This window comes from Zalophus californianus, chromosome 11 (genome assembly GCF_009762305.2).
Source record: "Zalophus californianus isolate mZalCal1 chromosome 11, mZalCal1.pri.v2, whole genome shotgun sequence".
NCBI classification, from domain to species: domain Eukaryota; kingdom Metazoa; phylum Chordata; class Mammalia; order Carnivora; family Otariidae; genus Zalophus; species Zalophus californianus.
The window spans coordinates 56,591,940-56,873,442 of record NC_045605.1 but is presented as its reverse complement, the minus strand read 5'-3'; the positions used below and the strand labels follow the sequence as shown (position 1 = coordinate 56,873,442).

Sequence of the window (281,503 nt, the reverse complement as noted above, 5' to 3'; positions counted from 1 at the left end):
CCAGTTCGAAGACTGTTATTTACCATGCTCTTTGAAGCTAGTTAGATGTGGCCATATATAAGTGAAATAAAATTATGAGAAGTGCCACCCTTACTTATCTTTTGTCTCCATCTGATATCTGATGTGATGGCTGGTGCTCTAGCAGCTATTTTGTACCAAAGAATGAGGACTACACTCTAGGGAAGGCAGAATGGGAAGCGGGAAGGAGTATTTGTTTCTCATGACTGTGGAGAAACCATTCAGATTCTAAACTGCTACATCTGGATTTTTGTTATGAAAAAATGAACTTTTATTTTTTATCATTTAAGAGACTGTTGTTTGGGGCATTCTGATGGATTCTGAACCTAATCCCAATTAGTATATAACACTACATATTAGTTTTCATGAAATACTCCGGGCTAATGATCTCTATGAGTGATGGGGGTGTTGGGGAGGGAGAAATGGGAGATGGGGAAGACAAAGAAGGAAGGAGAGGGAGGGAAGGAGAGGGGGGCATTGATAGAGAGATTTAATTCCAGGACATAGAAGTGATTCCTACCTTTTGGAAGTAGCCATTCTGAGGCAGACAGTGGCAAGAAGGAAAAAGGCATTCAGCACCACGGACAGATCCAGGAACTCTGTAGTAAGGGGACAGCAGGAAAAAGTGAGTTGTTTGGAGGGGGGCGGGTAGTGGTAGTCTTCTTCAGGATATGTCCATGAACCCACACTCTGTGCCAGGCACTGTGCCAGGAACTGGGATAAATACCAAGACAAGTTATCACCACATCAACATTTAGCTCCCAAGACAAGCAGATCAACATGGGGAGGCTTCCTAAAGTGGAAGGAAGGGATTGAGAAGCCAGCTGAGGAGTGGGGCAAGAAGACCTTATGACAGAATGGACAAAATGCCAAAGAATAAAGGACGCTGTGGGTGGGGGGAGGGCTCAGGTTGGAAGAGGGTGGGTGGATCAGTTGTTCTATCAATCGGTCTGTAAAAGAGCGTGTAGCACTGGGTGGGCGTTAAAGAAATGAGTTCTCAGGGCACTTCTATTCCTCAGATACTACATCAAAGAGTCCAGTCCCTGGTCCCAAGCACCAAGATTCATGTTCATAGGGGTATACGGAAACTATGACTAAGATTCTACAATTCTAATTCTAAGCCTCTGAGTCAGTTATCTACTGCTGTGTAACAAATCACCTCCCCCCAAATTTAATGACAAAACAGCAACCATTTTATTTGTTCACATTTCTGTGAGTCAGCAATTTTGGGCTTGGGTCAGCTAGATAGTTCTCCTGGTCTTTTCTAGGGCCACTCAGGCAGCTGACATCAGCTAGAAGATCACCTGGGAGTTTCAGCTGGGATGGCTCATTTCTGGTTTCTTCCTCTAAGAAGTTTGCCTAGGTTTCTACACATGGAGATCTCAGGGGAACAGAAAAGAGGGAAGCCCCAATGCACAAGCACTTTTAAATCCTCTGCTTGCATCACATTTGCCGATGTCTCAATAGCCAAAGGAATTCATTTGGCCAAACCAGTCAGTATGGGAAGGGACAGCCTAAAAGTATAGATACAAATAGGCAGCATTAATTGGGGGAACGCTAATATAACAACCTTCCACAAGTTCTAAGTGTTTCATTTACCACCATAAGAGTCTTATGTTCTGATTCAAACAGACCATGGTCCTATGGCCTTCCAACTCTGCGGTTCTTATAATTCAATGTTTTGATTCCAAGATTCTGTAATTCTAGAAGTAGAAGGCTTGGTACAGCTGAGGAGGATCATGAGGACCCAAAAAGAGTATACTAAGGAAGTCAAGTAAACTAAGGTTACTCCCAGATCTAAGCAAGAACCCACCTGCCTCTCCCATTCCCATCCCTCAGCCCCCAACTTCCTGCATGCAGCAGGACAGTGGCATGAGCACCAAACTGGGAATCAGAAAACCTATAATGTAGGCTCTGTTCCATCATGAATTTGGGGTGGCCCCAAGCACCACTCTTACTCTCCCAGTGTTCTCCTACAACCAACAGAGATATCAATTCCTATCTTCTGAATGACAAGGGAGAGTGGTGAAGCCAGGAGAATGGGGCCCACTAACTTCCATTACCAGGAGCCTGAACCTGGTACAGCTTAGAGTTTTGCTCCCACCTTCCTCAAACTGCATCTACAGCTGCAGAGACTCTGAGTCTTAAGGAAACCGAGATTTAAATAGGTTACTACTCTTGACCTGTCCTGACCTCGACTTGCAGAAGAAAGGAGAAAGAGGGAAGGGAAGGACATGGGAAGCGAGGGGAGGGGCAGAGAGGAAAATCCTCCAACGCAGCTCCTTCCTCTTTCACCCACCAACTCCTGCCCCAGACTCAACTGAGTTTACACTGGAACCCTGGGGCCAAACCCTGCCTGGCCTTGAGCCTCAGTCTGCTCTGCCTTTAGCTTCCCCAAGAAGAGGAGTGTGGAGGCGAAAAGCAGCTCCCCAAGAGGAGACCTCGATCAGGGCAGCAACTCATGAAAACTTTACAATTAGAGGGGCCAGCCACAACCCACCAGCAGAACCACCTCGTAGCACAGATAAGGAGTTAGAAGCCCAGACTGGGATATGAACCTGCTCACAGCCACAAAGCCAGCCACTAGTAGACCAAGACCCAAAACAAGATGGGGTCACTCCCCTTTTCTAAACTTTAGCTTCCAATTCTAACCTGGGGATAACAGACCCACCCTGGGACACCACTTAGAAACTGTGAGGCACAGTGCAAAGGTAATAAGGAATCAGGTTTTTCCCAATGGCCTGGGAGTCTGGGTGGAGGAGGGTGGGTTGAGGTGGAGGCAGGAGCACTTAGGACTTTCAGAGGACTCATCCAGCTCATTTATTCTAGCTTTTCCCCAGAGGCCCAGGCTGCAGAGTGGAGGGGGAGGGTATTAAATATCAGAGAGTTATTTAAAAGCCAGTTGCTGGCCCCTCAGAAGCAGAGTGTGGCCTCTGCTGACTCAATGGAGAAAATGAATCTTGGGTCTATGGATTTTCCTGTGTCTCATGGTCGGTGCAGCCGGGGGGAGGGGGAAGTAAGAAATGGGAACAGCAAAGCCTGAGGTGGAGTTTTCCCCTCCCTGCCAGTGCAGAAGTTACACTAGAGAAGAGAACCTGGGGCTCCCCCACTACCTAATGACTGAGCTTCATCATGTCAGCCCTGTCCAGCTGCTCCTCCACTTGCCTCAGAGGAAGGGGGGCAGAGGGAAAGGGAGTCTGCCAAGATACAGGGACCCTGGATATCATAGGCTGCTACAGACTTAAGAGGACCCTCCTCCCCCACCAGACTATGCTACCACCACTTTATAGTCAGGATGGGGCCAAGTTCAAGGTCATACATTGAGGTGGGGGCACCAATTTGGGCAAATCACAGTATTACCTTCCCCTCCCTGATCCCTTAAAAGGCCAAGGGGCACAAGACTAAAAGCCCTCCAAGATCATTCTGTCTACACACACACGTTCTTTGCAAACAGGAAACAGATCTGGAAAAGCAGGCTTGCCTAAGGACTTTAGGAACACTGAGGCACCTCTGATGAACAAGATGGAGCTGGAGACAGATAGGGAAAGGGCTCTCTGGTGGATGACCTCAGGGAAGTTGCCAAACCTCTGCAGGCTCCCTACCAAGGCTCAGTGGACCTTACAGAGAGCAGGGCCTTTGTGGAGAGAAAAGGAGCCCAGTGAAGGAGCTGGAGTTAGTGGAGGGACAGTACTTTGGAAGGCTCAGAGAGGGGCTCTGGAACCTAGGGGGAGTAATAAATTCAAGAATTGGGGTTCAGGGGCGCTTGGGTGGTTCAGTCAGTTAAGTGAGATAGAGCCCTGCATCCACACTGAGCATGGAGCCTGCTTAGGATTCTCTCTCCCTCTCTCTCTCTGCACCCCCACCACTTGTAAGTGTGTGCTCTCTAAAAAAAAAAAAAATGGGGTCTAGTGTAATTGACATAAGGGGGATTCTCAACCCAGCAAAGGACAATCACTCTGCTTCAGTGGGCTGGGGTGACTTGCTTGCTGAGTCCTAAGGCAACCCTGAGGGCCTGAGCTCTTTGCCCACAGGGTCCCCTGGGACCTGACCCAGTCACACTCTCCAGAGAGCTAGAATGGGGAGGGCTGCAGCATAAAAGATGAGCAGGAAACCTGAGCTACTGTCAGGACTGGGTCTCAGTCAGCTGTGCAACCTTGAGGAAAGCACTTCACCTTTCTGGGAGGCTGTCTCCTGGCATAAAGTACAGATGTGGGGGCTCCTCACCTAGCCTGCCTCAGAGAGATGAGAGGAGCAAGCCAGAGACTTTTAAATCATTATTTCATCCAATAAATGTTCCCTGGTGCCTTCTCCACACTGAGCTCTGAGCTGACAACACAGGAGACCAGACCAGTCCTGAGCCCCAGGTGCTGACAGTTAGGGGGCTCAGAGGAGCTCTAGCCCTCTGGTTGCTAAGTGAAATTCAAAGGAGAGAGAAGGAGCCATGAAGGCTTCCTGGAAGGGACAGAACTCAAGCTGAGCCCTGAGGATCAGTGGGCTGGGCCGAAGAAACAGTCAAGGGGAGAGAGCACCCCAAGTGAGGCAAACAATCTGAGCAAAGACACTTCCACTGGATGCATCAGAGAATGAACACAGCCCCAGACACAACTGGACATACATTTATTGAACACCTACTGCATACGGAATACTGACAAGATGGAGAGGGAAGTTCCTCCAGAGAACAGAGACCCCTAAATGGCTGACAGACTTTGTTCCAGGGGAACCTGAACAGAGAAGGGGAACAGGGGCACAAAGAGGGGAGGGGAGGGAGGAGGCTGGGTGGAGGCATTCACAGGGACAGCAAGTAGACTCATTCCTCGTACCACCTACCATGAACTTGCTATGCTGGGGGAGGGAGGAAGATGGAACAGGGCAAAATGACATGGGAGCTAATTAGTCCCAGAAAAGGGCAATGCCTCATCCAGTCACATGGTGAAGGTCCCCAGACCCTAGGTGATATGGCTTTTCTTGTTTCAAAGCACTTTCCATTCACTTTGTCACAACAGCCCTGAGAAGCCTAGGAAGGATAGGACTTCAGGAGCCCATCTACTTTCCAGAAGTAGAAGTTGACAGACAGCCCAGAGGTGGAGAGTGGTTCAAGGTCACACCACATCCACCCTGGCATCTGTTGCTGGCTTCAGCTTCCTCGGGTCAGGATGAGATTCCCTGCGGCACTGGCCCTTCTCAGATGCGGCCACTACCATGGACAACGCCTTGGGCAAGGAGCCTGGGGCTACACTAAGCCCTGACAGTCACTGGCTTTGAGGCAAGTCCCTGGCCCTCTGGCCTCAGACTCCCCACTTAGAAAACATAGTCACTGCCTTATTCTCTGGTACCTGATGGTTCTAGGTTCTCTCTCGGCCTCCTTTCTCCGAGATGTCTGGTACCCCCCAGTCAGTGTATGGCCATACCAGCCTGAATGCGCCCGATCCCATCTAGTATCCCCCAGTCGAGGCTGCCTGCTGCCCTGCAGCCCTTTCCCAAGGAGGCCATCAGCCCACGAGGAACCAGCCACCAAGGGGCCCTGGAAATGGGGCTCTGGCCTTGGCAGCTGGTCTGTGATTCCCCAGTGGCTGGAGGCAGAAGGGGCTCTATGCAGTGGGACAGGAAAGCAGAAACCTTTCCATTCATTCATTCATCCATCCATCCACCCACCCATCTACACTTACCGCACACTCTCTCGTGCTAGTCCCTATACCGGAAACACAATAGGAAGAAGAGGCAGCACCTCTCACCAGGGAGATGTCAGAGCTGGGGCTTGGAGCTGCTGTAGGCCAGGGCTCAGGGAAGCACAACAGCTGAGGCACAGCCCCAGTGGCTGTCTGAGCACCTGTGCCCATATGAGAAACGGTATCTCAGCCTGTTACTTGTACAGACCAAGGCATGGTGGAGGTCAGGAATGGGCTCAGAGTATGTTGTCCAATCCCTGGATGCACGTGCTTGCATGCATGCGTCTGTAAGCTTGCCCCTCTGAGAATGTACCCAGGGACATACATGGTCCCAGAAATATGAATGTTCAAGTATTTATGTGCTTATGAATGTATGGACACACACCAGATGGACTCGAATCTGTGTTAACATGTGCACATATATGAATGGCCTGCAGGTACTTGTGTGAGGCATATCTGAGCCTGCCCACAAACCTGTGCAGACCTGTACACACCATCCTATGCACGTGGATGCACATCCAAGGAAGAATGAGTCTGTGTTTCCTCACATGTGGATGCACCTTGAACTGTTCATGTGTCACACGTGCCTCTACATGTACATGCACATATGCATGTATAACCTACATGTACACCTGTGTAGATACGTCCAATCCTGCAGGTGCAAGTTATAGTTCTCATCTGCCAATACCCGGGAGTGATGATGGGGATGGGGAGAGAGAAGGAAGGGGAGAGGGAGGAAGGGGGAGAGGAGCCCCGGCCCTCCCACCCCAGCACCAACAGATCTGGCCTGCGAGGTTGTTGGTCTTTGCCTGGGACCCAGGCCACCGCAGGGTCTACCTCTTCTCCTTAAGTGGTATTGATCTGTTGGTCAATCTGTTAAATATAACCTCAGGGAAGAAGTCAACCCAACAACTGTCCCTAATTCAGGAGAAAGACTGACTGATTCTTATGGGGGGGGGGGGGGAGGGTGGAGCCTCTATCCCAACCAACTCTGCTGAGACCAGAATGGCCTGTGGATCAAGTGTCAGCCTCTCCAGCCTGAATAATTCATGCCAAGGCCAGGAGTGCTCCCTTCTCAGGAGCGTATCTCTTTAAATCAGGTCTGGAGCTTCCCAGTTCTGGGGAAAAAAAAAAAAAAAATCCAGAGCAAAACAAACCTATAAACAGCTCAGGCCCTGGCCCCCTCTGAGACCACCCCCCCACTACCACTCAATGCTGCAAAATCTGCTCCCCTTCTCCAAATCTCTAGAGCTCCAAACCCTCCCACCCTTTCAACATTTACAGGTGGGATACCCTGGAGGGGAGGAGGGGCAGTCGATGGTGTCCAACAACGCCAGGGGCCTGACACCCAGCAGAACAATCTAACGGGGTGCCCAGGTGCTGGAGCAGGGAGGGGACAGCAAAGAGCTGAATCACCACACCCACCAGGTCCTAGGGCCTAGGAGAGTGCTTAGGGGAGGAGTCCAGCCTGGTGGAGGAAATCAGACGGAACTCCCAGCAGAGCAGCCAGTGAGTTGGAGGGGAGAAGGGGGGAGGAAAGGAGGAGGGGGTTGGTGCTGCCTTCCCTGGGTGGGGGTAGGATGGGGTGGAGAAAACGCTGGTCCCACAGGACCTGGCCAGGCCTAATGTAACTGGGGTTGCTGAGGGGGGAACCAGGGCTGGGGATTTTCCAGTCTCTAAGCACAGCCCTCTCCTTGGTCACACGGATCAGGAAGAGGCTGAAAGCTGAATAACTTTCTCAGCCCACCCCTCATCCTTGCCTGTACTCGCAGGGGGAACCCTAAGGTCCTCCCCTCCCAATTCTTGCTCTGTGGTGCTGACCCACCTGCCCGCTCTCCTCCTCCCGGCCCCGCCCCACATGTGCCATAGAGGGAGGAGGAAGGAACCAGCTGAAACGGGGGTGGGGGGAAATGGGGGGGAGATGAGGGGGAAGCAAGTCAGAGCCTGAGAGAGCCAAACTTCTCAGCAGCCCCGGAGCCGGAGAGGGGGGAAGAGAAAGCGCAGCGGCCGAAAGCCCTGATTCTCGGAAGCCTCCCACCCCGCCTCTCAGCGAGGAGGGCGCGGAGACTCCGTTGGGGGAGGAGGAGGAGGCCGGGAGGCTGGGGGGTGGGGGGGGGGAACAAACCCTGCCCACTCGGCTCCGAGCCCGGAACGGCCGCGGAAGTCGGAGGCCGGCGCGCAGGGCGAGGAGGGCACCGGGGGCGGGGGGCTCTGCTCCCCGCCTGACCCCTCTCGCCCCAGCCAGGAAATTGAAGGCTCCTCGGACTTTAGAGCGGACGGACCGCCAGCGACCGCCAGCCGCTCCGGGTCAAGGACTTGCCCCACCCGCCCCCCTCCCCGCCCCCGAGGCGCTCCGAACTCACTGGTGAGCGCGGCGGCCCGGGCGCTGGATGCGGGGGCAGCTGCAATGGCCCCGCGCGCGGGACAGCCGGAGCAAAGGGGGCCGCTCCTGCCGGGGCTGCTGCTGGTGGCGGCGGCGCTGAGCCGGCCCGCCGCACCCTGTCCCTTCCAGTGCTACTGCTTCGGCGGCCCCAAGCTGCTGTTGCGCTGCGCGTCGGGCGCGGAGCTCCGGCAGCCGCCGCGGGACGTGCCGCCAGATGCGCGCAACCTCACCATCGTGGGCGCCAACCTGACGGTGCTGCGCGCCGCCGCCTTCGCCGGCGGGGACGCTGACGGGGAGGAGGCGGCGGCGGCGGCAGGCGCCGTGCGCCTGCCGCTCCTGAGCGCGCTGCGCCTCACGCACAACAACATCGAGGTGGTGGAGGACGGCGCCTTCGACGGGCTGCCCAGCCTGACGGCGCTCGACCTGAGCCACAACCCGCTGCGCGCCCTGGGCGGCGGCGCCTTCCGCGGGCTGCCCGCGCTGCACTCGCTGCAGCTCAACCACGCGCTGGCGCGAGGCGGCCCCACGCTACTGGCCGCGCTGGACGCCGCGCTCGCCCAGCTGGACGAGCTGCGCCTCCTGGGCCTGGCGGGCAACGCGCTGAGCCGCCTGCCGCCCGCCGCGCTGCGCCTGCCGCGCCTGGAGCAGCTGGACGCGCGCCTCAACGCGCTATGGGGCCTGGGTCCCGAGGAGCTGCGCGCGCTGGAGCGCGATGGCGGCCTCCCAGCGCCGCGCTTGCTGCTCGCAGACAACCCCCTGCGCTGCGGCTGTGCCGCGCGCCCCCTGCTGGCCTGGCTGCGCAACGCCACGGAGCGCGTACCTGACGCGCGGCGCCTGCGCTGCGCCGCCCCGCGGGCGCTGCGTGACCGGCCTTTCCTGGACCTGGACAAGGCGCGGCTGGGCTGCGCCGACGGCGACGCCGACGGTCGCGGGGAAGAAGTGGAACTCGCCGGCCCGGAGCTGGAAGCCTCCTACGTCTTCTTCGGGCTGGTGCTGGCGCTCATCGGGCTCATCTTCCTCATGGTGCTCTACCTAAACCGCCGCGGCATCCAGCGCTGGATGCGCAACTTGCGCGAGGCCTGCCGGGACCAGATGGAGGGCTACCACTACCGTTATGAGCAGGACGCCGACCCGCGCCGCGCGCCCGCCCCGGCCGCCCCCGCCGGCTCCCGCGCTACTTCTCCGGGCTTGGGCTTCTGAGTGTTGCCCCCTGGGGGTTGACGGCTGTCCCTGCCAGCTGATGACTTTACTGGGATTGCCTGGCCCGAAGCCATGGGTATGAGACACCCGTGAGTTGGGGGCTTCGAGTCTTGCCCCTGACCGGCCTGAGACCTTTGGATTATGGCATTCCCCCCCCTCACCCGGAGGCCCCAAGCTGTACCCCCTCTCCCCAACCTCTGAGAGCTCTCACCATCAAAGATCAAGAGACACCCTCTTCTGATTCCAGAAACCCTACCTGCCCATCTAAGGCTCTGACACATTCCTCCTGAACCCTCAAAAGCACCCTCCCCCTTTCAATACTTGGCCAGGAAACTTTGTCCTTCAATCCGAGAGCCCTAAGACTGCCTCCACCACCCTATGCTTTGAGGCCTGACCTCTCAGTGGGAAACGTCACGCTAGACATCACTGACTCCCATCTCCAGCTTGGAGACCTCAACTCCCTTCCCAGGGCTCAGGGACCCTCTCGTCCCGTTCCGGTCTCAGAAGCAGAGCACTGCTCTGAAGGCTTTTGTGGACTTTGAGCCTTTTTCTCACCCCGGAGCCCTCCCATCCTGCGGACACCCACATCCCAGGGCTCTGAGGGTCGGGCACCCTCCTCCAGTCTGGGGATGTATTTCATACTGCCCCCCACAGCTCTGGCTCAGGCTCTTCCCTTCCTTGGCCCAGGCTTGGGGCTCAGCTCCATCTGTCTCCCATCCCAGGGACAGTCACACCCTGTTATAGCCTTAGTACGGAACCGATCCTCAGCCTTTCTCACTGGGGCTCTGATGCCGCAATACTCAGTGCTTGTCCCTAATCTCAAGATGCTCAGCTCTTCACCCTGATCAGAATTTAATCCTCCTGCCCAAGTCTTAGGCTCTCTATCCCCCCTACACCCATCGCTTGCACTCACTCTGTCAAGGTCCAGTGAGGAATCCATTCTTGGGGTGTGCCCACCCCCCCTTTCCTCCTAGGATGAGCTCTCCAGGCCTGCGAGATGGGTGCAGGTGCCAGCATACCCCAACCATACTGGCAGATCCCCATGGAGAAGGAGAGAATCCTAGGGGTTCAAAGTGGTTGGGCCTCAGAACCGGGGTCACCCATACATCGTGGCCTCAGAGAGGGGTAGGGGAGGAGGCTCTGAAGGGCTGGGAGCTGCTGCCCACAAGCTCTTTCCTACCCATGTGACTCGTCTCCCTTGGGGATCCCTTGCTGCCATGCCTCCCTCCCCCATGCCTTCTAGAAGAGGTGAGGGGCCTCATCTCTTGTCTCAGGCACAAGTTATCCTGTTTAAGGTCAGAGTGTCAGTGCCCTGCCTTCTGCATGATCCCAAAGCACAATTGGTGAGTGGGGAGGGGGCTTCCTCTCCCTGACTCCCATCCCCTAGGTCAGGCAGAATGGCTGGCCTGTGTGGCCTCTGCACACAGGAAGTCCCCCCCCCCAAACATATTGGCTTGAGGCCTGCCTTCCCACCCCCACCCAAGACATCTGGATCTCCCTTGGGCAGTTTTCTATAAAGTCTGCAATAATCTCGATACTCTATTCTTGGAAGTGGTGCCATGTCATTCCTGCTGACCTGGGACATTGAAGGAGGTGGGAGGGAACACTTGGGAGGGTATTTTTCGACCTCCCTGAGGTGAGGCAGTGAGCTTTGGTGTCTTCTAACGTTTGGGAGAAGAAATAGGCTCTGACTGCGTGTAGCAGGATTGAGGTGAGACACATGGAGGGACTTCCCACTGGGTTTGCATCGCTCTCCAACCTAGCCTGCCTTTTATCCTCTGAGAGGAGGCTATGCATAGCCAGGGTGGAATCCTACACTTCTCTACATCCTTTTACCCTGTCATTCCTCATCACTGGGTTGGGGGGTGGGGGCTGTGGGGGAGGTGCCGTTGGACTGGAAACATTAGCATCAGATGAGGCCATCAGGGAGGAAATCCAGCTACAGAGAATCAGAGGCAGTTAATTCAGGCAGGAAAGGAAGGATCGTTATTTGCTGATTTGGTATCATTCCCCCTGATGAATTACCTGACACTCCCTTAATAACCTGTGTCATGCTCTGCTGTCCTGGGGAGAGGACTACGAACTGCACCTTGGGTACGTGAGAGGCTGAGAGAAGCAGCAGCCTAGAAGTGGAGGGAGGTGGGTATGGATAAAATGACCCTTTGAGATATGTGGATTGAGGAGACAGGGGTTCTGGGACAGCAGGGCCATGGTAAGAGGCTTATCTCCTGCCTCAAGGTCCCCAGACTGGATTATTTCACATTCAGGTTCGCAGAGCCCTCGAACCACACGTGGAAGGCTAGGCTTCTGGCATTTGGGAATCTTAGGGCCACATAATGCTAGAATTTGGGCCATTTAGACACTGAAAAGGACCTCGGAGATAAGGTGGGAAGCCTCCTAGGCCCTCTCAACAAGGGGCACCCTCTCTCTCGATGAGGGGCTCACTCCCTCCCCTCCTGGAAGCATCCCTTTCATTGCCAGAGGAGTCGGCCTGGAACTCCCTGACAGCCTCAGCTATGCCTTGGGGCCACGAGTGCACCTCACCCGGCACAGCTCCTCCCAGAGTTGGAGGTGGTGCAGGAGTATCTATCTGTTCTCAGCAAATTCCCAGTCATTCCCTGTGGGAAGGGGTCAAATTCCCCTGAAGTGTTCCCATCTGTGGATGACCTTCAGAGGGCGCTCTCCCGGTTCTCCGGGACAAAATCGTAACGGTATCTCTAACACGGGTTAGAGACCTGTGTCTCTGACAGGTCACCTCCCCAGTTCCAAGGACATGCCCTCGTAATGTAGCCTAAGACTGCAGTAGGTCCTGGCAAATAAAATATGCTGTTAGCTGTGGGTCCGTTGTCAGCAAAAACCTTTGAGGGTTTTATATGAGGGCTGCTGCTAAGCTAAGTACCAGATCAGTAGTTGTCAAAAATCAACTAATTGAGTGCCTAGTGTATGCCAGTTGATATTTAACCTTAGTGCCATTCACCAATTCCCATTAAACGTCACTTCTGGACTGCCACCCTTCTTGCAGCCCATCAGTGGCCTTTGGCCTGATGGGACTATCAACAGGTCCCTCGGACCCCCAGCCTTGCCTCCTCTGCAAATCCAGCCAGCCATTCAGCCTCTACTGAATACAACTTTGCCAGTTCTAGAGAAGCTAATGACCCAGGGAGAATCATATTTAATCATGATCTAGAGAAAAGAAGTCCCGGGAAACAGAGGTTAGAGTAAAGGCCCCTGACCCAGCCTAGAGAGACTTCTACGTAGAGGAGGTCCCATGTGAGTGGAGTTTTGAAAGATGAGTAGGATTTTGAAGAACAGAAGGATCAGCAGTATCCGCTCTATGCAAAGCACTGGTGGCAGGAAGATCTTGATAGGCTGAGAATGGGAGAAGCCCACCAATGGCTGGGATTAGGTAGGTGGATGTGTGTGAGATGGATCTGTTGCTCCCCACGTCCTTCACTGGGAGGCTCTAGAGGGACCTCTGCCCTTAGAGGAGAACTCAGGGAAGTGGAGAGGTGGGATGTGGGAAGCAGGAGAGCTGCCCAGTGCCTCTTACTCGTTGCTTCCTTCTGTCCATCCTTTTTGTGCCAGATCTCATGCTGGGCACTGAAGACAGAGAGGAAGCAGACAAAGCCATGTCCGTGGGAGCCCAGATGGGAGGGGGACAAGGGCGGTGGCCACTATAGGAGCCCAGAAGACAAAGGAAGGGGTGACATGGAGGGGTCTGGCTGGCCCTGCCCTGATACCCTGATACCCTGATACCTCCAGCCACTCCAGATGCTCTTAGCAGCACCCAAGCCTCACTGAATGACCAGCCTCCCCTCTACTCCTAATGCTGCTGAAGTCTGAGGTGGGCAGGGGGGGCAAGGGCCAAGTGCCAGGGGGGAAGAACTCCATCTGGGATGTCCCCTTAAAGAGCAGCAGAGGGAGAGAAAAGGTGTGTGACTGTCGGAAATGTGACAGACACAAAACTGCACACTTTGAGAAACATGTCAGACTTCGCCGAGTTTGTGGCCGTGTAAAAGCTGAGCTTCCCTCTCTCCTTGAGAAGCCTTTTTCTGCAGCCCCTTTCCTCCCCACGCTGCTCAGGTCCGGTGTGGGAACTGGTAAGGGCCCAGCTGGAGTCCAGAGGACCTGGTTTCAGTCTGAGCTTCCCATGACTTGCCACAGCATTTGGTCCTCAGTCAGAATATGGCTGAGCCCCTACTGTGTGCTGGGTGCTGGGGATTCAGCAAGCGAACATGGCAGGGCCGGCTCCTAACTTCCTGGCCCAGGCCAGGGTATCCATGCACACCCCAGACCCCCCTCTGATTCCAGGCTCCTTCTGTCCAGGCTGGGGCTGGACTTGTGACCTCCAGAGGGACTGCCTGCTCTCGCTGAAGTCCATCTCCTTCTTCATTAAGTCTCTGTCTGGCAGACTCACGGCCCTAATTTATGGACCTGGCCTTTGCCAGACTGGGAGAAGTGACGGGGCAGCTAATATTTCTGTGGTAATCTGCCTGGCAGCCTTTGGAGTCCCCTCCTCCTCCCCTCCCACCCCTCCCTCACCACCCCCCTCCTCCCTCAGTGCTGCCTCAAGCCAATTCACCTGGGGCTGGCTAGTCCCTTGCAGACCACCCCAACTAACCCTTCATAGTACAGATATTTAACTTAGTACAGATGGGGAAATTGAGGCCCAGGGAATGCAGGAGCCCATCCAGAATCAGAGCAGATCCAGAACCAGGATGTCCTCGGGGCCATCCCTGTCCTGCTCTGGGTCTGAGTAGGTGGCAGGGCTGTCCTATCTCCTCACCCTGTATCTCCACCCCTCTGGTCATTGCCTCCTGCAGCCAGACCCACACCTGTGATGGCCTAGAGATGGGGGGCAGTGGGAGGGGGAAGCCAACAACCAAGGGGTGTGGAGGACTTTTCCGCCTCCATCAGCAGCTTCCAGCAGGCCTTGGAAACCTGCCTGAACCTCTTGCAGGCAGAGGCCCTGCTGGGCATCCTTCCCCGGGGAAGGGGCATCTCTATCCCTCCCTGAGAGGGGAGAGTGGTTTGCTCTGGAACCCCAAGCTCTGTGGTCCCCGGATATAAAACTCCTCCTTCCTGAGCCTCTACTTTCTGCTGAGCACCTGATGAGATGGACCAGATCCTGGAGCTGTCCTCAGTAAAGATGAGGTCACCGTAATAATGGAAGCACATGGGGCTCCTAAATAAGGGGACCAACCAAACCAGGAAACTTTGGGGAGTGAAAGAGACCACTATTAAGAATTAAATCGGGACAAGAATAATTTAGGACTGTACCAGGCTGGTGGGCCTTGGACTCCAGTGACTTTTGACAAGACTGGAGGGGAAGAGAGAAAGTGCTAGACTGCTAGACTAACTAGTCTACCAACACTAATAATAATACACTCCCAATCCTTGACCTTATCTTTGAGCCATGCTAAACACCTACTTGAACACCATTCTCCAGCTACACTGAACCACTTCGATTTTAGTAACTGAGCCCAGTGATTCCAGGCCCTGTATTTTGCTCACGTAGCGCTCTCTGCCTGAGATGCCTTCCCCATGCAGAGAGCATCAGGACAGCTTGAGTCCCCTCTGCTGTCCTAACCTCCCCTCTCCTTCCCATCACTGTACCCCCCAGACCTTTATTTGTATAGATTGGTTTTCTGGCCCCCGTTATCCACATCAGCTCAGAAGTTCCCTTCAGAGGCTGGGTCCAGTGTCCTTTTGGGTGATCCCCAGTCCTGGGGCACAGAAGGTTTATGAGCACTGTCCCTGCCCCGCAGAGATCCACAGCACCAGGGAAGAAACATCACACAGGGCTCATGGGCTCCTTCTGCTGCACTCCGATGCCCCCTCCCTTTGATTCCCATAACCTCCCACCTCACTGAACTGAGGTTGTGGTTATATAAGATGCCTGCATGGCCAGCACCTTGTTACTATTTGATAAAAGTGAGAAAACAGAAAGAAAAGGCAGCTATAGAATATGTTTTCGTGTACAACATAATTTAGCCTTAGCTTCTCAGCTTTGGCTTTTTAGTACAGTTATGACTTTCTGGCCCTCCATTTGCAATGCTTGTCCAGGGTCCTATCTGGATAACGGGGGACCCTGGCTCGTCCTGTCACAGGCCTTGGTTCCTTTACCCAGAGAGCTGCAGCGACATCTGTTGGCCAATTTGTAGCGGAGCGGAACCAGTTTTAATTTCTCTTGCATACATGCGCCATCTGCTGGTGAGCATGGGAAAGTTCCTTCTTTCATTTAGTCAACAATCTGTTCAACAAGTATTTTATAAAGTGCCTACCATGTGCTAAGCACTGTGCCAGGAAGAACCTGGGGGTTGTTCTAGGCACTTTATATATATATTAACCCATTTTAGGCTGATGACAATTCTACAAGGTAGTTATTATTCCTACTTAGAAATGAAGAAGTCAAGGCACATAAATGTGAATGATTTGCTCAAGGTCACACTAAGAGGCCAAACTGGGTGTAGAACCCAGAGCCCACGTGCTTATACCATAAATAAGCAAGACGCTTCTTATGAGGGAAATAAACAGAGATGGGGGGCAATGGGAGGGGGAAGCCAACAACCAAGGGGTATGGAGGACTTTTCCGCCTCCATCAGCAGCTTCCAGCAGGCCTCGGAAACCTGCCTGAACCTCTTGCAGGCAGAGGCCCTGCTGGGCATCCTTCCCCGGGGAAGGGGCATCTCTATCCCTCCCTGAGAGGAGAGAGTGGTTTGCTCTGGAACCCCAAGCTCTGTGGTCCCCGGATATAAAACTCCTCCTTCCTGAGCCTCTACTTTCTGCTGAGCACCTGATGAGATGGACCAGATCCTGGAGCTGTCCTCAGTAAAGATGAGGTCACTGTAATAATGGAAGCACATGGGGCCCCTAAATAAGGGGCCCCTAAATAAAGAGACCTCTGTTTATTTCCCTCATGAGAAGAGATGGGGAAGGATGTCTTTGACCAGGGAAGTCAGGCAGACCCATCTGAGAAAGTGGCTTATCCTGAAGGATGGGAAGCTCTGTAGGATCTATCAGTCCAAGCAGAAGAAACAGCGGTTGCAAAGGTATTGAGACTGAATATTCAAATGTCAGATGGGAGGTCAGTTCTGGCCAATGTCCATAGCCTCCCCTCGCCTGCCTAACTCCTTCTCAGCCTTCAAAACTCAGTTGAAGAAATTCCTCCTCTAAGAAGCCTGCCTTATTCCCCATCTCACTCACCCCAGTTTAACATGATGACTCCTCCTTAGTGCTCTCATGCCATGCCATGAGGACATGTCAACCCCATCTCCAGTATCCCTCAACAGCAATTCCAAACCTTTGTTGTCATGCCTTATCCTCCTGTGAATCTGTGAGCTCCTTAAAGGGATTATTTTATTTATCTTTGTGTCTTCAGGTCCAGCATAAACTCCAGCAAAGGGCACGTGCCCAGTAAATATTGTTTGTAGTCTGTGATATAAATTGTTTACTTTCTTTTTTGCCTTTTTATTGAGATACATATTTGCATAAAGTAAAATCCACTCTTTTGGGCTTACAGTTGATTTTGACAATCAAGATATGGAACAGTTCCATCACCCCCCAAAATCCCTCCTGTAGTCCCTTTTAGCCAACCCTCCCTCAACCCCAGCCACTGGCAACGAGTGGTCTCTTTTCGATCCTCATGGTTTTGCCTTTTCCAGATGTCATATAAATACAATCATACATATTTGTCCTTTTAAGTCTGTTTTCCTTCACTTAGCGTAACGTATTTAGGATTCATGTTTTTGTAGATATCGCTAGTTTTTCATTTTTATTGCAGAGTAGGATTCCGTGGTATCGCTGTACAATAGTTAGTCCATTCACTCTAGTTGAAGAACATTTGGGTTGTTTCCAGTTTTTTACAATAAATTTTTTTTTACAAATAAATTTTATAATAAATTAATGTTCACATACAGGTTTTTGTGAGAACATAACTTTTCATTTCTTTGGGGAATAGAACTGCTAAGTCTTATGTAAGTATGTTTAAATCTATAGGAAACTGCCAGACTGTTCTCCAAAGTGTCCATACACTTCGCATTCCCACCAGTAGTGTTGAGTGTTCCAGTCTCCACATCCTCACCAGCGCTATTTATTGAAAAGACAATTGGATTGCCTTTGCACCTTTTTGGAAAATCAATTGGCAGTATATATGCAGGTCTATTTCTTGATTCTGGATTCTGTCCCATCTAAGGTAGATGTCTACTCTTTCACCCCTACCACCTTGTCTTGATTACTGTAGCTTCATGATAATTCCTGAGATTAGGTAGTAGAGAATTCCAACTTTGTTTTTCATTTTAAAAATTGCTTGGCTCTTCTAGTTCCTTTAACTCCTCGTATACATTTTAGAATCAGCTTGTCTATATCTGCAAAAAAACAATCCTGAAGGGCTCTTGATTCAGACTGCATTGAATAAAGTCAGTTTGGAGAGAACTGATATCTTAACAGTATCGAATCTTCCAATCCATGAACATGGTAAATGTCTCAATTTGTTTAGGTCTTCTTTGATTTCTTTCACCAGTATTTTGTGCTTTAGAGATGTGCATAGAGATTAGGCACATATTTTGTTATATTTATACCTAAGTATTTCCATTTCAGTGCTGTTGTAAATGGTGCTATCTTTTTATTTGGCATTGTCTTTTTAATTTCAATTTCCAATTGTGTGATGTTATTATCCAGAAGTACAGTTGATTTTTGTGTATTGATCATGTATCCTGCAACCTATGTAGACACACTCATTAGTTCTAGTACCTTTTTGGGGTAGATTTCTTGGGATTTTCTACGTAATTATGTTTTCTGTGAATAGAGATCATTTTATTTCTTTCTTTACAATCAGTAGGCCTTTTATATCTTTCTCTTGCCTCTTTGTATCGGCAAGGATCTTTAGTAGGATGTTAAATAGGAGTGGTGGGAGCAATCATCCTTACCTTGTTCCCAATCTAAAAGAAAATCACTCACCACTACCACACCATTTCACCATTAAGTACTGTGTTAGTTAGAGGTTTTTTGTAGAGGCCCTTTATTAGATTAAGGAAGTTCACTAAGGCTTTGGGTTTTTTTTTTTAATCAAGAATGGATATTGAATTTTATCAAATGCCACTTCTGCATCTATCGAAATAATTTAGCAGCATCCCATAAATTTACTTATTTTTGTTTTCATTTTTATTTAATTCAGAATATTTTCTAATTTTCCACGTGGTTTTCTCTTTAATGAGGTTGCTTAATTTCCAAGTATTTGTAAATTTTCCAGATACTTTTCTATTATTAATGTCTAGTTATAGTTCTGTTATGGTCTGAAAATATTTTTTTTATTATTTAAATTCTTTTAAATTTGTTAAGGTATTTTTCAGGCCCAGAAAATGGTCTTTCTTGGTGAATGTTCCATGTGCACTCGAAAATGATGCACATTTTATTATTTTGAGGTGAAATATTTTATTAATATCAATTAAGTCAAGTTAATTGATAATGTTGTTCAGGTCTCCTCTACCCTTACTAATTTTCTGTCTTCTTGCTCTACTGATCACTGAGAGAGGAGTGTTGTGGATCTGTATATTTCTCCATTCAGTTCTATCGGGTTTGGATTCAAAAACAAATACTTCTCCCACATTTACGTGGGAGTGCCCTGTTTAGATGTCAGGGCACTCCTTCTCAATTGTGGTATCCAGGCCAATACGATTATTTTTATTTTTTGGATGAGAAGATTGAGGAAGAGCTGGTGATTTGCCTATTTGGCCTCAGATCTAATCCCCTGACCTTCTGCTCTGTATTGCAGGGCACCGACCATGGCAAAGCACCCTTCCCAGGATTCCTTGAAAATCTGCTTTTAATTAGATTGTTCCAAGAGTAGGCATGGGCATGAAGTTAGGGGGCAGGAAGAGAGGCGTTTTCCTCACGCTCTGCTTTGGGGAGCATCCCCAGCAACAGACGCGTTTCTCCTGTGGTCTGAATTGCTCAGATACCTTCCTCCATGTCCCTAGTTCCTCGGGGCTGTCACCCCTTATCCTGTCCTTCCACCTTACAGGTGGTAGCGGTTTCCAGTTACACCTAATCTCTGGGTTGCCTCACATCCTTCGCCGCACTTGACCTTTTAACTCTCGCAACATTATAACCAGTTTCATCAATAAAATCCCTGCTACTGAAATATGGGAAGAGGCTATTTCCCTGGACTCAGACTGATACAGACCACATGGGAAGGCAGAATGAGAGCCCTTAGCTGAAGCCTCCTGATTCAAATGTGTCTTCCCACTACCCTTCTCTGGCCTAAAGGGAGCATCAGAGGAAAGAGACCACCTTCTGGCCCACCAGGAGGGCAATGCTTTGATCTTAAAGTTACACATTATTTTAGAGGAATGTAAAAACAAGTTCTTTTTCCTGCATAATCAATTTTTTGAGAAAGCCACCTCACATTCATTGGCATCCCCCTTTTGTGTTAAGGCAGCACATTATCATTTAGAACTTTGAATCTGCCTCACATATATCCCCACTCTTCCCATGTGTTCTTCTGGAACAGGCATTGGGTAAGTCGTGGCAAAGTGAAGTGACTTCGGGGAGACCCAGCAGAACAGGAGATAAGAACTGAGCAAGACCCAGGGCTGAGACTGGGGCAGGATTCCAGCTGGAGTGGTTGGTGGTGCCAAAGGGAAGATGGGATGGCTTTAACCTGAGAAGCAAACCGGGGGTCCTCGGATCCAGTGACGTCTGTGAGGTTTGGCAACCTCCCCAAGGCCAGAAGACTGGTACATGGGGAGGGGGGGCTCTTTGACAGTTTCCAGAAGGAGGTGCAGAAACCAGGTTGGAGGTGGGGCCACAGAGAAGGGAAGACAACACCTGACCCAGCCCCAGGTCCTGTCCAATATTCTGAGGCAGTAGGGCAGGGTTTGCTGATCTAGGTCTTGCCATGAGCTAATGAGTCAGAAATGAATGCACATCCAGCATCTGTCACAAAAGACCTTTAATGGCCTCCTGTTTATGGTTCTCTTGTTCATTTGTCCTGTTAGAGTTGAATAAACTGTAATAACTTATCTGACATAATAAGGAATGCCACAGTACAACAGATAAACCTGGCAGGTGGCCCAGGAATGAGGGTGTCACAAAATAATCACTTAACAGAAGGGCTACAGACCTGGAGACCTGTCCCAGCCACCTGTCACTCCCTGCGTCCAGGATCCACAGTCACTGTGCCAGGCTGAATGCTGGCTCCCATTGGGTAGGAAGAGGCAGGTCTCCCCTAGCGTCTGTGGCTAGACCTTAACACTGAGCAGAGATGCCCCGGAAAGATAGCACATCCCATACTCATTCCCCCAAGTGCTCTGCTGATCTGCAGTGCAGGCCATGACCACACCCCAAGTTTGTGCAGCTCCCACCTCTCATAGGACACTACCTATCATACTCCCCCCCGTGACCTCTCCTTGCAGTAAGCTGTGAGGTGGGCAGAGCCTGGCACAAGCCCCATCTTACACATGGGGAAACTGAGGTCAGTGGGCTTCCCAAAGGCATAGCCGGACTGAACACAGAACACTTTCTCCCATGCCACATGGTCTGTTGTTCCCTGAGCCTCACATTTTCAGCTAGAATGCCCTCAGTGGGGGGCCCAGGCAGGATTCTGTGTCAAGGGCTGGTCCAGGTCTCACCAATGTGCCACCCCTCAGTCAGCCTGGTGGGGGACCCGGCCAGAGGGGCAGGTTGGCAGAGACTGTGGGAGACTGTGGGTGGAGGACCAGCATCTCTTCAGGGATCTTTGTGTTGCCCGCACACTTGCTTGGCACACATGTGGGAGTGGAAGCCTATTAGAATTGCTCAAGGGAAACCAGCTGCTTTAAAGGTCTCTGGAGGGGCCGTGTCCTCACGGAGGGACTTCTGTCATAACATCCTCCCTCAACATTTCTTTTGTAAGAACCTGGATGTCCATCCATCTGGCTGTATGTAAAGAGGAAGCTAAGTCTAGTTCCTCCTTCTCCCATCACGTGTCCCATAGGCCTGGATCAGGGAAGTGGGGTGCAGACACCAGTCCTGGGGTGGGGGCTGGGCCTATTTCCTTGCTCCACCATCCCCCACCCTGCATGGGCTGATATCAAGGTAAGACCCCTCCTCACTGAGCACCAGGCCCCTGCCCAAATCAAACCCAGGCCAGAGCTTCAGGGTGGGTGAGCTACAAAACCATCAAATGTGTACATGTGTGTGTGTGTGCACGTGTGTGTAAGCAAATGCTTGGGCCTGGGTCTGCAGCCCAAGGTCCAATACAAAGCCACTTTGTATTGGAATGCTAAAGCCATTCCAACATGAAAAGCAAGAAGAGAACCTGTGCTTGCTGGTTGAAGATCAAACCTCAGAACGGTGGTTTGAAGAAGCTTTTCTTCAAAAGTTTGAAGGTGGAACCTCAAGAGGCAAGACAGATAAAAGCAGAGTTGTCCTGGTGGAAGTGGGGATGGGGGAGAGCTGGAGACCTAGCCTTTGCCTCCACCCCCATCGTCCCACCTTAGCAGCCCCTGGTGAAGCTCTGTGAAACCCAGGGTTTCCACAGCACCTGGTTTGAAAACCACTGCTTCAGAGTGTCTATGGGTCATGGGTCCTGGGGACCTGTGCTTTGATTTCCCTTTCAGAGTGAAGAGTTGGGAGAGAGCGCTACGGGGGTGCTCCCCCTTCGATGGGCCTCTCATTAAAGCCACTGTGCAGGGACTCTGCAGGGGAGTGGACGAGGTGGGGACCCTGCCCCACAGGTAGGCCATTTCAGTCCTGGAGGGAGGACAGAAGCGATGGACCTGCATGGATGGGGGTGGCAAAATGCCATCAGACTGCTCAATGCAGGCTTGTGCGTGAGGGTTAGGAGAGTCTGTTTTGGTCCTTGTTGACTTTAAAAAGAGAAAAACATCAGAACAGACATAGGCCTGTGCCTGCGAGACCAAGACTGGGGCCAATGCCTTCCTCTGGGATTGCTGGAGGACGTCCAGTCCCCAGTCACTGGTAGGAGAGGCTGCCTTTGTGGGGCGCTGGAACCATGGGGAACGAACGGGTCAGCTCTCAGGGGAACGGGCCTGGGTTGCCCCTGGGCCCAAATCCCTTCCAGGTATCACCAAGGAGCATTGGCGGCTGTGCCAATCCTGGAGGGGGCCTTCTACTTAGAAGGACAATTCCTAGTCTAACTCACCCATGGGGTTCTTTGATGGAATAGTGGCTCAGCCCTCCCTGGGCCTGGAGGTGAGTGGCTCTCCGTAATCTGGGATCAGAGCCACTGGTGGGGGGGGGGGGCTAGCAGCAGCCAAGGAGCCCTGAATGCAATGGCCCCCATTCCTACCCCTTAGAACTTTCACCTGACCAGGAGCTTCCTGGCCTCTGTGGGATCTGAAAGACAGGAGATGGGGGTGGCACCAGGCCTGGGAGGGCCCAGGATGCCCCCCGCCCCCCAGCCCCATCACTGGCAATATCCATGGTATGTCTCTCTGTCATGATCACTGGGACCACTCACTATCTGTGGGCAAGGCATTCCTAAGCAATGTCCACATTTTCAAAGCCAAACGGACTGCATCTCCTCCTGGCTGACGTCTGCCTAAGTGAGAAGGGGGCAAGAGGTGACTGGCGGGAGGACGCAGCCTGCGGTGACCTTCCTGTGTGACCCTGGGCTACTGCCTGTGCAGCCATCTGCAACCTACAGAGCTGACTTTCATCTCATCTGGGCTTCAGAGTCCTTGAGTCAGGTGGGGAAGAGATTACAGTCTCGTTTTCTAGTTAGGGAAACTGAGCCCAAGAGGTTGAGTGACTTGCTCACTTACAGCTACTCAGCTGGTTGGTGACAACCGGGCTAGAGACACTATGCTTCCAGGCCAGCATGCTTTCCATGGCACCATGTGGGAACCAGCTTGTCAGCAACAAGCCGAGCAGCTGAAGCAACAGCCCCCCAACCCGGTGTGCCCACCCTCGCCGTCTGTGCTTTGAGGCTGAGGCAGCCCATGGAGTCCGACCGAATAATTCAACCCTTCTCTTCATGGGACTTCACCCTTCTTCTCATGGTTGGAAAGCTGAGGAAGCCCAGCTGGCCTCTGCCTGTAAGGTTTTCACCCAGCGCTATGCTTCTCCCACCTGCCCCGGCCGATCTCTCTAGGCCACCCACATGGGCCACTGGAAGGTACCAGTGCGGAGCTGTGGGGTCAGCACAGAGCCAATACTGTGGACTGGTGGCTGGGGCCCGGTGGGGCTCCTTCATCCCCAATTTCACTCCAAGGTCTCACCTGGCCCCGGGCAGGCTGACTCCAGATGGAGAGGGGCCCTGCACAGGAGAACTGCGTCATGGCTGGGGGACTGCCGGTGGAGTGGGGTCTGGAGCCAACCGGAAGCTTTGAAAGAAGATCTGGGTCTTTCCCTCAGGAAGAGGCCCAAGGAAAACACTGGCCTGTGCTGCACCTGGCTGGGGCAAGTGGGGCTGAACTCCAGCCTGTGCGCCATTCTCAAAGCAGTGCCTTCTAACATGGACTGAACCCACCTGGAAGGGGCACTGTTTCTACTTCACATCAAGGCACTATATGGACTAGCAGGAGCCGAGGAGCCCTGAATGCAATGGTCCCCATTCCTTCCCCCTAGAACTTTCACCTGACCAGGAGCTTCCTGGGGACAGGGGCTGCCCTTCTGCAGCCCTGGGCCCAAAGAGCAAAAGTCTAGATGGGGCTATGATGCTTCCTGCAGCTGGAGAAATTTCAGTCAAACACTGGGATAAACCCAAAAGGGTGAGTGTGGTGTTGAGGTGAAGAAGCCAGAAACCAGGCTGACAAATCTTTCGTGTGCACAGGTGAGGGATGGAGGAAGAAGCTGGTCTGTTAGGGTAGTGATCCCCCCAAATCCTAAAGGGTCTCATACCAGCCTTAAATGTTCCAGAGGAAGACACTGGAGGGCATATGCTTGGCATGTGTTCCAGCCCTTCGTCAACTCTTCAGCTGTCCAATGAGGTGTGAACTGCCAGCAAGCCCTGGTAGGGGCTGGATGCCCAGGGCACCCACAGCTAGGACCCCAGAGCTGGCCAGGAGAGCATGGCTGCCACAAGCTGACTTGAGCCTGACACGGGGTAGGGCTCCCTAGAATCGCAGCTTCATGAGATCTCAGAAGGGGAAGGGCTGGGGTGCAGTGCCAGGCTTGTGAACTAGGTACTCTCGCCATGGATAATGGTTACCCAGCCCACCCCAGGAGGGGCTGGACTGAAAAGGGTGAAGACCCCATAATATTTTGTCATCTCCTTTTTCAGGCAAGTATGAGACAGAGATAAAAGGAAGCAGGGATGGAGGAGAGATCCCCTTGCCCTGCTAAGCAATATATTTGCTTGGGTATAAGGTGAATCTTAGGGGGTCTGCCTCCACAGGGAGCTGTGAGGTACCCAAAGCCCTGTTGTAAGCAAATTCAAACTTGGTCTTCTAGAATACTCGAGCCCCATGGTCCAGCAGCATATGCTAGCTACGGCCGCAGCTTGACATCAGATGACCCTCCAGCGGCCCAAGAAGGTCCTGGGAAGGGGTGGGTTAGGAGCTCTCCATGGCCCTGCTACCTCTGGGGCTCAGTGAATCACCTCTGGAGGCAGACAGACCAGAGTCAATGGTCTGGATCTGGCTCCACCCGTCATACCAGCAGCTCTAAGGCTTACAAGTTCTTGGAGGCCAGAGCTGGGAGGTCCCTTTGTGATCATCTGGTCAAACCCTTTGGTCTTCTAGGTGAAGAACTGAGGCCGAGAGAGAGAAAGGAACTTGCCTAAGGTCACAGAGTAATTGGGCAGACAAGAACAAATACCTTTTATCACTTTCTACCTCATCATCTGCCTGCCCCGTTGCCTAAAAATGCCCCAGGTCCCAATCACACCAACACCAGCCAATGGGTACTGGGTATCCATGACACTGGGAGCTACTAGGGGGTCATTAACTCCCCAAGGAGATGAAGAGTTCCCTGCTACCCAGCAGCCCCCTTCCTTTTAGGGGAGGGCATCTTGATAGGCCATGCCACCTCCTGGGGCAGGAGGTCCTTTGACTGTGGGCATGCTGGCCTCGAGCATGCTCTCCCAGCCTGCAGGGCCAGCCCAGCTCAGCCCTGGAGAACTGTGAGGGGAGGTAGTAGGGTAGCGTTGTCCCCAGCCCCATCTGGACCTCCAGCCTGACTTCTCGGGGGACCACTGATTGCTGTTAACTCTGCAGAGGAGGGAACAGAGCAGACGCTCATCTTCTTGCTCCCAACCCCCATCTCTCAGAGCCACCCTTCAGGAACCCTCCCCCGCTCCCAGGAGCTCAGGCTCACTGTGCAGCCAGTTGGCGCTTTGTGAAGACCCCTCCCTTCTCTCTCTCTGCGTGTGTATAGATAGGACACACACATTAGATACAAGGTAGCTAGGATGTTACATCCTGATAGGACTGAATTAGACTTGGGCTTGTTCGTACAGCTTGCCTCAGACTCGGTAACTGCTGGTAAGAATGTCAGTGCAGTGGCTTTTCTCTACTCCTGGGGTCTGTGAGCCTTCACTAATGTCACTGCCAGACACAGAGGGACGCAGGATGGTGACGGAGGGGTGGAAGGGGACAGGCGTTTGGTGGGTCCAGACTGCAAAAAGGTATTGAGAATCTATCCACAGGTGTGCCCCTCCCGGCCAGAAGAGGGCGGCCCTCAGCGCAATGATCTTTCAGCTGCCAGAGCTTGCCAGCCACCTGGGGCCGCGGGCACCCTCTCATGCGTCTTGAGCCCTCTGCCCCACCCTCCCCGTTCTGCTCCCCATCCCAAGCCAAATCCCAAGGCCAGAGCCCAGATGGCCTTTCTGGGGGTCAGCAGGGAAAGGGAAGGGGCTGGAGGAGTGACCCGTGAAAGGGGTAAGGGGGGAAGGTGATCCCTGGGGCCCTGCGGGCATGGCGATGTGGGGCCAGCCCCGAGGCCAGAGGTTCACCACCGTGACCTGGAAGACTGCTGGGTGCCCCCTGGTAGGAACTAGAAGGATAAGGGGGAGGGGGAATGAGGGCAGGAAGAAGACAAATAAGCATCCTAGTGCACGAGCGCGGCTCTGGAGCTGCCCGGAGGGAGGGCCGGCCCCAGTCTATCTGTCGTGGAGCTGTGGCGAGCCAGTACCATTCTCCTCCTCCTCCTTGTCATCCTTCATGCCTTGCAGTCTCTGGCGGGCAAAGTCCTCAAACACGATGTCGTCATCGCTGGTGGGAAAGACAAGGAAAACGGGGTGTGTTTGCCAGGCAGGGAGCGCAGGCCGATCCAGAGGGTGTCAGATGGGACTCGGACTCGGAGGCCGGCCCCCGGGGTTGACCGTGGACAGAAAGGCCTGCCAGGCCGGCACATCTAGATGCCCTTCGGTGACAGTGGGACTGGTCGCATCCGGACTCCAGCTAGTTGTGGAAATACCCAGAGGGATGCACGAGTTTGACGCTCATGCCTAAGGGCTGGAAAGTGACCCAGTTCTTGAGGATTTGGGGGTGGGGGAGATATCAAACAGGGATGGAGGTGCAGTGGAGCTGGGCTGGGGCCAGAGGAAGAACTCAGTCCTACTACTGGAGACCAGCCCACCAGGAGTTTCACAGCATATTCTGAATCCCCCAGAACTGGGCCAAGAAACCCTAAGCACCCAACCAAAGAACCGCCCTCAGGAAGCATTCCTGTTTCTGCACAGGACGGTGTGGGCTTGGCTTAGCGGAAGAGAAAACCATGAATGCCCTTTCTCCAGGGAGCTGTCAGCTCACTCCACCCTGAGGGATCTTGGATAGGAGGGGGTCTGGGGGCAGCAAACCTGAATAGTGGGGCAGAGGAAGGGTAGGTGGGGAGAGGGGGTGCCTGAGTGGGGTTTCAGGATGAAGGACTTCTTCTAAGAACAGTGAGTTCTGTTCTATCATATAACATGTACACTTAGGTCCACCCAAGTCCCCCGCCCCACAGAATTCAGCCAGCCCCATGAGGTATCCTCATGGGATGACTTGCGACTCCACATCCCACATATCTCCTGGGGGACAAGGAAAGGGTGCATTTGGAGCTGGAGAGAGAAAGCTGCTTGGCTCTGGAGGTGGTTCATGAAGTCAGCCTAGGTCCTCCCCCTCTGGCCACTGTCCGGTGAGGTGATGGGGGCCTGACCTCAGGGAAATCCGCATCAGTCCTCAGGAGTCAGAAGCAACAACCCCAGAACCTTTCCCACCCCAAAGCCTGATTCCACTGGCTGGGCGCAGGCAGGGCAGGAGAGCCCAGCCCAGGGCCCCGAACCGAACCAGCCCTGTGAGAGCTGAGCAGGCACTGTGGATGGACGAACGGACTGACGGACGGACGTGCAAGGACGAGGGAGGAAGACAGACCCCACCAAGGCAGGAGGAAGAGGAACGGGCACGGAGGGTCCTTCAAGTCACATGCAGGCAAGCGGGTTGCTGAAGAGGTGAGCAGAGGCAGCTCTCAGCAACGGGTTAGACCAGCTGCTCCTCAGGGGTTAATAAGCATATATGCAAATGATCCCATCACCCCGCCCTGCCCTGCCCCAGCCCCCCGCCCCCCAAACGTCTGCAGGCAGGGTTTGGCTTACTTTGTGTCAAGTTCTATGAGATTGGTATCTACTGGCGCCTCGTTCTCTGGAACTAAACACAGGGTGGGCGGACGCCCGTGGGTTAGTGGGGAGTGGGCATGGGGGCAGGTGGGCACAGGTCCCTACCCTAGGGCAACCAAACTAAGATGGGGAGGGCTAAGGAAGAAGGGCAGTGGGGAAGAAGGGTTGGTCCCTGATCTTGAAAACACCCCCAAAGCATCCTAAAGGCAGGAAGGAGAGTCCAGGGAGGGTCCAAGGAGGCCCCAGAGGCCCGTAACAGTTCCAGAAGAACAGAAAAAACTCTGGACCCTGCTCCTTTGGCATGTTTCCTGCATGACTCAGATTTTTTCCTTAAATACATGACTTTCATTTAGTGTTAAGACAACCATTATTTTTTTTTTCACTTGCACATCTCTGAACTTGGGTATGTTTTATAATCAATGGGATTTCGTAGTTTAATTGTGGGAACATTTTTCTTTCTTTGTGGTACAGACTATAGTGTTGTCTCTTTCAACTCAAACAGTCTTAGACTTATGGAAATATGACCAATCTGGTATCACTTAATGAAAAATCATTAAGACGTGTCCAGGGGCCATCTGATCTGTGCAGCCCCTTCCCCTATGCCTGGATGCAAGACAACAGCTCCAAGCATGGCCCGTGGGTTCCCTCCACTCCCAGCCTCCCTCCCCACGGAGAAAGGAGTCAGACCTCTCCGTCTCTTGGGGGAGTCAGATGCAAATAGAGGAGTTGGGCCTCACAAAAGACCCTGGAGTGCTGAGGAAAAAGAGTGACCCTGGGCTGAAGGCTCACCCAGAGTGAGATGGGGTGATGGGGAGAGACAGCAGCTGGTGGAGAATGGGGTCAGCAACCTGGAAACTCCCACTCCAGTGACCCGCAGATCCTGCTTACCTTCACGATGTGGGGGTTCCTCTTTGGGCTTGGGGTGCATTAGGGTGAAGGGCAGTTCCACGGCCACGTCACTGAAACAAGACCCAGACCCAGTGAGCCTCAAGCTCAGTCTCAGGCTAGAAGACTCAATGCCCTATCAGTTTGAGGATTGGGGAGGGTCAGAGGAGGTAGCTCTCAGTTGAGGCAGGGAATCTGGACTCAGGCCCCAGTTCTGCCACTCCCTGAACCTTACTTCCTCTAGGAGTTGAATTAGAAGACTTTTCTGCTGCCTCCCAAAAGAAATGGAAACCTCCCTTTTCCTGATAAGGATCCCTGGATTCTCATGAGCTGAGAGGAAGCATGGGGTGGGAAAAGAATTGCCCAGGGCAGTCTGCACATTGGTGGTTCCAGAGGTGCCCTCTGCCCTCGCAGGCCTCAAACCACCACAGCCAGCCCAGCCTTCCCTAACACTGGCCTTCCAGGCTTCCTTCCTGCCCTTTCCCCCTCCCCCTACTCAGTCCCACCTCCCAACATCCCCATGAGCCTCTTGTAAAAGTGCTCCAAGGGGCCCTAGCCCCCTGCCATCTGGATGATGAACTGCCAAGGTCATTTTAATCAAATTCAAGTTGTATGGGGCAGGCCCCAGGGCTATCAACATTGTGCTTAGAGCCTTCCTTGAAGCCCTGTAGGGATGGAGGGTCTGGGTGGTGGGGAAGAACAGGGGAGGTACTGACACAGGCCAGTGCTCTGACCAGGACTTCCTTCCCCCTGGCCCTGACGAGCAAAATAATAACAAGAGCAGACACGTGGTGCTGACTCCGTGCTAAGGACTATTCTAGAGTAGCTTGTTTAATCTCCACAACAATCCCATTATTATACCATATGTACAGACTAGGAAACTGAGGCACAAGGAGGAAAAATATATTACACAAGGCCACACAACTATTAATGGGAAGTGAGAGATAGGATTCTGACTCCATAATTCACATCCTCAACCACTGAGTGACAACAGCTCTGAATTGAGGAGGTGATTCCTACCCATCGTCTGCTCTCCACTCCTAGAGAAGCAGCCACGAAAGCTCCTCCTCTCAGCTCGGGGTGAAGCCCTGCCAACTGTGAGCACCTTCAGACACAACCTCATCTTACGGACTTGCTGCCCGGGGCCCAGGTGGCAGGGACGAAGGGAGAGGAGAAAAGAGCAGGCAGGGACAGAGGCTGTGCAACCAGAAAGGTCTGTTGCCAGGCCCAGCACTGTCTGGGGGGACACTTTTACATCCTCAGGTCTCACTGAGCTCATCTGCAAAATGGGGATAACAGTACTTAACTTCTAGGAGATGATGTAGGTAAAAGGTTTGATTGAACTGTGAAACTTGTACCTGCAAGAATCAATCTTTACTTCCCCTCAATGGGGACATAGGGGGATTATTCGTAGGTTATTGAAACAATTTGGCCCCCCCTTTTTTTTTTTTTGCTTTTTGCTTTTTGCCTGCAAAGGGGATTGCTTTTCCAGGTTCACTTGGAAGAGTAAGCTAACAGAAGGGAAGAATGAGTTTGCCAACCTTTGTGAAAACCATACAGCATATGGATGGAAGAATCGGGACATTAACCTTCCAGCAGGCCATGAGTGATCAAGGGCAGGGGTAGGTCTGATTCTTCCCTGGGACCTCAGCATTGCAGCACAAGGCTGGGCACAAATCTGGATTCCGGAAATCTTTACTGAATTATATTGAACTGATGAACTCAATTGAATTAATTTCACCTCTCCAAATAGCCCGATTTCTCGGGATGAACACTACTGCCACCTTGTGACAGGAGGAGGCAAAACCACTGCACGGGGTTGCCGAGCCTGTTTTGGAAGGTGCATCGATCCAGCTGGCTACAAAGTACCTTGAGTACAAGAGCAGATCTCCGCAGGACCTCTCCCTAGCAACACATGGCCAGCAGTTAATTCTCATTAGTGTACAAGTCTGGAAGCCACGAAGCCTGCATTTCTCCAAAACAGCAGACTTGGGGGGGGGCTATTCCCCCAGATCTAGGAAGCTAACTTTGTTGTCTGCAAAGGTTCCTGTCACTTGGGTGGGACGGAAGAACGGGGCAAGGTTTATTTAAAGGAGCAACTGCATCTCCCTAGTCCCTCTGGAGAGGATTCTAGTCCCAGCACATATATGCCTGAGCCTGGCCATCGAAAGTGACTGCTAAGACTTCCAACCCAGTGCCCTACAATTCTGGACGGTAAGCCCAGTGGTCTCTGGACCTTTCGGGAAGGTGGGTGGATCAGGTTGAAGGGAGGGGCTTTACCTGGATGCAAGGTCTCCCAACAGGCTGGGTGGGTCAGAGGAGGCGGGAGAGGTGGTCAGGAGAGAGTTCAGAGAGGAAGAAAACAGAAATCATGTTCATTTACCGCCTCCCTGCCCACAGGGGTAGGACAGACCCTGAGATGAGCTCCCACCCACCTCTGTGTGGCTGTGACCTCTCATTCAGAGATACAGAAAAATGGCATTAGCCTTGCCTGGGGGACTGAAATCCAGACCCAGTTCAGCCAAACCCCCTCACAGGACACCTCGCTGAGCCCCCGGGATCCTCCTCTGCAAAGGAGACAGGACAGTTGAGCCCTGTGCGGCCTGCACTGGGGAGGCCTCTCTGATGGCAAGAGAAATCAATTTGGGATTCACCAAGGATTCCTCAAGGAAGAGCTCGAGGCAGACTGTGGGTCCTGCAGAGTCACAGGACACGGGATTTGGGATTTGTAATTCTGAGATGTGCTATAATATGCAGTCAGTCTAATGCTATTAGCTTGCAAATCTTTTCATAGACATTTATGAGTCAGACAAAAAGCCCTGTGACAAATTAGAAATCCGAATTCTAGGTTTATGACAACATGCAGGCCCCATCTGTGGGGAAAAGCTGTTCTGAGCCCCCTCCCAGACTATGCTCCGAGGAGGGAGTATGTCTGGTCCACTGCAGTGACCCTAGCACCCAGCCGATGACCTGAGGTTAGGGGAGGAGATTTCAGGAAATGTTTGGAGAACGGTTTGGGCCTCTGCTTCCCCATCTGTAAAGTGGGAAAATTCAGAACACCCCTAATCCAGCTCTGAGATTCTGAGCCCCTTTTAGCCATTTCCTCAGCAGATCAGCATGGGCATGATGAGGGGACAGAACCCTCTGGAGACCCCACAGCATAGATTCTGAGGAAGCTTGCCCCCTGCAACAACCCCATGTGCCCAGACAGGGACAGGGAAAACGAGGAGGGGTGGAGAGAGAGAGAGAGACATGGAAAGGGCAGAGGAGGGATCAAGAGCCTCTGAAGTGGGCGAGGGACAGAGGGTGGAGGAGGAGGAAAAGGAACATGAAGGAGGAAGAGAAGGAACGGGAAGTCCTCAAGCTTGGTTTACCCTCTTGGTGGATGCAGCTAAAAAGGCCCAGCAAACAGGCAGAATGGGGCAGTGGGCTGCGGGTGTTCTGGGACACCCCTTCTGCACTTAGGAGTCTTGGGCTGGGCTAGAACACTCACCCGCCCCGAGATACCACCAGCTTCACTTTCACTTTGTAGGAAACAATGATGCCCAGGATCTCCCGGTTGGCTCCTTCCCTCAACCTGCAACGTGACATAGGGAAACCGGTTCACGGATGATCGCTGGGTGGAAGAGACACGGCAGGGGTGGGGTGCAGTGGGGGCAGTGGCCATCCGTCCCTCTCCTAGGCCACTCAGCCACCAGGTGCAAACGGAGCCCAGAATATGAGAATGGGAAGCTTTGCCCTGAGTGGGTGGGAACCTGGAGCCCTGGGTCCCCTATCTGGCCATGAAATTCACTTGCCGGGCACACCTGATAAGCCCCTTTCTTCCCTGGGCCTGAGTCCCAGCAGCTTGGGGAGGGGTGCACTCTTTCTACCCTTGGACGGATGGATGGATGCTGCCTCTCCCACTACTCAGCAACCCGTGGGGCACAAAGGGCTAGACAGGGAGACCAGAGAGGGAGAGGACGGTTGGCAAGGCAGGGGAGGAGGTACTGGGGAAGACCCTGCAGGAGGTGGCCCCTCAACCAAGTCTTGAAGACAGGTAGGATTTGAGCCAGGGTGGAAGAAGAGGGCAAAGGCTTGGAGGCAAGTGGCTAGCGCGCCTGTGAACAACCGTGTGGCTGGAGACAGGGTCCACGTGGGGAGTCAGGGGCAGGGGTGCTGCAGAGGCAGGCCAAAGCCCCACCGAAGGGTCAGACCTCAGCAGGTAGGGTGAGACCAGTTCCCCACACCCCAGGTCTCCAAGAGGGCAGGGTAGCCTCCGAGTCAGTGATGACATGAGGCAGGAGTGATCATATGGCCCAGGGATCCCTTTAAGGGGCACACCAACACCTGGCTTAGCCCAGCTCACTGTCCACATCTGCCCAGACTCCCCATCCACCTCCTGATTCACCCTTTCCCGCCGAAGCCACTCCTTTCCTTCCAGCCTTGCTCTGCCTCAGGGACATACCCCATCTGACTCAAGACACTAGGTCAGGAGCTGCTGCCTCCCGCAGGAAGCCCCTCCGGGTTGCCCTCCCCTGGGCAAGCCAGCAGAGCCCAGCACTGACAGAGGAAGCTGGGTCTAGGCACCCATCTGGCTCTCTGGGTCAGCCCTCGATAGCGGTGAGAGTAAGGGGACAGTTCCCCTATAGTTTAAGCTCCTGAGGATGGGCCAGGGACCATGCTTGCGGAGACGGTGACCACCACATGGACTGGCACTGGTGGGAAAGGTGGGTGTGGACCCCCTGGGGGGCAGGGAGGAGGGCGGGTGGGTCCTCACAGGGTGCTGGAGGCCAGGTTCGTGTCTTCATGCTTGAGCTTTCCATCCAGGGCAAGGCCCCGCTTCTCTCGGTTGTTGGCCAGGAAGGGGGTGAGTGTGTAGACCTTGCAGAAGGTTGAACTGGGAGCCACGGTGTCACTGGGAAGAAGGGAGGCGGGTGTGGAAACATGCCCCAGAGCCAACCCCCCAGCCGTCACCCCCAGCCCAGCCAGAACAGCTCAGAGACCACAGAGTAACACCAAAAACACATTTGTAACTTTCCAAAATACCGAGTGCTATTAGATGTCCATAAACATGTACACATGAAAGATTACACCAAATGCACTTGCCTCCCAAAAGGAGGCAGGGCCAGGAAAAAAAAAAAACAACAACAACAACAGATATGTCTTCTAACGGGAGCATCTACTTCCTTTAGGCGAGAATCTCTTCTCTCACCTTAGCTGCTAACAAACTCGAGACAAAAATTCCATGCTCAACCACAGTAGCTACCCTCAAACCTAGATTTTATAAATATAATTACTCTCTACCTTTGCACATACAACCCTTTTTACCCAATGAGCTGAATTATTTTTTATCAGGCAAGAAAAGCTATGTACCTAGCGCCTTACCCTCTTTGCCTAGGCTGCCAGGAAGCTTAGAGCAAAGTCTGCTCTTTAATCTAGGTTTCCAGCACAGTGTAATTATGACCCTGGTCCCCTTCGATTCATTAGCTCTCATTCTGTCATTCTAGTTTGAGCGGGTCTTTCCCTTGACTGTAGTGTGCATTTTCTTGTATCTAAAGCAAGCGGATGTTTTCTAAAAGGCTGTTTGGGATCATCTACCGTGAGTGGCCAGGAAGTCTGAGGCCCAGCCCTCCGCCAGGAGGAAAAGAACCATGTGCATCTCTAACTGCAACCAGGGCTTCTCTTTTCCCCACCCAGTCCCACACATCCACGGCTGGGCTTGTGCTCACTTACTCGGCCTCTTCCATGGCCACAGGGCACTTGTACTGGGCTGTGTTAAAAAGGCAGATGTCCGCATACTGGCGCACTGGGAAGAAGAGGGAGACAAGGTGGTGTGAGCCTTCGGCCTCCACTCCCACGCATCCCAGGCTCCCTCGAGTTGGGGATGTTCAGCCCCGGGAATGGCCAGAGTGCACTGGGGGATTCTTCAAGAGACCACCCCCATCTGCCACTCAAAGGGTAGCCCAAACACACCCATTCTCTTCCATTACCAAAACTCTCCCTTAGGGACAGCTTTGCCCAGAACCCAAGGAACCTAAGAGTAGACGGCTTGCACAGTAAACTCATTACCTGACCAATGAGCAGCCTGTGTTACTAGCCTCAAAAGACTTCCCTTTTGGCTTAGAGGAGGCCCCGGGGCTTCCCTGCAGGCCAGTAGTTATCCACAAGGCTGTTAACAAGGGGAGAGCCTTCAGCTACCCCCAACCCTTGGCAGAACTCCTTCTTGCCCGTCCCCTGGGTTGGCCCTCTGCCCAGGGTACCCGAGATCTTGATTTTCTTCACTGTCTTGTTGGTGTTGTTGGTGACATGGACATTAACGCTGATGGGTTCTCCGTGGTAATAGATCTGGGAGGCAGAAGAAGGGAGAAGGGTTGGACCAGAGGGTACTAAGGCTCTAGATGGAGGGAGAAGAGGCCCCACACCCTATCTCTTGGGGTTCCCCAGACTTTGGCCACTCTGACATTGGCCTCAAGTTCCTCAGCCACTTCCCACTGATGCTAAGGCACTGGGCACGTTAGACCAGTGCCTTGGTGGGATTTTGAAAGATAACTGAATTAGAAGGTGATATTCCTGGGCTCTAGTCCTGACCTGGTCACCAGAAATAATGACAACAATAGTAATAACAAACATGAAAAGAATGAGAGCAGCAGGACCTAAGGACCTAACCTTAGGACAGGTTACCTAAGCCTCGGTCTCCCCCCTTGTTCAATGAAGGACTTGGACTAGGTGGCGTGCCGAGTCCCTATAGGCTCTGGATGCCAGGAATTCTAGACTCAAGAGGGTCTGGAAGAAGCAGGAGAAAGGTGGGGAAGGGCTGGCCGGCTCACTGAGGGAACAGGCTCTGAATCCTCTTGCCGCTGGCACTTACCCTCAGCTGTCCCCAGAGACAGAGGCATGCCCACACTTCAAAGGGGGCCAGGGGTGCAGGAAGATGGCCAGGACCCACGTCCCTTCAGGAGGTACACTGACTCCTAAGTCGATCGCATCCTTCAGGCTCATGCCCCACTTTGCCACTCCTTTTGGCCCCCAAGGCTTCCCAGATCCCTCAAGGGAGGTCTCAGATTCCCTGAACCCTATGGTCTTAGGACTGGGGGCAGAAGCTCCTACCCCAGGAGCCCTAGCGACCATAAGAGAGCTGGCAGGGAGGTCCTAGCCCCCAGAGAGCAGCCCCCACCCCCCTGCCAAGTCCAAGCCTCCTACCTCCTTATCCAGGGAAGCCTCTAGGTGCAAGGGCTTGTCCGACATGAGGAACTGCCTGGTGGTCTCAGCTGTGGGCTGGGGGCCAGGCCTCTCCGGGGCATACTGAACCTTCCTGATAACCAGGCGCACGGAATTCCTAATAGAGATGGGCAGAGCAAAAGATAGCCAGAGTCACCTGCCTCCATGCCCTTCCCTTGTAATCCTCCCTTTCCTGCTGAGGAGACAGCCATGGCTCTCCATGGCCTTCAAATCCAGTCTAAACTGTAGAGGTGGACACAGGGGCCTTGTCACCACCTGGCCCCACCCCATCCTCCCCCACTGTGTCTGCAGCCACCCCCATGTCCTCACTGTCACCTTGATGGTCTATCTAGTCCTGTCTCTGCAGCTTCGCTTGCACCGGGCCCTCGCCTGCCAATATCCTCTTCCCACTTTGACCCTCACTCGCTTCCTTCTTCAGGGCCCAGCTAAATACCTCCTCTTCCAGGAAACCTTCCTGGATCAGCTCACTTGATCTTCTCCTGGCCTGAACTCCCACCCCATCAGAGCCAAACTCCCCCGTGGCGGTTCTTCACTGGGTCTGTGTCTTGGCAGCCAGCAGGATAGCAAGAAAGAGACTATGTTTCACTGCCTGCATCCCTGAGGTTACTCAATAGTGGTAAGCTCCTTAAGGAGAGAAAACTTTATCTCCATTGTTCACTGCTGTGTTCTCACCACCTCTGACAGTGCCTGCCACATAACAAATGCCTTCCAAATACCTCTTCGATCAAAATATGCGGAGGGGCCCTGTGAAGAAGTGGGGGCTCAGAGAGGTGACGGGGTTCAGTGAGGGGGTTCATTCAGAGGGATGCAGGTCAGGGAAGAGGACAGAGACCCAGTGCACAGATGGAGGCCAAGAGATGAGACGGGGCCCAATGAAGGTGACAGGGGCTCAGGGAGGAAACGAGGACACAAGATTGGGAGGCGTGGGACCCGGCAAGGCAGTGTCTGTGGCGTGCTGGGTGTCCCGGCAGCCCCGTTCCACTCCCTGGAACCCGGCAGCCCCGTTCCACTCCCTGGAACCCGGCAGCCCCGTTCCACTCCCTGGAACCCGGCAGCCCCGCTTAAGGCCTTAGCTCTCCCCTTACTAACTACACGCCCTTGAGTAAATTCCCCTCTGGGTCTCAGTTTCCTCATCTGTAAAACGGTTAACAATACTAACACCTCCCTCCCAGGGTTGCTGAGAGGATTAAATTAGCTCCTACATGTTCATCACTCTGAATAGTGTCTGCTCCTTAATAGGCCCTTGATAAATGATAGTTGCTATATCATTATTAGTAGTAATTTGGTGTAGACTTAAAATGTTCCACTGGGGTGGGGCGAAGGCAGTGGCCCTCAGTGTTGTTTCTCTTCCTTGCTTTGGTCAGGCCTCCTTCAAAAGCTCCCCCCCCCCCACTTCTTCCCCCTGGTCTCAGGTCTTAAGAAGAAAAGGAAGACAGAAAAGCAAGGGAGGGTCCTATCTCCCCACACCCTAGAGTTGGCCCTGCTGGAGATGGAGATGCCTGCAATACACTCGTCAGCCACCAGGTGGCAAACTCAGCTCACTCCCTAAGAAATTGCAGCACCCTCCCTCAGCCAGCCTCCGGGAGGATTTCGGCCTGGGGGTGCAGCGAGCGTCAGAGCTGGGAGGCTGAGGCCAGCCTCGCCAGGAGGAAGGGCAGGGCCTGCCTTGAGGAGGAGCAGGCATGAGAGCAGAGCTGGGCAGTCCATCTCAGAAGTCAGGGCCAGCTGTTTCTGGCTGCTAACCTGGCCTGTCTGCCCAGGGCTCTGCCTCTCCAGGAGAATGTGACCTTCTCAGACATGTAGGCTGACCCTCCCCCTAACTCTCCCCAGGAACTCCACTTCCCTCCCTTGCTTAGAAGCTTCCACTGATCCCATCACCACCCCTGCCTCCAGCCAGCCCCAACCACCGGCTGCTAATGGCCTCCCAGGAGGAGAAATGGGAAGTGGGGGTATCCAGGATGGCTGGGAAAAATCTTGCTCACTGTTAAAAACCACCTGAATTTTGTTTCTTCCCAAAATAAAACGACATGCAGTCTGGCGGGGCAAGCCTAGAGGCAGGGAGATGGAGGGGGCAGGTACGGCCGTGTAAAAGGAGAAACGCTGAGGCCTGAGCCAGGGCCATTGAGCCACCTGCCCCAAGAAACCTTCCATGACTGGCCAGCCTTCCAGAGTGCCCTTCTCAGAGTTCCTGAGGCTGGAATGTGCGGCCCCTCCTTGCACACTTCCAGGTATTGTTACTTATCTCTTCTTCAGACTTTGCTGGCCCAGTCTCCCTCCCCAGCTGGCAGGCAGCCCACACACCCAGCAGAAGCTGCGCCCTCCTCACCGCTTGTGGATCTTCTCCTCCAGGTTCTCGGCACAGAAGGCTTTGACTTCATAGTCCACACCACAGGCCTGAGGGGAAGGGGCTACTGACCACAGGGTCCTGGAGAGGGCAGGGTCCCCACAGCACAGCCATCCCACCCTCTCATTTTACAAACGAGGACGCTGGATAGGAACACCAAACTCCCAAACCTGCCCCCACCCACCCCCCGCCCGACTCAGGACCTGGTGCTCAGCCCCAGTGCTGTGCTGCCTCTGGGGGTGGCTGCCTCCCCAACCTGACCTTCCCACAGAGCTCTCCCAGCTCCCCCAACACTGGACAGCCCGAACCTCTGCACATGTGCCTGGTCTGGGCGGCTGTCCTCATCAAGGCAGCCACACGGAAATAACAACGGGTGCCTCCGCAACCCTGTGGCGGGGGGCGGGCACGTACGGTGTGCAGACCCTACAGTGCTTCAGTGTCTCAGTCCACACTCTCAACCACACAAGGCGGCGCATCCTATCGTCCCCATTTTGCAGATGAGGAAACGGGGGGCTCAGATCTGGGGGCTGTGACACTAGGGGTGTCACTTTTCTCAGAACCTCAGTTTCCCCACTTGTGAAACCACAATGAATGCACCCCCATGCAAGGCTGTGAGGCCAGGTGGTAGTCCAGAGAACATTTTGGTTTCGCTGCAGCCAACAAGCAGCCCAGGAGAGACTGCGCATAACTGAATGCTGGGGCGGGGGGGGGGGGGGGGGGGGGGGGGGTCGGTGAGGATGACACTCTCTCTGCTGCCCTGTATGAAGAGAGACTGCTTGGGGGCGCCTGGGTGGCTCAGTCGGTTGAGCGTCTGCCTTTGGCTCAGGTCATGATCCCAGGGTCCTGGGATCGAGCTCCGTGTGTCAGGCTCCTTGCTCAGCAGGGAGTCTGCTTCTCCCTCTCCCTCTGCCTCTCTTTCACACTCTCTCGCGCGCGCATGCGCTAATAAATAAAATCTTTAAAAAAAAAAAAGAAGAAGAAAGAAAGAAAAGAGACTGCTTATCTGGGGCGGTATTGAAGTGGCCTAGACACAAGGAGGCTTCCACATGGCGCCTCTGAGAGAGAAAGCCAGGGCCCTGGGGATACCAATGTCCTATACCCAGAGAGATGCTCCCAGAGAGGTAACCCACCTTCCCTGTGTCTTCAGGACCCGGCTGCAATGTCACAGAGCACGGGAGGTTCGGAGGGATCTGTTAAGAGGACAGACAGAATAGGTCTCCTGTCACATTGACCCCTGACCTCCCCGTGTTGCCCACCCACCCACCCCCACACACGTTCTTCAGACCAGGGGCCCTTTAGCAACAGGCCATGTCTCTTCTATCAGACCGGGGGTCCAGAGGACAAACCATGCCAAGGATGCCCCACATTGGGCCAGAAGCCCCTCCAGCAAAGCCAAGAATGTCGGCGTTTTTCTTTGTCTAAAGGGTCGTGCCTAGCTTGTGGTAGACAGAACAAGAGCTCCCCCCATCCAAAAACATGCCCACGTCCTAATTCCCAGAACCTGTGCCTGTTAGCTTACATGGCAAAGGGGACTTTACAGGTGTGATTAAGTTAAGGATCTTGAGATGGGGAGAGTATCTAGGATTATCTAGGTGTGCCCGATGGAACCACAAGGGACCTTAGCAGGGAAAGCAGGAAGCAGAAGAGTCCGCGTCAGAGTGGTGGGCTGGGAGAGAGACTGGCTGGCTGCTGCAGGCGTAGAAGACAGAGGGGTAGGCGACCAGCCAAGGAACACGAGTGGTCTCTAGAAGCTGGAAAGGGCAGGGCCTAGAGCCTCCAGAACGAATACAGCCCTGCGGACACCTTGATTTTAGCCCAGTGCGACCTGTGTTTGACTTCTAACCTCTGAAACTGTAAGATCATCCATGTGTGTTTTCATGCTCCTGTTTCATTCCCACCAGGTTGGCGGTGGCTTGTTAGAGCAGTCACAGGAAAGCAATACATCTACTCTGGACAGGATGACTGTATCCTCTCTCCTTCTCTAGCTTCCCAGAAAGCCAGCGGATTTCACTGAATCACAGAATCAGAGTCTGAGAAACAGGAAATTTTAAAATCCAGAATCTGGGAGCCTTTCCATTTGGGAAAGTGGCAGAGCAGGGAAATCACTACGTGCCACCCCTCGTTTATGAGCCAGGCTGGAGCCGGGCTGGAGAAGCCAGGCATGTGGGCAGCTGGTCTGAGGGAGGAGACAGTCCCGTAATGACTCGGGGGCGAGACAGGGCTCCTCCTTTCTCTGCAGCCTCCCCCCAGCCTGCTCTCTCCCACCGATGAGCTGGACTCCGGAGGGTCCAAGGAGGAGCTCAGAGGTGAGGTGCAACCCTGGCAGTGGCCAGAGAAGAGACACTGACCAAGCAGGATCAGTGACCGTGCCCCAGGTCCCAGTGTACACTGAGAAACTGAGTGCTGCCCCCATGTGCCTGCCCACAGGGCTTCCCACGGGGGGGTGGGGGTGGGGGGGGGGCGCGGCCGGCCGGCCCTAACCTCAAAGGTGAAAGGATAGGCGTGCTCGCCCAGCTTCTTGATGAGGCGCTCCTGCAGCCGCGTTAGGGCCTTCTTGTCCTCAGGCGCCGGCGGGAAGGACTGCACGTTGGCCACAAACAGGTCCTTGCGAAAGGTCAGGCCCAGGACATCCAGGTCCTCCCGGCCATAGCGGAAGGCGCAGGTCAGTGTCACATAGACTGTGGGAGCAGGGGGCACTGAGGATGGGCCCGGGAGGGCAGCAAACAAGCCCCCCCAGAGCACAGCGGAGCCCTGGGATTAGCCCAACTGCAGCTCCCAGGTCTGTCCCAAAGCTGCTGCGGGGAGGGCTGTGCTGCCCTAGGGATGGGGGGACTGGGTCCCCAGGAGAGCCACTCAGGCCTGGCCCCTGGGTAGGGGAGATGGGGGCTGACTGCTGGGTGAGTTCTGTCCTTCCCCACCCCGACCCCCCCACTCTAGCCAGTGGAGTGTGCAGGAGCACAGGAGATGTCTGACAGGGTTGGTGAGGGCTGGGGTAGGCTTGCAGGATTGGAGGGGAAGGGGGGTGGGGCTGGGAAAGGGATGTGGCTGGAGAGAGCAGAGGGAGGGGGACATAAGTGCTGAGTGGGGTCTGGAAGGCATGCGGTCTTGTCCTAGCCCAACCCCCACCCCATGTCTCCCTGCGGACCCTGGACCATCCCTTCACCTCCCTGGGATTCAGTTTTCTCTTCTGTAATGAGACCCTAATCCCTGCCCTAATGGGCATCCCCAGCCTTGCAAAAGTCATTTATATTGATGTGAGAGTGCTGGGGGCAGTGACAAGGTTCCCCTAAAATGGGCATGGGTGGGCTACCCAGGCCGGAAGAGGCCAGGGCACCTGCTCTGATGTTCATTGGGGCTGCAAAGGGAAGACCCAGTGCGGCCGGGCAGAGAAAAGACGTAGAATTAGTTGATGTTCTGCTTGGGCTAGAGGGTGGTGGGGAACAGGAGGCCCAGGCCCCTTCATAGGCTGGAGGTGGGGACCAACACCTCACCTCTCCTCTCCTTGAGATACTCAGGATCCACCAGGACCACGCCATCTGGAAGAAGGACAGAGAGTAAGCAGACCCTCCCAGCTTGACCTCTCAAATTCCTGAGCCCCAAACACTAAGCCAAATCCAAACCTAACCATCCAGCTGTCGAAAAGCCTCATGAGAGAAATAGGGGGGCCAGCACCCAGGGGAGGGCACTGCCGTACCCCACCCTCTACCCGCAGGCTGGCTTTACAGGCCCAGCGGGTGACTGGGGACACATTACTTCTCTGTTTCTTCCCTGTTCATAAGAACAACAATATGGGTCCAAAACCCCTACGATCAGGTGTACTTTAGAATTTAGAGGTTCTGAATGGTGGAAAGGCCACGTGGTACATCCTCCATATATTCCGTCACACCCTCTGCAGGATCTGGGGTCAAACCCATTAACACCGCTGCAGGGAAACATGAATATTTTCACCAAGAGGCTAAATATACAGAGCTTCCTATCAGTTGAGGTCAGGTTTTGCCACTGGATGAACCCCACATCAAACTTAGGAGCAAGTTTAGACTTCTAGAGGTTCTTGGATTTGGAATTTGCCATCAGGAGTTGCGATCCTGTAGAACCGACCTCCCAGGGCTCCTGTGAAGACTGAGTTAATATGTTTAAAGCTGAGACGATGCCCGGTTCCTGTGATTCCACGGAGAATGTCCCCAGGCCTGGCCACGGCAGTGCAGAGACCAGCTGGACACAAAGGACATTTTTCTCCCCGCAGGACCTCAGAAGGCCAGAAACACAGGCTCAGGGGTCACCTCTTTGCCTGACATCCCCAGTCACCTGTGGCCAAACTTCACCCAGCCACACCCAAGGAACAAGCAAAATTTTCTCTCCCCAACTCTCACCCACTGCCCCCCTCCCTCCATGCTGCCTGCACAGCAAGCTCTCAGGGAATCTCAGGGGCCACATCTGGAAGGGAGTGCCGGAGGGCTCCTGGTCCTATCCAGTCCCAGGCAGGCCCAAGGGATACCTGCTCAGGGGAGTATCCACCCCATCCCAAACCTGCCCATCTTCCCTCCTTCTGCTGTGGGTGTTTCCTCTTTGCCTGAGCACCAGGGGCTCTATACAAAATCCGGGGAGAGGGCACCCCCTCCCACTAGGGGTGTCAGGAAAGGCTTCCTAGGGGATGGAAGCAGGAGTCAGGTCTTAAAGGGCACGTAAGGGTCACCAGTTGGATGACCACGGGGCAGCACAAAGTGGACAGGGGGAAGGGTGTGGCTCTGAGGCTCGGGAGAGCAGATGCTGGGGGTGGTGGAGGAAGCAGGGCCAGGCCTGACCTGCAGTGTCCTGTCTGCAAGGCTGGGGGCTCGGACTTGCCCTGGAGCCTAACAGGGAACCATGGGGGATAGTATGCATTGGGAATTCATAATCAGCTCAGTGTCGCGATGGGCAAGGTATTTCTCTCTGTGGGTCATTTGATCAACTCTGGACAGTGCCCCAGAGCTCTCTGAGATCCCCAGGGCCCCCAGCACAGGGCCTAGCTCAAAGTAGGTGCTCTGTGAACACTGACTGAACAGTCTCAGGGTGTGTGCCCTGGGGGAGCCGGTCCCCTCCTGCTCCTGCCCTGCACCCAGCCTCCGTGCCACCCCCACTGCAGTCCTTAAGAGGTCAATGGGTAGGGCCAGCCCTGGCCCCAGATAGTCTGCTGGAAACTGTGCCTTGTAGCAGGCCAGGCAAACACTGGGATGCTTGCTCACTGTCTCCAAGAGGCCAGCTCAGTGAAGAGATGCAGATGGCAGAGGGGACACTGAGCCAGTGTTCCCAGACAGCACAGGGGAGGAAAGGCGGGGTCGTCCTATTCCAGGCCAGGAAGGGAGGGCCTAATGGGGAGCTGACCTCTCTGCAGGCCACAGCCCTGCGCACACCCCCTCAGCAGAGGGACCCCAGGGACTTCCCAGTTCTCCTGCCCCCACTGTCATAAAGGTCTTCCTCCCAGTGAACCAAAACCTGCCGGCTATGCTCTCTCCTCCTTCCACCTCGGCTCTGGAGCCACATGCTCCCTTCTGCCCTCTGGCCCCATGACAACTCCCAGGGATACGTTAACAGAGGCCACATTCTCCGTGAACGTCGCCCATGCAACACATCTAGTTTCTTCACCTGGACTTGGCCTCAGGCAGTTTCCAGTGTCCATCCTCCCAACCGGTCACCTCCTTTGGCCTCACTTTGGTTTGTTCTTGTCCCTCTGAAATCATTTAGCCTCTCTGGGCCTCACTGTCCCCATATGTGAAACAGGGATAATTCTGGGCCTCCCTCCCTCCAACAGCTGTGGGAAGAGGCAGTGAGGTCAGGCTCTTCTAACGAGAGCTATGGTTCTTAGAATCCTAACCAGGGGTGACTATGCCTTCCAGGGGAAATCTGGCAATGTCCAAAAACATTGCTGATTGTCCTGCTGGGATGGGGGGTAGTCCTAAGGTCTAACGGATAGAGGCCAGGGATACTGCTACCCAACGTACAATACACAGGACAGCCCTACCAACAAAGAATTATCCAACCCAAAATGTCAAGAGTGCCGAGGCTGAGAAACCTTCAGCTAGAGTAAGACTTTGAAAGATGACTTTAGCCGCAATCCTGCCTCTGCTGAGACCCCCATGTGGGTGAGAACAGACCCCATTTCATAAGCCCCAAGGTTTTCTTCCCACCTCCCACCTTTGCCATCAGGATGCAGCAGAACAAAGGTTCTGTGGAGCCAGGCTGCCCGGGTTTGAATCCAGGCTCCTCAACCCACTGGCTCTGTGACCTGGAGCAAGTCACTTAACCTCTCTGCACCTCATTCTCTTCAGCGGCAAAGCAGGGATCATAATGGAGCTACCCCAGTGTCTGGTATGCAATAAGCCTCATGCTGGTGGCTGCTCGCCCTCCTCCCTCCTGGCTTCTCCCCTCAATCCGCCCCCACTTTCCCCTCACGTGGTCCTCACTGAGGACCGAGGAGCTGCTCAGTAACCGTGATGGATGTCTGCTGACTGGCACAGAAAGCCACTCACACCCTGTTCTTGGCACCAGGCCCCTCTGGAGACCTGGGGGCTATTCCCAAGTGGCTTTAACATTCCCTTCTCTAGGAGGGGCCAGGTCAGCCCCACCTCTCCCCACCTTCCTCCGCGGCCTAGAGGGACTCACCCACAGGGTCCACGAGGTCGATGTGGTCCACAAAGTCCCGCTTTCCCAGATAGACCGTGAGCTGGGGAGGAGAGGCACAGGGGGTGTTAGCAGCTGTGGGCCTGGAGGACACATCCCTGAAAAGCCACGGGCCCTTGCTCTGGAGGAAACCCTGGGAACTGCCTCTGCAACTGCTAAACCCCAAACCGGACCCACATCAAAGTCCTAACTGGACTTGGACCTGAGCTCCAGCCCTGATACGAACAAACCCTTGTACAATTCTGAAAGCACCTATTTAGCCTAAACCCCTCTGAAGCACTTGTTACTGTTCCCATTTTACAGATGAGGACACTGAGGCCTGAGATCTTCACAGCAAGCGCCGCTGAGAGTAGACCGGCAGCAGCAAAGAAGTCGGCTGCCTGGAGCGTTGGGCGCATCTCTTGAGACAGCAAGGGCAACCTGGGGCGGGGCCGAAGGCACCCCAGCCTGAGCTCTGTGCTCCTCACTGCCCCTCGCCTCCGTGCAGTCTGGCCGGGGTCCACTCATACTAGGACTGGTTTTCCGAGGCAAAGGAGGAATGGGGAGCCAGTGTCCTGCTGGGTAGCCAGCCTGTAGGGAAGAACCTCCCGAGTGGGAGATTCTAGAATCCACAGTGTCATCCAAGACACTTCCTGTTCCTGCACAGTCCCTGCGTCCCGCTGAGCCCCCTCCCTCCATTATCTCTGTCAGTCCAGCCCTCCTCCTCCCCACAGCCTCGGTTGCCTGGACGACGCACCAGACACACCAGCCCCCTCTGTGGCCTGCTGCCAGCAGCCTCACATGCTCTGGACTGGAGGCCTTTCTCCCCTCCTTGGCCAGACTGGTTATCCTAAAATGCAAATCTAACGCTGTTACTCCCATCTGAAAACCCTCTAATGGTTCCTGAGCCCAGAGGTATGATGACAAATGGGTTTCATTCCAAATGCCAACTCTGATAGATCGGGGGCTGCCTGGGGCTCTGGGTGGAGAAGGCATCTAAGATGGAATCCTGGCTCAGCAGGAAAGGGTGAACAGTGATTCGCGAGGTCTGCTGCAGGCACAGAAGCAAGACGTGGGAGCAACGTGGTGCTATTTGCCCGCCCAGGCCTCGAGTCCAAGCTCCTACACCCTGCAACCTGCCTCACCTCAGCTCCCGCTCCCCCTGCCCCCCTCTTGGCATTCTGGTTCAACTGCTGTGGATGCTCCCGCACTCCCTGTGAGTTGTGTTCATGCCTAGAATGCCCTTCTCCACCCTGCCTTGCCTGGATACTCATCCCTTTTAGAGAGAAGCCGTTCCCGACTGCCCAGGCTGGGTCCTGCAGCCCCTGGGCATCCCTTGATTTCACCCCTGCCGCTTCACGTTGAAGTGATGGATTTCTGTGTCTGCCTCCCCCATCTGGCTGTGAGTGGCATGCGCTGTGCCTCATTTGTCTTGGTATGCCCTGTCTTGGCCTGGACCCGAGGAGGAATGATGTCAGTAATATGTATTTGCTGAACTGAAAGGAAAGCAGGATGGAGCCTGGGGCCTGTGGAAAGAAAGAAAGCAGGACAGGCCCTGGGAGCTGCTCCAGATAACTAGGTGATGCCAGGGTTCAGCACAGAGGCTCTAGGGGCCTCTCACGCCAGGGGACTCAGTGCCCCCGAGGCCCTTGGCACTTAGTCTAATTATCACACTCACACTGAAGTCTCTCTAAGAAAGGCTGGGTCTCAACCTGGAGCGGTGGCTCCCTAAAGTCCCGGGGAGTTGTACCGCCCCCCCTCAGACAGAAAGTTTCCTGAGCGGTCCCTCCCCCTGTGGTGGACAGCTCCTAAGGACAGATGAGGGTGTGCGGGGGGTGCTGCACGGGCAACAGAAATGCCCAAGAGAGGACAAGAGTTTGGGGCCAGGGACGAGCTGGGGTGTGGTTGTTACAGACTCACCTTTCCATTCGGGCTTGCCTTCTTGAACACCCTATGGACAGAAAGAGGAAGCCAGGGTTAGCGCATCCCGCCAGGGGCAAGACCCCCCAGGCCATCCCTCGGCAGGACAGAGGAGAAGCGCCTGGAGTGATTTTCAGGCACCGCCCAAGCCTTGACAGCCAGAACAGCGTCTGGCATCATCAGATCTTACCCTCTCCGGCACTACCCCACCCAAGCCTCCATTCTTGCCATTATAGCTCTTGTGGGATCCGCCATGGCCCCCTCAGCCTCCCCTTCCCACAGCAGGCTGAGAGAGTCTCTAAAGAAATGTCAGGCCCTGACGCTCATTTGCTCCAAGTCCTCGCAGCTCACGCAGAAGGAAAGCCCTGTGTGTGGGGTCGGCTCTGCCTCCCCTTCACCCCTGGGCATCACCTCCGGCTCTCCCTCACCCCTCCAGTCACAGCTGTTCTTCCAACACACCAGGGTGGGTCCTGCCTCAGGGCCTTCGATGGAGCAGTACCTGCCCCCAGATGCTCCCCACCACAGATGTGCTGGCCCAGCCCCATGCCTTCTGTGATGGGGCTTCACTGTGGCCTCACCCCACACTCCCTCTCCTCCTCCGGCTCTATTTACTTTCCCACAGCACTAACCACTTGCTAACCTACTACACAAGCCACTTGCTAATTTATGCCTGTCTGCTCTGCTAACATGGCAGCTCCACAAGCAAGAGAGCCTGGTCTTTCTTCTCCACTGATGTGTCCTGAGTCCCTAGAATGGCGTCCCTAGTAGGCGTTTAATAAATCTGTGTTAATGGGTTTCATTCCAAATGCCAACTCTGATAGATCGGGGGCTGCCTGGGGCTCTGGGTGGAGAAGGCATCTAAGATGGAATCCTGGCTCAGCAGGAAAGGGTGAACAGTGATTGGCGAGGTCTGCTGCGGGCACAGAAGCAAGACGTGGGAGCAACGTGGTGCTATTTGCCCGCCCAGGCCTCGAGTCCAAGCTCCTACACCCTGCAACCTGCCTCACCTCAGCTCCCGCTCCCCCTGCAGGTAGCGAGCACTCAACAAATATTAGTTGAGTGGGTGCATGAATGAATTAGTGAAGGAATCAACTGAGAGACTGAGGCCCAAGAAAGACAGGGGACGTGCCCATGGCCACACAGCAGAGCACTGAATGCCGAGTCAGGCAGACACGCAGCCCCCAACTCCTGCCAAGTGCTCGCTGGGCCTTTTAGAGCATACTGCGGTCTCCACCAGCCCCCGGCCTCTCCCCCAGCTGGGTCTGGGAGCCTGAGACCCCCTCACCTAGCCCCATCATCTAGCCCCAGAATTGCTCAGAGTAATGTTAGGAGGAGGGAAGAAAAAGGAAAGAGGCAGAGACTAGAGAAGGTACTGGAGGAAGGAGGGAAGGAGGGAGGGAGGGAGGGAGGGAGAGGAGGGGAGAGGGACGCTGCCCTGCAGGTGTGAGCATAACAGATGGAATGAGAGATGAAACAAACAAACAAACCAAAAACCCAGAGCATCGAGCAGGCCCCCAGGAGCAGGAGGTGCAGCAGGCCACCAGGGCAAGTGGGGTGAGGCCCACAGTGCCACAGGGACAGTCACTCCTCCCAGAAGGGGCAGGGGGTGGCTCTGTACTGCCTCCTCAGCCCCCACCCCACCCCCACCCTAACTTCTGGGGCCCAAGGGACCACTGAGAGGGCTGAGCTTGGCTTGCAAAGAAGGCCCTGGCACTTCTCTCCCCCACCTCCCCTAGTTCTGGGCTTTTCTCCTCCTCATAAATATTTATCAGTATTTGGAGTGTGAAAATGCCATAGTCAGCTGGGGTGTAATAATCACTAAAGTGAGAAAAAATACAGATCACACAGTTTGAACCAGGAGCTCCCAAGCTAGGGCTGGACCTGTGCAGGAGACCAGGAGACCAGAGAAGTCACAGGGACCCCCAACTGCTTCCAGAAACCTCAGTCCAGCCCCGGGGCCTGAGAAAGAGGAGAGACCACAAACGCCTGAGGTATAAGTGAGTCAGGGAAAGCCACTTGGGTGATCCTGGAGAGGAGGGAGGGGCATCCTCACCACAGGAGGGGGCTGGGGGCCAGGCTGGGGGGAGTGACAGTCAAGAAGGGAGGGAGGGAAGGAGGAAGGGCAGTAAGACAGAACTAGCGTTTGTTCAGTGCCTAATTAGTTCTTTCTCATAACACACTGTGAAATGGGCATTATAACTCCCATTTTACACATAGTGAACTTGAGGTTCAGAGAGATGTCGCAATTTGTCCAGGAACACAGAGCAAGCCAAGAGGCTAAGCCACGATTCAGACCCAATTCGTCTGCCTCCAGAGGCTGGGCACTTTATATCCAACCCTGCTGCTTTCCCAAAGCAAGTGTGGGGTGTTTTTGTGTTTGTTTGTTTGTTTTGTTTTTGTTATCAGCTTCAGGGGAGAAGCAGAAAAAAGGGGAAATGAGTCTGGAGAGGGGAGGGGAGGGCGAAGGGATGAAAAGGCGAGTAAGGGGCGAGAAGGAGAGTGAGGGCAACAAGCGCAGGAAACATGGCCAGTGGTGGGGAATGTCCTGTGCTAACTCAATCAGCCCCCGGGGCCACCTCCTCAGGAAGCCGGGACTCTGATGGCTTCCTCAAACAACAGCGGCTTCCCATGCCCCGAGCACATGTTCTGCCCTAGTCCTGCCTCTCAGTATTTTTCCCAGAACACTGATGATCGTTCAACAATCCCATCTCAGAGATGAGGAAACTGAGGCTCTGGGAGGTGAACTCTGGCTGTGTGTCTCCAGAGCCCAGGTCCTATCCGCTCTGTTGCACAGCCAAGCCCTCCCTGAAACAACCCCACTGGCTTCCTGACCCCATCACTGTCAGGAAAAAGCCCCCCCCAACCACGACCCATCTGTGCCCCACCAGCCTGATTCTCAGAGTCAAAGCTGAGCCCGGTAAGAGAAACACTGGGGGTGTTCAAGCCGACTAAAAGCTCACTGGAGACAAGGAACAGAAACCCAGCGAGGGTGGCCCAAGAAAAGGAGGAGGGAAGACAATAAGGAGACCAAACTCTCACGGGAACGACGTGCAGGCAGGACGCAGGAGTGCTGGAGCCAGGACAGGGGAAGCCATCAGCCTCTCAGGCGGTTGCTCTCTCTCCACCTCTCCCCCTGGGGCTGCATGTTCTCGGGGCTGTGCTGCTCTCCGTGCGGCTGCTCCATCGTCTCTGGGGACCGACTCTCTCTGCTTACTCAGGGCTTTTCTGCCCCTCCGTCATTTTGGCTTGCATGTGGCTCTCACTCCGACCCTGCTTCTACTCTGCCTCTCACTCAGCTTCGCACTGTTAAGGGGCTGAATGGCCCCATTCCAAATTCCCAGGAGAGGAAATTGATTGATCAGCTTTGGTCAGGTGCCCCCGGCCTGGACCAGTCAGCTAAGTCGAGGGTGTGTCATGTGTTCCACGAGGCTTGGGTGGAGGAGGGTCTACAGAGCAGTGTTTTACTAATCGGGGGTCGCAGCCCATTAGTGGATCATGAAATCGACTTAAAAGAGGGTTGCCACCGTGGGCACTTCCTTGTTTTGTTTTGTTTTAACAGACTAGAATAGAAGACATCAGCATGACCTACAGATAGCAAGGGTATAGCAGATATTACTATATTCACTAATATTCCATTTCCCTCTAAGGCTGAGCTAATTTCTCCGGTCCTATGAAGTTAGGCACGCCCATGTGGCTTGCTCTGGCCAATGAGATATAAGTAGAAGTGTCACGTCACTTCCGGGCAGAAGCATATAAGGGCTAGTGCACGTTTTAGCGTCCTACAGAGCCCGTAACAAATGACCACAAACTAAATGGCTTAAAACAACAGAAACTTATCTTATGGTTTTGTAGTTCAGAAGTTCGAAATGTACCCCCACTGGGTCAAAATCAAGATGTCAGCTGGGCTCCATTCTTTTCCGGAGGCTCCAGGGTGAATCTGTTTCCTCACCCTTCCCAGCTTCTTGAGGCCACCCACATTTGTCTCATGGCCTCCTCCTCCATCTTCAAGGCCAACCACAGCAGGCTGAGTTATTACACTGCATCATTCTGACCTCTTCTGCCCCCCTCTTCTATTTTTATAGATCTTTACGAATACATTCGCCCCCCTAATTTAAGGTCAGCTGATTAGCAACCTTAATTCCATCCGCAACTGTAATTCTTTGCCATGTAATATAACATGCTCAAAGGTTCCAAGCATTAGTATGTACACAACTTCGGGGTGCCATTCTTCTATCTACCCCACCCTCCTTCCTCTGCCACTGAAACCAGCAACCATCTGGAGGGAGAAGACTTCCGTAAACTGAGTGCCAGGGCTCTCCTATTACATGATAGATGTGTAGCATGACAGAAAAACAAAGCTCTTACACCACAAAGATTTGGGGGTTGCTTGTTACTGCAGCAAACCAGCTTCTCCTGGCTGATACAAAAAGTATTATTTAGTGAAACCTTCATTTTAGGATAACTGAGTTACAAGGTTAAGTGAATTTCATGTTGCAAATTTTTAAATTTTTTTAATCCACTGTTCTAGAGAAACATGCCTAAAATGAACATGTTCTATCAATGTCTGTGCAGTCAACTGAATCGTGTTTCCTGATTTGATTCCATCAGGGTGGTGCTCCCAGGTGGGCAGGCAGGTCAGCTCTCCAGTAACCAGAACATTGTCTTTTCCAGTGAGTCCCATTCCCCACCTGCAGCAGGGGATACCTTTAATATTCTGCTGCCCTTCTGTGAGCCACCTAGACTCCCAGTGTCCATTTGTGCCTGCACCATGAGGGACCCATGACAGATTAGCCAAAAACCAAAAGTTTATGATTTGGTGTGGTATAGCCAAACAATGGAATATTACATAGCACTGAAGTTACTCTTGCATTTTTATAACACAAGGAAATGCCTATGATAGAATATTGAGCAGAAGTCAGGATTCAAAACACAATATATTTGGCATGAGCTCAACTTTATACTCAGTAAATACCAAAAGAAAGAATGAGAAGACTTAATGTTAACATGGCAATACTTCCCAAATTGATCTATAGATTTAGTGCAATCCCTACCAAAATCCTAGCTGGCTTTTTTTTTTTTTTTAGAAATGAACAGGCTGGGGGCACCTGGGTGGTTCAATCAGTCAAGCATCCACCTTGGGCTCGGGTCATGGTCTTGGGATCCTGGGATCAAGCCCCACGTGGGCAGGTGGGCTCCCTGCTGAGTGGGGAGTCTGCTTTTCCCTCTCTCTCTCTCTCTGCCCCTCCCCCTGCTTGTGCTCTCTCTCTCTCTCTCTCAAATAAATAAAATCTTGAAAAAAAGTGAATAGGCTGGCCCTAAAATTCATATGGAAATGCAAAGGCCCAGAAGAGCCAAAACAACCTTGAAAAAATATAAAGTTGGAGGATTTATACCCCCAAATTCAAAACTTACTACAAAGCTACAGTAATTAAGACTGTGTGATCCTGGCATAAAGATAGACACATAGATCAGTGGAACAGAATTGAAAGTCCAGAAATAAACCCATATATTTATGGTCAATTGATTTTTTACAGAGGAACCAAGAAAAGTCATTGAGGGGGCAAAAAAACAACAACACAAAACAGTCTTCTCAACAAATGATGCTGAGACAACCGGATATTCACATGCAAAAAAATAAAGTTAGACTCCCTACCTCACACCATATACAAAGATTAACTCAAAATGGATCAAGGATGTAAGAGTTATAACTATATGTAAGAGTTATAACTATACAACTCTTAGAAGAAAACCTATGTGTAAATCAACATGGCCTTGGATCAGGCAATGGTAACCTTAGATATGACACCAAAAGCATGGGCAACTTTAAAAAAGAGATAAATTTGCTTTTTATCAAAATTAAAACTTTTGGCTTCAAAGGTCACTATCAAGAAAGTGGAAAGACAACCCACAGAATAGAGAAAATATTCTCAAATCACTTATCTGATAAGGGTTTAGTATCCAAGATATATAAAAACCTTATTACAATTCAACAATAAACAGGCAAATAACCCAATTAAAAATGGGCAATGGATTCGCATAGACATTTCTCCAAGAAGACATACAAGCGGCCAAAAAGCACATGAGAAGATGTTCAACGTCATTAGTCACTGGAGAAATGCAAATCAAAGCCACAATGAGATACTTGACACCCACTAGGATACCCTACAATCAAAAAAAGATAATAACAAGTGTTGTCAAGGATGTGTAGATATTGGAACCCTCCTCCTTCATTGTTGGTGGGAATGTTAACAAGGTGGGATCACTTTGAAAAATAGTTTGGCAGTTCCTCTGAAAGTGAAACATAGGGTTACCATATGACCCAGCAATTCTACCCTTAGGTATATACCGGAAAGAATTGAAAACAGATGCTCACACAAAAACGTGTACATAAATGTCCATAGCACACATTATTCATAATAGTCATAAAGGGTGAAAAAGAAAACCAAATGTCCATCAGCTGACAAATGTATTGTTTAAATGTGGTATCTACATACAAGAAATATTATTTAGCTATAAAAAAGAGATGGCATACTGATTCAGGCTACCACATGGATGACCCCTGAAAACACGTTATATGGAAGAAGCCAGACACAAAAGACCACCTACCGTTTGATCCCACTTACATGAAATGTCCAGAATAGGCAAGCACATAGAGACAGCGCACAGGTTAGTGGCTGCCAGGGGCTGGGGTGAGGGGGAAATGAAGAGTGACTGCTAACGGGTATGGGGTTTCTCTTTGGGGAGATGAAAATGTCTTGGAATTAGACAGTGGTGATGGTTATATATTAAATATATATGTATATTAAATATATATATATGTGAATATATTAAAAACCACTATATTTTATATTAAAATTCTATTATGGTATATAAATTATGTCAATTAAAAAAATAATACTAAAAACAAACCCCCCAAAAATAAATGAAAGGAAAAGAAACATGGCTGAAATATTAACCGGGGTTGAAGGAGACTCCCTCCACCCAACAACCCACTTCTTTCTAGATCTTATTTTTCTATGTTGTACAATAGGCATAAATTACTTTATAAAGATGGGCTTTAGGGCTTCCCTGATAAGGTATGTCTCGGGTGAAAGAAGAGTCTGGAAAAAAAATATTATTAGTAGAGAAATATGGATCCTATTACTCTGAATCCTTTGATGTTAGTCTCTGATTCTGTGATTTTACAATGCAGAGTCTATATCTCTGTGATTGCTCAGATCCCTCCTGGGCCTGCTGTGCCAGCTATAAGAACTGCTGTGCTGTCTTCTGCTCAGCTATTTCTTTCTCCAGGAAGCCCTCCCTGACTCCTCCAAGTCCCACACCCAGTGGGGAGTCACAGCATTTCCCACACTTTGCAGTAGTTTGTTTACTTACTTTCTGCTTCACTTACATAAGTGAGAGCACAGATCTTATTTGTGTTTAGATCCCTGGGGCATAGCATGGTTCCTGGGGCACAGTAGGGGCTCAGTAAATAACTACAGGGTGAATGTTGTTGAATGAATGAATACTCTAAGAGAGAATTGTTAAGAGTGAGGATGGATGAAGTTTAAAAAGATGGTGGGTTGGCGATGATTCTTTTCTCTGGGTTAGCAGACTCCAGACATTTCTTCTATCTATCTTTCTCTTTGGCTGTCAGGATCAATGAAAATCAAGCCTCGAAAATGCTTCATAGGGGCAGGGTCCCAGCCACCATCAGGCTAAGTCAGGAGTACAACTGATGTATCCCAAATAGGCCTCTCCTCAGCTTTGATAAAGCTCTCTCACTTATCACTCACCTACCCACCTTCACACAGGCCCTGCCACTGCCAGGCTCTGGGGGCACTAAGGCGAGCAATTCATGGTCCCTGCTGACAAACGACCATGGTACAGCCAAGTTAGAGGAACCCACCACGTACAATGGCCACCGTGCATTAAGCGCTCCCTAGGAGTCAGGTGCTGTGCTAAGCACTTCACACACATTAAGATATTGTGTTATTCTGGGGCGCCTGGGTGGCTCAGTCAGTTAAGCGTCTGCCTTCGGCTCAGGTCATGATCGCAGGGTCCTGGGATCGAGCCCTACATCGGGCTCCTTGTGCTCAGCAGGGAAGCTGCTTCTCCCTCTCTCTCTCTGCCTGCCGCTCCCCCTGCTTGTGCTCTCTCTCTCTCTCTCTCTCTCTCTCTCTCTCTGTGTCAAATAAATAAAATCTTTTAAAAAAAGATATTGTTATTCCATCTAACATTCCTTTTTTTTTCCCGAGGAGAAACCTAAGACTCCAATAAATAACTTATCCAAAGTCATGAAGTCAGTATCAGAAAATTTATACAGGAGAGAAACCCCATGAATGGGCCACTTATGGGGAATCATTTAGACAAAACATGTCTTACTCAATATCAGGCACCTCATCCTGGACTATCCATGAATGTGGATTGACTAGCAGTGAATTGGGAGAGTGCTGGTTACAATTCATTCCTCTAGGAGCATCAGAAAATTCATGGTGGAGAAAAATGCTATGAATACAGTGAATGTGGGAACACCTTCAAATATTACTCAATCTTCAGTCAACATCAGAAAACTCACCTGGGAGAGAAACCAGGTACCAGTTTACTGCTCTAAGTGCATCATAAATATTAATTCATGTGTTCCTCCAATGACCTTATTAGGAGGTACTACTCCATCCCTGTTTCAGAGATGAGGAAACTGAGGCACAGACAGAGAGTCTCATTTTCCCAAGGTCAACAGCTAGTAAGGGGCATAGCTAGATGCTGGAACCCAGGCAGTCTGGCTCCAGAGATCACACACTTTTAACCATTCGCAACAACACCTTCTAAGTGAGATTGTGTGGTTCCGTCTGGCGAGTCAGGATAGGCTTCAAGGGAGGAGGGAGCAGTGAGGAAGGCCTTGCGGAGCAGTCAGAGATGAAGGGGTGGCAGCTCTGCAGGCCAAGGTCTGGAGAGAGCGATTGGGTCCACGGGGTGGCAGGCAGCCTGTTGTGCTGAAGTGTGTCCTGCGTGCCTGGGAGGAGTACCAGGGAGGAGCACAGGCCAGAGAAGGGTCCACTCACTGCCCAGAGAGTCATGGAGCACGTCCATGTGCACGCCCTGGACTAGAAGTGAAGGGCCTTGAATGCCCAGCTAAGGAACTTGGACCATAACCAGAAGGCAATAGGGAGCTATGGGCATTTGGGGGAGGGAGAATGACTGGCCAGGACCATATTTTGGACACAGAGGTGCCCCTAACCCCATAAATTTCCTCTATCTCTGCCCTGCTGGCAATCATGACTCAGTTGGGTAGGGTGGGGACCACGCAAGGGGGCATTCCTTCTGCCCTACATTCTGACCCACTTTCTGGGTGTGAGAGCAGCCGTCAGGGAGCAGGGAGGCATGAAGAGCAGGTGGCTATGGCAGCAAAGAGGTGTTTAGGGCCCTTACCACATGCTCCCTGGTAGCAGAGTTATTTGTGTACAAGCTCGTCTGCTCTGGCAAAATTGAACAGCCCACCCTGTGTCAGAACATTGCCTACCTGTTTACCCACCATTAGTGCACCTGTTGCCCAGGACAGCCCAGGAGGGGGAAGGGGGCAGGAAGACAGGAAATGTCACCCTCATTTCACAGATTTGGGGAGCCTGAGGGAGCACACTGCAGCCTGCTTCATTCCCCAGATGGAGAAATCACAACCCAAGGGAGGGAAGAGTCTCGTGCGGGGGCCAGGAAATAGGCTCAGAGAGACTCGCGGGTGTGCACAGAGTCCCAGACAGGGAGGAGGGCATCCTGGTGCTCTTGTCATATCGCAGCTCGAAACCTGGCAAGGCTCCTGTGCCCAGAGGGTGGCGTGTCTGGCAGGGTGGCGGGACGAGAGGTGGTGGATGGGGGCTCTGACCAAGTCAAGTTCCCAGCCTCTGGACTTCCATCGGCTTCTGGGCAGACAGCAATTCCTTCCCCTCTTGGCTGCATTCCCATGTTCACTTTTCTGGTCATGATCCATACTTGGGGAGATTTCTATAGGGTGCAGAGCCAGGAAGGAGGGGAGCCACCAGGTGGTCCTGAAGAGAGGGGAGAGTTTCTTAAAGAAGCACAGCCCATTTGCTGATAACCTAAGAAACTGGAGATCCGAAAGTCAAAGGCTAATAAAAATTTCAACAAGCGGGCTGGCAGCTGGATCCCAAAGAGCCCACAGACCGCACCTGAATACTCTCCAGGCTTCTCTCGGGGTGAGAGGCAGGAAAGGAAGGCTGCTAGTGGTGGAAACAGTGCGGACCCTACAAGCAAGCAGACCCTGCCTGAATCCTGTGTGTCCTGGGGTGAGTTTAGCACCTCTCTGTGGCATACTTTCCCTCATCTGGAATACGGGGGTGGTATCTACCCCACAGGTTGAAGGCACATGTAAAGACGTGGTCCACAGTAGGGAACTGATGAGAGGAAGCCAGCATCATTGGTAATATGATGATTATGTTATCATCATTCCCCTCCTCTCTGGTGCCCAGGGGAGAGCTCTTGCCTAAATGTCCCTCAAGTGAGAAGGCCTTGGGGTGGGAAGAGATAGTTACGTTACCCTCGCTGGAGACAGGGTTTCTTTAGTTGTCTGTCTTCCTCTCAGTCTCTGATGGAAAACAATAGTTTATAATGTTCTCTTCCCACTTTAGACCCTCACATTGCAGAAATCTCTGGGGACACGCCCTATTTCTTCCTTCTGCACTAGCCTTTCCATCAGTTCTCCCGACTGCAATCCTTTCTTCCCAACGTCACCTCATCCGAGAAGCCTTCCCTGACTGCTCTCATCTCCAGAGGGACTGTGCTTGCTCCTCTCCCCTCTTTCCATCCGTCCATCTTCCTTCCTTCCTTCCTTCCTTTTATTTTCCAATCTCTGGGCCTGGAACAGTTCTTACCTCCAGGAGATACAGGCCCCTGCGCCCTGTCCTCAGGGCACCTACACTCTGGAGCAGGGAGACAGATGCTCCACAAATAAAGAAACCCTCCCTCAAAAGCACAGTGGGAGGGTGGAATGAGAGGATGTATAACGTCCAGCTCAGTTCCAGGCACAAAACAGCCACCCACCCACATTAGCGCCTGTCCCTCCCCCTCCCCCATCCAGCACCCGTGTCCCCTTGGCATCCACACAAGCCCGCACCTCTCCTCTCCTTGGGGACAGCCACGGAACGCTGAAAACTGCAGAGAGCAGGAGCCTCTTCCTTCAGTCATTCACTTTCCTCGGTCCCTGGTTGGTGCTAAATAAGTATTTTGTATGAATGAATAAATGAATCAAGGAGAGCCAGACCCTGAGCATGAAGCTGGGGAAAAACAGGACCTGGGCCAAGTGGCAAATCAGAGGTGAGCAGCCCGGCCAGCAGGATGAGACGCGGCGCGTGGGCCCCAGCGGGAGCCCGGGACACACAGGGCAGCCCCAGACACCAGGCACGCGGATTTTCCCAGAGGAAGACTTTATTTAAAGTTTCATTTGTTTGGGTTTGGTTGTTTTGTTTTGTTTTGCCGATTCGCACATACAGACTTTTAGGATTATAGGCTGCCATATTAAAATGAGATATGAATTCAGAAGCTGTACTTTTTCCCTCTCTCACAGGTCATAAAGCAGTAGGGCAGAGGCCTATGGCAGCGCATCTCCCACTCTGTGTCAACCACTGCACGGGCGGCTCAGAGGCTGAGAGCCCTCTGTGGTCAGGGGCTCTGTCCAGACTGAAAGCTATGGCCTCAGGTGGCAGCTCTTCTCTAAGAACGAATTCTAGGGGGAAAAAAACCCACGTCTCAGATTTAGCCAGACGCGGTGGCCGTGACCTGCGGGAGGAGGGTCGTATAGGCTCCTAAGAGCCTACTGCCTACTGTACAAATTCTGTGAGCTAGAGGTTAATTAAACATGGCCATCGCCAGGGCTCGCCACTGTGGGGTGAATGCGCCCCTCCCCCCCGCAGGGGACATTTGGCAATGTCTGGAGACATTTTGGAGGAGGGGTGCTAGTGGCATCCAGTGGGTGGAGGTCAGGGATGTCGTGGGCACAAGGCACAGGTCAGCCCCCTTCCCACCACCAACCAAGACTCTGCAGCCCGAATGTTAATAGTACTGATGGTGAGAAATCCTGTTCTAAACTTACAGTTAAATAAATTACATTAAAAACAAAGGGAATACATACTCCAAACTTATCATTACTATTGTTTCACTAAACTTCCCTGTGATGCTCTTGAGGCTCTTTATGTCCCCTAGATCTGGATGGTTGGAATGTTGTCGGGTGGTGTCCTACTGTGCATCTCTCCCCAACCCGACATTCAATGACATCACTTTAGTAGTGTGAGCTCCTTGGTGGGAGAACTTACACCACAGAGACTGACACCCCCTCCGTTGTTTTCTGGACAGCCAGTTGTCCCCAGTACATCACTGGCTGTCACCCTAAGTAAAGAAGGGAATTCATAAGCCTGGTAGATGCCTGTAAGTTTCCAGCCTAGGCAGACGGCTCAGCACCAGCCTGCTACCTGCAGTGTGGAACAAGAATCCAAACGTGCACAAAGTCTACACGCCTCATACACACACATACCATGCACACCATACACACATGCACAGACACATACGGCCCGTACATACCCACAGAGACCCCGCAAACACCGCACACCCTCCATGCACACCTGCAGACACCACGCACATCACACAGACAGAAAAACACGCACATCGTGCACACTTGCCACCCACACCCACACCCACATCATACACATATAATGTATATGCTTCACACCTCGGACACACGTGTACCCCACAGACACTTAAACGTACCACACACACACACACACACACCTCTCACACAAATGTAAGCACATACACACCTGCAACGCACATCTCACTACAACAGCCCCACACAGAGGCCATACCCACACCATACAAATACACATGTAAGTAGCCTTCTGGCCGGCAGAGACTAACTGAAATCAAGAGAACAGTGGAAGAAAGCCTTCTCCAATGTTTCCGTACCTTCACCTTTACTCTGTCTTCATCCTCTGTGGCCCATCCTTCCCCACACACCACCTCCCCGCCAGCCCCTCGGTCGCTGGAGCCCTGGCTGCATGGTTCCCATCCCTGCTCTGTGTCCAGCTCTCTGTACGTTGAGCCCAGCAGGCTGTGGCCTCCAGGGTCTGGCCCTCCACCCCTCCCCACAGCGCATGACAGGCTGCTCCCCGGGTGACTCCACCCACCCAGCCACTTGGCTGCCACTAGGGGCTGGTAAGTCCATGCTCTATCTCCAGCTAGATCCTCTCTGACCCCACACCCACCAGCTTTGTGACATCTCCACTCAGATGTGCCCCGACTCCCCAGACAAGCCGCACACGGACTTCCTATCTGTCCACACCTGTTCCTTGCCTACGTTCTCTGCCCCTGCCCACCCCAAAGGTCCCGAGGTGCTCAATGTCCATCTCACAAATAAAGGAATTACGTAAATCCTACAGAGGGAGGGAAAAAAACACAAACTTCCATGTGAAGCAGAGAGGAAGTCTTACCCCATTTTACAGATGAGAGTCCTGAGTTTTGGTGAAGTGAAGGGACCGGCCCAGGAGCAGCAGCTAAGGGGGCGGGTAAGGCTGTGTAGGACCCAGAGCTGGGGGCTGGAGGCAGCAGAAGCCAGGCCAGAGCAGGCCTTCAGGATCAGCTCTCCCCAGCCCCGAGTGAGGGGGTTAGTTACAAAGAAAAGGAAAAGGCGTTCCTGATACGCGTCCTGTTTCCTCTCCTCCTCTGGGCTTCCCAGGCCTTGGAGGGCGGATGTCTCTGGGCTGGCAGCACTCAGCCTGTGCACGGACAGAAGATGAGGGTCTCCCCGGGGCCCTTACCACCCCAACAGTCAGGCCTGCATGAACAGGGGCTCCCTGGAGTGACCTCTCGAGTGTTCCTGCCCAGCCTGGGGGAGCCTCCACCCATTATCCCCAGGGGAGACTCATCACAGCCAGGTACCTCTTGCCCATCAGACTGTCCCATAAAGGCACCTCTACTGGGAAGCCTTCCATGTCACCCTCACTTGCTACGGAGTCCCTCTGTAGTCCCTCTTCCCTTCCTCCCTGCCCCAGAGCAGCCACCCCCCCTCCCCTCTGCCCAGCCTTCTATGGCTACTTCCTGTAGATCTATGCTCCCCATAAATCAGGCTGGGCGGGGGGGGGGCGGGCGGGCGGTGGAAAGCAGGGAGGAGGGAGACAAGGGCAGAGGCCATCAAATGGGCCTTGCTGAGTGACAAGATGAGCCTCCCCCATCAGACAGGGGACCTTCCTGAGGGCAGAGGTCAGATCTCCTCTGATTTCCCTGAGGGAAGTGGCTAGGACTTTCGATCATAGGAGGTTCCTGCAGGACAAAAATCATGCCTCCTTCCTTAAACAAGGAGCTGCCAGCGGACAAGAGAGCTATATCCCGACTCCAGTGAATAGGGAGCCCTAGGAAATAGGAGCCACATTCCCTGCCCCCATCAGACAAGAATCTCTCTCCTGGAAGATGGGGCCATGCCTCCTCCATTAGACTAGGAGCTCCCAGAGGGCACACCCCCCACCTGCTTGCCCCCACAACAGACTTCAGCTCAGTCTAAGACACAGAGAAGGGCCTCCCTCTGGGGCAGAACCAGGGGGGAGTTTTGCCCAATTGTCCCTCGCACAGGGTCCCACGCCAACCTCGCATTCGTGCCCTCAACTGACCCCAAAGCTGCCTTGCCGTACTGAAGATAGCCACGTGTCTGGACAGAGGCCAGCGGCCGTCTGTCCCCGCCCAGGAAATGTTGACTTCTCGAGACAGTTTGAAAGGGACGACTGGGAGACCCCTGACAGGAGGATGCCCAGGACAGGCTGTGCACCCAGTTCTGCTCTGGATGCGACCAGATGCATGTGCTCGATGGGTCTCTGCTGGTGGCCCTGCTACCAGCCGGGTGATCCTCTTCCCCCTGTGGCCACTAACACCCGTCCCACTACCCAAATCAGCACCCACTGCTGGCTAAAGTGGCAGGAGGCACAGGAGGAGGAGGACAGGTCCTGCCATGAGGACATCACTGGCCTCCCCGCGGGCCACGTGCCGTCCCTGAGCCCGGTCCAAGCCGCCTTCATGATTCTCTTCCCTACGTGCACCAGCTCCAGGGAGCTGCTATTAGTTAGCATCGATCCACAAAGTGCTTTGCCGACACTTTTTATGAGCTTAGCCTCACCCAGGGCCCTGGGGGCTAGGAGCAAGACGTGGAAATGGAGCTGGGGGCCCAGGCCACCAGGCAGAGGGAGGGAACAGTGGAGACCCGAGACCAAGGTCCAAACAAGCCCAGGGCCAGCACCCAGTAAATGTCAGCTGAATACACGTTTGCTGAAAAGCCACCTTAATCTGGTAACTTATATTTGCATATATTTTCTTATTAAGAATTATTATTTTATTATTATTATTATAAATTATATTTATCACATTTAATACAAGCCCGGCACTATTCTAAACACCATATTAACTTATTTAATCCTCACAAGAACCCTGTAAGGTAGATATTCTCATTATTCCCACTCTACACAGGATGAAACTTAGACACAGATAGGTTAGGTAACTTGCCCAAAGTCACAGAGCAGAAAAGAAGAAACGGAAGCAGCTCAAACCATCTGCTTCATAAATTTAAGAAGTAAAAATATAATTACAATGCTTCTGAATTTTAAAAGACTTATATACTTTCAAAAGATACAATTTATCCTGTGTTCCAAACCAAATACATCCATTATTGGGCATACTGTGGTATTGTCAGGATGTAAGAGGTTCTCTCAAAGAATAATACTACAAATGCAAAACACAAGCTTCTCAGTCACCTCAAAATACCGTTATTTTTTTTAAGATTTTATTTATTTATTTTGAGAGAGAGAGAGAGCGAGCCCATGCGCCGGGGGAGGGTCAGGAGAGGGAGAGAGATAATTTCAAGCTGACTCTGCACTGAGTGCAGAGCACAACACCGGGATTGGTCTCACGATCAAGAGATCGTGATCTGAACTGAAATCAAGAGTCTGATGCTTAATGGACTGAGCCGCCCAGGCACGCCTACAGTTCTCCTTCTTTTGAAACTTTTAACCGAGCAGTTTTATTAAAATTTAGAAAACAAGAAAAACCCACAATAGGAATCATTTTAAGATTTATCATTTATTTGCTATGTGCTAGGTACTTTGCATATTTATCACGTTTAATTTTGAGGCCAACTTAAGGAAGAAAAGGCATTATTCCCTTATTCCCTCGAGGGCCCCTGTCTCATACACCTTGGTGGGCATGGTGGTGGGCATGACCCATGGATGTCTGCCCCGCCCAGGGTGGGAGATGCTCCGGGGTGGGGGCCGTGCTTGGCACAGAGAAGGTGCATCACAACGGAGTTAAGGGCTTGGAGTGAGGCAGACCCGTGGCTTCATCAGCCTGTACTTCAGCTGTCTGCAGTGTTAAATGAGGCCCTGGCACCCAGTTAGACCTCCGTAAGTGGTGAGAATACTAACCACCACCACCACCACCACCACCACCACGATAAACAAACTTGCTGGGTGGACTTGAGTAGGTTCCTGCCCATCTTGGCCTCAAATGGCTCACCAGCTCTCAATGGGGGTCACGTTATCTTGATGGGCCTAGGCAGCTGAGAGGAGATAATGAGTATGAGGAGTTCCTAGGAGGCCAGAGACAAAGGCCTGTTACAAGAACAAGGCTGAACTATCAAGCATTTTTAAGAAATGCATTTCCATTACTTCCAAGAACACAGAGGCCCAAGGATGAGGTGGGCACGGCAAGGCCAGTCAACAGCAGCCATCCTTGGTGAGGCAGCAAGCAGGAAGGAGCCCTCGGGGCATCTCCAAACCTCTCCCTGAACCACACCCTGGGGCTTGGTAATCAACACCTCCATGCCAACCCCAAACCCTCCACCTGCTCCCTAGCCCATTCCCTTCCTTTGTCCAGGGAAGTGTGAGAAGCCTGCCGCGAGGGACAGTGTGGGCCCCTTCGTTAGCCGCCAATCTGTCTGGAGTGACAACCTCAGAACCAGCTCCAGCTGTGCAACTAGATGCTTGTAAATCTGATGGAGCTGGTCGTGGGGACCTGCTCCATTCTGAGGACTGGACTGCCTCGTGGAGACCTTGCCCCAGTCAGACCCCAGGAGGCCAGCTTCCCCAGTCTTCGCCATCCCGCCTCTATTCTACCACAACTACAGGGACCCTGAGAAGCAGAGGGGTCTGGGGTGAATGCATTGCCCACATGTGGCAGGGGAGAGAGATGCACAAACCAAAAACTATCCTGCAAAAGGCACTGTGAGAGAGAGTTATTAAGAAGGTGACAGTAACCCCAGGGAGGGAGTGGCTTGGAAGTTAGAGAACAGGTGATATGTGAGATGGGACTCCGAGAATGATGAAGAGTTTGCCAGGTCATCAAGGTGAAGAGAGAACGTCAAAGCGATGTGCGTATGCATGGAATTACGCATCCTTCTAGAGCAGAGTGTACATTTCAAAATCATTTCAAAATCACGATCTCATTTAATTCTCTCAAATCCCATAATGGTGCTATTACCTGCCCTCCCACCGCCCCTCCCACACATGCAAATAAGAAAAGTAAGGTCCGGTGAAGACAGATGGTGAGCCCAAGGGCAAATGGGGACCAATTTCTGGGGAGAGGGTAGGAGTGAAGGATGGGCACTGGCCGAGATGGCCCCTCTCCTCATGAAGGGGGTGGTATTCGTACTCCTGTCGGGCAATGGCTCCTCATTCCTGGCCCCTGCTAGTCTGTGATGCCCTCCTCCCAGCCCCAACATACGTGCATCCTCCTCCGGAGAGCCTGGGGCCCCTCGGCAGGGCGGCCAGCAGAGGGACAGAGCAGCCTTCCAAGGAAGCCAAGGAAGAGCTGAGCTTCTGTGAGGCCCGGCTTGGAGGCTGTGCCCCACCCTCTCCCACTCCCCCTGAGCACTGATAACCTCGACCTCTCCCACTGCAAATCTCCTCTCCTCTCCCCAGCTCCCACAGCTGCCACCAGCCTCTCCCTCTCCTGCCTCCCCCCCTCGCCCTCCCCGGGGAGCAGTGAGCTCAGCCTTTCCCATCAGCCATCCCTGGGAATGCTGGGAAATGCACAGCAGGCCAGGAACCGGCAGAGGCCTGTCCCAGAGAGGGAGGAGGAGGAGAAGATGGTGCTTTGGGCTTTTCTGAGGGCCACTGGGGGCACCCTGGGGGCAGGGCTCCATTCTGCTGCTTCCGATGAAGCCCAGACTGGGCTAAGGGCACGGTCTGCCTGTCCTTACCACTCGCTCTAGATGAAGGTGGGATCCAACTGCTGGAGCTGGAATGGGCCTCTTTTTATGGCCGGGGAGACAGAGGCCCAGAGAGAGGAGGTCAAAGAAGTATGTCTGGGGACTCCAGGCACTGTTGGAGCCTTTCACATTTCTTGTCTCCTTAATCCTCACAACGACCCTGCAAGAAATGTGTGGCAGGCTGAAGAATGGCCCCCTAAGATGCCCACATCCGAATCCCTGGAACTGTGAATAGGGTACCTTACATGGTAAAAGGGACTGGCAGATGTGATTTAGTTAAGGATCTCGAGATGGGGAGATTCCCCTGCATTATCCGGGCGGACCCAGTGTCATCACAGAGGTCCTTATAAGAGGGAGCCAGGAGGGTCAGAGAGAGAACAGGCAACATCGTGCTGAGGGAAGCATCAGGAGAGAAACCGGAAGATGCTATGCTGCTGGCTTTACGATGGAGGATGGAACCAGGAGCCAAAGCATGCAGGCTGCTTCTAGAAGCTAGATAAGGCAAAGGAATGGATTCTTCCCTCGAGCCTCCAGAAGGATTGTAGCCCTACCAACCTATTTCGGAACTTCTGACCTCCAGAACTGTTAGCAGAATAAATATGTGCTGCTTTAGGCCACTAAATTTGTGGTAATTTGTTACAGAATAAATAGGAGACTAATCATCCCATTCCCGTTTTGCAGATGAGGACACAGCCTCAGGGAAGGCACACGACTTCCTCGGGTCCTGCATGCTCCCCTCCACACCACACTGGGCTTACTGGGAATCTCCATAGACTCTTAAGGCTGGGAGCCCCTTGGCCAGGGCTTCAAGGCTGGGGGAAAGTCTGAGGGGGGAGGCAGGGGTCTGCCACTGCAGGGCCAAGGTTGAGGACAGAGCGGGGATCGGATCTGGGGAGGGGAAAGTTCTGCCTGCAAGGAACTGTATTATGGCTGGGGCCTCCTGGAGCCAGTGACCGAGTCCTACCCTGCCCCAAACTGTGAAGCAGGGAGGCGTGTTGACAGGGAGGAAGGGCCCTGGCTAAGCAGCTGGGCTGAGTGGGCCAAGAATTTGCACGATTAACCAAGATTAGATGAAATCTCCCCATTCTCTCTCTTTGCTCCTGATAAAACCCCTGAGAGGAAGACCCCTTATCCTTCTTCCCACAGGACTGGTGGGGAGAATGAGGCCCTGGGGGTTAGTGACGGGCTCAAGTTCTCACAGCTGGTAATAAGAGGGATCGGCATGTTCATGACGATCAACGTAAGGAAACCACGACAAACAGCTATTGAATTCTGTAGGCCTGACACTGTGTCTCCTGTAGCTGGCATTTTCTGTCATGCTCGATGCAGACCCAGCAGGTCACTCCTTCGCCTCTAACCCCTTCACTGCTCCCCGCAAGCCTTTCACCATCTGGGCCCACCCACTCCTCCGATCTCCCCCCTCCCACCCCATTCCCCGTCCCGCCCCTCAACACACACACACACACCCTCCAGCCACACTGACCTTGGTCGTTTCCCTGGAGACACCAAACTCTTTACAACTCTGGACTCTCCCACAGGAGAGAGGCTCCCGCCGCACCAGCCCCAGGCCACACGCACTCATGGTGGAAAAAAACCACAGGTCCTGGCCACACCTGTTCCTCCTTGTGGGTAAGGGCCCGGGAGCAGGGCCAGAGGTCAGTCCTCGTTGGCAGGAGGCCTGGAGCTGAGAGGGCCTGAGCGAGGGGGTCGTTTCGTACATAGTAAAGGAAAGGCAGCCTGGATGCGGGACAGAGTGTGGTGGGGTAACTTCTCCGGGGAGCGGGCCCTCCCAGAAATGCAGACCCCAGGGCAGTGGGGCTGATGGGGCCTCCAAGAATGTTAGGTCCTACCCCTCAGGGCAGACGTAGCGGCACTGAGGTCCAGAAAAGGACAAGACTCGCCCTTGGCCCCACACTGTGTCACTATGGGAGTCTGGGGTACTGGTTTGGGGTCTGCCACCCACGAGCTGGGTGACTTTGAGCAAGGAAGGAGTCATTCTGATCCTCATCGATAAAATGGAAATAAGAGTGCCTTTCCTGATGAATGCATGGACAGGACGTGGTGCCGTGAAGCCCGTGCTAAGTGAAAGCCACTCTCACCCTTGAGAGAGCGGGGCCTGGACTCAGGGTGCTGGCCAGGGGAGCTCATCCCTCTCTGTGATATAGCTGGTGGGTTTAATTTAACCCCCAGGCTGGACCCCAAGGTGGGGGACACCCAGACAGAAGGACAGCTGTCTGCAAAGCCATGGCTTCTGGGCCCCCAAAGCTGGTTAGTCCTTAATCTCAGAGGATCGTCTCTAGGAAAGGGATTATCAGCCTTATTTTCCTTCCGGTTAAAGAAGGGACTCCCCCAAGGGAGTCAGCCTGGGCTAGAGGGGCTCCTAATCCAAACCAGGGCTCCCCACTTCCCCCCTGGAGTGGGGATGAATCCACCTCCCGCAGGTGGCACTGTGCGGGGCTTCTGGGCCATCACCTCACTTACACCTCACCACAGCCAACTGAGGGGCCTAGGAGGCCCATTCTGCTGAAGAGTAAGCTGAGGTTTGCGGAGGGTCAATAACCTGCCTGCCCCGAGAGCTGGCAAGGCCACATTCCCACTGTTCCAGGAGGCCTCTGGGCAAGGACTGTTCCTATTCTCAAGCCTTGGGTCTAGGGGAGGAAACCAGAGCTGTGATGTGGCCCCAAGGCAGCCTCCTGCCCGCCTGCAGCCCCTGTGGCCCATCTCCTCCCTCTAAGCCCTCTCCCCTCACCTCAGCCTCCCCAGAGATCCGCTATTAGTAACTATGAACACAATACATGGTCATGCTGATGCCTCTGGCCGGACAAGGCTGTCTATCCCCACACCAAGTTCACATCCACTTCATCTCGGATATTTGCTCATTGGGTACTCCCTCAGAAAGCCTTTGGGGATGCCCACCAACTAGGTCAGGCCCCCCCCCGACACCTTATGCATTCTCAGGGTACCCCTCACAGTGGGAACTCTCGTTGTCTCCATGCTCCAGATTGAAAGGCCCATGAAGCCAAGGACAGGGTCTGTTTGCTGCCCTGGTTTCCCCAGGGGTACGCCTAGAACTGACACGCGGCCTCAGGAGGCCACCCTGCACTCGCCTGGGCCAGGCACCGTGCCGATTGCTGAGCCCAAGCTTCACACCGAATCCTCACGATTACTCTAGGTGGGAGTTCTCATCCTCCTGTACAGATGAGCACGTGAGACCAAGAGAGACAGTGACTTCCCTGAGGATACCCAGTTAACCTGGCACATGGCTGGGGCCAGCACCTAGCACCAGATGTCACCTGTGCACCCAGTGCAAAATGAAAATGCAGGGCCCCTCGTTCAGATGTCAAGACAGTGACAGAAGAGCATCCAACCAATCCAGAGGTCCTCCTGAGCTTGGGGCCCTAGGTGACTGCACAAGTCGCCTGCCCCGGAAGCCAGACCCCGGGGCACCCCTGTTTTCTGACTCCTGACCCAAACCCAGGCTCCTCTAGCTGAGAGGCCTGTGGGCATCGGTCTCCTAGGGCAGCCGTTCTCACATTCGAGCATGAGTCAGAATCACGTGGGAGGCTCGTTAAAACCCAGCTCGCTGGGCCCTACCTTCAGAGTTCCCATTCGGTAAGTGAGAGGTGGGCCTGGGGATGTGCATTTCCAACCGCTGCATTTCTAAAGGTGCTGCAATTGCAGTGGCCCCAAGACGCTGAGAACCACTGCCCAGAGGAATGCGTATTTAGCAGGCGCATTCGGAATCCAAGGTCCTGTGGAAGGAGAGATGGAGGGCTGGGCTAACAGCGCTGAGGATGCCCCACGTCCTTGCCACCGGACCCAGGCCCCCAGTGGAAAGGGCCAGCCCTGCTAAGAAGGAGTGTGGGGGAGGAAGGGGAAAAGCTGAGAGGAAAAGGGAAAACTTTACACAAGTTACCTTAATTTTTGTAACAATCTTGAGAGGCAGCTTGTGTTATCTACCGTAGAGGAAACCTCTCGTACAGAAGTTAAGTGATTTGCCCAGGGTCACAGCCAAGAAATTACAGAGACCACAGCTGAACCTGTTTCTAACTTACTTGTTGTCACAAGCCTGCTTCGCCCAGCTGGCCCTGACAGGTTCTAATCCCAAGACCTGCTTGGCCCAGGGGAGCAGAGCTAGTGGCCTTGGGTTCACGCAGTCCCAAGCCCTGGCAAGGCCTGGCAAGCCCCGAGGGCCCTCCCCCTCCATCACCAGCCTGCCCCCCCAAACCCAGGCCTGCAGCACAGAGCCCTGGGACCCAGCCAAGGGGGCGAAGTGCTGGCACCATTCCAGCAGGCCAGGGCGCCCATCCTCAGAACAGAGGTTCCTCCCACAGCCAGGGCCTTCTTTCCAGCCTCCCTTCTTTCTACTTACTCGCATATACCCTAAGCCCAAGATCACACACCATCTGTTCCTTCTGCCTGGAATGCCCTGCCTACCCTGCTATTTGTCCAGTTCTGACCCATTCTTAAACACCATACGTCCCCTCCACTAGGAAGTACCCCCTCAGCACCTTATCCATCCTCACCCCTCCATCGTGCCACTCTCTGCTTCACTGGCTACTCCTCCAAAGATCATTCTACAAATATTTGTTATCTGCCCTGTTCGAGACACAGTGCAAGGTACTGAGGATACAAAGCTCAGGCTGAGCTCCATCAGGCCAGGGTATGGGTCTGCTTCACCTTGTGAACCTCCAGCGGGAGGTGCAGACAGAGAAGGGGTCCCTGAGGGTCCTCAGGGAATACCCCCCCTCAGCTGGGGATATACAAAGGTGGTTGGGGCTGGGGGGGGGGGGTGGGGGCGCAGGTAATGCAAATTCTGTACTCCAGGCCGCTGCCAAGCTGGAGGGAGAGCTCCCCAGTGTCCCTAACCTGGAGTACAGATCCTTGGCAAAGCAGAACAAAACTACCATGAAATGAACGCAAGGCATGTTAGGTGCCCCCATGCCAAGGGGCTGCCTAGGCCATGGGCTCTGCAGGAAACCGAGGCCCGGGGGTGGGGGGGGAAGGGGGCGGGGAAGGGATACTTGCAGCAGGAAGCCGAGCTAGAATGGGCCTCCTCTCCCAGGAGATGTGGGTTTTAAACAGTAGGGGAAGGAGGAGGCAATGTGCCCCCACCCTGAAGGATGTGCCCCATGGACCCCACGTCTGCAGACAGAAGGCCTTAAGGGAAAGCCACAGCCCACAGAAGCCCCAGGCAGGAGAGGACAGCTACTGAGGAGCAGGGAGGCTGGAGTGCGGCCAGGCTGGCAGAGGAAACATCTTGAGAGGCAAGAGGGAGGAAGGGAGGAGGAATGAGAAAGGAGGGAAGAGCCAGACACGCAAACACCTCCGCCGCCTCTTTCCAACCAAAACAGAATCCCCAGAAGACAGACCTGTGAGGAAGGAGACAGGGAAAGAAGCTGGGGCCTCAGAGGGGCGGTGGCTGGGCAGGCGCCCAGGGCTGGAGTCTCTGGAAGCTTCAGGGGCTGGGTAGCCCTGCTGGGGCCTGGAGCTGGTAGGGGGTGGGGGGTGGAGATCATTCACCAGTGCCTGCCCAGCTCTGTACCCACAGGGGCCGGGGCTCAGGGAGGAAGGTGATACGGACTCTACCTGGTCACTCCTACTCCTTCAAGACCCACTTAGGTACCAACTTTTCCCAAAGCCCCTGAACCAACCTCTGCGCTGGGCTTGGCTCCACACAGGATTTAGCACAAACTCAGAAAATACTGTGCAGCAAAACTGACCTGACGGTAGAGTCAAGGCTTCGCCCTTAGAAAGCCCACAGTCCGGTGGGAAAGCCAAAGAATCCAACGGATGGAGCGTGGGCACCGAGGTGACTCTGGACTCCCAGACAACCAGGACTGGCAGGCACTGCGGAACAGTCCACAGAGCCTTGATGAGGGCCTTTTCCTCTGGGAGGACACACTGCTGGGATAAGGGGTCAGAAGGAGCCAGGGGACCGAGGAAGGGGGAGACATCATCTTTGTCCCCTCCCCCCCACTCCACACTCATACTCTCACACACCCATACACTCGCACACTCGCTCTTTCTCTCTCTCTCTCTCTCTCTTTCTCTCTCTCTCACACACACACACACACACACACACACACACACACAAACACACAGAGTCAAGAGTCCTGGGGGCTGAGGGGCTTCCAGGGATCTGGGTTCTGGTCCTGGCTCTGGGACCTAGACCATTCCCTTGACTTTTCTGGGTCATTCCATTCCCTCACCAGTATAATGGAAACTCTCATATCCCCTTTCCTCTGAGAGACACCAGGTTAAGGACAGGCCTCCAAGTAACTAAGAACTGAGGCCTCTGGTATGACTTCGGCACATGGGAGAGTCCTACCCCATCCATGTCCTGGCTGGTACCTTCTTCCCTCAGGCCTTCATTTCGGAACAGCGAGCCAGGCAGACAGAGCCTGTGGTCAGCAGGGTGTGGCCAGGCCTGGCGTCCAAGTGGGAGAGTGGCCCCAAAGCAAATCCACTTCCTGTCCAGGGGCCCTTTCTCTCCTTCCTCTCTTCCTACTGGAGGAAAACAACCCTCCCCGCCCATATGTCCTCACCACTGTGTGAGAAGCTTTACTGCAATGACATGAGTCTGGGCCTTCCCTCATCTGACCAGCTCTAAGCTGCTAGACTTGAGGGATCCTTCTCTCATTCGCTTTTTTATCATAGTGAACCAGTCTGCCCCGGGTGAACCTTCCACTCACTAGAGGACATCAGTCAAGTGACTCCCCCTTCCTCAGCCTGTTTCCTCATCTAAAACGAGGGGATGACAAGGGGGCCTACCCCGTAAGGTTGTTCTGAGGATTGCCTAAATGTAATGCCTAACACTTGGTAATACATATTAGCTCTTATTATTATTAATAATATTCCACAAATATTTACTGAGTGCCTTTTCCATGTCAGATACTGTTGACCACCGGGGACGAATGGCAACCAGGGCAGATTTGTGCAACCGAACCTGTCTACACAAAGCTTCCCTTCTAGCAGGAAGATAGCAGGGCTCCACACTGCCCAATACCCGGAGGTTGCATGATGCGGACCACAATGCCAACAGCATCCCCCACAAGCGTGCAACACCACAGTCCTGCAAGACAGACGTCACACAAATAGTACACGGTGACTCTTACAATAAGTGCCGCCAAATACAGTGCTCCAAGAGCACAGGAGAGGAGAAGTTGAGAAGGCTGCTGCAGGAAGGGAGATCCAAGCTAGGAGCTGAAGAAGCAGCAGTAATAACTCTGACAGGGGCAAGGGGTGGGCATGCTACACAGAAGCTCAGAGGCTGGGGCAAGCCTCCCTGAAGGTACTGAGGGAGACGGGTGGGCGAGGCCAGCAGGGGCAAGGTGGCAACAGAGCCCGGTCACCAGGTGGCCTCGGTCAGCAGTCAGGATTCTATCATCACCATGATAAGACATTGGCAGGGTTTCAGCAGGGAATGGATGCAAACAATGTAATGACCCTTTAATATGCTCACTTTGGCCACTGGGTGGAGAATGGAAGGGCAGAGGCTGGAGTAGACACAGGGAGACCAGTCAGGGGGCAGAATCAGTAACAAGGCTGCTCTGGGTTCAAATCCCACATGTGCACTTTCTGAGCTGGAAGCGAGATCACACCAGCACCTGCCTCCTTGGGTGGCCGTGAGGATTCAATGAGCAACTTCACGTATGTCAAGAACTGGCAAGAATCCCAGGCCCGCAGAGAGTGCTGTGTGTTCAGCTGGTATCATTCGTCCGGGGGAGACATGGAGGTGGCCCGCACGAGAGAGGCAGCCACGAGACAGAGTGAGACAGGGCCAGACTCCAGGGGTAGTATCAACAAGGTCCCGCTGTAAGCACCCAGCTGCTCCAGCCCCTGGGCCAGCTGTGACCGCCTAAGACCCTGAGCCAGACATGCCCAGCTGAGCCTTTCCCACATCCTGACCCACAGAGACCGGGAGAGAGAAAAAATGAATCTTGTCGTTTCCCGCTACTAAGTCATCGGCCGATTGTTTATGCAGCAAAGGAGAAATGCAACAACTCGTATTGAGATTGACCTGGCGGGAATCTTCCTTCCCCCGCAAGCAAGAGGCTGCACCTTCGCAATAAGAAAGGTATACAGGGAAGAGGGAGGATGGGCCCCTGCAGAGACTGGGACCTTTGCAACTTCAGGGATCCTGCCTTCAGAGAGTCATCGGATAGTTCGGAAGCTAATCGTTTCAGCATTATTTGTAATAGCAAAAACTAGAAATAATGTCCATGCCAAATAAGGGGAGGGCTCAATAAACTGCGGAGCATTTGCATGAGGAACTCTATGTGTCATTAATAAATATCGATTTATTAATGCTGGGTTAATGACAGGGGAAATGCTGGAGGAAAAAAAGCATTAGTCCAGATGTCACACACAGTTTAAGCACAATTGCGTCTGAATACACAGACACCTGCACACATACACGTACGCACACACGCATAGCAAAGACACACAAAAAATCTTTTTAATGTTCTTCCAAAGTGATGAAATTATGGATGATTGCTATCTTCCCCTTGTCCAAATGTGAAGGTTTTGTGTTTTTAAAAATAGTTATTGAGGGATGCCTGGGTGGCTCAGTCGGTTGAGCATCTCCCTTTGGCTCAGGTCATGATCCCAGGGTCCTGGGACCGAGCCCTGCATCAGGCTCCTTGCTCAGCGGGAAGCCTGCTTCTCCCTCTGCCTGCCACTCCCCCTGCTTGTGCTCATGCTCTCTCTCTCTCTCTGACAAATAAATAAAATTTAAAAAAATATATTTTTAGGGGCGCCTGGGTGGCTCAGTCATTAAGCGTCTGCCTTCGGCTCAGGTCATGATCCCAGGGTCCTGGGATCGAGCCCCGCATCGGGCTCCCTGCTCGGCGGGAAGCCTGCTTCTCCCTCTGCCACTCCCCCTGCTTGTGTTCCCTCTCTCGCTGTCTCTCTATCTGTCAGATAAATAAATAAACTCTTAAAATATATATATATATATTTTTAAATAGTTATTGAAAGATAAATATTAGTTCTTTCTAAATGTGCCCTCAGAACTCTGGTCACTCTGTCTCTAGGATGACACAGCACCAGAAGGCTAGCCTGGGGAAGGTAAGAGTTCTTGCCTACTTTGTTCTGGGCTAGTGCCCCAGTGCTAGACTGGTGCCTGGTACGTAGCACGTGTTTAGCAAGCCTTTGTTGAACGAGCAAACGAATGCATGGCACTTATCAGACTGCACTGTATCCTTCTGAGTGCCCAGCAGCCTCCCTCACCAGCCCTCAGGCAGGGACCTGGTCTGGCCCCACTCTACGTCCCCAGGGTTCAGCACAGGGCCTGGGACTGAGCAAAGGCCCATGGATGAATGAAAGGCTGAATAAATGAGTATTCTACCCAAGAAATCTTCCCTGATGACAATGTGCCAAATCCTTGAGGGCCAGGGTGCATGTGTGTAGGAGTGTGCTGCCTGTGTCTGAGAGGGGATATGAATATGTTAGGGCTTTCTGAGAACCCAGAGAACTCTGCCTGGCCTGACTCTGGCTCTACCTTCTTCCGGAGGCCCTCCGGACTGCCTGTTTTATCCATCCTCCCACCACCAGGGAGGAGTTCTGGAAGCCTGACTCAATCTACTTAAGATGTAGCTTTGCTTTTACAAGAAGAGAGAAAGCAAGCTCCTTCCTGGAATGACTTTTCTGCCCCTTTACCCTGGGACAACTTCTGTGACAAGCATCTGGCAGGGAAGCCAGCAGGTGGAGACAGAGCTCTGGGTGGAAGGAGGGCAGGTGGATGGAGGTGAGCTGAGGGATGCAGGTGGTAGAAAGTGGCTGCAGGAGCTGAGCAAGACTTTGCTGGGGGTGTACGGGAGTGACCATGACCTGGTGATTGTGTGTGTACTGAATGTCACAGTGCGGGGAAAGGGCATGTGACTGCGCTAGAGTGAGGGGCTGAGGATGGCAGTGGACGGGGTGCCGACATAGAGGGCCCGACAGAGCAGGGATGGGCAGCAGCCCACGAGACTCTGAGCCTGAATGACCGCTGGTAGGGTCGGGGAGCCTGGCAAGGGCTGGCCAGGCCCAAAAGGAGGCAGAAGCTTGAAGGCCGGAGCTCCGAAGGGACCCCTGACTCCCACTCCGACCCCCTACCTTGGTTGTCCAGAATGCCAGCCCCAAAAAGACTGTACACTTTTTATAAATTACATCTCAACACATGTGACACCTCAGGCCCATCCCAAACTTGGGCTCAGAGGTCTGGAGGTTAAAAAACACTGAGAACCCCAGAGCACAGCCAGCCTGATGTCTCCCATGACAAGCAGGGAGACCAAGGCTCAGGGACTTACTAACATTCCCAAAAGCCCAAGGCGTCAGCCCCCCAATACCTGGGTGTTTTCAAAAGCCATGAAAGAGGCCTTCCGGGTCCTAGCTGCTCAGATGGCTCCAAAAAGCAGGAGGTGATGCACGATTTTCATTAACAGCTGGAGCTACAGGTGCAGTGCCGGGGCGGGGCGGGGGGGGTACTGCGGGGCCTGACTCCTGCACCAAGATGTGAGGGCACCCCTGAGAATAGGCCCCAGGGCCGCTCACAGCCCAGCCCTCAGGGCACAGCCTGGGCCTGGTGCTCAGTAAGTGAGCAAAAAAATAAAAATGTGAATGAGCAATAATAACAGCAGCTAACAGTTACTCAGTACTTACTTTGTGCCAAGAGCCATTCTCAGCGCTTTGCAAATATTAACTCATTTAATCCTCAGGAAAATTTTATAATTTCCATAATAAAAGATTATGAGCCCCATAATAAAAACATTATTCCCACTGCACAGATGAGAAAACCGAAACAGAAGGGTTAAATAACCTGCCCAAGGTCACATAGCTTTGAATCCTATCAGTCTTGTTCTAGAACCCTTGGTTCTACCAGTCTGCCAAACTGCCTCCCGCTCGACACCTGCACCTTTCACAGCTGTTCGTTCATTCCCACACCATCTTCCTCCAGGAGCCTCACCCCAACACCCATGTCTCACCTCCAGTATCCTAACAGATATTTTTTAAGCCATTAAAAAAAAAAATAATGTATTGAGGTGAAATTCACATAACGTAAAACTTACCATTTCAAAGTGAACAATTAGTGGCATTTAGTAAATTCATGATGTGCAAAAAAAAAAAAAAACCAAAAAACCTACCTCCTCCATTTCCAAAACATTTCCATGGCTCCACAGTAAAATGCCTCACCCATAGGTAGTCTCTCCTCCCCATCCCCTGGCAGCTACGGATGGATCTATTCTGCACATTTCATATAAATGGAATCCTACGACGTGTGACCTGGGCAACTGGCTTCCTTCACTTAGAGGACTGTTTTCAAGGCTCGTCCCTGTCAGAGCAGGCACCGAGTATTTCATTCCTTGTTATGACTCAATACTCCTCCATGGTTTGGACTGACCACAGTCGGTTTAGACATCCATCCACTGATGCACATTTAGACCATCTGTTTCCACTTTTGGCTGCCTTTTGAGCCTCACCATGACCCTGCAAGTGAGGACTATTGTCCTTGTCTCCTTTCTGGAAGCAACACTGACGTCCAGACGTGGTCGAGTGCTGACTTGGAGTGGAACCCCCTGGCTGCCAAACTAGAGTGTCCTTCCCTAGAGTATCCTGTCTCCCAGCCGTTCACTCACCCTGCAAGGCACCCCATTCCTGGACATCAGTTACCACATGCCAGGCTCTGGGCCAGGAGCTGACAACAGAGTGGAGGGCTCAGGCGAGGCCCCAGGGTCCCCCAGGGCCTGAAGCTGCAGAGATGCGCTCCTGCCCGCCCCCAGAGGGTCCAGAATCCAGGCACACCACGTCCAAAACGAGTACAGGGGCAGGAGGACCCTGCTCCTTCTCCTCCCTAAGTCTTAGCTCTCCTTCCAGCATAGAGGGAAGATGGCCCCCAGCAGGAGGCTCTAGAGAGTTACACAGCAAGACTGCCAAGCAGAGCAGGAACTGCTGAGCTGGAAGGGCCTCCAGAAAACACAGGACTCACAGCCACGGAGTGGGGAGAGGGCATGGGATCAAGACAGCCATGAGCGTTTCCCCTACCGATCAGCTATTTCACCCCTAAGACAGAAATGCACGCGAAAAAGCCCTTTGCGAGGAATTCCCGCTACACCTTCCTGCTGTGTAACTTTGACCCAAACCTTCTCTGAACCTTCTCTGCCCAAAAGTAGGGGCTCGGATTCTAGATTCTAGGTTGGGAGGAGTGAGCTGACTTCAGAGGGCCCTTCCTTTTGGTTTTTTGGGGTTTGGGGTTTTTGAGACAGAGGGGGTGGGGGGAGGGGCAGAGGGAGAGAGAGAGAGAATCTTAAGCAGGCTCCATGGGCTCCAGGGCCACTGCAGAGCCTGACGTGGGGCTCAATTTCATGACCCGGAGATCATGACCTGAGCCAAAATCAAGAGTGAGATGCCTAGCCCACTGAGCCACCCAGGACCCTTCCTTTTTTTATTTTTATTTTTTGAAGACTACTCGCCTTCAGGCCACCTTTCTGCGTAAGACAGCGTGGCTCTGAGCACAAGAGACCCATAGAGGCCACCTCCTTCCCGCACTCCAAGAAACGGCCTCTGCCACACATTTGACTGTTAACGGGACCATCCTGAGGGAGTTTCTGGCATTCAGTGTGGAGGCAGCCGGTCCCAGTTATCACTAATAGTCAGCACTGCCTCCTCAGGCTCCCCTCACACAGGACAGGGGCCCGACAAATATGTGGTGAAGGAGCAAGTGAAAGAACAAACAATCCCTCGGTGATTTCCCAGCTTCTAGCCTCTCTTTTCTAGTCTATTTTTTCACACAGCTACCACTTGAACCCTCGGCTTCTGCCTCCCCTGCATGCCGTGTGGCTTTAAGCAGGCTGCTTAATTTAGCTAAGCCTCAATTTCCCCATCTGCATACAGGGACTCTCTTTGTGGGGCAATGTGGGAGACGAAAAGAGAAAGCAGAGGCCCAGCACCTCAAGGGCTAAGGAATCCTCCAGGAAAAGCAATTGAAGGAAAACTGTTTCTCTTTGGCACCCCACCCCACCCCACGCCCCTCGGCCCTGATCCTCTGGTCTCCCTCTGTTCCAGAGGCTGGAGGAAAGAGCCTAGCCTCTGGGCTGGCCCCTGGCTGGATGTAAATGTTTACGCCAAGCCCAGCCTCCCAGGGACAAGTTATTTGCTCTGCTTGTAATTAATTGCAGGAGGCCCGTCTGGGGTAATAAACTCTGCCGGGGAAACATAAACAGTTTGCACAGAGCTCCAAATCCATTGTGAGGCCGGCAGAGAGGGTCTGCAGGAATGGAATGCTCCCCCTGCCACACGACGAAGACCTTTGGAGAGCATGTGAAAAATAGCAGCTGACATTAGGGGTTGCTTACCTTGTTTTAGGCACGGTTGAGCCCCTGGATATCTGGTATCCCTATTTTCCCCGTGTTAAAGAGGAGGAAGCTGAAGCTGAAGCTGATCAAGGCAGGGCGACTTGCCGCAGCTGGAAAGTGGGTGGGCTGGGAGGGACACCAAGCCTGACTTTAGAAAAGGGGGGTGTGGGGGAGGAGGAAGACAGCCATTCACTCAACAAAAATGTATGATAGGTACCCCCCGTGCCGGGTACTGGGACCAGAAGAAAAGAAAAGAAAGTCACGGGTACAGAGGGTGACAGGAAGTTACAAGCGGCCATTCAAGCTCTGCAGGGCACAGACCACCCAGTAGGCCTCTGGTAGGAGCGCACAGTAGGTGTGTAGTAAGTGAATTTCTGGCTAAAACTTACTGCTCTTTTCTTTGAGCCAGTGCAGCTTCTCGCCTACCAGTTCAAGGTGTCTCGAGGGTACTGTGCCAGGGCTGGGGGTGTAATGATGGATGAATAAAATATATAACCTTTGCCCCCTGGGAGCCCAGTCTAACCAAGGGTATGCGCAAATGGATAAAGGAGTAGAACGCAAGACAGCTTGATGAGGGTCATGGGGGAGAAGGGAGGGATGATCGGTATTTATTGAGCACCCACTGTGTGCCAGGTACGGTGCTAAGGCCTACATTATCTCATTTAGGCCTTACTATAACCCAGGCAGTGGGGAGAGAATACTATCACCCCCATTTTAAAGATAAGAAGGGCGCCTGGGTGGCTCAGGTCATGATCCCGGAGTCCCGGGATCGAGTCCCACATCAGGCTCCCGGCTCAGCGGGAGGCCTGGAGGCCCTTTCCTTCTCCCTCTGACCTTCTCCCCTCTCATGCTGTTTCTCTCTCTCTCTCAAATAAATAAATAAAATCTTTAAAAAAAAGTGAAAAAAAAATAAAGATAGGAAGACAGAGGTTCATAAAGATTACATAACTGTCTCAAGGTCACAGACATAAGCACTAGTGGTGGGATGTGAAACGTGTAGCCTTACACCAAAGCTTCTATTCTTTCCCGCTAGGCCCCACCCACTGCCCTTCCCTCCACTCCCTGAAGGGGGCGCTGAAGTTGGGAGGGACAGGACCACCACCATTAACCTAGCTTCCCCTTTCCCCAACTCTGCTTGAGGGTGCAGGATGTGGGAAGCCACGCACCTTGCTGGCCTGGTTTCCCTTCTAAGCAGGAAAGGTCAGGCTTGCCTGCCTGGGCTGCTTCTCTCAAACAAAACCGGTCAGGCTGGTGACCTCTCACCCCGCAGGAGCAAGAAAGGTCGGTCCAGATTTCCACTCTGCCCTCCCCCACCAAAGGGCCACTCAGTTTACAATAGCCCTTTCCCAGAAAACTGCACTTCACAGCTTATAAACCCTTTTCACCCTCTTAGCTCATCTGACTACCAGCACCCCACCCCAGCTGTCCGTATCTGCGCACGCAGCACCTAGCACCAGGCACAGTGCAGTGCAGGTGAATCAGACAGCAGGCTGCTTCCATCCCAACAGAAGGGGTGCCCCCCACCCCCTTCCCCCAACCCTCCCCACCCCACCCCCTGCCCATCTCTATCCAGGTTACACCAACATTTACTGAGCTCCCGCGACAAGCCTGGGGCTGTCCTAGGCAGTTTCACCTGAGGTACATTATTTAAACCTTTCCACAGCCTTTTCAGGTAGGGATGATGTCCATGTTACAGACGAGTAAGACTGAGGGCAGAAGGACTTTTCCAGTCTCTTCTTTACACAGCCAGGGAGATCTGCAGCTGGGTCTGGCCTGGAACTGGCTCCCCCAGATGACGTTCAGGTCCTGCCTCAGCAGGGAGGGCTGTAACTGATGACCAGGTCCGCATGTGTGGGATGAGACCTCCCCAAGCACACGCAGGGACATGGCACCAACATCCCGGCACAAAGGACCACCCGGCCTGAGCAGGGGCAGATCCAGGCTTGAATGAGATCATAGAGTTTGGAAGCCCTCTTTAAAAAAAAAAAGAAGAAGAAGAAGAAGAAGAAGAAGAAGAAGAAGAAGAAGAAGAAGAAGAAGGAGAGTACACAAATACCTTCCTTTTGCACCTTTCACAAAACGTCTGAGCACGTGGACACAGCGCTAGGTCTCGGAAGGGGCCCTGGAGCACAAAGGGCCTGAAGCTGAAGCCGCACCAGCCTCATGGTGAGTCCGCCCCTGGGCTGGAGGAAGGGCCCAGAGGCGATCCGAACACCACCCGCCTTCACAAAGGCCCTGCCTCCAGCCCAACAGACAGAGGAGGCTCCGGAGGACATTCCTTCTTCTTGTCACGCGTTCTGCTGCGACGGAACCCTCCCTGAGACTGGACCAAGTCTGTCTGTCTGTCTCCCTGTTGCCATGGTTTCAGAAGAAGCAGAGCTCATCTGAGCACAGGACCGCCCCGCAGAGTGCGCATGCTCACATGGACAGCACCGCTGGGTTTCTCTGTGATCCTGGGGCACATCCCCAGGAGGACCTTCATGCCTGGGAGGGCAGGGTCATCCCCACCTGTGCCTGGAACCCAGAAACAGCCCTACCAAGAACCCCAGCCCCAAGTATTTGAAGGCTATGACACTGTTTACCACGTGTTCCCACATCCCGCTTCTCATTTGGCCCACACATCCGCACTGGAAGGTATGCAGAGCCAGGTGTATTGTCCCCATTTACAGAAAGGGACAACAGAGGACACGCACCATATGCCTACTCTGGGCTCGACATGCCAAGGGACCTTCACAAGTGGTATCTCACAGACACCCTGCAAGGAAGGGTTGGATCCTCAGGGGACAGGTGGGGAACTGAGGCCTCGCTCAGTCTCTGGGCCAGGACTGGGGAACAGGACTATGGCCCTGCTCTCCCGTCTCCCAGCGCAGTCCTCTGCCCAGGCTCTTTCACGGTCTGGAGTGCGCAGCTCAGGAGGCACACATGCCAGAACACAGTGTGTCATGTGAAGAACACGAGGTCTCCAGCTTCTGCGGCAAATGAACAGCTAGTGGCTTATGACAGGCCTTCCTAGAAACAGGGGATCAGCAATTGCCTTTTCCTCTCTGGATGTGTCAGAGAAAGAGTGCCCAGGCCTTGGAAGCCTGAAACCTGCTTGAAAGCAACAGCCTCGCAGACTCGGGGCCTGGACCTTCCCCCACATGCTGCCAAGCAGCAGAAGGCCTCGTGCCTACATCCCACCTCCCACCTTCCTGGCCATCCAGACCCTGCACAGAGCCCACCTCTCACCCAACAAGCCAACTGCCCAGGGCTTGCTCTTGCTTGCCCAAGTCCCAGCTCTGTCCTTCCCTCATGATCCATTCACTCACATATATGTGTATCCACTCTACAAACCTTATGGAGAATGTAGTGTAGGGTGACCAGCTGTCCACATTCACCCAGGACAAAGGAGTTTCCCAAGATGGACTGAGGCAGTCCCAGGAAAACTGGGATCATAGATCAGGCTGCTATAGTGTCTGCCTGGCCCTGGGCTGGCCACTGAGGACACACTGGAAGGAAGGGCTTCCTTCTTCCAGCTGGAGAGTGGCTCTCACTCAATGAGGAACTACAATCCAAGGCACCGGCCCCGCACCCCCTCAGCGCCTCACACACATTATCCACTGCAATCTTAGGAGGAGGGTATTATTGTCGCAATCGTATACGTAAGAAAACTAGAGCTCAGGGGCGCCTGGGTGGCTCGGTTGTTAAGTGTCTGCCTTCAGCTGGGGTCATGATCCCAGGGTCCTGGGATCGAGCCCCACGTCGGGCTCCCTGCTCGGGGGGAAGCCTGCTTCTCCCTCTTCTACTCTCCCTGCTTGTGTTCCCTCTCTCACTGTCTCTCTCTCTGTCAAATAAATAAAATAAAATCTTTAAAAAAAAGAAAGAAAGAAAGAAAGAAAGAAAACTAGAGCTCAGAGAAGTGCCTTGGCCTGCCCAGACTCACAGAGCTATCAGTGACATGCCAACACTTGAACTCAGATCCACTGAGGCAGACAAAGGAAAGGGCAGGTTCCAACATGAACATCAAGAAGACAGAAAAATATAAAGATATGTTTTATTTAATCAGTTTTGTAGCCGCCAGTATTTGGCATGTGCTAGAGGTTCAGAAAATATATGTGGAAGGGAGGAAGGGAGGGGAGGGTGAAGGGAGGGAGGTGGGGCAGGAGGGAGGGAGGGGAGGGAGGAGGGAGGGAGGAGGAGAGGAGGAGAAGGAAGGGAGGGGATAAAGGAGCCTGGGAATGGGGGGAGGGACTACCTACCCGAGGGAGGGAGGGAAAGAGGGAGGCACGTGCCTGATTTAATCACCTCCAACCTAGGAGATCCCAACCCCCAAATTCACAATACTAACATTTCCCTTTCCACAGCCGGTGTCAGCTGTTTTGTCTCAGCACCAGGGCCAGGAAGGAAGTGAGAAGAGGGAAAGAGTGCTTCTCCTTTGGGTCAGCAGCTCTGGGCTCACTTCCTCCAGGGAATCTTCCCTGACTCACACCCCCACCCAATTCTGGCCCCTACTTATATGAGTACAACAGCCATGTGTGTCAGAAGTGTGTGTCTCTGTGTGTTTGCACACACGCCCATCTGCATGGGCGTGTGGGGCTTGTACTCTTGTTTCAGTTCACTTCTGCAAACCTAGACCTCATGTGGCTAGGCCAGCCCTATCAGAAGCTGGGGGGCCAAGAGGTACCAGACACAGGTCTGCCCGCTAGCACAGGAAACTGACATGTCAGCAGCCAACTGTGATGGACCGTGCCATCCCGCAAGCCTGCAGGGGCAAAGGAACATGCAGGAGGACACCGACGGCCCGGGCGGGGGGCACCCGGTCAAGGGAAGGTGTCATGCCTAAGCATGCAGCAAGGTGCTCAGTACAACACATCAACTGAACCACACTGAGGTGAGGTTCAACCTTAAAATATAAGGGAGATGTCACCAGTCAAAGGAAGAAGGCATTCCAGACAGAGAGGCTGGCTCGAACAAAGGCACAGTGCGGAGAAAGTATGAAGACTGTGGAGGAATGTCAAAAAAAAGTGAGAGCAGCCAGGGTGGTGGGGAGAGCTGGGGAAGGAGCACAGGAAGGAAGTTTGGCATAGACCGTGGAGGGCCTCCAATGCCCCTGGAGAATGTGGACAGTCCTATGGGAAATGGGGACCGACCAGCCAGTTTTTAAGCCAGAGGAGAAAAACGGAGTCAGATGTGAATTTCAGAATAAGAGGAGGACGGTTTGGGGGTTGTCTCGACTGAGCAAAGGGACCAGGACTGAGCCCAAAGATTACTGAAGCAGGCCAGACCAGAAGCAGGGCTTGGCCTGAGCCAGTGGCAGTGGAATGGGGAGAAGAAAATAACTTTGGTGAGAGGGACCTGTATCCATCACCATCAGGTTGGGTGTTCTGAAGGTTAAGATTAGGAGCTTGGCACACCTCTGCCCCCAAACCAAACACTCCAACAGAAGCCGAGCCAGGTTGCTGTGTGGCCTGGGACAGGACTCGATCTGGGACTGGGTCATGGTTCTTTGGCTGAAAGTTCTTCTTACCAAAAACGTTTACCATATTTTTTTTTTTTTTGGCAAAATTGACTGCAAAAGAGTGAATAAAAGAGTGAAAACATCAGAGCTGACCAGATTGTCTCAAGTATGCATACTGAGTCCTTGCTGCTGAAGTCAGCCCTCTAAATGAGAAATGAATATGTGCATATTAACCACTCTATTATGCCATGTGATCATCTTTGTCATTTTTAGGATATTAAAAAAAATCCGTTGCAAAGAAAAAGTTCTCCTTACTGAGTTTAAAAATGCTTCCAGGTTTCTTCCACTGCCCTGGGGCTATAAAGCCCCATAATAAAATCATCCTGCTAATGTGCTGGGTGCTTTCATTAGCACAGATAAAACAGAGAAAGAACAGAAACTTTATGCCCAGAGGCTGAAAAACCCCACAGACAGGGAGCTAGCGGAGATAATAGAGCCACCAGTACAGGGAAGGTGAGAACCCCAGTCCACTGCTTCTCTCCACCACGCAGCCCCTGGCCTCCAGAGTCGGCCCTCAGAGCTACAGTGTCCCCCGCTCCATGGCCACCTCACAGCCCCAAAGCTTAAAGCTGTTTCTCGTAAGACGTGGTTTCCTATTTCATGTCCACCGCTCATCTAGGAAGTCATCAGACCCTCTGCAGGGTCTCCTCCACTGGAAGAAAGCCTTTGCTCTGGTGGCCCTCCCCCAGAAGAGACCGGGGAAGACCCCCAAACCGCCTCATTTCTGATAGTGGGTTTGCTTGACCTGGTGTCTCCTCCTGTATCTGTCCCATTTCTTCTGTCCAGGCCCAAACACTCACTGTGATGCCATGGGGCTGAACTTTGACCTTTCACCCTAGATTTTGTGCCCTCAAACAGTCTGCAGCCCCACCTGGGTGGCTCAGTTGGTTAAGCATCTGCCTTCAGCTCAGGTCATGATCTCAGGGTTCTGGGATCGGGCTCCCTGCTCAACGAGGAGTCTGCTTCTCCCTCTCCCTCTGCCCCCCACCCTTGCGCCCTCTGTCTCTCTCTCTCTCAAATGAATAAAATCTTTAAAATTTTTTTTTGTTTTGTTTTGTTTAAAAACAATCTGTAGCCCCAGCGTACCCTTAACTGACAGCAGCTGAGGTGTCTGACCCTGGTACATAGTGGGTTCTCGAGTATCTGATGAAGGAAGTCAGTCCCGGCTGAAAACCTCTGTCACAGATGCCACCCAGACAAGCTTCACCTGTGGCTCATTTCAGACTCACCACCCAAAGGGTGCTCCAGCGTCCCCCACATCTAAGGGGCTGCCTCTGACCCTCAGCCACTCAGCAGGCTCTGCCTCCAGTATAAACTAATCCACGTTACCCCCTCCTTCTAGTGTATTGTGATGATGTATTTCCTCTCCCCCAAAAGACAGGAGCAGCAGGAGGGCTGAGACCTGCGTGTTTCCTCCTCTTAGTGGGTCAGATGCTCAGCCCAGGACCTGCCGTGTGGCAGGTCCACAGAAGTGTTCCTTCACTGGTCCCTTCTTGGGAGGACCGGGTTGGCAGAACAGAAAGGGTAGAGGCCAACCCTGTAAACACCCAGCCGGGAGGAACCCCCATGGTTCCCCGCCACCCCAGCCCCCGAGGGCAGGGCCTCTGAGGAAGGTCTCAGGTGGGAGACAGGAGCAGAGCTGCTCCCCAAGTCAGCTTCCCCCTAGGAGAGACAGGCCACGGGCGGCGGGGGGGGGGGGGGGGGGGGGTGAGGCAGGACGTGTTGAGTAGAGGTCTGGGCCTGGCACCCAGCGAGCGCTTGAGAAATGTTTGTGGAACTGAGTAGAACACACTGAAAAATGCTGGCTATTTGTTCGTCTGGCTGCAAAGAGGCCAGGTCCCTTCTGGGGGTACTTCACAGGCAAATTATCTCAGGGCACAGCCTGTTTCCTCTAATGAGGGCTTCTCCCCTTCGCAGCTGCTCACAGGAGCGTGGGAAGGTGGGCCGTGCGTGCGGGCCCCAGGCTAAGGCAGCACGTACAGCTCTGCTTCCGAAATGGTGTGGGCGACGCGTACCACCAGCCCAGGCAGGGGGCGTCTCACATTGACCTCTCAGGCCCAGGAATCCTGAGCCACGCACTCCAGCCTCCTCCTGGGCCCCTCTGGAGGGGAAGAAAAGAAGGAAGCAGGGAGTTGGGCCGACTTATGTAACCAGCTTCCTTGGAGTCAGAGGCCCTGGCATGTCACAGCCCAGCACCGCAGGGAGAGGCTTGGGGAGGGGGAGGCGACTTGCTTCCCTCCTTTGCTGCCTCTCCTCCAGTCCTCAGCAGACCTCGGAGGCAGGCGCTGCTTTCCAAGCGTCTCAGCTCCAAGCAGGCACACGCACCCCCCCCCCCCCCCCCCCCCCGCCGCCCCGCGCCCCTGCCCACCCCGCTAGGGGTTGGAAACCAGGAAGGGCTGTTGTCAGTGGCCTACTGGCTTCCCGGGCAGAAAACCTGGCTCCAGACACCATCACAGTGCCTGGGGGTGTGGGCTACGGGAGAGAGGCCTGGGGCCCTTCACAAGGCCCACCCCTGCCCCTGGCTTCTTGTCCCCCAGATTCTCCCCACTTCCTCCTAGACAGTCTGCCATGGTGAGGGGCCAAAAGGCTGACTCAGGCTGCCCAGCAGACCCTGCTCTGCCCCTTCCAGCCCTGGGCAATCTCACTTCCCTTTCCTGCCATCATCTGAACTTCTCTAGGCCGGTGCAACCCCCCAGCCCTGCATACTCAGCTGTGTGCACAGCACCGAACAGGACAGGAAGGTGGGGATGCGGGAGACAGGGGAGCAGAGAGAAGAGCTGAGATCCACTCCTGGGCTGGAATGACAGTGAGGGCTTCATCACATCCCTACCTTCTGGGCCACAGCAACCATATGCAGTAGGTGATATTATTACACCTACCGCACAAACGAGAAAACTGACGTCCAGAGAGCCTAAGACCCTTCCCCACAGTCATGAAGCTGGTGTGCAATATTGCTGGACAGCAAAGCCGCCCGACTCTGTGTGACTCTAAAATCCACACTCCAGACCACCACCTTTGGGGAGCTCCATACACCTGGGGGTGCTACTATTGGGAGACACTGCACAGCCCTCACTGGTCACCACTGAGGACGCTAGTTTGGGAGCCACTGGATGGCCATGAGGACAGGGACAGGGCATGACAGAGGCCAAGGGCTTGCCTGCTGCCACGCACAGTCTTTCCTTCCAACTAAACTACGGGCATTCAATCTCAGGCCTGGATCACACCCACCCACTGCCTGCCCCTTCCAGAAGACAGGGCTGCTAGCAGCCAAGCTATCCAGCACAGAACACAGGTTGCTGTCTATGCCCTCTCCCCTCCTAGCCGTAGAACTGAGAAGAAAAGCGTCGTAAGGCCTCCTAGGCCAAAGCCCTTTCTCCTTCCTTCTTGACACGTGGAGAAACTGAGGTCCAAAGAGGAAAAGCAGCTCGTTAATGGTATCAGAGGGATAGTGAAGAAGTGGAGTCCCTCTTTCCCAAGTCAGAGCCCCTGCCCTTGATTTATCTCACTTGGGTGCTGTCCCCAGATAGCACTCTCTCTCAACCGTCTGTCTGTCTGCCTCTCTCCCTGCTCCCCGATCCTCCCTCCCCACCTCCTGCTTTCTTTTCCCAGCTCTGCCTGCAGGCCCCGTGTCTGAAGCCTCCTTCACAGCATCACTTGCCTTCTCACACTCTTCTGAGCCCCACTACCCCCACCTTCTTCCTTCCACTCCTCAGGGCCAACGAGCCGTTCTTGGGTGGTTTAATTAGCTGATCATGACCACAGCCTGCTGGATCCAGTGCCCAGAACCCTGTCCCCAGTAATTAGGTGGGTTCTGAGTACTTGCCCAGTGGGAAGCCAATGGGGAGATCTCTCCAGCTGCATAAAGAGCTCTTTGATCACCGGCAGGTCATCGGAAGCCATGGTCCCCTCCTCAGGCCAGGTCAAACCACACTGGATATACCGTAGCCAGATCCAGATGTCCATTCTAAAGAGAGACTCCATACTCGCCCATGCCACAGTCCAGACCCAGAAAGGCTCAGGAAATGTCTGAGGATGGGGGGGATGATGAATGGAACCCACACTCTGGGGGCCAGCAAGGGATGGCTCCACGGCTGGGGCACTTACTGAGGAAGTAGGATTTGGGCAAGCGGCTCAAAGTGAGGACGGCATTCTAAATGGGGGGAGCAGCAGAAGCGAAAGCAAGAAGGCTGGAATGAGCAACCAATCCCCGTGCTGGGTAGCTCTGGTTATCAGAAAACACATTCTCCTAGCAAGGTGAAGCTGCTCATCCAATGACCCCTGCCCTTTGGGTCACGCACACACACAAAGTCACTTGTAGATATTTCAAAGTCGGCAAAGATGTGCCATTGTCCTCACCAACCTCAAGTGTATCTCTTCCCAGTGAAACACCTACATTCAGCCTCCTTCACTGAACAAATATTTATGGAGTTCAGTGCGCCCTGCCAGGTCTACACAGGTACGGAGACAAAAGACTCAGGACAGGTGTCCTTGGTCTCACACAGGGGACATCGCAAGTATGTAAATAACCAGGACACGTAGGGGATGTGGGGGAGTGGATCCGTGCCAAGAATGAGAGAGAGAGAGAGAGAGAGAGAGAATGGCAAAAAAAAAAAAAGAAAGAAAAAGAAAAAGTCACAAGGCCCTTGGTGATCAGTGAGGACTTCCCGAAGGAGGAGGCCACATATGATCCAGGCCTTGAAGGACAGACAGGAAGGGCACTGAGGTCACCGCCTGTGTACTAAGGGCCAATGATGAAACAGGCTTGTGCTGAAACCTTTGAGGCCTCAAGAGTGAATCAAACAGGGTCCCTCTGTGGGGGAGCTCGCAGCCCAGTGAGGGAGCTAACCTCAAATAACACTGCCCTTTGGCCAGGGACTTATCCCTGAGCTTTACCTCTTTCAACTCAGTTACTCCTTGAGGCAACCTCCTCTGCAGGCGCTATTACTACCCCATTCTGTGAATGAGGGTGCCATGGCAGAGAAAGGGTTAAATAGTAGGTGGAGCTGACATCTGCAACCAGGAAACCTGGTTCTTCCTAAAGCCTACCCGCTATACTAATCAGTCTACGCTAACCAGATCACACAGTGGGCTGAGCGCACAATCCACAGTCACCCCCAGGCCCCCACCCCCACCCCCCTGCAGTCTCTGTCCCACTGGCCTGTGACAGAGGCCTGAACTTTGCCCTCTCCCCAACTTCTGGCACCCCCTGGAAGAAAGGTCACCCCCAAACCCACTAGCAGAACACCGAAAGGGGTAACTCAAGGAGAGTTACCTCCTTGCACATGATGGCTCATTTGATTTCTCCAGGGACACCAAGACCCAGAGAGGGTGAATGTGGTGCCCAAGGTCACACAGCAATGATTAAGCATTAGAGCATACCTCTGGGACTCTCCTGAGATGGCACATCGCAGCTGTCCACTCCCCACCCCTGCCCCTGCCCCTTTGTCAAAACACATCTGTGCCTGTTAATGGCACAGGAGAAGGAGGAAGAAGCTGCAAAAAAACCCAGGAGGACCAGCAGTGGGGCCGGAGGCCCACAACCGCTATGGGAGGGCCCTTTGGCCTCACCCAGGCCCGTACCCATTCCATTTCCAGACCTGTGCGTGCGGGCCGTGCCGCCACTGAACGCTCAGACCTTGAGTGAAGAGTATGTCTCCTGGGGACCTGACATCAGCCAGAGCGCCCCCCCCCCACCTTGTTCCAGGCTCTTCGGACCAACAGACGGATCCCTCTCCAAGTACAAGGGGCCCCCATGGAATCAGCTGTGGTCCCAAGCCCGTCCTGAGCAGAGGGAAAACCACTGAGTCGCTGCCGTGACTTCAGCCATACAGAACAGAACTCCAGGACCTGTCTGGTCCAGTCCCTGGAGCCCGGCCTCATCTGGCACCAGGTCTTCTTGGGAAGGAACAAGCAGTTCCTCTAAAGAGGACTAAAGATGGGGCCCGTCCCAGGAAGGAGGAGGCGTCTCCAGAGAGATGACCCTGCCAGGGCCCCTTGGGGAGGGAGGGAGGGAGGGGGCTGGGACAACAGACTCCTTTGTTCCCCTCTCAAAAGCAGCCACCCTGTCCTGCTCCACCCCCTCCGTTGGTTGGACACCCCCCTACTAGGGCTCCAGCCACTCCTGGGGCAGGACCCATCCTGCACATAGGAAACAGAGAGGGTTCCTGAAATGATCAGAGATAATACCTATTCATACTGAGACATGCCCCACCCTCAGAAGCCTTCAGTCTGATGTGAGAGACAGGCCTTCCTCTTGCAGAAGCCTGTCTGATGGGGGAGAAACCGGCTCCACTCCCAGAAACCCATTCTGATAAGGATGGTACCCCCCGCTTCCGCAGGACCTGGAGGAAACCGGCTCTCTGCTCTCCCCCCACCAAACCTAGCCTAATGTGGGAAACATGGCTTTCATCCTTAAATTCCCTAATGGGAAGGACCTAATATTAGCCCTTTGGATGCCCCTGGGCTGATAGGAGAGGCAAGGGGTGGAAGGATTCAGTCCAGTCAACAAATCCTTACCATGCATCTCCAGTGAATCAGACCCAGAGGTGGATAATGGGCCAGCAAACAGAAAACAGAAATAGCCCCCACACCACAAGGAGCTCACCAAGTGGGGAATAAAAACACCTGGGGTATGAATAAGTGTGTGAGAAACTGCCATGAGATTCACCCACCCAGCACCCATAGGCCTACTTACCAGGGCTGCCTCGTCCCTCAGCAGCCACATGGCACACGCTCCTGCGCCTGCACCTGCACCTGCTGTCTGCACTTTCCGTCTAGATGCCTTGGCCTTCACCATGTCCCAGGACCCAGCTCAGAAGGCACGTCCTCATGAAAGGCATCCCCAAGAACCCCAGCCTGAGTCAGATGCCCCTCTTTCAGGAGCCAGCACAGACAGCCTCGCCTGTGACCAGCTCACATTTCTGCAGCGTCCCTCCCACCACCCTCAGCTGAGCTGGACGCCCCCAGGTTCCCACACCCCCGGTCTCCACCACCCTGAGCCCAGGGCCTCACACCCTTCCTCCATGAGACCCACCTCAGCTCCAAGCCCGGGGAAAAGCAGAGTCCTCTCCTCTCCCCTGTGCCCCTGTGGCCCGGCTTTGCCCTTACCACCCCGTCAAAAGCCCCCCCCACCGCCAAGTCACCAGCCACTGCCTTCTGGCTAACTCCCAGGAGTCTCGCCCAAGCTGGTTTCCTCTTCCCCCTCAGGCATGGGTGCTCTCCAAGGCCCCAGCTGTCCCTAACTCTCCTCTCTGCCCATGCCATACCTCTGCCCTGCACCACAGCACCCACGCTGTGGACAAGTCTGAAGCCCAGAAGCCAGCCTCGACTGGGGACCAGAGATGGTAAGTCAGGTTCAACACTGCCACTCCCAGCAAGCCCAGAAGCATCCCTGGACAAAGCCACAAAACTTCCCCATGTTCCAGCCAAGATAGGTCACACAGGGCTTAACCGCCAAGAGATATGACAGCCAAGGTTCAGAGAGCTGGGGATGACATGTCCCCATCACACCCGCCCTCCCCCCCTTCCAACAAAGAAAACTTCACAAACATCTGCAGGAATGAGAATTCCATCCCATCCCATTGCCTCTCAGGATGTCCCTCCTGTTACCTAACTCTGATCGTTCGTGTTGGCCGCTGCGGTAGGAAGAACAGCAAGAACCAGAAGGGATGCACAGCTAGAGAGTGGAGCTGCCAGGGAGGTGGGGGAGGCCAGCTGTGTGGGCCATTCAGCCCTCTCCCTCTGGGTGAAAGCACGGTGCAGCAGAGGGCTTTGTGAACACACAGGCTGGCTTCTCGGCTGAATGGCAGCGGATACATTAATCTCTCCTAGTCTGTTTCCTCAGCTGCAAAAGGCAATCACAATCCCTCCATCAACAGGATCACTGGGAGAACCAAATGAGATCATGCATGTAAGTCTCCTGACACATACCAGACACCCGAATGGACACCACCTCCTCATTCATATTTCTCAGCTGCGTCCCCTCCCCAACCTTAGCTCAGATCCTGCCTTCTCCCAGGCTCCTCCTTGGCCTCCTCACCCGGTCTCCCTGCTTCTGCCCTCCACCCCCTGCCACTGCCAAAGGCGTCCCTCTGCAAGGGAACTCTGCCCCCATCCCTCGTCTCACACTCCCCCCATGAACCACCACGCCCTCTCTCCTTAGCCTGACATTCCAGGTGGTTGCCAATGAGCCTGTATTTCTCTCTTGAGGCTCACCCATCATCAGCAGCCTAACCCACAGGCTACATAGGGTGCTTCACGCCTCCCAGCCTTTGCACGTTCTGTGCCCTCAGCCATGAATGACATCCCCAGGGCCACCGCCTTGGCCTCCTCATCCTTCCAGATGAAGCTCAGTAGCTCCAAAGCCATCTCCTTCCCAGGAAAGCTTCCCTCACCATGCCCCCTGCTGGGACTGGGGCAGGGGCTCCCCCTTAGGTCTTCTACAGCACCTGTCACAAGTAACCACTTGCTCTGCTCTAAATCCTTCGGGGACAGAATGGGGCCCTTCCTCTGAAGCCCCAGCCCCGGACCCTCAGTCAACTTTTGTTGAATGGAGGTGCTCCCAGAGCACCATGGTACAGCAATCATCATACCACCTGCCCTGTAATTAATCCCATCCAGGCATTTGCCTCACCCCTCCTTCCCCCCGGACCCCTAGACTTCCTAGAGGACAGTGACAGTTTCTGACTAATTCTGTCATTTTCATATGGGGGGGGTGAGTCCAAGTGCAGGAATGGATGCCATGACTCCTGATCCTTAGAGTATGGGATATTTGCAGTTTCCTCTTCTAGGTCAGAGAAAGAAACCCATGGCCTATGGAGTGAGGTACAGTACAGCCCATTATTGATTTTGCCCTTCTGTTCCAAATTACTCAGGAAACCTGTCTGGAAGGGGGAAGGAGGCCTCCTGGGGCTACAGGGGAGAGAGAGGGAAAGAGCAGGGCCACCATTCATTGAATGGACTTTAGCCAAGCCTGGACTCCAGGCTTCGGGCAGCACCTCTTCCCCTGCCCAGCAAATTCAATAAACACAAGAGAGGCTTGAAATGTTTAAGCATTGACAGCTCCAATTTGCGGACAGGAAAACTAAGGTCCAGAAGGGTAAAGACAAATGTCCAAGGTCTCCCAGTGAGTTAGAGGCAAGCAGGGGAGTCGTGGAAAAGATCCTGACTCCAAAGATAGGGTCTCCAACAGGTACCTGGATGCTCACAGGATCCCCATCCTGCTGACACTCTAGGCCGGCATGGGGAGCAATGACACTCCTCTTCAAGTCACAGAGAGGCAAACCAAGGCCCAAGAGGGGCTGAGTCACCCTGATGGCGAAGCAGCGCAGGAGGAATAAACGAGAAGAGCAAAGGCTCCTAACTCTCACGGGGAGAAAAGTCTCATCTCAATGGTCAGGAGGATCTCGGCTTTGGGGGACGTGCACATAGCAGAAGAGAGAGTCACACATCCTCCTACTGAGGACAAAGACCTGGTCACAGTACCGGCCAGCTGCAATGAGAACTAGTCATCAAGGTGAACGCAGAAGCCTCACGATCTTCTGCAGTCTTCCCTCCCAGCCGGGCCTCCACACACAGAGCAGGGCACCCCACCATGGCCTTCAACCCAGGGCCCATGAAGGGCCTGGCAGTGCCCAAGGGCAAGCCACAGAGAAATGGACCAAGTGGGCTCCAGCCTCTGCCCTGCTTCTCACGCCCCCTGACCTTAAGCAAGTCAGGTAACCTCTAACACTCTGGTTCCTCTTCTGGAAAACAGGAAGAGGAAAATTAACCTCCTTGAAGAGCTGTCAGGAGGATGACTGGGAAGCAGTTTCTAAATTATCTCCAAGCCTCAGTTTCTTCTGAAAAATGAAAATAATCTCTGGAGGATCTTTCTAATGCTGTTGAGAAAGAGTGTCAGATGGCAGTCAGTGTGAAATTACTTTCTCGTGGTCACAAAACATGATGACCACTGGGGTCACTTCTCCCTAGTCTATCTGCTCCTTTGGGGAAGAAATAGGTCTTGCACATCTTTGATCCCCATACTATGCCTAGTATACAGCAGGCACTCAATACATAATTACTGGAAGCAAGAAGAGAGACAGGGAGGGTGGAGAGAGGGACGAGAGGAGGGAGAAGAGGGGCACAAGGATAGAAGATGGAAAAGAAAGAAAAAAATGAAAAAGAGGGGCTTGTAGAAGGGGGAGGGGGAGGAGAGAGGGAGAAGCTTCTACTGGCCCTTAGAGGAGTAGGCGGAGTGAAGAGGTACAAGCCGGGTAACAAACCAGAGTGCCTGATCTGGGCTTGTCACGGTCTAGAGGGGCTGTCCCCAGGGGCTGCCCTGCCCCAGCTTCCTCCCCTATTTTGACCTAGTTTTCCATCTCAGAGGCAAAGCCTCTCCCTTTCTGAGCCAGGGCAAGCTCCTAAGGAGACAGGAAACCCCCTGCTTCAAACAGACTGTAGCCAGCCACCCCAGGCCTCTGGAGGTCAGAGGGAGGGGAAACAGCGGAGGGGATGCATGTTTCCCAGGCTCTGGGGGGCCTGCCACCCTGTGTGATGTGTGTGTTTCCACTTCTTGCCATGTGGGGACCGGAGTGAGTGTGTCAGCAGCCCCAGGGTCAGCTGACTTGTTACCACAGGGCGCCAGTGTGTGGGGGCATTTGTCTGAGGCGTCTGTGGGGGTCCGTGCTGGTGGGGTCTGGCAAACACGGGGCTGGGGAGATATGTGCCAGCATGAGTGTGTGAGGGTATGTCTCAGAGTGTTTGTTACAGCGAGTGCCAAGTGGCAGGGTATGTGTGTATCAGTGTAGGCCAACATGTGTGCGCCAACATGAAGGTGTGGTAGAACTGACGTGTGCTGGAGTGTGACCCGTGAGTGACAACACGACTGTCCCCAAGAATGTGTTCACGAGTGTGTACCAGTGAGTGTGTGACGGTGTGTCACTGTACACGATGAGCATGTGGCAGTGAATGTCTGTGTGCGTGCCAGCATGAGTGTGCCCATGGATGAGTGTGCCCGTGTGTCTCCAGGAGCGTGTGTGCCATTGTGTGTTAACCTGCCCCCTTGCGTCTCTGAGTCTGCTGCCCAGTGCGGGGTGTCGGCAGCGAGTGAGTGTGTGTGAGTGTGTGTGGCGGCGGCGGCGACGGGCTGCGAGCCGGATGGGGCGTCCGGGTCCTCGCTCCCGGTACCCCCACCCACGGCCCCACGGCCCCCACGGCCCCGCCAGCGACCACACACACACAGGAGACCTCCGGCACAGGAGAGCTGAGTGCCGCGGAGCCAGGCGTCGGCGCTCCCGGGGTGACCGACTGGAACCCCCGCCCGCGCCCGCGCCCTCGCCCAGGTCGCCCCCACGGGCACCCGGCCGGGCCGCCGCCGGCACTCACCGCGTCCCTTTGTCGCCCATGGTCCGCCGCGGCCGCAGGAGGTCCGAGGCGACAGCGCCCAGGCTGGAAAATCCCCGGCCGGCAGGAGGAGCGCGGGCCAGCCGGCTCCCGGCTCCCTGCTCCGCCTCCTCCGCTCTCCCGGCCGCCGCCGCCGCCGCCGCCGCCGCCCCCGCCCCCGCCCCCGCCCCGGGCCCGCCCGCCGCGCCGCACAGCGCCCGGGCCGCGGCCAGGGGCGTGGAGCAGTGCGGGAGGGTGCGTGTGCCTGCGTGTGCGCGCCAGGGCAGGGCGGCGGGCGCGTCAGGGCCCCGAAGTCGGCATTTGGGGGTCCACACGGCCGCGCACCCCGCTGTGTGTCTGGTGTACGTGAGGGCGCACGCTGGGGTGTCTATACGTGCGCGTGTGTGCACGCGAGTGTGCGATGCGTGTGCACGGCCGTGTGCTCCGGCTGACTCGGGAGTGTGTTCGTGTGATGGAACGGTGTGTGCACGTCTTTGTGCAGCCGTGCGTGTGTCCTGGGGCGCTCCCCCGCGCTAGCCGGGGGCAACCTTTTGTGTGTCCGGAAGGCTGGAAGCCCAAGGTTGGCCCACCCCAAGGCCGAGCTCCCTCCCAGAGGCGCCCCTGGTAGGGTGGGGGTGGGGGCCTGTAGGAGACCCCGGGTGCCTGGCACGGCCTTAGCCCTATGCCCCACCCTCCCCCACCCCAAATCCCCGCCCTTCTGGAGCAATAACACCCAACAACCCTACAGGGACAGGAAGAAGGGGTCAAGGCGGGGAGGAGAAGGCAGCCATCAACGCTGGGGAACTGATTAGGGTGGGAAGGGAGCCGGAGACCCGCAAGGGGGATTGGCAGTGGCTGCCCAGGAAGAGGAAGCAGTGAGCACAGGAGATAAGGAAGAAGCTTAGAGCTGGCCTGCTGTGGCCTGGGAGTCTGACCTGGCGGGGTAGCACCATGGAAAGGCCCCTAGTAAGCTTCATGGCTTTTTATGGGTGACACTGGACACCAGCCCTCTCAAAAGGGCTCCAAACACATAAAGTGAGATACTTAATACAGCTTGCAGAATTGTTCACAGGTGTTTGCTGGCCTCCCCTAGTGCCGGACACACACACTGTAGGAGCCCAGTAGATGTTAGCCCATCCCTCTGCAGACTTCTTGGTGTCCTGTAATACCCTGGCTGGGATCCTGCTTTGTCGGAGTCCCCTTCCTGCTGTCCATGTAGTGGGAGAGTATGAGGTCTTTCCCATCCCCTCACTGCTGGGATTTGGCTAATTGGCCCAGACAGATCCCTAATACTGGCATATTAATGGGAGGAAAGGAAGCTATCATTTATGTGATTGTGGGTCTGTAAACATCTCCTGTAATTATGCTCAGAAGCAGTTACCTATGCTGATTATGTATAGTTGGGTAAGGCTATCCCAATAAAATTACTGTAATTATATCCAGATAGGCAGGTGGTTGAGGAGGAGGTGTGCTCATAGGCAGACAGGGTGGTCTAGGGTCTGGGCAATGTTGGGAATAAAGAGAGTATGGATTAGGGCCTGGGACCTTCCTCTTGGCCTTGGCCTCTGGGCTTCACCCTTACTCCCGCAGGGAAAGGAGAGAAGCCACCTGCTGTTTCTGCTGAGCCCAGGGATTTGAGAGGAGCACACCAGAGTCCTGTGTGATGACAGGAGGCTCATTGTGTGAGCTGGAGAGGACCCTAACTGGGATGGAGAGACCAGGTTCTGCCACTCTCTGCATCAGTTTCCCCACCTAGAAAACGGGGGGGGGGGGGGCGGTCAACCCAACCATGTGATCTACAATGGCTCTCCTCATGGTGATGCCCAAAGCACCTGGATTTTAAATTTCAGACAAATTCTTCATTTGACTCAATAAGTACTTGTGTTTAGTTTACTACAAGACATAATGTTGTGCATTACTTCCAAGTAAAACAAATGGTCCAGGAAGATGCATCAGATGGTTTCAGGTAACCCTTGCCCCGACACAGCTCTTCCCAGCCCATTTTGGGAAGCATGGCTCTAGTGTTCTGGAGACAGTGAACAGATTGGCAGGCTATGCAGTCAATATGCACGATTTCAAGTACATCCCCCTTAGCCCATAAACTTCAGGAGGGAGTTAACGGTGTGACTGGCACTACTTGATGTTCACAATTCTATGAGATAAATTCTCTTTTCCCTGGTTTATAAATAAGCAAGCTGATGCTTGGAGAAGCTAAGTAGTTTGCCCCAATCCATAGCCTCTCGTGGACCTTGGCCAATGACCTCCCCTTCTCCAGCTCCCCACCACCACCACCAAGGGAAGCTAGTGTATAGAAGAGCCAGAAGTTGGCCTTTGATTCACTCTTCATTCAATAACTGTCAAATATGCCACGCGTGGTTCTGGGAAGTTACAAATCAGTGACCGGTAGGACAAACAGAGCTGTCATTCCAGTGAGGGATCTAGGATGGAGGAAGAGGAGTTAAGGGGTATTTTTGCTTTACCTGTCAGGTCCTTCAGATAGTATAAAGTATTCTTAGTATAATTAAAATTAACAAAGATGTAAAAGTGGTATGTTGAGGAGACCTCTATAAATATAAATGATCTAATTTCAAGCAGTACTAAGTATCAGGAAGGAAATAAAACAGTAAAGAAACAAAGAGTGATGGGGACAAGTGTACTCAGAAATGCGCTCTTGACCTCTGGGTAAAACCTGCAGGTAAGGACTCAGTGATGGGCAGTGTGCGGGGAGAGCCAGGGGGGAGAGCCGCCCAGGCAGAGGGAGCAGCAAATACAGAAGCTGGGTCCTTCTGAAGCCCAGGAACAAGGTCAGGATGCCTGGGTTTTAGTGAACAGGGAAGCCGTGGTGCAGATCATACAGTGCTTGTGGTTGGGCCGAGGAGTTTGGAGAGCTGGTGGAGGACGCCGGAGATGAGAAAGAGTACCCACTTATATTTTTAAAGGTCACTCTGGCTGTTGGCTGGAGATGTCTTGATCCAGACAAGCGGAGGCAGGGCATCCCATTACCGCAGTAGGCAAGAGAGAGTGGATGGTGGTTTGGACTACGGTGGTGGTAGCAGAAATGAGAAGTAAAGGGGTTCATGTATATTTGGAGGTAGAGCACCTGCTGGGGGACCAACTGTGGACAGTGGAAGATCCAAGGTTACTCTGAGGTTTGGGGCAGGTCTGTTTGTTCCACCCTTCATGCAGGCCACCTCCCCACACATTTCTTCAAGGACACTGAGGGTTGAGAGTACTAGAGGCTCCCTCCTTCTGCTCTCGACCCATTTGTTATACATCCTCCATCTGCAAACCAGATTGGTCTTTTTAAAAAGGCAAATAGATTCTACTACTGGGCGCCTGGGGGCTCAGTCGGTTAAGTGGCTGCCTTCGGCTCAGGTCATGATCCCAGGGTCCTGGGATTGAGTCTCACATCGGGCTCCCTGCTCTGAGGGGAGCCTGCTTCTTCCTCCTCTGCCTGCCACTCCCCCTGCTTGTGCTCTCTCTCTCTGTCAAATAAATAAATAAAATCTCAGAAAAAAAAAAAAAGATCCTACTACTGAGGTTTGTAGGAGATGGTCATGTCCAACTATGACCCAGCTTGGGCCAGTCACAGGCCTGAAGTTTACCACTCACAATAATCCTCACCAAAAGAGAAAGAGAGAAATGAAGTATTATTCCTGTTTTATAGATGAGAAAACAAGACCTCTGAGAGGGAAAGTGCCTAAGCCAAGGACATAGAAAATAAAAGGTAGAGCTGTAGCTCAAACCTAAAGCCTCTGCTTAGCTGGTCAGGTAGTTGAATGTCAGATTGAAGAAGGAGTGAGGGGGGGACGTTTAGCTCCCTGTTCAACACAGGATGTGAGGTTGACTGATGCATCCCTTTGAGATGTTAAAGATTAATAAACTAGGGAGCTTCCCTACTTCTGCCCCAACCAGAAATCTAGGTGTCATCTTTGACTTCTCCTTTGCATCCCTTGACCCCTATCAAGCCTGTCCTGGACATCTACCTCCTAAGTGTCTCCCAACAGAGCTGAAGGGGTAGGCAGGAGCCAGACCATGCTGGGCCTGGAGGGTCATGTTAAGGAATTTGGTCTTTATCCAAAGATCAATGAAGATTTTGAGCTTTGAAAGATTCTAAGCAGAGTGGTGACGTCCTCAGACATGCATTTTGAGAAGCTGGCTCTGGCTGTTGTGTAAAGGGTGGATTGGATGTGAGCCAGAGGGGATGCAGAGGGGATGCAGAGGGGAGGGACTCTGTCGGCAGGTTAGGGGAAGGATGATAACCGCATTCCAGGGAGAGGACATCCAACAGCCGCAAAAGCCAGGCAGGAAGGAAAGGGTACAGTGCTTTGAAAGAATTCAGGTGGATCTGTGGCCAAAGCACAGAGAGGGGAGGAGTGGTACTGGAAAGGAGGAGTGGGCCATATCCTGAGGAAACTGGCTCATAGCTGGGTCATCTCCCCAGTGTGGCAGGGTCTAACAAGACCTCCAGTTTGTTTAACAAGATTTCTTTATGGTGGGATTGTTGGTATCTAACCATCACTAAGTGGACAATTCAAGGTTCTCATTTGTAATGGACAAAACCAATTCTGGCTGACTTAAACATACCAAGAACTTATTGGCAGGATATTCAGACAGCTGCTACTGCTGAGGAAGGAATACCACAACTCATACCCCCAACTATTGCCAGCATCGAGCCTAGCCCCAGAAAGTAAGTATGGCCATGGCCATGTCCGTCACCAGAAAGGATTCTTCACTGGCTCTGATTCTCTGAGTCAAAGTCCGCCGCTCTTCAAAATCCCCCATGATTGGCTGTGCCTGGTCATGCGATCCTGCCTTTGCTGCAAGGACACTGAGAAACTGTGTTGTTGGCCTTTGTGATTTCCCTACTGGGAGGCAGCCTTTAACTTACTCCAAGACTTGTAGGGCAAAGGATTCCCCAAACATAAGAAGGGAATTTAAAGGCTGAGTAGCCAAAAAATACAAATACCCAGTCTAGTATGAAATGCAGCTGAGTGAGTTACGGTAACAAGAAGATGACAGGAAGGGACAGATACCCTTGCTAACAGAGAGGCCTTTGCTAGGCTGTCATAGTATTGTTAGCTTTCTAAAGAAGAGAGACAGCAGATAGGATTCTAGTAATGGTGAAGTATCATCCAGCAGACTAACCCCTGTAGATAGCAAAATAAACTTTGAACAAAATATAAAAACAAGAGGGCGCCTGGGTGGCTCAGTTGGTTAAGCGACTGCCTTCGGCTCAGGTCATGATCCTGGAGTCCCGGGATCGAGTCCCACATCGGGCTCCCTGCTCAGCGGGGAGTCTGCTTCTCCCTCCGACCCTCTTCCCTCTCGTGCTGTCTATCTCTCATTCTCTCTCTCACAAATAAATAAATAAATAAAATCTTTAAAAATATATATATATATATATAAAAACAAGAATTTGAAGGCACTGGAGAGCAAACAAAAACAGTCCAAAACTGGAGGGGATTTTACCCTTGAAAGATGGGAACCACACTGGGGGAAATCTGCTTTTATATGCTCTTCCCCTGAGGGCACTTCCCTCTAGGGAAACTAGAACTCAAGCAGAAACCTTGGAGCTGAAAGCTGTTTGAGGTATTAGAAGAAGGAATTTGGGCCTCCTAGAATGGCTAGAATTCAAAAGGGGACGTCCTGGGAAGGAGGGAGCTACAGAGGGGCTAAGGCTCCAAATCTTCGTATAGACTGTCCTCAAGTCCTCTCTGAGGCATGGACAAAATCATGTAGTTTCAGCCCCAGAAAAAGAAGTAACATGTCATTAAAGCAAATATACAGATGACAAATAAGCAAATGAAAAGACAATCCAAGGCTTCTGTCATTAGGGAAATGTAAACTAAAACAGCAATGAGATACTACTATGCACCCCTTAGGATGGACAAAATTTGAAATACAGACATCAAATGCGGGCAAGGATATGGAGAAACAGGAACTCTCATCCATTGCTGGTAGGAATGCAACTTTAGAAGGCAAGTTTGATGGTTTCTTACAAAACTAAACATACCCTTACCATAGGATCCAGCAATCAGGCTTCTTGGGGTTTACCCAAATAAGTTGAAAACTTATGTCCACACGAGAACCTGAATAGGTGTTTACAGCAGCTTTATTCATAACTGCCAAAATGTGGAAACAACCAAAATGTCTTTTGGTAGATGGATGGTTAAATAAACTGGGGTACAATGAAATATTATTCAGTGCTAAAGACAAATGAGCTACCAAGCCATGAAAAGGCCTGGAGAAAACTTAAATGCATATTACTAAGTGAAAGAAGCCAATCTGAAAAAGCTACACACTATATGATTCCAACTATATGACCTTCTGAAAAAGGCAAAACTATGGAGACAGTAAAAAGATCAGTGGTTGTCAGGCATTGAAGGGGAAGGGAAGAATGAATAGGTGAGCACAGATGATTTTTTAGGGCAGTGAAAATACTCTGGGGGCGCCTGGGTGGCTCAGTCGGTTAAGCCTCTGCCTTCGGCTCGGGTCATGATCCCAGGGTCCTGGGATCTAGCCCCATGTGCGGCTCCCTGCTCAGTAGGGAGTCACTTCTCCCTCTCCCTCTGCCCCTCCCCCTGCTGGTGCGCGCGCTCTCTCTCTCTCTCTCTCTCTCTCTCTCTCTCTCTCAAATAAATAAATAAAATCTTAAAAAAAGAAAATACTCTGTATGATACTATAATAGTGGATACATGTTATTACTTATTTGCCCAGACTCTTAGAATATAAGACACTCAGAGTGAACCCTAATGTAAACTGTGGACTTGTGATTATAATGTGTCAATGTATGTTCATCAGTTGTAACCAATGTACCACTCTGGTGGGGGATGTTGATAGTGGGGGAGGATATGCATGTGTGGGGGTGGGAGGTATGTGGAAAGCCTCCGCCTCCGTACCTTCTCAGCTTTGCTGTGAACCTAAAATCGTTCTAGAAAAACTTAAAGAATGATAATTTTTTAGAGGAAGTGAGACTGGGACAGAAAAACCATCTGAATAAATAATAAACTGGGAATCTCACAAATTTGATGAAAAAAATCAGCTTATAGATCCAAGGAGCTCAGCAAAACCCAAGTAAGATCAATACAAAGGACTAACATCTAAGTACATCATAATCAAACTGCAGAAAACCAAAGATAAAGAGAAAATCTTGAAAGTGGCCAGAGGAGAAAAGACACATTACAAACGCAATTATATACAGTGAAGCAAATACAAATGAGGGTTGACTTCTCATCAGAAACAACAGAGGCCAGGAGACAATGGAGTAACATCTTTAAAGTGCTAGAGGAGGGGAAAAACTGTCAACCCAAAATTCTGTATCTGGCAACCATATCCTTCAAGAAATGAAAGTGAAATAAAGACATTTTCAGATAAATAATGGCAGACAACCTTCATCGCCAGCAGCTCTGCAGTATAAGAAATGCTAAAGAGAGTTCTTCAGGCTGGAGAAAAATGACACCACATGGAAAGGTAGATCTTTTGAAAGGAATGAAGAGCACCAGAAATGGGACTAATATTGTTGCAAGGTTCATATATTTTATTCTAAGTAGACAGTAATAAGTTAAGGATGCCTATTTATAATCCCTAGAGCAACCACTTAAAACTTAAAAAGTAAATAAATTAAGATGAAGTATTAAAAGTATTTGACTAACCCAAAAAAAGACAGGAAAGGAGAAATAGAGGACCAAAAAAGAGATGAAACAAAAGAAGAAAACAAATAGCAAAATGGTAAACCTAATCCTACCATATAAAAAATTACATTAGATAAAAATGGAATCAACATTTCAATGAAAAGAATAAAAAGGTAAGCTCTAACTATACGCTGCCTTCAAGAGCTACACTCTAAATACAAAGATACAGATGGATAGAAGATAAAGGGGTGGGGACAAATATACTGTGAAAGCATAAGAAAGCTGTGAACAGGGGCGCCTGGGTGGCTCAGATGTTAGGCATCTGCCTTCGGCTCAGGTCATGATCCCAGGGTCCTGGGATCGAGCCCTGCATCGGGGTCCCTGCTTGGTGGGAGCCTTCTTCTCCCTCTGCTTCTCTCTCTCTCTGTCTCTCTCTGTCTCTCATGAATAAATAAATAAAATCTTAAAAAAAAAAAAAAGAAAGCTGTGAACATAAGAAAGCTAATTTAGCTATATCCAAGCCAGAGAAAAGAGACTTCAAGATAAGATTATTATCTGAGGTTAAAGAGGGATAGTTCATAACAATAAAGGCTCAACTGATCAAGAAGACATAATCATAAATGGGTATGCACTTGATAAAAGAACTTCGAGATACACAAAATAAAAATTCACAGAACTAAAAAGAAAAATAGATAAACCTACAATTGTGTTGGTGGTTCTTTTTTTTTACAATTTTATTTATTTATTTGAGGAGAGAGCAAGAGCAGGGGGAGGGGGAAAGGCAGTGGGTGAGGGAGAAGCGGACTGAGCAGGGAGCCTGATGGGGGGGGGCTTTATCCCAGGACCTGGGGATCATGACCTGAGCCAAAGGCAGATGCTTAACCGACTGAGCCACCCAGGCATTTCTGTGTTGGTGATTCTTAACATTCCTCTCCCAATAAGTAAGAACATCTAGAGCAGCATAAATAAAAATTGAAAAGATTTGAACAGTACTGTCAACTACCTTCGCCTAATTGACATTTGTGGAAGTATACAGCCAACAATTGCAGAATACACATTTTTTTTTCCAAATATACATAGAATATTCACCAAGGTAAACTTTATGCTGGGCCACGAAAAGACCCCCCAAAACAAAACAAAACAAAACTCAATAAATTTCAAATTGATATCTTACAGACTACATTCTCCGAACATAACAGAATTAAATTAGAAATTAATAAAATTAAGATATCTAGGGCTTTACACATTTAAAAATTAAATAACAGACTTCTAAATAGCACATGGTCAAAGAAGAAATCACCAGGAAACTTAGAATTATTTTGAGCTGAATGGAAAAGAAAATGCAACATAGAAACGCTCATGGGATGCAGTTAAAGCAGTGCTTTGTGGGGAATGTATATTTTATATGCTTACAGTATAAAGGAAGACAGGATTAGAATCAATCACCTAAATTTCTACTTTAGGAATCAAGAAAGCAAAGAACAGATTAAACCCAAAGCAAGTGGAAGAAAGGAAATAATATAAGAATATAAATCAATGAGATTAGGGGCACCTGGGTGGCTCAGTTGGTTAAGTGTCCAGCTCTTGGTTTTGGCTCAGGTCATGATCTCAGAGTTGCAGGATTGAGCCCCAGGTTGGGCCCTCTGGGCATGGAGCCTGCTTAAGATTCTCTCCCTCTCCATCGGCCCCCACCACCCCTCCTACCGCCGTGTGCTTGTGCTCTCTCTCTCTCAAAAAAATTTTTTTAAATAAATAAAAAAAGAAAATATGAATTCTAATCAAATCTGGTTTTAATATCAAAAACCTTATCACAAAACAACTCTGGGGCTAAAGGATTTCAGTGGTGAATTATAAAAAATATTTAAAGAAGGGGCGCCTGGGTGGCTCAGTCATTAAGCGTCTGCCTTCAGCTCAGGTCATGATCCTGGAGTCCTGGGATCGAGCCCCGCATCCGGCTCCCTGCTCCCCGGGGAAGCCTGTATCTCCCTCTCCCACTCCCCCTGCTTGTGTTCCCTCTCTCGCTGTGTCTCTCTCTGTCAAATAAATAAATAAAATCTTTAAAAAAAAATTTAAGGAAGAAGTAATACTAATCTTAAAGGAAGGAATACTTCCCAACTTGTTTTAACCACCTGAATAATCCTGATACCAAAACCTGAATGACATTACAAGAAAAAGAAAAAGAAAACCTGTAAGTAAATATTCCACATGAACCTCACTATACATGAGTACAATGTAGCTTAATTATCAGAGCATAGTGCATAGTAGGTCCTCAAAAAAAAAAATCCTAAAGTATTAGCAAATTGAATCCTGCTGCAGATGAAAGACAACATATCACACCAAGTGGGATTTATCTCAGGACATAAGGTTGGCTTAACATTTTAAAATCAATGTAATTTACTGCATTAATAGATTAAGGGAGAAAAGCCATAGGAACATCTCAATAGATGCAGAAAAAAGCATTTGGCAAAGTTCAACAACCATTCATGATAAAAACCCTCACCCAGTAAATTAGCTACAGAAGGGAACTTCCTCAGCTTAATAAAGAGATACTGTGAAAGGCCTACAGCTAACATGATACTTACCCTTGAAACACTAAATACTTGCCCCTTAAGATCGGGAATAAGGCAAAGAAAGCTCTTGCCACTTCCATTGAATGTAATAGCAGGGATCCTAGCCATTGCAATAAGGAATACAAAGAAATAAAAGGGACAAAGATTGGGAAGAAAGTTCGGCTGTCTATATTTACAAATGACATGATGATTGTTAATACAGAAAATGCTAAGAAATGTACAACCACTAGAATTAATACATGAAGTCAATATATAAAATCAATTGTGTTTCTGTATACTAGCAGGAAAGAACTGAAAATGAGATTAAAATCTATTACTAGAGCATCAAAAAACATAAAATACTTAGGGATAAATTTAACAAAAGACATGCCAGAGCTTATCCCTTACACTAAAAATTATAAAACATTGCTGAGAGAAATCAAAGGAGATCTAAACAAATGAGCAATATACCAAGTTCGTAGTTTTGGAAGACTCAATATTAGTCTCTCTCCCAAAATCAGTCAGTGCAACCCCAATAAGCTTTTTAATTTTTTTTAGTAGATATTTATATGGAAATAGTGAAATCAATCTGGGGGGAGGAGGAGAAAAAGACAAAGTTGGAGGACACATACTACATGATTTCAAAACTTAATATCAAGCTGCAATCATGAATCCAGAGTGGTACTGGTATAAAGATAGATTAACGGGAGGGAAATAAGCTCACAGGTCAATTGTCAACATTGCCTTCTGGATTGTGAACTCTATACCTGTATCTGCATCTGGTTCCTGGCTGCAACCCTGGAATCTAAAACAGGCCTGAATTAATGAATGAGTATAATGTAACTTAATTATCAGAGCATGGTACAGAGTAGGTGTTCGATAAATATTGATTAAATAAGTGCATCTTAAGGAATGCAGTGGGCATAACAATCCAGTCTTCTCCTAAGGTCAGACTACATGTCCCCACCAGATGTAATCTCTGATGGTGGAGCAACCACCCTACTTTAACCTCCCTCACCCCACATCTCCTAGTTCCCTTCTTCAGAGTCCTCTCTTCCCTTCACCTTCACCATCCAGAAATCAGCATCACTGGCTTTCTGATCCACGTTCCACCCTCCACCACTGCAGACCCTCAAAAATTCGGAAAGCAGGTCATGTTAGGGCTCTAGTGGTGACACACAGGAGCCCACAAGCCATGGGGTTCCCTGGTCTCCCACAGAACAAAGACAGAGGAGGAGTGAGAGTCGGGGCTAGAACTGTCCCCTCGGAAAGGGTGACCCAGTGCCCAGGTTTGCCCAAGACAGAGGAGTCTCCTGAGACAGCACTTCCCGTTTGAAAACTGGGAGGGTGGTAGGCAAGCCTGGATGTTTGGTCACCACACCTCCTGGGAATTCTCTCCTCACAACTACCTTCACCCTGGAAAGGAAAGTGCAAATGGACTATATCCTGGCCATGGTGGGGGGCCCCAGCTCCAGGGTGAGGAGCTTTGTCAAGTTTGGTTAAATGTCAAGAGCCAAGATGCCTCCTATCCTCAGCCCCAGAACAGGGCCCGGAGCTCAGCGAGTACCAGGTAAGTTGTTGATTGAAGGAACACGCTGAAGGAGCAAAGGGGTCCTGCTTTGGGGAATACCCCTACCCCCAGTGGGCTGTTTCCTGCAGCCACAACCCCGCACACCCTGCCCTTCATCCAACCCCGTCATATCCCGGCCCACCCCACATGGGCCAACAAGCACCAGCCTGTTTCTGCACTACCATGTACATACGTTTAAATTATTTTAGTAAAAGTAATACACTTTTTTGAAAGAATTTATTTATTTATTTGAGAGAGAGACAGATAGCCAAAGAGATGTGGGAGAGAGCATGAGCGGGGAGGAAAGGGAGACTCGGGCTCCCTGCGGAGCAAGGAGCCCGACCTGGGACTCAATCCCAGGACGCAGGACTCGATTCCAGGACCCCAGGATCATGACCAGAGCAAATGGCAGATGCTTAACTGACTGACCCACCCCAGTACCCAAAAGTACTACACTTTTTTTTTTTTAAGATTTTATTTATTTATTTGACAGAGAGAGAAAAACAGTGAGAGCAGGAACACAAGCAGGGGGAGCGGGAGAGGGAGTAGCAGGCTTCCCGCGGAGCAGGGAGCCCGATGCGGGGCTCGATCCCAGGACCCTGGGATCATGACCTGAGCTGAAGGCAGACGCCCAACGACTGAGCCACCCAGGCGCCCCAGTACTACACTTTTTAAGTGCTACTTAGGAAAAACTCAGTTTTGCTCCACCCTACCTCACCCTGCCCTATGTCCCTTCTCTAAGGAAACCAGCAACCTTTTCTGCCTTTATATGTGCTGACTTTCACCACAAATCTGATTCGTATGCAGATGCCTTCATGTCTTGATTTATCAACTGAATTAATAACTAGTGACTCCCTTCAGGAAAAAAAAATGAAGAAATTTGCCCCCTTACACCCCTGCTCATCTTCTAATCCCTTCTACGTTGTATTGGTAAGAGTGTTAGTTGATCCTGCTACTGATCATTTCCCCAAGCTCAATGATCATTTACAATCTTTATTTCTGGTTAGCTATCTCTCGTACTTTGTACTATGTAAAATGAAGACATTAGCATCCCTACACCGTTTTGCCTCTCCTCCACCCCATTCTGACTCTGACAGTTAGACCATTACTTTTATATTGCCAAGAGTTATAGTTACATATGTCCTGTAACCATAATTAAGTCTTTCATGCTTTATCTAGAGAGTAAGTCTGATCATTTAAACCCAATAAACAGCATCTACAACATTACGATTAGAAATAAATTCTAACGAAAGATTATTGTGGATTCTTAAAAAAAACTAAGGAGGAGTTCTGGGAAATGAAAAATATGATTGCCAAAGTAAAAAATGTAATTTAAAAGTCTAGAAGCTAGTGCCAGAAAGTAAGAAAGTGCTTAAATAAATCAGGATGGGGCAGGTCAGCAGGACACAGGAGCTAACCTGAAAGAGCTTTCAATGGCCAAAGCTGGAAAAATCTGAGCAACAAAATAAATAGTGTAGTATTAAAGGATAACCCAAAGTATAAAACATATATACAGGAGTCCAGGCTGACCTACATGATTGAATAAATAAATAGTTGTGGGGAAAGGATAATTCTTTCTTACAGAATTATTCCAAGTAACATATGTAGCTACTCTCCTCTCCAGATGGAGCTTAATTGTCTCTTCTCCCTTGAAAGTGGCTGTACAGAGTGACTCACTTCCAAAGAATAGAGTTTGCAAAGGGGAAAAATAGTAACTTTACAGCAGACCAATCTGACACACAAACACTGCTTTAATCAAGTGATCAAGGGAACTGTCACCAGCTGATATCACGTGATGGAGGAGGCACTTCACCTTTGCGTTATTCTCCCCCAAGGCAACCCACCCCGGTCTAGTCATGGGAAAAAGTCCAAAGTGAGGGATGTTCTACAAAATACCTAATACTCTTCAAAACTGTCAAAGTGATTTTAAAAAAGAAAAAAGACAAAAAAAAAAACATGGAAAGACTGAGAAACTGTCACAGGGGAGACTCAGGAGACATGACTAAACACAAAGCGCTATCCTGGATTGGGTCCTGAAAGAGAAAAAAAGATACTAGTGGAAAAACTGTTGAAATCTGAATTAAAAGGCTGGACTTTCAGTAATAGTAATGTATGAATGTTCATTTCTTAGTTTTGATGTACCATGGGAATGGAAGATGCTAACATTAGAGGAAATTGGGTGAAGGGTGTATGGAAACTCCCTGTGTTATCCTGGTGACGTCTCTATAAATCTAAAATTATTCCAAAATAAAAGATTTACTTAAAAAACATCTAGAAGCAGGGGCGCTTGGGTGGCTCAGTCAGATGGCTTTTTTTTTTTTTTAAGATTTTATTTAATTATTTTACAGGGAGAGACACAGCGAGAGAGGGAACACAAGCAGGGGAGTGGGAGAGGGAGAAGCAGGCTCCCCACTAAGCAGGGAGCCTGATGTGGGGCTCGATCCCAGGACCCTGGGATCATGACCTGAGCCGAAGGCAGACGCTTAACAACTGAGCCACTGACTCTTGATCTCAGCTCAGGCCTTGATCTCAGGGTTGTATTTATTTAAAAAATAAGTAAATAAAATAAATTTAGAATCAAAAGTCATGGAATTCTCCAGTATTATAGAGAAAAAAAAATTTTTTTTCAGAGGGGGTGGAAATCAAATCACAAAGGATCAATCTAAGAGGCCTAATATTTGTGTAATGAAATTTCCAGCGAGAAAAGGAAAAATAGAGGCAAGAAAATAGTTAGAAATAATAGAAGAAAATTTCCCCAGAGAAAGAACAAGTCTTTAGATTAAAAGTTCACACTGAATGCAGAGCAGAATAAAAAAACAAACAAAAAACATGCATGCCTGGGGTCTCCTGAGGTCTCAGAAAGCCTAATGGTTCCTGGAAAATGGAAACAAATAAACAGATGATCTATAAAGGTATAAAGATCAAACTAGCATCAGGCTTCTTTGGATCTAGAAGCTAGGAAACAATGGCCTGCAAAATCAGGGCAAATGTTTTTGAACCAGCCAAACTAAAAAAACAAGGGTAGGGTGCAAATAGACTTGTGAGAATGAAGAAGGCTTACCTCCCATGCAATCTTGCTGAAAAAAGTTACTTGAGCTTGTGCTCCAGGAAAACAAAAAAAGGAAGACATAATGTAGTGCTTTCATTCTTGAAGTATAGTTCCAGGAGCAGCATCTGGTACGGTGTTAGAAATGCAAATTCTCAGGCCCCACCCCCTGACCTACTGAATCAGAAACTCTGGACGTGGGCTCAGGGATCTGTGTTTTAACAAGTTTGAGAACCCCTGGAATTGTGGATGGTGCTCTCGAATCTTCCTCAACTGTCTGATGCACCCACTGCCTGGCTGCTGTGAGTTGCTGCATAAAATGCAGCTGCCCTCTCCCCCCTCCCCCTCCCCCACCCCACCCCACCCCACCCCAGTCTCAGGGGGAGACAGTCTCCAGAGTCTTCATGGAAACCCACTGAAGCTAGCTACCAGCCAAGAGTACTTCCTTGCTTAGCTTTCTTCCCCTACTTTATTCTGGTGGTGGTGATCCACTGGGGGAGTAGTCTTACACCAGAATCCTTGCCTCGGGCTCTGCTTTTGGCTAGCCTGGCCTAATAGTCAAGAAACAATAGAACTAACCCCAACGCACGTTGAAAAGAACCTCCAGCGTAATAACTGTTTGCCTAGAAGTATTTCATTTAAATTAGAACAGGAAAACATAGGCTCTGATAACCGTGTCTTAAAAATGTCTTCAAGAATAAATTGAATTCCAGTTAATAGATTGTACAATTAAGAAGTTAGAGGCTCTTAGTCATACGATAAAGAAGGAGCATGTTTCTTCTCTCAGAAAGGAATAGGAGAGATGCCAAGAAACTCCAGGAAAAACACAAAACTGTACCAGAAAATTGGGATCCAAATATGATGTAAACAAAAATGTGGCATGATTTTAATGATTAAGTCAAGAGAAGTATTTGGTCTTAACATTTGAAATACTCTTTTTTTTTTTTTGGCCTTATTTTCTTTCACTTTTATTATGAAAAAATTCAAACATATGCAGAGGTAGAAAGAACAGCAAATTCAGCTGCATGTACCCATCACTCACTTTCAGTGGTTATCAAGATCTGCTCAATCTCAAATACCTAGTCAGTTTTCTCTTTTATAGTTGATTTGTCTGAATGAGGATCCAAACAAGTCTGGGTATTACATTTAGTTGCTATGCCTTCTGTACCTCCCCTGGGCTACTCCACTTTGGACAGCACCAGTTTGGGGACTGACATTTCCTTCTCTACTGATCCAGTCACCATCTAAGATCTGAAGGGGTTGTTTTGTTCTTGCTTCAAGGCCAAATCGTTTGTCTTCACATCATCTCCTGAGATAACCATTGGGTCATCTTCAAGTCCAGACTGCTTCAAGCTCTCTCAAATCTTCAGTTTCTTTAGAATCAAAAGAATTTCCAGGTGCTTTATCTTTAGGTTTTAGAGGACCTTATCTTAGTGGCCCAGTCCATATAGAAATTTGGGATTCCTCATTCCAGCATAAACACTGAGGCAGGTGTCTAATGTCTAGAAAACTTCTTGAGTGCCAGATGAAATTAAAGAGATCCAAACAATGCTCTAGTTTATATCTGGACTTCTCAGAAAATCTAAACAGTCTAGGTTAGGAGCCAAAAGGTGTTTGGAGCTGTAACCACAAAAGACCCCCCCGGAATGGTCCTGTGGGTCCCAGTTTTCGTCATAAATTGCTCACTTGACCAGGAGGACGGCCATCCTGAAACCTTCTGCCTCCAGCCCAACCCTGCCTGGGTCATCGGTGCCGGACTTTGCCCCTCCCCTCCCCTTTATCAGTTGCCTGATTCTGGGAAAGGCCGGAGGGATAGGTGGGGCTGGGACACAAGATGAAGGGAGCTTGGATCTCAGTTGCCCAAGACCTCACAGCTACCAGTGGGTTGGGCCAGGCTTTGGACCCAGGTCAGTCTGACTCCATGTCTTACCCACTTCTTCTCCTTTCCCAATCCTAGAACACCTGGGAGCCAAAGGGAAAAGTCCTAATGGGACCGGGGTGCTCCCTGAGGGGTCCAAAGGGGATCGCCCAGAGTCAGAATGGCCAAGTTTCCTGAAGTTAAACAGGTGACACAGACAAATATCAACTGACGCTCCTGGAAACATGAAACCGACGGTCAACCAACTGACCAACAGCAACGACAACAAAGAAGAAAAAAAACGGTCTTTTCAACAGGTGAGGAAAAATTGGAGAATTATTGAAGTCAATTTCTTCACTCTTGTGCCAGAGGCCCAGGGGACTTAAACATTAACCAGCTTATCTGTGTGTGTGTGTGTGTGGAGGGGGCTGTCTATCTTGAATACGCCAGACTGAGTCCCTGCCCTCAAGGAAACTTCCTGAATGTTCTCGGCCTGTGAATGATGAACCCCTGCTGGCAGGCATGATTTTCATCATGTTCTCCTTGTCCGTTCTCATTGCCAGTACAAGGTCAGGCACAACATAAACACTCTATGGGTGAATTCCATTTCTGAAAATGAGCCCACTTTCTCTGCCACCTGATAATTCTTCCAGTATTCAGTGATTCTGTAAATTCTTAGAAAAGAAAAAACTGTAGTCAGGGAAGGGAATTTACAGGTGAAATTATGCATGCTGCTTTGTAGATGTATTTTTTAAACGCCTTCCTGGATAAAGTAGGGGAAACAGAGCGAGAGAACAAGCAGCCTTAGAAATATGCTGAGGAAAAGGCTTTTGATTTCTGAAGGGTGTGTGGGACCCGTGCAGACTATGTACCATATTCCAAGGATCTCTAAGGATCCATAGCCCAGAGGCTGGGAAGGGGGCAGACGTTGGGATGGTCATCAGGACCATTATCTTCAGGCTTCTAGGAATGGGTTCCGCATTCATCCAGTATGTACTAATTGAGGGCCTACTAGGCATCAGACCTTGTTTAAAGCACTGGGGATACTGGAGTTTACATTCTAGTTGGGAAAGCAGGAAAAAAAATTAATAAGTAAGATAAAATTAGAAATGCATTTACCCCTTGACCCAGCAACCCCCCGTTCTGGGACTAGCCTAGAGCTTCGCCCACACGGTAAAATGATGTAGGCATGAGGTTATCCATTGCAGTGCTAGTTGTGCTAGTAAAAGACTAGACACAACTTTGAATCTTGAACTGTGGGAACATATTATCCATTCAAACCAAAACAAACTAACTTTTAAAATTTAATGTAGGTTTTATTAGATGGTGATAAATGTGTTATGGGGAAAAATAAAGTGGGGAAGGGGATTAGGTAAAACAGGGAGGGATGTTACTATTTTAAATTGATTGTCAGGGAAGGTCAACATTTGGATAAAAACCTGAAGGAGATGAGGATGTATTGGGGAAGTGTTCCAGGCAGCAGGACGAGCAGGTGCAAAGGCCCTGGGGTGAGAGCCTGTCTGGCATATCTGAGGAGCAGTGAGGAGGCCGGAGCAGGATGAGCCAGGGGCAGAGGGGGTACCAGTGTTGCCACCCCAGGCACTCTGAGTCTGAGGGGCTGCAACTATGGGGCACTCATGACCCTGGGAGGCTCCTTTGTCATGCTGGCCTCCCCAGTTCATGCAAACATTTCCCCAAATGACACCTGGTCCTTCCCCGAATCTTCTCTTCCCAGGAATATTTGTCCTGAAGTGGGATGCCCAGAACTGTGCTGGCTTATGTCATCAGTGCCCCCCACCTCCACCTTCAGCCCACCTGCCCTCTCCGCAGTGCTGCTGGCTGCCCACCGCTCCCTCCAGGGACCTCTCTTCTCTGCTGGCCCTCCGGACTCAAGCCCTACATAGCCCTCTGACTGTTTCTTCTAAGTCCCCCTCCCTGCCCCTGCATACCGAGGCTCCCAGGCTCTGTCCCCACCCTCTTCTCTCTTTCCTACCAACTCTTGCCATCTTCCCCCAGGGCTTCTGAACACATTTCTCTCTGGAGCCCAGATCCACAGTTCTCTCACTCCCTGGACCCCAGATGTCTCAGGCTGCTTGGACTCCACATACGTCCAGAGACGGACTCACCACCCACTGATCACCCCTCTGCCCCCCAGACCAGTTCTAGCTGGAAGCAGAAACAGGAGTTGAAGGACCCAGTCCAGTCAGGCCCCTGAGGAACCTTAGTGGCCCTCTCAAGACAGCAACCTGAATGAGATCGTAAGCCCCACGAAGCAAGGATCTCCTCTGTCCACTCCCTTATGTCTGGCACCCTATGGCAAGGGCTCTCAGCAGAGGGTGAGCCCTCCATCCCCACCCCCAGGTTGCCAGATAAAATATATGCCACCAGTTAAATGTGAGTTTCAGATAAACAGGTAGTTTTTCAGTGTAAGTATGTCCCCTACCCAGTGTGTCTTTGGGATAGACTTATAGTAGAAAATTATTTCTCGTTTATCTGAAATCCAAATTTCACAGGACATTCTTTATTTCTGTTAACCAAATTTGGGAACCCTATCCCCAGGTGACATTTGGCACTGTCAGAAGACATTTTCAGTTGTCACAATGGAAGGGGAGGTACTACAGGTCTTTAGTGGGCAGGGGCCAGGGAGGCTGCCAAACATCCTACAGTGCGTAGGAGAGTTCCACAACCAAGAATTATCCAGAACAAAATGAACCTCTCCCTAGGGATACCCAGGGCACACAGAACCCCCACCCCACCTCTCCCTCTTACTCCTAACCACCTGCCTTCCTCCCCTCAGGCCATTAAGAGATGTGGAGAGAGACTCATGGGCCTGTCACATGACCAATGCCAAGTTATAAAGTTAATGAGAAAAACAGGATACGAAATTGTGTTCCCTCTCAGCACTGCACAGGGGGAAACTATGCACCAAAAAATCCAATGAAGGGAAAATGTGAAATGTCAAGGTCGTTACCTTAGAGCACAGAAATATTCTTTCCTCTCTCCTTTTCCCTTTTTCTCTTCCCACACTTCTCTTGAGAACCGTGTTCGTAAAATACTTAACATTTTTAAAACTTTTCATTACGTAAGTTAATGTATGACTTCTCCTTGTGTTAGAAAACACTGGGAAGAATACAGAAAGGCCAGTGTCCTCTGATCAGCATCTCCAGTCTGGGCCCAGTGCCCACAGGGATAACCGCTCCTGCAGGGCTAACAGGGAGCCTTAGGAGGGACCTGGCTCTGACTTTGGCTTTGAACCGACACTGGAGAATGCGATTACATACTCACAGGGCAGATACATCCTACTAGGTACGGCCAGGTTGTTTTAGAGGTAGCTGTATCATTTTACTCTGCCACCAACAAGGTCTGACAGAGCCAGTGTGAGCCAGCACTTGACACCAGACTTGAAAATGCTGGCCAGGGGCGCCTGGGTGGCTCAGTCAGGGAAGCGTCTGCCTTTGGCTCAGGTCAGCATCCGGGGGTCCTGGGATTGAGTCCCAAGTCGGGCTCCTTGTTGAGCGGGGAGCCTGCTTCTCCCTCTGCCTGCCGCTTCCCCTGCTTGTGCTCTCTCCCTCTCTCTCTGACAAATAAATAAATAAAATATTAAAAAAAAAAAGGAAATGCTAGCCAATCGGATGGGTGAAACATGTAATCTCATTGTTTTACTTTGCACTGCGCTTACTACGACTATTTTTTTTCAGCTTTATCGAGATAAAATCAATATATAACATTGTGTAAGTTTATGGTGTACAGTGTAATGGTTTGATACACATATATGTTGTGAAATGATCACCACTATAAGGTTAGTTAACACATCCATCCCCTCATACAGTTACCCTGTGAGTGTGTGGTGAGAACTTCTAAGATCTGCGCTTAGCAGTTTGCAAGTGTACAATTACAGTGTCATTAACTACAGTCACCGCGCTGAACTTGCTTGTCTTAGAACTGAGTGTTTGGCCACCTTCACCCATTTCCTCCACCCCTGAGCTTCTGACAACCACCAATCTACTCTCCACTTCTACGAGTTTGGAGTGCTTTCTTTTTCCTTTTTTTTAAAGATTCTACATATAAGATTACACATTAGGGGCACCTGGCTGGCTCAGTTGGTAGAACATGTGACTCTTGGTCTTGGGGTTATGAGTTCGAGCCCCACGTTGGGTGTAGAGATTGTTTATTTATTATTATTTTTAAAGATTTTATTTATTTATTTGACAGGGAGAGACACAGCAAGAGAGGGAACACAAGCAGGGGGAGTGGGAGAGGGAGAAGCAGGCTTCCCGTGGAGCAGGGAGCCCAATGTGGGGGCTCGATCCTGGAACCCTAGGATCATGACCTGAGCCGAAGGCAAATGCTTAACCACTGAGCCACCCAGGCATCCCGATCTTATTATTTTTTATTTAAATAATGTCTGCGGGGCCCCTGGGTGGCTCAGTCCTTAAGCGTCTGCCTTCGGCTCAGGTCATGATCCCAGAGTCCTGGGATCAAGCCCCACATCGGGCTCCCTACTCCGTGGGAAGCCTGCTTCTCCCTCTCCCACTCCCCCTGCTTGTGTTCCTGCTCTCGCTGTGTCTCTCTCTGTCAAACAAATAAATAAAATCTTTAAAAAATTTAAAAGAAAATCACACAGTATTTTTTTCCCTCTGACCTCCTTTACTTAGCATGATGCCTGCGAGGTCCATCCATGTTGCAAATGGCAGCATTTCCTTCCTTCTGTTGAAATATACATATTATATAAATATATATTTCATATATATTTTAATATTTCATATGTATTTTCATATTTTAATTTTTATATTTCAATTTCATATTTCATATATATTTTATAACTCTCTCTATATATAGAGAGAGATATACACAGATATCACATTTCCTTATCCATTCATTCATCAGCTGCCACTTGGGTTGCTTCCATGGCCTGGCTATTGTAAATAATGTTGCAATAAATATGGGGCTAAGGATCTCTCTTTGAGACAGTGATTTCACTTCCTTTGGATCCATTTCCAGAAGAGGTTCCCTTTTCTCCACATCCTCGCCAGCACATATTTCTTGTCTTTTTGATAATAGCCATTCCAACAGGTGTGAGGTGCTGCTTTTATCTCATTGTGGTTTTGATTTGCATTTCTCTGATGATGCATGATGCTGAGCATCTTTTCATGTATCTGTTGGCCATTTCTTTATCATCTTTGAAAAAATGTTACAACTGAGATCAAATATCTTCAGGTGTTCATCTTTATTTTTAAATTAATGAAAAATTTAATCAATACTCATGCACATCTTACAGCATTCAAAAAGGGTGGTCAGTGAAAAGCCAGCCTCCTTTCTTTGTCTGAAGCCCTGCTTTGCAGTCTTCCATCCGGAGACCAAATCCAGAAGCAGTGTCTGGGATTTCCTTCCAGAGATAGTTAATGCCTGTGTAAGTGCTCACATATATAACCTTCTTCTTTAGTTTCTACACAAAACATAACATTTTCCATACTGTTCTCCACTTGGCTCTTTTCGTTTTTATCTTGGAAGTGATTCATTCCCCTATACATAGAGCCATTTTATTCTTGTTCATTATTTCAGTAGCCCATCTGATGGATATATTACAATTCATTTAAACAATTCCCTAGTGTTGGGGCACCTGGGTGGCTCAGTTGGTTAAGCATCTGCTTTCAGCTCAAGTCATGATCCTGGAGTCCCGGGATCCAGTCCGGTGTGGGGTTCCCTGCTCAGCGGGGAGTCTGCTTCTCCTTCTCCCTCTGCCCCTCGCCACTCATGCATGATCTCTCTTTCTCTCTCACATAAATAAATAAAATCTTTAAACAGTTCCCTGGTGTTGGACACTTTGGTAGTGTCCAGTCTTTTGCTACAAATGCATGTTCTTGTGCATATGCAGTTTCGCACTTAGAGGAATATATTTGTAGGTAAATTGCCAGAAGTGGAATAGCTAGGCCAAAGGGCAGGTGTATTTATTTATTTTTTTAAAGATTTTATTTATTTATTTGAGAGAGAGAGAATGAGAGATAGAGAGCATGAGAGGGAAGAGGGTCAGAGGGAGAAGCAGACTCCCTGCTGAGCAGGGAGCCCGATGCGGGACTCGATCCCGGGACTCCAGGATCATGACCTGAGCCCAAGGCAGTCGCCCAACCGACTGAGCCACCCAGGCGCCCAGGCAAGTGTATTTAAGGCGTTTAAGTTTGTGACCAAATTGCATGCCGTATCAATTTGCTGATTATGTCATTTCCTGATTGTAAAGAAACTAACTTATTTTTTAATTCACAGAAAATAATGTAGCATAATCATTCTCTCCGATGATAAGAAACCATGATTTAGAAAACATCTACTACATGTCAGAAACTTCACACATATCGCCAAAAGCATTCATGACACCTATGGGGAATACTGAAGTAAGCCTTTTGTTTAAAGCTCCCATGACATAGGTGGTGGAGCCAGAAATCAAACTTTGGCTTGTCCGGGTCCCTCCCCTCGGCCTGGGTCTTGTCACCAGGCAGGAGGCTGACATCCTGGAATGAGGAACTACATTCTCGCATGGCCCACAGTGATGTCACATGAGAGGTGCCCAGCTGGAGGCCTGAACCCCGCGCCTGGGAACATAGGCCCGGGAGCATAGGACAAGTCAGGGGGGCAGGGAGGGGGGGACGGTGCAGAAGGAATAAATGTTACTGGTGAAAAGTAGAAAGGATGGCCTACACTCAGACTCTGGAGCCAGACCGTCTGGATTTGAATCTTACTTTTTTGCCACTTCCTAGCTGTGTGACCTGTCTTTTCATATGCAAAATACAGACTCTGGTCATAAAGTCGTTGTGAAAATTAAATGCCTTAAAGTGTGTTAAAAAAAAAAACAAAAAACCAAGGGCGCCTGGGTGGCTCAGTTGGTTAAGTGACTGCCTTGGGCTCAGGTCATGATCCTGGAGTCCCGGGATCGAGTCCCACATCGGGCTCCCTGCTCAGCAGGGAGTCTGCTTCTCCCTCTGACCCTCTTCCCTCTCATGCTCTCTGTCTTTCATTCTCTCTCTCTCAAATAAATAAATAAAATCTTTTAAAAAAACAAACAAACAAACAAAAACAAAACAGGCGCACCTGGGTGGCTCAGATGGTTAAGCATCTGCCTTCGGCTCGGGTCATGATTCTGGGGTCCTGGAATCGAGCCCCATATCGGGCTCCTGGCTCGGTGGGGAGCCTGCTTCTCCCTCTGCCTCTGCCCCTGCTCATGCTCTCTCTCTCTCTGTATCTCTGTGTCTCAAATGAATAAATAAAATCTTAAAAAAAAAAAAAACCCAGAAACTTTGCAAAGCATTCAAAAGCATTAGCCATGTATTAGGAAATAACTAAATTGTGTTTAAAGGTATTTTAGGGGCGCCTGGGTGGCTCAGTTGGTTGGGTGACTGCCTTCAGCTCAGGTCATGATCCTGGAGTCAAGGGATTGCGTCCCTTAGCTGAAGGGGACAGGAGGTAACATCCTAACAGCCTGATTCACAGAGACCACATGCAAGGGTTTGATCAGAACAATGCCAGGCCCATCTGGCGGGACAGCAGCCAAGAGAGTTCCCAGAAGTTTACATATTTTGCCAAAAAATAATTGTTTAAAAGTGTTGAAATGCTGTCATGCAAACGGAGGTTTTTCATAGTTAACATTGATTTAGCTCATGGGGAACCATGGAGGGTTCCTAACCTGGGGCATGACACATTGACTTACATTTTAGGAAGTAGCAAGAATGCCCCAGGCAGGTTAGGCGAGAGACCACAATGCCTTGGGGGAAATATCTGCGGCAGGTGTGGTGGGGGAAGGGGTGGGGTGAGGGAGGGGCTGTAGGTCAAGGCTATAGGCAGAGCCAGAAAAGGTCCTTGGACTGGCCTCTCCAGGACTACTGGAATCCCCATAGGGCCCTTACCCTGCAAGAGGTACTTACATGATAGAAATTAAATGTCTGTAGTCGCAAGCAGCTATTGAACCCTTGAAATGCGGCTCATCGAAATTGAGAAGTGCTGTAAATAGTAAATACGTGTTGGATTTCAAATGCTTAATTAGAAAAGTAAAACATCTCAATAATTTTCATATGAATTACATGTTGAAATTATAACATTTTGGATATGTGGGGTAAATTTAAAAATATTAAAATTAACATCACCGGTTCCTTTCCCCCCTTCTTTTTTTTTTTTTAAGATTTTATTTATTTATTTGAGAGAGAGAATGAGATAGAGAGAGAGAGCATGAGAGGGGGGAGGGTCCGAGGGAGAAGCAGACTCCCCGCCAAGCAGGGAGCCCGATGCGGGACTCGATCCCGGGACTCCAGGATCATGACCTGAGCCGAAGGCAGTCGCTTAACCAACTGAGCCACCCAGGCGCCCTCCCCCCCTTCTTTTAAGGGCTACTGGCAAACTTGAAATTGTGTATGCGCTCACATTACATTTCTGCTGGACAGGGCTGGTCCATAGCCTTCCTCCAGGCACCTGCCTCTCTTCCCCTTCATGAGAAGCTGTGGAGGTGTCTGGTGAGGACTGGGCAGCAGAGGTGCACACCGCCAGGCTCTTTAATCTTAAGACAACAGGACAGAGGCTGAGGCTCCCCTTGACCTGTCTGGGTCCGCTGTGCTCTGCCGCCCTCTACAGGCTCCTCTCCCAAACTGTCCTGCTCCTCAGTGGCCTTTCATCGTTGCAGGTGGGATTGGACTGGGCTTGGTATCCTGAAACAAACACTTTGTGGTCCCAAACCATTTATTCCATTCATGTACTATCCTGTTTTGATTTTAATTCAAAGTCGCTTTACAGAAAGAACTTAAGAAATGTCCTGGTCCCCAGTTATTATCTTCTCAACAGGTCTCAATACAATTAAGATGTCTCAGGTAAGCTCTTCTCCAACTGTGGCTTCTGGTTGGGGGAAAATTATCGATATCGTGTAACCCTTTAAATTCCTGGATGCTACTAAGCAATTTTCTTTAGGGGGCCAGATTTTTGGTCAGGTCTTAGAAGGCAGTTTCCTTTGGTTGGTAAAATGGGTTGATAGCATGGTAAACAGGTTAAACATGAGGATTATGGGGCAAAAATGTATATGAAGTACTCAGCATAGTGCCTGGTACATTATAAGCTCTCAATATGTGCAGCTTTTAATATATAAAATTACTTGCTGTTTATGTAAGCAGAAATCTTTTACAAGTGTCTAGAAGCTTGTGCCCCTGCATGCTAGGACTTTGGTTCAGACCCTTCTTTTTTTTTTTTGCAGGCCCTTTTTGATGAGTAAACAAGGGGTAATGGGAAGGAAGGATTTCAGCAGGTCACTGAGCTAGGAAAACACCCAGCTGGTATGGGGTCTTCCTGGAAAACCACCGAACTAAATCAAACCTGAGTCAGCTTGGCCAACTAGGGCGAGGAGAGTTAACGGGAAGGGGTCATGGATCCACACCAAGGGCACTCTGGATTTGCCAGTGCGCATGAAGGCATTCCCAGGGTTGTGCACAATAAAAATATAAGTTCAAGGAGAGATTTAAACAATATAAAATGTGCAGCTGTTTGAGAAAAACTTATTTGTGTATTTTTAAAGTGGATAATTGTGGGTATCAAATCACTGTGGCATTTATATTCCTATGGATACATTTAACAGAGTGACTAACTGCTATATTTTAAGGTGTTGACATTATGAGAGTGCTGGAAATTATAGTCTCTGCAAGTTATTTAAACTCATGTGAAAAGTTCTACCTCTGTTAAAGTTCTACATGACTTGGATTGTACAAAGGAAAACTGCATCCTTCAAATTCTTGTAGGGAGTATGTGAGCACAAAATTTTGAAGACCAGGGTCTAGGCTGCACACTCAGGAGGGGGATGGCTGAGGTTTGGGGATGCTCAATAGACATTCTTCAAGGATACTGAACTTTCCAAAGCAGCTGTGCTAAATGACATTCCCCATCACCCCCTCCCCAGCCCCCAGCAGTGGAGGTCAACTCCATTGCTGCGAATCCTCTCCAGTGCTCCATGACTGTGTGGAGGTCTGCAACATTCAGGAAGCAGATATGTCCATGTCTCTCTGGGAAAGTGCAAGGCTAAGCAGAGGTGACTTGCAGCCAGAACTCCAGGCCTGCCGAGCCTGTAGGATCAGGATCTGGAGAACTAGATCAAATGGTTCTTTTTTTTTTTTTTTAAAGATTTTATTTATTTATTTGAGAGAAAGAATGAGAGAGAGAGAGCACATGAGAGGGGAGAGGGTCAGAGGGAGAAGCAGACTCCCTGCCGAGCAGGGAGCCCGATGCGGGACTCGATCCCGGGACTCGATCCCGGGACTCCAGGATCATGACCTGAGCCGAAGGCAGTCGCTTAACCAACTGAGCCACCCAGGCGCCCTAGATCAAATGGTTCTAATGGCTTCTCTCTACAAAACCCTAAAGCACCCACCTCTGAGAAGGAGCCCTCTCTGCTTACAGCCAGCCCTGTCATACCCTAGGCCTGGCTCCGGCCCCTGAGCAGGGATGGCTACATGCCAGATCTTGGCTCTTGCCTTCCTCCTTTGTCTCCAAGCTAACCAGCCGCCTGTTCACACAGCCTTGCTGTGGGCAGGAAACTGGGTGGTTGGTAGCACTGGCTTGTTACCATCTCATTCCTGTCCTCCAGTCACCCCAGTGGAGTCAGAGTAAATTCAGTCCCTGATGTGTGCGTTTCACTAGTCAAATCTGGGGGAGCCAGCCTCCTGCCTCTTGTTTGTGGAGCATGCCCACCTAAAGCTGGGTGCTTTCCCACATTCTCAGCCCCCGGCATTTGACTACTAGAGATGCCCAGTTGCTTAGCGTACCAGTTGAAGGGTGAGCAGTACCCGCTGGGAAGAGCAACCGGCCCCACTCATTTCTGGGAAAGAGGTTGACCAAAGTGCTGTAGTTGCAGACTGTGGCCACCAGAGGGCAAAGTAAGCAAAGCTTTGGGAGAGCCAGTTTCCAAAAGGTGGAATTTCCACTTTCTAAAGTCAAACTAGACAGTGTCTCTGGTTACTTCACTTGTGTTTCCCCTCCTTCAGCTGGGTTTGGTAACACCGTCTCAGGAAGGGTCTAGCTGGCCTTCCTTACCTGCCTGCCCCACCCTTACTGGTCCTTGTTACAGCCGTCCTTGGACCTCACCTCTCCAGACCAGACGCTGATCCCATGCCCTTGGAGGAGCTTGATGGATTGAGGCTTCCTTGGCCTTTTTCTGTCGCATGGCCACATCTTTCTGCTTCAGCAGTCTTATCTTTGGCCCAATTATTTCCACATCTTCCCTTTAAGGGAGTTTTCTCTGCCCTATACATTATAGTAGTATGGTCCTTTTACCAGTAGTCACATTGTGCCTGACGTGTGAGAAAGAAAAGTACCAGTGGGGGGTTGCCTGGGTGGCACGGTCGGTTGAGCACCCGACTCTTGGTTTCAGCTCAGGTCATGATCTCAGGGTCCTGGGATCGAGCCCCGCATGGCTCGGTCCTCAGCGCAGAGTCTACTTGAGATTCTTTCCCTCTGCCCCCTGCCCCCAACCCCCGAACTTGTGTGAGCGAGCTCTCTCTCTCTCTTTCTCTCTCAAATAAGTAGTCTTTTAAAAAAGAAAAGAAAGGTGCTAGTGTATTCTGGTCTTCTGCAAAGAACAGCAGTGTGCGCCCACCTGTTAGTGTTGAGAAGTATTTGGCGAGATAAATCCCCTTAACCAAAAGCACTGAAGATTAAGGCAAACCTAAATGCCAAGTTATCTGCACTAAAAGCAATGATACTCCGCCCCCCTTAACAAACACTTTCCACGTGCTAGGAACTATATTGAGTGCTTTAAAGCTACCATTTAACTGGATCACAGAAATCCTATGAGGGTAATGATCATTTCTCCTCTTTCCAGATGAAGAATCTGAGCTTCAGGAAGGTTAAGTAGGCTTGCCTGAGATCACAAAGCTAGTAAGTGGCAGAGCTGGGATACGAAGCAGATGGAGCCGGCTTCATTATTTCCCCAGTGCCCCCTCTGATCCAGCTTCCATTCCCTGGGCACCCTCCTGGCGCAGCCCAAGTATCCTTCTTGGCACCCATGCATCATGGTGACACCATTTGTGTGATGTTGCAGATGCACATCTATCCATCACAATATATCCCACTACCTCAGGAGAGATCTGAGGAAACATGCCCCCAATACGTTTACACTGCTTAACCAGAACAGTGTCGTTTTTATTTTCTTTTTTCTTTTCAAAGTTTTTTATTAATGTATTTTATTTTTTGAATCAGAAAACTAATTTCATAATGGGGAAGGTCCTTCTTTTGCTCCCAAAGGGTTCAGCCCGTTCATTCTGCCTGAGGTGTCCACTGGTCTAGCAAACACCTGAGTGTCTTGTGAGCCTTAGTTCAAGGATTGGGTCGCTGTGATGTCCTTTCAAACACTCTGCCCCCTCAGTACTCTTTTGTCCCTATTATGCCACTTATGATTCTTATTATACTTTTTTATCTCTATCCCCCACCTCACCCACAGATCTGAGCAGGGGCTCAGTCAGATTCATCGGTTTCCCCAGGAGCTGGCATAAGCTGCGGATCCATGTGATAGCTAATGCTAATTGAGCACTTACTATGTTCTAAGGTGCTTTACTATGTGCTAAGCATTTTGCCTCTATTAATTCATTTAATCTCACTATTGTCCCATGAGGTGGGTTTACTATTATTTTCATTCATTTTACAGATGAGGAAATTTATGCAGAGATAACTTGCTTGAGATCACGGAGCTAGTGAACAACCAGACCAGAGGTGTGTACCCAGGCTGTCCAGCTCAAATCTGTGACCTTAAACCATATACCACACTGAAAAGACACTTGGGAAAGTTTTGCTGCACCAGGAAATCTGGAGTTTCTCCAAAGTGTCATTCCATGTGAAAAGTGTCTTAGCTGACCCCAAAGGCAGGGATTTAATTGATACCCCAGCCTACCGGGTGGATCTAGTGACCACACAGGCAGTTTGCTCAGAAAAACATGAACGAGGTTAAATGGCTGCTCTCACTGAGCTCACTGAGTTCACCTCCACTCATTCCCTGGACCCCATGGGCCACAGTTTATAGAAGACAAAGGGTGTGTGAATGTGAAAAAGGGGTTGTGATGGTCTGACTTTCCCGGCTTGAGGACAGCAGGAACAATCCTGAATTCCCCCTGATGGGTCTCTCCCACTTGTCTAGAGTGGATCTGGGACAGAATGGCGTCCTAGGATCTCAACCGAGCATGAAATTTAGCTCTGAGTTTCCCAAGGCCCCAGGCAAACAGAGAAACAAGACTGGCATGTAACACTCCACGTGAGCTATCTTCTGTTCATTAAGTCCATGAGCAGTTACTGATCGCCATGCTCTGCCAATCACTGTGTCCAATCCCAAGAAAACAAAAAGAGGTCAGACACCATTGATCTCTGCAGTCAAAAGGACTCCAGCAGTACTGTCCAATGGAAATGTAAGAGCCACAGATGGGAGCCAAATATGTAATTCTAGTTTTTCTAATAGCCACATGTAAAAAAATAGCAAAAGAAACAGGTGAACCTAATTTTAATAGCCTATTTTAACTCATATCTAAAATGTTGTTGTCTCAACATGTAATCAATATAAAAATGGCTAATGAGATGTTCTTTTTTTTTTAAATACTTTGAAATCTGGTGTGTATTGCACACTTCCAGCACTTTCCACTCTGACCAGCCACATCTCAAGTGCTCAGCAGCCCCATGAGGCCAGAGGCTACTGTTTATAATCTAAGAAAATAAACTTTTCTTTGCCTTAAGCTTTCAGAAGAAAGGATTATGGCATTTGGTGCTGGAGGCTGGGACATTTGCATTGTTTCATAAGTGATCAGAAATCTAAAACATTTATGGCCCTTGCATTTTTTCTTTTTTATTTGTTTTTAAGTTCACAAGTAATGAATGAATTTTTAGTATAAGGGAAGCAAGAAAGTAAATTACCCTTAAACTCCCTCGATACTGTTCCATCCCCAGAAGTAGGCCCAACCAGCTATCACTTGGCTATAGATCCTTCTATGTATTTACATGTGTATATGTTTTATTTTATTGTACAAAGATATTACACAGTCCATGTTGTTCTGAAACTTGGTTTTCTGATGCAGCAGTATTTCTTGGTGCTCTTTTCATGTCCACATGTTGAATCACCTCATTCTCTTTAAGGACTTCATGATATGCCATAGCCATTTCCCCACTGAAGGGTTTTTGGCTGTTTTAATGTATTTTTTCACTACCAGCAATACAGCTATCACGAGAATTCTTGCCCTTATGTCCATGTACATTTATGGAGGTGTTTTTCTGGAGTAGCTAAAAAGGAGTGTATTTGCTGGGAAATCCACATCTTAAGTGACAGCAGGTACCATCAAGCTGGCCTCCACAAAGAAGCTCAATTCATACCCCCTCTTCCCCTCAGTGTGAGGATTTCTCACACCCTTCCATCATACACTGGATCTGATCTTTATTGTAAGGAGGGGTATCAGATTTTAGTAATGATACAAAAGCAGTAAAAAAAAATAATAATTTTGAGATTTATTCTACAGTATTCTTCTATTCATATCCAGAGACTCAATTTCAGGCCCAGAGTGAGTCACTGAAGAATTTTAATGAAATCAATGAGAATGTAACAGCATCATCATGTCCCATTGTGGGGCGTTAGAATCTAAAGCGAGTGATAACTAAATATGGTCAATGCTACCCCCACACAACAATCCCTCAAGAAGGGCCCTAGTGGAGACCGATGTACCTCCTCTCTGTGAATCCTGTTTTTCCTCCAGGCCTGGCATGGATCTCTAGTTCTTTGGTCAAACACTAGATGAAGTTGTAAGCTTATTCAGGGTTCTTGTAGAAAAAAAACATAAATCTTTGAATAATCAGCCCACCTAAGCTGTTCACCCCCCAAGAGGCCCTCAGGGAAGTGAGACCTCGACCACCTGCTAGAGTGGAGTTGCCCTCAGTCCACCTCATTCGGAGCCATGAGCTCATGGAGCGGGGAAGCAGGCACTCCTCCCTCACTTGCACTATTCATTTGTTTTTTTAAACGATTTTATTCATTCATTGAGAGAGAGGGTGCACGCATGTGAGCGTGGAGGGGAGGGGCAGAGAGAGAATCTCAAGCAGACTCTATCTGAGCTTGGAACTGAGCCTGAGGTGGGGTTCAATCCCACAACCAGAGCCAAAACCAAGAGTTGGCCACCCAACCAACTGAGCCACACAGGTACCCCCACTTGCACTTTTTTCTTGCCAAACTCCTCTAGTGGGAGCCAGGTTAGGTTCAAAGCTTTCTATGAGATTCTGCTGTTCGGGTCTTCAAGTGACTAAACTGTCTTCCAAAACCGTGCAGTGTATTTGTTCAACCAGGGCAAATCTCACCTTCAGTTTTCAGGAATTTCAGGATGGTACCCGTGTGGTGCTCACAGAGCCCAGGCATGGCCTGCATGGGGCCATGAGGCCATATGTGTTCTCACACACATGGCTCCCTCTTACCAGTTCTGTGGACACTTCTGTGGCACCCTGGGCTCAACACAGTGAGCCTTGTCTACACTTCAAATACCCAGAGGGAGATTAAGTCACTCTCACAGTCCCTGCTTGGATTAGAGTTCAGTGTATTGTGACCACTATTATTTTTACGGTGTTATTTTGAGTAATACAATATCTTCTTCTAATGGTCTTAGATGAAATGTAAGGCATCATGGTAAAGACAAAGCCTTCCCTTGTGGGCTTCCTTCTGGAACCAGAAGGCAATACCCAGGCAGGCAGCTTCCTAGTGTCATTGGGGAAGGGCGCAGATGAGCGACCATGAAGACTCCAGCAGCATTTACCTGCAATGGTCTAGTGCTCAGCTTTGAGTCTCCAGAGCTTGGTCCAGAAATGGCACTTGCAAGCAAATTCATATAAACCATGCTACTAGGAAATGATCTAAAACCAGAATTCTGTGCATTGATTTGTTTGCTCATCAAACTTTTACTGACACTGAGCTTGAGCCAGGCCATATCCTAGGCTCTGGATATAATGAGCAAAACAGGCTTGGTCTTGGTGGTCTAGGAGGACATAAGCAGGCCATTCCAACCCAGTGAGATGAGGTGTTATGGTTATGGGAGCAACTAAGAGGAAGTGGATCTAACACGGGGAAGAAAAGAGCCAATAAAAGAACAGTATCACAGGAAAGAGAAGGCATGACCGTTAGAGAAAGATCTCAAAAGAAGAGAACTAAACTTGAACCAAAACACACAGGGGAGGTTGACCTTGCGCAAGAAGAGAGTCTCTTTCCTGAGCAGGGAGGGTTGGCCAAGGACACACACAATTATAGGATAGGTGAGCAGCAGTTTTTGCCTGTATAATTTACCCAGGGGCAAAGGGTTGGGAGGCAAGTTGACTGCTGAGAGTGAGGAAGAGGTTCTGATTTGGCAAGATTAGAGCAGGCAGTATGGGAGAATGAGGGGCATACCTGAATGAGGAAATGTGCTGACCCCAGCATGCAAGGCTGCTGCTGTCCCATAGCGCCCACATGCCAAGTGAGGGTGCAGAGAAGTCAGATTCTCCAGGCTGGAGACTTTATCAGCCTGGCGCCACTGAATTAACAGACCGTGGAGCTGGATGAAGAAGGGAGTGAAGAGCATAGGGAGACAACACATGGAGAAGAAAGCCTGATCCTGGGTTCCTCATCTCAGTGAGGGTTGTCACCAAGCACCCACTGCTAGAGTCAGAGCCTGGGGTATCCTTCTCAATTCCCCCTCAACCTCAATGCATCACCAGGATATATAGGTCCATAGCCTACCTCTCTTTTTGGTTTATCCACTTCTTTTCATCTTCGCTGGTCCCTCTGCTCTGCTCCCCCCAGAACTCTGGTAATTCCATGATTATAGGACAGATCTTTGCATCAGAGTCCTTTTACTGCTGGGGAAAAGCTCAAATGGCTTCTAGGGCCAGACAATAAATGAGTGAAGCTGTCAGGGACTGTGGCACATTGGAAAGCCCTTCGCCATCTAACAGGGAAGGAGAGTGCTGCCATGAGGAAATGGGGGCCCAGTATTTTGCTAGATCTTTCTATATTTTTAAGAGAAGCTTAAAATAGTTTTATAGCAAAATTTCCTGATTTTTAAATGTAGGCAAACTATTCAAATTTAAAATAAAACTGTTCATCACAGAAAAAGTTTTTCATTTCTTCTTTCTTTTATTCTTATTGTATCCATATGACATGATGGGTGTTAGCGGAAACTATCGTGGGCATCATTTCACAATATTTGTAAATCAAACCATCATGCTGTGTGCCTTAAACTTATACAGTGATGTATGGCAATTCTTTCTCAATAAAACTGTTGTTGAGGTGTTTCAGAGTGAAGTGTGCTGATGTCTGCAACTTACTTTGAAATGCATCAAAAGATGCAGCCTTGGGTGTATAGAGGGATGGATAGATACGCGATAAGACAGCTATGGCGAAAATGTTAATTGGAGCACCTTGGTGATGCATATATACATAATTCTTTCAACTTTTCTGTATGCTTAAAATTTTCAAAATGTAAGGGGAACATTTTTTTAATGGAAAAATAATTGTGAGCCCATGAACCACTACTCTGTGACTTCTGCTACAAGTTTTAACAGACTTTATGAAAGTGAGGTAGAGGTAAATGAGTTCATAATATAGAGGGCATAGAACAATCCCTAGAATATTTAATAAATATTAGATATTAATATTGTCATCATTTGGGATGGAAGAAATGGACACAGATTAGAAGAGCTGGACCTAAATTAATTTCTTTGAGTGTAGAGTGTATGGACCAGGATTCCATGCTCTTGCTGTGTGAGCTTATACCTGTAATTTCCATCTCTGTGCCTCATGTTGCTCACCTTTAAGCTAACAAGAATTGGACTCTAGACTCTGCAGTTCTGAAGTTCTGATTGATCTGCTCCCTTTCCCGTTTCTGCCTATAGGTGTCTCCATTACCCTTCTTTTTCGCTTTAATGCCTTTCTAAAAACTACAATTCCCAGGAGCGCCTACAGGCGTCGACGTCGCGCAGTTCTTTGTCGTCGCTCGCGCCCTTTATACCTACTTCCGTCCGAGAGCAACTTCCTTTTCTTTCCGGGGCGCGCGGCGGCAAAATGGCGGTGCAAATTTCCAAGAAGAGGAAGGTGAGACACTGGGGCTCAGGTCCGGGGAACTGTGGCGGCGGGCGGGTTGGGGCTTGTGGAGAAGCCGTCGCGAGACCCACAGCTCCATGGCCTGCCTCGGGAAGCGGCTTGGGCCGCGTGGCATTCCCGCAGGCGGCGGATGGCGGTGGATTGAACGCGGGGCCCGAGCCGGGCGAGCGCAGTTCGGCGGCGGAAAGGGGCGAGAGTTTTCTGCTGCTTCTGGGCGAAGAGCAGAGATGAACACCGGGCGCCCCTCTTGCCCAAAACAAAGCGCTTGTGATCATTTCTTGGCCAACAAATAGCATTAGTAAACGTGATATTTTGAGGGGTTGAGCCATTTCCCCTCACGTCTCACTGTGACTTTGGGAGCGGGAGGTAGCAGCGTATTCGTGTCTTCTTCGTGTCAGGGTGCGGCCTTCTGACCCCACAGAGCTCAGTTGGGAAGGCTGCTGACGGTTTCTTACTCCGTCTGCACCCCAGGGAAACTCATGGGCTAATGGAGGGAGATCTGGAAAGAGCGCTTCATCAAGTTTTAACTTTTCGCTTTTCCGTGGGCAAGAACTGTGTAAAGTCCATTTGCGTTAGAAATAGGGAACTAACTTGTCATTTTGTGTGTGCGTGATATCGTGTTAATCCACATCCTTTCTCGAGTTAGGATTTACCAGCTTTTAAGACAGGAGTACTTTAAGGCAAGATAACATGGCTGGGAGTCCTCAGATGGTCAAAGTTGTGTCTGCAAGTGAAAGTACTTAAGTCAGTATATTCTCGTTAGTTACAAGGGTAGCATCTTGCTGTACTGAATGAATGAGTTGTGAATGTGCCATTTTAGGGCACCTTTTTGTTTAGCACGTGTAGGTACACATAACAAATCTTAAAAACCCTTCAATGAAGAGAAGATGACGAGTCTGACTGGAGGTATTATCTTTGCCAGGTGGCCTCTACTCCTTGCTGCGTTCTGTGGCGGTTTTAAGGGCCCTTGGGTTAAAGTGACTTCCAAAGGACGACCTAGAGGCATTTGTCTGAGAAGGGTTGCTAGATGAGTGTTGGAACAAGGGTAATAGAGTGATGATGGGTTATTTGTTCCAGGTGTTGAATTTTGATGAGCGTTGCATTGGCAGAAGGACTAGGCAGGAAAATGACCCTGCAGCAGGTTCTAATGGTGAATTTTCCCTTTTGGTTAGTTTGTCGCTGATGGCATCTTCAAAGCTGAACTGAATGAGTTTCTCACTCGGGAGCTGGCTGAAGATGGCTACTCCGGGGTTGAGGTCCGAGTTACACCAACCAGGACAGAAATCATTATCTTGGCCACCAGGTGAAAACTCATTTTTTTGGCTATCACCTGTAATTGTTGTATATGCTAGGATGGTGTATTCTGTAAACTTAACGGGGACAACCAGTGTATTGGCCTTAGCAAACGTAAATTTTCTTTTTTCTTTTTTTAAGATTTTTTTTTTATTATTATTCATTTGAGAGCACAAGCGGGGGGTGGGGGTGGAGGGACTGGGGGAGAAGCGGACTCCCCATGAAGCAGGGAGCCCGATGCTGGGCTCTATCCCAGAGCTCTGGGATCATGACCTGAGCCAAAGACAGACACTTAACCAACTGATCCACCCAGGTGCCCTGCAAATGTAAATTTTCTTAACTGTGTTTTAAATCTGACTCTAGTTCTTGTCATCCAAAATTTGTATTTTCTGTGAGATGAATGAGACTTTACTATCACATATATGTAAAACGTAAAGTCATGTTTGGAATTTTGTGAGAGCTATATTGTCCGTTTTTGTTTTCTCAGGACGCAGAATGTTCTTGGTGAGAAGGGCCGGCGGATCCGGGAATTGACTGCTGTGGTTCAGAAGAGGTTTGGTTTCCCTGAGGGCAGTGTAGAGGTGAGTGAGTGTGGCTTATGCCAGAGATTACTGTGGACCTGGAAATGGTTATTTAGGATGGTACTTCCATAAACTGTTATTGTCATGAAGACCTTAGTTATGATCACAGAGTATTACAAATGGATTGGTATTTTGTTGAAGTTACCTTAATAAGGAGTTGGCTTCCTTTTATAGTCCTTTTCTGCTCATTTCTGGTGGTTAAGGGATTTTTTGTTTTCAACTTGGGAATAGTAATGGTATGGATTGGCTACCCCATCAGTTGGTACAGCTGTAGGAGCTAGGGATGGGAGGGCAATAAGAAATTGAGATTATGTCGCAAAGTGTAGGCTATACATGGGTAATAGAAGTGTTTTAGTACTTGAGGGATGCCGTAGTGATACGTGCTTGTATGACGAGTGAAGTGATTTTTTTACTGAAAACACTGGGGAAAGGTAACAGGTTTAAGGGTGTGCCCTGTTTCCTTCTTAAAGCTTTATGCCGAAAAGGTGGCCACAAGAGGTCTGTGTGCCATTGCCCAGGCAGAATCTCTGCGTTACAAACTCCTAGGAGGCCTTGCTGTGCGGAGGTAAGTGTCCTGAGACTTAATAATTATGTTTTGAAGAGTGGTCAGCGCCATAAGGGGAGTACTCTTCTTGGTGCTTTGGGAATAGAACAACTCCAGGGAGGGGAGATTAGGATTCCTGTTGAAGTTACTCGGCTCCATTAAGTGTGGGGATTGTAAAGAGATAAGACATAGTCCTGATGGGAAGAGCTTATCTGTGAGCAGTATGTAGGTGATGTGAGCAGGGGTGGACTATAAAGGGCATGAGGTAGCTAGATTGGCTCTGGAGCTGGGCCTACTGATGAGAGTTCAGTAGGAGTTCTTTGTGCAATTTCATTATTGTGAAGTAATTGGAATGCTTTGCCTGGGTGTGTGAAATTTAGTTGGTACTTCCTGCAGAGCCCTGGGAGGTTTTTCAGCAGGGGAAGGACATGAGAGCTGTGCTTTAGGAAGGTTGACCTGGTGGGGAGATGGGTGGTAGGAAAGGCTGTAGGTAGGGACAAATAAGAAAGATTGTCTCCTTTGAATGTCAGCTACCCCGCTTAGAACCATGGTCCTCAAAAGCTTGGCCAGCATCACTGCCAGCATCAGAGGACTTACTAAAAATAAAAATTCTCAGTCTCCACCCACTGAAATGGAAAGCGCGGGTGTGGCCCAGCAACCCGGTCCAGGTGGTTTTTGAACACACTGAAGTTTGACTTGGAAGTTCTGAGACCTAAACCACTTGCTAAACTTCTGGACCTTGGATCTCCTATTTGTAAATGGGGGTCATTATATCCACCTCTCCTTTTTGTGGTGATTAAATGAGATGATGCGAGGGAGCTGGAGCGTAGAGTGGTGGGTCCTCCTGTACTTTCCCTGTTGAAGGTGGCAGCTAGCTGTTAGTATGTCCTAGGGTATACAGTAATAAATGAGTTGGAGGACATGATATTTTAAGGCTTAATGTCTGTTTTATAGGCCTAGAAATCCTTTTCTAGCACTTTAGTCAAGAGAGCTAGTAGCCTGCATTTAGTACAGTTCCTAATAAATGTGAATTCTGGAGGTTGAGGAGTATTTAGTAAACTATAAAGGGGCCACTCAGTGACTGAGCTACTTCTGGGTTCTTACTGATTGCTTACCTGATTGTGAAATGCTGCATTTGCAGAGATGGACTGGACAACCTATGCCTGAGTTGTACCACCCCCACCATTTAATTGCCAGTTTAGGGGCACCTGGGTGGCTCAGTCAGTTAAGCATCCGACTCTTGGTTTTGGTTCAGGTTATGATCTAAGGGTCATTAGGTTGAGACCCACGTCCAGTTCTGTGCTGTGTATGGAGCCTGTTTAAGATCCCCCCCCCCCCATTTGTGAGTGCCTTCTCCTAAATTAATAAAATAAAAATAAGAGTAAATCTTGAGTCTATAATTGCTTGCTTAATTGGCCTGGTGTGAGGCCTCAACTTCACAGGTGTTTTTGTTGTATTTTAATCTTGAGGTGATTCTAATGTGCAACCAAGGTTGGGAAGCACTTAGAAGGAATTGGCATATTTCCTGAGGAGTCAGCTTGAGATGAGGTGTGATGGGGCTGAAGGAGAATTGCCAGGCTCTGGTCATATTTATTCTCCATTAAGGGAACACTGAAGATAGTGCAGACTAGTGAGTCTTGTGTTTTTGTTCTTTTTAACGTGATGGTGTGGGGTAGGCTCGAACAGTCTTGTCTTTGGTGATAACAGGTGGATATCTGTCTCTTGTTCTCCCAAAGGGCCTGCTATGGTGTGCTGCGGTTCATCATGGAGAGTGGGGCCAAAGGCTGTGAGGTTGTGGTGTCTGGGAAACTCCGAGGACAGAGGGCTAAATCCATGAAGTTTGTGGATGGCCTGATGATTCACAGTGGGGACCCTGTTAACTACTACGTTGACACTGCCGTGCGCCATGTTCTGCTCAGACAGGGTGAGCAGCTGGGAGTGCTGGGGGCAAAGGGCCTTTAGATAGATGTGGTTTTTCATGCACACCTCAGTGTTGGGCAATTCATTTTGGGAGTAGCAGAGCATGTTTATTATACTCCACTTGGGTTTATTGATGAGCTGTACTGAATTACAAGAATTGCTGAGATCAGTCAGCTCTTTGCTCGTCTCAGCCACCTGTGTACCCTTCAGTGATGACACGATGACGAGTCAGAAAGGTCACATCCTGCTCTTGGTCCTTGTCAGTGCCACGTTTTGTGGTGCTGTGCATGGGTTCCTTTTGCAAAAGTGTCCTGTTCATTGATTGATTAGAGGCATTTGTCTGAGAAGGGACCAGACCCAAGGGTGCTTGAGTAACCTGTTGTCTTCCTTCTGCTGTATCCTATTGTGGGACCGGGGCAACCACAGCTAGATTCTGATTACAGCATCTTCTAGGTGTGCTGGGCATCAAAGTGAAGATCATGCTTCCCTGGGACCCAAGTGGTAAGATTGGCCCTAAGAAGCCTCTGCCGGATCATGTGAGCATCGTGGAACCCAAAGATGAGATACTGCCCACCACCCCCATCTCGGAACAGAAGGGTGGGAAGCCAGAGCCGCCTGCTATGCCGCAGCCAGTACCCACAGCATAACAGGTGAGTCTCTAGGGGCCTCTTGGGGTGAAATAGGACCCCTTTCCCTTGTCTTCTACAAGTAGTATATCCCATACTGTGGTAAGCACTTAATACATAAACGTTGGACTATACTTGCTTTACAACACAGGTTGGAGCCAGGGGCCCATTTAACCAGGGATTCTGTAGGGACGGGTATTGGCCTTGGTCTCCTGAGAAGTTCCTATGTTTACCACTGTGTTTGAAACAAGATTTTTCCTTTTATTTGCTTAAAATCAGGGCACTCTGTTAGTAATTAATTACCTGTTCTTCAGCAGCCCCTTAAGCAGTTAAAACAGTAACACCAAGGCTTTTCTATGCCCAGTACTTTTTGTTTGTTTCTAGGTGTTCTGTGTGTATATATTTTTCATGCAAATTCTAAATGGGAAATGAAAGAACCCAATATTCAGGTGAAGATTCTCTTCTTACTGTTGTGCTTTATTTGGTTTCAGGGTCTCTTTGGCAGCTGGATCTGGAGACTGGATTTTAATCTGTAAAGACCTTTAATAAAATCTTTGAGAAAAACACATGGCGTGAATAGACTATGTCCACATTTGGTCTGAGAATTCTCTTTCCCCCAAGGGAACATTTCTTGATTTTTTTTCAGGGCTGCCTGGCTCACTTTCCCTGCCTGCTTTCCCTGAAATCCTTGGTTTCAGCTGTGTTTGTGAGGCAAGAGCAAGAATAGGAGGAACAGAGCTAACCAGAGTAATATCCTGTAAATCTGGTGAAAGCAAAGGCTGATGGCTAACGACAGCACCTTGAGAAGGGCTGAGGGTGAGGTGGTTTTGAGTAGACAAGCTGGTGTTGGGAGGCCTCAGTACTGCACCCTGAGATCTGCACACAAAGTGAGATTTGAGTGCCTTGAATAAATGATTTCTGTGCCCACCCCCAAATCTAATGCAATACAGGCAACTATCATAAAGTTTTATTTATCCCTTCTGGATAAAACGAATGGCATTTTGCAATTTTACTGAAAAGTGCTTGAGCTAGACTGCTTAATTCTTGTATTTCTGGACTTCTGTAGTTCAGTTGTGAGGGGATTTTCTGTTGTGAAAGTAGTTCAGCTAGTATGAGCATCCAGAATACTGGGTGCTGGAAACCGGTTAAGGCAGTCCTGGTCATGTGAGACCTCAGTGTCTGGTACTAGTACAGCCAGTCAGGTCTTTGTGCATCAGATTATGTGATTGTTTAAATTCCTTCCTTTCAGTCTACTTAAAACTGGAAGTTGGTGTGTTGGATTCAGAAGTGCTGTTAATGTCCCACCAGGGGGTGCTATAGCAGGAACTAGGCACCAAAAGTAATAGCTTGGGGAAGGAAAGTAAAACTCACTGAATTAGCATGCACCTGTGGAAAACTATGCAAATTAGTGTGCACGTGTAAAGTTTGTTACCAAACATGAGCACCCCTGGATAGCCATTACTCAGGTAAAGAAAAGGAGAGGCTTTGGGGTATTTTTTTAGCCATTTCAAAAAACCACATGAAATAAATGCAGAGCTTAGGTAAGCACTAACGACAGCCCCATGAAGAAATGCAGGTTACCCTAAACGATGTTACCACCACCCCTGGACTTCAGTGAGTTTTTCTACTGCCTCCTTTCCTTTGTGTCAGTCCCTTTGAAGTTCAAAGTTTCAGGTATGAATATTTGGCTAGTCCTGTGTCCAGTCCAGCTGCCGGAAGTGGGGAGAAAGATAGCTAGCCCCTTTGATTTCCATAGTAGAGGTGGGGCCCAGACTTGCACAGTGCTCTCCCTCCCCCCAGTAGGCAAGGTTTTGATCCTGGGCAGCCAAAACTTGTGGAATGGCCCTTGGAACCCACTGGTGGAAATCTGGCTCATGGCAACATGGAAGCAAATGCTATCCCTTCGTGGACTTCACCAAAAGGTAACTGTCAAGCTCTAAAGAGTTAAGTTCTAGTCATTAGGATTCCAGGCACCGGGACAGGGGCTTCAAGCAGGAGCTGGTAGACTAGCTTGCCCAGGCAAGGAAAGAATAGCTGCTGGGATGTGAGAACTTGGAAATAGGCCCAGGGGCCTAGCAAGGGCCCAGGACCAATGGATAGCACTGTTAATGGAGAAGCAGGAGAAGTACAGAAACGGGTGGCATCAGAGGGCAATGGGTAGAAGGTGTCTTGGGGCGTGGGTATCTGCTTTCAGACAGAATCTTCCCTCTGGAGCCCACAGCAGGGTGATAATGGGGTCAGCCAACCCTCTAACTGGGAGATTAGGCAAAAGCTATGGGAATGTTCAAGCCTGGTGGGGTAGAGGATACCTTTCTCTGCAGAGTGCTTTAAAAAGGAGCCTTGAGAGGTGGTGGGGAGAAGCTAGGCTTTGCAATCAGACCTGGGTTCAAACGTGACAGCAGCACTGATCTACCGAGATTGAATCTTTCCGATCCTCAGTATCTCAAGGGGCTGTTGGGAGTTAAGGAAGACCTATTAATTCATGTCTGTAGTGTTTATCATCGAGTATATTATCTCTCAGGACAAAGGCTAAGAGCCCAGGCCTTCCAGCCAGACTCTGGATTCAAAACCGGGTTCACAACTCAGCAGTATGAGCATGGGGGCATCAAACATCTCTGAGCCTCTGCTCATCTGCCTGTGATTTCATAGCACAGTGCCTGACCCATAGAAGTCCTCAGTAAATGTTAGATGTTACTGTTGAGTACTTCAGCATATCTTCTTGGGAATCAATAGCTTAACTTCATGGTATTGGATTCTCCCCAACCTAACCATAAGGGCTCTGACCATAGAAACCGTGCTTTCTGCTTCTGTTGTGAAGTGGGCATTGCTGGTCAGGTGTCACTACCCCATTTTTACAGGTGGTGAATTTGGCCTCTTAACCATGCCATGTTCCACCTAGTGAATGTTTCTGAGCTCCAGTGCTGCTGTTTCTAAGTGTAGCTGCTTCATGTTCACCATGGGCAGGAAAGCAAGTATCTTGAGGGTCAACATTTTCAGCATCAAAAGATAGTTTTTCTTACTACTATTTTTTCCTCAGGAACATGAGACTTTGATGTTACTTTATCTATGAAACAAACCACTTCCCTATTTGTTATTGGTTGAAACTACATGTGTAACTTGATAAGCAACATGACCTTGGTGAGAAGATAATTGTTACATGCCCCGACCTTACTGTAAACACTTCATTAATTTTCTCAACATCCCTGTAATGGACTAGTTCCATTACTAGCTTCATTTTATAGCAACTTTAACCCACATCATACATCTTAGCAGAATGTGTGATTTCTCTTAGGCGTTGGAAAATATTTAGGATATCTCACAGTCCCTACTTCTGGTTTGAGAACAAATATGGAGCCCTAGGTTGGGAACAACTTACCTGGTTCTAAACCCTCATTTTTACAAATAAGAGTCCCAGTGGCTCTGAAATTCAAATGAGACCACGCCTCTGCTGCCCAGTCCTGCGTTGTACTAGTAGCTCAGCCAGCCAGGTGCAGCTGGGCCTTTGTCCACTGATGGGAGTGCTGCTGCGATGGGTTCACACCCCGCCTTCACCTTCACTGGCTGGCCAGGGACTGCCCCCATGATCAGCCTGCTCCCACCAGTCTTTCGTGTGGTGAGCCAGAGGAGCTGGACCCTTTGAATCCCAAATTGCTGAGAGAGGATAGGGCTCCCCTGGCCTTTAATTAAGAATAGTTTTGCTTTTTGGAGGAGAGGGAGGGCACAGACCCAGCAATAGGGCAGCTTCCCCTTCAGGGTTGGGAGGGCAGAGGTGATGGATCTTTACTCAACTGGTTTTCCCCCAATACAACAGGAAAAGTAGCCATCGCTATTTACCATCTGGGTCCAATAGACACCCTACGTTTAAATTTTGTCACTTTAATTTACAGAAGTAAAAGGGAAAGTGGAAAACCATTTTATAAATTTTACAAGTATTCAAACAAGTATTTAAAAATACTAAAATTTGGGGGCACCTGGGTGGCTCAGTCAGTTAAGCTACTGCCTTTGGCTCATGTCATGATCCTGGGGTCCTGGGATGGAGTCCCGCATGGGGCTCCCTGCTCAGCGGGGAGCCTGCTTCTCCCTCTCCTGCTCCCCCAGCTTTTGTGCTCACTCGCTTGCTGTGTCAAATAAATAAAATCTTAAAAAAAAAAATACTAAAATTTTAGCAAGCAGTAACAGCACCATTCTGAATATACTAAAAAACACTGAATTCATACCCTTCAAATGGGTGGGTTTTATGGGTTGTGAATTACAGTTTTATTAACTGTCATTCATATATTCATGAAAATAGGTACTTGTATACATGTCTGTGTGTGTGTATATATATGAATTAAAACAGCAATTTCATATTTTCCTTGCCTGGAAATACCCAAAAAGAGCACCATCCCTTGAATGCAGTTAAATGCTCATCCATGTGTGCAGCTGGAACGTATTCATCTTACAACTACTGATCCCAGATCTCAAATATATCTCTAGTAGGCTCAAGCTTACTGCTTCTGGGGTCTTGGTTTTGGTTTTGTTTAGTTTTGCACTTGCATTGTCAACATGGACTACTTGAAAAATTTTTGATGGCTCATGATGTTGAAGAGAGGACATTTTCTTTTTTCTTTTTTCTTTTTTTAAAATTTTTTATTGTTACGTTATCACCATACATTACATCGTTTTTGATGTAGTGTTCCATGATTCATTGTGCATAACACCCAGTGCTCCACGCAGAATGTGCCCTCCTTAATATCCATCACCAGGCTAACCCATCCCCCCACCCCCCTCCCATCCAGAACCCTCAGTTTGTTTTTCAGAGTCCATGGTCTCTCATGGTTCATCTCCGCCTCTGACTTACTCCCCTTCATTCTTCCCCTCCTATCTGATTTTTTTTTTCTTAACATATATTGCATTTGTTTCAGAAGTACAGATCTGTGATTCAACAGTCTTGCACAGTTCACAGCGCTCACCATAGCACATACCCTCCCCAATGTCTATCACCCAGCCACCCCATCCCTCCCACCCCCCACCACTCCAGCAACCCTCAGTTTGTTTCCTGAGATTAAGAATTCCTCATATCAGTGAGGTCATATGATACATGTCTTTCTCTGATTGAGGACAGTCATTTTCTTTGCTCCGTAATTTTAAAACATTTTTGATTTTGGATTTATAAAGATCAATTTGAAAGACCAATCTAATGAATTTAAAAAATATCTACAGTGTCTGTTTCCCTATAGTCAGTCACCTGAGTACACAACTGCCTCAGCATGTCTCCACTTACAAACTATAACATATCAAGTAAATTTTGGGGCATAGGCATCATAAAAGATGAATACTGTACAAAATAGGATGGTACAGGTCTTTGTTAAAAAATATTGTGTGATGAAATCCTCCCTGTTGAATGATTTAAAATGCCATATTTCCTTTGTTTTTAGAAATACGTTGTTTACTCACCAATTCTTGAGTTTAAGAAAATTCATGTAGGAAAGATTTTGTTTATATGACCAATTTCCCCATCCTCAGACTGGAGTGCTACCGTGTGTCTCTGCGTTCATTTTCTGATTTGTCTGTATTAAGTGAAAGATCCTTTGTCCACTCTCTTCTGTCATTTTGGGTGGAAAATGAAAAATCCTGAATTCTCAGCCGTCTCTGGACTTCTTATACCTTCTTGAAAGATGATCTGTAGTACTTTAGGGAATACAGTATGGAAACGGAAGGATGATGTGATAGTGATGGTGTATTCACTATTTCATCTTCTGGGAAATACCATCCTTCTATTTTATCATCATAATCTTGTTTGGGAATAACTGTTGAGTAACATGAAATAATTTTTAGGATGATGAAATAGCAAAGTTTTTCAAGATAGAGGAAAATAAATTCATCATGATCTCATAATGTATTTTAGATTTATACAAGAATCTAATGAATCCATATGGTGATTGTAAGATAGAATGAGTATTATGTCTTTTTTGAAAGGTAAGTAAATTTCTCATTGTTTTTGTTTTGTTTAGAAGCCCACTAAGCATAACAGTCCTAAAACATCAATCTTAGAAATAGTTAGAACTTCTCAAAAACGAAACTCAGAAACTAAATTTGGGTTCAGTGGCTTCTGATGGCATATGAAGAGTTAAGTGTGTTCTCAGCTGGGGAGAGTATGGCAAACCCATGTGACTAAGGAGTCATATACTCAGAACTTGTGGTCTGGTTTCCTGTTGGAAAGCAACAGTCCCTCTCATTCAGCAGGCAGCCCAGGTGGGGCAAAGAGCAGTGGGCTAGGAGCCAGGGAAGCCCTCCATATATGGTCTTGGTCAAACCCACAGTCCTAGGAAATTAGGACACATGGGTGTGTAACTTTTGCTTTGTATCATGTTCTGTGAGCCTCACCAGGGAGATGAACCATGTCTCCCCCTCATCCACCTGGAAGCCCCTAAAGGCAGGGACCAAATCCTATGAGGCTGGGATTTCCCAGGGTGGAAATGATGTACAGTAGCGCCCCCCTCCCCTCCAATTCCGTGGTTTCATTTTCTGCAATTTCAGTTACCTGAGATCAGCCGCGTTCTGGAAGCGGATGATCCTCCTTCTGACTTAGGTCAGTAGTAGCCTAATGCTGCATCATGATGTCTGTGTCATTCACCTGATTTTATCTCATCCTGTAGGCATTTTACCATCTCACATCATCACAAGAAGGAGGTAAGTATAGTTCAAAAAGGTATTTTGAGGGAGCCCACATTCATATAACTTTTATTATAGTGTATTTTGTTAATTATTTTTAATCTATTATTACTGTGCCTAATTTATAAATTAAACTTTATCCTAGTTAACGTATGTATGTATAAGAAACAGTGTGTGCAGGGTTTGCTACCATCTATGGTTTCAGGCATCTGCTGGGGGTCTTGGGATGTATCCCCCACAGAGAAGAGAGGACTACTGTATTTTCTACTTCTGAATAACTCATGTGCTACCCTCAACACTGTTTTCTCAGATTAACTTTCTCAGATTAGCAGAGCCTGGGTGAGGCTGCATGGAGAGAGCAGGCTTTGGAGATAGCTGGACCCAGGATGGAATCCTGGCTCTGCCACCACTCACTAGACCAGTGACATTAGTAGACAAATCACTTCACAACTCTTGAGTCTCTATTTCCTCACTGGTTAAGTGGGGCGGTAGTACTTACCTCACAGGTATTATAAAATAGAAATCCAGGAAACTTTGATATAGCATACAGAGGTGGGGGCAGGGTGGGCTTTTGTTCCAGGCACTGGGGGATAGAGAAATAAAGCTGACATCTTTTCTGCCTCAAGAAGCATCCTATGGGTATGTCAGGGAAGACTAGAGATGTCATACATAAAGGCCTGGCCATATGCCTGGTGGTAAAAGGGGGGCAGATAAGGAAGGGCATAAGGAGAGAGTAGTCAGCCCTGGAGTAGAGGGTGTCAGATCTGTCCGGGCAGAGGGAGCAGTAAAGGCCATGGGCACTTGGACAGGAGAGCATGAATGGTCATTGTTGGGGAAATGGGGTGGTCTACTTGGCACACAGGAAGTGCCCAGCCCAGGTGAGGTGCCCATGTTGTCAGGATCTTACCCTGAATCTGCCCCTACCTTCTCCACTCAGGCTTTTGCTTGGGTGGTCAAACAATGCAGCACCTTTTTTGCTTTGTCCTGGGTGTTATCCACGGGGTGGGGACAGGCAGGCTCTGAGGGGCTGGGCCTCCCACTACTCCCCTCCCCTCCCCTCCGCCATGATCAGCTGTGTCCAGATGGTCACAGGCTTCCTAATCTGAGATAATCAGAGGGTAGCAGCTCAGCTGGACCCAGGCCTTTGTGCTAGGCTGTGATGGGCCAGCCCCAGCTGGAGAGACCCCACAGATAGGGCCCTGGGGCTTTGGAAGACAGGGAGGGGCATGGGGCTGTGCCGGAGGGGATGCAAGGAGCAGATGATAGCTCTTCAAAAGGCAATCTGAGTGCACATGATGGGGAGCCCCAGATGGGACCTGGCCAGCTCCTCTGGGCCTCAGAAACACAAGCATAGGATCTGAACCCTCTGGGTCTCTGACAGAATATGTCACATCTTTTGTCCCCCCCTCTCCCCTGAGCTCATCCCTCCCCCTCTGTTTTATGTTGCTGCCTATAGAGCCTCAGGCCACCCGGGTGCTTATGATGGCTCGTGCCCCCTGGTGATGTTGGGGAGCTCACAGGTCCAGGTGCAGAGCTGGGCTGTCTGGGTTCTCCGGCCAGGGGCTCTCTGGTGCCTACCGCCCTGGGCCTGCAGCTTGCTGCGAGCCTTGGCCTCAGGGCTGCTCGGTGTCCCACAACTGTTTTCTGTTTCGTTTCTGCTTCTCTGATGAGGCAGGGAGGCCTACCTTGGCCCTGGCTTCTAGCAGTGAGACTGGTTTGTAATCCCTTTTTTTTTTATTAAAGCTTTATCCTAGAGTCTGAACCCCAGAGCTGGAGCTTCTCCCTTTCTCATGGCTTTATAATTCCACTGTTGCTGGTCTTTGGACATGTTTGCTTACTTATAAGCCTAAGCCTCTATCTTTTTAGTAGTTTGGCTTTTAATTTTATCTGTTATTGCTAAGTGTTTGGAGAGGGTGGTTTAGAAAGAGAAACATCCTGACCAGAAGTGCTTCATAGATTCTGAAGTTTCATGAAGTCTTATGAGTCATGGACTCTGCCAATTACTAAGTATGTGATCTTGGGCAAGTCTCCTCATCTTTTAAGGCAGTTCCTTTTCTGTAAAATACAAATCTTAATAACTAGCTCATTAGAAGTTAAAAAAATGCCAGTAACCTCAAATTTAAGGACAGTGATTACCTCTGAGAGGAATGTGGGAAGGAATGGGTTTGGAAATGGGAGGTGCCTACAAAGGCATTTGTAACAATCTATTTCTTAAGCTAGATGGTGGAAACACAGATATTTATTGTAATTCTTAAACTGTACAAAAATATATATATGCTTTTTATGCATGAAATATTTCATAATTTTTAAAACATGTCCACACTGCCATTTTGAAGGTAAACAAGGTAACATATGAAGATGCTTTGTAAAGAGTCAAAGCAGGGAGCAGATACTGGGCATTACTTCTCCAGACAAAGCAGGCTTGAGCTGGAACACAGACCCAACCTTTGAACGAGGTTTTATTTCTATAAGAAAGGGGGGCAATAAGTTAAGGGGCTATTTACATGGAGGTACCATGAGGGGAGTAATGGTGAGCCTGAGTTCTCCCTCCTTTCTCTGCTTCCTGGCTCAGGCTGTTCAAGTTTGAGTCACCTGCCCAGGCTCTGAATGATGGTGATGCAGCCATGGGAGCTGGTGCAGCGCTGCAGGGATGGCTGGGCCTCCACCTGCCCATTGCTGGGGTCAAAGGTGAAGACCCTGTCGGTGCTCTCCCCAAGATCATCCCGCCCACCAAGGATGTGGACCTTCCCGTCACACACAGTCACGCCACAGCTCTCCTGGGTAGACAAACAGAAAGATAGTCAGCTATGGGGTCCATTGTGGGGCTCCCTCTGTCCCTAGCTGGCCAGTCCAGACAATAAAACCTTCACCCACAGAATATGAGCAGGCAGTCTGGATGGCAGAAAGGCAGGAACTGGGTGGGTTTGAGTTCAAGCTCTGGCTTGACCCTTACTACATAGCCTTAGACAAGTCACTTAAGTTCCCTGGGCCTCAGTTTCCTCCCCTGCAAAGTAAGAATAATAATAGTACCTTCTTCATAAGGTTGCCTTAACAGTTAATGGGGTTAAGTACGTAAAGCATTTTACATAGTGCCAGGAAGACAGCACTCCAGGAACAGTGACAACAATCATCCCCACCACCACCGCCGCCCTAAGATCGCAGACTCAGAGAAGCCAGAAATATCTCAAGCTCTTAGAATCACTGAAGGTCAGAACTGGCAGGGACCACCAATCTAACCACACCCCTATGTAGTCTCTCTGGAGTTTCGGGAAAGGGAACAAGAGGTGGGGGAGGCCAGGAATGCAGGGAACAGAGAGCCTCCAGGGCCTGGACCTCCCTGCTCTGATATTACTAGGGCAGGGGAACTTATCAAGTCCCTTCTCTACCCTGACCTCCCCGCAACAGGCAACCAGCTGGTGGCCTTCAGGACAAGAGACTTCAGGGTCATTTAGACCAAGACCCTCATCCAAGGCTAAAGCACTTGGAACTGGGGTTCCATGCTCTGCCTTAACATGGCTTAACTGGAGGCCTTGGGCGAGGCCTCAGTCTTTCTAAGGCTGGTCTCTTCATCTGTAGAACACAAGGCTGATTATCCTAATGAGGACAAAACTAAGGAACTAGGTACAACTGCCTAGCATGGAGTCAGAGATAGACTCAACAGCCTCTGAGTTCCACATCCTTAGACATGGAACTTTGCTCTCCCGAATGGAACCAGTACCAAGGCTGTGCCCGGGAGCCTCTACTTACCACGGGGCTGGGGAGGACAGCTGCCTCCCCCCAAACATCTGTGCCAGGGTCATAGGTGAAGATTTTGCTCATGAGGCCCCCCACCACATAGATGGTGCCCTCAAGGGAGACAGCCTCGAGGCACCGCTGTGAGAAAGGTGCTGGGGATCGCAGGCTCCACCGGTCCTCCTTGGGGTCAAAGCACTGCACCTGAGGGGCAGGAGGAGGGGCTGTGGTGAAGCCTCACCCCACCCCCCAATTGCCCTGCTGCCCACATCCTCCTACCTCCCCAGTAGGGGGACTAATTCAACACATTGGCCTGTGTCTTCCAGACCTGAGCTAGCATGGGGCCGGGGAGGGGGGGGTGGGTGGGCAGAGGAGACCCACCACCCTTGCCCTCAGGTGTGCTCAGTCTGGTTCCACATCCTGGCCCCAGCCCTGGACTCCCTTTGTCCAAAGCCGCCTCATCTTTCAAGGTCCAGGAAAGGTCTGCATCCCAAGAGATGGAAGTACCATCTGCACTAGTACTATAGAAGGTCCCCAGAGAGCAGGCCTTCCATAGAAATGCATTTCTTATTGCATACATTGTCAACCCTCTTCCCTCCCCCTGGTGCTCTGAGCTCATGACGAGATCCCAGCTAGGGTGTCTTGCAGCCCCCATCCTTACAGCTGTCCACAGGCTTCTCAGGCCCACCTGTGTTCACACCTTCCAGAGTTTCTGAGGGCTTATACTACCTGCCTGTTCACCTGTATTCCGTTTCTTCAGTTGTTCCCTTGGAGACTCCTGGAATGGCCTATATTGAATCAGTGCTGCACCAGAGGGCAGTTCCCCTAGCCAGCCCCAGGAAGAGGTGTGTGGGGGGGTATGGAATTAAGAGGGGTGAGGTATCCTAATTTGGGAAAGATTAAGATCTCAGGACTGCAGACTTGTGAGGCCATCGGGAGGAAAGAAGCTGCTATGAAGACTAATTTTTATTCACAGCCTAAATGTCTAGCAACAGAAAATTTGGTTGACAGACTATGGTTCATCCACCCCGTAGACTATTACACATTGAAGTGATGGCTGTGAAGAGTTTCTAAGCGTGTGGAAAATGCTTACATTTAAATGAGAATAAAAAGCAGAATGCAAAATTTTACTACCAGTAAGAACACAAAACTAAAACACAAAAGTAGATTCAGAGGAAGCCTGCAAGGCAATGCACCAAAATATTAATAGTAGTTATCCTTTAGTGGTGGGATCATGGGTGATTTTTTTCCCTATTTCTCTGTGTTTTCTAAATTTTCAAGTGTGTGGGTTTGTTTTGTTTTGAAAGATTTTATTTATTTATTTGAGAGAATGAGATAGATCATGAGACGGGGGAGGGTCAGAGGGAGAAGCAGACTCCCCGCTGAGCAGGGAGCCCGATGCGGGACTCGATCCTGGGACTCCAGGATCATGACCTGAGCCGAAGGCAGTCGCTTAACCAACTGAGTCACTCAGGCGCCCCTGGGTTTGTTTTGTTTTGAATGAAGGAAAAATGTTTTAATTGATCCCACCCTTGCCCTAACTTAATTTTTTAAAATCTATGAAACCCATATGGCACCAACTCAAATACTCAGGTCCGGACCCGCCGTATGACCTTGGGGTCATCTCTCTGAACTCACTTCCTTGCTGAAACAAGGGGGGGGTCACTCCTCAGGACTGCTGAGAGTGAGAAAACGGATGAGGACGTGGAAGTGCCAACTCCGTGCCTGGCACACGGCCCCGTGACCCCCTTGTTTCAGCAGGGAAGTATCATACACAGCAGACCTCCAACACCCTGCCCGCACCCACCTTGTTGGTGCTGAGGCCGTCCTGCCCAGCGCCCCCGACCACGTAGATCCTGCCTGCGCAGGACACCACTGCCGCTGAGCTCACAGCCTCCGGGAGGGGCGCCGCCGCCGCCCAGGTGTTGGAGAAGGGGTCATAGCGTTCTACACTGCGCAGGCGCCGAAGACCGTCGAAGCCACCCACCGCGAACAGCTGCGGATGAGGACAAGCAAGGGTGGGAGGCTGAAGCAGCCTCCGTGGGGAGTCAAGGCCCTCTCTAGAGGTGTCTCAGCCCACCGCCTCCGCTATGTGCGGGGAGAAACTGTCCCCAGACTCATAGGAGGTACATCCCAGCACTGCCAGCACCTGGGCAGCCTCCCTTGGCGGGTGTCTTCTATTACCTGGGGATAAACATACCCATCTCTGGGATGGCTATTAGACCTGTCAAATACCTGGCACCAAGCTGATGCTTAGTAATAGGTAGTAATTTACTGAGGGTTTATCACCTTAAGTGATCCTAAGAAGCACTTTTATTTTCTTTTCTGAATTTGAGATGTAGCTTACAAAGATAATTGGATTTTTTTTTTTTTCCCAAAGTGGCAGGGTCAAAATTCACACCTAGTCTGGCCCCAGAGCCCACACTTTTGACCCCTGACCACTAGGTATTATCAGCATTATCATGTAACTTTGGGCAAGTATCTTTCCTTTCTGGTGCTTAAGATCCCATCTTTCAGACAGACTGTCTTATAGGACCTTCCCCCAGGAAGTCCACTGATCTGTACCTTGAGCCACAGGGCAGCAGCTGCTGTGTGTCCCTACCTGCCCCTGCACGACTGCCATCTTGTGCCTCCACCTGCCCTTGAGCAGCGAGGCCACCTTGATCCAGGTGTGCCAAGGGGTATTAAACATCCACACATCACGGCTGTTGATGTGGCCTCCTAGGGAAAGAGAAGCCGCTGTTGACTCCAGGCCCTCTTGGGGTCAACAGCACCCCTAAAGACCTAGAAACAAGGGCCCCCAGATCCAAAGGAAGAGTTAAGGGTAGACTGTGTTTTGAACGAATGGTGGGAAGGTGTGAAGACAAGGGGCAGGGAGTTTTGTGGGGAGAGGCCTGAGAGATTTAGGGAGAAGGAGCTGATCTTCACTGGGTGCCTTATGGTGGTATGCCAGGCTCTGTACTCCGGGAAGCAAAAAGGGGGCCACTTAGAATTCAACTGGAGATAAGAATGCAAGTGTGCCCAAATAAGCATCAGGAATGTGCTGGGGGCAAAGGGAGAGCAGAGCCACCTACACTGGGATGGGAAAAGGTAGAGAGTGACTCAGTAACCCTGCCTCATTTCTGCACTTACCTTCATGATTTCATGTCTATTCTCATTCCTCCAAGAGGTGTTAGGATTATTATACCCAGTTTACAGATAGGAAACTCAGATGTGGCTTAGAGACCAGGAAGGCCCTGCTGAAGGCCCATGGCCTTTCACTCTAGATCAATGACCAGAACCAGAACTTCTAGTCTCCCAAGCTGAGCACTGGTTTGCCCTGTGGGGCTAGGCCCTGGAATGCAGACTGTGGACTCTTCGTCCCCATTCCTCCTGGGGCTACTGACCAGGGACTTACCTCTCAGGAGCAGCCTTCCCAGGGACAACCCTGACTGCATCCCTCAGCCTGACTCAAGCCCCAGCTCTGTTTTGTAGCCCCTACCTCTGTGTTTTCCCACCAGCACCCAGCAGAGGCCCTTCATGTTGTTCACAGGCCATCAGCAGCCTTGGATAAGTTGTCCAGTAATAATGCGTGGCCTGGATGGTCCCTGAGGCCTTTCTGGCTCATTCTTCTGTTCCTTATCCTTCCCAGACACCCATAGCTCCCTACAAGTGCAGTCTACCTAGGCCTGGAGTCAAAGCCTCCCTGATTTAACTTGACTCCCTTTCCTGCCTCATCTACAATACCTCCCCTCCTCTCCCAGATGCACTCAACCTACACTTCGGAGACCCGAGTACCTGGGGTTCCTTTCTGCACATTCCATTCTTCATACCTTTGCCTATGCTGTTTAGTCCAGATTTTCAAGGTCCAGCTGAAAAGTCTGGTGGCAAAGTGAAGTCTGTCTCCCCTTCTCCAAGGGAGCAGGGGCTGTTTTATTCTCTCTCTAGGGCCTGGACCTCAGGGAGGGCACAATCCACTGGTATCAAACCAATCTGTGTTTCTCCTAGCTTTACCATTTTTGAGATAATGGGAAAATTCTTAACCTCCCTGTAAAATGGGGTTGTACGGGAAATTGAGTAATGTAAGCTGTGTAGCATAATGTTCTGCACACAGTTGGCTAAAGAAAGAGAAGTGATTAATAGTAATACAAATTGAAGTGGATATTGCTGAAAGAAGGTTAGAGTCATACCAGTGACTGGCCCTGCAGGACTACATACCACTTCAGCCAATAGCTGTAGGTTATTGGGGAAATCCCACCCCCACCTCGAGGTTGGAGAGAAAGAGTGGCTTGAGGGAGGCAAAGAGCCTATCCTGTGGGGCTCCCGCTGTGGCCCTGCCCTCACCCGAGACATAGATGTCATTGCGGAGAGCAGAGACAGCGAACTCTGAGCGTGTGTAGCCTGGGAGGCTGGGCAGTGGGGTCCAGCGCCGGCTCTCTGGATGGTAGGCGTCGGTGAAGGGCAGCTTCAGGAGCCCCTTGCGGTCGCAACCGCCGATGACCACGATCACTTCAGCTAGGTCCATGAATCTGGCGTGGGGATAAGCCCAATGCCTGTTGACCCGCACCCAAGTTTTGGCCCTCTCTCATCCTCTCGTTGACCACACTGTACCGTCCTGCTGCCCTTCCATGCCCCTATGCCCTTTTGCACTCCCTGTCTCCCAGTCCCATGCTGGACTCTGCCACCTCCAACCTCCTTTCCTAGTATCGATGGGAAGAGAGTCACCAATCCTTAACCCCAACTACTGACATCTAAATTACAGGGAAAGGATCTTTACAGAGCCCTTACCTAGAAAAGTCACCTCGTTTAATTCTTATGATAGTTTTATTGGGCGGGGGTTACTACTCCTTTTGCAGAGGAGGAAACAGGCTCACAGACTTTGGCCTGCCGGAAGTCATGGAGTCAGTAAGTGAGAGAGTTGGAATTCCAAGCCCAAGTTGGCTGCCACTAACCCATTCTCTTTACCCTTTTCTGCCTTTCATCCCCGACTGCCAGTTGTGCTGCCTCCCTCCTACTGTAACTATTTCCAGAATACACACCCTTTCAGTAAAACATTTTCCCCTCCCACTAACCAACCCCCCCCTCAGGCTTCTGACCCCACCAGAATTTCCAAACCAAGCCACCGGCTTCCTACCTAATTCCTTTGACAAATATTGAGCATCTTCTTTGTCCCAGGCCCTGAGCTTAGTGTTGGAGACACAGTGTGGTAAGACAGAGGCATCCTGTCTTCTATCCCTGGGAGGGTACTACTTGGACTACGTCTTGGATTACTCCACCCAAAGTCTCCCGGTCTGGCGTTCCAGCGGTGGGAGAGTAAGCCTCTCTCATTTTTTCCAGGCCCTATTTTTATCCCTTCCTAGACTGAGCTCTTGGAGGGTAAAGGGTATTGCCAATTACTCCCGAGTCCCAGACACCCAGCACAAGACCTGCACAGAAACAGCGCTCAGAATTATGGATGGATGGGCAAGAGAAAGGATGTGTGCAAGGTGTGAGATCCCTGCCTCTCCCCCACTGGACTGTGAATTCTCAAGGGCAGAATTCCCAATACCAAGCCCATGAAATGTGTGAACGAGTGAGCAGAATTAAAGGATGCTACAGGTATTAAGTGGTTGCAGAATCTGGGATGAGGACGGGTGGAGGGGAAGGGGGCCGTACCTCCGCGGCCGGGTCCGCAGCGCGCCGGCCTCGCGGCCCAGGATGAAGCAGGCGCGGGCCTCGAGCAGCAGCGGGCGACACTCGCGGCTGGCCTGCAGCAGTTCGTCGGCCTCCACCTTCTCCAGGAAGTAGGCGGGCGCCAGCAGGGGCAGGCGCACGTGCTCCAGCAGGCGCCGCAGCTGCCCGCGGCGGGCCGGCGCGTCGTGGCGCACCCAGCGCATGGCCGCCTCGAACACGGCCTCTTCGCGCGCCACGCCCAGCGCCGGGTCGGCCAGCAGCGCCGCCACCTCGTCGGGCGCCAGCTCCAGGAAGTCGGCGTGGCGCGCCACCTCGACGAAGGCCTGGCGCAGCACGCGGCCGCAGCGCTCGGCCAGCGAGGCGAGCGAGAAGGCCGCGGCCACGCGGCGCAGCGCCAGACTGTTGGCGGCGCGCAGGCGGCCCTCGAGGAAGCTAGCGCAGGCCTCGCGCAGGCCCGCCACGCCCAGCCGCTCGGCCAGCGCCAGCACGGCCGCCGCTTCGTCCTCGGCGCCCAGCCGCACGCCCGCGCCATACACGTAGTCGAGCACCACGGCCAACGCTGCCGCCCCCGCGCCCGGCCCCGCCTCCGAGGCCACGGGCGCCACGGGCACCACGGCTAGGCCGTGCTCCGGCCGCCCGGCGGCAAACAGGCTGCGGAAGTAGGCGCTGCCCGCGCTGAGCGCCGCGCGGTGGCACGGGAAGTCGCGGCCGCCGGCGCGCAGCACCACGTCGGTGAGGGTGCCGCTCCGCCGGTACGCGTTGAGAGTCTGCAGAACGCGCTGCGCGTGGCAGGACCCCGCACACGGCGCCACGGAGCCGGGCTCCGACTCCTCCAGCACTGGGCCCTCCAGCATCCTGTCAGGTAAAGAATACAAAGAGCGTTGGAAATTCACCTGGTTGGGTTGGGGGAGAGGACGGGAGGCCCCTCATCCATTCATTCCGTTGTTCGTTCCCTGGTTTACCCAAGCCGGCATGCATGAATGTAACGCAGGTACTTACGTTTACTCAGCGGCTCTTCCTTCCATCCCTTCATCCAGAGCCCTAATGGCTACAGTGATCTAGTCCCTGCCTACTTGGAGGGCTAGGCCTTGCCTTAGCTATATCGCCGTCTTCCTCGCTAACCCACTTCAGTCATATTACTCTTTCTGTTCTTCAGACTCGTTAAACTGTCATCAATATAAGCAGGAGACAGACGGCAAGCTCTCAAATGGGATAATTTGAGGATAGTCTAATAAGGGAACGATTTACAAACACGTAGACAGTGTTTAGGGCCTCCCACAAGGGGTAAAGCAGTGCCCGTGGTCACCAACAGCAGGGAGTGTTTACCTCTCCAAGGTCTGGAACGGGAGGGCCGGGAGGTTACAGGAACCTGCACAAAATATCTGTATAGGAACGGCCCCCTGACAGGAGCTGTAGGATTCAGGCTACCCCACAGAGACCTAGTGTGGTGTGGGGAGGAATAACTCTGCTCCCTCTCATCACCGTATTCTGTCTCCTCTTGCCCTTAGGTGCTCCCCGCTGACCAAACCCTGATGATTGATTGATCTACTTAGATATTTATTTATTTATATTTTTCTTGTTTATTAGAGAGAGAGCGTGCACGCGCAGGAGTGGGGGGAGGGACAGAGGGAGAGGAAGAGGGACAAGCAGACATCTCGCTGAGTGTGGAGCCTGACACTGGGCACGATCCCAGGACCCCAAGGTCATGACCTGAGCTGAAGTCAGATGCTTAACGACTGAGCCACCCAGGTGCCCCCTGATGATTCTATTTAATATCTGCCTCTCCTACAGTAGGTGCTCAGTTAATATCTGTTTAAGGTTGAGTGGACGCATTAAGCTAGCATGTATTTAGAGCCTTTTCTGTGCCAAGCAGTGGGCAAGACAAGCATAGACCCTATGAGTCCTGGATCTCACAGCTTGGTGGGGGTCCCATGGGGGAGTGTGGGAGCCAATAGAAGGGGCACTAGACCCTGTTGGAGGGGAGTCAGGGAAGGTATCCCCTGAGGGATCTTCAGACTGAGAAGTATAGGGGGAATTAGCCAGGAGAAGGGAAGGGAGTTCAGGGAGGATGTCTCCATTTAGAGAACAATCTATGCTAAGGCCCAGAGGGAAGGAGGGCAGGAGACTAGAACCCAGGCTGAGAGGGAAGTTAGCTCTCTCTCTAGCGAGTTCTCTTGGTGTTCTCCCTCCAGGGCTTGGAGGGAGATGGAAAGAGCTGGCTCTACGGACTAATCCGGGCTCCAAACCTGCCTCTGTCACTGACTCACTGTGTGAGCTGTGCAAGTCACTCCCCTTCAGCTTCCTCCTCTGAAATGGGGTGATATTGCCCACAGCATTGTTGTGACGTTGTGCTTATGAAGTGGAATATGAAAAGTGCTAGGTACATAGTACAGACTCCGTTAACACAAGAGGAAGGGAGCATGCCAGGTGTGCTGGCTGCTTTTATGTACGTAATTTCATCTGATCCTCACAACCCTGAGCATTTCTTTAGAGGCCCCTGCCCTTCTTTAAGTTTGTCTTTCCTTAAAAGAAGCACACAGGAAACCGGCCCTTCAGAGGTTGCTCTGAGGACCAAAGGAGGGGTGTTTGTGAAAGCACTGTACAGACTCGGGGGCGGTACTGGGCTGGTTGTGATTTGGTCATTATGAACATACAGTCTCTGCTTGCACACCTCCAGGGACAGGGAGCTCACTTCTTTATGTGGCAACTTACTGTAGGGGAGCACAACTCTGCCCTCTACCTCTTGCCTCTCCCTCCATGCTCCATGCTCTGCCTTCTCTGAGACTGCTTTGCCCCGGAGGTCAGATCTAGCTTTCACTGCTCATGCCCCGGTCATCCTGGGTGGTGGATCCCCATGTCAGGATTACAGAAATGAGCTCCCTGGTGGGCAGGGTCCCAGGAAGCTAACTGTGCCCAAGCAGAGGGGGTGGGCCCTGAACCCACCTGGCTGCAGACTCTGCATGCCTAGCTGCTTGGCCACACTTGCCAGGGTGAGGGCATGTCCTAAGGAGCAGCCCAGGATCAGCAGAGGGAGGTGAGAGGGGTCATTGGAGCATGCTGCCCCCATTCGGTTCTCTGCTGGCTGCTTGCTAAGAAAGCAGTCACCCCCTGAGCTGAGATCCAGGAAGGCAGGTCTCTTTAGAGTAAGGAGGGACCTCTCCCTGTAGCACAAGGAGAGGGAGTCTCCTCCTGGGAAGTGCACCAATACTTTTTCATTCGTTCTACTGCTGTCTACTGTGCCGGGCACTGTGGTCACACTGGGACATCAGACTCCGTTTCCACCCTGGGGATTCCCAGTCTGGGGGCCAGAGGACCCAGTTGCAACGTGGATGGTAGGGATTCCCAGGCAGGGCTCCATTGGACGTTCTCTCGTCCTAGCTAAGCATCTGGGTACCTCCAGCCAAGAGTTCTGATGCGAACTAAGGGATCCAGCCCCTAGAAGTTGACATGCCCCCGTTTCTTGTTCACACCCACACTCCCTCTCACACACACACACTCAGACTTGTAGACACCACACGGCCCTGCCGGTTGAGGGGCTAAGTCCCCGGATGTACCTGGCACTTACCTGGCCATGGCTCACCCGGGGGCTCAGCAGGTGCTGCTCTCGTACTGACCACTCCTGTCTGTCCTGCTGCTACAGCCCTGGCAGTCGGGCTCCAGTGTCCTTGCCGCTCTGCCTGGACTCCGGCTCCGGCTCAGCTGCAGGAGGACAAAGGGGCTGGACGCCAGGGGGGAGGGGAGAGGAGAGGGGGAGGAGGGGACGCTGGGCTTTTGTTCCATTCTTTGGCCAGCCCTGGGAGGGAGGGAAGGCAGGAGGCGCGAGTAAGCGTGGCATTGACTGTGCATGCATCTCGGGGATCCTTGTACCTGGATTGGGGGTGATCTGGCACTGGCTGTGCCCTTGAATAAATGTATGGATGTGAAGGTGCGGGGGGGGGACTGCCCTAAGGAGTCGGGGTGTAGTCGGGTGGTTGTGAGGGTCCAGGTGTGCCAGGGTGCCTGTATGTGAGTGTGGGAGCACACAGGGATGTGGTGGGTGTGACTGTGTAGTTGTAGGTGGGACTAACACTGTGGCTGCATAGCTTTGGGACCTTGGATTCCCTCCTACCTCTGTGTGACTCTGCCTATCTGTGTTCCTGTTGGACAGCAGACATTGTCATCGTAGGACTTCATGTGTCTGGTTGTCTGCCTGGTGGGTCCCTCTTTGTCTATGTGATCCTTTGTGTGACGTGGGTCTGTCTGCAGGACAGGGGGTTGTGACTTGGGGCCCATGTGTGGTCTTATGGCCGTGGCATTGTATGAGTTGAGGTGGTTTTCAGCAGTGCACCCACGTTGGAGGGGACTCAGTGAGGTGGGCCGTGGTAGTACTGAGCAGACCTGGCTGGGGTAGATAAGAGCAGGCAGCTCTGGGCCAGCCTGGCCTCCCGGAGCCAGGGGAGGCCACCCTGTAGGCTGGTCCTAGGTCATTTGCTGCCTCCACAAAGGGCCACAGGGCCTGGTGTTTGAGGGGCTGGTGAGATTTGCCTTCATAGAAGAGGACAGCAATTGGGAGGAGGTTGCTTTGACAAGAGCCCAGACAGGCCCAGGGCACTTGGGGTCTGGTCCTAGAACTGCCGTGACTCGCCATGCAGCCCTAGGCAGATCACTGCCCATCCCTTGGCTCAGCTCTTCATCTTGGCAGGAGGGAGGCTTGCAGTTCCTGCCCGGCCTTATCTTACTGGGTTGCTGTGACACTCGGGGAGGTTTGTCTGTGAAAGCCATGTGCTGTGTGGAGTCCGTGAGGCCCGGGTGCTGCAGGAACGTGGCCTTGCCAGTGGCCTGGCTAGCTTGGGCAGGCTGTTTGTGGAAGGAACCGTGATGGGCTCACTGTGATGCTGGCCAAGTATGTGTCCCGAGGCCTGGGGGCAGAGTCTGTTTCGTGTACCCCACGCCAGGGAAAGGTATATCTCCTTTCTCCCTAAAAAAGGAGTATGCATTGCTGTGTGTCAAAGGACAGGAGAGATTTGGGCCCTTTTATATCTGTACTTGGGAAGGAGGGCCCTGAGCAGGTGGAGGGCAGGCTCCACCTGGTGGAGGCCACAACCCTGAGGTCCAAGGAAGGAGAGAAGTGGGAAGGGAACGGGCCCTGTCTCTGGTTTTCCTGTGAACAGGGCAGTCTTGTCTGTCCTGTGTAGACAAGGGGAGAGTGTGGGGGATGGCATCAGGAAGGTGGGATTCTCAGTAACTCTTCGGGTCAAGGGGCAGGAGCCAGTATTGACCATAGGCTGCGGGTTCAGCTGAGGGTGGAGACAAGACTGGCCGTCTGCCCAGCTAGGGGATGGCCTCCATCCTCCCTCTATTGTTTGGGGTGAGGGGAGGCAGCTAGACTGCCTCCGCATCGGGGAGGTGGGTACAGTGTAGGGCCCTGGTGAGAGTGGGGTGCTAACTCGCTGTCCCACTCAGAACTCCCAGCCCCTTCTACCTGCCCCTGAAGGCTCCAGGATGTCTCAAATAGCCAAGTGTGGCCACGAGCCTGGGATATCCTAGCCAGGGGCACTGAAGGGTCAGGGAAAGGCTGGAGTGAAAGGTCAAATCCACTTTCCTGGGTGGGTCTGCCAGAGGCTGGAGAGGTTACTGAGGCATTTTGGGTAGAGCAGTGTGCCCCATCCCTAATCCAGCCATGCAGGATTTCCCTTATACTTCATGCCCAGGGAGAGGTGGGAGTTGACCTCTGCCCCGGGAAGGGATGCACTTGGCAGATGTTCAGTAGGATGAAAGGAGGGTGAATCCCCTCAGTTCCCAGTGGGCAGTCCTAGAGGTTAATGGGGGGGCAGTCTGAATTCCAGCATTTGGAAGGGGTTTCTTTTCTTTTCCTCTAAGAAGGTGCCAGAATTGCTGAGACCCCAAGAATTCTATCCAGAAGACCCGTTTTGAGAAGAGATACATCCCTTGGCTCCTAGGAAACACCTCAGAAAGCCACCATATAGCTGTGAGGGGCCCTGCTGGTTCTGCCACCCAGCCCTACATCAGACTCAGGAGGCCTCCCCATCTGCCTCACCATTCTGGCTGGTTATGGAAGGCATGCATCCACTCCGGGGCCAGAGCTTGGGCGGGCTCCTGGCTTTGCCCATTCTCAGCTGTGTGGCTTTGGATGGTCACTTTACCACTCCAGGACCATCTCCCCCCACCACAATATGGGGATACTGGTCCCCAATCCCAGGGCTATTCAGGAAGTCCCAGTGTCCTGGTGATGCTGGGTAGGGGCCCAAGCACCCTGCGCTCTTCCATTCATTTCTGAGAATGCTTCCTCCTCAAATCATCAGCCCAAAACTGAATCCCAAACCCAGCAAACCCTCTCCCTACCCTCCCACAGACCACTCAGAGACGACACATGTCAAGATGGCAGCTTTAATCATATTGACCAAGGCCCTCAGGTTCGCCCTGCTGTAGGCTTCCTTGGCCATATGCCCACCCTTGGCCATGCCTAGAACACTCTTTCCCACGTGGCCACTGCCCTGTGGCCACAGATGTGGAAACCTGAGGTTGTGTCAGTCTGTGGATCTCCTGGGCCTCTGAGCCACTCTGCCCTAGAGGCCTGCTGGACACTTAGGTAAGGGGTAAAAGCAGCCTTAAGCCTACTCTTCTGGCTGTCTCCAGCTGCTCCTGGGGACGTGGCTCGGTCCCTCTCCTGAGGCAGGGCCAGTGGTGGTAGGAGGCCGGTCGGGGAGGAGTTGTCTCCACCACTGCAGCAGGCTTTCCTCCTGGGCTGAAAATCCTTGTGCTTTTGAGACTGACATGAAGAACAGAGGCCCAGTCCAGGCCCTCGAGGCAGGAGACATGCAGGAGTCGGTTGCCTCTGAGGATAGACAGGAGGACGGACAGGTGGACATCCACATTCTCAACTGCCACAGGGGGCATGGCATAGCCCAGTGACTCATCAGAGCTTCCAGATCAGGATATAAGGGAAGGCCTCCAGGGGAGGACCAGGCCCCAGGCTCCAAACTTTCCAGAAGGAGCCCCAGGCCTGCAGGGGCATCTGTGAGGCTGGAGTCCTGACCCAAGTGGGCCTCAGGAGAGAGGGGAGCCCCCTCCAAGGGAGGCCATGGCTGACAGAGGGCTGGAGCCAACGAGGAGGCCATGGAGCCAGCTCCCAGTGCACTCCCAGGCCAGACATGCTTCTGCCAGCTCTCTTGGGTTCCCTGGTCTCCACAGTAGGTACAAGCTGGGACAGACAGGTCTTCGGCTAACGCCCACTGCGGTCCGTGAGCGTCTTGGTGCGGCTGCCGCTCCTGCGGTTATCCATAGGGGTGGGAGCATTGTTGGCGTACGTGTCATAACTGTTGTCTGAGCATACAGAGAGCTCATCGGAGACCTCCATGCCATCGCTGATCTCTGTGGGGCCAGAGGAAGGCAGAATATGAGTGGGGAGAAGAGGGGTCCATGAGGATGGCTGGCAAATGCAGCAGGAAGGGTAACCCACGGGAAGTCCTGGTCAGGCACTTGGAGGTTGATGAAATCACTGGGTTCAGGTTTGCTATTGAGATTGGCTTTCAAGGCCCTCCTTGGACTCTGCAAACACTCTGGCCACACCTCAGTCCACTCTCCCCTGGAATTCCACCTTCCAGCCACAGAAAACCATCTGTACCCTCCTGATCTTGGTGCCCATGCATTTACTCAGGGCCTTTGTACACACTGGTCCTTCTCCTGGGGGTGTCCTCCCTGTCAACACTTCCTTTTCTTAAAATCTAGCTCAATTTTTCTCATCTGTGTTATTACCGCCTCCTCAAAGCCTCCCCTGAGTCCCCCAAGCTGGAATGGGGCCTCCTCATGGCCACCCTAGCCCCTGCCTCCCCCTGCCCCATCACCTCCTGTACTGTCACTGTCTGTGGCCCCCACCAACTGGAGTACTTCAAGCACAGGGGTGAGGTCTGGGCGTCTGTGTCCTACTGTCTGGCACAGCACTGTACATATAACAGGGGCTCAGAAAAGGTCTGCTGAGTGGAGCTGAGCCTACCCTGAGGGGAGGGGAGGCTGAGGGTCTCTGGAAAGGACTTTTCAACCTGCAGTGGGCAGGATGGGGTGAGGACTGGCTGGCTCCTCAGAGTCTCCACTCAGAAGGTGCTCAGTGAATGGCCTTTGGCACTGAAGGACAGGTGGGGGCCTGGAGGCACAGAACCTGCCAGGCCTAGGGGCTGGTCTCTTTCTTTCCATTCATTCTCTCTGCCCCTTCTGACTTCTCTGGGCCAGGCTGTGGGAGCCTGGGCACCCCAGGGGCCTTTGATTGGCCCCTCCTTCCAGGAGCTCCCCAGTGTGGCTAGAGGGCTGTGGGTCACCAGGGGAGGCACTCCAACCCAGCCTTGGTGCTCAGGGAAGGCTCCTTTTGAGCCAAGGCAGGAGGAATGTGAGTGCCCCATTGGCAGGAATCTGTAAATCCTAAGCACCTAAAACAGTGCCTGGCGTTCATCTGTTGAAGGAATGAATAAATAAAGGAGTGAATGAATGAGTGGATGGTCACACAATCCTGGAAACCAGCCCCCAAATCAGTCACCCCCACTTGAGTCTCGGTCATTCAGACAGTGGTTACCCAGCATACCTCTGGGCCAGGTGTGGTGCTAACCCCTCAAGCACCCTGTGCGGGAGGGCCAGTCCCTTTTACAGAGGAGGAGTCTGATGCTAATGTGCTCTGGTACACCTGTCTAGTTGGAGATAGGACTGGGATTTGAACCCCAGCCCATCTGGCTCCTAAATATCCCTCATATCTCTCCTCTCCTCTGTGCTCCCACACCCAATCTCTCCCCTGAGCTACTGGTTTCTTTGCCTCCAGCTTCCCCCTCTTGTCCACCATCCACACTTGCTATAGATGGAATTGTGCTCTCCCCCACATTCACAGGTTGAAGTCTTAACCCCCAGTACTTCCAGAACGTGACTTTGAGAATAAGGTTGCTGCAGATGTTAATTGGTTAAGATGAAGTCATTAAGGTGGGCCCCAGTCCAGTATGCCTGGTGTCCTTATAAAGGGGAGAAATTTGGACACAGAGATGCATACTGGGAGAATGCCATGTCCACACAAAGATGAGCATCCATAAGTCAAGGAGAGAGGCCTGGACCAGATCCTTCTCCCATGGCCCTCAGAATGAACCAACCCTGCCAACACCTTGATTGTGGACTTCTAGCCTCCAGAACTGAAACAATAAATTTCTGTCGTTGAAGCCACCCAGGTTGTGGTGCTTGTTACAACCCTACTGTAACAACGACAAATCTGCCCAGGACCCTACTCTGCTTTCAAAGTGAAGCCCGAGTTCCTGACCACACACTCAAGGCCCAAGTGCCCCCCTAGTGCCGTCCTCGCGAGCACAAGGCCACCCCTCACGCCACATGGAAGGATGGATAGTTCTTGGTACTCCAGTAAGCCATGCCCCCTCACTGCCTCTGAACACCTACTGTTCCTGCCTGAATGCCCTTCCTTTCCTCTGCTTGGTCAGCCCTCACCTCAAACCCATCACCCAGGCCCCACCTACACATCTCTCCCATTCCAGCTAGGTCCCTTTGCAAAGTGGGCCCCAAGACCCTCACTGCCCCAGAGAGCTCTGACCACTCTCCTCTGCACCCCACTCTGGCTCAGTACCCCTATTAGAGCTCTAGTGGCACCCAATTTTCTGTGTATTTGTTTATACAGCCGCCTCCTCCATCAGATTGGGAATGCCAACAGGGGCTGGCAGCAAGCAGGCGTGAAAAATCAGTATTTATGGTGAATAAACCAGGCAAAGGGAAGGCAACCCCCCCACCCCCGCCACATGTCACCCCTGTCCACCACCCATGGGGCTGACAACCACAGGGTCTGGAGTTGATGACCGCATATGGAGGGGTGCATGCTTCTCTCTGTGTATGTGAAGCTGGGTGGGTAGATGTATGTCCGCGCTGTATCCCTGCCTGTATGTGTTGCGTGCAGATGTGTGCACGCATACTCAAGTGCATGTGGGGGCTGGAGATAACTGAGCCCACGGCCTCATTTTGCAGGGCTGCCCACCTGAGAAGATGAGCTTCTCCTTCATGATGCTGACATCCCGGCTGGTCCGGCGCACCGCAGCACTCAGCATGATCTGCTCGGGGTTGTAGCTCCGTATGCCACCCAGGCGCCACCTGCAGAGATGGCCCATGGGCACAGGTCCTTTCCCACCCTTCCTTGGAGCAGGGATCCTGCCCAATCCCAGAACCTATCTGGATTTGGCCTGAGAGCCAGCAGGTCTCTTGTCTAACTGCAGATGGGGAAACGGAGGTCCAGACACGGGCAGAGCTAGGGCTTGAATCAGAGTCTACTGACTCTCAGCAGGGCTCTCCAGCCTCCCCCTTATCCTCAGAACCTGAGATCAGGTCCCCTTGCCCTGGAAGATGGTTGGTTTGGGGTTGGTGAGTTGTGTTTCAGGTGCCCACAGTTGCACACGGACTCTGGATGGGACAAACTGGGGGAGAGCTTAGCAGGCATGACTCTTGACACCCATCTGTGGGGTACACACCAATCTCAGGGAGTCCCAGCTGCTGTATCCTCCAGCTCCCCTTTGGGGCCAGGTGAGTGAAGCCAGTGGGGAAAGCCCGGGGGAGTGGGGAGTGAAGGGGGGGAGGGAGAGAGGGAGAGGCTGTGGGGGCCTTGTCTTCACAGGTTCAGAGGCAAGGGTGTCCGAGTGACTTGGGTGGGGCTGTGCGGGGTGTGCAGGGGCCAGGCAGAGCCGGGGACTCGGGGTCCTGCGCCCAGCTCAGGGCAGTTCTTGCTTATTGCGGTTCTTCTCAACCAGCCCCAAATCCCTGGTCTCCGAACTTAAGACTTTACCTGCAAACTAGACAGAAAGATTCACTGGACCCCCACCCCCACTCCCACTGAGAGAAGCGCAGGGGTCAGCTTGGAAACAAGAACCCAACCCCCCAGGCACTGAGCCCTGCTGGGGTGGGTGGGGGAGCCCAGACTCATGAGAAATCAGTTGTTTCCAGATGGGGTCAGCATAGCAGAAATGGACAGGCAGATGGACAGGCAGGTGGATGAATGAAAAGAGCAGACAGACAGGGGAAAGCAAGAAGCAGAGGGGAAGGCAGCCTGTGCTCTGGCTGGGCTGGCTGCCCTACATGTCCTTGAGGCCAGCAACTGGGTCTCTTATTTGTCACAGTGTCCCTGGCACCAACCTCAAAACCTGCTGTGTGGCAGGTGCCCAGAGGATCTGTTGAGTGTGAGTGGAGGGAGGCGGCCTGCAGGGAATGGTCTCCCTCAGGGTCCCCTCTTGTCAGTCCTCTCCTGACCCCCAGGAAGACCATGTCATGGCCCTGGCTGGACAAAGAGCAGGCCTGGCATGTCCATCCCAGCACCTGGGCCACCTCGGCTGCCCCCCAGTACCCTGGGGCTCCAAGGGTGAAGGCCTGGCTCCTTGCTGCAGGCCCAGCACAGGTGCAGCATGGGGGAGGGGTGTGTCTGCTGACGGAGACGATGAAGGAAGGACCAGTACATGTCCCTTCGCTGGGCTCGGTCCCTCAGCCAGGGAGCAGTTTGTAAAGCTATCTAAACCAGGAGGGCCCAAGGCATTGGACCAAGGTGGGGGCTTGGATCCCCAGGACCTAGGACTCATGTTGGAAATTCACAGTAAACCCAGGAAGAAGGTGTCAGGCCAGGGTCTCTGCAGCCAGGCACATCCAGGACAGGAAGCTCAACCACCATGGGGTTCCCGCAGGGGAAAGCAGGGAGGCTGTGTGTATAAGGCGGGAGGAGTCAGGTGGGAGGCAGAAATAGAGAGTGAGAGAGATGAGAGACACACAGAAAGATAAGCAGCGATTCGAGAGGCAAAGCCCGAGAGGAGACACTGAGAGATGGGAAGGGAGAGACAGAACTTGGTACGGTCGGCGCAGGGCAGGGGTGAAGGCCCCTGCGAGTGCCAGCCGTGGGAGGGGTGGCCAGGCCCAGGCCCTCCCCAGGGGGAGCCGCTTTGGTGCTGAGAGGGGCCAGGTCAGCAACCTGTGAGGAACAGCAGGAGGACCAGGGGGCGGGGGGCGCACACGAGGCGAGATGGGGACAGCAGGAGGCGTCAGGCGAGCGGAGGTGTCTGGGAGGGTGACCCGCGAGGGACCCTGACCCAGGCACAGGCTTGGCGCACGGCAGGTTTTCGGATGGAACTGAAGGCGATGGCAAGGAGGAGGGAGAAAGAGGAACAGGAGAGGAAGACCACACCAGAATTACCTGATCAAGTGATAGCTGTGAGATACCAGAGTGCAGCAGAGAGGGGGTGGGGAGAGAGGGGGGACATGCGCCGGATCAGAGCGGTGAGTGACAGAGAGAGAACGTCAGTCAGGAATAAAACAGCCAGTTGGTGGTGGTGGCTGGATCGGGGCCCCTGCCTGGCCTTAAACCCTCCCCCAGGCCCAACCCCACTTCCCCACTGCACCGCTCTCCGGGGTGCTACCCGAACAGGCAGGAGGCCTCCAGCGTGGCACACCCGAGTGCTGGGTGTTGGTGACAGCCCTGGGGAGCAGGTGAGGACAAGCCGGAGAGGAGCCCAAACCCGCCAGAGTCCACACAGCAAGTCATGGCAGAGCTTGGCTCTGGGCTCCCAGCTGGGTGTTCGTTCCAGAAGCCACTCAGCTCTGGCTGAGGAGGATGGGCTAGGGGACCCGCTGGGCAGTCCTACCCTGAACAGGCTGCCTGATCAGGGCTTCTCCAGGCCCAGGGCTCAGGAGGAAGTTCAACTGGCTAGGGTGGGGGCTGGGCTTGTGGGGTGTGCAAGGGAGTCAAAGCCTACTCACTTCTGGAGCACGAAGATGCCAATGATGAGCATGAAGGAGATCAGGTCCGCGGTGACCCACATGAGACAGTACTCGTCTGGGGGCTGTGGACAGATGGCGCCATGGCCAGTTTTCAGTCATGGCCAGTCCATACCGGGGCTCTAGACTGAGGGTCCATGGGTAGGACGACCCTATGTCACCATCAGGGAAGGAATAGGGAGGGCCTAGAGGGGGTTTGGGGCTTGGGGCCTTGAGATGGTATTTTGTAGGAGTGGGCTCTGAGGGTGTGCGTGTGTGTGTGTGTGAGAGAGAGAGAGAGAGAAGAGATGCGGTGGTCAGGGCAGAGATGGCATGTGTTAATAAGTGGGCTCTGAGGGGGTGTGTGTGTGTGTGTGTGTGTGTGTAAAGAGATGCGGTGGTCAGGGCAGAGATGGCATGTGTTAATAAGCCTGGAGAGTTTGTGTGCTTAAGGGGGCTCCAAGCAGAAAGTGAGTAAATGGAAGGCAGACAGCTGTATGTGAAGGTGTGAATGACGAGCAAGTATGCAGGGGTGTGTGTGAAGAGGCACATGGCATCTGTGTGGGTGTAAGAGTACGTGTGGAGTGTGGGCTCCCCCTCCAGGGGCCAGGGAGAGCAAAGCCTCCAGTGCGGCCAGGCCTCCAGGGCCCTTGATCTCAGGTAAACTGAAGGGGGGTGAGGCTGTGCCAGGAGTCCTTGCTGTTGCTCAGCTCCTGTGGCCTGAAAATTCGAGTGTGCTCATTGCTGCTGCTAGTCAGTAAGTCACTTCACGTTGTTCTGAGCAGAGCCCTTGGAGGTTTGTAAGGACAACGGGCAGGTGGATGGACACACCCTCCATAACCGAGATCCGATTCCGTGACCCTGACACTGTCTCAGCTATAACAAGACCCTTGGACTGGCTGTCATATCCTCAGGGAGGTGGCAGTAGGAGCACAGCAGGGAGGTCAAGGGTTTCCCGAGCCCCCAGTAGCAGAGCTGGGACTGGAGCTCAGGCCTGTCAGCAGGGGCTTGATCAGCCAGGTGAAAATTGGTTTTATTTGCTGTATTCTCAGAACGGCGTTTAATGACCCCTATCCTTGTTCTATTGTTACTTTTTCTAATGCCTTCCCCTCCTTTAAAACAAAACATAGGGCGCCTAGGTGGCTCAGTTGGTTAAGCGACTGCCTTCGGCTCAGGTCATGATCCTGGAGTCCCTGGATCGAGTCCCGCATCAGGCTCCCTGCTCAGCAGGGAGTCTGCTTCTCCCTCTGACCCTCCCCCCCATGTGCTTTCTCTCTCTCTCTCTCAAAAATAAATAAATAAATAATCTTTAAAAAAAAAAGGAATAAGAACTTTCTCTCTGGCAGATTTAATTAAATATCTAAATGTTAATAAAGCATTAAAAAAAAAAAACAAAAACAAAACATAATAAACGCCCCCCAAACCCAAACCCCAAGTACTAATTTACTCCTCTAGGGCCCTTGAGTGATGTTTTCCTCCCCATGGGCTGGGCCCAGGTTCTTCCCACCCCCTAGCACCTTAGTGCAGACCCCAGAGGCCATGAAAATCCTCCTCACGCGCTGTTCCCCACCCCTGAGACCTCACCAGAGAGCCCCGAGCGTGGAGCCTGCCCCCCACCCCATGCCACAGGCTCTCTCTACACACCCCCAGGGACCCTCTGCCCCCTGACCATCCCCCAACTCACCATGATCCAGAGGGGGGAAGGCACCTGGGACAGGGTGTGGGAGTTGTCGGAGGTGACAGAGGGGACCCCCGCGCACCACAGCAGGGAGAACAGCCACGGCGCGTTGACCGTGTAGAGGTTCACACTCAGGTTCCAGGACGCATAGTCCCTGTGGGGCAGGCGGACAGAGGCTGTCAGCCCTCCGAGGGGGCCCTCCGGGCCCAGCGTGGGATGCCTCTAAAGCATGTCCCCCTTTATAAACCCACTATCCTCACCACTGTCTCCAGAGAAGGGAATCTCCACCCACAGAGGACCAAGCTCAGACAAAACCCAGATCTGCCAATGCTCTCAACCTCTACTCTTTGAACTACGAGCCCCAGCATGTCCGGGCCCCGCTGCGTGAGCTGGGGTGGGCACCTGAGCTCCTGGCGGGACACCTGAGTGTAGCGCAGGTTCAGCCTCTGGATGTGGCCTCTCCGCAGGCTGGTGGCCGCCTCCTTGGAGCCCGACGTCTGCTGGAAGCCAGGAGCCACCTTCCGCACGAAGGGCCTCTGCCGGTTGGGCAGCCACATGACCTGCAGGCAGGAGGGGGCAGCCTCAGATTTCTCTTCTGTCACCTGGGGTTACAGCATCTACCCCTCCTAAAGCCCCCAGAAGGGTTAAAAGTGATGGGATATGGCCCACAGTGAGGCTCACGTGTAATAATCATCTACAGGGGACAACGTGGTCCAGCCAAGCCTGTGAACTGCTCTCCCCTCTAGACCCCTGTCCCAAGACTGATAACCCACGTCACTCTGTAGCTTGCCACCGGTCCCGTGTGCTGCCAGAAAGTGGTTTCCAATTTCTCTGAACTCTTGAGTATTTTACCACAGGGATGCGGAAATACCAGTGTTCCAGAGAACCAGCTCCTGCCCTCTGTCCATTTTAAAGGCCTTTCTTGTTTCCCTCCCGTCCCCATGATGACCCTGTCAGGAAGGCAAGGGGCCCGCTCCCCCATCCTGCACATGTGGAAGCTGAGGTCCGGATGGGTGGCATGGTGCATCGATGCTGGAGGCCTGCTCCAGCCAGGCCTGGGGCGCAGCCGGGCAGGGCCTCACCTGGTGCTGGGGGAAGCCGGAGCGCAGCAGGGCCTCCAGCGTGACGTTGAGGAAGCTGCCACGGTACGGGTGCTCCCGAGGCGGGTCACGCAGGTTGAGCAGCAGTGTGGCGTTGCCCTTGGCCAACTCCAGGAGCTCTGCCAAGCTGCAGATGGACTGGTTCTGCGCCTCCCTGTGGTCAGAGGGCGACAGGGAGCTGGCCGTCCAGAAGGGATCCGTCTGGCAGAGAGAGGGATACACAGGGCTGCCTCACCAGCCACCGAGCACGGAGCGTCTGCTGGTGTGCGGGGTCAGGCAAACTGACGTCAGGGGCCCTGTGGGGAGTCTAGGAGATCCCACCCCTAACTTCTCCACGCCACCCCTGTTTCCTGAAAGTCATTTGCTTGGAACTTCTCCCAGACTCCAGCACATTTCTCCTCTAGTAGCATTTCAGACCAGGAACCAATCTCCCTCTGGAGTTTGACAGAGTTCCCAGTTTTTACCTGTTAACTATTATCATCACTGTCAACTTTTTCTGATGGGGAAGACAGAACGCGAACAAGCACTAACGACCATGACATCCGGGCTCCAGTGGTAGGAGCTCAAGCAGGCCACTAACCAGCCTGGCTGTGAGTCACTGATGCTAGGGGACTAGGGGTCCTCTGAGCTGCTGGCTGCCCCTGGCCCTCTCACTCTGTGGGGTCCCTGCCTGTGTTTTCCATGCCTAGGACTGGGACAGGTAGAGCCAGACCTTCAGGAACCACTGGCCAGCATTGAGCCTCTGCAGGATGGTCCAGTTCAGCATGGAGGCGGGCCTGCGGGCGAACTCCGGGAATTCCTCCGCCACGTTAGTGGTTCGCCGCAGGGTGTTGTCATGCATGAGGAAGGGCACGCCATCCAGGCTGCGGGAAGGCGGAATCCCCCAAGTCACTGTCCACCCAGGTCCCTCACCTGCCCACCAGTGATCCCCTCCACCAACATCCGTACACTCCTTCCCACCCACCTGCACCAGCCCCCGTGGTGGAGGTGGTGGAACCAGGCAGGCTTTGCTCCTCTCTGGGCCTCAGGCTCCCTGTGTGCACAGGGAGGACAGGGGGTGAGTCCCTCTGGCTCTGTGAGGGTTGGGGGGGGTGAGTAGGGACTGCTGAAGAGGGAGGGCTGGGCCTGTTAGCAACCACTAGCAGACAAGGTGTGACCTCATTTGATAATGGGGAAACTGAGGCTGGGAGAGGGAAGTATCTAGCTCAAACGCACTAGCCCAGGAAGTGGTAGAACCTGACTTAGAACCCAGTCCATGTGACAGGACAGGACAAATGCAGGCCCCTTTGATACATTCCCCCTTAGCACCATCCCGGTCTACCCCACTGGAGCTGTGAGCAGCCCCTATGGTATCTTAGTGTGAAACAGTAAGAGGCACATGTGGCCCCCTTCCTCAAGGCATTTTACCACCATCTGCTAGAAAGTGATAAACACACAATTCTGTGATACCTACACTGGAAACGATGGCTTCTCTAACGGTGGTATCTACACTCAGAACCTCACGTGTGTGGTGCCCTTATTCACTCACTTCACCGCCTGTGTAAACTGCACACGGTAGCCCCGCCTCTTTCCCCCCTCTCAGAGGTCATCTGTTGTGAGATTGGTATGAATTCTTCTCAACCTTTATACTACCAAGTACTTTTAAAATCTACATGTTGAGAACATAGAAATCGTTTTATGTGGTCTTCGAACTACAATATAAATGACATCACAGTGACTATCGCTCTGCACTGTTCTTATTTCACCTATCCGTGTTTGAGCTCCGTCTTGCTGAGCCATATAGATCTAGTCTTTCCTTCAACTGGATCTGTGGCAGGACTCCAGGTCCCACTCCCCAACCCCTGCTTGAAGCAAGAGCATCTGTTTATTTCCCTATTTTATATTCTGGCATTTGGCACAAACAGGGTGTGGGCCCTGCAGTGGAGCCAAGCCCTGGCCCTCCCATCTCAGGCTCTGGGACCCGAGGTTCCTCCAGCAAAGTCCCAGGTGTGTATGTGGCAGGGATGAGGGGTGCTGTGGTCCTCCCAACCCCCCACACCTACCTGATGGTGACATCAGCCTGTAACCCATACAGCTTCTGTTCCAGGGCCTTCTGGAAGGACATCAGCGTGTGCTCTGGGGCCAGCTAGGTAGGAAGGGAGAGCCAAGATTTAGCTGATGTACACCTCCCCAGCTAGCGTAGACCCTTCCGTGTTGGGAGGCTGGAGTAGGCCTGGTTCTAGTTCTTGGTCGTCCAGGCAGTAGCTGTGGGACCCGGGGCACCACGCAGCTTCTCCAAGGCTCGGTTTCCTTATCTGTTAAATCCTGCCTGCCTCACAGGTTTTCTTTGCAGGAAAGGAGGCAGGGGTGGTTAGTGTTGATGTATATAAATGTGGGGGTGTGAGGGCTGTTATACAGTCCTCTGCCTTGTGGCAATCTGGGGCTGGGGCTGCAGCCATGTTTCCTCCTGGTTACACCCCGGGTCTGGGTGGATATCCCAGAGGGAGAGGAGAAGGTACTCAGGATGGCAGAGTTTCCACAGGGTGCCCAGTTTTCTCATCTATACAGGCATGACAAGACGATCCCCTAGACCGTTACATGGATAATAAGCCCCCAACATATCCGATATGCAGTAAGTGCTTAATAAGTGACTACTATTAGTCCTATAGCATATATACCAGAAGATCCTGGTTCTAGCCCTGGCCCTGTCATAAACTAGCTTTGTGACCATCGGTGCATCTCTTTCTCCTATGGACCTCAGTTTCCCCATTTTCCCCTTGGGCATGTATATTCAGTGTTCTCTGAATTCATTGGGTCCTTCCATTTGGGGGTCTTTCCAGTTGGGAGTTCCAGGTAGCCCTCCCTAGTTCTGTCCAGTCTGAAGACCCTGTCATATCCTCTGTAGCCACTGGGCGTCACCACCAGACCAAGGATTGGGCTAGGACCCAGTGCGAGGGGTGGGGGGGTGGTTAAGAGGAAGGGAGGTCTTCTGGCAGTGAAGGGATGGGCTGCAGGGGGTTCCTGTGGCTGATTTTATTCCCACCAAGACACACTTGTGCCCACCTTCTCTCCCTCTGGCCGTGCCGCTCCCACACGTTAACACATTCCCTGCCTCTGGGAGGTGGCCTAGCACAGCAAGGGCTTTGGGGCCGAGAAGGAACAATTCCACTCCCCGCTCACCTCACCTCTGAACCTCAGCGTCTCTAGCTATAGAACAGGCTAATGTTATCAAGCTCATTGGTGAGATGAGAGACATCAGCAGTCTCTATACCCGAGTTCCTTACTTCCCCTTCCCCTGGGGCAGAGCAGCTTTGGGGGACACGGCTCCCTTCTCCCAGTCAGGTAAGCTGTGTGAGGCCCCACCCAGAGGCAGAACAGGGCCACAGAGGCATTAGAGACGGGCATGGACTCGGTGGAGTTCCTGCCCATCTCGCCTCTAAATGTCCTGCGGCCAGGCCTCTCACAAGTGACCACCTCAGAGGTGCCAAAGCTCCCTTGTCGGCTGAGGCTGCAGAAGGTAGACTGTGGGGAGACACAAAGGAGCCCAGCAGGGGCTACAAAGACCCCTGGGGAGCAGGGGAAGTGATGGGGAAGGGCAGAGGCTTTGTAAACTCAGGTCTCCCTGGGGTAGGTGCTGGCCTCCTGGAGAAAAGAGCCGTGGAAACCTAGCCTGCCCTGGCCAGCCTGGGGGCCCCAAGAGGGCTCCAAGAAGCATGCAGGATTTCAGGGCAAATTCTTTTTTTTTTTTTAAGATTCTATTTATTTATTTGACTGAGAGAGACACAGCAAGAGAGGGAACACAAGCAGGGGGAGTGGGAGAGGGAGAAGCAGGCTTCCTGCGGAGCAGGGAACCCAATGCAGGGCTCGATCCCAGGACCCTGGGACCTTGACCTGAGCCAAAGGCAGACGCTCAACGACTGAGCCACCCAGGCGCCCCTCAGGGCGAATTCTTAATCCTTACCTGCCTCAGGCCTAAGCCCAAGTGGGATTCTGAGTGTGTATGTGGCGGGGGCGGGGGGGGGGGGGGGGGGCGGTTGTCACAAATTCGGCTGGGCAGGCCACTGTGGTTCAAAGTTCCAACGCTGGAGTTGGTCTGACCAAATGTTAAAGAACACACACACACACACGTGTGGATCCAGAGGCAGTGATGCACCCAGGTGTGGACTCCAACACACGTGCAGGCGCAGTGACCCACGGGGCTGTGTCAGGCATTCGTGCCAGCCACTCAGCAGCCACCTCGGGGACACAACCAGCCACAGGCACAACGTGGGAAATTCTACAGGACAAATGACTCAGTTTTTTTGACAAACAGCATATGGAAAAAAGGGAGGGGGATTGCTATATACTAAAAGAAACTTGGAAGACATGTCAGCCAGATGCACCATGTGGACCCTGTTTGGATCCTGATTTTTAACAACTCAACTGTAAAAAGGTATTTTTGAAACAATAAAGGAAAACTAAACATGGATTCAGTATTAGATAATATTAAAGAATTATTAATTTGGTTATTAAAGAATTATTAATTTGGTTGGGTGTAACAGCATCATTGTAGTTATCATTATATTAAAACAACGTCCTTAAGGATTAGAGATATATCCTGACGTACGTATGGGCAAAACGATACGATGTCCGGATGTCTGGAATTTGCTTTAAAATATTACAGCAGAGGGGTGCCTGGCTGGCTCAGTCTGTGAAGCATGCAGTTTTTGTTTTTTTTTTTAAGATTTTATTTATTTATTTATTTTTGGAAAGAGCGAAGAGTGTGGAGGGGAGGAACAGAAGGAGAGGAAGAGGGAGAGAATCCCAAGCAGACTCCACACCGAGGGCAGAGTGTAGGCCAACCCGGGGCTTGATCCCACGACCCATAAGATCATGACCTGAGCCAAAGTCAAGAGTCCGATGTTCAACCAACTGAGCCACTGAGGTGTCCTGGGCATGCAGTTCTTTTTTTTTTTTTTAAAGATTTATTTATTTATTCATTAAAGAGAGAGAGAGTCAGAGGGAGAAGCAGGCTCCCAAGGAGCAGGGAGCCCGATGCGGGACTCGATCCCAGAACCCTGGGATCATGACCTGAGCCGAAGGCAGATGCTTAACCATCTGGTTTCAGTTCGGGTTGTGATCTTGGGGTTGTGGGATCGAGCCCTGCATCTGGCTCCACACTCAGTGCGGTGTCTGCTTGGGATCCTGTCTCCCCCTCCCTCTGTCCCTCCTACTGTGCTCTCTCTCCAAAATAAATCTTTTAAAAAATCTTTAAAATATTGCGGCAGAAAAGAAAAAGGGAGACAGATGAAACAATGGCAAGAATACTGATAGATGTTGAAGGTGGTCTTGGAGTCATTATACTATTCTTCGGTCTGGGATTCCTTATACCATTCTTGCAACTTCTATGAATAATAGAAATTTTTCCTACTAAAAAAATGATCTATGCTGGGGCCACTTGGCTCCTTCCCCTTGGCTGAGCACCACCCCTTCAGTGCAGGAGCTTGTCCCCTGGCCTCCAGAGCAGGCTGGGTGGGTAATCTAGGTCCTGAGCAGAAGAGGGGCTGTAGTCTTGGTCCCCGTCCACCTGCACGGGCTGTGCTTCTAAGTTATGCTCATGATAGTCTGCAGCATAAGGCTCAGAGGGGACTGGTGACACCCCCAAGACACACAGGCAACATGGAGCAAAACTGGACCCCAAATCCAGATCCCTCTGACTCCAAAGCCATGGCCTTTCCCGCTGGTTTCTTCCAGGAGGTGCTGGGACCAGCAAAGGGTATGTTGGGAGAGCACCAGGGTCCAGCTGGGCACAGATGTCTGAATCTTATCTAAAAAATGGGCACAGTAACACCCACCACAGGTAGTGGGGAAGAACCTAAGGGTGATTCACAGCCCCATCAGACTCAACACCTCCTTTTACAAGTTACTTTGTGAGGCCACCTTGACTACCCTGAAATTCAATGACATCATGGAACTCTCAATCACTGCAAAAAACAAGAAAAAGCTCTCACGAGGTCCTCAAGCGCCCCCTGGGGGTGGAGAGTGGTACTGCCCCTGTTCAGAACCACAAGTCAGGGTGTTCTTGGAAAGGAAACCCTGGTCCAGAGAAGGGAGAAGGCCTGCCCCAGAAAGCAGGAATGTCTGCCTCTTATTTTCTGTGTACCAGGCTCATAGCTGGGCACTTCGCACGTGCTAAGTCCTGCTTTGCTTGGCCCACTGGCGCAGACACTCTCGTTAGCCCAGAGCACAAGATGAGGAAACGGGCACAGCGCAGATAGGGATCGATCCAGGCTCCCCCAGCTGCCAAAAGGCTGAGGAAGCATGACTCTAAAGCCATCCTCTCAAATGGAAGGTCTACTGTGGGGTCACAGGGCTCTGACTTTGACTTCTTCCTCTCTCCAATTCAACCCCATTCAGCTACCTTCCCTTTAGCAGTGGGCTCTGAGCCGTACTCATCCCGTCCACCCCCCACAGCCTGAAAGGTGCTCCTGCTGACTCTTGGAACCCAGGGCCCTGCTGTTCTCCCCACACCTGGCACCTCTCTCTCCTGGGCCTTCCCAACCCACAACCTGGCTGGGTCTGGCCCCAGCCTGAAGCCCTCCTGCATCTTCCCAGGGCCCCCGGGATACAAGTTAAATCTTTTAAGCAAGATGCCTTCAGGACGCTTCAGGATTCAGTCCCATCTAAGCTCCCCAGCTTTTCCACCAGTTCTTCCCAGATGCCCTCCGAAAGGGCTAAAGATTATTGCTATTACTACACTACGCTTATTCTATCCCTTTCCCTACAAGGTCCTCTCTACAAGGAGATAGGTCTTGGCCTGTCTCTCCTAGAATGGCAGCTCCAGCCCACCCTGCTCTGTTAGGACGCTCAGGTGGCACTCACCATGGGGGCGCCGCGGTGGCCGATGAGGGCTGGCTTGGGGCCCAGATCCTTCTTCTCCATGATGCAGGGAGAGGAGATGGTGAGAGGCACCAGGTAGAAGGCAAACACCACGGTGAAGAAGGTAAAGAGAATGGCCATCTGGGAGGCTGCAGACACGGGCCGTGAGTGAGGCTGCCTGGTGAGCTGTGTGGCTCCCGTGAGGCCCACCCATGAACCCTGGGCAGCTTGGAGGTGGGGGGGATGCCGGACCTCTCTTCCCTCCCCCTGTCAGGACCCAGATGCTCTGCGGGGACCCTGCACCACGGGCAGCCCCCATTCTTGCTGGGAAGGTGAGCTTGACTTTTCACTCCCACATAGACAGGCAAGCAGAGGAGGAAACATGCTGCAGCCCTCGGTGGAACCTGTGGGCCACTCTGAATCAGAACCCTCACGCTCAGAGCAACACCTTATCCCCAGGCCACCTAGGTGACGTCCAAGTGAGGGCAGGATAAGCCGGTTTGGGTACTGGGAAGGCTGTCATACTTACAGGATCGTTCTGCCCGGGCGAACTGTCCCGCCACGATCCAGGAGAGCGCAGTGATGGCGGCCAGGGCCCCCACGTGCAGGAATGGCGCTGTGCCCTTGTGTGTGGGAAGGGGCAAGAGGGACCATTGGCTCCCAGCCACGCCCACACCCTCTGGTCACCAACATCCCGACAGCCTATCTCTATCCACGGGGCAGGCAACTCTGTCTCCATTTTTCAGTGGAAGGAAACTCGGGGTGCAGAAACCCCAAGCTATAGCCCCTACCCTGCTCTGACTTACTATGTGACCTAGACCGCTCCCTGCCCCCTCTGGGCCTTTGGAGAGATGTGAGCGATAAAAAGGCACTGCCTTGTTTGGAAGGTCGCGAGGAAGCAGCTGCTCAGCGACCCCCCCCCCCCAACTCACCTGCAAGGAGATGAGCAGCACCTCCCACTCGTCCTCCCACAGCTGGGCCATGGCTGACATGGCCACCACCGTGGACACGAGGATGACCACCAGCCCTATCTGGAAGCGGAAGAATCACCAGACAGAGGGTCAGAGCAGGTGGGCCTGGACAGCCCGAGCGTCCCCAGTGTGTCACAGAGGGGGGCAGAGGCAGCAGGGGGAGGCCGAGAGATGGACACGGGGAGGAATGGAGAACGCGAGACCCACAAAGCAGGGAGGTGGGGAAGCGGAAAGGAGGCACGACTGAAAGCGAGCCAGAGACAGCCAGCCAGAAGTGACAGCTAGGGACAGGGGCGGGAGGAGGCAGGCAGACCTCAAGAGAACAGAAGGGAGGCCAGAGGGGAGAGAAGGTGGGAGGAAGCTGGGGGGAGGCGGAGGCTCAGCCCAGGGTTCAGCCCCCCTGAGGGTGTGAGGAAGGAAGACACTCGGCCAGTGGGGACCTCTCCTGGGCCCAGCTGGTCACGTCGAAGGCCTCTCCTAGCCCGGCCAGCAGCCCTTGGGGTGAAGGGTGACTTGTCCAGGCCTCGGGGGCAGGAGGCTGAGGAGCCGGGTCCCCTGCAAGACTGATAGCGCCTGAGGGTGCAGCAAGCAGAAGTGAGGTGGGGTTCTGCCCCACGGGCCCCACTGCCAAGGCTTGCTTCCAACTTCTACTGTGTGCAGTGGGGGCGGGGGGCCGGGGGGCGGGTTGCCCCCGGAGCTGCCTCCTGGAGAAAGCAAGGAGCGTGACTCCGAGGGAAGACGAGACAGGACCTCCACAGGACAGACAGCTTTGGGGACAGATGGATCTGAAACATCTCATGCAATGCAAGATGCTCCCCCAAACTAAGTGAAGCCTGGTTTCTGACTACTCAGTCCCCAGCCCCCCACCTCAACACCCCCTCCCCCCGACTCCAGCCACCTTCCCCTCCCTGCCAAGCCTGGCACCTCTAGGCTCAGGTCACACCTCTCCCCCAGGTCCCCCACCCCCCTCTCCGTAATGGGCCAGTCAAGGCCACCACCCCCTGCCCCGCAGCTGCTGCAAGCTGTCTCCTCACTGAAACCCCCTTTCTCTTCCTGCAGGGCCTTCCTCGAGGCAGAAGTCTTCTGAAGGCCCGCCACCAACTGAATGAGCTGGCACGGGGAGGCCAGAGACAGCGGTTGATCCATCTTCGTTCCCTGCCAGGCAGGGAGGATTCATCCTTGCCTGGGATTAAGTTTTCCTTTGGAGGTTTGTCATTCCAGCCCATCAGCCCGGAAATGAATGTTCCCATAAGAAGCAGTAATAAGGCTGAGATGGGTGGGGGCCTTTATGGGCTGAAAAACGAGAAGAGGAGAGACGCAGGCAGACAAGAGGGCCTGCGTGCCCGGGGCCAGGGGAGGGACGTCCTGCTTTCCTCATGTTTATTCTTCTAATGTCTCAGGTGAGGTCACGATCACCTTGATTTTACATGCAGGGAAACCGCTCAGCATGAGGGCTTGCTTGCCGTGCAGCTTTGAGGGGGCAGATCCAGAAGCGAACCCCATCCTGCCTGTCTCGGAGGTCGTGCTCTTTCTGGGGTGTCCCGCTGCAGTGGAGGGAGGCCAAGGAGTGTGCTTGCCATCCCTGAGAAATCCCCCTCCACACACAGGCTCCCTGCGTGCGCCCCCCCCCCCGCCCCCTCCAGGCAGGCCCTGGGCACAGCCAAGGTCTCTGAAGGATTGTTTATGACATTCTCACCACATTGAACTGCTGCTAGTGGAGAGACCTGCGATGACACTGATTTCCCATAATCCTAACGCAGTTAAAATTGTTATTCTCTCCGAGTCTTGCCGTGGCTGTCGTGGCAACCATTATGCTCAGCAGCATCACCACGGTGCTCGATGTCTGTGGGGTACCCTCCCCCCACCCCATGTTGTCTCCCGAAGCCACAGTAACAGCACCGGTGCCCAACGTGACCATTGTTCCTCAAATCTCTCTGGAAAGGATAAAGCCCACCCAGAAGGCCCAGAGATGGCGCACTCGGCTCCTGTGAAAGCGGTCTTTGGAGTTCTGTACAGGGGACTGTGGTTTGAGAGGACAGTGGGCGGGACAGAGGACACAGGCAGCCTGTCCGTGCAGCGCGGGGCTGGAAGCCGGCCTTGCAGAGGGGCTGCACGGCGGCCTCCCGGGGGCGGCTGGACGCTGGGCCCTGCGGTCCCCATGCAGATGGTTGGCCAGGGTTCGGGGGCCCCACACGTCCCCTCCTTCAGTCAGACCCCGGTGATACGGCCCTACAGGGAGAGGCTAGCCTCCGGAAGCACGTCTCCTGAGCTGTGCAACGGGGAGAGAGAGTGCCCACCTGAAAGGGGTGTGGGGACAAGGGAGAGAAAGCAGGTGGCGTGCTAATAAGCACGGTGGTCGGCACCCCGAGAGTAAACGCTTACTAAATGTTAGTGGCAGAGTTTGAGACACCTCCTCCGGGCAGGCCCTGGGCTGGGGGCTGCTGCCACTGCAGCAGACGAGTCAGGCAAGGCCACAGATGGGGGCGGTGGGGTCTGACCGGGGCCAGGATGGGGAAGGGCCTGGGGAGGTGGGAGCCGATTCTGGAGTGGTGGGTGGGGCGGGAAGTGGGGCATCTAAGGGAAAGGACCTCCTGTTTACTGGAAAGCGCCGAGCACACTTCAACCTTCTCAGCTTCTGGGCCCCTGGACTTGGCTCCTGTTTCTGGGAAACAGAAGCTTTGGGAGGACTGGGGAGGAAGGGGGAAGGTCCCCAGGTGGACTCCCAGATCTGCTCACAGTACCCTGCCTGCCCCAAATGACTCCCTCTCTGCACCATCCTGGGCCCCTCTGTTCTGCAGCCCACACCTACTCATGACCCCAGGGAACCAGAGACTCTCAAAGATAATGATTAAAACATCAAACTGTCATAGGTAAAGCAGTACGATATTGGCATGAGACTGGAGAGATAAGTGGAAACAGATCTTTTTTTTTTTCTTTACGTAGGCTCCCTGCCCAGCGTGGATGGAGCCCATTGCGGGGCCTGAACTCACGACCCTGAGATCAAGACCTGAGCTGAGATCAAGAGTCAGATGCTTACCTGACTGAGCCACCCAGGTGCCCCCAGATCTAAATACATTAAAAAAAAAATTAGTCTAATATAAAAGTGTCATCTCAAGTTAGAGGGAAGGAATGGATTACTGAACAGAGAGTCGGGACCTGGGAAGCCATCTAAAAAAGAACAAAGATCACATTATACCCCCAAATAAATTCCAGAAAGATAAAACAGGTAAATGTTGGGGGAAAAAAAAAAAGTAGAAACCTACAGTTACCAAGTGATACCAGCAGAGACATTTTTTTCTGAGAAAGACTTTTCTGACACAAAACCCAGGAGACTTCAAAGAGATGACACATTCACACACTGAAGAATAAAAAAGTTCCTATGGCAAAAAACACAAGCTTAGTCGAAAGACAAATAAGGAAGAATTATTTGCAGTTTATCGGCCAAGGGGCTAATTCTCTGAATCTAGAAAGCGCTCCTCCAAATCAATAAGCGAAAAGCAAACACCATCACAAAAAGGACAAAAGAGAGGAAAAGCCAGTTTACAGAAAAGGAAACGTAAGTGACTCCAGCATGTGGATTATGCTGAATCTAACTTATCATAAGGGAAACCCACATTTAAACTAGTGGCATCTTCACCCGATGGATTGGCCAAAGTCAAGAAATCGGTGAAGGGGCGCCTGGGTGGCTCAGTTGGTTAAGCGACTGCCTTCGGCTCAGGTCATGATCCTGGAGTCCCGGGATCGAGTCCCGCATCAGGCTCCCTGCTCAGCAGGGAGCCTGCTTCTCCCTCTTACCCTCTTCCCTCTCGTGCTCTCTGTCTCTCATTCTCTCTCTCTCAAATAAATAAACTCTTTTAAAAAAAAAAGAAAAATCGGTGAACGCTTTATGGTGAGGGTGTTTTCTAAGCCCAGACTGCGGGTCGTGGATCTGTGTGTGGCTCTGGGCAATGTGGCTACGTGGCAAGAACTCTTTACCGCACACTTCCCCGCCCAGCTCACCGCCGCGCTGCGCTGGTGAGGAAACGAGAGCGTGGGGTGTCGGGCAGCCCCATCAGCTGCAGGAACCAGGGATGAGCCGGTGGGGCTGGGGTGAGGGGTGGATGCCAATGGGAAGGCTCTCAACACACGAAGGGCAAGGAGCTCTGGTTTTGCCAAGGTGCAGAAGAGAGGGAGCAGGCTACTTTTGGGGAAAGAAGGAGGAAAACAGGAAATGTACATGCATATTTGCACATACTTAAAATATCTCTGGGAAGATAGCAGGGAGATTTGCATTCCATACTTCCTAGTACTTTTAAAATTTTGAACCGTGTCAATGTATTAGATGGTCAAACATTGGTTAAAACAAAAAATAGGATTCTTTAGAATCTTAGAATCCAGTGACAGAATCTTCGAAGCAGAACGGTAGAATTTCCAGGCCCTGCTTGAATCCTCCCAGCCCCTAGGAACTCCCTCCCTCCGGGTGCAGTGGGTCCAGCTATGGATCAAGTCTGCCTAGAAAGACCTTGCTCACCCCGAGATCTCACGGGAGGGGACCGAGGGGGGAGGAGGGCAGGACTGGCACCCCAGGAGCTGGCCCTGGTGCCCACGAAGGGATCTGATCCTTCCAGCCCCAGGGGACGACTCCCTGTACTGATCTGCTCTCCGGGCTGGCTCCGGGCCTCCGGAGGCCTCGCCACCAGGATCAAGCAGGTGTGACCCGGCCTGCTGAGAAGCAGGCGTGAGCCAGAGGAGGGGACCCCAGTGGGTGCCGGCCCCACCTGGCGTGCTGGCTGCGGCAGTTCTTTCAACTGTCAGCTGCTCAGCCGGGAGAAGAAAGTGCCTCATGAGGGGACTTCAGAAGCCCAAAGGAGACCTCAGGATAGAGTGACAGGCAGGAGGAAGGGGGAGGGTGGCCGGCTGGTCTTCACTCCTCTCAGACTTCAGTCACCAGGGTCTGACTCCCCAGCGTCTGACCTCGGAGGCCCCCTGGATGCCCACTGGCACCTGCCACTCCGCACAGCCCAGCTTCTTGCCCCCACGCCCCCCCCCCCGGTCCTTCTTCTGGTTCCTGCTGCGTGTCCCCCTTCTAGCAGGAAGTGAGCCCTCCCCTTGTCGCCCTGCACCCCTCTCACGGGCTCATGGTTACTTCTGGACATTTCTGCCCCTTCCTAAACAGCATGCTCACTCTGAGCCAGGCTCTGGGAAAAAAGAAATGTCCAGCCTCCCTCCAAGGCCCACGTGCTCCGGGGAAGGAGGGGCTCTCTTGATGGGTTTTCTACCACACCCCATGCCCACTGAGGCCCCGGGAAGGGCAGGCATCGGTCACATACATTTAGCACCACGCGTGCAATCAACGGCCTGAGTGCTGAGGCTCAGAATGTGTGTATGGGCCCAGTCCTGAGGGGGCACGGGGGACATGGAGATGGGCAAAGCCAACCTGGCTGGCAGGGAGCTCCCAGACTGGGGAGGGCTGGGGCGGGGGAGCCCATGGAAGTGGGCAGCACAGACGCTCAGGACTGTGGCAGGGGAGCCTGCCAGGGCTGGAGGATCTTGAGCAGGCTGTAGGTAGGGGAGGCAAACCAAGGAAGGAGTCCAAAGGAGAGAGAAAGGGAGGGCAAGGGCGAAGAGGTAGGGCAGAGAAGAGGCCGCCGTGCTGGGAGGGCCTGGGCTGTCTCATGCAGCAGAAGCTGAGGTGACCATCCCACACAGGAGCTGTTAGCAGGGCCCAAGTCCTGCAGGGCCTTAGTGCTAGTCGGGGAGGTGGGATCACCCCGGGAGCAAGCGGAGTGGTGGGAAGGGCTCTGAGTTGGGAGTCCCATCCCTGGGCCGAGTTCTACAGTGGGGGCTCACTGAAGAATGAGGAGGAGAGGGGACCGGGGTTGTGACCTGTGCTGGCCAGTGAGCAGCTACAAAGCTAGGATCTTATTAAGTGGGTGACCCCGGGCAAGTTTCGTAACCTCGCTGTACCTCAGTTTTCCCAACTGTAGGATGGGATGATAACAGTATCTACATCATACGGCTACGGTGAGGGTTGAATGAGTTAGCGGAGGCCAGCCTGTGAGAACAGGCGTGGAGTGAGTAGTACTCTGGTAGCTACTGAACTGTCATGGGGATCCAGAGGAAGGATGGCCTCCTTCCAAGGAGCGAGGATGGCGTGTCCAAGCTCGTCCTCTGCCGCTGCCGCTGCCGCCTACAGCCTCGACTCCCTTTCCCCAGCCCCCGCGGAGGTAGCCCTTACCTTGTGCAGCCAGTGCAGGTTCATCTGCTGGCCCACGGCAATGTGACATAGTGCCAGGACCTGAAGAGGGGGCCCACAGGGGAACAGTTAGGGTCCTGTGTGACCCGAAGGTTTCTGCTAGTTCCCAGACACTCTGCCACCCGCTGCTACTCTGGGCCTGGCTCGGAGCCGTCGACAAACCTCCCCATAGGCCATGGGAATGCCCAGCCCAGCCCAAACCTGGCCACCTCCCAGATTATTCTAGGCCTCTAGGCTCCTCCTCCTCTACAATTTCTCCCTCAAGAGCTCACTGGGCCCTGCTGCACTTGGGCTGCCCAGTGAATGTCTTGGGAGTTCGAGGCCCCAGGATTCTGAAGCAGATGTGAGCCTAGTCCCCCGAGAGCCTCTAGTCCAGCAGGGGGATTGACCCAAGTCTGAGGGAATAGAGAATTGGGAGCAGGAACCAAAGCAGAAGCTTCTGGAAGAGTCAGTCTGCAGTGGGCCCTAACAGCAAGATGGCTCGCACTGCATCAGGAGGAAAACGTTCCAGGATGGGACAAAAGCAAGAGAACCTCCCACCTTAAGGGCGACCAAGCCCCAGCAGTGCAGGAGGCTGAGAGGCCCTGGCACAAGCCAGCTTCCCCCTTTTGACCAGGGTGGCTCGCCCTCCCCCTGGGAGCAGGCCCGCCTGCCCTCTGGGGCAGCCCCACGTACCAGGAGGCCCGTGATGTAGGTGGAGGCAGCGGCAGTGGTCACGAAGATGGGCACAGACCAGTCACTCCAGTAGCCCATGCGGTTGTAGAGGTACCTGCCGGGAGGGGAAGAGGTCAGACCTGCATCAGGGAACCAGGAGGTTCTCCAGGGCCAGTGGGCCTTCGGCTCTCAGCCAGGCTCAGAGACCAGGCCTGGGACCGCTCCGTAACGCCGTCACGGTTCCCGTGCTCACCAGTCTGGCCAGTGGACACTGGGGCACGCCAAGAGGCATAAAGAAGAAAACAACGATTCACCATAATTCTACTGCCTGGAAGGAACCATCACCAAGACTTTGCAGACCGCTCTTCCAGTGGGTTTCCCCCGGTTTGATATATTTGTAAAAGAGCAAAGCCAGGACCCTGCCACATCTAGCACGTGCTCAGCTTGGGTTTTGGAGGGAGGTACAGAGGGTTCCAATCCCCACTCTGTCTCTTACTGGCCTGCAGGACCCTGCAGAGGTGACAGGCTTTCCGGAGTCTAAGATGCCACTGACTGTGACGTTCATCTCAATTTCAACGCTAAAATATGAAAATTTGGGGATCCGAGGATTGATCAGATGTCATCCCTGACTTCTCTGAGCCTTTGTTTCTTCATCTATACGATGGAGAGAACAAAGTGCCCTTCACAGGGCTTCCTGAGCATGAAGTGAGGCAAGGCATGTGGTGAGTACTCAATCAAGTCTCTTCTCATTATTCACGCAAGAATTTACTGATGTCAGTAAAAATCGCGAGGAAGCATGACTTTCGAACAGCCAGCCATGTGGTCTGCTGAATTAATGTGCCGTATGTAGCCAACTTTCTACCAATGAAAGCAGTTTCCAATGATTCACTCTTATAAATGAATACACAAAACTTTTTTTGGCACATAGCTTTCTGTATTATTAATTATTTTCTTAGGATAGGATCCTACAAATAGAATTACAGGGCCAAAGGGAATGAACTTTTCAAGGCTCCTGATTACTGCTGCTTAGTTGCTCTCCAGAAAGACTGAACCACCCACATCCTCCCTGGACAGCTGGGGACACTGAGGCTCAGAGAAGGCAGCAGTTTACTCAGGGTAATCAGAGAATGTGAGCCAGCACCAGGCAGTTTCTGGCTTGCTGCCATCTTGGGCCTGGGCAGGGGGCTGGGAGGGGACACCGGGAGGACACTGAGGGGCACCCGCCTTCTCCTGCACCCTCCCGAGGCCCTCATCCTCAGATTCCAGGGGAAAATCTACTGCTTAGATCACTGAGTTCACTCTTCTCACCGTACAGCTGAAGACACTGAGGCCTAAAGAGGGGCAGGACCTGCTCCTTGGGAAGGACTCCTGAAAGATGTTTTGGTGGCACTTGTCTCTCACTTTTGGCAGGGAGCCCTGCTGGAGAGCAACGGCCCCCACGGCCCCTCCCTGGCTCTCCACATCCCACCCGGACCACCTGCTCCTCGCTCACAACCTCTCACTGCGTGAACGATCCCCAGACCCTGTCGAGACCAGGAGTGCCAAGGCAGGGTCTCCTGCATCCCAGCACCGACTCCAAAAAACTTCAGTGACAGGCTGAGGGAGCTGCGGGTCTTCAGGCCATCCCTAAGTCCCAGGCAGGCCCTCCCCCTGCCGCCTCCCCAACACGGCAGGCACCCGTCCTCTGCTTGAACTGCCCAGTGACAGGGCACTGAGTCGCTGGGCAGAGTGAGGTATCTCTGTGGACAGCATGACACAGTCAGCCACGCTCAAGTCCCTGATCTGCCCGCATCTTGCTGTGTGACTTTGGAAAGTCTACTTAGTATATGTGCTGCCGAAGCGAGCACTGGAGAGTCTACTTAGCCTCTCTGAGCTTCAGGCTCCTCGGACGGTCCTCAAACTGTTTTGGCACTAACTGGCTCTGTGGCCGTGGGTGAGTCCTGCCCTCTGGGGCCTTAGTTTCCCCATCCGTACATGATGGGGGTGGACCCGCTCCAGTTCAGCCGAACTGTCCGAGGTGTGCAGCGGAGGGCCAGCAGGCATGTTTCTGTTCCCGCACGACAGTGCCGTGCTTTGGATACCTGGGGGGATGAATAATTGATGGATGGCAGTTAATAAAGGCCAGAGGCCACCTCTGGGACTCAGGCTCATCTTGCCGGGTAGCTGGGGGACAGCCACACATCCGTTCTTGTGCTCATTAATTACGGGGCCACAGCCTCGTGCCGCGCAGAGGGGAGTAGATGCCCAGACTCCATTAAAGGCATCTTAGGATCATCCCAGAATCCTAGAACCACAGCCCACTAGAAGCCCAGAGTCCTAGAAATCCCACATTCCAACCTCATGGCCACCGCCTTCCAGCCCGGGAAGCGGCCCTGAGGGTGACGTGGAGCTCTGAGCCCTCCCACAGCCAACATCTCGTTCCATCCTCAGAATGACCTGATGAGGGGGGCAGTTATCCCATTTTATGGAAGAGGAAACTGAGCTTAAGAGGGGCTCAACTGAGTGTGCTGGTGGTCACACTGAACTTCTAGCCAGAAGGAAAAGGCAGCACGGGATGGGGAGCGAGGAGGCCTGGCTTCCAAGCCCCACCTCTGCTCCCACTGCCTGTGTGACCTGGGGCCTCAGTTTCCACACCTGTCAGTGGAGGAGTTCCCCACTAGGACCCAGGGAACTTGCTCTCCTTCCCGTGCCTTTCACTGTCTGACAAAGGCAGGCAACGGAGGGGGTGAGGAAGAAGCAGGTACCCTTGTGTACCCAGGTACCAGCGTCAGGCGGCCCTGCCCTTGGACCCGAGGCTCATGCCCACAAAGGACCCTGAGCTACCCTAGAACCATAGCATCTGCCAGCCCTGCCCAAGGTCCTACTCAGGGATTTTGGATCCCTGGGGTCACCTCCTCTGCTGAGGCCCTGGTCTTTTTCTGGGCCTTGGGGTTCTTGTCTACGATGAGGTCCAGAGGCCCCAGACCCGGGCTGAGCCCTGCCCAAGTGTGCCGTTCCTGTTTTCCATGATAGCACACCAGGAAGGAGTCAGCCTGGGAGACAGGTTCAAACCACAGCCCCCCAGTGCCTGCCCAGGCCCCCGTGCCACCTGTGCTCCCCCCCCCCCCCACTCACCAGTTGAATTCATCATAGTCGTTGCGGACTTCCCACCAGAAATAGAGCCAGGTGAGCGTGAGGCCGAAGGTGAAGGTGAGGAGCAAGAACCAGAGGCGTTCCCACTGGAAGAGCAGAGCAAGGAAAGGGGTCAAGTGAGGTCAGGGGCTGGCCCCTCAGGCCACCTCCCACCTAGAATGTTCCTCCTGCCTCCCCCTTTATAGCTAAACCTGCCAGGCAGGGATTACTACCCTCTTCATCCTTGTGGGGACCTGAGGCTCAGAGTGGGAAGTGACCTGCTCAACACCACAGAGCCCAAAGCCACAAAATGGTAGGGAGCTAGGGGTGGCATCAGGGCTCCACCCCAGGGGTCTTCTCTGCCCCTTTGGCTGAGGCCTGTCCTGGGTGCACCAATCTGCCCATGCTGGCGATGGCCCCCAGGAACAAAGGCTTCACACTGGCACAGTCCTCTGCCGTCTGTGAGGTCACATCCCTCACCTCCTTCCCTTCCCACACACACCTGCAGTGCAGGTGCTCCTTCTCACCTCTGCCCCACGCTACTCAGACACACTGAGGCCCAGAGAGGTGAAGCGACTTGCCCTAGTCACACAGCAAGCCAGCAGAGGATTCAAGACCAGCGCCCCAGCCTCTGGGGGCTTGAAGGAAGCACAGGGTTCTGCCCCCCGTACCAGGCACCGGCCCCTCAGGCCTAGGCCACGTAGCCCCCCCCTAGCTTCTGCAGGGATGGGGGTGGGGGCCCCAACACTGCTGCTTCCAGAGAGATCTGCAGGCCCTTCCGGCTGGGCCTTCAGGTTTATCCCTGCTTTCGTCTGTCCTCTTATCTCAGAGGCACAACCAGCTGGAACATCCTGCTCTCCAGGAAACTGCTGAGATCATCAGCATAATCCAACAGCGGGTGAGGGGAAGTCAGTGCAGAAAAGAACCAAGACCACCCCCACCTTGAGGGGCTGCAGGGCTCGGGTGGCCCAGGCATCTCTTGCCTGGCCACGGCCCAGAACCCCGCAAGCTCCCCTAGGCTTCTCTGACCCTTCCAGCCCAGAGGCATGGCTCTAACCCCGGTGTAACCTCTTGATGGCTCCTCACTGCTTAGCCAAGCAAGGAGGCCCCCCTGGGGGTGTTCCCCTCACCTCTCGAGCTTCATCCCCTTCCCCCACCAGTTCCCTCACCCTGGCTTATTTGCCTAACATCGCCATTCACCTTTCAAGTCAGCTCAAATGTCACCTCCTCTGTGAAGTCTTCCTGGACTCCACCTTGGCTCCCACAGCATCAGTGCCCCCATCTTTAAACTCATGCCCTGTGTACCGTGACCTGCTCATGGGGCCGTGTCTCCCAAACGACCGGGGGTCCACAAGCAGTCAGTGCTCTAGCAGTGCATCCTCAAGCCCGCTCTGCCTCTCCCAGCACGCAGGAAACGCCCTCAAACCCAGAGGAGCCATGATGCTCCACATGGAGCACCCACTCTGTGCCTCGCCCTGGGCAAGAGGGTCCGAGCTTGGGTGACAGGGAAAGCAGCCGCCTCCACTCACCGTCATGCACAGAGCCAGGCTGCCTTGCTTTGCCCCACTTTGTACATAAACAGAGCTGTGGAGGTGACAACTCCCTGGAACCATCTTTCCAGCAGGTGGTGGTGGGTGGCCTCTTCGATGGTTGACCACTTGTGTCTGTCCTGCCCAGACAGAGAAGGGCACGAGCCCCAGCTCTCGGCCTGCGAGGCTAAGCCTCGCTCAGGAGTGGAGAAACCCCAGATGGGAGCAGGGCAAGCCACGGGCCCTCCTGGAGCACTGGAACCCTGACAGCCACCCATGAATGGCCAGGGTGGTTTGGGGGGAGCAGAGAAGGGCCACGCTTCAGCAGCCATGGGGCAGAGGGCCGTGGGAAGCCCCGTCGGAGCCGGCACCCCCAGCTGTGCGGGCCTAGCATCTCCTGGGCCTTGACTTCCCCAGAGCCCCTCTTGCTGCCCCCAGTCCTTATTTGCTCACAAATACGAATTCATTCGCGCCCCCCACCCCCCCACACCGCCCCATTGCCTGCAGAGTGCAGCCGGCTGGTCCTGGGCCAGCTTAAACATCGGTCTTCCAAGACTGAGGCACCTCTGGTCATGTCACGCCCCAGCTCAAGAGTCTCACTGGCTTCAGCCCTCCCCTGTGCCCTCACCCAGGCATTGCAGGCCTCGCACCGAATCGCCCACAGTCCCTCAAGTGGGCTCTTTCAAGCCCTGTGCCTCTGCACAAGCCATACCCTCCATTTAGAAGGCAATCCCTCCCCAGTTCACGGGGCGACCCTCTTCCTCCCTGAGGCCTTCCCTGTCCCAGCAGGGAGAACCTCCTCTCCACAGAGCTTCCAGAGCCCTGGCCCCCGTGTCTGTTCGGGCAGAGACCCCGAAGCTCTGAAACTGTCTCTGCATGTCAGTCTCCTCTGCAGTACTATAAGCACCTTCAAGATCTGGGTGGCCTTCACATTCCCAGGGTGGGGTGGAAACTTAAAAAAGATTTGTTAATGAAATGGTAGGTGAGAAAAGATCCTTTCTCCTACTCCGGCATGAGGACACCCACCCAGGAGAGATTTCGCTGGGGGCTTACCGGCCCCCCCAGAGGGGCCATGGGCTTCCGTGCAGCCCCGGCTGGCAGGGGTGGGGGGCCATCTGTCCATGGAGATCTCTCCACCGCAGGGGCAAGGCTGCTGCGCCTGTGGCCCATAGACGAGGTCCCCAGAGGGCCGGGGGTAAGGGGTGAGCCTCAGCCGATGATGACTCCTGGCCCAGCAAGCAGCCTGGGATTCAGGGACTGTGGCAGGTTAGAGAACCCGCCCCAGGGGCTGGGGAGGGGTCTTAGGCTGAGGTACGATGCAGGACCCAGGGGCAATTCTGACAGGTGGCCAGGAAGACCACAGGGGCCGCTGCCCCCACTTGGCCAGATCCTGACAACGGGGCAGAAGGACAAGGCAAGACTGAAGCGCCACACTGGCCCGGCTGAGAAAACTAGAGCCGGCAGGTGGGTGAGGCACCCCGGGTGTGGCGGAGATGGGGGCCCGGCCTAAGCACCAAGGAACTTGGAACCCCATCACCAGAACCAGGCATGAGCTGGGGCTGGGGGCCACGTAGAGATGAAAATCCTGGGAGAGGGGCGCCTGGGTGGCTCAGTCAGTTAAGCGTCTGCCTTTGGCTCAGGTCATGATCCCAGGGTCCTGGGATCGAGTCCCGCATTGGGTTCCCTGCTCCATGGAGAGCCTGCTTCTCCCTCTCCCTCTGCCTGCCGCTCTGCCTACTTGTGCTCTCTCTCTGTCTTAAAAAAAAAAAAAAAAAAAAGAAGGAAAGAAAGAAAGAAAATCTTGGGAGCTAGAAGCTGGGGGCCCCAAGGCCACAGGGAGCCAGTAGATGCGGATGAAGAGGCCTGACCCCAGTGGGGAGGCAGCAGGTCATTGTAAGAACAATCAGAGGAAAAATCTGGATGGCAGGGACTGGAAGAAAGGGGAGAGGAAGGCCAGGAACTGGTGGAGGAAGTGGTGGGCAGCAGCTACACCAATAAAGAGGCTCCAAACAGCACTAGGGGTCCTCTGTCGGGGCCACGACAGGAAAGAGGCCTCCCAGGAGGTGCGGGCTCCGAGGTCACGGCCAGCTGCAAGGGATGGTGCACCCATCGGCCCTCCCTCACCTCTCCCACTCTGCACGGGGCCTGGGGCTCTCGATTGTGGGTTTTTATCCCCATCCAAGAGCAAAAGAAGACCCCAAGCCTCAGAGAAGGGCCAGCACATGAGCTTTAGTGAGCTGTGGACCCCATCCCTAAGAAGTGGCGCTCACGTCATAGTTACTCTCAGTGTGTATATTAATCGCGGCCCTTTTCCAGCAGATGCTGGACATGGTCCTGGAGGAGGGGAACCTTTTGCTAATTTGCACAAAGGCTCAATATGGGTGAAGAGAGGGAAGTCAGAGGTTGAGCTACATACCGAAGGTCACCTAGCAGGGGAAGATGGAGGTGGGATTGAACCCCGGTGTCCTGACAGGGCAGTCCTGCGCAGGTCCCCCTGAGAGCCAGCCCTGCACAGCTCTCCCCCACACCCCTCCCCCCAGCCAGCTGGGACCCAGTATAGTAGTCCCAGGCCCAGCCTGGCCCCCTGCGATTCCTTGCTCCTCTCTCCCTGGGCTCCACCCTGGGCCAAACCTCCTTCTCCTTCAGCAAGCCCTCCGCCCCCATCCCTCCCAGCCCCTGAAGCTCCCCTTTTCCTGAGCACTTCCACACAGACTCTTGGTACCCACCAACTTGGCCCTCAATCATATTCTGAAATTTGGAGATGGAAAGAGCCTGGGCTCAGGAGGCAGATGGACCAGTCTCTGCCTCTTGGGCAAGTTAATCCCTCTGAGCCTCAGTTTCCTCACCTGTAAAACGGGGGGAAAAATCCCCTACCTTGGAGGGTTGATAGTAAATGAGGTGATGTATGTCAAGTGGCACATAGGAGGTGCATAAAAGGGGACCGTTCCCTGGGCCGTGGACTCCTTCAGGGCAGGGATGGCTGAACTAGGTCTGTGTGCCCTGGGCCCACATCCTGCAGAGCACAAGGTGGTGCTCGGATCTGGTGTGAAGAACAGAAGAAGGTGCCAACATGACTGACCCAGAGAGGCTTCAGGCCACCAGCGGACAAGACCATCATCCAACCCAGACATAGCCTCAGGCTGAGCCCGCGGGCCCCAAGGAACCGAGGGAAGGAGCTCCTGTGATACACTGCCTCCTTCCTTTCAGAGCCTTCTAGCCACCGGAGCGGAACAAAGGTCAGGTAGTCCCTGAGCTGACTGGGCAGCAGCGGGCGCAAGGGGAGGCGGAGAGCAGCTGGGGAAGGGGCCAGGCCCTGGCTGTGAGCTGGCTAGGCTGCTCCATCCCTGCGCTCGCAGCAGGGGGTGAGAGAGAACCCCAGAGGCCCCAGCCCCAGAGGCTAGGGCATCCAGCCCCGCACCCCCTGCCTCATCTCCTCCCATACCTGCCCTCACCCTCCAGGAGGACCGGTCCCTCCATCCCGCACACCAAGCAACAGTGTGCCAATTTCCCAGAGGCCCCTGCTCCTCCTCAGTCTCCTCCTGATTGTCACGTCTTCTCCTCACCCCTCCTCGCCTCTGTCCCGCCCACCCCAGAGCCTTCTGCATTCGGAGAAAAACTGAAAGAGCTTATAAGCAGCGGTGGGCTCTCACAGTCCCAAGGCCTGGCTGCAGCCACACCCCCAGCCCTGCCCAGGAAGTGTGGGCCCAGGCTGTGCAAGCTTGCTGCTCAGCTCAGGCCCCGGCCCTCCCCATGCTGCCGCAGCCCCAGCCCAGGATGCACACAGACGCCGCTCCCACTCCCACAGGCCCCAGGGTCCAGAAGCCGGCCTTCCAGTCTTGGCTCGGCCACAGACTTCAGAGTCACAGGATGGTGGAGCCGGCGCTGGGTGCTGGCCTCCTGTTCCCCACCTGTCACCCCAGGGGCAGAGACTACCTCTGCTCCTGCAGCAACAGGGACGGGCCCTCTCCCTCTGGACTGAACGTCCTTCCTTTCCAAGCAGCTGGATAGAAGCACCCTGCCTTGGGAGCCCGGCGACACTGGCTTCGGACCCCAGACTGGCCACCTACTAAATGGGTGGCCTTGGAGAAGCCATGTGTTTATCCTCCGAGCACCCGTTTCCTGCTCTGTTCATGGGGATGACATCACCTCCACCTCACGGAAGGGCTGCCAGGCCCGCATGTGATTACAGATGTAAGCTGTAAGTTGCCAAATCCATGGTCGTGCCTATAATTATCATTTCGCATCTGACAGCCCTTTAATTATGTGAAGACAGCGATCAAGATGTCCCTCTACGCCCAGTTTTTTCTGGCTGCTCCTGAGGACAGCCGGTAGCTCACCTGCCCCTCGGCGGGGCGCAGAGGGCCGGCCCACTTCTGCAGGCCTCGGTCCTAGGAGCAGGGCCCAGATGAAGGAAGGAGACCCTGGTACAGCAGTTGCCCCAGGCTGCTCCCAGGCGCCGCCCCCCCCCCCCCCCCCCCCCCCCGCCCAAGCTGCTGGCTGCGGGAGGACAGAGCCCTGCGTGAGCTCTTCACAGAGTGGGGGCCGGATGCTCCTGAGCCCTCCACCGGCTCCGGCTCCTCTCATCCTCTCTTCTCTCAGCTCTGCAAAGCAGGCGCTACAGTTAGAGGGAAGCGGGGCTCAGAGAGGGGAAGTGACTTGCCCAAGGCCACAAAGGGCAACCCTAATGGTGAAGCCAGAATTCACACCCAGGTCTGAGCGCCTTTAGCATCTCCAACTATCCCAGAGCAACAATAAGCAGGACAGGTAATTATCCTTGTCTGACCAAGGAGGAAGTTGGCTCAGAGAGGCAAGGCCGGGCCCAAGGTCACCAAGTGAGTCATAGGCAGTGCCAGGCCAGGAACCCTGGCATTTCAGTTAGAAAAGAGTTCAGAGAGCGTCTCGCCTCATCCTATACAGATCCAATTCCGAAATGGAGAAACTGAGGCCCAAAGAAGGGGGATAGTCTGGAAGCAAGGATACAGGATTAAGACTTGGTAAATTAGTACAGAAAGGATGGAGAATTCAACAGATGGGACATCTAGACATCCATTTGGTAAAAAATTAGACCCCTACCTCACACCCCATACCGAACCAAATCATAGCAGCTCCCCTCCGTGTCCTTGCCACCACCCTCTTCCAGTCACCCTAGACACATGTGCTGAGCCCATGTTTTTTGTGTTTTTTTTTTAATTTTTTTTAAAATTTTTATGTAGTCAAATCTACCCCTCTTTCCCTTTATAGGTTTTGCCTTTGGTATTGTGTTTAAGAAAGGCAGGCCAAGGTTATATATCTGACTCCTATTTTATACTGGTAATTTCTTGGCTTCGTTGTTTACATTCAAATCTGTCATCCGGCCAGCTCTCTGTCCGCCTCTGTCTAGGGCTCCACGTGGATGTATGCGTGCATGGAGAGAGGCTGGAAAGCCATTTCTCTCAAGCATTAAGATTAGAATTCCTTTGGGCGCCTGGGTGGCTCAGTTGGTTAAGCGACAGCCTTCAGCTCAGGTCATGATCCTGGAGTCCCAGGATCGAGTCCCGCATCGGGCTCCCTGCTCAGCGGGGAGTCTGCTTCTCCCTCTGACCCTCCCCCCTCTCATGTGCTCTCTCTCTCTCTCTCTCTCTCATTCTTTCTCTCAAATAAATAAATAAAATCTTAAAAAAAAAAAAGATTAGAATTCCTTTGGGGCGCCTGGGTGGCTCAGTCGTTAAGCGTCTGCCTTCAGCTCGGGTCGTGATCCCAGGGTCCTGGGATCAAGCCCCACATCGGGCTCCCTGCTCCACGGGAAGCCTGCTTCTCCCTCTCCCACTCCCCCTGCTTGTGTTCCCTCTCTCGCTGTGTCTCTCTCTGTCAAATAAATAAATAAAATCTTTAAAAAAAAAAAAAAGATTAGAATTCCTTCTACTTTACCTCTTTCCAAGTTGTGTGAATTTTCTCAACAAATGTGTGCTTCCTAAATAGAAAAGAGAAGTTTAAAAATAGAAAAAAACATACATTTTAATCCATCTGGAATGTATTTGGGTGTGAGGTAAGAGGCAGAGATCTAATTTTACTTCCACCAAATGGATACCTCAGCTGTCCCTGCACAGTCTGTGAAGTCTGCCATCATTTCTGTGTTCATGGTGCGCATGCACTGCTTCTAAGGCTTTCTGGTCTGTCCCAGAGCAGCCCTTTCCCTGTGGGTGGGCGCTGCCTGGCGCGCCTTCCTCATGGCTGAGCTCTGCGCCCTGCACCACCCCCAGGGTCCCCACCCTGCTTTAAGGTCCTCGGCACCACGCAGCCCTGCAGAGACGGGAGAGAGCTTGAGGGGTGCCTACCCACGGAGTCCGCCCTCGTGGGGGCTAGGTCTCAGGCATGCCACATCCTCCTGTCATCAGCCTGTTTTACCCTCGCCACGTGCCAAATGGGAGGACTGATGTGCCAGAAAAGCCTGGGAGATGTCAGCTGGGAAGGGGGAGGGGAGAGGGCAGAGGGGCGCCTTCTGATCTCCAGTTTTCCCATTCCTAAAATGGGGAGTGGGAAAAAAAAATAAAATTAAAAATAAAAAAATTAAAAAAAATTTTTTTAAATAAATAAAAATAAAATAATAAAACAAATAAAGTGGGGATAAGACCTCACGTTATCCTCTAAGCCTGGCAGGGGAGGGGAGAGACAGGCAGGCCCTGGCAGGATTACTCTGGCCCTGACCCAGGAGATTTGGGGGAGGGGGTGGCCTGGGGAGGTTTGAGATGTATTATAGCATCAGGGCCAAGCAGGGAAAGGGATCAGAGTCCCCCCCCACCCCCCCCCAAGCCAGCTCTTGACAGCCTAAGAGGCCGGATTGATTTTTCTGGGCTACAGAGAGCCAGGCAATTAGGCCTCTGTCTTAGACCCTTGCTTCTGCTGGGGTGCACCGAGAGTGGCTCATTAGGCGGTAGGATGAAACCAGGCCCAGCCTGGAGCAGCCCACCTCTCTGCATCCATCCTGTGGGTTACATCAGCCCACGGGGAGGTAGGAGTGGAAGAGTTGGGAGATCTTAGCAGGGGTTATCCCGGGCCCTCAGAGAGCCCTGCCGGGGCCACAGGGTGCTGGGCGGCTGTGCCCCCTATCATCTCCTGCCTCTTCCAGGCTCCCTAAGCAGACACTCAAGGCGGTCATGGAATGTTAGCCGCTTGCCCTGGAGTGTGGCATGGCCACTCCAGGCACCCTCGGCACAGCCAGAGAGGAGCTGGGTGGAGCGTCGGGGTTCCCGAAGGTAGAGACGGCATGGCTTTATTGCGGCGACAAATCTGCAGCTCCGTGCGCTGCAACAGACAGGGGCTCTGCCGGCCTCCCCTCTCTCTCATGGATGCAATATCATCATCTCCGATTTTCTTATCATCATGGCAACCCTCCCCTGGGAGACACAGAAAGTCACAGTCCATGTGGGCAGCTCAGGCCAGAGGCGCTACAGGAGCCCAGGGGAGGGGGTCTGGTTCTTTTTTGGTTTAAGGGGGATAATTCTTAGAGGAATAGGCATTTGCCATGAGCCTTGAGAAGTAAAGAGAGAAGGGGATTCCAAGCAAGAGGGCAGCCTGAGCACAGGCCCAGTGCTATGAAAGGGTGAGGCAATCTTGGGAGGGGTGGGGTGTGTGGGGGGGATGATGGACTTCCCCCACAGGGGGCTTCCTGCATGGCTGCAGGGGCTCTGGTCATAGGAGATAGGCCACTGGTGGTGGGGAGACTTCGTTGTCTGTGTCCCACCCCCACCATGTACTTCCTGGGCTCTAATGGGGACCACTCTCCCCTCCCACTCAGCCCCGGGCACAGCACGCTTTCCCATTTCTGTCTCTGGAATGGTCTCATCCGGCTAGGCTAGAAATCATGGGGTGATGGGAGGCGTCACATGGGACTCCCCCAATCTCTTCCACAGCCAGTCTGTTGATTACACCTTCCAAGTGTCTCTAGAATCCCTCCCTTCACCAGGAACCTGCATATGCCTCCCCCAGGTGAGGCCTCTGCCCTGCTGTCTGGCTCCCTGTTCCCCCGCCTCCAGTCGGGCACCTCTGCACTCCCCACAACCTAAGGAGACTGGTCCTCGAACAGCCTGAGTCTGGCAGCGCCCCCTCCGCCCAGGACGGGGAGCAGGCTTCCCAGCACAGCCTCAGGCTCAGGCCGCCTAGGAACAACCTCCCCTCCTCACACGGGAGCTACGCTGAGGCCAGATTGCTTTCAGTTCCCAAACACAAGAAGCTCTGGCACCCAGAGCATCCCGTGCCTTGAACACTTCCCCATTCGGTTAGACAGGACTAACTCTCAGACATCAGCTCAGGCCAGTTCTCCTGTCTGGGGTTTTCCTGGGCCTCAGCAGTGAGCACCCTGGGTGGCCTGGGTGTGTTGGTTCTTGTTGAGGAAATAAGGAACTGGTGCATCCCAGACAAGATTGCTGGTGTGGAGCAGACGAGGGGGCATAGGCCTGGGGAGGCAAGCAGAGGGCAGTGCAGGCCAGGCCTCCAACTCTGTGGCCTGAATAAATCACTTATTCTTCCTGGAGCCCTCTCTGTGAGATGGAGGGGTCAAACGAGCTTAAAACGGCCCTTGAAAGGCAAATGTACCATAGAAATTCAAGAGAGTTGACGGTCGCTGTCTGTCTCCTTCAGGGTCTTGGGCCGGGAAGATTCTCCAGGTATCCAACTTGTATGCCTCTTGCTACACAAGAAGCTGGTTTTGACACTGTGCTACCTCGCCCAGACATGCAGTCTTCAGGGGGCCCTGGGGGACAGCGTGAGAACTGTCTTCTGTCCTACCCAGTCCTTAACTGGCAGTATTAGAGTAATGAGTCACAGACAACAACCAATTAATTATCTCCAGTTATAAAAAGCTTCACTTCCCCTTCCTAGCTGTCGAGTGAGCCAGCCTCCTGCTGCCAGGCTCCTCTACTCCCTAGGGGCTGGGGGCAGAAGAGGGCATTTCACCTCTCCGGTCTGGTCCTGTTTCCTGTTTCCTTATGTGTCCAGTATGTGTCCTAGGGCTGGGGGACAGTAAGAGCAAAGGCTTGGAGGAGGTGGGACTGCATCGGCCTGGGGGTACAGGAAGGATCGGGCTGGTAGGGCAGGAAGGAGGCTGCCAGCTCCAGTGAAGAGGAGGGGGCTCCTCCCCACTCCCCAGGATCCACTCGAGTACTCCGGGGCCACTGTTGATCCCAGAACCTTGGAGGGCTCCTCCTCTGGCATTCAAGCCACGCCCACTCTTGCCCCAAGCTCCTGGTCCCACAAGCCACGCCCACTCTTGCCCCCCCCCCGCCCCCGCAGGCTCCTGGTCCCACAAGCCACGCCCACTCTTGCCCCGCAGGCTCCTGGTCCCAAGTTCTTCCTCCACCTGGCAACTTCCCAAATCCTCCTCCCGCCCCTCCTTTCTTCCCCTTCTGGCAAGTTCTCACTTAATCACATACTCAAAACATGCGTGTTCTCCCCTCCAGCCTTCATCTTCCTGTGGCTCCTCTTGTAAATCTATCCTGGACTCCAGGTGTGATGCGGCTTGAAGCCTCGAGATCTCCATTGGCATCACAGTTAAACCCACCCCACAGCGGCGACCTAACAGGGCAAGCTCTCGGTAAGCTCTCGGCTCCTGGCATACAATAGGTACTCAATAAATGTTAACTGTTCCTCTCATGGTTTATTTCCCAGCCTGAGCAGGATCATGATGAAAGGCTTCTGTGACTCACCACCCACAGTCTGTCACCCCATTTCACAGATGAGGATCAGATAGGTCTGGCTTCACAGAAGAATTTGACCCAGGGCTTGTCGGAGTTGGGAGGCGCTAGGGGAGGCTCCCTCAAGAGGACTTGAGGGGAGGCCGTGCCTGGGCAGGGGGAGGGGAGGGGTCCCCAAAGTCAGAGGGGAAGGTGGGGCTGAGAAGAGGCACAGGCCCGAAGTTGGAGCCCCTGCCCCTTTTGGGGGCCTTTCCTCTACTGCCTTGGCAATGCTCCTTCACACCCAATCTGTGCCCCCAGGGCTCACTCCGGGGCCTGTTCAGCAAAGCTTACGGAAAACCTACTCTGCACCAGCCCCGACTCTGAAACACCGGATTGCTATTTCCTCCCTGTGTCAGGCCAGAGAGCCCAGCCCCCCTCACGGTCCCCAGCTGCCCATCTCTGGAGGGACTGGGGAGAAAAAAAAGGGGGGGAGAGAGAAAGGGTGAGCAGGCTGAGGCTAGAACCCAGGAAGTGGGTGGGGAAGCAGAATGAGGTGAGTGGCAGGGAAGGTGGAGGATGCTCATCCTCAGCTGGGAGTCTAGGAGGGAGGGTCGCCTGAGGTGAGCTCAGCCCGTTCTGCGGAGGCCCTGACACCCAGGGCTGCAGCAAAACCCTCCCTCTCGCAGCCCAGCTGGCCTGTGGCCTCCTGCGGCCCCTCCCCCCTTCGCTCCATACCAGGCACCCGAGACGTAGGCATTCGCAGAGACTGCATTCGCAGAGACTGCACGGCTTGGGCTCCCAGTCAGCTCAAAACCGGCCTCAGCCCACCACTTCCTCCACCCTGGGCCCTGTGCTGGCCACAGCCGCGGCCTATCACTTCCTGACTCTGAAGCCTGGGATGAGCCTGCCCTGGGCCTGTGGAGGGCTGTCAAATGTCCTGGGAGCTATGCCTTCCTCCAGCAGCTACTCCGACGGCCAAGGGGCTTGCTGCTGGGGGGCTCGGCCGTCCTGCTCCCTCTCCGTCAGCTGTCTTCCCTCCCAGGGCTGTTGGACCCGCACTTGCCCTGGAGCCGGATCACAGCTCTGCCCTCTCACTGGCATTCCTGGCTTCTGTTTCCCCTGTGAAACGGTGGTGGCGACACCCAGCTTAGGGGCTCGGTGGGAGGAACGAGAGTGGCGTGTCAGTGCTCAGCAGGGGACCCGGCACAGACACCTGCTGCCCGCTGCCTGCCGAGCTCCTGCCCTTCCTGACACGGGGAGGCCCTGCTGCCCGCCCGTCCCTGGGACCTGCCCGGTGGCCTGGGGCGGGCCCCTCCCTCTCCCTCTCCCTCTCCCTTGCCTCAGTTTGGCATGTCCCCTTCTCTGGGCTGGGAGTGGGTATGTGGTGATGTCAGACCACGTGCTCACCAACTGACACCTGCTTCTCACCACTCAGGGGTCATGAACCCAGGCTCCTGAGTCAGGCTAGTGCTCTGTTGGTCCCCAGCACAGACAGAGGAGGAGGGTGGGAAGGTGGACAAGCTTCCCCATCCTCCCCCCATTCAAGGAGCCTGGTGATACCTGGCCTCTGACCTCAGCTGCCACCCACACCCTTGGCCACTCCATCCTGTTTCAAAGCTGGCTCAATTCGGAGGCTGGCTTTGTTTAGACAAGCAGGAGAGAGGAGGAGAGCGGTTTTCCAGGCAGGCAAAGCTTTTAGATAAACACTATTTATCTCCCTCCCTTTCCTCCTGAAGGAGTTGGGTTCCTTCAGAGAAGAAACTAGATCCAGCCGCTAACAGTGCCCCAGGGACAGAAGCCCGGCTCGGCTCAGCTCAGGGTCTGGCCTGGGGTGCCGGACACTGAGCGAGGCTTTCTTCATCCTGCTGCCAGCTCTTGACAGGTCTGTGGCTCAGGTGACGGAGCCCTGAGGCCAGGCCACGGCCCCTGCCAGCTCCCAGGCTCTGGGATGGCCTGGCCCACCTCCTCACCCTCCCCTCCAGCTACCCGCCTGCCCGCCTGCCTAGCTGCCAGGAAGCTGAAGGCTTCTGCTCACCTTGGGGGAAGCGGGGGAATGAGCCCTTCCTGGAGCGCCCCTTTCTGCCCAGACCTCCGGAGCAGCCCAGGTCCCATGTGCCCGAGGAGAGTTCACCAGCTCCATCCAGGACAAGATGGCCTACTTCCCTGCCCGCCTGGTCAGGTAGATTCCGAAATGACTGTGGGCCCGTGTTACAGAAGGAGAAACTGAAACCCAGCGGGGCACTGCTCCGTCCAGAGCCGGCCCGGCAGAGTGAGAGGGCGGAGACCCTTCCCCCAGGCCCTGGGGCGCCCTAGGTCCCCCGACCCCGTCCCAGCCTGGCTCACCGGCGTGGTGTCATCGTGGGACCGCTGGTAGCGCTTCCAGCGGCAGCCGTAGATGCCCGTGAGGCAGGAGAGGCACAGCTGGGGCTCATAGTACTGCAGCGGCTGGTGTCTCACCATGCTCTCGCCCGCCGCCGAGTGCCCGGCCCTCAGGCGCCCATGGAGGCCTCCGGCCGATCCTGCAGGAGGAAGCACAGGCCTGTGAGGCAGGGGAGGGCGCGGGGACTCAGCCCCAGACACAGCAAGAGTCCCTGTCGCCCTGTTAGGTGCCAGTCCCCGCCCAGGGCCCTGCCGTGAGGCCTACACAGCTGGAGGCCTGCACCCCCGCGGCTCCCCGGGGCCGGTCTCCTGCCCCTCACCCTGACCCCCTCACCCCCAGCCACACCTGCTCTGTACCTGCCCCTGCTGCCTCGGCCCAGAATGCTTTTCCCTTCGAACTCCACAGGGCACCTTCCTTCCCCTCCTCTGGTCTTTGCTCAAATGTTCTTTTCTCCACCACACTTTCCCAGGCGACCTCCTATAAAACTGCAACACCTTCCCATACGCCCTCAGCCATTCTCAGCTTTATTTTCTCAATCATGTCCTCCAGTGTACTTTGTTTAAAATAGACCAGGCACGGTGTGACCACTGTATGCCTCGAAGCCGACTGACAACTGGATAAACGGAGGCTCAGGGAGAGAAAGGGACAGTGCCGCACATGCAGTCCAAAACCTGGCTGTGGCCAACCTGAGAGTCTGCTCTTGTGCCCCAAAGTGCTCACAGCTTTGGGCTCCAGGAGTCCTGCCGTGGTTGTGGGAACAATGAGAGGTGTCTTGTGGGTTGAGTCGCTGCCACCAGGAGCAAGTGCCCCGGCCCTGCTCGGCACCCTGGAGATGCCTGCTGGGGTATCAGCCACTCGGGGCTAGCATCGGCCACATAGGACCTGGCTTGGGTGCCTCACACACCCTGACGAGGAGCCTGGGGCTCAGAGCAGCCCAGCGATTTGCCCAAGGAGTCAGGACTCAACCCCGGGTCTGTGGGACTCCAGAGACTCTAAGCCACATGTTATGTATGGGGTCCTGTCCTTGGTCTTGGAGACACCGTGAATGGGACAGGCACACTGATGCCCTCAGGGCCCCACAGGACCAGTGAGGGACAAAGCCAGTCACTTACTGTGCACTAACTCTTTTTTTAAATTTTTTATTGTTATGTTAATCACCATACATTTTAGTTTTTGATGTAGTGTTCCATGATTCATTGTTTGTGCATAACACCCAGTGCTCCACGCAGAACGTGCCCTCTTTAATACCCATCACCAGGCTAACCCATCCCCCCACCCCCTCCCCTCTAGAACCCTCAGTTTGTTTTTCAGAGTCCATCATCTCTCATGGTTCGTCTCCCCCTCCGACTTACTCCCCTTCATTCTTCCCCTCCTGCTATCTTCTTCTTCTTCTTTTTTTAACATATATTGCATTATTTGTTTCAGAAGTACAGATCTGTGATTCAACAGTCTTGTACAATTCACGGTGCTTGTGCACTAACTCTTATAGCGACCCTGTGAGGTATTATTTTTTTATTGAAATCAAATTCACAAGCCAAGACATGCACCCTTTTAAAGGGTACAATTCAGTATTTAGCATATTGTTTCCAGTATAGTCACAAAGTTGTGCAACCATCGCCACCATCTGATTCCAAAGCATCTTCATCATCCCAGCAAAACACCCAGACCCATTACTACTCACCACCCCATCCCTCTTCCCCCCCACCCCTTCCCCAGAGACCACTAATATACTTTCTGAATCTATGAGTTTGCCTTTTCTGGACATCGCCTATCATTGCAATCATACAATATGTTAATTAATAGTTCTCGAGGCTCATCCTGTTATAGCAGGAATCAGTACTGCATTCCTCTTTAGGGCTGAATGACACTCAATTGTATGGACAGACTATTTTATCCATTCAACAGCTGAGGGACATCTAGGTTACCACTTTTGAGTTGTTAGGAATAACGCTGCTAATGAACAAGTTCTCGCGTGAGCGTGTTTTCATTTCTCTTGTGTACATGCTTTGGAACAGAAGTGCTGGGTCATGTGGCGACTCCATGTTCAACCCTTTGAAGAACGGCCAAGAGCCATTTCATAAAAACAGCAAAGCACTGCACCATTTTACATTCCCATGTATTATCATTATCACCCCCATTCTCCAGATGGGAAATCTGAAGCACAGAAAGGTTTAGCCATTGGCCAAAGGTCACACAGCAGAGCCTGTCAGCCTGGCTCCAGGGGCCTTGCTCTAACCCCGGGGTTGGCAAATTGTAACTCAGGCGCCAAATCTGACCAGTCACCTATTTTTATATAGGCCGCAAGCTAAGAATGGCTTTTCTGTATTTTTACAGTTCAGGGGCAAAAAATCAAAACAAAAATATTTTGCAACACATGAAAATTATAGGAGAGTCAGGTTTCAGTGTCCATAAATAAAGCTTTATTGGCTGCAGGCATGATCGTTTATTTATGTATCGTCTATGGCTGCAACAGAAACTGCAGAGGGGAGTGGTTGTAGTAGAGACCGAAGGGCCCACAAAGCCTAGAACTTACTGCCCAGCCCTTGATGGGGGCAGTCCGCTGACCCCTCGGCCACTGGGTTGGCCACGGTGGCTCAGGAGCTGGTATTCTGGAGAGAGTAAAGGTGGGCTGTGGGTACTTAGCATTGTGCATGGATAGTCAGGACACGCTTCCAGGAGGCAGCCCCGAGCTGAGGCCTGTCTCTAAGTACCCCAGGGGCCGCTCCAGAGGGGCAGGCTGGGCCTCAGGCCCACTCACTACTTCCACCTTGGCCTCACTCAGGGCCTCTATCTACTGTCATCCGCCCCCCCCCACCACCACCACCAAATGCTCACCTCAGCGCAGGGATTAGAGCCTCTGGTCGGTAAGAGGGGGCGAGATGCGTTAGGGCCTTGCTGGGAATATCGACTGACTCGGAGCCTCCTAATTGCTGGGAATTGTCTGGTGTAGCTTCTGGGCCCGTGGCTCCCTGGGGAGGCATGTGGACTACCGTGCAGCTGCTGGGGGCTCTCGGAGCCAAGCTGAGCCCAGGTTTTAGGGGATGCGTGTGCTGTTGCAGTCTGGTGGCTTAGGTCCCATGGGGTTGGGGAGAGGAGAGGGGCTGTTGGGAGGGGTGCTCTCAGCTTTACTTTATTCTACTCCAGAAGGATTGTGTGCTCACAAATGTACTCCCACATTCCCAGTCTTCCAGAGGGGGTAGAAGGCCAGATCTTACAGAGCCAGGGAGCCAAATCTTACCCCAAGATTAGGGCCTCTACTGGCCAGATCAATCACATCTGTCCCACCTTTGCCCTGGGGCTGGGGCCTCCAGGGTTCTTCCTTGATCCTTGGTTTCTCAATCTGTAAGATGGGTAACAGCCTGTGCCTTGACTCCTATAGGAGACCGGATTATGGGGGGGAGGGTGCAAGGACAACATCACTGCAGTGACTGAGGTATACAGTCGGCAGGCATTCCGTGAACGGGAGCCCACACCCAGGGTCCCCTGTTCTCACACGCCTTTTCCAGGACTCGCCAAGCCCGGGACTGATTCCCACGTGTCCCCTGCCCTCCCCCGCCCCAGCCCGCAAACATGACAAGGCACCAAGAATGGAAATTCCACTTCACATCAGGGAAGCAGAACTGCCTGCACTAGGCCTTGGCCCAGGACTCAGCTGATCGTGTCTCTGGGAATTGCCTCCCCTCCCTGCCACCCTGCCTGGTAAATTTTCACACTGTTCATAACTGCATGGGCATCTTGGGGAGGCAAACCTCTTCTCTCGCCTCTGCATGCTCTCCTGGGGCCTTTTCGTCCACTCCCAGGGCTTCGGTTACCAGGTGTGGCCAAGCCCACTCAATTGCTGTCTCCCGACTGAGACAGCCAGTGGCTCCTGGCTGCCTCCAGGGGTGTCCCCCAGGCCCTACAGACCCAGCACAGGCCACCCTGACCCCCTTGCCACCCCAACCTGCTTCTAACATCCCTCACAGCCTCTTCTCACCAGCCCCTTGGCCACTGGCCTGGCCCGGGTCTCCTCTCTCCCCTAGACAGGAAATCCTCTGGCCTCCCTATGGGGGTCACACCCCACCAATCTGAGCCCTCCCCTGTGGCCAAAGTGAGCTCTTTAACAGGCAAATGGCCAGGATCTGACTCTCCTAGCCTCACCTTCCAGAATTTGCTGTCCCTTCTGCTGATGAACAACTCCCCACGCTTTGAGTCTCAGCTCAGATGTGACCTCCTCCAGGGAGCCTGCCCTGAGCTCCAGGTTTGGTTAGAGGGTTTCCCAGCTTCCCATAGCCCCAAGTGTCCCTCAGTCTTCCCCAGGCACCCCATGTGAGCACGGCTGATGGGCCTGCCTCCCCCATGGAATGGCCTGAGTTATTCCCATGTCCCCAGTGACCAGCCGTAAGAGGCGGGGGGCACTCGGGACTTGCCAGACTGGACTTCTGCGGCGGCCCGCAAGTTCTGCTAACAGAGATGTGCTGTTCAGTCACTGAGCAGTCAGACAAGCTCCCAGAGACCAGACTCTCCCCAGCCTCCCCCGACACCTCCTCTTCCTGCCAGGGCTAATGACATTACTTAGGATTGATCGATTTCTCCAAGCCACCTCCAGGACCGCTGACATCAGCCAAGTTCCCAAGAAATCCCTAGCCAGGAGCTCCTCCTGCTCTGGGATAAGAGAAAGCCCTCACCTCTGAGCCTGATGTTCAAGGGCATCCCTCAGTCCAAAGTTCCATTTTCTGTCCAAACTCCTGGCCCCTGCCCTGAACTTTCACAGCCTCCTGTTTTATACACAGAAGGGCCTGCAAGGGGTTGGGTCTGGGATGGAGTGAGCACCTGCTATGGAGCAGAAGCAGGGTACTGGCACCTCTAGGCTCCTCTCCCACCCTGACATCCTGGACATGGACTTGACCCACGTCCCTGCTCCTCTCTCGCGTGACCACCCTCACTGCCCAAGCCCGTTCTCTTTCCTGAGAGTGGAAAGCATTTCAGGCCAGGTGTCAGTGCCCAGGTTCCAGCCTGGTCTTCAACTGACCTGCTGTGCAACCTCGGACGGCTTACTAGCTCTCTCTTTACTTGCCTGAGAAATGGAGACTAGATGGAGTGACACCAAAAAAGGACCCAAGCAGGGGCATCTGAGTGGCTCAGTCAGTTAAGCACCTGACTCTTGATGTCAGCTCAGGGCATGATCTCGGGGTTGTGAGACTGAGCCCTGCACTGATCACCATGCTTGGCATGGACTCTGCTTGAGATTCTCTCTCTCCATCTCCTTCTGCCCCTCCCCCCCGTGCTCTTTCTCTACATAAATCTTTAAAAAAAAATTTTTTTTTAAAAGGACCCAGGCTGCAATAAAAAGGAATAAAACACAGATATACGCCACAACAGGAATAAATCTTGAAAACATGGTGCAGAGTGAAAGAAGCCAGTCACAGAAAGTGACATGGATTATACCTGTGTCATCTCCTGATGACAATCTTCCAAAGTCGACCTCCACAACCTTCTTTTACGCATTGGAAACGTGGGCCCCAGGTGAATGGATGAACAAACTGGTCCACCCAGACAATAGAATAGTTCTCAGTGACAAAGAGAAATACGTGATCAAGCCACGTAAATGCATGAAGAGACCTTAAGAGCGTATTGTTCCATGACAGAGGCCAGTCTGTGAAGGCTACATACTGTATGATTCCAACTCCATGACGTGCTGGAAAGGACAAAGCCATGGGAGCAGTGAAGAGATCAGTGGTTGCCAGGGGTCGGGGGTGGGAGAAGCGCAGAAGGTTTTTAGGGCAATGACACGATTCATGGATGCTGTAATAATGGGCACATGTCATCAGACATTTGTCAAACCCCACAGAATGTCCCACACCACGCGTGAACCCTGGTGGAAACTATGACTTTGGTTAATAATCCTGTGTCAACGTTGTCTCATCAGCTGGAACAAACGTACCGCCCCAACGTAGGCTGTCACTAACGAGGGCAGCTGCGGGGGGGTGGTGTATGGAGCAGCTCTCTACTTCCTGGTCGATTCTCCCGTAAACCGAAAAATGTTCCCCAAAGGTTATTAATTAAGTACCTATGTATTCAATTTAGATACCTATATAGATCGATTGGTGAATAGATAGATAGGCAGGAGGGAGAGACTAAGTGATTGACCCAAGGCCGAACAGCTAACTGGGAAGAAGGGAAGATCTGAACCCAGGACCGCCGAGTCTTTCCGTGCCACCAGCCCCAGAGGGAAGGTCTGCCCATTCCTGCTGCATTCCACGTCTGCGCCGGCCACAACGCCTGCATCCCTGCAAACTGCACATCAAAGGGCCAAGCCCAATATTTTGGTTGGCACCAGGGCAGCTGGGGCAGGGAATGGGGCTGAGAACCCAGGGGAGGAAAAGGGAAACCCCTGATGAGTGCAGGGCTGGAGGAGGAGGAGACCTGAGCTTCTCGAGCAGTCTGCCAGGACCCCAGGGAGGGAGGCAGGGCACATGCATGCACGAGGAACAGCCCCCTTTCTCCTTGGCCACAGCTGCCCTCCCTGGCTTCAACCCCAGCCCAGCCTTGGGTGACCAGCAAGCCGGGTGACCCCACAAGCCTCTAGCCTCAGCTTTCCTGTCTCTGTCATGGGATCCATGCCACCAGATGATCTCCCAGGGCCTTTCTGGCACATACCCTAAAGCCTTTTAACCACCTGCTCTCTGTTCAGCCTCAGGAGAAAGGCAGAGACGGGGCAGGACAGGAAGGAGGGAAAGACAAACCCCACGGTCCTTGCCCAGTCTGAGGAGAAGAGGCCCCTCCCTTCCCAGGATGAACGCTGGGAGCCCTGAGCCTGCCGCTGACTAGAACAGTCAAAATGAGGATGACAGCTGCAGGAAGGCCCGTAACATTGTTAGAGGCCTACTCACCCTGAGCCCCAGGCCAGGGCTGCCCCCGCCGAGGTGCCTCCACCATCTTTGACGGGGACCAAGGGATAGGTAGTCACAGGCTCGATAACTCACAGCAAGGACCCCAGCATTCCCCTAGAGTAAAACCCAAGGCATAAAAGGCACAGGGCTATGAGGACGCCTCCCCATAGTGCTCAGGGAACATGGCCTTAGAGGTAGACCAGGACTCCCTGTGTTCTTCCTCACTGCCCTGCCCATCCCCTGTGCCCAGCACAAGTGTGCCTGTGAACGGCCTTCGCTCTGGGCCCCTCTGCCCATCTTCAAGGCCTGGAAAACTCCTACTGGGCTCAGCTCAACAACCCCTCTTCCAGCAAACCTTCCCTGCCCAGGTCAGGGTCTCTTCTGGGTCCCATTAACTTCTGTGCCTCCTCGAGTCCCAGCACTGATCACTGCAGGGTGGCTTCGAGGAGAGGGCAGATCTAAGTGGAATTCGGAAATAAGGAAGGATATGTGGCAAAGTGGGGGGAACACGGGGGCTCTAGATAGGGGGGCAGCACAAGGAAAGCCTGGTGGCAGGGATGCATGAGCAGGGCCTCTTGCAGAGCTGAGGGCAGCCCCAGGCTCCAGTCAGCAAGTTAAGCCCCATGTGGGCTCCATCTGGAGGTGGTGGGGGGCCTGTTGCCAACAGGAGACGCCTCGCCCTCTGGGAGCCCAGGGGTAGCAGGGCACATCTGGCCAGCTCATCAAGCCACCACACCCAAACCCAGGAGACAAATCCCTGGCCCCACGGCTGGATCCGGCAGGGGGGCGGGACAGACAGGGCTGATAACAGGACCACCCAATCCCAGACTCTGCCCCACTGCCCAGAGGCCTGGGTTTCTGCAGTTAGCTTCTGAGGGGTACTCAAGCATTGACCACCATCCCATCTGTGGGCCTCATCAGATGGCTAGAATGGGGAGATCTGGCTGCCCCCATCTCACTGTGTGGCCCTGGGCAAGTCGGTCCACTTCTCTGGGCCTCACACAAAGCCCGAGATTTAATGAAACCAGCAGAGAAGGTAGCCAGATACAGGGAAGGAAGGGAGGCTGTCCGGGGGCAGCTGCCTAGGGGGAGAGGCTGGGGGAGGGAAAAAGATAAGGCAGGTCAGCAGCCCCCCCCTCCCCCCCCCCCGCCCATCACGCCTGCCCATTCTTTGGGGAAAAGCAGCTCAGTGGCCAAGGCTTGGGCTCTGCAGGAGCCCTGAAAGAATCAATCAGGCCATAATTAGGGTCATTATTAATCTCTTTCCACAGTGGTGCCAGGGTTGCTGTTTATCCAACACTTCCGTGCCAGGAGACCTCTGATTTCCGCTCTGAGCCGGCCAAGCTGGCCCGACCTTCTGGGCGGGCTGGCTCCCGACCCCCGCAGTGGGAGCCCCAGTTCTCCTGCCCCTCTCAGCCATCCTCCCGCAGAAAGGGCTCCCTCCTTCTCCCTCGGGAAGGGACGGCTTCCTTGGAACTGTGTCCGCTGGGACAATTTATCCCCTACCTAAAGCTCTTAAGCTCCCCTAGTCAATGTTTAAGAAGCCTCTGCTCTGTAGCAGGCCCTGCTGGGAGCCAAGAATGATCCACAGAGAATTAGACACGAACCTTCCTTTCAAGGAGACAAGCTCACTGCACAACGGCCGCCACAACTACACCCCGTGCACAGTGCCTTCCAGCGCACGTGGGCCTCCGCGCATCAGCTCATGGAAGCATCTGGCCAGCTCTGCAGGGAAGCACCAGATCCCTGGCATATGGATCCATGAGGAGGAGAGGCTGGTGGAGGTCAGGATAGGCGTGCTGAGCTTCAGTGAAGGCCCTACGGGGTCAGACCCGCGTGTCTTGGGCGTGTTTGGGGCTACAGGCTAGACAGGAGCCAGGAATGTATCCTGCCCGGGGGACCTGGCTTCTCTTGGCATAGGCAGGACCACTGTTTCCCAAGTCGGGACTATGAGCGTGGGCTGAGTAGTCCCTAGGAGTGACCTGGCCTTGCCCAGAATGCCGAGCTTAGCATCTCAGAACTCAAAATCTCTAGCTATAAGCTCTCTAAACCAGGGTCTTAGAATCGCCTCACTCAAGACATACAATCACGGAATCCTGGTACAGTCCTACAGGGATCTAAGAACTATCCTTGGATTTCAGACTATTTCAAATGTCAGCACCAGATCTGGAGCCATTCCATCCAGCCACCCTTCTCATGCAGAAATCCCCTGTACAGCTCCTAGGGGTGGTTCCCCAGCAGAGTGGCGTGCGTAGGCTTGCAGGCATCCTGTGACAGGCCCCTCCCTCCCTGGAGGGCTGAGTGCTTTCCCCCTTGAAGCTGTCAGGACCCCTACCCCTCCTCCCTGGCTGGCACTGACGGGGTGTTCCCAGAGCAGGCAGAGTGAGCAAATATTCTTAGGGCTTCTGGTGGGGCCTCAGGGGTCAGCCTGGGGGCCTGATGAGGAGGAGCCTTTCATCAACCTCTCACCTCAGTTGACACCCCAGTGCCTCCCAGGAGCATGTGACTTTTTCCAAGGCCTCTTCCTGGGTCCCCGTGACACAGGGGGGCGGGGGGGCGGTGGCATCCAAATGGGAGGAAAAGGAGAAAGCTGAATCTGACAGAGATTTGCACTGAGCAAACCTGTCCAAGCTCAGTTTTTAACCCCCCCGCAGGGAATGGAGAGCAATGATTTATTTTATTTATGTAAACCAGCAGAGTTATCATACAAACGAGCTTCCCAAAGCAGGCCCTTGGGGATGGGAAGAGAAGCAAGGCCTACCATTTAAGGAATCTTTCTCTTGCTTCCTTCCCCTTACACCTACCTGTGTAGCCTCACCTCCCCCTGCCCCTCCTCACACCACTCTGCTCCAAGCACACCACATTATCCAGTCTCCCCACCTCCATGCCTTTCGCTCCCGCTGGGCCCTCCTCCCCACCCCACTTCAAGTCCTACCCATCTTAACAAATGGACCCTGTGCAAAGCTTGGTCTGACCCCCCATCCCCCCAGAAGCCCACCACCTCCTGTCTCTGTGTTCCCATCACCCGGCAGAACTCTCGAGACATGATCGCAGGCCTCTGTGCCCAGTAATTGTCTGCTTCCGTAGCTGCCTTGTTCACCAGGCTGAGATTTCGGAACTATTTGGCCAAGCTTTTCTGAAGTGCCCCAGTGTCTGCGGCCCTGCACGGGGCAATGGGGACACAAAATACCCCAGGCCCCATCCCTGCGAGGGGAGTCACTGCGCAGGGGGCCTGTGTCTCTGCACTGGGCCTGGCACCAAGGAGGCCCTGGTTTATCTGTCAGTCAGAAAAGCTGGTCAAACGTGCGGTGGAAGGAAAGGAGATCAGAGCCTCTTCAACCATTAGACTGCAGAGCCGTTTCTGAGCCTGTTTCCGCTTCTGCTCCTGAATAATAATTAGCCTCTCCCGATTTACAGGAAAAAAAAAAATGTTACCCAAAAAAGTCTCAATTATTTTCTCCCACATTTTTTGCCTAACCCCCTGATATCTGTTTGCACACATCTGTTCCGGGTCTAGCAGAAGACGACCTCAGCATTAGCACAGAATACTGACTTCCTGTCACTCTGTCTCTCTTCATCGTGGTGCCCTGTGAAGGATGGCGGCCCCTCTACTTCCAGGCATGTCTGAGAACCTGGGACCTGACCTTCTCTTCCCTCCTTTCAAATGTCTTCGTTTCCCTTCCGTAACAAAAGAAAACTGGACTTACTTGAATACTGAGGAAGAAAGCTGCAGGAATTTGCTGGCTCAGCACACCTTGAAGGTTCACGCCAATTCCATGATTCAAGACCTCCAATTCTACCATTTGCTATTCATTCCTTTGGCTGAAGCATCACCTGCTCTAGGATTATCTTTTAAAATACAGATCCCCCCTGGAAATGGGAGCCCTTTAAACCCCGAAACTGGAGGTCAAGGAAACTTAGTTTAATACATGGCTCTAGAGGCAGGAAATCACAGGGACTGAGAATGTGCAATGAGAGCCAGTCGGCCTGGGTTTGAGACCCAGTTCTACCACTTACTAATTGGTATAATACCACCAGACCTCAGTCTCCTTATCTGTAAAGTGGGGATTATTATTATTACTGTTGTTTTTGTAAACTGTGAGGCGCTGTCCCCCTGGGAGAGGCAGGCGCTGTTACAAGCAGCCAGTGTGTTACCTGCTGTAACTTGTGTCTAACTCCTTTCTCCCCCTACCCTTTGCTTCTCTTTTCTTTACCTGGAAGAAGGTATCAGTGGCTGTGAGCGGGGCTCCTGAGGATGTCCTGTCCACAGAGGTGGTGATGTCACTTCCCTGGGACAGCTGAGAGGACAAGGGGACAAACCCAGTCAGATCACTCATCAGTCCACCCTGCCTTCTCCTCTCCCACCTGACCCTTCGCGAATGCCCACGCGGCGCCCACGGCATGCTGGGTATGGGACCCAGGGATGGGCCACGCCTTGTCGCTGCCTGGGGAAGCCGCCGAGTCGGCGGGTGGTCCAGCTGTGGGCCACCAGACCCCGCACAAGCAATCCCACCGCTATGCATGCTGCCTGCAAACCAACCCCAGCCCCAAACCCAGGACAGCCAGTACCCCAAACCACTCTCACCCCCTCCGGAACCCAGGGAAATGCAGTCCAAGTCCCAGCCATCCTGGAGAGAAACTGGGGCTGCGTGTGGCTCCTGGGGGGGGGGGGGGGGCGGTGCTGAGGCCCTTTCGTGCAGCCCAGAGACCTGCTTCTCTGGAGGTGGCTGCCCAACCAGCTGCTCTTCTAAGGCAGCTACTGAGGGAGGGCCAGGGGGCTGGCAGCGGGATCTGGGGCACCGCAATTATGTGGCTAACTTCTGACTCATGCCCTGCCTCCCCCATCCCCAGTTCCTACAGCCAGCAGGGCAGCCCTCCTGAGGAGGAGAGACGGCACCAACAGGTCCTGGGGAGAGAAGGAGGAGGCAGCCCCAGGGCAGTGCTGCTGGCTTATGAGGGTGCTGCCACAATGCCCAGCCCACCAGGGCACAGCTGGGAGCCTCCCTAGGCCTCCCAGAGAGTCAGAGGCAGAGCCAGGGCTGGGACCTAGACCTCCTGCTGCCATGCAGACCCACGACAGGGGTGGCTCAGGCCCGCTGCCCGAGGCCATGCCAACATGAGAACTCTCCAGCCCGATCAGTCCCCGGAGCCACACGCCGGCAAGAAACACACAGCCAAGTCTCAGCCTCAGACTGGAGGGGGACCGAGCTGGACTCAGTGACAGCTTAGGAGAGACATCCAGCTCCTGAGACACAGACCCCTGGGGCACCCCAACCCTGCTTCTTTCTACCTGCAGTCCCCAGCTTTCTACCAGCGCTACCGTCTACAAAGCATACTTACTTCCTGTGTCTCCCACTATGACCCTAAGTGACAGATGGAATATAAATAGAGCGGGGCTTCTCAAACTTCAGTGTGCAAACAGATCACCTGGAGACCTTGTTAAAACACAGTCTGACACAGTGCTAAGAGGTCTAGACTGGGACCTGAGATTCTTCATTTCTGACCAGCCCCCAGCTGATGCTGGTGCTGCGGATCCAAGGGCCACAGTCTGAGTAGCAAGAACACAGTTGTTAACAGCATGGACACGGGGGTCAAACTGCCCAAGTGAGAATCTTGACTCTTACCGTGTAACCTTGGGCAAGTTACCTAATCTCTCTGTGCCTCTATCTCCTTATTATAAAATAGTAACAATGACAACAACAGTATTAAACCTGACTCACAGAGGTTGATGTGAGGACTAAATTATGTAAAATGCTTAAAGTGATTATTATTTCAAATGTAAAAACGAAGATTCTGAGAGACGGGCACAGCGAGCAAGGTGGCAGAGCCAGAATTCAAGCCCAAATCTCTTCATGTACATCCTGAGATACTAAGCCACCCTAAAATGTCACAGCCGGCAAGCCCTCCCCCACACGTGGAGGTTGAGGCCCAGAGAAGGGCGGGGAGCTGGCAAGTTTATGAGAAAGTTGGTGTCAGAAATCCAGGCTCATGACTCCCAGCCTCCTGTTCTTTCCACCTAACTACCCTTCTGCACTGAAGAGAAAGTGTCACAGATTCTCTCTGAGGAGTCCCAGCCTCTGCTATCAGCCTGCACAGGGTCTGTAGCTAGCCTGGAAGCCAGATGTGGGAATGGCGGGATGTGGAGGCCAGCCCCCTGCCCACCATGGCCCGGGTTCACCTGCGCTCTCAGAGCCCCGCCCAGCAGGCCAGGTGAGAACAGTCTGGGGGCCTCCTTCCATCTCCATCTCCTACCTCCAGTCTATGGCACTGCTTGGTCTCAGGGTCCCCCAGCTGGGGTGGCAGGCAGAAGGTGACATGGCCTGGGCCCAGCTCCACCCCCACCTTGGTTTCTCAGCACAGGGCCAGTGGGAGCCTGTGAGTCACCTGAAGGAAGTGCCTGGCCCCAAACAGGAAGTGGCTCTTCAAGCTGAAAACCCCTCCAGGATCCCCAGGGCCCCGCAGCAGGTGGCTGGGGGGAGCAGAGCCTGAGGAAACTGACTGGGATATAGTAACACCTATTCGGATTTTACCTGAAACTCAAACGTGGTGCCATCCTCTGGACTGTGACACGTGGCCAGGGGCTTTTCTGCTGTGTGATGTTAGGTATATCAGTGCCCTTCTCTGAGCCTTTATTCCCTCGTCTGCCGGATGTGGGGCTGCATTACAAGACTGCCTAAAGGGACACCTAGGTGGCTCAGTCGGTTAAGCGTCTGCCTTCAGCTCAGGTCATGATCCCAGGGCCCTGGGATCAAGTTCCACATCAGGCTCCTTGTAGGGAGTCTGCTTGTGTGTGCACGTGCTCGCACTCTCTGACGAATAAAATCTCTAAAACAAAACAAAACAAAACAAAAACAAAAAAAACAAGACTGCTTGTGGCCTGGCATTCCACAATGAAACAAAGGGTTGGAGGAAGCAAATATGGGTTTTAAAAAAATGAGCAAATGCATATATGAATGAAAGGCATGAGTGAATGCAGACACATAGATTTAAACACCAGCCGTAGGACAAGCTCCATCATTTATCTGACGTTAGCTGTATGATAGAGATCTCGCTGATGAGATCTCCTCCCACCCCCTGGGTCACCCTGAGGCACAGGGAAAAAGGGCTACTGCCCGGAGCCCACACATCACAGACACACGCTCACAAACGAACATAGCAGAGAACATATGGGAGCCTCTGCCACAGGACATCCGTGGGACCCACCAGCATAATCTGCTCCCCGAACGCCCCTCGGGCCCCCCTAAAACCCTTCTCCATTCCTGGGGCATGAGGAACAAAAGGTGATTCTGTCCCGATGAAGAACTGTGGGTCGCTTTGTTGCTGATGGGGAAGAGGGACACTAGAGGGTGGTGCTGGAGGTAGGGGGGAACAGGAGGGGACCAAAAGGCAGGAATGTTTAGGCGCAAATGCAACTTGTCAAATCCTTTCTCCAGACAGCAATGAGCAATAGCTTCTTACATAACAAAGTTATCTGTTTCCCAGGAATGCCAAGCAACTATTTGGGGGGGGGGGGCGGCTTTTCTCCCTATTCCAATTTGTGGTCCTAAGAGTACTCATGAATTAGTGTGGTACCCACAATAAATGCACAAAGGGGCCAAAGAATATCTCACAGTATCTTAGAATTCATATTACTCCAATTAGTGTAACATGAAATGTGACACGAACTCCTCACATCGGCAACTAGGTGGACGTGAAAGGCTGGGACTGAATAGTTTCAATTTTATAAATGTTTAAAAATTTGAATACTTCATCTCGATTCAAATGATTTTATTTTAAAATCTGATATTCACTAATTATAATGTGTATAGTTTTGATTTCCAGAGATAATTTCAAGGCAAAAAATGATTTTTGAAGATATAAGTTTTCTTTTCTTTGCATTTCATTTACATTTTTGATGGAAATATACTCAAATTCCAAGCACTTTAAATATAATTGCATTTTTTAAAAGATTTTATTTATTCATTTGACAGAGAGAGACAAAGCGAGAGAAGGAACACAAGCAGGGGGAGCGGGAGAGGGAGAAGCAGGCTCCCCGCGGAGCAGGGAGCCCAAGGTGGGGCTCGATCCCAGGACCCTGGGATCATGACCTGAGCCGAAGGCAGACACTTAACGACTGAGCCACCCAGGCGCCCTGTAATTGCATTTTATTTTTGATCTTTCAGATTGTTACTATCGATACCCAACTTTCAAATGATGTGCAAATCTTGATTATAAGGATATAACTCTGATGATTTCGCTAAAATGAACACAATATATATATTTTTTAATTTTTTATTGTTATGTTAATCACCACATATTACATCATTAGTTTTTGATGTAGTGTTCCATGATTCATTGTTTGTTCATAACACCCAGTGCTCCACGCAGAATGTGCCCTCTTTAATACCCATCACCAGGCTAACCCATCCCCCCCACCCCCCTCCCCTCTAGAACCCTCAGTTTGTTTTTCAGAGTCCATCATCTCTCATGGTTCGTCTCCCCCTCCGACTTACTCCCCTTCATTCTTGCTCTCCTGTTATCTTCTTTTTCTTTTTTCTTAAAATATGTTGCGTTATTTGTTTCAGAAGTACAGATCTGTCATTCAACAGTCTTGCACAATTCACAGCGCTCACCGTAGCACACACCCTCCCCAATGTCTATCACCCAGCCACCCCATCCCTCCCACCCCCAAATGAACACAATATACTTTATGAAATAAATAAGGAGTAATGTATGAATTCGGTTTTATCACTCACTGGAACATCACCGGCCCACCAACAAAACACCCAGATGTGGGCACCTGGGTGGCTCAGTCGTTAAACGTCTGCGTTCAGCCCAGGTCATGATCCCAGGGTCCTGGGATCGGGCCCCGCATCAGGCTCCCTACTCCGCGGGGAGCCTGCTTCTCCCTCTCCCACTCCCCCTGCTTGTGTTCCTGCTCTCGCTCTCTCTCTCTCTCTCTCAAATAAATAAATAAAATCTTAAAAAAAACCCACCCAGATGTGTACTCATAATTACATTCAGTCTTCTTTGCTCTTCTGTCTTTCAGTTGTATAAAATCATAACTTTACATGTATATTTCAATTTATATTATGACGATAGAACTGTTAAGGTGAGAAAATCATATTACTTTATTTCACAGTTTCTGGGTTTGTTTTATAACCTTCAAATATCCGACAGAGATATTATGGACCTCTAACTGTATTTTTGCTCTGGGTCCTGCACACTTGGCACTGGGCCTTCCTGTTTTACCCCCTGCTCCTCAGCAGGGTAGGCAGGGAGGGGCCCGGGCCTCGGAATAGGTCTTGCAGTGTCCTAGTTGTTAAGCCTGGTGAGAGCAGGACCCTGTCCATCTGAGCACAGAGCTAACCCTTTCCACAGTACGTGCTCCACAGATGGTTGTCAGATGTGCTAGTGATTAACAGCAGTGACTAACCACTCGGGTACCTAGCTCAGTCCATCCTGATCGTGGAGAACTTAGTTCAGGTTCCAAGTTAGACAGGGCTGGGGGCTGGAGCCAGGTCTGCCAGTTGGGGAGCTCTGTGGGATTCTGCTTCTGGAAGATGAGAGAGAGCACGTGGGCCTGAGGGAACAGTGGAAGCGCAAGGAAGCTCTCAGAAGGTCTTGCCTCTAGCAGACCACACAGTCCTGGGGCACCTCTTTTGCACCCCCCTTTCTAACAGGTGCAAAGAGTTATCACTTATTGGAACTTCCTCTGGGCCAGGCTCCACATAATCAGCACCACATACGCTTTATTGGAATATAATCCACGGACTAATTCTCAGGAGAGGCCTCTGTCAATGCTCCACCCACGTCCCCTGGGGTCCCTCTACTCTTCAGGGGCATACCCGCTTGCGTGGTCCCTCCCAACAGCCAACACCTGTGGCGGTGTGTGGGCAGACTGCCCTGGGCTGCTAGAATCCCTTTGCTTGTGATCATGACCATTCCCCGGGGCCCCCTTCACCAGCGACCACCTGGGTAAAGGTCCCAGGTCTCTAGCACCTTGTTCTGACAGTCAGCTCTGGCCCCATGTCCCCAGAGCTCCTCTGCAGACTGAGCCAAGTGCCCTTCCACTCTCGCTTCTCCTCCTCTTTCTGGTTCTACTTTCACTCTTCTCCTAGCAGCGTCTTTTCTGGAAAACTTCCTAATAAATCACTCTCACCTGAATCCTTGTCTCAGGGTCTGCTTCTAGATCACCCAACCTCAGATGGCTATGAGGTCGGTGCCCTTAATTTTCCCATTTCAGAGACAAGGAAACTGAGGCTCAGACCTCGAGTTGTTAAAGCTCCCCCATGTGGCAAGCAGCAGAACAGACTTGAATTGAGGTGGCCCCTGGTGCAAAGCCCGAGCCCTGACCCCTCTACCTGCCAGCATCATCTGATCTGTTTACAGCCCTCAACGTTGTCCCCTCCTGGCCATCCGAGCTAACTTTCATTTTTTTTTTAATTAGAAGGAAAGCAGGAGGATCTGTAGATGATCCAAGGGGGATGACTAAGTCCTCAGATTCTTCTGGTTGGCTCAGATCCTGTTTTGGTCAATCCTTGTGAATCAGGGCGGGTCCGACATTCTGGGAATGCAGGGAGACTTCAAACCAACTTTATGAAAACAAGTTGTAAAAACACTGGCCGCCACTCAAAGCGACCGGCTGATCAGCTTGGCTCCACGGTGCAGGGTTGAACAAGTTCACCAGCAGGGAACGCACAGCAGGACAGACTTCGGCTAGACCCAGAGGAAGAACTTCCCCGTCATTGGGAAGAAAGGGAGTGCTCGCTGGAAAGGGGTGGAGGGGGGCAAACTGGGCGAGACTCAGGTCTGTCCACTGCCCCTGGAAGCAGTCAGTCCAGAAGAGGTGTCTGGGGAGGAGGAGGAGGGGGACTCGGGCTATGAACACCTGCTCTAGTTCCCTGCAGGCCCCCCAGGGAGCTGGGTGTGTCCTCCTTGGAAGCAAGAGGATCCATGCCCTGACCTTCCCAGGCGTTTTTTTGTTTGAAGCAGCTCCGAAGCCACCCCTAGAGCCCCGGAGACAGAAGACCACCGGAGACCAACTCCGCCCAGCTCTGAGCATCAACCACTGACTCGGAACCCGCTTTATGAGGATGCTCGGAGTTTGTGGAGCTTCTGCCTCCTAGGAGGTCAGAAGTCTCCACAGGAAAGGGTCCCCCAGTCCTCCCACCCCCAAGGTGGACGGAGGCCCTGCAGCCTGGCAGAGCTCAGGGCAGCACGGAGGGCTGCCACCATGCCGCCTCCTCCTCCCCTGCTCTGCACAACCATCCCTCCTAGAAAATCCCCCCGCCCCTGCAGAGAACCAGAGCAGGTGTTCCTAGCGCGTCTCTCTCTCCCTGCCCCTCCCTCGCACCTCCTCTGGGCTGGCTCCTTCCAGACAACAAACGAATGGGCCTGTGTCTCACCCAGTTGGTTCTCCTCCGCCCCTTTCCAGCCTGCACGCTCTTTCCTACCTTCCCCCTCATCCAAACCTCTGAAAGAGCTGTCTACACTCACGTCTCCACTTCCTCCCTCCCATCTGCTGCTAAACCCACAGCCCCTCTGTTCCCACCAAGTTCAACCATGACCTCTGTGTGAGTGAGCCCACTGGGCAGCTCTCAGTCCTCCCTGACACGGTGGGCTTCACCCTCCTTCTGGAAACATCCTCCATTCCTGGTGTACAGGACACCACTTGCTCTGGTTCCCCTCCCCGTCTCGGGCCCCCCTCTCAGCCCAGGCCTTTCTCCCAAGCCCTCTGTCCTCCTTCACCCTCTCCTCGTGCAAGATCATCCAGCACTGCTGTCTCTGCCTGGACCAAGCTCAAAGCCCGAGTATCCAGTGACCCCTGCTCATCCTGGCCTGGACACCCCACAGGAACCTTGTACCCACGGTGGCCCAAGGGGAACTCATCACATTCCCCTAAGCCTGCTCCCCGCCCCCCATCCCTATCTCAAGGCACCTCCATCCTCCAGTCTTCCAGGCCTGGCAGATGGGAATCACCCTTCCCACCCACCTTCCTCAAGCCCCCAGGCCTACCTGAGACCTGTTCTTCACCCTCCTCCCCTCCCCTCCCACCAAAAAGCCCTCAAGTCTCGGCTCAAACTCCTCCCTGCAGGAAGCCTTCCTTGACTCTCCTGGTAGATCGCATGCCTCTTCCTGTTTTCGTGAGCCCTGCACTGCCCGCTTCAGCAGCCAGGCTGTGTCCAGCTGCATACTGATGCCCCTGGCTGGCTCTGGAAGGACAGAGGCAGTGCCTGATCTGACTGTGGGTCCCAGCACCCAGCCCAAGTTCTGCACACAAGAGCCCCTGGGAGAGATTCCCCAAATCTGGGGAACTTGTCTTTCTGCTGAATTTGCCCCATTGGTGAGATCCGGATCTCCCCTCTGCCCACACACGTCCCAGGGCAAGGGCTGTCTCTGCTCTGCCCCTCCGCAGGGCTTAAAACACAGGAGCTCTTAGCCCCTTGGAGACACATTCTAACCTGTCTGCCATGTAGGAGGAGAGACCCCACGGGGGTCTCTTGCAGGCAAGCAAGGGGCCACTCTCATACATGTGCACAAACACACAGAGGCAGACACACACAAATACAGAGCGCGCATCACAGACAGCCCCTGGCAAATACACACGGACGCACGGGCACAAACACAGGCTCATGGAGGTGTAGACAGCCCCACAGATGCACATCCTGGAAGCAGCGTGGACTGGGGCCTCTGCTTCCCTCATGGACACCATGGGTGCCAGGAGTCAAGGTTAGCTTGGCTGGGGCTCCGAGCTGGCTCTCACAGCCGTAGGGCAGGGGCTTGGGGCAGGGGGCGGCAGCGACAGCGACAGCACACAGCTCCGCAGCTTCGGCCCTTCTTTTCCCCTCAGTTTCCGTGACTTCTTCCTCCAGGAAGCTCTCCCTCTCAGTGCTAGGTGGGGAGGAGGCCCCCAGAGGGGATCCTGCCCAGATCGCATCCTGATCTTTCCCCTGGGCCCCTTGTCACGTGTAAGGGAAGGGCTGGACCGGCCCAGTTTAGGATCAAGACTAAGTCCCCCTCCCCAGCCCTGGTCCTGCCTTGCCTCCCCATGGCAGCTCATATGCCACGCCCCCCCACCCCCCCCCACCCCCCCCCCACCCCCGAGTAATCCTTGGCGGTTCCCTTTCTCAGAGGCGGCGCCAACGTCAGAGGGAGAAGCCAGCCCTGACGAGTCCATGTGATCCTCAGGACAGCCCTGTGGGGTGCTGCTGGGGTGCTGCTCCTTTACAGGTGAGAGACAGGTGACTTTCCCAGGGCCACATGGCTGCCAAGCCCTTCTTCTCTGTCACTGAAATCCTGTTCCCAGCCACCCAGCCCTCAGGAGGGAGCACCGGCCAGAAGAGTGCCTGGAGGAGGCTGCAGGAGCGGAGGCTGGAGGGACTCGCAGGGAGGAACCGTGCTTGCCGAGCTGAATCGGAGGCACCCTGCATGCTGCAGCCACGTGCAGGGGCTGAGGCTGGCTCCTTTACTAACTCGCTGTGGGATGTGGAGCGAGTCCCTGGGCCTCAGTTTCCCCATCTGTGATGTGAGTGGGAGGTGGACACCACAACCCTCGGGATCTGTTGCACTCGGACCCTGCGAGGCTGCAGAGTAGGACGGGGTGCTGGAAGGAGAGGCCAGGAGAGGTGCAGGGGCCCTTCCACACCGATGGGGCTGAGGCCAGAGGAGGAGGCCACTGGGTGTTCTCTGGCCCTGCCAGCTTCCCTCAGGTTAGCTGCTAGGCTCCCCCAGACCTCGCAGCCAAGGCAGGCACCCTCCCACCCTTCTATCTCCCCTTGCAGCGGAGGAAAATTGCAAAGTATCCAATATACTAGAAGGGGAGAAAAAGGTAAGTGAGCGTAGGTATGCATATCACATGCAAAACCCATGCAAATGCCCTGGGCAAACACCTGGGCATGCGCCCCAACATTCCTGTCCTCCCCCTATACCCCCTAAGGCCAGCACCTTCCCAAATCCTGCTGATCGCACCTCAGAAGTGGCTCCCTCATTAGCCAGGCCCCTTCTCCAGCCCTGCCTGAGAAACAGCCAAGAACCCCTTGGGAGAAACGCCATATACAAAGCTTTTGTCAACCTGGCCTCAATTCACCTTCCCAGCCCCCCCCACCTCATCTCAGGGGAGCCCCAGCCACCTGGAGCTAAGTCCCCGCCCCAGGAACTTGACCTGCCACACCTTTACACAGCTAGTTTCTTCTGCACTTTGAACTCCTATAGATCCCTCAATACCCAAATGGGAAATGCTGCAGTTCAGTGAACTGGCTTCTGCATTGGGAATCAGGTCTTAAGGTCCGCACACCATGAGTAAATCGCATATGGTCAAAATCACCCTTGACTACATATAGCTTATTTATAATGCCTAGTCACCGTTCTAGACGGCTCCCATGTTTTGACTCACCTCTCACAACCGTAGCAGACTGTATTTTCAGAGACATCTGCAGCAGTATCTTTCATCGCACAAGCTCTTTCTACAATGTTCCCAGGGAGAGGTAGGGTCTAGGCTACCCCCACTTGAATCTGGGCAGGGGGGGCTTGGGACTAATGGCTGAAGAGATACCATGAGGCTCCCCAGGCCAGCTCATCGAACGTGAGGCAGCTTCTGCTGAGCTCACTGGAATACTCCTGCTGGAGCGCTGGGCCGCCGTGGAGACAACCTGACTGCTCCGAGCCTGCCATTCTGTGGGGAAGCCCAGATGAGTCCACAGCCAGGAACGGAGCCCTGCGACTACCCAAAGAGCGAGAGGGACCCAGCCAACCTCCAGCTGCCCCAGCCCCTCACCGTTCTAACCACCATGTGACTATAACCATGTCAGAGACCCCGAGCCACAACCACTCAGCTGAGCCCACCTTAAGATTCCTGACCTGTACACACTGAGATGATAAAATTGTTGTTCTTCTATAAAGTCACAGAATTTCGAGGTGATTTGTTTTGCGTTAACAGTAACCGGAACATCGTTATGCCCACTTTAGGGAAGAAGAATCTGAGGCACAGAAAGGTTAAGCAATTTGGCCAAGGTCACAGAGCTGCTAATTGGCAGGGTCAGGATTTGAACCCAGGCAGTTCACCCCAGAATGCACAATATTCACTGCTATGCCATACTAACTGCCTTCAAGTTCTGCTTGGTCCCCAGGCCCGCAGCAGGCCTCAGGGAGTGCCTGCTGAATAAATGACTGAGGGAAGGAATAAGCAAATGAACAGGTGAGTGAAAGCGGAGTGTGAGCTCCCAGGTGCAAGGCTGGACCTCAGGCAAGCCTGAGCCATGGGGAGGAGTCTGACACGAGCCCCTCATTACTGGGGCGGCGCTGCCGACCACAGCCCTGGGAGCAGGTGGCCATCAGAGGAACCTGGCAAGATGCCACTTGCCTCTGGCCCCATGCAGAGGAGCCTGAGATGCCCATCTTCCTGCTCCCGGCCTTCCTCAGCCCTGCACGCTGCAGGATTATACACAGGCCCCTGGAGAGCCAGTCCCACCTGAGGACAAGGCCCGTGGATCCTGGAGACTGCAGCAGGAAGGTCCCTGAGCAAGAAGGCTAGAGACCCTAGTGTAATCCTGGCATGGCCACTGACAGGCTGTGCGAACCTGGGCAAGTCCCTGCCCCTCTTTGGGCCCAGGTGCTCTCCAGCACCACTGCTCTAAGATTCACCAGATGCTGAGCTAGCCTCGTGGAGGAAGGTTAAGGTGAGCTTGGGTATGTGGGTCCCATAAATCCCAAAAGGGGTCCATCCCGAGATGGAAAGTGCATAATGAGGACGAATACCCCGCCCCCCTCACTGGAAACCTGCCTTGCAGGGCATTTTTATGCACACAATTTCTAATCCTTGCAACTCCACCAGACTCAGCAGTGACGAAGGACTCAAACTCACAGCTCAAGTGATGCCAGAAGCCATGGTCCAAACCAGGCCCGTTCACCTTCAAAACTCCCACTCTTCACAGTAGCAAGAGGTGACACAACCCATATGTCCAGTGACAAACAAATGGATAAACATGTGGTATGTGCATATGGCAGAATATTATTCAGCCATAAAAAAGGAAGAAAATCTTGTCACACGCTACAACACGGACAGACCATGAGGACATTATACCAAGTAAAATAAGCCAGTTACGAAAAGACAAATAAGGTATGATTCTACAGATATGAAGTATTTAGAATAGTCAGATTCATAATGGAATGGAGCTTGCCAGGGGCTGGGGGGGTGGAGGGAATAAGAAGTTATAGTTTAATGGGTATTTCAGGGGTGTTTTTTTTTTTTTTAAGGATTTTATTTATTTATTTGAGAGAGAGAGAGCATGAGCAAGGTGAGGGGCAGAGGCAGAGGGAGAAGGAGACTCCCTGCTGAGCAGGGAGCCTGATGTGGGGCTCGATCCCAGGACCCCGAGATCATGACCTGAGCCAAAGGCAGAAGCCTAATTGACTGAGTCACCCAGGTCCCCTGGGTATTTCACTTTTGCCAGTTGAAAAGTTCTGGAGATGCGCTGTGCAACAATGTGAATAAAGTTAACACTACTGAACTGTACACTTAAAAATTATTAAGATGGGGGACGCCTGGGTGGCTCAGTCGGTTAAGTGTCTGCCTTTGGCTCAGGTCATGATCCCAGGGTCCTGGGATCGGGCCCTGAATCCAGGCTCCCTGCTGAGCAGGGAGTCTGCTTCCCCCTCTCCCTCCGCCTGCCACTCCCCTTGCGTGTGCTTTCTCTCTTTCTCTCTCTGATAAATAAACATAAGAACGGCTAAAAAACAATTAAGATGGTGAATTTTAAGTTATGTTTTTTACCACAGTTAAAATAATTTCCCACTCTAGGGGTAGAGAGGGAGATTATAAAGACAATTAGGGAGGGGAGTCCAGGCAGGCTTCACAGAAGAGGGGCTTTGAGTTGGGCAGGGTTTGGGCAAGCACAGATGGGTCTGGGGCATTATAGGTTCACAGCTTTGGCCTCTGCCTCCCTTGGTCTCTCCTAGGATCAGGCTGACTCCATCCCCCAGCCCACTCCAGCCCTTCAGATCTGCACACAAGAGCAGTGCCCAAAGGGGACCACGCATTGAAGAGAGAAGGAATTATTTAAATACCTTCTATGGCTCCCTTCCCACTTACTTCATGACCTTAGGCCAGCCCCTGTTCTTCTGGGGCTCAGTCTTCCCACCTGTACAACCAGAGGATGACCCAGGATTCCTTCCAATTCTCACGCTTGGGAGTAATCTCTGAGGGGAGGGGGAGGTGGGAGGTGCCAGGTGCCAGGGACCTGCAGAGGGGGGGCGGGCGGGGGGGAACCAGGACACTCACTGTTCAAAAGACCAGGAATCTGGAGCTATGGCCTCATGATCCTGCCCCAAGCAGCTTCTGTCCACTTTACAGAAGGGGAGTCTGAGACCCAAGGGGATTTGGTTTCGTTCCAACTCAACAAACAGGTGCCTGCCCCTACTCCATCTGTGATAGGATCATAAATCCTCCTCCCAACCCAGTCCTGGAGTCACATAAAGTAAAGTATAGTTCACTGTGCCAAGACGAAGTCTTCCATGCCCAGCATTCTCTCCAGGAATTGGGACTCTCACCTCTCCCCCGGCTCAGAAATCTTTTGCCCCCAGAAGGAGTGAGGTGGGACAGTCCTTGGTTCCGATCTCAGGTCTGCCAAGTACTAGCTGGGCCTCGGTGTCCTCCCGCACATAGTGGGGATGAGGTCACCTCCCCGCGGCACCCCTGTGAGGGTCAGATGAGGCAAGGGCCCAAACGCGGAGCCCAGGGTCTGGGATATAGTAGACACTCAGTAAATGACCTCCGTCATCAGCTCTCTCCTTGAAGACAAGGCCATTTTCATTGATCCCTTTGTTCCTCTCAGAGCCAGCTTGTTTGTTTGGACACTTCTCAGAGAGATTTTCCCCCAGGAACACTGGGTGATGCTCCCTAGCCAGCCCCAGGGACAAGAAGGGAGGAGCAATGAGCCTTACTTATGGAAAAAATCAAATCACCATCACGTGTAAACACGAGAGAAGTCCGGGGGAAGCCCGTGGCGGCCCAAGCACCCTTCACCCACACTCTCCCTCCTCCACCTGGGAGGACCCACGATGGCCCCAGATCCTGCTTAATAAGCCCCGTGGGCGGGGCTGGGAGGACCCATATGAGCCGGCGGCTACTTAACTCACACAAAGCCGTCTATTCTTAGCCGAGCAGGGGCCTAGGGCCTCGCCCGCTGCCATCAGGGCTGCCAGCCCTGCGGTGCAGGCCTGGGGGTCAATCGTGACCACGAGGAGGTGGCCCGCATCCCCTGACCCAACTGGAACCCGTGCGCACGAGGGGGCTGCGCAGTGCCAGCCGTGACATCGGGAAGGAAGGCGAGGCTGGGTTCTCTGCCCTGAGCCACTGGCCTGCACCCCGGGCCACCCTCCTACAGACGCCCCCAAGCACCCACTCTGTGTCCCTTGTGCTTGTTTTCCCAGGAGAGTTTTACAGATCATTTCTCACCTGAATCTCACCACTCTTGAGAGTTAGGTGCCCGTTCCCCACCTTTCACGGGGATGGGGAGAGTAGGGGCTCACCCTGGGCCACTGGCAGATATGCTGAGTCACACCTCGCACCTCAGGAGGCCTGGTCCCAGAAGGAGGTTCCCCAACACCCGGTGACTTCGAAGCTCCTCCACTGGGGTCAGAGGTGCGAGAACACGTCTAAGCTGCACTGACCTTTTCAAGGAGCTTAACAGAAATGTTCTCTCTCCTGCTTAAGGACCACATCGAGAATCTAAAAACCCGATGTCTTTGCTCTGGGCTATAATTAGATCCTCCCTGCGAATTGGTGGCCTACTATGTGTCTGGCACCTTACTGAATGTCCCACCTGCTGGGTGGTTTGATCTGACCTTACAGTAGCCTTGTGAGGTTGGCCTTGTCATCAGCATGTTCCAGATGAGGCTGTGTCACAAATCCAAGGTTGCACAGGCACTGGATAGAGCTGGACAGGAACTGGGGCGTGTCAGGCCTTTTTAGGATGGTGGGGGGGATTGATGCTTAGGTTTCCTGGTTCTTCTTTCAATAAACTGCTTAAGTTTATGTTTCTATTCCATTACATCCGCCCTCCTGCCTGTCCCCTCCCCCCGCCCCCATGCCAACCTAAGCAGAGGGAGCATCTGTGATGCCTCTGGGTGCTCGCTGAGTCCAGCTGTCTGCAGAGACCCCAAGCCCTGCTCGTGCCAGGACACCATCTGGGAGCCTCTCCAGAACAAAGGGCATTGAGAAGGGCCCTCAGAACTCTGAGGAAAGGGATGCTGGCCATAGCCCAGTCCTATCCCCCTGCACCTCCTCGTGGGCAGAGTGGCTTTGACCAAGTGCTCTGTGTGACAAGCTGCAGGCTGCCCCCCAGAGCGGGCACCTAGACCCCGCTGAAATAAAGCAGCATCCACACCAGAGACCTGAGTCGCCCTGACTGACACCTCCTGGTACCAACTGGGAAGTGGAGGGGAGGGAGGGGTGACTGTCTTATTCTGCCCATGGGCCCCAACCCCTCCCCTCCCCCCCACCTACCCAGGGACACAGGCCAGAGGCTCCTGTAGGTGGGCGGGCCCTGCTGGACCCAGCCTTGTGAACAGGACAGGTAAGCTGGAGGGGAGGCGTTCCTTTCATGTCCTCCCCACCCTCCCCGCTGAGGCCAGGACCCAACACTCTGCAGACGTCTGGGAAGCAGCTGGAGAGGGGGCAGCATCTGGTCCAGGACCCAGCATACAGGAAGGGCAGGACTGTTTCTCCTACTGGAATGCACGCAGACACAGGAGTGCAAACAGCCCTGGCCTGCGTGTGCTGCTTGTCCATAATTCATGGGCTCCTATCGCTTTGGCCTGGATAAAATGTACTCAGCAGGAGAAATCCACATGGTGAATAGTAAGCAGCTACGGGGGCGGGGGGGCACTTCCGGGAAAGAAGTGAGTGGGCCAGAGGCCTGGGGGATCATGGAAATTGGACAAATACATGTTACTGACAACAAGAATGGTTTACACCTGTGTGGGTGAGTTTCCTACACACTTTCATAAACTTTATCTCATGGAGTCTTCACAAAAAGACCAGTGTGGGAATTACTACTGTTCCCATTTTACAGATGAGGAAACTAAGACTCAGAGATTAAGTAACTTACCCATTTTCCCAGAGAAGGAAGGAGTAGAATTTCCTACTCTGCACCAAACTGCTTCATGTACACAACCCTCAACCCCAGGCTGGCTCAATTCCCCTTCCCCCCAGATCCCAGTCTGGGGCCTTAGAAGAGCCAGCAGGGATGACACCAAGGCACTTCATCCTGAGCCCAGTGCCCAACTGCTAAACGGAGAGAAAGGAGCGAATTCTACCAGCAGAGCCAGCCTGACCTCCGCCCCAGCAAATGGACTGCCCTCAACTCAGGGAGCCTCTGGCCCCTGCCCAATTAGGGCAGTCCAGTGGACCTCAGGCGGGGTGGGGAGAAACACTCTGGTCTTGCCTGCACACGTGTCACGAATTCCTGAGAGTCCTTCAGAGCTGGAGGGGAAGTGCTAGGTGACTTTGCCTGACATGAACATGAGCAACTCAAGGTCCAGAGAGGAGAAGGACTTGTTCAAAGTCCCACAGTGGAAGAGTCCAGCCAGTCTACAAATGGGGCACTGCCAGGTACTGGGAACATGGGGATGAATGTGACGTGGTCTGGCCCTTCCAGACGCTTCCACTCAGCTGGTGTTCAGACTCTCGTGATCGGCCCCAGGCAGCTTCTCCAGCCCCATCTCCAACAAACCCCTTTTCCTCCCTCTTCCCCCACCACCTTGGCTCCTTACAGCATCCTGAAGACAACCCACCTGTTGCCACCTTTCTACCTTTGCTCAGGCTCTTATTCTTCCAAGAATGCTCTTCCCAGCTGGCCAGAGCCTGCCACGCCCACAACTCCCACGATAACCTCTGTGCTTCTTTGCAGAGCCTCACTGGAGCTCCCCCAGCCTGCCCTTGCCCCCTCCCCAGCTCGGGCTGCCAGTCCCAGGGGAGGTACTCTTCCCTCCCTCCTTCCCCCTCCTGAGCCTCCCCACACTCCTGCTCTCCCGGACAACAGCTGTGCACTCTGCCCAGGGTAACTGCTCCTGGAAGCGGCTCACTCATACCCTTCAGGACCTGGGACTAAAGCCCAGATGAAGTGAGTTTCACACCCACACCCACCACAAAAGACCCCTGAAAAATGAGAAGAATTACTTATTCCTTTTAGGGCTTGTATTTGTCTTTCTTTAAAAACCCTTGATGGGGCAGTGGGGGGCGCCTGGGTGGCTCAGTCGTTGGGCGTCTGCCTTCGACTCAGGTCGATCCCAGGGTCCTGGGATCGAGCCCCGCATCGGGCTCCCTGCTCGGCGGGAAGCCTGCTTCTCCCTCTCCCGCTCCCCCTGCTTGTGTTCTCTCTCTCTCTCTCTCTGTGTGTGTGTCTCTCTCTCTGTCAAATAAATAAACAAAATCTTTAAAAAAAATCAAAATAAAAAATAAATAAAATAAATAAAAACCCTTGGGTACAGGGAAATGAAATGGAAGGTTCTTAGTCAGACTCATCTTGGCATTTCCAAATGCTGGCTCTGTGCCTGGCACAGAGTAGATGTCTGAGATATGTTCCGTGGTGGATGAAAGAATAAGAGGATCTCCACCTTGCACTTCCTCCCACTGCCTGAAACTCCACCATTATTACCAATTCCTTCCTGGGGCTAAACCACGCTCCCTGTGATCCTCTGTCAAAATGCACACAGCCCCAGGCAAGAAAGATGCTCCAGCTGGAGGCCTCCTGTACAAAATGGGAAAGTAAGGGTTTGCAGATCAGCCATTCCCAAAGTGTTCCCTCTAGGCAGTGAGTCCCAGACCCTGCTCTGTGACAAAGGACTTGCAGGCTGAAGCAAGCTTGGGAAAGGCTGGCTGCACACTGTGCCACCTGTTGGGATCGCTAATTTACATCAACACACGTTAAAAGCCCTGAGAAGTCCTGTTTCGACTGATGTGACCTAGCATTTCCCGGATTTGTATGTGCATGCATCCTAGGACCCTGACCATCCCATGGAACCAAGTGTGGACTGGATGGTGTGCGCAGATGCACTGCAGGACGAGGTAAGTGCACTAAAGGGCGTTTGTGCCAAGGCCACACACCCTTCCTTGCGCTGGCCTTTTTACAGAGGTAAGGTCTGACCTAAGCCACCACCAACAATCTTTTGTGACAGAAGGAGAAAATGAAAGGGGCATCATACAGCTTACAAGTGGAGCACAGAGGAAAAGGAACAGGTGACAGGCCAGGCTGGAGACCTGAGTTCCCACTGCAATTCTGTGCTCACCGCTGGTCACTGGACAGGAGACCTCATTTTGCTGAGCTCTGCTTTAATCATCCACAAAACGGGGCTAATGCTATTCCCAGGGCTGTTGTAAAGACTGTGTGGTAATGCACGCAGAGGCTTTGCGATGTACATCATTCTTGCCCTGCATGGAGGCTGTGGTCATGTCTGGATGGATCACAAGCCACTGCAGAAGTCCTCAATCAGGGAGGGAGGGACGGTGGGTGGATGGATGGACAGATAGATGGAATGAATCCCTAGTAAGACCCAGAATGGGTCTATTTGAATAGGTATGTATGAATGAATGAATGAATGAACGAACCAATTCCAATAAATTCAATTGTCCCATTTCTTAGTCCCCAACTGGCAGAAGGAGTAAATCAGAAAGGACATAGACACACACGCGCATGTGCAAGAGAGAAGAAAGGTACTGGACTGCTGGAGGCAGGTCTGTGGGCCCCAGAATGAAGGTCAGGGTGAGAAGAGCCGGAAGCCTGCAAAAGCAGACACTCTCGCGGAGCAGGTCAGCAGCTGGGGCCGCTGGGTGCAGGGGCTGGCGGGGCTCGGTACTCCCAGCGACTCAGTCTGCAGTAGGCATTCCCCAGGCCCGTCCCTGAGAGGTTAAGCATGTCGGCATTGTGGGGGGGGGGGGGGGGCGGGGGGGAGAGTGATCTATCCTTTTCACAAAGGTTTCCAACCAAAACTGTTAAAGGGTTGTTTTTAAAAGGGATAAGGGAGCAGAAGTTAACTTTAGGGACACAAGCTTAGCTGCTTGGAAAAATACTTCTTACATTTGTCTACCAACTTATCAACATATTTGTGTGCGGGACAAACATTTTTAAAGTGCCTACTGTGCGCCAGGCAAGTGCTGTTAGGTACGTGGGTGGGGGAGGGCGGACTCAGGGCCTCATCAGATAGCATCACACATTGAAGACTGGATAAATGAGGTGTGAGGTCACTTGAGGACAGAAAAGGAAGTGCTGGAGGAAAAAGCCACAGACAGGAAGTCTGGAGGACCAAGCTAAATGACCTCACAACCTCAAGCAAGTCACCTTTCTTCCCTGAGCCTCCATCTTCCCGTCTATAAAGTGGGGTGATACTAAATATCATGAAAACTATTATGTTGCCCCAGGCACTGGACCAGTGGTTACAGACCTTATCCTCCCTGGTGGGCACAGCCAGCCAGACAGCTGTTGCTATTTGTTGTGGTGAATGATCGTCCCTTTCACAGATAAACAAACTGAGCCTCAGCTGGTTACTCACTTGCTCGAGGGCAGAGAGTTGGTGGGAGCTGGAATTTAAGCCCGGGTTTGTCAGATTCCAGAGCTCACCTTTTCCAGCCCTCCCAGAGGAGTCCCAGGCTGCCTCTCACTGATTGCCGTGAGAATTCGGTGACACCATGGATATCAAAGTGTTTTAAAAGGTAAACTATTAGGTATCCAAAGCCAACAAGAAACAAATCTTGATTCTTCCATGAAACCAAACACTGAAGTTCACAGGGGCATTGAGAACTGGCTGCAGCTCAGGACTCCTGGGCTCTTGACCCCTCTGCCTTCTCCGCTCCTTGGCCAACTTCTTCCCAGAGCCCCATCCCAGACCAGAAACAGCCTTGCTCGTGACCACCTGGCTCCCCCGTGCTCCACCCGGCCAAGCACTGAGAGGGCACACACATTCCAGGAGGAATCGGGGGCTCCGGGCTCCCTCACTCCTCCCCACAGACAGGCTGTGGGGCCTCAGGCCAGTCTGCTCATCTCTCTGAGCCTCGGGCTCCCCCCCCCAACAGGAGGGATTAAAGCAGACTTCATGAGGGAAAAGATATTCTCCAAGGAGGGACTCAAGAAATGTGACTGACCTTTAGTTGGGTGAGTTTAGCTGGGTAGGTAAGGAGGAGATCCAGGCTTTCAAAATCCCTGGTTTGAAGAGGAGGGTGCTACCCCACCTACCAGGAATCCCCCATCTAACCTTGAACTCCCTGGCTGTTCAGGCTGGGGCCCTTGGGAGCTCTGGTCTGAGAGTGGACTCAGCCTTTACCAGCACCAGTGGGACCCTGATATGCTGGTTTTCCAGGTTGGCTGGGGCTCAGGGTGGGCGGAGAGGTAGGAAAATGGTCTTTAGGTGGAGAGCGGAACCCTGGGCACAGACATCCCCACCATGGCCCAGAGAGGTTGCTAACTGGCTTCGGGCCACACAGCAAGACAGGTCAGTGGGTACCAGGACCCAGGCCTCCTAGGCCCAGCTCAGGGCTCTCTGCACTGCCCCTGAGTCAACCCTTTTGGAACATGGATTGAGCACAGAAAGGAAGAATAGTGTGAACAGTCAAGACGATGCACCCCACTCCCCGGTGGTCAAGAGGCGCCAGCCATGGGCCACTAGGCCCCCAAGCCCCAAGGTGAAAACCAACCCCCTGCCGCTCCACCCTCTGCCTCACTCACTGCAGGTACTGACGGGGCACATTTGCAGAGAGGAAGCATTCAGTCGGCCTGAATGCGGAAGGAGGCTCCAGTTACAGCACCCCCTGCATAGCCTGTCCCAGGCCTGCCCGCCCCCACACTCCCCTCACCTGGTCTTTAGAGGTTCCCTGGAGCCACCTGAGCTCCGAGTGGTATGGCCTGTTCTGGGTGTTAGAGGCTGATGATGGGGCCAGGACTGCCCCGAGCCACCAATGGCTGCCCAGCTCTACAGAGAGCAGGCCACTGGAGCTCACCTGACGCCGGCCTACCCATAACCTTTGCCTCAGCCCGGAGATTAGGCTGTCCCTGGCCACTGTTCCAGGCCACCCTGGAAGCCACCTGCAGCCTGATTCGGGGGATGAGGCATGGACCGAGGCAGGCCCCTCGGCTCCCTGACTTCTCTGCAGCAACGGGGCGGGGGAGAAGGCGGACTCCTCTGGCCACGCTCGGCACTTCGCATGGCACTGCCCCAGCCCTCTAAGTACTTACCCCATTCCACAGACGGGGAAATGGAGGGTGAGAGAGGCCAAGCCACCTGCCTGCCGTCAAAGAACCGATAGGAAACTGGGCGGGGATTCAAACCCGGGTCTGCCTGAATCCAGAAGCCAAATGTTTTCCCACCACACGACTCTCCCTTTGAGTCCCTGCTGTGCGCTCTGCTAGCTGCAGTCCCTGTTTGCTGCTCCCCTCGGGCCAGGCCTCCTTTCCCGTCCAATCTGGCCCAGCCGAGGTTCTAGCCTACCTTTAGGACTCATTTCAGACGCCTGCTTTGCCACGAAGCCTCCCTGATTTCTCTCACTCTCCTCTGAGCTCCTGTTTTCTCCTCTGCCTCCTGCTCATGGCTGCCCGGCCTGCCCATGAGGAACAGAACTGGCCTGTGTCCTGACCACTCGCCTCCACCCCGCGCCCCCCCAAGGGCTCCTCCGTGGCAGGGACAACCCAACCCCTCTTCTGGCACAGATGGGACTCGGGGGCACAACTTGGGAACATCCAGTCCAACTGCTTTCTGTCACAGATGGGGAAACTGAGGCTTGAAAGAATGAGAAGCCATTTCTCACAGGACATGATTTGCAGCCGAGGATGGGGGGGAGGTGGGGGGTGGAGAGTCAACAGGTGAGTGTCCACAGTGTGGCCGGGCTGCATGACTCTATGGTAGCCTTGTCACTGGAGAGGAGTCTAGACTGAGGGCGGTGACAGTCCCCGTCCCCTCCCTAATGGTCCAGCCATACCGTGAACTCTGGGCTCCTACTGTATTATTTGTGATCACGGCAAAGGCTACCATTTCCCGGGCACTCCCTGCTCGCCAGGCACCGTCCCGGGTACTGCACGTTTACTCACTCATCTGGTCTTCACAGCAGCCCTGCGTACTCTGTTACCCCCATTTCACAGCTGAAGAAACCAAGGCACAAGAGATTAAGGGGCACACTGTGTAGTTCTCCAGGCTTTTATGGTGGAGTCAGGATTTCAGGAAAGTCTGGTTTCAGAGCCTGTGTCCTACCCAAGACTCCACAGAGCCTAAGAAAGAGGGACAGAGACACAGGCTGTTCAGGTGATCAGGCTAGAGAAAACTCAGAGGACCGGTGGGGGTGGAGCCAGACAGATGGGCAGGCTTGGTAGGCAGAGGGGCCTAGGCACCAATCTCAAAGGGGGACTAAGGCCCCCCTGGTAAGGCAGGGATGGAAAGATAGGTGCCCCCCGCCCCCGAGCTCCTCTCTCTGGGAGGATTGTGGCAGTTGGAATGCTTTGGTTCGTCTTCAGTGTGGGGGCCGAGATCCCCTTCACAAGGCGGATCCTCAAGAAACAACATATGATCCTTAAACTGCATCCTGAGGAGGGTGGGTCCACTGGACTCCATGGCTTTGGACCATGCGAGCGAGGAATACCTTCTGTTTGCCACTCCAGGCCCACTCCCCACACTGCGTGGGGCCGGGGAGGCTGATCCTCATGGGCTGCACTGGTCTCCGTGCCACTTGGCTTCTGGGTAGGTTCACCCACTGGGAAGCCCCAATGGGAGACTGGAGGAAGGAAGAGAGATAGTTGAGCCCCCCTCCCCGCCCAGGTCTCCGGGGTTGACTCCCTGTCCTGCGGGCCACAGCCCCGGTCCCCATCACTGGCCACTTCGGCCCACTTCAGTCCTGGGCGGTAACTGCTCCAGGGGCTGTGAGCTCTGAGTGTTGCCCACTGCTTTATGGGTCTGCCACACCCCTACTTCTAGCTGAGCAGCTCACCTAGGGCTGAGACACCCTCTCTGGCAGGACCAGAGCAGAGGAGACCAAGCACCACCCCGATGACCCCCTTTCTGCAGCCTTCTCCCTGAACAGCCCTTAGAGTCGCCTCTAAATACACAGGGAATGAATGAGGAAAGCAGGGCAGCTATGGGGATGCCGTTACCATTACTGAGCACCAGGCCTCCACCATGGCAGCCTGGGCCTGGCCCAGCACATGGAGTCCGCTGGAGGCACGGGCGGGACCAGGCCAGTGAAGAGAGGACCGGGAGGCAGCATTCGGCTCCAAAGGAGGACAACAGAGGACAGTTTCTGAGTGGTCACTCTACAGGAGGCACCAAGCGCTTCGTTCACTTCCCACAACAGCCCAAGAAGGACGTCCTATTTATGCATTTTCCAGAAGAGAAAATCAGTGCTCACAAAGCTGAAACGACGCACCCAGGGTCATATCGCCCATGAGTGACAAAGACGGGGCTCAAATGCAAGTTTTTTGGCCTATAAAACCCATGCTGGTAACTACCTTGAAATAATTTCACTGAACTGGCTTCCAGCAGAGGCAGCTCACTTAAATGGGGTCAATTATTGGTGAGGGCCAGACAGAGGCCTCCAATGTCTCCCCGTGACCCTCCCCTAGATGGAAAACAAAACAAAACAAAACAAAAACCCCTTCTGACATTCTTCAGTTCTCCCAGGTGGGACAGGGCCCCAAGCGGGCGGTGCAGCTGGGTGTCCAGGTTGGAAAAACAAGCAGATTCAGACAAGGCTTCATTGTTATGGAGGGCCTGGCGCTTTGGCCATTAAAACAAATCCCAGCAAAACAAAATGCTTGCTGCCTTGTCTTATCTCTCAGAGCAGGGGGGCAGGTAAGGGCTCCAAGACAGGGTGTTGATCCCTCCTCACACCTCCATCTAAGAGACCCAACGTCAGGTGGCTGGGGCAGGAGGAGCACCACTTGGGGGGGGGGTTCCAGAGTCTGACTGTGACCTTCTACTGCACACTGCTGACTCGTCAGTCAGGCATCGCGCTGGTGCTTTGTGTGTGTGGCCGCCTGCAGTCTCTATAGCCCTGCCAGAGAAAGATGATTGGTTCTCCTATTTTCAGATTGAAGATCTCGAGGCTCAGAGAAGATACCAAGCAGGGAGCAGAAGAGGGTTGGAACCCAGGCTTGTCAGACTGCAAAGTCTTCCCACTCCTCCATTTCTCCAGGCAGGGAGCTCCCGGGGAGAGCAGTGCCCCAAAGGAGGGCACAGCCTGGAAGCAATGAGCTCCTGCTCATGGGGGTGTGCAGGTATCCTCCTGAGGATGCTGAAGATCGCAGGCCACAGAGGGTGGTGGCTGATTGTCAAGCCTGGGGAGCTGACATCACCTGGGAAGCTTTAAAAACTCCTAATGCCTCGGTCTTTGGCCCAGGCAGGACTTGTCAAAGTTTCCTAAATGATTCTAGTGTGCAGCAAAATTTGAGAGCCATGGGCCCAGATGCCCTCTAGAGCCTCTCCCACCCCACAAGCTCCCCGTCTGCCTCTTGAAGAAGAGCCCATTTTACAATAAGGGGTGAGGTCATGTCAAGGCCCCACAGCCAACCACGAGCACAGGCAGCCCCAGGGACCCCTGACTTCAGGGTGTCTCAGGGGCGAACTCCTTTAAGATACTTGGGGATCCTGGCTCCTGTCAGTGGAAGAAAACTTTCTCTTTGAGCCTCTTGGGTGGGAGGGTGAGACAAATTCTTCACAGCCTTTTTTCTTTTAATAGAGTCCACTTATTTAAAAACTAAATAGCCACAGGATTAATGCTGGAAGACCGACCACCTCTACCTGTGGGTGTGCTGTGGAAGCGAGAAGATAAAACAATTCTGAGCGAGGCCTGTTTATACTTTTCTATAGATTTGTCCCAGGCCTGGGAAGAGCTGAGACTCTCAGCCCACACTTCCTCCCCACCTGCCTTCCTCGTACCCTCAAAGCAGAATGTCACAGATGGCGAGACAGCGTGTGGTGGTGGGAAGAGGGAAGCCTGTGGGGTCCAGCAGATCTGGCTTCTGCCTAAGCTCTGCTCCAGCCGGCTCCCCTGGGACAGGAGCCTCTCCTCTCTGAGTTCATTTAATTCCCAGTGCTGACTCCAAAGGGACGTGCATGGCGCCATGGTCCTTGTGTGTGTTTGCGTGCATGTGTGGTTAAAGGATACGTTCATACCCAGCTCTGGGGGCCCCACCTCCAGGAAGCCTTTCCCGACACCCTCCCCACCCAGCACTAGACAACCCCAGCCCCCGGCCTTCCCTGCCACATTCTGTCCCACGCTGTGTTGTCATTGCTCCTGTGTCCTCCCCTCCCTCCCAGGCCATTCATTCATTCATTCCACAGAGCACCTGCCCTTTCCCTGGGATTCCTTCCATAGGCCCTTCCTGATCTCTGTCAAACTCCCTGCCGGATGCTGGGGATTGAGCTAATAATAGCAGGCATCGAGTACCTGTTGCGTGCTAGGTATTTTTCTGAGTGCTTTATACTTATAGTTCATTGACTCCTCACCCCAACCTTATGCACCAGGTGCTATAATCGTCCCCATTTTACAGACAGGGACACTGTGACCCAGAGAGGTTAAATCACTTGCCCAAGTCACATGGTTAAGAAGTACGTGCACTCAGGCTGTGGTTTGAGCATGACTCTATAACACGAGCCACAAACATCGATAGGACGGGCCCTGCCCCAGGAGCTCACGCTTCACAACTTGGAAGTTTTGTATGTGTGCTTACTTGTTTAATGTCTGTACCCTACCCCCCAGGCCAAAGTCTCCAATCAAACCACATTTTGGATGTGCATGTGTGAGGCTGAGAGAGACAGACAGAGAGACCGGAAACAGACCAAATGAACACTGATTCCCTTTAAGGACGGACTCACTCTCTGCCCAGCGTCTGCTGCTACCTGTAGGACCCAGACGGCCCCTCCCAACTGGGCCCCTGCTGCTGCGAACGCCTGAGAAGAACCAGGTCCCTGGCCATCCTGGTGCCGCCCCCTGTCCTGAACTTAGCTCCAGGCCCTCCATGTCTGACAGCTTCCTGTCTACAGGGAAGGCACGGGAACCCCAGCTCTCTGACACAGACTTTTCCCCAGGTAGGAAAGTGTCCTCCTCTGGGAAGTCCTTCTGCCTCCCCGCCCCCTGGCACACCCTCCCCCCTGGTATCACTGGCTGGACTCTTCAATCCCCTTCTTTCCGAGTCACTTCCTCATGGGGTTACTAAGGGGACAGGGGAGTGGACTCAGGCTGACCGAGCAGCCCCTGTGTGCCAGGCCTGGCCGGGCGCCTCCCTTCTGTCATCGCATTTAGCAACCCCCCCAACACTGTTATTATCAGCCCCGTTTTACAGGGAAGGGACCAGAGGTACAGAGGTTGAGCAGCTCGCCCAAGGGGCTGCTTGAACTGCCTCCCCTGACCAGGGGATCGCTACTTTGTGCCAGGCGCTCAGTCAGGAGGGGAGAACCGGAGTGGCAGAGAATCTAGTCCTGACAGGCTGGCAAGGTTAACAGACCTACACAGCCTCCCTCCGCAGACCATAGCCCGTGAGTGAGGGCTGTGGATCTGCAGAGAAGGAGGCTCAGATTCCGCCTGCTTGGGAGGAGTTGTAGAAGCTTCTGGTAGGAGGCATCTTCGGGTGTGGCTAGAAGCCTCACTGCTCTACTCCCAGTGACCACCACAACAGGAAGACAGGCAAGCCTTGGCCTCCAAAGTGCTGGTGCCCAGTGAATACTTGTCACCACCTCAGAGGCCACGAAGGAAGAAGGAGCTGCCTGGCCAGCTGCCCTGCCGATGACCCCACTGTGGCCCTGCCAACCTGGCCTGACCCCATTGGCTCCCAATCACAGGGTCTTGTCGGGCCGGCTAATGACTGTGCTGCCGGCAGCCCAGGCGGCCGCCCTCCCTCAGGGAAGGCAGCAGCTAACTACAGAGCCTGCTGGCCCCGACAGTGGCCAGGCCAAAAATCACAGCTGCCTGTCACACCACACATCCTCTGGCCGGATTGCTGTCATCTCCTCCTCTACCTTCCAGAGTCACAGAGGACACTGCAGAAGGCTGCAGCTCTGGGGGCTCAGACACCACCCCACTCACCACAGACATGGGCAAACAGGACCACAGAGGGGGCCTGGTTCACCCCCAGTCACACAGCCGGGGCCTGGACACCTGGTCTTTCCCTAGCCTTGAGAAGAAGACTCATTTCCAGCCGTTTTACACGCGAAGTATGCTCTCGAGGTACTCGGGTAAAGTTGAGGAGACAGGACATCTATTCAGTGGCAGATAGGAGCTTGTCTAGCTCCGTGACCTTGAACAAGACAATGTACCTCTCTGAGCCCAGTTTCTGGGTGATAACACTGCTACCTCCCAGAGTTGTGAATGAGAGTGTCTATATAGTGCTTAGCACAGGGCCGCCTGGGTGGCTCGGTCGGTTAAGCGTCTGCCTTTGGCTCAGGTCCTGGGATCAAGTCCTGCATCAGTCTCTCTACCCAGCAGGAAGCCTGCTTCTCCCTCTGCCTGCCACTCCCCTCGCTTGTGCTCTCTCACGCGCTCTCTCTCTGACAAATAAATAAAATCCTTATAAAGTGCTTAGCACAGTGGCTCATAGTGAGTACTCAAGGGCATTAACTGCTGTTAATATCATCAGCATAGTGTTATGAATGAGTATGGAGATATTCTACTGACTGTAAAATGTGATGCAAGGGTAGGTATTATTTATTACTATTCCCGTGGAGTGTTAAAAATTCAGAGATGTGACCAGAGGGTTAGATAATCCAGGGATGTTTCTGGGGGAAACTATGACCCAAGTTGGGCCTAGAGAGACAGGGAGGTCAGGAAAGCAGCAGCAAAGGGATAGCGATGGGGCTCCACGGGATAGGGCTAGGAGATGGCGATGAGCAATAAGCCAGAGGCCCATGCAGTGGCTGTGCTGGGCAAGGCCTTGAATGCACAACAAAGGGGCCTGGTCTTCATCTTGCAAGATGAAGATGGGGACTCCATAACGCTTTCCGAAATGTGAATTCCGTCTGACATTCAAGGCCCTGGCCACCCACCCCTCTTCTCCACACCCCTCACTGAGCCCACAAACTCCAGTATGACTACCCCAGAGTGCTCCGCGCCCCTCTGCTTACTACACCATCTCATTTCCCCTGTTACTAGCCCACCCCATGTCTCATGTTCACAGTGAAGCACCCTTTCACCAAGTACCCATCATGCCATGTGCTTTACATATATGACCCATAACTACACTTATTTTACAGAGGAGGAAACAGGTCTGGCAGGATCAGTGTCTTGCTCACCGTCTCACACAGGAAGTGGCATAGCCAGGATTCCACCTTGAACCAATGTCGGGACCCCTACTCTCTCTAGCAAATCGCCTCTTGTCCCAGGCCAGACACCTTCCTCCTCGATGAAGCCTTCTGGGTTACTCCAGTCCTCAAGAGCCTCTCCCTGCCAGCCTCCACCACCCATTTGGAATCAGAGGCCCGCAGCTTGATCCTCGCTCATCTAGCTTGGTTTCCATTGTTTCCTGTGGGTCTACCTTGCCCCCACCCCCAACAGGAAAAGAGCCAGGGTTGATAATAGGTCACTTTTTTCCTGTCTTGTCCCCCTCCCCCCATATCCGAGACTTCTTATACCACTGATAGGACCCACCCACCTGCTCTGGCGGGGTTCAGAAGCTCAGCTGAGCACAGAGCAGTTTCCCCCAAGCCTGCCTCCCAGCTCACGAGGGGAGCCATAAATTATTCACTGTACCTTTGTGCCTACGGAGGCCAGACAATGGGCCACAGAGGGAAGGAGCACTAGCTCCCCCCAACCCCAGAAGCCAACAGCCCTGGGGTGAGGGGGTCAGAATCTAGAGCCCCTTACCAGGGTCTCCAAGCAGATTCTAGAGGGCTGTGGAACAGGGAAGCAGCCAGGGGAGCGTGACCCAGGACTCCCAGCTGAGCAAACCCAAGTCTGTGAGCCTGCAACCGAGCTTTCTAATCTAAGGCAAGCCTGAAAATTTCCTGGTCAAAACTCAAGCTTCCTTCCTTTATAGGGAAGGAAATAGGTATTTGGCCAAGCACTATATATTTATATCTCATTTCATCCTCATAACAACCTTGTAAAGGAGAAATTCTAATTTACAGAGAAGCCAGGGCTTTGAGGAGTGAAGTGCTCTGCCCAGCGCCACATGGTGAGTGGGAAGCGGAGCAGATTCACGCCCACCTGGTCTGTCTGACTTCGCGCGGTCTGTCTGCACTGTTTAGCCCACCCAGTTGGGAGCTAGTCGCCCCACTGCCTTGTCCATCTGGGTAACTTCCAGAGCACCTGGCATGAGTCGACTAAGTTTCTGAAGCAAACTCAAAGGCACTGGGTACGTGGCTTCATCGCTCTGAGCCTCAGTTTCCCACACGTGGTAGCCATTGGTAACAAGCCCATTCTTGGCAGACATGAAAATCTCTAGAGCACTTGACAGTTTGCCAGGTGTGGTGGCCCCATTATCTGAGCAGGTAACACACAGCCTGCCTTGACCCCATTTTACAGGTGAGGCTTGGAGCCATGGATGCATCGGAGAGGTCCCGGGTTCCTCCCCAACCCTCATTCTGCCTCGCTCCAGGTTCCAGGTTCTTTCCACCACACCATGAAATGAGATCACAGGTGTGAAATTATCTCACCAAAGAGGATCTTTGTTTAGATGCAGGGATTATTATGAGAATTTGAATCCTCACCGATGGGAGTGGGGGGAATGCCGAGCCCCTCAGTTACCTTCTCTTCTGGTGCCCCCAACCCCTCCAGCCCCTGCAACTGAGTTTCCAGCCTTCAGCTGACCTCTCTACCTTCCTCTACCTCCCAGGGGCTTTCCAAGGTTGTTTCCCCTAGACTCCAGGAAGCTGGGCACAGCAGGGATTAACTAGTCCCAGCCAAGGCCATGGGGCTCAGACCAAGGCCACACCCCCTCCCCCTCCCACCTCAGAACAAGAACCCACAGAGTTCATGCCAACCTATCTTTCACAACACCCCTCTTTTTGCATGGCCCCAGGGGGGGCAACAGAAGGAGCCCCTGCCTGGGAATCCAGACTCACAGGACTGTGCCCCCAGACCTGCAGCCCCAGCCTTGAGACCTTGAGCAAGCCCCTCCCCTCCGGGGCCAGAGGTGTCTGGCCGGTTCCCCTGCCCAGGAGAAGCTGAGGTCGGACCTTCAGTCTGGGCCAAAGGCAATAGGGCTGCTGGCTTGCCTTGGGCCCCTGCAACAACCACACAGACTCTCAAAGCAGCCTCAGAAGTGGTCACCCTGACCTCACATCAGGGGTGGGAAAGCCCCAGCCACCCACCCAGAAGATGCTAACTGGGAGTAGATACGTTGAAGGACGTTTGGGAAGGTTTTCGAAAGCATACCTCTGGCTCAACCACTTACTTACTTTAGGCCCCAGGGCAATTGGCACCCCCCACCCCCCAGCCTCCCATGGCCCATGGATAATGTGAAGGATGGGGGCTGGTGAGTGCTGAGAGGCCTCACCTCCCCAGCTCTGATGGGCTCTGACTTGGGGACCTCTAGAGTGAGTTTTCCCAACATGTAAGCAGCATCTCAGGATGCCATGGTGTCTTAGGGACCCCAGAGACTGGCACACAGGGGCAAGGGGCCAAGGCTCCCTGGTCTCAGGCCCACAAGGAGGGAAGCGGTGGAACTGGGAAGCTTCTCACTTCTGCCCTCAACTCTGGGTCACCTTTCCTGGGACGTGACTTGGCCATGGAGTGGGAGGGAAGGAGGCCAGAGGAAGCCACCTCCTGGGCCTCAGGGATCAGCTCTGGATGCCCCAGTGGCCCCACCTTGACCCCTCCCCATCACCTCCTGCCTGGCGGCTATCCACTTCCTTTCTCTCTCCCTTCTCTGCTTCTTTCCCTCTCCACCCTAACCCTCCTACCCATTCTCAACCCCAGAGTGAAAGAGCAGGGTCACTCAACCCCGCTGAGCCTCAGCTTCCCCATCTGTAAGAACCCATAACAATACACAACACCTTTTTATGTCACGGAGTTGTAGCTAGCGGTACAGGAGGGACCATTTGCGCAAGGGTGGGGCGCGGACCCGCACACAATGGGCGCTCAATAAGTGCCGGTTTTCTCCCTTCCCCCGCCCTTTCCCGCCCCCTCTCCTACCCAGCTCCAGCCCCAGCTAGTGACCGGTACACGCCCGCGGCTGGCCCCGGCGCTGCCCCGCTGGGGTCGAAGGCCGCCCTTGCCGGGCATCCGGGGCTCTCTCACCTGCAGCCCTCGGCTCTGGCCGGCCGCCGGGCCAGGGGGGAGCCCTGTGCTCCCTTCTTCGGGGCAAGCGCTGAGCCCCTCGCCTGAGGCGGCAGAAAAGGTGGCAGCTTCGGCTCGCAGCACCAGCTCGGTCCGGCTCAGTCCGACTGCCCAGCCCGCCTGGGACTCCTCACGGGGCGCTGGACCCGGGCCGGGGCTTCCTGGGCGTTCGCACGGTCCCGAGTCCGAAACACCCGGCGAAGGCAGCTGAAGCTTCAGGTCTCGGGAGCCCGAGCCTGGGGGCTTCTGCGCTCCTTTGCACTCAGTCGGGGGGCTGCTGGGCACCTGCCTTAAGCTGGGTCTCAGGCGGAGGGCTCCGACACACACTATAGAAAGGCTGGGAACAAGCCTGCAACCATGGACCCGTATGGTGGGCCAGGAGCGTCCCGCCCCGATTGGGTCGGGGGCTCAGGGCGTCCCCGCCACAACGCCCGGGATCGCGGGGCTGGGAGCGTCCCGGCGCAGAACCCCTGGCTGGGACAGGCGGGGCAGGGCAAGGCGCAGGCGAGGACGCTCGCAGCCGCGGCGGCCGGAGCCCGGCGGGGAAGTCTTCCCAGGTCCGGACTCGGCTCGCTCTGCAAAATGGGGCGGACTTCGGCGCGGCGGCTGACTCCGGAGCTCCGGGCCGCGGCTCCACTTCCTCCTCTTCCCCCCGGCTCGCTCGCGGCTCACTCAGCCCCGCGCGGCAGCCGCTGCCACCCCCGCTGCTGTCATCCCTGCGGCCCACCCCCACAGGAGCGGCAGCCGGAGCCGAGCCCAGCCGAGGCAGCGCCGCCCAGCGCCCGAGCGCCCGCCGGCGCGGCCCCGACCGAAAGGGGCGGGGTCAGCCGGCGCCCCGCCCTCGCCCGGGCCACGGGCAGGGGGCGGGCACGCCCCAGATCCCCTCCTTCGACCCCGCGAGTCGGGCAGCAGGAGCCAATGGGAGAGCGGGAAAAGAGCGGCGCTCTGCGGAACGTGTACTCTAGCCCGGGGAGGGCGGGGCAGACAGGGAAGAGGTTGCGGCTGGGGAGAGGACAATGGAGGGGTGGGGGTTTGTAAAGAGTGGAACACGGTACAGGGTCACCTGGGGACCCGGATGGTGGGAGAGGCTATGACAGCTGGTTTGTGTGGGATGGGGGCGTGGGAGCTACCGTGCGTTGGGGAGTGGGGAGTCAGGAGATAAGAACAGGGGTTGGGGTAGGAAAAGAAACAGGATGGAGGTGAGGTGGGGTTATTCGTGGGTAGTGGAGTCTCCAAGGGATAGGGGAGCTCTCCGGGGTGGTGGGACAGCGCCCTCGTAGTACTCTCCCCGCCTCCCCAGCTTCTAGGGCTCAGCGCGCGGAGGTGAACGTTGGAAGCTGTGAAATACTCAGATTTCTGGAAGCGGTGAAAAACAAGTTTTTGAAAATAAAGAGCGGACTTTACTTTCTTTTTTTAAGAGCGGATCTTCAACATTTCCCCCTTCCCAGCGCCCATCCGCGGGAGAGTCGATGTCAGTTTTTAGAAATACGAAGTCAAAAGCAGTGTGTGAAGATAGCACACACATACACGTACACACTCTTCTTGAATAATGACGTATCTGCCGTCTGCTCCAGCCCTTCCCCTCCCTTCTCCTCCCCTCCCCTTTCCCTCCCCCAGCGCCCTGGGGCAGGAGCTGTGTCTGATAATCTCCAAGAGTCCCCAGCCGACTGTACAGGGCAGGGCACAGGGCAGGCGTTGGAGATTTTTGATGTATGAATGAATGAGTGTTGATGTGCCGCTGGAGCCTTGTGAAAGCCACTAATTGGTCTGGGGAGCAAAGGAATGGAGGCTGCACAGTACAGCTTTTCTGTAAGCCTCACATCAACCTTACACAGTAGGTACCCCATTTCACTGAGGAGGACACCAAAGCACAGAGAGGCCAAGTGATGTTCCCAAGACCATATGCCAGGCACAGGATTCTATCCACTCATCACTATCACTTCCTAGGGTAGAGCTGTGTGGCTTTGACCGGGTTACTTGACCTTTCTGAGCCTCTGGTTCCTCATCTGTAAAAGGGATATAAAGATGCTGCTACTTGGCAGGGACTGGGCAGGCACCAGACTTCAAAAGGTGGAGGGAAGGTTATTCCTAGCAGAGGAGACAGCATATGCAAAGGCAGGAGTCACTCCTGGGGATCCCTGGCCTATTCTGGAGGATTCCTGGCCTATTCCGGAGGACTAGGAGAGGCTTCCAGGAGGGAGTAACAGGCAGGCTCAGGCCAGAAGGAGGGGTTAGCTAGGTTGTGGGGGGAACCTCAGGAAATGGACAGTGCTCTGGGCAGAGAAGCCAGCCTGGGCAAAACGCTGGAGGTGAGGGAGAGCATTCCTCGTTGAAGAACCCAGAGTTCAGGGTGGCTAGAGCTCCCAGGGAAGGAACAGCAGACCTGATGGGAAGAGAAGAGTCTGGTGGGGCCAGACAGGAGGGAGTTCAGACTTTCTTCTAAGGGCCAAGAACTCTCTTGGGGTCTCGCTCATGATCCCAAACCCAGCAGGGTTATTCTGAGGCCCCAGCCTGGACTCACTGGTTGTCAGAGGGGTGCCCTGGAAGTTTTTAAGCCAGGCATTGATATGGGAAAGACTTTGTAGGGAAACCAGTTAGCATGAAAACACTTACAGCCCACAGGAGGCAAATGCTCTGGGGCCTACACAGTGAAGGGTTGGAGTCCTCAATGAGGTCTGGGCCCAGAGGCTCTGCCTCATCCCCTCTTGAGAGTGCACCAGCCATAGAGTCTGGTTGGAAGAACAAGGAAGAGAGTGAGCTGGAGGCAGAGGTCCAGGCTCGGGGGAGGGGGCACCCTCTCTTAGCCAAGTCCAGGGGTTGGGGTGTGGAGGTTGGTCCCAGGAAGCTCACACCGGTGGCTGTGGTAGGACTGGAAGGAGGCTATTTTGCAAAGAAAACTTTGACTTCTTCCTCTGCTCGGAATCCTCTGTGGCTCCCAGTTGCCAGCATGATCAAGTCCTAAATCCCTAGTCTGGTGTTAGAAGCCCTCCATTATTGCTCTCTGCCAACCTCACCAGCCTTATCTCCCAATCACTTCCCTCTCCCCTTGTACTAAACTTCTCTCAGCTTTGTGCACAAGCAGGTTGCAGTCTGTCCTTTGCGTGGGGTTGCTCTTACTGTTCTCCTTGCCTGGGACCCCATATTCCTTTTCTCTCCTGAGTAATTTCTACTTCCCTGCTGGACTGAAGAGAAGGAACTTTAGGGCAAATGCCCATCTGCCCTCTTTCCTGCTATATCCTTAGAGCCTAGCACAGAGCCTGCCACATAGTAGGTACTCAGGAAGTAACTGTTGAATGAATGTCCCATCTCTCAAATCAAGTGTCTCCTTGCTGAGAAGGCTTCCTGAACTCCCCCCAGGGAGTCTGCCTCTGGTATGAGATCTCTTGGCTGGAAGGCGTGCTCATTACATATTTCATGTCTAGTTGGCCCCACTGGGCTGGGAGCACCTCTATGGCAGCGTGCCCCCACCCACCAGCAGCCAGCAGAGTGCAGAGCAGGCCCCTGGAAGACCTCAACACTGGGGAATGAATGAGGCTCTCAGAGCTCGCTCTCTGGCCGCCCCCTGGGAGAGCTTCCTAGGCGGGTCAGATGAGCAGAATGCCAGAATGAAAAGGAGCTTTCAGAACAGCCCCACCATCACCCCTGAGGCCCAGGAGAAGAGTGCCCAAGGTCACCAGGAGGTGACCAGCAAACAGTTCTCAGACACCCACATTCGCCCTCTGGCTACCCTCCCAGGGGGAGGGAGTCTCCTGAGCTGGGAGAATCGGGCCTTTTTGCCACCGGAGAGACCCACAAAGTGAGACAGATTCACGGTCATGGCAGCTTGTCTGGGAGGGTGATGGAGGGCTCGGAGACGGGCTCTGAACCTGGGTGTCGGGGACTGACAGAAGAGGCTCAGCCTCATGCCCCAGCGCTCCCTGAGCCCCCCACCCCCTTTATAGCCTTCTGACCAGAGGAGGTAGCCACCACCCTGTTGGCACCGCTCCTTTGTATTCTCATCGCAAAGATTCACTTTTATGCCTACATTTGTAGTAGGAATCTTCCATTCTTTTTCCTAAACAGGGCCACCAAATTGTATATGACTTCACACCCCATGAGCTCCGCTTCCCACAGATCCTTTTGGCGCACCCACCACAAGCAGACGCTGTCGGGGGGGCGGGGTGGGGGAGTGCCCCGGGGCCTCAGGCAGAAGCCCCACCACCCTCCTGCTGGTGGGGCTGGGAGGCTCAGCTGAACTCACAACACAGGCTGATTTCTGACCTCTCTGCCTCTGCCAGCCTGGATTCCTTGGCTGTGGAATTTCCTCCGTCCTTCAGGGGCCCTCCAAGAAGCCTGCCTGACTCCCCCAGTGGGAAGCACAGTGTGGTCCACTGAAGCAGGTGAGGTTGGACGCCTGGGCAGGAAGAGCATCCAAACCCTGGCTGGCCTTCAAGGACGGTGGGACTGGGGAAGAGTGTGTGCTGAGTGGGGAGTGGATGGGGTGCAGGAGGGGCAACAAAGTCACTTACCCACACTGGAGGCGACGTAGGATGTAGGGCACGTGGGACGTGATGCTGGGGCTGGCCCAGTCACCTCCTGTCTCTCTGCCTCAGTGTCCTCATGAGTAAGATGGAGATGAAAATGGCGACCCCTCAAAGGCCATGAGGACTAAAACGCTCAGTCAGCGAGGCCCGAGGTAGCATGGAGTTGGGGAGGGAGGGAGACACATCGGTCCCATAGTACCCAGGCGGAAAGGTCAAGAGAGCCCATGGCTGGAGAGGTAGACAGGGAGACCTGTCCCTCAGGTCTTTGTCACAGAGTTTGGCTTCTGTGCTGCCAGCAGAGGGGTGTGTTGGGAGGGTTTAGGCAGGGGACTGAGTCAGCTTGGCTTCTCAGAGCTCGCCCTGGTGACTCTTTGGAGAAGAGTGAGGCAGAGAGAGCAGCTGGGGCCTCTTCTGAGAGTCCCGATGACAAGGAGAGATGAGGGTCTGAGCTGGGTGGGTGTGGAGGGCTCAAGAACATTTAGGGGGAAAGAAGCAAGCTACTGACTGTGTCTATGTGGGATAAGGGAGAGAGAGAATTTGTGGGGTTTTGCTCTATCTTTGGGGTAAGAGGGGACCAGCCCCAGGGAGGGAATGTGGTTCACAAGGAGGCAGCAGGAAACCCCACAGGGGATGGAGCCCAGGACAGAGTCAGAGAAAAACTGATCAGAGAAGGGGAGAAGGTAGGCAGGCCTGGAGCATCAGGACTGAATCATCAGGGTCAGCAGCTGGGGACTGAGGGTGGTTCCCGGGAGAGGTGAAGGCAGGAGCAGGGGTGCATGTGGACACGGTGTGGGTGGCCTTTTCCAGGGTCGCTGGCAAAGGGGGCACACTTGGGTGGCAGCTGGGCAGGAAGCAGAGGTGGAGGCTTTGAGTTTTTGTTTTTGGAGGAGGACCTAAAGCCTAAAGCCATGTGAAGGAGAGGCGGTAGCAGTGTGCTAGAGAGACAGGGCACTGACCAGAGACTGAGGAGAGACAGCACTTCCTGCTTCCAGGTGGGGGGGGGGGGGGCCGAGAGCGGGGCCAGGGCAGATGAGGAAGATCAGGCCTGAAGCCTCAGTGAAGTAGGAGCCAAGGCAGGAGGTTGGGAGGCGTGGCCGTGGAAAGCAGAAGGGAGACAGAGGTGAGAGCCATAAATCTGTGCTGGCCTCTTTCATATGGTGGACGGATTGGGGATGGCTCCGGGAAATGTCTCTGTCGAGTAACTAAAAACTTCTACCTGGCCTCCTTCTCCTTTTATTGGATCCCTAGCTCCAGTCTTGAAAGGATGGGAAGCTTCAGGGTCCTCTCTGCCCCCAGCTCCTGTGGGCTCCCTCGCCTCCACAAGGCCTCGGCACTGGTGGGTGGGAATAACAGCGATCATTATGACTTTACTTTGCTCACAGGAGTGGGTATCTTGGCTCCCCTATTGTCACCTGCTTTATCACTGGACCATGAACTCCACGTTGGATTTCTTCTGTGTCTTCAGCAGCACACGGGGGCTCGGGTCACACCCAAAGGTGCCTAATAGCTTTAAAGGCAAAGGGATAACTTTAACGGACTGCCTCTGCTGCCCCCTGCTGTCTGATATGGGTTGGTGCAGAATAACAGAATAATAGTTCAAAGCGCTAACCCTAGAGCTCTCGCTCTCAAACTTGTGGATCTCAGGACGCTGTTTCACACCTAAAAATTATTGAGGACTCCACAGAACTTCTGTTTACATGGTTTACATTGGTATTTCCAGTATTATAAGTTAAAAACAGACATTTAAAAATATTTACGTCATTAACTCAAAATAACAATCGTATTAAATTTTAACATATTTTTATGAAAAACATTTTCCTAAACAAAACAAAAAAAACTAGTGAGAAGAGTGGCATTGTTTCATAGGTTTACAAATTTCTTTAACACTTGGCTTAATAAAGACAGCTGGATGGGCGCCTGGGTGGCTCAGTTGGTTAAGCGACTGCCTTCGGCTCAGGTCATGATCCCGGAGTCCGGGGATCAAGCCCCATATGGGGCTCCCTGCTCAGCAGGGAGTCTGCTTCTCCCTCTGACCCTCTTCCCTCTCGTGCTCTCTATCTCTCATTCTCTCTCTCTCAAATAAATAAATAAAATCTTAAAAAAAAAAGAAGACAGCTGGATTCTCCTGTTTCAGCATTCAGTCGGACACAATATATTGTTTGAAGCTTACAAAGAAAATACAGACTTATACTGATTCGTAGCTAGAAAAGAAGAGGTACTTTCATGCCCTTTTCAAATAATTGTGGATATTCTCCTTTGATACTAACCAAAATTCTACAAATTTCTTGACAGTTAGCTGCTATTAGAATTTGAAATCACATCAATGAAATTTTCTTCCTCAGTTACGGTAATATCCATTAGTCTCTTGCATTTTTTTAAGCAAGCTCTCCACCCAACTTGGGGCTCAAACTCATGACACCAAGATCAAGAGTCCCATGCTCTAGCAGCTGAGCCAGCCAGGTGCCCTTCTTTTGCTCTTTGAATATATCTTTTACCCATGCATGATTTTGTAACAGCATGCATTGGCCGTTGAGGGGGGAAAAGAAAAAGTTCACCAAGTTATCTTTCAAATACTGATAAATTTTAGCATATAATATCAAAAAATCAAATTCATTAATATCACTACAGATCTCATCAGAGAAATCTTTACATATTGAGAAGCTGTCAGGCTTACACTGGTGAACACAAGTTTTCCAAAATTCTAATTTTCACTTGAAAGCTTGAATTTTATCATTAGCAGCAAATACTGTCAGTCTACCTTGAAATGACAGGCTCACTTATTCGTTTTTGAGAAAATGCCTGCCAGATACTCAAGTCTGCATAACCATAATTTGCCTGTCAAGTTTTCTTCCAAGTAAAAATGGTGTTCCATGAAAAAGTGGCTAGTTTAGCTCACAATTCAAATAATTCAAAAAACACAAACGCTTCTCCCGCAGACAACCATGATGCTTCTGTCTACAGCAGAAGTGCTTTATGATACTTCCCATTTTGCCACACAGAATATTAAAAAGGGGGGCGCCTGGGTGGCTCAGTTGTTAAGCGTCTGCCTTCAGCTGAGGTCATGATCCCAGGGTCCTGGGATCGAGCCCCGCATCGGGCTCCCTGCTCAGAGGGGAGCCTGCTTCTCCCTTTCCCTCTGCCATTCCCTCTGCTTGTGCTCTCTGGCTCTCTATGTCTCTGTCCCAATAAATAAAATGTTTTTTTAAAAAAAGAATATTAAAAAGGTGTACATTCAAGGGTCACTATAGAATGAATTGAATACATTTTATTGTTTCATCAATAAAATAATGTTACTGCTTTCTTGAGTGGTGTTGGCAGTGTTTTACTGCGAGGGCACGGCAGCAAAGAATATGGCTATTTCTAGGACAGTTTGGCGCTCTGATGGGTATGGGGGCACCCGTGGTTGCGCTACCCTTGTTTTCCCCCATCTGTGCAACATCACCCCCGTGAAAAAGGCAAAGGATGCCTTAGGATCATTATGAAAGGAGTTTGGACCCTCTGCTCTGGGGTGTGTATTGTGTACTCGGCACTGGTCCAAGCATTTTACTTTAAAAAAAAATTGTGCTAAAATATACGTAACATAAAATTTATGTTTTCACTGTTTATCAGTGTCCAGTTTGGTGGCATGAAGTCCATTCACAATGTTGTGCAACCATCACGGCCATCCGTCTCCAGAACTTTCCTTGTCTTACAAAAGTCAGTACCCGTTAAACAATGACAGCCTAGTCCCTCATCCGCCCAGCCCCTGCCAACCACCATTCTACTTTCTGTCTTTATGAATTTGACTACTTTAGTTACCTCATATAAGTGGAACCATACAGACTGATCACTTAGCATGATGTCTTCAAGTCTCATCGATGTTGTAGCATGTGTCAGAATGTCCTTCCTTTTGAGGGCTGAATAATATTCCATTGTATGTATTTTCTCCATTCATCCATTGCTTCCACCTTTTGGCTGCTGTGCACGATGCTGCTATGAACATGGGAGTAAAAGTATCCCCCAACCAACCAACACCACAGGAAAGGCGATACTAACTGTGGCTTCCTATAATGACTCAAATCAAGGAAACTTTGCAGACCACGCCAGACCTGAGGCTGGCACAGGAACATGCAAAATGGAACCAGGCCCCATCTTCCGCCCTGGAGGAGTGTCCGGTTTAGTGGGGGGGAGACAGATGTGCCACATCACAGTAAGAACTTCACCAAAGAAAATTTCATAAACTCAAAATGCCACCTTCTACTTTCCACAGAGTTCTCTTCTGATTCAGTTTTTGTAACTGAACAAGTTTCAGCACAAAGGGGAATTCAATGGAAGGATATGGGGGAGTCCCCCAACCTCGAAGGGCGGGGTGCAGTCAGGCCTCAGGATGACGCAGAAACAGGGCCATCAAACAGGTCCCAAATTAATATTATGGTCCATCTCCCCAAAGAGAAACTGAGTTATCTATCTCGGTCCTAGGTCCAAAGTTCCTGGAAAGAAGGCATGTGGCCTAGATTGACTATGTCCTCATTCCTCCTCGTGGAGGTTGAGAGCAAAGGACTGTGGTATCTATGTTTGCAAATGTGGATGGAGGGGGCAGAGGCAATTCTCGGAAACAAGGTGCTTGGCAGACCATCTGCCCAATTTGTCCCATACTGATCAGCACACAAACGTGGGTTCTGTTCGTCACAATGATGTTTACTGATAATATTTTGAACTTTTCTTGTTTTACTACACAATTCTATATGCATAGCGTTGATAAGATTCACACACTGTGACTTCTAACGTGACCTTTTGTGATATGACTTCTCTTACCTTGGTGCGTTGGTCAGCTACTGCTACAATAAAGCCGCATAACAAACAACTAAAAATCTGAGTGGCTTGTAAGCAATATTCCTCTGTCCTGCTCACGGTCTGCATGTAGGCTGGGATGGAGGGAAGGCTTCAGGCTGTCTTTCAGGCTCAGGTCTGCTCCACGTGCCTCTCACTCTGGGATCACCGGCTACCCTGAGCATGCTTTCCTCAAGCTGGATGACAGAAAGTCCCAGGGTGCGAGTGGAAACACATGATGCCTCTTAAGGCCTGGGCTCAGAACAATCACCCAGTCCCTTCTGGCCACATTCCACTGGCCAAAGCAAGTCACACGACCAAGCCAATCTCAACAGAGCAACGAAGTACGCTCTACCCTCAGTGGACCATGGCAACGGTCGAAGGAAGAATGGAGAACAAATGATATGGCTTACTACACTTGGTCTTGGTTTCTTCAACTGTAAACATCAAAGTTTGCAAATGGTCCGTCAGTCTTATGGGTGCTAGTGTCCCCTGCCAAGAGATCCCATGCTTCATTCCACTCTGCGCCGTAGGCTCTCTTGAAGGGAGATCCGAGTGGCCAGCTTCCATGATCTGATTGAGGCTTGAAGTTGCAAGGAATTTAGGAGAAGCTCAGCTCAGCAGCTGGCATGCTTGACATATGAGGAAACCGAGACTTGGTGAGGGGTAGTGCTTTGCCCAAAGCCACCCAGCCGAGAAACCAGCATGCAAACCCGGGTAGCCCCGACGCCCGCATCTGGCTGCCTCGAAGTCTCTGCTGGGCTTAGAGGAGAGTTGGGCAGAGAGTGGCCAGGTAGGACTCGGGCAGGGCTCAGGCGTCCCCTCCTCACAGGAGTCTTTCGTGGGTAGGCTCTCCTCTGGGCTGCCACAGGCTTCCCTCTGGGGGTTCCCTCTGTCCTCTCATTTACCACCTGCCTCTGTGACTGTCAGCGTATGTGTCTGCTTCTACCAGGCCACACGCCCCCCAGCCCCCAGCACGGGACCTGGTACATCTTGGTCCTCACAACAATGCTCATTGTTGCCCCCATTCTAGTGCCCTCTCTGGGCAGCCCCGCCCTCCTGAGCCCGGAAAGCAATTCCTTCACGTAGTCATTGCTCCTTGCCTTTCTTCCTTCCTTCAGTACATTCATATTGAGCGATTACTTTGTGCTCAGCATTGTTCTAGTGCTGGGGGTACAGCAGGGAAAGATCTCTGCGACCGTGAAATTTACTTTCTAGTGGAGGGAGGTAGACAATAAGCAAGGAAAAAAAAAAAAAGAATGGGCTATCTGATGAGATATGTGCTGTGGAGAAAAGAAAGAAAACCATAGACAGAGGAGAACATGGAAGGTCAGCAGGGGAGTTATCCTCTTGAATGGAGTGGTCCGGGAAGGTGGCATTTGAGTAAAAAGACCTGAAGCGGAACACAGGTGCAAAGCCCCTGAGGTGGGGCACACCTGGAATGTTCAAGCCAGGAGGCCAGTGTGGCTTGAAAGAAAGGGGTGATGGAAGGGGTGGGGCGGGGCGGGGCGGGGGAGAAAGGTCGGTCCAGGAGGTCACAGAGATCAGAGCATGGAGGGCCTAGAGCCTACGGTAAGGAATTTAACTCTCGCTCCAGTTGAACTGGGAAGGCACAGCAGAGTTCCAAGCAGGAGGGCATCAGAGTTTGCCTCATGAGTTAAACAGACCAAGGTGAGCAGGGTCGAAGCAGATGCGACAATCAAAGGAGAGGTGGCTCGGGGGAGGCCGCCGCAGGGAGGTGTGAGGGGGAGTCGCATTCTGGGATGTCTGTGGGAAGGGAGCCACAGGACTTCCTGATGAACTGAATATAGGTGGTGAGAGAGAGCAGTCGAGGGTGGTCCCGCGTGCTTGGCCTGAGCATCTAGAAGGATGGCGCGGCCCTGGTCTGTCTCGAGGAAGGTGACAGGAGCAGTAGGTTTGGAGCTGCAGAGCAGAATTCAGGGCTGGATGTGCTAATTCTCAGACATCTCTTAGACATCCAAGTGGAGATGGTGGGCACACAGTTGGAGATACTCATCCGGAGTCTGGGAGAGGTCCAGAAAAGTGGGAGTCAGGGCATGGAAAAGGTATTTAAAGCTCACGGTTGGATGAGACCAACAAGGAAATGGTGGCTGCCGTAGAGAGGGCCGAGGACCGAGCCCCAGGCTCCCATGTCAGGAGAAGAGGAGGAACGAGCAACAGAGACAGAAAGGGGGCGTCTGGGAGAAGAGGAGGGGGGACCCCGAGGGTGTGTGGGGTCCCGGGACTTAAGAGCGAAAAGGGTCCCCGAAGAGGGCCGGGAAGCCGTGTTGAGCTAGTCACCCACTGGGTCCACATCACGGAGGTCACGGCGACCTTGGAAGGACCTTCGGTGGAGTGATGGGAGAAACACTGGGTAGGGAGGCGGTAAGAAACAACAGGAGGGTGCCTGGGTGGCTCAGTTGGTTGAGCGACTGCTTTCGGCCCAGGTTGTGATCCTGGAGTCCCGGGATCGAGTCCCGCATGGGGCTCCCTGCTCCGCGGGGAGTCTGCTTCTCCCTCTGACCCTCTTCCCTCTCGTGCTCTCTATCTCTCATTCTCTTTAAAAAAAAAAAAAAAAGAAAGAAACAACAGGAGGCTGGGACTGGAGACAGAGGTCCGCACCGTTCCTCTGAGGGGTTCTGCTGTGGGAGAAAGGGAAGACAAAGCACAAGGAGGGAAACAGAGAGGGCCTTCAGGAGCTAGAACTAGAACGTGTGTATGCCCGAGGGAAGGATCGGGAGGACCCTACTCGCCTCGGTCTATTTAACTCATGAGGCAAACACTGACGCCCAACTGCTTTGAACTCTGCGGTGCCTTCCCAGTTCAACTGGGAGAGAGCCGACTGCCTGGGAGGAGGGGCTGGCTTGAGCCGGAGGAGGGCAGTATTACCCACAAGATGCCAGGAGGGAGCCTGTGGGGAGTCCTTTCTGTTTTCTTTCATTCTCGCAGTGACTCAGGAGGCAAGACCATCAGCTGGGATGCGGGCAGGGAAAGGGTCTCGGAGACAGGAGGGCAGAGGAGAAGCCACGCAGCCGTTGCCTGGGAAGGCACGAAAGGAGGCCCTGGTATGTGTGCCTGGAAACTTGCAGGACCCTGGGTTGAGCAGACATGCATTAAGCATCAGGCAGCCCGGAGGGCCCAGAGCCCAGGTGCCTGCCCCAGAGCACCAATCTCTTCTGGCCCCGGTTGGTGGGCCAGGCAATGCAGCGTGGGCAGACGTGCAACGTGGGGACTTAACAGCATGCTGCAGATCAGGGTCCAGGAGAAGGAATGCGCCCAGCACACCTCAAGCTTCCAAGACTGGATTTACATCTTTAGGCAAGCTCCCCTGCCCCCATATCCAAACTGCGCGTGTGGGGAGCGGGCCCTTGCTTTGGGGTGGTCTTACAAGGTCCCCTATGCCACTGAGCCTAATGTACCCATAAAGCAGATACTATCCCTGTCATGTCCTTAGGAAAAAGACCCCCATCTCCTGGGCAAGAGCCAGTGTTGGGCTGCCCTGTCTGGTTTAATTGTCCTTGTATTTTTGGGTCTGTTTTTTGGCAGAGGCTGCTTTTCCTAGATGACTTAACATCTGTTAGCTTGCTTCTAAAATAAAACCGGACAAATCTGACTCCAATGTGTTCTCTTCCTCTGTGGCGGCCATCAGTAAAGGCCTGGCTGTCAGGGGCCCCGCCCGCTGCCTTTCCACCCTGATCTCAGGCTACTTGGGTGGACTCTGGTGTCCTGCCTGGCGTTGGTCAAGCCCTTTCCCCTGACTGGAGCATCTCCTGCCTCCAGCTTCTGGCCTGGCTCCTGAGGGCTCCTCGCCACCCAGAACCCCTCTGCTGAGCTCCCGGGGTGCTGGCCTTCAGATGTGGGGTGGTACAGGCTGAGCCTTGTGGTATCCAGGGATGTCCCTGCCTCTTATGCCCCAGCTAATCCCAGCTCAGTTTCTCCTCCTTACGTGTCCCATCGAAGCACCCAGGACGCCTGGCTAGCTCGGGAGCCTGAGCCATAAGCTTTCTCAGGCTGGGGACAAGGAGCTCACATTTGCTGAATCCTGATGTATGTCAGGCACTATACCAGGTACAGGTGGCCGGCCCTTCAGCTAGTTCCCCTTCTGTGCCCTCCTTCTTCCACTATAATACTACTCCTGATTTTTACTGGGGCTGTGGCCCCTTGGAATAAAAGTACATTTCACAGACTCTCTTGCTGTGGCCCTGGGACTGAAGTTAGGACCAATGGAATGTAAGCGGAATTGCTGTGTACAATTTCTGGGAAGTTACCCTTAAAGGGAGTGACGTGCCCTTCTTTAGTGCTTCTCTCATCTGCTGCCTGGAACATGGACATGATGGCTGGGGCTCTAGCTGCCATCTTGGTCTTTGAAGACAAGGGCCATACCCTAGGGTTGGAGGAGCCAGGAGCTAGAAGGAGCCTGAATGCCCAAGCACTTAATGAAGCAGAGCCTCCCCACCACGCTTGAACCATTTATTTCTAGACTTGCATCTGAGAGAGAAACAAACTCCTCTTTAAGCAGGAACAATTCGGGGGATCTGTTGCTCACAGTTGAACCTAATCCTGCAATGACGCCTGCCTTTTGCCAGGTTATCTCATTTTCATCTTCACAAGAGCCCCACCGAGTGGATGTTACCCACCTCATTGTAGAGAAGAGGGAAGGAGTCTCAGGGATGTTTTTTAGGCAAGTGGCCTAAGGCCACCCAGCCAGTGTAAGGCTGAAGTGGGTGCAAGCCCCATTTGTTCTGACTGCTGGCCCCCCTCTCTCCACCAGCCCCTGGGGCCACAGACAGGCCGACCTACCTGCGTGCGCTAACACCACCTGGCCTCCCAAGAGCACTTCATCCAGGGCCCAGAAGCAGCTAATGAGACGAAGCCTTTAATGTTGCAGGGTGACAACTGATTCCTAGACAGTTTTAGCCCTGGAAGCCCCACATCCCTCAGTCATGGGCAAACCCGGACAGGTGGCCACACAGAACTATGGCCCAGCCAGCCCCCATCGCTGCCCTGTGAGCACCCAGGCCCTGAGCCATTACAACCTGCCCGTTTCCAGGGATGTGTTTTCTTCCTTCCGGGAGCCCTGGGATCTTCCTGAGCTGGGGCCTTGGCTGTCAGCCCCTGGGATCTGTTTAAGGGCTGGAGCAGGGCTTAAGGGATTAAGGAAATGAGGTTCATCAACGCTGGCAAGAAGTGACAGGTCCATTTACATCTTGACTTGACCTTGCACTGGCCTCAGAAGTCAGCAGCTCCCACACCTGTCTTGACCCTTCTATATCCCCTGACTCTCTGCATATCCTGTGACCCCCAAGAAAGCACAGAGTCCTAGTGTGGTGGGGTCTGAGGCCATCAGTCTGACCTAAGGGGGCCCACCCATCCCTGCCCCCGTCCAGGTGCCTATCAAGCATGGCTGAGCCCCAACTCAGCACAAGGGGCCCCGCACTCAGGAGGACTTGGGTCAAATCCCAGCTCTCCTGCCTTCAAGCCAGTGGTTTCACCTTCTGAGCCTCAGTTTTCTCATCTGTACAACAGGGATAACAGTACCTGCCACATAAGACTCTACCAGGATTAAGGTGATAATGTACCACGAAGCTCGCCCCAGGGCCTGGTACAGAGTTAGCACTCAGTGGAGGCTGTCATCATTGCTGTTCCTGCTTTAGTACTTCTTTGTGTCCCGCAGCCTTTGTGCTGGATAACAGGGACCCAGTGACAAACCAGAAGCCATCCAGGGATTCTTCAAGAAACTCAAAATCTGATGGGGAGACATGACACAAGACATTTCAAAAAATGCAGGAACTAGAACAGTTCTTGTAGGAGGAGAGAACAAGGTACGGTGGGAGCACGAGGGAGGAGAGTCTCAGTGTGCTCCATGGGGCAATCAGGGAGGTCATCCTGGAGGAGGCAGAGTTTGTGTGGAGGCCTGCAGAGGAGCAAGTTTTTGCCAGGCAAATCCAGGTGATGAAGGAGCCTCTGGCAACTCTCTGAGTCAGGGGTTCTCTAGTCATGTGACAGGGTGGGGTGGGAATAAGGCTCGTCCTACTGCTTGTGTCTCACCAGGGGCTCTAAAAGCTGTGGACAAGAGGGCCCCAGCACCCAGAGTCCTAAATGGAGTGTCAGCCCATCCTGCAGGCCCAGCAGAGGGAGTGCTCCCAGACCTGTCCTGCCAGCCTCCAGCCATCACCCACCCGTGGTACAGGGGCTGTTTAAGAGAGAGTTGTCATTCTGCTCTGCTTCTCTTCCCTCCTTTAAGCCAAGTGAGGAGGGCTTCCAGAGCACTGTTCAGAGAGCTTGACCTATGAGCCTCACTCCGGGAGACACTGGGACCAGAAGGGCTCTCACACACTGCACAGTCTAACAGCAAGGGGCTGTGTGTGTGGCAGCAGAGCCGGGGCGGGGGGGGGGGGGGGGGGGCTTGCTGGGAACGGCCCACTGCCTGGGTAGACCAGACAGAGGATGCCTGATTTTCCAGGGGAAAATGAGGGCCTGCCTGCCTAAGCTGGTGTCCCGCTGCCTGAGGACCAATTTGGGGGTGGTGAGGAGATCCCAACAGAGTGGGGACAGCTGGAGACTGACAGGGAAGTGGCAAACCAGAGGAGGCCCTGCTTTATCAGGGGAAATCTAGGTGAGAGGTCCCCAGAGGAGGAGTTTTCCTGAAAAATCTCCAGGAGAATCCCATGAGTTAAGATAACTTGGGACATCCACCATGGCCAGAGGGTCCCCAGGCCAGGTTACAATCGTGTCAGGCAAGGAGGGCCTTTTCTGCCCTCTCTCCCACTCTGCACTCCACTCTAGAGGGGCCATAGGGAGCCAGAGATGACCATGGAGGGAGAGCAGCATGCTCTCCAGGTTTCCAGTTTCAAGCCTAGCCTGAAAGAAGGGTCTCAATTCTAGACTGGAAAGATTTTGGTGTTTTAATATTACTTTGAACTGTGTTGAAAAAAATAAACGTGCGCGGGGCACCTGAGTGGCTCAGTCAGTTGCGTGTCTGACTCTTGATTTTGGCTCAGGTCACAGTCTTGGGGTTGTGGGATCAAGCCCCGTGACAGGCTCTGCACTGGGTGTGGAGCCTGCTTAAGATTCCCTCTCTCCCTCTCCTTCTGCCTTGCCAAAGAAAAAATTAATAAATACACATGTGGATGATGTACCTAAAATTAGGCAGGTTAGTAAAATAAACCCCCATCACGCACAGTCCCTCTGCAGCGATAATCAGGTCATGTCAATCTTGTTTCTTCTCTGCTTCCGGCCCACTCCCTCTAGTGTAATTTTGAATCAGATCTACAAGAAAGAGTAGAACAACTTCCTGCTTGCCTCTGAAAAATTAAAAATAAAAACGTCAGCATCTTCTACGGTTTGATTAGGGCTCTCATTTTAGGGCATAAACCTGGGATCAAAGCCGGCAGGACCCATGAAGTCATTACATTGAAGGTGGAGCTCATATCTGCTTTCGTCCTCGTGCCCTCTACCCAGGACAGTGCCAGGCACATAGGAGGTGCTCAATAAATCATTCCGGAGCCTCTCTACCTGTTCCTCTCGCTGTCCCGGGCAGCGGCTCTCCTGATGTGCACCAGCTGGAGATGATACTCAGCCTTCCAGTCAAGGCTACAGCAGGTCCTGCCCACAGCGCCCCCACCCCAAGGCCTCGGCCAGAGGTGGGATTCCTGCATGGAACACAGGAAATGAGGAGGCAAAGTGCCCAGCTCAGTGCTCTGTAATGGCAGGGGGCTAAGAAGTGGTAAGAAGACCCCCCGAGAAAAGTTTTGAGCAGGAGGGTGACATGGCAGCATTGAGTGGAAGGGGGAAGAGAAGGGGTAAGGATGGGGACAGCAAGACAGTGAGGAGACACAGTGCACTCTGGGGAGAGGAAATGAAGGTTGGACCCATCTGGCAGGGGAGCAAGGGGGGATGTGGAAGACAGGGTATCTGGAAAAACTTAAGAGGCGTGGCTCAGCTGCTGGAGGTCAGACCCCTCCCGTCTTTGAGCTCTCGGCCCTGGTTCTGGATAAGGCTTTGCGAGGGTCCTTACTATGACTGAATACTTGTGCAAAATGAAAATGCAGGGCTCCATGTCCAAAAATTATTAAGAACTGCAAGATGGATGGGGCGCCTGGGTGGCTCAGTCGGTTAAGCAGCTGCCCTTGGCTCTGGACTCCTAGGGTTCTGGGATTGAGCTCCGCATGGGGCTCCCTGCTCAGCAGGGAACCTGCTTCTCCCTCTCCTTCTGCCCCTCTCTCCTGCTCATGTTCTCTCTCGTGCGCTCGCTCTCTCAAATAAATAAATAAAATCTTAAAAAAAAATTTCAAGATGGTGACACCAGAGCATTAAACCAAGAGAAGAGTTCTTTGCTTAAGACTGACAGATTTAGAAGGGGGGAAGAAAGGAAACCCAGTTAAAGGTGAATTTCAGATAAACAACGTTTTAGTATAAATGTGTCTGGTGCAATAGTCGCAATAAAAATCCTTCGTTGTTATCTGAGATTCACTTTTAACTGGGAGTCCTGTGTTTTAGCCGGAAGTCCACCAGGTGGGTCCTGTTGTCTCCTCCATTGCCTGGGGCTCCTGGGAGGCAGGTTGTCAAACTAGCTTGCATCAGAATCCCCTGGAGGGTTTGTTAAAACAGATTTCTAGGCCCCACCCCCAGAGTTTCTGATTCATAGGTCTGGGGTGGAGTCCAAGAATTTTCATTTTTTTTCCTTAAGTACGCTTTATGCCCAACATGGGGCTTGAACTCAAGACTCTGAGATCAAGAGTCTCATGCTCCACTAACTGAGCCAGCCAGGCGCCCCAGAATTTTCACTTCTAACAAGTTCCAAGGTGATGCTGATGGTGTGGTCCTGAGGCCACATTCTTTTTTTTTTTTTAAGGTTTTATTTATTTATTAGAGACAGAGACAGAGAGAGCGGGGTGCAGGGGCAGAGGGAGAGGAAGAAGCAGACTTCCCGCTGAGCGGGGAGCCCCACGCGACGTGGGGCAAGACGCGGGGCACGATCCCAGGATCCCAGGATGCCAAGATCATCCGGAGATCACGACCTGAGCAGAAGGCAGACGCCCAACCGACTCGGCCACCCGGGCGCCCCCTGGCGGCACATTCTGAAAACCGCTGTTCTAGGAGCCAGTCCATTACCCTAGCGAAGCTCATAAATAGGACACAGAAGAGCGCAGTGACCCAAAATGGCCACCAGAGGGCAGAAGTGCCCAGTAGTCAGGCCTCAGGCCTCCCACTGTCTGGGGGTTGAGCTTATACCTGTGCTGAGCATTTGCTCTGTGCCTGACCGCGTCCAGGGCCCTGGCTAGGACAAAAACATGGGTCAGACTCAGTGCCTGCCTTTGAGGAGCTCAGGGTCTGGAGAAGGAGACAGAATTGGTGCTGAGATGGCGGGAAGCCCAGAGTGGAGTTGGGGAGGCTATGGGAACCCAGCAGAGGCTGGGGGTAGTCAGGCAGGTTTCCTGGAGGAGCTTGTCTCCTGAACCATGAGTAGAAGTCACCCAGGGGGGGAGAAGAGGAGGAAGGGCATCCTGGGCTTAGGAACCCACAAATGCAAGGGCACACAGGCTGGGAGGTATTTGGTGTGCTCAGGGGGTAGTGCAGGAGCCGGGAGGAGAATCGGTGGGTGAATGCCTAGTGAGGCTGGCAATGGCTTGGCTGGATCTTGAGGGTTTCAGGGAGCTTCTGGAGGGTTTTAACTAGACAGAATGTTAGCATCACCCCCTGAAACAGTGTGGAGGAGAGGCCAGAGGCGGGGAAACTAATGAAGAAGCTGGTGCAGTGGTCCAGGGAAGAGGCGATCAGACGAAGCAAGGATGGCAACAGTCTCTCCTCCCTCCCTTCCTTCCTTCCTCCCTCCCTTCCTTCCTTCCTTCTCTCCTTCCCTCCTTCCATACATTTATGGAACAACTTCTCTGAGCCAAGCCCTGGGCTGGGACCTGGCCTCGGTGCACTCAAGACAGACAGCTTCTGGCTTTCGCAGAGCTTCAGTTCTAACAGGAAAGACCACCATCCAACAGGCACAGGGAGGCAGCCGTGGTCCCTGTGGGACAGTACAAAGGATGCTAAGGAAGCCAACTATACAGGCAGAGGTGGGTGGTGGGAGGTATATCCCAGGAGAACCCCTGACCTAGAGATCACAGATGCCTCATTCAGCCAGACCCTGGCGCCCTCCCTGCCACAGTCCAGAGCTAACAATGTGGCCATTGAAGGCCATTGCCGCTGCTGGAGGTCTAGGCTTTCCTATTCCCATCTTCCCTTAGCCACACAACCCTGGCCTTCAGGGGGGAAGAAAGAGCAGGATTATGTGTAGGTACCAGGGGCTGGGCCCACTCCTTGACCAGAATCAGTTTGGTCTCCAGCTCTAGGTGGCTGCCCAGGCAGGCCCCTTCTTCAAACATCCAGGGCTCTCATTCTAAGCATGTGAATTGTTGGCCAGCTAGAAGTTGGGGAGTTGGAGGAGATGACCTTAAGTGCCAAGGGGAGGGTTGTCCTGGATGCTTAGGGTTCCTGGAGAACATCACATTCATTTATAGAGGTGAGATTGGCCCCATGGATAAAGTTGATTAAAATCAAGCTAACTGGAACATGACTTTCTAGAAGGGTAACCTTCTTGCTATTCTGAGAACCTGCCTAGCCTTGAGGACTTTGCATATGCAGTTCCCTCTGCTTGGGGTGCTTGCTACCCTCCCCTCGAAGGCCTTCACAGGTTTGGCTTCTGTGGTAGGCAGAATAATGGCCCCCCAAAGATGTCTGTGTCCTAATTTTGGATATGTTCATTTACATGGTAGAGGTGATGCAATTACAGATCTTAAGATAGGGAGATTACCCTGGTGGCCCAACACAACCACAAGGGTCCTTGTAGGAGGAAGTGAGGAGAGGGCTTCAAGTCAGAGAAAGAGGTGCGATAGCACAACAGGGGGCAGAGAGAGGGGAGACAGGGCACTGTTGCACGGCTGCCTTTGCAGATGGAGGAAGGGGCCACAGGTCAAGCAATGCAGGCGGCCTCCAGGAGCTCGAAAGGGCAGGAAACAGATTTGCCCCTAGAGGGCCCCGGAAAGTACACAGCCCTGCCAAGCCATTTTAGTCTTCTGACGTCTAGAACTTATATTGTAGTGAGCCACTGAGTTCCTGGTAACTTGTTACCACAGCCACAGGATACAAATGCAGCTTATCTTTCAGGTCTCAGCCTAGCCGCCCCCCCCCCGCCCCCCCACCTGCTTTCAGTTCTTCGGAGCCCTTATCATTACCTGAAGTTATCACAGTTGATTCTTAATCATAGCCTGTCTCCCCCAGGCTGCATTGTGAGGCTCCTTGAGAGCAAAGGCCTTGTTTTGTTCACCTAGAACAGTATCCGGTGCACAGTGGGTTCTCAATAAATATTTGTTCCATAAAAGAAAGAAGGAAGGAAGGAAGGAAGGAAAGCCTTAATATGCTCCCTGTCCAGTGCACGCTGAGGGCGAGGGAAGGGAGAGGCTTTGGGAGGCTGTGAGAAAGCAGAATGGAGGGCCCAAGGGTGAGAAAGGCCAAGGCATGGGGGGGGGAGGGGAGATGGTTGTGTGCACGTGCCTGTGGGAGCAGTGTGGCACCCAACACAGAACTTGCCTGTGCACTTTCCCATTACAGAGCAACTTTTTTTTTTTCCTTTTGCCCCTCAGAACAACCTGGAAGAGGGGCTGTTGAAAGGAACCCTTGTTCTCACTTCCCAGATAGGGCACTGAGGCTCTGGACAGTGATTGGAGGGCGGGGAGACCTCCAGGTGCCTCTCTTGCAAGGACTCCGTGGCTCACCTGCCCCCCAACCTTGCCAAAACCTCCTCACAGGCTAGTTCTGCTAGCCAGGCCGGCTTCTGGCCACTGCCCTGCTGCTCCATCTGCCCCAGCTGCCCTTCCTCAACTTCTCTCGGGGCTGGGACTAGGGGGAGGCCAGGAGGCACTCAGCTGGGTGCAAATTAAAAGGGGCATCAAAAACCTCAGTAATCAAAAGAAATAACATTTGCAATATATATTTTTTAAAGACTTTATTTGACAGAGAGAGACACAGTGAGAGAGGGAACACAAACAGGGGAAGAGGGAGAGAGAGAAGCAGGCTTCCTGCGGAGCAGGGAGCCTGATGTGGGGCTCGCTCCCAGGACCCTGGGATCACGACCCGAGCCAAAGGCAGACGCTTAACGACTGAGCCACCCAGGCGCCCCTCACTTTGATTTTTAAAAAAAACTGTTATTAAAAATATTGCAAATTGGGGCTCCTGGGTGGCTCAGTTGTTCCCTCTCTCGTGTGTCTCTCTCTGCCAAAGAAATAAATTAAATCTTTAAAAAAAAATCAAAGTTAATGTGAAAAGATATCCACGATGAAAAATATACCAAAATCTTAAACATTTTTTCTCTTTTGGCTCAGGCTCCAATACGGCTTGACACAGTACTGTTTTACTGATCTCGCCCAGGACAGGCTATGTGATGTTTGGGGCCCCTTCCTCAAAAATCATTCAGAATTTCAAGATGGAAACAGCAGAACATTTAACCAAGTGTGGGGCCCTGGGAGACTGCAGAGGTTGGACACTCATGAAGTTGGCCTGGTTCCTGGCTTTATTTAAAATTTTGATATTTTGTTCATCATGGCTATTTTTCGCGTGTTGCTTTTGATTTTTGAAAATATTACTTACCTTGATTACTGTGGGTTTGGGTGTTGCCATTAATTGTGCAAGTGAGGAGAGCACCTCACTTTCCTCACCCTCCCCAAGATTTCTGTGCTTGCTGTGAGCGCCTTCTCAACCCCAGACAGTCTCCTCCAGGAAGTCTTCCCTGCCCCTCATCCCTGCATGGGGTGAGGTACTTTTGGGTTCTAATGCCTTCTCCCTGCTCTCCTCTGTCATACCGCTGAGCATCCCATGTGAGGCTCATTGCTTAAGGACAGAAAGTGTCCACGATTTGAGCAACTGTGAGTTCTGGCCATCAGTGATGCCAGCGTCAGCCTCCTGATGCCCTCAGGTACGGCCCAGGTGCTGCAGTGGACAGAACCCCAGACCTCAAGCAGGGAAACCTGGCTTCAAATCCAGGTTCTATCATTCCTGGGCTGTTTGGGTCTCAGTTTCCCCATCTACAAAGTGGGAATGAAAAATGCCTACCTCACAGCAGGGTTATGGGACTTAAGAATGCACACACAGTGGGCATCATAAGTGCCACTTTCCTTTCCTCTGTGCCTGGTTTGGGGGCTCAGACTGGTCAGCTGTGCCCCCTAGTGACCCCATTCCCGCTCCAGCCCCAATCTCCGAGTTCTTTTCCACAACTCTCTGTCCCAGCTAAAGAGATGGCTCAGAGGGATGAGGGATTTGCCCAAAGTCATATACAGAGTCAGAGGCTGAGCACAGAGGGAAACCCAGGACCGGACGCCCAGCCTGGGCTCTGCAGGTGCCCAGCCCCTCCCCCACCCCCCTTCTCCCGCTTCCGGTCTGGCCTCAGGAATGCTGAGCTTGAGAGGGCCGGCTGAGCGTGCGCATGGTTCGCGCCCCCCGCCCCCCGCGTGCCCACACGCACCCTCACGCCCACGCACCGGGGCTGAGGGCTCTGGGTGCTTCCATGAAAGGCGTGTTTCCCTCGTGAGTCAGAGCAGACGCAGAGCAGACAGCCTTGGAGCCGGGCTGCGCTGCCCCCGGGAGGCGGTCCCCCCTCCCTGCTGGAACCTCTGGGCAGCGGCCTGCACAGCTGCACCCCCTCAGCGGGGCCTGCAACGATAGGCCCACGTTGCATCAGCGGGGCCTGTCTCTGCGCCAGCTCCCGCCCGCCAGCCAATGGGGTCCGGCCGAGTGTACAGATCCAGGCCCAGACCCAGCCCACCCACCGTGGAATCACCGCCGCCGGGTCCTCCCTCGGCATTCTCGGCGACGGAGGAGGGGACGAGGGCAGTATCTCCCCACCGCATCCAGCATGGCCTTCTTCCCGTACCCCCATCCCCCCCCTCGGCCTCACCGGTGGCCCTGCCAACCCCACTCTGATTCTCCTTCCTGACGGTGGCAGGGGTGCCCCCTCTGCCTGGAGTGGGCCTGTTTCTCCCTGGGCTCAGTTCTTCTCTCGCTCGGTACCTGCCCTCACCCACACCTTCCATCCCATGGTGTCCCTTACTCTCCTGTGCCCTGACTCCCAAATCGTCCTCTGCAGCTTGGCCTTCTTTCGCGAGTGCCAGACTAATGGAGGCTACAGCCTCCCAGATGTCTCCAAGCTACAGACAACACCTTCCCTCCCAGCGCCCATCTCAGGAAGGGGACCATGGGCCACCCATTCCCCCAGGCTGCACACCCCAGGGTCCTCCTTCCTCCTGCTGCTGGCCCTTCCATGCTCAGTCTACCACCAGGACCTCTGTAGTCCGATGGTTCCTATCCAGGTGCAGGCATTAGCATCTAGCTCTGGGCTGTTGTGACATTCTCCCCCTGGCCTCTATCACTCTCCACTCAGCAGGCAGAGAACTACTTTAAAAACACCTCCTTCTCGGGGCGCCTGGGTGGCTCAGTCCTTAAGCGTTTGCCTTCGGCTCAGGTCATGATCCCAGGGTCCGGGGATCGAGCCCTGCATGGAGCCCTGCATCGGGCTCCCTGCTCCGTGGGAGGCCTGCTTCTCCCTCTCCCTCTCCCTCTCCCCCTGCTTGTGTTCCCTCTCTCGCTGTGTCTCTGTCAAACAAATAACTAAATAAAATCTTTAAATAAAAAAAAAAACACCTCCTTCTCTCTCTCTCTCTCAAATAAATTAATAAATAAAATCTTAAAAAAAAAAAAGGTGGGGGGTGGGCACCTGGGTGGCTCAGTTGGTTAAGCACCTGACTCTTGGTTTTGGCTCAGGTCACAATCTCAGGGTCGTGGGCTCCGGGCTCAGAGCAGAGTCTGTTTGTTCCTCTGCTCCTCCCTGCTCCCCCACTCTCTAAAATAAATAAATAAAATCTTTAAAAACACCAATGGGACGTTGTCTGTTCCCTGCTAAATTGTCTTCAGGAGGAAGCTCCAAGTTCCCCAGCCCCAAGCTCCTGGGAGACCCCTGGCTGGCCATCTTCTGCAGCTTTACCCACACATACTCCTGACCCCTCACATGGTGACCTTTGTCGGGACCTTCCCTGCCTGCCTGCCCTGGCGGCTTCCCATGAAATACTGTCAGGATCTAGCTCATTTTAGCCTGAGGCCTAAAGCCAGCAGGCTTGCAGGCATGGAAAATGCCAGGCCTGGCCAGAAGAGCTCGAGCCCCAGCCTCCCAACCTCCCCAGAGCTGCAATTAGGGACCCTGAGCCCCAGGCCCCATTGGCCTGCACTTTCCCACCCCCAACTCAGATGTGGCCTTCAGGCTTGGCTTGACCTCCCACTGGATGTTTCTATCCTATTCACTATATTGACTTTTTGAAAAACTGATTATAGAAGTGATATATGCTATTGAAAAATTTCAGAGAAGCAGAGAGGAGAAAATAGAAATAATGTATATTTCCATCTCCAAAGATAAACAGTAATAAACCATTGAAGAGTTTTCCTTCTGGTCTTTTTCTATGAGTATTATACACATTTCTTTATATATTTTTATTAACACACATTCATTGAAAAAAATAAAATGACTTCAGGGGCACCTGGCTGGCTCAATCAGTAGAGCATGCGATTCTGGATCTCGGGGTTGTAAGTTTGAGCCCCACGTTGAGTATAGACGTTACCCTAAAAAAATAAAATCCTTAAAAATAAAAAAAGTAAATAAAACAACTTTGAACAGCAGAAATATTCTAAAAATTAAGTGGAAATCATCTAATACCAAGAGTGGACTTCTCGGTGAAATGTGAACATACTTCCACACATCTGTGCCTCTGCACAGAGAGTTTTCATAAATATGCTGTTTTATAAGCTGCTCTATTTTTTGTCCACCAAATCCACTGAGCTGTCTTTCTCTGCTTGAGGATTAAAATAGCTCCCCCCTTTATGATGGCCGCCAAGAGTCCATCCCATACTGATACTGTCTCCAATTTTTGGCCCTTACAAACGAGGCTGTAATGTGCATCCTTGTACATGTACCTCGGCTCATATTTTCAAAAATAATTTCCTTAGGCTAAATTCCAAAAAGCTGATTTAAAAAAGAAAAAAATGTGTGAATAAGTAATGCATTCCTATAGAGTTCACCCTTGAACAACACAGGGGTTAGGGGTGCTGACCCCCTACACAGTCAAAAAAATCCATGAATAACTTTGGACTCCCTCAAAACTTCACTACTAACAGCCTACTGTTGATCAGAAGCCTTACTGATAAGATAAAGTCAGCTAACACATATTATGGATGTTATATGTATTATACACTGTATTCTTACAATAAAGCTAGAGAAAAGAAAATGTTTTGAAGAAAATCATAAGGAAGAAAAATTCATTTACAGTATTGTACAGTATTTATTTAAAAAAAAAACCCATCCGCATATAAGTTGGACTGCAGTTCAAACCAGAGCTGTTCTCGGTCAGCAGCAGTCCAAAAATAAGTCTCACCCCTCCCTTTCTCCCTTCCCTCCGGCCCTTCCCCTGCAGGGAGGCATGTTACAAGCTTCTCACCCACCTGCAGGGATGCTGTGTGCAGATCTGAAAGGCAGCAGTGTACCCTACACATTCTCCTTCACTTTCCTCTTCCATATCAGGATCAGGACATAAAGAACCTCCTACTTTTTGTTTTTCCCAGCTTCTTGGTATTCCCACTCCCTACCAATAGAGGGGCTGTTTCCAATTTTTGCTATTACAAACAACGTTGCAGGGAATTATTCAGTAACATGTCTTTAAAGCTCCCATTGCAAAGTGCCTTCTGGAAAGGCTGTGCCCATTGCTTCTCCTGCCAGAACCCTTCTTCCTGTTTAAAATGCAATCCCTCAGATCCTTCTAGATCCTGTTCAAATCCCCCATGTTACAGATGAGGAAACTGAGGCACAGGGACTTGCAGCAACTTTCCAAGGTCACTCAGTGACTAGTGGCTAGTGGCACCCAGACTTCCTGACTCTCAGGCTGGGTTCTTCCCCCTTCTGCCAGGCTGCCATCCTCTGCCTGTGCCTCCCCAGGGCAGTCACCATGACACTCACAGCCCTTTGGGATCCTCATGTATGTGTGCAAGGACAGGTGTGAGTGGAACCGACAGGACAGTGTTCAGAGGACAGAGCAGGAGTGGCTAGGTAGGACTGGACCAGGCAATGATGAAGAGATGAGCAGAGCATGAGTGCTCTCCAATTCCTTGTTTCATCTGTACTTCTCATTATCTTCAAGAGGATCATTACAAGTTTGGCGGGGGGGTGGGGGGACCTAGATCATGGGCACGAGGCTAAAATATAGCAGACCTCCAAACCAGGGCTTCTTGGACTCATAACACTGGGGAGGCCACCCTGGGCTGAATCAGATTAGGGCTGGGGGTGTGTAGGGTGGTCAGGATTCAGGGTTCCTTTCCTGGGTGTCAGAGATAGATGGTGAGAAAGGGAGGGCAGCCCTGTGGCTGAGTTGGACATCACTATATAGTACCCTAACCCGTACCCTAACCCGTACCCTAACCTGTACCCTAACCCATACCCTAACCCGTACCCTAACCCATACCCTAACCCATACCCTAACCTGTACCCTAACCCGTACCCTAACCCATACCCTAACCCTAACCCTAACCCGTACCCTAACCCTAACCTGTACCCTAACCCATACCCTGGTAGATACCAGACAATATTTAACAAGCATCTACCAGCCTACCAGCCCTCTTGGCCTCTTGGCCTTGCAGGCAGCTGGAGCCATTTCCATGGAGTTGCCAGAGGAGGCCTGGGAGGGGGAGGCCGGGAGAAGGGAGGGAGCTACCAATCCACCCAAAGTACAATGTGCTGCCCCATTCCCTAAAGCTGAGCCTTCTTAAGAGCCTCCTCTCTTGCTCTGACCCTAAGAAGGCAGAACATCTCTGCCCTGGGGGCACCAAGGACCTGCCTTTGCAAACTGGCATGCCTGATGCTAGGGCAGTGAGGGCAATGAAGGGGCTTGGACTTTCTCCAGGGACCACTGGAGAGCTGGTGAATGGAGCCCTGGGCTGGGCTCAGGAGCCCTGTGCCTGTGTGCTGCACCCGGCTCCTTCCACTTCCCAATGGGAACTATATCCTAGCCTCCTAGGGTTTGGGGCACCCCACGCGTGGTAGATGCTCAAGAAAGACCTGCAGATTTTTTTTTAAAAAGATTTTATTTATTTAAGAGAGAGTGAGAGAGAGAGAGAGAGACCACTCAAGCATTAAGGAGGTGGGGGGGGGAGGAGAGGGAGAAGCAGACTCCCCGCTGAGCAGGGAGCCGGATGCGGCTGGATCCCAGGACCCTGGGATCATGACCTGAGCTGAAGGCAGACGCTTAACGGACTGAGCTCCCCAGGCGCCCCAAGCCTGCAGGTTCTGAGGTGAAGGCAGGGTGAACAACCGGCTGCCAGCAGGGAGTGGGGTGCAAGGAGGAGTCACAGCCTCTCATTTTACAAATGGAAGCTCAGAGAGGGAAGTGACTTCCCCAGTACTTCACAGCTGATAAGGGGTGAAGGGATGAGAGTAGAACCCCAGATCTCCTGGCTGTGCCCTTTCCCCTGTCCCCCTGTACACAGGTTCCTATGAGGCACGTGTGCTCCGCGCGGTGCATTTGTGTTGCTAGGGAATACGCAGCCACGTGTGTGCGTGGACTGCAGGAAGGGGCCACAGCGTGTGGACAGACACGTGCATGTGCAGCGTCATGTGTCAGTGCGCATATGTCTCCTGGGTGTCGTGTCAGACGTGTGAGTGAAGTAACTGGACGGCCCGTGTGACTTCCCTCCGCACCAGCGCTGCGGGGGGCGGGGGTGGAGGGGAGGTGGGGCAGCCGGCTCTGGGAGGAGGAGGGGAGAAACCCTGTGCCCGCCCACCCCCAGCCCCACACGGGGCCTCCCACCCTCGGACGTGGCAGCTTACAGGACAGCCCTTTCATCGGAAGGCCCCACGCTCCACAGAGAAAATCAGAGATTGCAGAAGTTGCGTTTTCCCTGACTCATGCTTTGGGCTGCGAGCATATTCTTGGCTTCCGGACAGCATCTCAAAGCGCAGCCTGAGATAGCCCTGGCCCTACTCTGAGGAAGAGGTTCTGCCCTGGACTGTTTAGCTGAGCCTTTCTTTGCCCTTTTTATCCCATGTGAAAAGGAGAAAGGGATTACACTTCCTTCCAATTAGCGTCCTATAATTAAGAGTGAGATACGGTTTAGGTGCCCAGCACGGCCAGCCGTAGCAAAGTGACCCATAAACGCCATTTCTCAGTCCTTCCCTTTCCCTACCTTCCTTTGGACAAACCGACCTAGTTCAAATCCCTGTGCTGAATGCAGCTCCATGTATGCCCTTAAACACTCCACTGAGCCTCCCTGACCTCAGTTTCCTCCAGTTTAAAATGGCAACATTCTGGGGCGCCTGGGTGGCTTAGTGGGTTAAACCTCCAACTCTTGATCTCAACTCAGGTCTTGATCTCAGGGCCGTGAGTTCAAACCCCACACTGGGCTCCACGCTGGGTGTGGATCATACTTAAAAAGAAAATAAACTGGTGACATTCTTACTTACTCTGAAAATATGAAATACGGGTATGCTGAGCAGTTAAGTGATACGTTAGTTTTTGTGCTAGGATTCTACAGGGCAAGGACAGCATGAATCCAGCCACGGGAGCCAAAGAAAGCTGCTTCTGTAATCTCTGGTAAAACGGGGTCTGCCGATCTGGCTGGGTCAATCAGAAGGTGGTTTGGGGGAAAGAGAGCTGGGGGTCCAGCACCTGGGTTCTGGCCCAGCTCTACCTCAGACCTGCTGTGTGCCCTTGGGCAACTTTCCATCCCTCTTGGGGATGGGATGGGGCGGAGGGCAGGAACAGCTCCTTCAGGGAGCCAAGGCACTGGAGGAATCCAGACCTGAAATGCTGGAGAGTCTCTCTGCAATTCAGTCTTTCCTCCCTCCAGAAAGATTGCTTTTTCCAGAATGTGCAGCCTCGAAGTGTGGGGGAAGGGCCACAGCTGGGCCTGGGCTGGGCTCGGAGCTAAGAATAATGTGACAAAGGCTCTTGACATTTTTTTGCTGATCTTGGAAATTTAAAGGAGCCGTTGTCTTTCTTCAGGGAGGCAGTGCCTGGAGCCCCACAGACTCATTCAGATGCTACCCACCACTGGCTCTCTGGTGGGGCTTACCAAGTTCCTCCTCTGGGCCTGCGCTGTGCTGGGTACTGGGGACTCCTAGAGAGAAGGCGGCCCAGGTCTCCAGAGACACTCAGTGACACTATAGGGTGATGACACAGAAATAATGCCATAGTGGAGGCTTCTGACCCAGTTTGGTCTTCAGACCTAGCCTTCTCCTCAGGCCTCAGCTTCTCTCTCTCTAAATGGAGGGCATTAGTCCTTTCTACTCTGACCTTCTAGGATTCTGGGTTTATCCAGCAGCAGGAGCCTCAGTTGACCCTTACCCCTCAGGGCCGGCACTGAGAGTCATAGCATTCTGCTTACTCCGAAAGTGTTGGTGAGGCCTCAGAGAGCTAAGAAATGGAACAGTGTGGAGGAAAGGAAATCTCTGTGGGCTTTTGACATCTGGACCCACTGGAAACCAAGACCTTTCCTTTATTCCACCAGTTTTGATGGACTCTTCGTTCACGGGCTGATTACCCTGTGAGCACCAAGCTAGGCGTGGGGATGGGGTAGAGGGTGGGTTATGGCCTGTGACCCAGGTGGTTTCCTTGGATAGCAAGGACATATCCTTAAAAGCAATACACAGTCGAGGCAGGAAGAAGCACGTGAAAACCAGGACAGCCACTCCAAAGAGATGGACACCACACTAAAGAGGAACAATTTTGTTAATGATCGGACCTGTCCTAAGAAAGAATACTGGGCTGCCTCTGTGGGACTTGAACTCCCTGTTCTAGAAGACGCTGTGCACTTGCCTTTGGGATACTGCAGAGAGGCTTCTGCCTGGGGCTGCACACAGGAATCCATGACCTCTGAGAAGCCTTGCAGCCCAGAGCCCCTGCTCCTTCTCTTCTAAGATTCTCTGACTCTGAGATTTACCACTCTACGGTTCTCTAGATGGAGATTCAGATTCTATGGGGATTCAAGGAAGATATCAGCTTCTATGATGGTCGCTTTTGGATTCAAGTCCTCTCCACCTCTTTGACCTTGACTCAAAGAGTCTGAAGCTCTTGGAATCGAAGATTTCCCACCGTCCTTGTAATCAGACTTGAAGTAGCAGCACCTAACCCAGACTTCACAGTTAGTCACCCCCCACCCCTACTGCTGGGGACCCAGATGATTCATCCACTGGGTGCTGGGATTCATTTGATCCCCAAGAGCCAAGGATGCACTTGGAAGAAAGAAGACACTCAGCACAGCTTACTGATTGGTTGAACGAATGAGTGAATGAAGTGTCTCTCTACCCTGTCCCTCCCTTCCATACTGTGCCAGTCTGTTATCCATCATTTCACTATTAGAAGACTTGTGGGAGGTAGGGGCATGTCCTAAATCATCTTCTGCCTTCTTGAGTTCCCTACTAACATGCACATTTCCTCCTCATACTGTACATCCTTGAGGGCAGGGACTTTGTCCTGTTCTCAGCTGCGTCTTTAGCACCTGGAACAGACCTGAATACCCAGCTTAGCTTAGAGCTCAAGGGACTATCAGTTGTAGGAGGGTGGGGTGAGAGGGTCTGATAGTGAGCCCTGGAGCCCTGGGAGGGGACCCAGACAGGTAGAGGGCAGGGATAACCAAGGAGAGAGGGAGACAGACATACAGACCAGGGAAGAGGGTAAGGAAGCAAGGAATGACAGCACCACATTTCACAGCCAAAGAAGGAACTACGGCCTAGAAAAGGAAAGTAACTTGCTTAGGATCATACAACGTATTACTTAGTGGACGGCCAGGGTTATCCTTCCTGTGCACCCCTCCAGACCTAGCCAAACCACGACGTTCCCGGAGTCACCGCCTCTATCACGACTTTCCAGAGTTATGGTCAGGTATTGGTTAGGTTAGGATCCCTTTTCCCCTCAGGGCAGTCACTGAGGTCCAGCTCCTCCAAGGCGTTCAGGATAAGCTGCGGATGGAGAAAGATGCTGCCTCTCAATTTCTGACCACCTCCCCTAAGACAAAGGAGAGGGACCCTGACTGAGGAGGGGGTGTGTCAGGGGACCTAATTAAGTTTCCGCTCTAAAACGGGGGGGGGGGGAGTGGATCGCCTCGGGGCAGAGCCCCTGCAAAGGGAAAGGCTGCTGGAAGGGGTAAGCAGCCTTGTGGGGAGGAGGGTGCTCCTCTCCGGGGAGCTGGACCCTGGAGCTCAGTGTCCCCTCCAGCTCAGCGGTCCGAACTCCGCCCCCTCCGCCCCCCCCCCCCCGCCGGGTCCCCATTTCCAGGACCTGGGAGGTCCGGAGTCTCCGCAGTGTCGGGCGAGTCCAAGAACACCAGCGCGCTGTGCCGGTCGTGCAGGCCCTAGCGCCCGGCCTCTCTGCGGGGGCTCCCAGCGCCCCGCCCGGTGTGGGGGGCAGTAGGACCCAGGGGCCGGGTGAGAGCCCGCAGAGGGAGGGGCGGGAGCCGGGGCGGTCTGGGGGAGGTCTTTGGGTTTTTTTGGCGGAACCGGGGCGCCCTCCGGAAGCTTTTCCAACTTTCCAGAAGTTTCTCGGGACGGGCGGGAGGAGGGGAACGCCATATATAGACCTGGGGAGCCGGGAGCGGCGGAGAGTGGAATCCGTCCGCGGCTCCAGTGGGACTCTCGTCCGGCGCCAGCCTGCCCGGCCCAGGTGAGGGAGGGGGCCGGCCGGCGCGCTGCGGGCGCTGTGGGGGTGCTCCGGCGAGTGAGAGGGGGCGGGAGGCCCTGGGGGGAGGGGTTGGGGTCCAACCCAGAGCCCGCAAACCGGAGTCCCTGGCACCTTGGGAGTCGTTGGAGCGTTTGGGATCGGGAGCCTGGGGGTGGATGGTGATGGCTGAGTGAGCCTGTAGGGCTAGGGCGGGGCGGGGAGTCGGGCACTGGAAGGCTCGGAAAAAGTGCGGGATTCCACAGAAGTATGGGGCAGGGGTGGTGATGGCAGAGAGGAAACAGTGGGGCTGGGAGCCAGGATGCCGAGACTCGCCCCTGTGCAGGAACCAGAAGGGAGGAGATGGGGTCTGGGGCCCTTTCCAGTAGGGGTAGGAAGCCAGGCCAGCTTTGGAGTTAAGGGCGCCTCCGCCTCTGGGGCTGGGGCCCAGGGGACAGCAGGGGTGGGTGGACCAGTCTCCGGACGGGCTTGGTGGGGGTGGGGGAGGGGTGCATCTGAGCCTCCTGAAGGTAGGGTGGTAGGAAAGGAGGTGAAATAGTCTAGGCTTTTCACCGGGCGGGGGGTGTCTTGGGGTCCCTACAGTTTGGGAGGAGTCACCAACGGTGGCTCCGCTTCTGATCAGCAGCCTGCATGTGTTGGCAGCTGAAGGAGTAACTTGACCAGCACCATCTCCCCTACCTCCCTCCAGAAAGGGGGTGAGGAATCAGCAGGGTTCTTACCCCCTGACACAAGAGCAGAGGGTTAGCTGACTAGAAGGCTTTGAGTCACCCACTCTTAACTCTGTCCACTGCTGCCTGGTTCTTGGAGTAACTGCAGGGTTAAGGCTACTACTTCCAAAGGCCAGGGTACCCTGCCCCCAGCCCAGGGACATTCCTGAGGTGGCTGGAGTGGAGGAAGAATGAAACCACTTCCAGCATGGCCAGGAGGCCCGGCCCCTCCTCTTCCCGGTTTCCAGCAGGTCCCTCTGGGCTCTAGGGCCCGGATGGAGGCTGGAGGCCAGAGGAAAATGAGGGGGCCTTGGTTCCCTGGAAGTCTCTGGCTGGTACCACACCCTCCTATCCTCAGATGGTTCATCTGCCCATCCCCCCTTCCTGAGGCCTCCGGAGAGCCACTCCTTTTGTCTCTGGTCACCGGGATTCCCTGCAGAAATTTTTTTTTTTTTTTTTTTTTTTTTTTTACTCCCTGTGTAACAGGAGACCCCATCCAGGCTTCCTCAGGGGCTCTGTGGGTGCTTCTGGGAGGAAGGAGCCCTGGGCGGGGAGGCCCAACCCCCACAGATCGTGTGGGACCTGGGGTGGCTCCCTTCTCCCCTCTGGCCTCAGTTGCTCCCACTGCACAGTGAGGTGGACAGCCTCCAAAGTCCCTGTGGATCTGGGACTGGGTAAGCCTTCCTTTGTGCCACGGGCAGTGTAGCCAGTCCCGTTCGGGGTGCGGGCCTTCCAGGCCCCACCTCACCACCACCCACCCCAGCGCTGCCCTATCCCACTCTCCTCACCCTTCTGTTTTCTTTCAGAATGAAAAAGGCAGGCATTGACCTCCCTCTGAGGCAGTTTCAAGGTACTTTAGACTCCCTCAAGTGTTTGAGATCCTCTCTGGTGGACCCCCGAGAATTTGCTTACCTTCCTCTCTTACAGAAACCCGGGATCCAGTCTCAGCTGAGTCTGGCTAGCTGTGGGCACAGGCCTCGGCTCTCTGAGCCTCTATTTTTCGTGTCCTTTGTGGGACTGTGAATCGTCTAACCGTGGCCTCAGGGCTGGGATTTCTCTGGGCTGCGGGAGGCTGCCTTGCTTGCCGTGACTTGTCTTCCTCTGTGACTGCTGCCGGGTTAACAGGGCGGCTCTCTCCACAGCCACGCATCTCCCTGCAGAGCCAGATGGGCAGACTCAAAGCCAAGGCCAGGGAGGCCCTGGGGCACCCCCTGGGACCTGAACCCGGGCCTCCTGCCTCCCAGGCTGGAAGCCCCCCTCTGCCGGCGGATGGAGATAATTCTGTTTCCAGCCTGCCACGTCACCTAGAGCGGAGCGGGAGCGGGAGTGGGAGCACAGCTGTGTGGCTGCCAGAGGAATCCCAAACTAGTCATTTGGAGCTTTCTTGCAAGGCCCCTCCCAGTCCTTTGAAGTTCTGGTTGGCTGTGGGTGGGGGCTGTCAAGATGGTGCCTGCCGCGTGGCAGGGCTGTGAGCTAGGCTCCTTGACTTTCCCAGGGGGCTGCTAGTGGCCTCTGCCCGGGGTCTGTGCTCTGGCATCAGCTGTATGAACTAGAGGTGACCTTTGAATAGAGCGGCCATATGCCTGTTGTCCTGGCATAATAATTAGTAGCGCTCCATTTCATTTTCTTAGGTACCCTTGTTTGTACAATAATCCTATGGTCATTCTGCCTTTGAGGCTCCAGGCCTGGTGGGGAAGGAGCTAGGGCTGGGAGGAAGGCGGCCTGGGCCCTGGGATATATCACCTCCCCAGTCTGGACTCTGGGTAGGGTACAGGTCTCTCTGTGCCTTGCCTCCTCCTCTCCCCCCCTCTCCCCATGTGTCCTTTGCTTCCCCTTTACGCTGCACCTTCAAAGAGGTGGCAGCCCAGGGAGGGGGGGGACCTGCCTGGGTTCGCAGGGTAGCTGTAGCAGTGGGGTCTTCCCAGAAACCCGGTGCTCCCGCAGGCAGGCCGAAGTCCCGAGAGTCTTCCACCAGGATTCTGAATTTTCAGACTTTCTTGAGGACCATGAGATGGGATCTGCCAGAACAGTGGGATCCCAGCCTCTACCAGAGTCCTTCCAACCCTTCCCTTTGCCCGGTCATCTCCCCTTCTGTCCTGCATGAAAGTAGCGGGGGAAGTATCCTATGGGGAGAGACTGTCCTGACTGGAGGCCCCAGGGAGGGGAGGGAGGCTTGTTTTAGGGGCCACTGCTACCACTGTGGTTTGGGAGGGGTTTTGAGGGCCACCCTGAAGCCCTAGAGCAGAGGGCCTGGGTGGCAGCAACTGTCAGATGGGAGGGCAGAATGGAATGTGAGGTGGACCCAGCTTCCTGCGGACACATATCTGGCCAGCCTCCGGTGAAGGGGAGGGGGTGTCATTGCTCCACTGAGCTGTGACTTACCCCTCCTCCAGTATCCTTCTTCTCAGGAAATCTACCCCCCACTCAACTTGTGTCCTGGGATTTCCCCTTCACGCCAGGGACTGGGGAGAGCTGGGCAGGCCTGTCCCTGCTAGGACAAGGCCTTGGGCATGAAGACCTAGGCCCCCAACAGCTTGGAAAATGGGGACCGAGGCCAAGAGAGGAGGGGATACACACTCAAGGTCACCCGTGGGGCGGCAGAATGGAGCATCTGGTCTCCCCCACTTAATGAGTGAGCTAACCGGTGACTCATTAACATCCCAGGGCAGAAGGAAAGGCATGGGGTGGGGGAGAAGCCGGCCTTCAGCCTGTCCTGACAGGACATCCTTTGCCCAGGCAGCTGTGCTTCATGCAGACCCTCAGTCCATCTGCCACTTTTTTCTACTGGAAAAGGGAGCCGGGGTGGTATGAGATGAGAGCTAATTTTTATGCGAACTGAGGACCCTAAGTCTGGCCAAACGGCCCTGGTTTCTGTTCATTCAGGAACAGCTGAAGCCTATTGTGTGCTAGGCACTGGAGATATACGGGGAAACCAGACTGGCTAGATTTCCTGTCCTCTTGGAGGTCACAGACTAGTTAGGCATGGAGATAATGCATAATAAACGCATGAGACTCAGTGTTGTCAGTTCAGTGTAAGAAATCAATAGGGAGGAGGTGGTGACTTGCCTGAAACCCTGTTTTGGATAAGGAGCTCAGAGAAGGCCTCAGAGAGAGCGGGCCGACTAAGACCTCGGATCTGGGCAGCTCTGAGTTAGGGCTGGGTTCCCCAGAGCTCAGGGCTCTCTGGCTCCCATCTGCAGGGGACTTGGTGGCTGCCAGTAGGCTGGGGATGGTCGTCGGGGAGGAACCCCCAGGGTTTCAGGGCCGCCCTGTCTGCAGCCCTCACAGGTCCTCCGTGGTGCGTCCAATCCGCCTCCCTGCCATGCGCTTCCTCCTGCTCATCAGCACCTGCTGCCTCCTGGCCGTGGCCCTGGCCGCCGAGGTGAAGAAGCCGGCGGCCGCGGCGGCACCCGGTACAGCAGAAAAGCTGAGCCCCAAAGCGGCCACGCTGGCTGAGCGCAGTGCCGGCCTGGCCTTCAGCCTGTACCAGGCCATGGCCAAGGACCAGGCGGTGGAGAACATCCTGCTGTCGCCCGTGGTGGTGGCCTCGTCCCTGGGGCTTGTGTCGCTGGGGGGCAAGGCCGCCACGGCATCCCAGGCCAAGGCGGTGCTGAGCGCCGAGCAGCTGCGCGACGAGGAGGTGCACGCGGGCCTGGGCGAGCTGCTGCGGGCGCTCAGCAACAGCACAGCGCGCAACGTGACCTGGAAGCTGGGCAGCCGCCTGTACGGGCCCAGCTCCGTGAGCTTCGCCGAGGACTTCGTGCGCAGTAGCAAACAGCACTACAACTGCGAGCACTCCAAGATCAACTTCCGCGACAAGCGCAGCGCCCTGCAGTCCATCAATGAGTGGGCGGCGCAGACCACCGACGGCAAGCTGCCCGAGGTCACCAAGGACGTGGAGCGGACGGATGGCGCGCTGCTGGTCAATGCCATGTTCTTCAAGCGTGAGTCCGGAGGGGAGGGGCGGCCGGGGTGGGGCTGCCGCTCAGCACGTGTTGCCTAAATGCCTGACAGGTGTCAGGGCGGAGGGCGGACGCAGCGGTGGCTGAGCTGGGGGTCCTCCTTCGGAAGGAATTCCCTGTCAAGTGGAAAGATCCAGGCCCTGACTGTAGAGAGCCCTCGCTTCCGGCAGCATGTCCTGGGGCCAGCACCCCGGTCCCCCAAAGCTGGGAGCATGTACTCTGGGGGCTGGGTGCTCAGAGGGGAGGTGGGCTGCAGCTGAACCCCAAAGACTGGAACGAAGGCCTGTGGCAGAGAGAGAAATCCAGGGAGTGCAGTTGGGGGTATGTGTCCCAAGAGGGGGGCCTGTTTCTGACCCTGTGTTCTGCTTCCCACTACAGCACACTGGGACGAGAAGTTCCACCATAAGATGGTGGACAACCGAGGCTTCATGGTGACCCGTTCCTATACTGTGGGTGTTACGATGATGCACCGCACAGGTGGGTGCCCTGCGGAGCCGTGTGCTGAGCTGGGGTTGTGGGGGTGCTTGGGCCCTGGCCTGCTCCCAGCCCAGCATGCCCAGCGGCCTCTCTGCTCTCCTCCCAGGCCTCTACAACTACTATGACGACGAGAAGGAGAAGCTGCAGATCGTGGAGATGCCCCTGGCCCACAAGCTCTCCAGCCTCATTATCCTCATGCCGCACCACGTGGAGCCCCTGGAGCGCCTGGAGAAGCTGCTGACCAAGGAGCAGCTGAAGACCTGGATGGGGAAGATGCAGAAGGCGGCTGTTGCCATCTCCCTGCCCAAGGGTGTGGTGGAGGTGACCCACGACCTGCAGGTGAGGGGGGGCCCCATTCGGGGGCTGCAGGGCCTGGAGGAGAGGGTTGCTTGGGGCACCCATTCGTCAGCTCAGCAGGTCTGTCTTGAGTCTCTGTGGGTGTCCAGGCAGGACTGGGCACTGCTCGGGGAGGAGGTCCAATGGGACCTGCCCTTGGGAACACGATGATGACAATAGTAGCTGAATACAACTGGGCGCCTGCTGTATGCTAGACACTCTTCTGAGCACTTCACGTATATTAAACTTCTAATGCTCAAAACAGCTGTTAGGTGGGACTATCAAGCTCTTCACAGATGAGGAAACGGAGTCTCGGGAAGGTTAAACAGCTTATCCAGAGTCACACAGACGGTAGCTCAGGGGTCTGGCACCAGGCCGCGCCCTGATCCTGTGCTGTGCCGCCTCGGAGAGTCTGAGGTGCCCCCAGCGGGGGGCTGTTCGAGCCAACGGTCGACCCCCATGCAGCAGTAAGAGCAACAATGGCCGTCAGCCGTGCGGCACTAGCCATGACTGGAACCCGAATCCATGTGCTCAGTAGTATTTTCCCCTCATGACCACCCTGGGTCTCTCGAAGCCGGGGCTTGCTGAGGCCACCCTGGCTAGTCAGTGGTGGGGCTGTAGTTAGTCCTCAGGGTGAAAACTCAGGGTGGCCTTCTTGTCAGTCAGGAGAGACTTTTGTACCTGCTCCAAAGGGGAAGCTTTTATCTCTTTCCTGCCTTGGATGCCAGAAAGGGTTCCTTGCCAGGCTTCTTCCTCACAGAATTGACTCAGACTCACTGCTGCCGCCGTGGACAGAAAGCTTGAGATGAAATGGGGTGTGGGCTCCACATCACAGGCTCGTGGCACTTGTGCGGGTTGAGCTGCGCTTTCCAGACGGGCGCCATCCCTGTGTCCTGGGCCCGTCCCAGGCCCTCCCAGCTCCTCCTCCTGCAGTCTCTGCTCTCTGACTCCATTGTCCCCTTTTTTCTCCCGTGTCTTCCTGGAACCCTGGGTGGACACACCAGACCAGGGGGGACACTGAGTTGGGAAATGTGGTGTGTGTGACTCGTATAGGGTCACGGTCACTGGGACTGGAATCGCTGTCTCAGGAACCCCTGACCCTCAGGACCCCGGATCAGGTGCCTGTTTGGCCCTGCTGGGGAGGTGGGCTGTTCTGCAGAAGCCTGAACTCCGGGGCTGCCGGTGACTCAGATGGCAGTCCTCCACGGCTGCGTCTTCCTCACTGAGAGCCAGGGAGGGTGTGGGCCCCGGGCCCTGCCCTGGGAGAGCTCTGAGCCAGGGGCAGGAGATAGACAGGCCCAGACACTGAAACAGAGAGAGGCTCTGGTGCTGAGCCGCAGGGAGGCAGGGCTGCAGTCTTGGGGAGAGGGAAGGCTTCCCGGAAGATGGGGTGGTTAAAGCACCCCACCAGGATGCAGGTAGGCCATCGAGACACCGTTGTGGGTGCCGGTGGTTCATTGAGGCTATTGGATGGGGAGCAGGGTGAGGCATGCTAAGGGGTGAGGCTGAGGTGCAAGCATAGCTCATGTGTGAAAGAGCTTGTACTTGGCTTCCAGGGCCTTTGCAGAGCCATGGAAAGTGTGTGTTGAGGGGGCTGCATGTTTGTGGGGCTGTGTTTTAATTTTTTATTACGGAAATATATAAAAATATATTAAAAATAGAGAGATCAGCGTAATGAGCCCTCATGTATCCATCACCCTGCTTCAACCATCATTAACTCATGACCAATAAGGATTCACCTGTACACACCCATTCCTCCCCCGTCAGATTATTTTGAAGCAAATCCCAGGCATATATCACTCTGGACAGGTTTTGGCCCCAAGGTTATATGGTCATAGCTGTCCTTAGGTTAGTCTTTCTCACATTTTGAGTGTGCCAAGAATCACCTAGAGATTTTGTTAAAGAAGGTTCCCGGGTCCACTCCCAGAGATTGTGATTCAGTGGCTCTGGGAGGGAGTGGGTCAGGAAATGTGTGTTTCCTGTAAGCTCCCAGGTGGTGCCCAAACTGGCTGCCCACAACCCGTACTTTGAGAAGCACTGACCCAGATTGCTCAGCAGGACCAGGGATAAATTCTGCCTTTTCCCCAAGCCTCAGTTTCCTCATCTATGAAGTGGCGATTAGAAGCTCTTGGAGGGTTGTCATGAAAGTGAGGAGGCAGTGGTCCGAAGGGCCCACATCACGTCTAGCACACATAAGGGGACCGGGAGGGGAACAGACGGGGTAGGAGGTGATGGGTTGTGTGAGCAGAGGGTGAGGGTCTAGGAGCCTTGCCCGTCGTGGCCTCACCTGGCAACCCCCTTGGTCCCACAGAAACACCTGGCTGGGCTGGGTCTGACCGAAGCCATCGACAAGAACAAGGCCGACCTGTCACGCATGTCAGGCAAGAAGGACCTGTACCTGGCCAGCGTGTTCCATGCCACCGCCTTCGAGTGGGACACGGAGGGCAACCCCTTCGACCAGGACATCTATGGGCGTGAGGAGCTGCGTAGCCCTAAGCTCTTCTATGCTGACCACCCCTTCATCTTCCTGGTACGAGACACCCAGAGCGGCTCCCTGCTGTTCATTGGGCGCCTGGTCCGGCCCAAGGGTGACAAGATGCGAGACGAGCTGTAGGGCCCCAGGGTCATGGGATGGCAGGAGGCAGCCGAAGTCTCCTGAGACACATGGGTGCTATGGGGGGGAGCTGAGGTACCGGCCTTGGATGTTCCATGGGGTGGGGGTGGGGAAACAGAGCAGGCTTCCTGTGTGTCTGAGCAGATCTTCCCAGGCAAAATTCACTCTGCTTGGACGTGGGCCCCCAGATATCATGATGGTGAGCCCACACACCCCACATTCTGTGGGACCTGGGGCAGTCGTTGTGTCTCTGCCCTCAGAGTCCTGGGATTAAGCCTGCCTCAATCAGTGTTCATATTTATGGCCAAGTGCTTTCTCATCTGTGAGATGGAATCGAGCTAGGGGGGCTCAGCCCAGCCCTGTGGAATGGGGGCCCTCTTTCCCTGACCCTACCATCACCTCAGCCCTCTCTCCAGCTCTATTCCAGTCCTCTCCCAATTCCCGTCAACTCTAAAATGAGGTGCTGCAGCCCCTGGCCCAGGCACCTCCATGATGGCCCTGGCCCCAGAGAGGGGGATCAGGAACTAGCTCATGGGGGCGCTCGTGGGCAGACTCTGGTCAGGCATCATGGGGATGAACTTTTTTTTTCTCCTTTTGTAGATTTTCAAAGGTGGGGAGGGCAGGGGGGAAATGAGCCTTTGTTGCTGTCAAACCAAGGACTTATTTGTACAATTTTTTTTTTTTCAATAAAACTTTTCCAGTGAAGTTTTTTTGGAGCACGGAGGGTGACTGGATCAGAGATTCCCAGGGGACAAGGGCTCCTGCTGTGGAGCCAGGGCCCACGTCGGGCCCTGAAGTGCCGGCAGGTGACTGCAGGCCTGGTCCATACCGACTCAGGAAATTTGGTTCTGGCTACCCTGGACACGTGGCTGCAGGGATGGAATGGAAGTGCTGGGCCTGGAGCCCAGGGCGTTGCAGACTCGAACGCTGGCTGTGCAGTCTGTAACCCCCTAGCTTTCCACTTGAAGCTGACCTCGTCCATATCCAGGGCCAGACTACAAGCTCGGGCTGCCTGACTGGGCAGGGCTTGGGCGGGAAGGAGCTGGTGGGAGCCTGGTTCTGTTCGGGTTTATAGCAGGAGAGTCCTCACACCCATTCCCTCTCACGGTCCTTGGGGCTCCCGACACCATAGCTAGGGAGGGACAGGGTGAGGGGGATGCACAGGGCCGAAGACCCCTGGCAGAGGAGCGGAGGAAACTGGATTTGACCCCCATCTCTGCTGCTTGCTGGCTGTGTGATCTTGGGCAGGTCACTCCCTCTCTCTGGGCACCTCTCTCGCTTCCCTCTTCCAACAACTTTGCCCTGGGTTTGTTGGTCCTGGGAAGGAGTCCCTGCCTAGCTGGACAACCCTAGC

At 52.9% G+C, this 281,503-nt stretch overlaps 6 protein-coding genes, 1 long non-coding RNA gene and 2 other non-coding genes across 20 annotated transcripts; 6 read left to right on the top strand and 3 right to left on the bottom strand.

The window, feature by feature from the left end:
• The first annotated feature begins 7,676 nt into the window (after positions 1–7,676).
• Positions 7,677–10,803, top strand: TPBGL (trophoblast glycoprotein like). The gene has a single exon (XM_027577806.1). The coding sequence runs from the start codon at positions 8,092–8,094 to the stop codon at positions 9,265–9,267; it is 1,176 nt and encodes a 391-aa protein (XP_027433607.1). The 5' UTR covers positions 7,677–8,091; the 3' UTR covers positions 9,268–10,803.
• Positions 10,804–20,201: 9,398 nt separating this feature from the next.
• ARRB1 (arrestin beta 1) lies at positions 20,202–95,372 on the bottom strand. Of its 6 annotated transcripts, none has more exons than XM_027578757.2 (16): positions 95,233–95,372; positions 46,812–46,842; positions 44,895–44,955; positions 41,747–41,791; positions 40,737–40,933; positions 39,386–39,445; positions 38,238–38,305; positions 35,873–36,008; positions 34,933–35,017; positions 34,406–34,478; positions 33,450–33,587; positions 32,184–32,267; positions 30,971–30,994; positions 28,694–28,764; positions 27,785–27,836; positions 20,202–26,423 (listed from the first exon to the last, which is right to left on the bottom strand). In XM_027578757.2, the coding sequence occupies exons 1-16, from the start codon at positions 95,250–95,252 to the stop codon at positions 26,312–26,314; spliced, it is 1,257 nt and encodes a 418-aa protein (XP_027434558.1). In that variant the 5' UTR covers positions 95,253–95,372; the 3' UTR covers positions 20,202–26,311. The 6 variants fall into 6 exon arrangements, with proteins under 6 accessions (XP_027434558.1, XP_027434559.1, XP_027434555.1 ...); XM_027578758.2 differs by lacking the exon at positions 95,233–95,372 and adding an exon at positions 60,281–60,429; XM_027578754.2 differs by lacking the exon at positions 95,233–95,372 and adding an exon at positions 49,851–50,089.
• Positions 95,373–129,896: 34,524 nt separating this feature from the next.
• On the top strand, positions 129,897–135,519 carry RPS3 (ribosomal protein S3). 3 transcript variants are annotated; one of them, XM_027578628.2, is made up of 7 exons: positions 129,897–129,974; positions 131,156–131,286; positions 131,764–131,857; positions 132,328–132,422; positions 134,138–134,325; positions 134,775–134,971; positions 135,439–135,519. In XM_027578628.2, the coding sequence occupies exons 1-6, from the start codon at positions 129,945–129,947 to the stop codon at positions 134,966–134,968; spliced, it is 732 nt and encodes a 243-aa protein (XP_027434429.1). In that variant the 5' UTR covers positions 129,897–129,944; the 3' UTR covers positions 134,969–134,971; positions 135,439–135,519. The 3 variants fall into 3 exon arrangements, with proteins under 3 accessions (XP_027434429.1, XP_027434431.1, XP_027434430.1); XM_027578630.1 differs by lacking the exon at positions 131,156–131,286 and having other exon boundaries at positions 129,956–129,974; positions 135,439–135,513; XM_027578629.1 differs by lacking the exons at positions 129,897–129,974; positions 131,156–131,286; positions 132,328–132,422 and having other exon boundaries at positions 131,790–131,857; positions 135,439–135,513.
• On the top strand, positions 130,855–131,002 carry LOC113915589. Its single transcript, XR_003517736.1, has one exon. It is a non-coding gene; the product is annotated as a small nucleolar RNA SNORD15 (small nucleolar RNA).
• On the top strand, positions 134,526–134,670 carry LOC113915588. The gene has a single exon (XR_003517735.1). It is a non-coding gene; the product is annotated as a small nucleolar RNA SNORD15 (small nucleolar RNA).
• Positions 135,520–143,931: 8,412 nt separating the features above from the next.
• Positions 143,932–154,558, bottom strand: KLHL35 (kelch like family member 35). The gene is made up of 7 exons (XM_027577922.1): positions 154,551–154,558; positions 150,968–151,840; positions 149,657–149,841; positions 147,936–148,054; positions 147,141–147,329; positions 145,349–145,537; positions 143,932–144,378 (listed from the first exon to the last, which is right to left on the bottom strand). Exons 1-7 carry the CDS (start codon positions 154,556–154,558, stop codon positions 144,190–144,192), a joined length of 1,752 nt encoding a protein of 583 aa, XP_027433723.1. The 3' UTR covers positions 143,932–144,189.
• A 2,807-nt stretch (positions 154,559–157,365) lies between these two features.
• GDPD5 (glycerophosphodiester phosphodiesterase domain containing 5) lies at positions 157,366–240,765 on the bottom strand. Of its 4 annotated transcripts, XM_027581176.2 has the most exons (18): positions 239,938–240,765; positions 208,970–209,053; positions 197,847–198,022; positions 184,328–184,431; positions 181,235–181,328; positions 180,542–180,601; positions 174,286–174,384; positions 173,883–173,976; positions 173,357–173,502; positions 168,559–168,641; positions 167,229–167,379; positions 166,499–166,717; positions 165,819–165,976; positions 165,423–165,570; positions 163,742–163,824; positions 163,179–163,193; positions 160,992–161,104; positions 157,366–158,356 (listed from the first exon to the last, which is right to left on the bottom strand). In XM_027581176.2, exons 3-18 carry the CDS (start codon positions 197,961–197,963, stop codon positions 158,208–158,210), a joined length of 1,833 nt encoding a protein of 610 aa, XP_027436977.1. In that variant the 5' UTR covers positions 197,964–198,022; positions 208,970–209,053; positions 239,938–240,765; the 3' UTR covers positions 157,366–158,207. The 4 variants fall into 4 exon arrangements, with proteins under 4 accessions (XP_027436977.1, XP_027436980.1, XP_027436978.1 ...); XM_027581179.2 differs by lacking the exon at positions 163,179–163,193; XM_027581177.2 differs by lacking the exon at positions 208,970–209,053.
• A 9,639-nt stretch (positions 240,766–250,404) lies between these two features.
• Positions 250,405–252,899, top strand: LOC113915308. The gene is made up of 3 exons (XR_003517617.2): positions 250,405–250,637; positions 252,258–252,373; positions 252,507–252,899. It is a non-coding gene; the product is annotated as an uncharacterized LOC113915308 (long non-coding RNA).
• Positions 252,900–271,802: 18,903 nt separating this feature from the next.
• On the top strand, positions 271,803–280,854 carry SERPINH1 (serpin family H member 1). Of its 2 annotated transcripts, XM_027580102.2 has the most exons (6): positions 271,803–272,038; positions 273,567–273,610; positions 276,040–276,704; positions 277,101–277,199; positions 277,306–277,538; positions 279,847–280,854. In XM_027580102.2, exons 3-6 carry the CDS (start codon positions 276,083–276,085, stop codon positions 280,147–280,149), a joined length of 1,257 nt encoding a protein of 418 aa, XP_027435903.1. In that variant the 5' UTR covers positions 271,803–272,038; positions 273,567–273,610; positions 276,040–276,082; the 3' UTR covers positions 280,150–280,854. The 2 variants fall into 2 exon arrangements, with proteins under 2 accessions (XP_027435903.1, XP_027435904.1); XM_027580103.2 differs by lacking the exon at positions 273,567–273,610 and having other exon boundaries at positions 271,804–272,038.
• The last annotated feature ends 649 nt before the right edge of the window (positions 280,855–281,503 follow it).

Bases quoted from the DNA above. Each gene is read 5' to 3' on its own strand.
- TPBGL (XM_027577806.1), top strand. From the start codon at position 8,092: ATGGCCCCGCGCGCGGGACAGCCGGAGCAAAGGGGGCCGCTCCTGCCG.
- ARRB1 (XM_027578754.2), bottom strand. From the start codon at position 49,906: ATGGCTTCCCCTGTCCTGGCTCCAGCACTCCTGCGTCCTGCCTGCACG. The intron at 39,446-40,736 runs GTTAGGGCCGGC...TCCTCTTAACAG, and splicing joins CCTATCCTTTCACCTTTGAG to ATCCCTCCGAACCTCCCGTG. The intron at 34,479-34,932 runs GTACCCTGGGCA...TCTTCTTCCCAG, and splicing joins GAAGAAAATCAAGATCTCGG to TGCGCCAGTATGCGGACATC.
- RPS3 (XM_027578628.2), top strand. From the start codon at position 129,945: ATGGCGGTGCAAATTTCCAAGAAGAGGAAG. The intron at 131,287-131,763 runs GTGAAAACTCAT...TTGTTTTCTCAG, and splicing joins ATCATTATCTTGGCCACCAG to GACGCAGAATGTTCTTGGTG. The intron at 132,423-134,137 runs GTAAGTGTCCTG...GTTCTCCCAAAG, and splicing joins GGAGGCCTTGCTGTGCGGAG to GGCCTGCTATGGTGTGCTGC.
- KLHL35 (XM_027577922.1), bottom strand. The intron at 149,842-150,967 runs GTACGGCCCCCT...TCCCCACGCCAG, and splicing joins CTGCGGACCCGGCCGCGGAG to ATTCATGGACCTAGCTGAAG. The intron at 147,330-147,935 runs GTAGGGACACAC...CCTCATCCGCAG, and splicing joins TGGCAGTCGTGCAGGGGCAG to CTGTTCGCGGTGGGTGGCTT.
- GDPD5 (XM_027581176.2), bottom strand. From the start codon at position 197,963: ATGGTGAGACACCAGCCGCTGCAGTACTATGAGCCCCAGCTGTGCCTC. The intron at 174,385-180,541 runs GTAAGGGCTACC...TTCCGCTTCCAG, and splicing joins ACCTGCACTGGCTGCACAAG to ATAGGGCTGGTGGTCATCCT. The intron at 167,380-168,558 runs GTAGGTGTGGGG...GCCTTCCCGCAG, and splicing joins CAGGCTGATGTCACCATCAG to CCTGGATGGCGTGCCCTTCC.
- SERPINH1 (XM_027580102.2), top strand. From the start codon at position 276,083: ATGCGCTTCCTCCTGCTCATCAGCACCTGCTGCCTCCTGGCCGTGGCC. The intron at 276,705-277,100 runs GTGAGTCCGGAG...TTCCCACTACAG, and splicing joins CAATGCCATGTTCTTCAAGC to CACACTGGGACGAGAAGTTC. The intron at 277,539-279,846 runs GTGAGGGGGGGC...TTGGTCCCACAG, and splicing joins AGGTGACCCACGACCTGCAG to AAACACCTGGCTGGGCTGGG.